This window comes from Populus alba, chromosome 12 (genome assembly GCF_005239225.2).
Source record: "Populus alba chromosome 12, ASM523922v2, whole genome shotgun sequence".
NCBI classification, from domain to species: Eukaryota; Viridiplantae; Streptophyta; class Magnoliopsida; order Malpighiales; family Salicaceae; genus Populus; species Populus alba.
In genome coordinates this window covers 13,727,694-14,014,359 of record NC_133295.1, presented here as the reverse complement: position 1 = coordinate 14,014,359, position 286,666 = coordinate 13,727,694, and the positions used below count along the sequence as shown (strand labels likewise).

The following is a 286,666-nucleotide window of genomic DNA, read 5'->3' as shown; positions in this document are numbered from 1 at the left end:
AGGATGAAGAAGCCAGACGTTAAAAGCTTCTCTCATGAGCTTAACTCCAAAGGAGTTAGGCCTTTTCCAGTTTGGAAGCCCCGCGCATTTGGTCATATGGAGGTACATTGGCGTTGTGCTCTCTTTTGCTACTTTGTTTTTGTTTTCATTTGTTGTCCATTTGTCTTCCTTTGAAATTTTGATCGTTTGATAAAAATAAATCTCATCCATGACAATACTAGGAAGTTATGGTGGTAATCAAGACGAAATTCATCAGGTTAAAGGAGGAAGTTGATTGTGATTTAGGTATATTTGCTGGGGATTTGGTGGGTATACTTGAAAAGACCCCGGATGCTCACCCTGAATGGAGAGAGAGTTTGGAGGACTTATTGGTTGTAGCTCGACAATGTGCTAAGATGTCATCTAATGAATTTTGGGAGAAATGTGAGAGTATCGTCCTGAACCTAGATGATAAACGTCAAGAGCTTCCAATGGGGATTGTCAAACAAGCACACACTCGGCTTTTATTTATCCTCACTCGATGCACTAGGCTTGTGCAGTTTCAAAAGGAGAGTGGTTATGATGAAGACAAAATTCTGGGTATTCATCAATGTAGTGATCTTGGAGTTTATCCAGAACAGATTATAGAAATTGCGCAGCAGGACTTTAGTGGTCCATTGGTGGGTTGGAAGACAGCGAATGAGAAGCAGAGAAAGAAATTCCATAGTCATGAACAAGACAGTCAGGTTATTAAGCAAGATCATCTAGATCAAACTTTGGAGGTTGGCACGGCAAAAAGTTTTGATTCAACTGGAAGTAGTTTTAGGATGTCATCTTGGAAAAAACTTCCATCCGCTGCTGAGAAAAACCGGAAGGGTTCTGATCTTGTTCAAACATCTTCAAAGGATAAATCAGAACCAATTCACAATAAGGATGATTATTCTGAAAATCTTGAAACACCAGAGCATCCTCTATCCCCAGGAACAAAAAGAGTTTCTTGGGGACTCTGGGGGGAACAGCACAATGTTGCATATGAAAATTCCATGATATGCCGGATCTGTGAGGTTGAAATACCGATTGTACATGTAGAAGAACACTCTCTGATTTGTACTATTGCTGACAGATGTGACTTGAAAGGCTTTGGTGTAAATGAAAGGCTTGAAAGAGTTGCGGAAACTCTCGAAAAGATACTGGACTCATGGTCACCAAAAAGCACACCAAAAAGCACACCAAAAGGCTGTGATACTCCAAGAGGAAGTCCTGAGGTTGAAAGACTGCCTACATCAGGTATACATGAAGTATCAGATGGGTTATCAACAAAACGAAACAGCTTCTCTTCTCACTGCTCTGAAGAGATGCTTGATGTCGTCCCTGATACTTTTGTGATGAAAGATCTCAGCGCTTTTCCAGGAATTTCAAGCGAAGCATGTTCCACTCTAACACCAGATGTAGACAAAAGAACTTCATCAGGAGAAAGCTTGACACCACGAACACCATTATTAACGCCAAGGACTAGCCAAATAGGATTGCTATTGAGTGGACAGAGGACAATAGCAGAGCTTGAGAATTCCCATCAGGTATGTAATTGTGTTAAATTTTTGTTCTTTATAATTCACCTTGGTTTAGGATTTATCTTCCTGCGAACCTATTTTGGATATCTTTGTCAGTTTGGTACCTGCCGTTATCTTTTTCAATACTTGCCTTCCTCTTTTTTGTCCTTCTCATTTAATAGTTTAGTGGAATAAAGATTCTCATTCAACTTCTTGCTTAAGCTTGTTCCATCCTTTCCAGGCTAGTAGTTCTTTTATTTATTTATTTTTTTTTTGCCATTTTTTTCTACAACTACTATATATTCAAAATTTCAAATTTGACTACTTGGTTCCTACCACGTAGTTTTACAAATAAACCATTAAATACATTTAGGAATTTATCTTTCTCAACACTGAAAAAATAGTTACATAACATGGTTTAAGCAGTTTCCTATCCATAAAGATTTCAACAATTTGGCAATTTGGATTTTCTGCAGTTTCCTTGATGCTTGATTAAAAAACCTTCCTTGATGTAAATTGCATTATGGATGCATGTTATGACAAGAAAGCATTTAAATCAACTGTTTTTGTCATAGTCTAGGGCATACAGCCTACAGAGCCCGTTGATGTTCTTACGACCGTAACTTTAGTCTCTTTAACCTGTATTTTGCAATGGCATCCTTCACTAATTTCTAGGATGTTTGAGCAGTCGATTGTTGTGCTCTTTCTTGAGTTGTATGCCTTTGATTTCTCCTTCAATAATAGCCAGTAAAAAATGCAAATGCAGATAATTTTGGTGTCATAAGCAGTAGTAGGTCATAATTTCATGTCACCTGCTGTTAAATATACCTGTCTTTAAATGAAAGTCAATCTGAACACTTAGGTTTCAGTCACTTAACTTCAGCATGAATGATTCCTGTACTAGATTGCTTCATTCTAGGTTGGGAAATTTAGCACATGATGAAATTTCAGTGAACTTGGTCATTTGACTAACTGTTGTTATTCTATTGAGCTCTTTGTTTTTATTTTCTTAATTTTACTGTTGCATGACAGGTAAGCAAGCTCCTGGATATTGCTCGTTCTGTTGCAAGTCTAAGTGGCAACTATAGTGCATTACAGAGCATGCTGGACCTTGTACAAGACGTAAAATATGCCATTCAGGATAGGAAGGTGGATGCCCTCATTGTAGAGACTTTTGGAAGACGCATAGAGAAATTACTTCAGTAAGTCAGTTTCCAAGTTTTAGCCTTGTTGTCAATATGAAACTTTTCAGGAGGTTTTATTTTTAATAATTCAACTGAGCATCTTATTCTATAACTAAAAGAACCCAACTTTCAGCTTAGTTGCTTCATCTTTTGTTTGTGTTCTAGCTGTTGTTTTGTTTGGACTATGTTAATTGTTTCTGATTTTGAGTTATTAATTACTCAAGAGCCCTCAAAAAGATTGATGGAGAATTAATGCATAGAAACAAATTTGCAATAGCTGTTTTCATGCCCATGTGTTTATTTCTTAAAAAATGTCATCTCTTGGGACACATTCAACAATTGATTAAATTACTTATCATTAGCATCTTTTGAAATGATTTGTATATTTATTTTTGATAATTTAGAAACTAATTAAATAATTTTAGTAATGGAATCAGTAAAAAATAACCTATAACAACCATCACCGTAATGTTGTTTATCGATTGCTTCACCAGTGAAAATTTTATTGTGTCTTTCTTTATTTTCTATTTTATTATTATTATTTTTGAATCTACAGGGAGAAATGTGTACTTCTCTGTAAACAAATAGATGATGAGAAATCAGATCCATCAAATCATATGGCTGATGAAGATAGTTCCGAGGAAAATGATGCAGTTCGAAGTTTGCGTACAAGTCCTATTAATATGTCTTCTAAAGACCGAACTTCTATAGAGGATTTTGAAATAATAAAACCAATCAGTAGAGGGGCATTTGGAAGGGTTTTCCTTGCCAGAAAAAGAGCTACCGGTGATTTGTTTGCTATAAAGGTTAGCATCTAACAACACCATGAAAATGGCTGTCATAAATATATAAATGCATAGAACATGCTTTCTTAATCTTTATGATTGAACATGTGTATTTGACTATTTGTCCTCTAGGTAGAATTGATATCATATGGCTAGGCATTGCATTCCCGCATTTCCTTCAAGAACATTGCAAATTCTGGTTCAATGAAAAGTCTATTTAGTCACATGGTTTTTATACATCTATCTTTGAAGCACCTAATTTATGTAAGATGAGGATGGGGATTAGATAGGGTATAGAAAGTTAGAGGGACGGATGGTAATATGTCTGATTCATGCATAACTCTCCACCACCAAGAAGGAAGGTTGGATGATAGGCTGTTCCAGCAAAGAGTTGCAGGAGAAAAGGTTTCAGTGGAGAGAAGCTGGCTGAATAGCAATGCTTTATAAGAATAAAGTACTATATTCTTTTCTTTTATAGCTACATTGATTTCTAGACCAAATTGCATTGCTGTTTGATATAATGGGCTTTCATCTTTGGCGGGCCTATCTTTTTTTTTATTTATTTCTCTCATTCCCTTATTTTGTATTTCTCATCCTTTTCCTCTTTAGAAAACACATGTATCTCCGGTTCTTCCTTTCCCCTTGAATCGCTTTCGTTTTTTCTTTATTACCTTTGTTTATCATTAGATCTGCACTCCTAACCAATTTGGAAAGACACGTACTTAGTGAATTATAACATAGGGATCATATATGAGCTTAATTTGTTAATATTTTCCATCTTGGATTTTTGTGATTTTCCAATTTTTTTGTGAACATGAATGGTCATTGTAGGAAGTCTAATGGTGATTTACCACACTTCTGCTCGTCAGCCTCTTGCTTCTCTGGGAAAACCCAGCTATGCTGTTGAAATTGAATACTGAAATTAATTTGAGTTGTTGTCAAATTACCATTACAATTATTCACTGCTGCATGCCAGCCCGCATGTAAGTGATATGCTTGTTTCTAAGCTCGTGAGAGTTAAATGCCTGTGGACTTGATGTAATGATTATATACTGAATATTTGTTCCAGGTGTTAAAGAAGGCTGACATGATCCGTAAAAACGCAGTTCAAAGTATTTTGGAAGAGCGTGACATCCTCATAACAGTCAGCAATCCTTTTGTGGTGAGCATGCGTCATAATTCATATGCCCATTTTATGGGTGTATTGCATGTAAACATGCCACTCTAATGTATATGTGGTTGTACAGGTTCGATTTTTCTACTCCTTCACATGCAGGGAAAATCTGTATCTGGTCATGGAATATCTAAACGGTGGAGATCTGTACTCTTTATTGAGAAACTTGGGCTGCTTGGATGAAGACATGGCCCGTATGTATATTGCAGAAGTTGTAAGGGCTTTTTTGCGTACTTGTTCCTGTGGCCTTTTTTTCGTTGACATATCAAGTGATATAACTTTCTAACAAATGGTACAAATAGTTGGTTTTCTATTTCCCAGGTTCTTGCTTTGGAGTATTTGCATTCTTCAAATGTCATTCATAGAGACTTGAAGCCTGACAATTTGTTGATTAGTCATGATGGTCACATCAAGGTTGATATTTTTAAATTTTCAGTTCTTTTATTATTTCTTATCACCTAGGTCGAAAAGGAAACATCTTCTAATGACTTTTGTGTCTGTCTTCATGCGAAGCACATGTGTGTGCTCTCCCATCTTTGTATTAGAGAAACCCATGACCGTGCATGTAGAGAATCTTTTTTGGTTCATTGTTTTATTTAGAAATGCTGAATAAAGACCTGTCTACGAATTCTACCTCCCAGAACTTACACTCCATTAGGACCATAACTGGGTATTGAAAACTTATATGTTTTGGCAAAACTATATTGTTCCGGAATTTTATTGTGCCATTAAGTTTTAGGTTCCATATATGCTGGAAGATTGTTTGATTGTAATATAAGAAGATTGCTGTATGGTTTCCAAAATAGCTGTATGTCACTGCTAACGAGAGATCCATGGACAGAACTAAGGTAACGAGAATTTTATTCTGTGGCATGATGAAGTGTGGGACAAATTTTCAAGTTGATCTGAAAGAGTAAAATGGAATTGCCGAATACTGTCATAACCGATGTTAGTTTTCAAGGGATAATGTACTGGAGTCTTGGATTAAGGTTAGTGGTATATAGTAAGTTTGATAGAATAGGCATGCAGTAGACCAGATGAGAACTATTTCTCTGCATGCTAGGTCCAGTACTAAAATCTGTTTAGTTTGGATACAATTATTATCCAGTAAATTGAGTTTCATTGGATCGTTATTGCATATAGTTATTCAATTTGACCAGTTTGTTTTTCTATAATTCTTCTTTTTGTACTTTCAACAAATGCTTTCTAGAATATTTAATTGTAGTTCTATATTTTACTGCAAAACATTAAAAACAATGTTTTTATTATTTGGAGTAGAGTGTTTAATTGGTTTTATATGTATGAGAAACTCTCACCGTGCTTTAAAAGATGTTGTATGTAGCATTTAATTGTTTCTACTTGTTGTCATGTTTTTGAACTTGGCATAATGTTTTTTTGACACCAAAAGTATCTGTTCTGCTACAGTTGACAGATTTTGGGCTATCAAAAGTTGGTCTTATCAACAGTACAGATGATTTGTCTGTTCCGTTAGTCAGCAGTTCTGGTTTTCATGATGACGATGAACTGAAAAGTCAATCTTCATCCATGAGTGAAGAGCGTCAAAAGCATCCAGTTGTTGGAACTCCTGATTATTTGGCACCTGAGATACTTCTTGGAATGGGGCATGGTTAGCAATTATCTTTTGTTACTTTGATAGTTCATACATGATGTATGGTTCTGTTTTATTTATTTTATTATATTTCTTCAATCATTGGACATTACCTCCTTGCAGGTGCAACTGCTGATTGGTGGTCTGTGGGTGTTATTCTTTATGAGATGCTTGTTGGTATACCTCCATTCAATGCAGAAACTCCACAGGTAGGTCATCTGAATGTTTCAACCTGAACTTCTATATGATTTTTATTAGCAGACTGAAGATGGTTTTTTTAATTTTTTAATAATTACATTTATTATGAGTTATAGTTCATATTGGTTAAGTTACTAACTTGGTTGTAGTTACTTTCCTAACATTTTAATTGTGCTGTAACCATTTGCCAGTACCTTTTTTGTCAACATGAAATATGGACTGTACCTTTTATATACCACTGCGTAGTATGATGTCATAAGTTACCATTTCTAATATAATTATTCCTCTACGAAGTTGTATGTGTGCAAAGAATGTTTGATGGATGTAGCATAGAGATCTTAAATTGCTTGCTTTCTAATTTTTCTTGGGTATTTTTTTATCCTTAAATTGGAAAGAATATGTTGACCTTGGGGAAACTTTTCCTTTTAGTTTCAGAACATTTTATGCGAATAGCTTAATGTCATACTAATAGGCCATATCTCTTGCAGCAAATATTTGACAACATAATGAATAGAGATATTCCTTGGCCCAGGATTCCCGAGGAGATGAATTTCGATGCCCGTGATTTGATTGACAAGTAAGATTGAGTGAAATCCTAAGATATAAATGCTATTTGTCTGAAAATGTAACGGTATTTGAAGCATATGATTTCATTCAGAAGATTATTTGAGTTTCCTATGAGTATAAGCAAGGAAAATTTGCTTCTCTCTGTATGTATTAGCTCTTTCATGCATTGGAATCAATTCCAATGGTACCACATGCAAATTATGTTGTTGATAATACCAAGCCCTCTTTTAATTTAGAAGTTATTAAATTTCTACCTCAGTGTTAATTCACTCGAAAAGTATTAATATTTTTCTACTTCACTTTCAGATTGTTGACGGAAAATCCACTTCAACGGCTAGGAGCAACAGGAGCTAGAGAGGTGAACTCTTTATGGTGACTGATGAGACCTATTTAGAAGCATAAATGATTTGAAAATTAAACAGGTCAATTTTATGGCAGGTTAAGAAACATTCTTTCTTTAGAGACATAAATTGGGACACGCTTGCAAGGCAAAAGGTTGTCTTAGTTTGATATTTTTTTAAAAAATTAGGTCTTGGTTTTTTTTGTTCGATAGTATTTACTGTCATACTTAAACACTCAGCAAGTTCTCCTATTTGCTGCAGGCTATGTTCATTCCATCAGGAGAAGCGCATGACACAAGTTATTTTATGAGCCGGTATATATGGAATCCAGAAGGTGAAAATGTGCATGGAGGCAGTGACTTTGAGGACCTGACAGACACATGCAGCAGTGGTTCATTCAGCAATACACATGATGATAACGTGAGTACATATTGCTGTTGAATATTGCATCTATCTCTTTGCACATATGGCTTTCAGTTCATCGGCCAATGAGCTGTAATCTCATTAAGTTATACCAATGCCAGCTGCCAACAACAATTCTGATTTTGAAATTCTCTTTTATTGTTTGATTCAGAAAACTATTATTTTCATTATTATTTCTTTTTTGATTTTCCAAGCAATAAAATGCCAGGAATTGATTTAGAGAGGATGTTAAATTATCAAATCAAACAAAAGCTTCATTTCTAGAAACATCTTGTCCTAATGCAAAAGAATGGAATTATTTCGGATGGGAACTTGTACTTAAAACTTATCATTTGTCATTGTAGAATGGTTTAAGAATTATTTCACTTTGAGGTAATTTCAATTTGATGTAGGTGACCTCATACAACCATTGCAGCTCCATGGGCATTACCTTATGATTTTACTGTTTTATGTCAGGGGGGTGAATGTGATAGCTTGGCAGAGGTTGGCGCCCCAATTCTTGATATGACGTATTCTTTTAGTAATTTCTCATTTAAGGTGAGACATGCTAGATATTATTCGACAAAATTAGATGTTGCATGAAACTGAAATAATCTCTCTTTTATTCTTTGAATTCTTCTTGAATGTCCCTACATGCTTGCACCTTGTATCATCGGGCCCATAAATTTCTTCTGTTGAGAGTTCTATAACGGTGTTTTAGAAGCGCTCTCATTAATTTCCTTTTCGTTCCTGCCAAATGAGTTTTGACATTCCCCATGAATCTATGGGTATTGAGTACACACTATATGGCATAATTAAGTGGTGATAAATAATTATTCGTGTTATTAAAGTTTAAGTTTTTACTATGAATTAAGAATTGCTTCTTGTATTTCCAGAATTTGCCTCAGCTGGTTTCCATCAATTATGATCTAGTTGGTAAGAGCACAAAGGAAGCAGCAGATGCCTCCAAACCATCAGTTCCATGACATTTTAAATTTGGTTGCTTCGGCGTACATAAGCTTCCACGACCCACTCCAATTCTTCATTTGCTACCTGCTGAAGTTCCTGAAAATTTTGCACAGTTTCTTTACATGGTCGCCCTCGTTTTCAGTTCTTTTATCTGAACATTTCAGAAAGAGGCTTTCCTTGGAAAGGAGTAGAGCTTGAATAAGCAGGCTATTAGGAACGCGACATGCCCATTTTACAGATATGGAGCTGCCAAACAGAGTGATACTTCAGCAGAGAGAGTGGGATTTGATTGCTGCAGCCAACAGGTCATGGACATTTTGATATCATCACTTATTTTTGTATATACATAGATCATACTACGTAGTGAAAGAATTTTTTTCTTGCACATTTTTCTCACGAGTTCTCCACAATCTGAAAATTTTGAAAAGATGTGTGGGGATATCTTATCCACATTCCAAACACGCGCATGCTTTTGATTTCTTGCAACTATTATGATGTTGTGGTAGACAGCACTAGGCCAGAAGAAAAGGAAGGCTTCTCTTGGAACCTATTCACTTACATCCCTAACTAAATTAGAATAGCTTTTCCTTTGTCCTTTTCTTTTTTTTGAATCAAAGGCCAACACAGAAGCTGCCACAAGAGCTCACTAGGAACTAGTTCCAATCCTCCCTTACATGTGACGTGAGGATTGCCTTTTTATGAATCATAGTCCTAAAAAACACAAATGTTTCGAGTGACTCAGCCTTAGCTTTCTATGCATAACATTTTTTACTTGGCACTTGTGCAGTGGATGGATGTTAAGTGGGACAAGTACATGCTATTTCGGGGTGGATCTCAACTTTTTGAAAGTAGGTAGGTAAGGTCTCACTGTCAATTTTTTATGAATGATTCTGCAATCCATAAAAGCTTTTAGATTGTGATAGAAAGAGGGAAAGAAACATGCCATTTGCTCTTTCTTTAGTCAAATTGTATAAACAACAATTTCAAGAAATATCAAAGTTTAACGAGTAAAGTAGATGAAAAGGAGCAATGCTAATTTTATAGAAAGATTTTAAGAAATCTCAATCATTGATTCATGAAATTCATTAGTAGGATCCTCTCATTCAATTTATTAGGCTTTTACAAAGGGATTCTGAAAAAAAAATATTATTATGTAAAATTAATATATTGTTTTTGGATGGATTGAATTGATGCCCTTCAATCAAAAGCTCAGACCATAATGTATTGATTATACTGAAACTTGCAGCAATTACCTAGCTAGGAAGATTTTTTGCTTCCTCGCTTGTGCATACTCGGACAATGTGATTCCTTCAAAAAAAAAAAAAAAAAAGAAGAAGAAAAGATCAAGTTGCAAGACAAGGAATTAGATGGTTTCAAAATAAATGAGAATCAAATTTTAGATGTTATGTCATCATAGCCCAATACTCCTATCTCTTGCTACGTTATATCTGTGTCATTCTCTATTGCCTATGATAATTGTTTTTTTATTGGTTTGTTTATGAAACATAGCTGATAGCACACTCAAAATTCCACAATCAAAAGTAGCCATCTGATTTAGATTTCCACTTCGGCTATCCTTTTGACACTATCATTTGAAGATTAAGGCCACTACTAGCTAGCCAAGATTATGATTTACGTTATCATCATAAAAAGTTCTTGCTGTGCTGCTGCTTGGATATAGAATTTAAGACTAATTATTAAACTTGCAAGTATATATGTATATACTGGCTGGTTTTCTTAGGCGTTGAGTTAAATAACGTGTTTGCTCCTTCCTGTATCTCAACAAGGGAGACTTGATTTTGATAGGCCAAGAATAGCGACAAATTTTAGACTATTTCAGGAGCCATTACCAATATTTACATCATAGAAGAGAGATAAACATAAAGAGAAGAGAGAAATATGCGAGAAAACAAATATATATATATATATATATATATATATATATATTTATAGTTACTGTTCCCATGAAGAAAAGGTGGAATGGCAGGAGGAGTACACGCCCAAAGCTTGAGAGTAGAAACCTAAATTGCTAGCATAAGCAATAAAGGACTTAAGATATGGAAAGATTCTGAGTTCAAGTCTCTTGCATAATTTATATAAGTAACTCTTTTTCTACTAGGCATGGAGCCTCTCCTTTTGTTTTCATTGATTAAAAAACTAGCACTGTGACTTCATATAGTCAGTGCTAAACCTTGAAGGAATGAATGCGAGGGTTCAAAGGGATCCACGGTCAACAGATACCTCATTTTTTGTAAATGCTAAAAAAAAAAAAGAGAAAAAAAAAAAAGAGTATAAACGATTTAGAACTTGTGAGACCGTACTGTCTTCTTCTTCTCCGTTTGAACATGTAGCTGTCATCTACTGATGCAATGCAGTGATCCTTGGAACAAACTCTTAACATTTGACTCTTCTCTGGCAAGTAATATCTTTTTTATTTCTCAGCTTTCATTTTTTTAAAGATAGCAGCGATCTATTAAGCATTTCTTCTTCTTTTTTTATCGGAAAACTACCTACCGACGAAAACTACCCTTTCCTTACCAACATCATCTGGAAAATGTTGCCTGCCAAGAGGAGTATAAAGCTGAAGAACGTATTAATTCTCATTGATGAGAGAATGGACAAAGTTGAATACGATAGCGTATGATGTTTTTAAAATATAATTTATATTGTTTTTTTTTATATATATACATAAATTTCCTTAAATAATTAATTTTTATAAGAAGATAAAATGGTATAATAAGATTTGAACTTTTCATCTTTTAATTAACAAAATTTTAATATCATATCAAAAAATTTATCTAGATTTAATATATTATATTAAATTGTTAGATGAGATCATAAAATATAATAATTTATTATATTTTTCTTTAACATAAAAATATGTTTTCCTAGTAATATATCTCTTATTAGCCAATGTATATAATATTTTTTTATAGGATTTGTTTAAAGAAAAAAAAATTACGATTGTTAAAGTTAATAAAAAATATCAACGTAGTATTTCTATATTTTATATGATTGAAAAGCAAAAAAATAAAATAAATAAAATAAAACCATGTTCCAATCTATTTAAATATCTAAATGATAAATAACATATTTCAATCGAATTTTTATAAATAAATTTTTTATTATTATTTTCAGATAAGACACATAATAATTAAAATTAAAAAAATTTATAATAATATTTAAAAATCATGTAAAAACTGAAAAATAAATGAATTCAATAATTTTTTTAAAAGTGTTAAAAAAAACAAAAAAAAAAATATAAAAGCCATCGAAGAGCCATGCATGGGCCTGAGGTTAGATCCGCACAACTAGCCTTATTTTTTTTATTATTATGATCTGTCTTATTTTTTATTTTCAAAAAAATGATGAACAAGAAGTCATCAATAGGCACCCCCAATGCATGAACTTACAACCTCTAGCTTTTCAGGCATGCCAACCAACTAACTTACAACTCAAATTTATTATAAAATAATTAAAAATACATTAAAATATATATATAAAAAAACTCATTTGTTTCAGTGTTGTATGTTAATTCTCTACCAAGCAAGTTCTTTTTTTAAGCACTGACTATTCTCCTCTCTACCAACTCATATTTTTGTCTTCAGTTGTGATATTCTGTCTTGAGCAAATTCAATGAGTGAGTTGTCCAACTTATTTTATACAACATTTCCTTTTCTTTTCTATGAGATTACTTCTCTACAAATATTTCTCGTAAGCCAATTTATTTTATTTCCTATTGTGTTCACACTTCACTATTGTTTGTAGACGAAAATGGGAAGCATGCCCTTAGTTGGTTTCTCTGAAGATAAAAATATGTGATTCAAACATTAAATTTAAGATTTTTTAGAAGTTTCAGGAATTTCGATAAATTTAGAGTTTTTTAGAGTTTATATAAAAATTACATGAACATCAAATGTTCTTATTAATTTTAAATAATTACTTTAATACTTAGTTATTGCAAATCACAAATTATTTTGGTGTCCGATCTTTAATAGTAATCTTCTAAACCCTTTCAAAAGAAAGGAGTTATTATATCTTGGAGCACTAGTTTTTTTTCCATGTGTTTTTGTATTGTACATAAAATAAAAAACATAACATTCTATTTATGAAAAAACATAAAAACTCTATAAATGATAAAATATTAATTTTTCCTTTAAATAATATCACACGTATTATTTTACAATAATTTTAGAAATTTATTCAATCAAATTCCCACTGAGATTTATTTACAATCAAGTCACATATAATTAATCATCTCATTTTAATTTTTAACCAATGATTCTCATGTGTATGGCTTATTAGATTCCTTATTAAGTTAATTCAAATATAAATCATAATTCTAAATAAAATAGGATTATATAAATTAAATAGTTTAATTTATTATCAATTTAATAACTGATTGACTTATATTTAAAGATCAAGTATAATGTCTAGCAATCTATCATTATTCCCAAATACTATGAAAATCATAAGTGGTTTGACTTAATTTTTCAGTAATTATTTTTTTAGTATAATTATTATCCCTTCATAAAAAATATTTTGATTTAGACATTATAACATGGATGATGTTTGCTTTGTTAAATTATTTTTTTTTTCAAAACTGTAATCATTGATTATTTAAATAAAATTTAAAATTTTTTCAAATATCATCTAGTCTTAGTCAGTGATTTAACAATCAATATTATTTAAGAATAGATTGAATATTTTTTTAATTCATCTAGGATGATGAATCCTCTTTTTATTACTTAAATATCTTCATATAGCTTAAGTTATACTCAATATCTACTCATTTATTATCTTGATTAGGACAACATATAGTTAAGAATCAAAGTATAACATTTCATGTACCTCAACTTATAAAAACAAGTATTTTTTTCCATAAAAATACATAATAAATATTAATCTCAACAGCTCTAATTAATATTCAATTTCAATAAAATATAGACAAGAAATATTTAGAGGCAATGTTTTGATGTAATAAGAATTTCATAATCATCACTTTAAAATTTTCTTTGTAAAATATTTTTGTCCTATAAACCTTATCTTTACTTAATATTCATTAATTAAAAATTAGGTTCACAAACAAAAAATAAATAAGTATTAACAATAAAAAAGGTTGATCAATAAGATGCAAGAAGGCTAGAACCAATTAAAAGGTTGATCAATGGAGGATTCCAATTATTATAGGATAGTAGTTAGGTATCTCAATCGGGCAACAATATTATATATATATTTGGTGCGTTGTGTTGACAAATGAGAAATTTCAGTTCTAGCTTTCTCGACAACGACTCCAAATGTCCTGCACCAGGAAGTTATCAACTCTTGTATGTAAACATGTAAAGATCAATTTTTTATTTTTTTTTACTGATTGCTGCAAATTATATATCATTGTAGATCAGCATCATAACTTCATTGGATTCTGTTAGTCTATGATGAATAAATATACTTTAATTATGAAGACAATCTTTGTACTGTTATGTAGTTGTAAATACAATGCATTGACTTGGTATTTGTTTTTTTTTAAAAAAATATTTTTATTCATGTGTCAAAGGTGAAAGTCATGTTTCAGTTTAAAATCAATTGTTTTTTTAAAAAAAAAACGTTTGTTTAGCCCATATTTTTTTTTGGAAATTCTCATTAAAGTCGATATATATAATAAGTTTAATTTGAATATTCAAAACCTAATTCTTTATTTAAATAAAGTTTGAAATTCAATCATGTAAAAGTCATTCTTATATTATTTTATTGATTTGATAGGGTTGAGAACATAAAATTAAAACATTAAAAACAACATAGTATAAATTAACTCATGTAGCTTATTAAATTCATGAATTGGGTCATAGATTTTATTGTTTTTAATTAATTTTTATTTTATTTTACTACATGATTAAAAAAAATCAAAATCAATAGAAAGTTAGAGAATAAAATTAAATAGAAAAACTAAGTAAAACCTTACGAATAAAAAATGAAAAATTTTTAAAAAATAATACAAGCACCCTTTAAAAAAGAAAAGAGCCAGGAAAAAAAAACCAAAAAAAGCCTATAATGCACGTGAATCTTTGTCAAGACGTGTGTTTGAGCCATATTGGTTTTTATATATATATATATAGGGGAAAACAATAGCTCTTTTTTTTTTTTTAAAAAAAAAAAGCATCAAATAATGTGTCACTTGTTATGAAAAACATGCTGTTTGGTTTAAAACATCTAGATTTTAACCACTTACCGTGGCGATATAAAAAACAAAAGAAGGTGATTTAGGATTGAAAATCAATTTTTCAACTAGTTTTTATATAAAAACACCTCTCAAACATCTTAAAAACCTTCCTATATCACATAATAGAAAATTGTTAAACTAAGACCTATTTTAGGAGTGTTTAAAGACCAAAACCACTAGAATTAAATTTTCCTAGATGAATGAACCTATTGAATTCAAGAGTTTAGTTTTTAAAAAAGTGCCTCAAATGATAACTTTCTATATTCTCATTGTTTTCCAGCAATGCTCTCTCTTCTCTCTATAACTTACAGATTAAAAAAATAAATAAACTTTAATATCAAAATAAAACTTGTTTTGAATTTATGGTTAGCTCTATGTTTTCTATGTTTTTTTACTTTTTGGTCCTCCAATCTGTAATTTGATACTTTTAATGTAATTCAAGCCAAATTTCATGTGATTAGGCTAGAAAAAGGTGTAATTGATAGAAAAAAAAACTTAGAAAACAAAAAAGAAAAGAAAAATAAAAGAGGTGTTTCACTATTCATAAGTAATTCCATATGTTTTAGATGTAAAGTATAATTTCAATTCTTGGTGATACTGATATGCAATGACATATATATATATAGTCGTTGACATGAATAGCTGAGTACAGCTATGAGAAAAATTGTAATATAAATTTAATAATAAAAAATGAAATCGATCACTTTCTAAATTTCAATGGAGTTTTAATTAGATAATTCCAGGATGGGATTATTTTTCAATTTAAAAACCTTTATTTTAAGAGAGAGAGAGGGCATTATAAATGGTGTTTTTTAATTAGTAAATATTTGTTTGTTCCATCAACATATTTTCTTCGTAATCCTTATCTGCACAGCTGTAGTACTCTTCAAATATAAACAATTAATATTCAACTCTCCAGTTGTTACAATATTTTTTAGAAAAGACCTCTTTTTTTTTGACCCCCAAAGTATTACCTTATTCACAATTTCATCCCGAACTAGTTCATTTTATCAATTTCATCGCAAACCTGCTATTCTATATGAGACACAATGTTGCCTCTCCATGGTTAACAGACAAGCAAAAATACTTGAATTTTCCCTCATACAGAGAGTGTAATTATCACATAAAGGTGATAAAATTGATTATTTTTTAAAGAGATTGGATAAAATGAAGACGAGGCTGTCCCATTTGTTTATTATCACACATAAGGAGTGTTACTTATTCAACCACACAACTATTTCTTTTATCAAGTGGAAGCCATGAAGTTGCTAATATATTTTATATTATCATGTAAAGTGTATTTCACTTGAAATTATATTAAAATAAATTTTTATTTATTTTAATTTTATTGGGACAATAAAGTTATTGAAAAACATTAATAATGCACCATTTAATTCATCACTCCATATTAAATAGCATAAACCTTTTTCCTAGGAGGAACTAGCCATCTGAAATTTGGGGGATTTTTAATTACAAATGGTACAAGGGGTCTTGAACTCTTCTTCGATTTTGATAAAGGAAAGGAGAATAATTATTAAGCTATACAGCACTTCCAATATCTTCCTTTCCCTTGTTCGATCTTTTCCAAGATTTGAATGGTGGGATGAAGAAAAAATTTACAAGACTAGCAGAAAATCTACTATTCAGGAAGCTTGAGCTTTGAATCCTTGTGCTTCCTTCCTCATGATTACTTGATACACCTTGCGATCATTCTATGAGGTAGTGCATTTTAATGCTTGCCACCCATGTCTAGGATACTCAAGTCCATGTCACTGAAACAACTAAGTCCAAAGAATTCATCTCCAAGATCCTTAGAGTCTAAAACCCATGGAGAGTTACTATCCTCTGATGAAGATTTAGATAGCCCGAATTCACTATAATCTCCTCCTCTGGTGTCTTGAAAGTTCCAAGATGAATCATCAAGAAATACCTCCGACCATATGCAACTCATTAGTGGATCACTGTCTGTAGCACTGTTAGGTTCTGATGACCCTATGCATTCATCCACTGAAGAATTCTCCGTCGGGGTGGTCGTGCTTGAATTATCAGTAGTGCTGGAGGAGGCACGGCCACAATTCTGGGGGAGGACCTGCTGACCATCAGCGTTCAAACTGGGTTGATCATAATTACTGTGACAAGGTCCTGTACTTTCTTGAGGACTCCCTTGTTTACTGAGAGGCTCGTGCGTAACAGGATCAATTCCCATCTTTATTAGCTTTTTCTTAATGTGGGTATTCCAGTGATTCTTGATCTCATTATCTGTTCTTCCCGGCAATCTTGCTGCGATTTTGGACCACCTAAAGCAAAGGAAAAAGTCAGAAAAAGTGTACCCAACACAAAGATAAAGGAAGTACTTTCATGTATTTAATCCCAATTTATATAATCTTGGTATGGGATTAAATATTAGTTAATAGTGTTTTAAGTGATAGGTTTTTATTTATGATCAAGTGCTAGTTAAGATGTTATCTAGTTCATGCACTCATAAAGTGAAAGATTTTAAATTTTATGTCACTGCTTGGAAACCTTGGTAGCCTATGGGCCACGACAGCTCTGGGAATCACAAGACAAAACGAATGTACATTGGATCAAATCAAATTGCAGATGATGCATAAATCAGCTTACACATCCCATGTTTCATGTCAAGTACTGTGGGCAAAGAAGATTCCTTGAAGTTGAATTGTCTAAATAATAATAATAATAATAATAATAATTTATTTATTTTTATTAGTTTACAGCTAATTATTCTACTTGATTAATAGCAGCTTGCATCATCCCATTATGATGTCCAAGCTAATCATATAAAAATGCAAGAACCCACTTACAGCTGGGGAAGAAAAGGTTGGTAGATGGAATCAAACACGTATTCAAGTGAAATTAATAATACTTCTAATCAATAACCTTAGAGGGACTTTTGATTTTATTTTATTTTTTGTTATTTCTATTAATTTTTTGAAGATTTTTTTTTTTGGCCCTATAAAAAGCATAGGTGGTAGCTATTAATTATGAAAGTATTGCATTAAATTTTATCTGTGTTGGTAAAGTTTTTCCTTGAATTATACTCTTAGATTAATCTGAATTTAAATCTGGAGGTGTTTGAACTTGAAACGAGCCTTACAGATCGTTTGTGATTTCATTTTTTTATATATAGAATAAACACCAAAATTAAATCATGTAATTTGTAAAATGAAGCCAAAAAACGGAAGAAGCAAGAAACATATTGTAAAAAATAAGTTAAACATAGCTGGAACAACATTATTCAAACTAAAACGATAGAATCATGACATCTTTTCACGGAGAGAAAGCTTTGGGTATTGGGAGTTCTTAATTAGCTGCAGAAAATGATCCTACAAAAGCTTCCTACCAGAAGTCAAAATTTGCAATGAACAATGAAATATCCATGCTCTTGAAGGGATAGGTTAATAAAAAAAAGTAGATGAAGCATAGAATGATGAAATGACAAGGTGGCATATAAGATAATTACGGGGCTACCTATTGCCAAGGCAAGCATGGAGGTCAATGACAAGTTGCTCCTCATCCTCGTTAAGAAGGCCTCTCTTCAAGTCAGGCCGGAGGTAATTAGTCCAGCGAAGACGGCAGCTCTTGCCACAGCGGCGGAGTCCGGCGAGCTTGGGTACAGCACGCCAGCAACATTGGCCATGTGTGAGAATAAAATTGACCAACTTCTTGTCTTCCTCAGCTGTCCAAGGGCCCTTCTTCACACCAAGTTTGTCGCAACAAGGCTGTCTGCCCATCACTATAGCAAGTCACTAGGTGCTATATCACTTCCACCAAATTACTCCTAGAGAGCAAAGCCCCACTCACCCACCTTTATATACTAGTGATTTCTCTTGCTTAAGGGCAAATCAAAATGATAATTTGGAGATGAACATGTCTCACACGCCTGTTTTCTGTATGTGAATTACACTTTCTAGCTAGGCAGGCTTTGGCTTGGCAAGAAAATCGACTATGTCCTTCCTTTGACGCGCATACCACACTATTAATAGCTTTCCCATGTCAAAGAAAGGGGGAGCATTTTACGTAATATGTTTAATTTTTTTTTAGTGTTCATATTTTTCTCGACTTTGAAAATTTCTTTAATAAAAGACCAATACGAGTCGCCTATCTAATCTAATTTGTGGAAAGTGAAGTTATAATTGTTATATCAAGTAAGTTGGAGCACTTGGACATTCAAAATTGAGTCAAAACAGAAATTTGAAGGACGCATATTTAAATTATAATTGAATAGAACAGAAAAATATTAATGGCTAAAGTTTTTTTGCGTGAAGTTACATCCTAGCAAGAAAAATCAATATAATGCTTCATAATAATCCTTATGATGATTTGACCTACATAATCAAAACCATGTCATCAATCATGAAGAAATTAAAAAAATATTGTAGCTAGAATAAAAAATAAAAAATAAAATATCATAATTATTTTATTAAATGTATTTCTGGATCAATTTTGTGTATCAAAATTAAATTCAATAACCTTTAAGAGTAGCAAATTTAGTGATTAAAAAGGTTTATTTAATTTATTTGATTAATATTCTCATCCTAGGTCCAAATCATTGTTGAATCTTGTTTTATATATATATATATTATACACACTATTTCGAAAATATCTCTTCCTAACAAGAACAAATCATATAGTATATTGCATTCAAATCACACATGGGCATTCTTGGTCCACATACAATGTCTCTCCCAATAAATCTTGCTAAATAACTGCACTCTTATCATGACAAGAAAATGAGATTGCTTTTCTCTCTACCTGAACCCTCTGCCATGGACAAGAACAAGATCATAGCAATTAGCATTTGATCCGCGCGTGTGATTCACTTGCCTAATAGATGCGGGCAAATTGCATTGGGTGTGGAGGATAATGGACCCACTACAAGTTTCTTGAAAGGAGCCCAGGACCTAAAAATTGATAGGCTCCTGTGAGCTCGGCTCCATGGGTGCTAGGGTCCAAGAATGTGATGACACACAGCTAGATGGACCAATATGAAGTTGACACGTTGATTTTCAAATTTGCCTTCTCCACTTTCTTACACAATCCAAACAAGCTTGTTGATTACGTGAGCATTGCATCATCATTCATCACTCTCGTCATCACCCTTCTCAAGGAGTTTTCTTCACCGCCACACACTGTGTACCCAACAGAAATAACACCACCAACCATTAAGAAAAAAAACTTAAACTTATGCAAACTATATTTTTAAAAAAATTTAATTTTTTTATTAAAATTTAATACAGTTTATAAATTTTGGATCGTTTTGATATGCTGATGTCAAAAATAATTTTTAAAAACTAAAAAAAATATCATTGGCATGCATTTCGACACGAAAAGTTATTTGAAAAGTAACCGTTATCACACTGTTAAACACGCTTTTAATGAGTTCAGTGAGATATTGTGGTGTGTGAGAGGAAATGTTGTGAGCACGAACATTTTTTTTTCATTTTCTTTTTTTTTTAGTTTATCTTTTTGTTCTAAATTAATCTCTTGATTATTTGTTTTCATTTGGCTTGGTATTTGACTATTTATGGTCTCAAGAAAGAAAATTGACTTTAGATTAACACTTGATTTGAAAAAATTAAATTAAATTTAAAAAATCAAAGTAACGGGACTGAATTTGAACACTAGAGAAGTATTGAGCCTCCTTTTCTTGCAAACATCAAGGACTAAATTGCATGGGTAAAGGAGAGATTCAACACTTTTTTTGTCTTTTAATATTTTATTTTTCAGTTCATTCTTCTTACATCGAGTTTTCTTAAGATTATACTAGATAGATTTTTTTGTTTTTTATATTCGGAGATCTCATGATGTGATGGAAAACAATTTAGACAATAGTTTGGTGTTTGATTTTACAAAATAAAATTTAACGTTATTAATCTAAAGCATTTAAGGCTTCAAGAATCAATTTAACACCGAAACAATTCTAAAGAACATTATTTACATTTAGCCCATGACTCAATTTAAGACTTGAGTTATGAGTTTGGTAAGTTAGTTTTTGGGTCAACGGGTTAGCTAAGATCTATAATTTTTTTTATTAACATAATATTATTTTGGATTAAAAAAATAAAATGACATTATTTTAGAAAAAAAATATTAATTGGGTCTGGTGAGATTAAATCGTGAATTGACTTATAAAATCACTTGAGTTGGCTTGATCAACTCTTTAGGTGGTTCAATATCAAATTAACTCGGCTTGAGGCAGGTTCTAAATCAATAAATCATCAAGTGAACCCATTAGATCAAACCAGGTTTGATATTTTATGCCATCAACCCATGGTTGCTCAAAGACAACAACAGCATGCACTTTTTCTCTCATGGTTGTAAGGTCAGGAGGGCTTCAAATTTTTCTGCACCAAACAGGATTGGAATCCTGTTCACGGGTGTATGTCATTGCATATTATATTATTTAGTCAATCCATTAGGTTAAAATGTTAGGCAATCAAATTATTTTTTTAAAAAAAAAAAAAAAAACAGATCCACACTACTAGCAGTACAAGAATATGAATAAGCTAAGGTATTAACCTAATCAATCCAATAAGTCAACTTAATTAGACAGCCAAATAGCTATCTTGGCAAATAAAAAATCCCTTAGCATTTTTGGAGGCTTGACTTTGATGATAAATAAATTTATTTCTAGTATTATTATTTCGAATTTGAATTTAAGGACAAGCTATGAGTACACATATGATCTTAATATATGCTAGAAATAAAGAAAAATAGTTGAGAATACGCTATCCAGCATGATCGATAGATTCTTTATGTGTGGCTTTTTTCCATGTTATTTATCAAGAAATTCACGTTCAAAACCTAATAATATTGTTTGACAATGCTGTGCTTGCAGATTCCGAAAAAAGACTTCGGTATGGATCTTGCTTTTCTACTATGATTTTTAATGCCTTTTGGAAATAAAATACCAAGGGATTCTGGCTAGCTCGTACCAAAACTGACTTCATACAGGTTTTGTTCACCAAAACTTAAGATTCCACTACAAATAATGAACAAAAGTCATACGAATTTTATTTTAATTTTCACCCACCCGATCTTATTGTACCTACAAATGATTACAATAAATATTTAATACTACCAATAAATGTTGATGTAATGTTTAAAAACATTGAAATAGTCATGGAAAGAGTATCCTTCAACAACAACAAACAACAATAAAGCGAAAAAAATAATAATTATCATCCTTTCATAGGCAACCACAATAGAGATGTCTCAATTTTTTTAAGTTATTGCAAGTTCGTGTGTGTGTGTGTAAGGAATCAAGAGTAAGTCGTCACAGCTCCTTTAAGTGTTAGGTTGGCAACAAGCACCTTTTAAATTTCCTTCATGCGATCCATAATTCTTGTATGGGCAGAGTGTAGCCTCCCTCGTGCTAAAATGGGATGGATCAGCTAGCTGCTGTAAATTATATTCATGAACTATACATTAAAATGGGGAGAGGCTCTTGACCCAACAAAAAAAAAGAGGGTCTCTATGACTAAGCATGGAATAATTGGTACAATGTATAGTTTCTTTTCAAATGAATTAGTTGATTTTGATTGATTGAGTGATCAAAAGTGTTGATTCTTTCTTTGACTTAGTTTTTTGTTAGGATTGTATGGATAAATCACCTAAAGGAATGTACAGTCCACAGTCAATCTTACTTCATTATGATGATCAATTGATTCCATAATATATATATATATATATATATATATATATCCATAGGTTGCTAATAATGGTGAAGGAAATGCCAAATCTCATTTGTGTTGTATAAATCATGGGAAATGAGATACAAGTATATTTTTTGTAATGCAGTTGGAAGACGGAAGTGAAGTTGGAATTTGATATTTAATTTTTAAATTTCCAGCCACATTTACAACTTCATTTGAATTTAATATTAAATAAAATTAATTGCAAAAGTTATTAAACCATGAATCTAAGATTTAGGTTATAGATTAGACTTGTAATCTAGGTTAATCTAAATCAATAAAAACTAATATTATTTGAAGTATTTTTAATTTTTAAAAAATATTATTATTGAGTTTTGACCGGATGAACTCTTATCAATTTTAATTCTAAATAAATGAATCATTAAATTAGCCTATAAATTTAGGCTGAATTTAATACCATTAACAACGGGTATGCCTATGGCTATCACTATGGGTACTGTAATGATAAAATGGTAGCCTAGCTACCTTTCTTCAATGGCAAAAACCATTTAAAATAGCTAAATTTTTTACACGGCTTTTTGAAAATATTGCTTCTTTTTTCTTTTTTCTTTTTTCTTTTTTATGTGCACTCCAATAAAAAAAAATATTTTAACAACCCATTTGTATTTTTAATATATTTAATATCAATACTTTTGGCTTTTTTTCAGAAAAGACTATGAAGAAAAGTTTACTTGATGTAAGAAGAAATCTTTAAATAATATATTTTAATGTTTTGGCCATTTTAATAGACATATAGGAATGACTTTTCTCATTTTAGCTCTTCTATGGGAACTGGAAAAAAAAAATAGCTAGAAAAATAGCTTTTTTATTTCTAGCTCTTCTTTCGGCTCCATCTCCAAATGCTCATATTTGACATGGCTAATTCGCTGCAAATGGGCTATAAAATCTGTTGATCAATGGTAAATGGGCAAAGAAGCAATAGGGACATGGCAAATTAGCTGCATAATGGGCTATAAGATTTGTTGATCAAGAAATTCTCATATCTGACCAAGCAATGGCCTTTGATCTACAAATTCCCATTATAACTCGTATTACTATTTTATTTCACAAGCTGTAATTCATACCATTTTTTTTTCTATTTTCTCTCGAAATTTTAATGACATTTGTAGTCAAGAATCGTCTTTCCAAAATCTATATTACGTTTTTTTCAAGTAATTATTCGACTGGGAATTCGAACAGGGCGCTCCAACTAATCGCACCAATTCTGACAATCATAGTTCCTGTCGAAGAGCCAAATCCAACCAGCCTGCTTAATTAGACCAGTTTGCCGTAGGTTCCTCGTCAATTAACCTCTAAAATAGCCCGTCTAAAGCCTTGATTCCAAGTTAATCGAACCTGACACTGCAGCCCACAGCTCAGCTTTAGAAGGACCGCAAATACCAAGTCTTGCCATGAAGCCATACAAACACGTCCACTAGCATCCCTCGTCGGACCACGGCACCAGCCACCCCTGGACTGCCCTTGTATGCTTCACCGGTTTTAATTTTAAGCCAGGAACCGACAGGTTTCTGCCAAGCTACCATTGATTCATCACGGTCAAGCATAACAGAGGATTTCAAGGTCTTAGATTTGACAGTATCATTAACAAAAGATAGAATTTCCATCACAACAGTTCCCGCACAATTCTTACCCTGAGAATTTATACCATTTTGCCATTTACAGAGCTTCCATTTAATCACTCCAAAAATCAAGCTCCATTTATCCATTCCTTCCCACGGGAATCCTGAATAAGCAACGAGGAACCCAGTTTTCAAGAGAACTAGAGCAAAAATCATCCCAAGTTTCACAATACACAAGTTTCCTCCGAATGATTTTATCTCGTCAACAATTTCTAAGGACTTGCAGCACATTTTCTTCAGCACGAGAATCACCTTTAGGGCTTCGAATCGAAGCCCATTTGTCATAAGCTTCTTATGCCCCCATTAACCACATGTGAGCCTAGACTTCGTTTGTTTGCTGGAAAGTAATTTTTTTTTAGAAAATAAATTTTGAAGAAAATGAATTCCAAAAAAATATTTTATGATATTTGGTAGTGTAATGGAAAATGAATTGGAAAATACTTTCTAGTGTTTAGTTATGTCATGTAAAATGAACTGGAAAATAACTTATTAATATTTTATTTTTCTCAAGTTTATTAAAATAATGAGTAACAAATTCTATAAATTAAAAGGTTGAATGAGAATGAAATTAGAAAAAAAAAATATAATTTCATAAATTATCTCAAATAAAATAAATAATAATCAAAATAATAGAGATCAAATCTAAAAAATTTTAAAAAGATGAAAGATAGAGAAATTAAAATAATAATAATCAAAATTTCATAAATTATTTCAAATAAAATAAGTAACAATCAAAAGAATGAGGACCAAATTTGATAGATAAAAAATTTCAATAAAAATATGATAAGTAAAAAGCAAATAGCAATTATAAAAATAAAAATCAAAGTTAATATAAAAATAAAATTTTAAGAGATGAAATTGAAAACTAAATATTCAAAACAAATTATATATAGCAATCAAAAGTTTAAGGATCAAATTTGATATAATTAACAAATAATGACATTTCTAAATTTTTCACAACTTCCGAAAAGTGTTTTCCCCCAAAATTTTTAGGAAAACACTTTCCTGAAAACCAAGCCAAATTTTCCTTTTACTGGAAAGTGTTTTCCATTGACCAACTTTCCTACTAGCAAACAAACACAAGAAAGTTTGAAAAGTGATTTCCCGAAAACCACTTTCAGGGAAAACAAACACAGCTAAAAGGAAAATATTTTCCTGAAAACCAAGTCAAATTTTTCTTTGACTCAAATTGACTGGAAAGTGTTTTCTGTTAACCGGAAAGTGTATTCCGTTGACCAACTTTTCTAATGACAAACAAACACATGAAAGTTTGGAAAATTGTTTCCCAGAAACTACTTTCCAGGAAACAAACATAGCCCAATGCGTTCAGGTCCACCCTACTTTCATCACGTACGAAATCTATCCAACAATGACTATATTTTTCATGGTTTTTTAAGTGCGCAACAGCAAAAACTGAATTTTATGTTACGTCATCAAACGATTTCCTTCTAATTTTTTGAATAAAACACAATTACAAAGAAAAATAAAAGCTGAATTTTTTTTAACTGGGTCGCAAGAACATAATTGGGCTTGCGATCAATTTCTGTAAATGTTACGTCATCAAGCGATTTCCTTCTAATTTATGTAGTGTTATTAAATAATATTAAACACTATTTTTTCGAGTAAAAAAATATTTTTTTTTAATGTAAGTAGTTATTCACTTGGCACTATTCACGTGAACAGTGCCAAGGTGGATTATATTTATCTGGGCACTGTTCACTCCAAGTGAATAGTGCCTCACGTCTGCAACCAAACAAATATAAGCAGCTCTCTCATGAAAGGGTGTTTTGAGTAAAAATATACATGGGTCCAACATAAAAAGTAGGTAAGTTTTTATGTTACCAAACTTCATGTTTACACGGTTAACTTTAAAAACAGAAGCTACAACGTAAACAAACACCCACTAAATAAATTTAATTGCAACCTGCAAAGTTATTAAACCATGAATCTCACTCAAGATTTAGGTTATAGGTTAGGCGAGTAATACAGATTAATTTAGATCCATAAAAAATAATATTATTTTAAGTTTTTTTTTTAAATAAAATATTATTGTCAAGTTTTGACTGTATCAACTCTTATCAATTTTAAATCTTAACCAAATCTCAAATAAATGAATCATTGAATTAGCCTATAAATTTAGGCTGAATTTAATACCATTAACAACGGATATGCCTATGGCTATCACTATGGGTACTGTAATGATAAATTGGTAGCCTAGCTACCTTTCTTCAATGGCAAAAACCATTTAAAATAGCTAAATTTTTTTACACGGCTTTTTGAAAATATTGCTTCTTTTTTTTTTATGCACTCCAATAAAACAAATATTTTAACAACCCATTTGAATTTTTAATATATTTAATATCAATACTTTTGATTTTTTTAGAAAAGACTATTTGCCTATTTGGAAGTATTTTTCAAAAGTATTTCTGAAAAAATTTGAATTTTTTTTTTGCTTAGAATTAATATGTTTTTGATGTTTTCAAATTATTTTGATGTGCTGATCTTAAAAATAATTTTTAAAAAATAAAAAAAATATTATTAATATGTTTTTTTGAGTGAAAAGCACTTTGAAAAGCAATAGCAACCACACTCCCAAGCACACACATAAAAAAAAATTTACTTGATGTAAGAAGAAATCTTTAAATAATATATTTTAATGTTTTGATCATTTTAATAGACATATAGGAATGAATTTTCTCATTTTAGCTCTTCTATGGGAACTGGAAAAAAAAAAAACTAGAAAAATAGCTTTTTTATTTCTAGCTCTTCTTTCGGCTCCATCTCCAAATGCTCATATTTGACATGGCAAATTCGCTGCAAATGGGCTATAAAATCTGTTGATCAATGGTAAATGGGCAAAGAAGCGATAGGGACATGGCAAATTAGCTGCATTATGGGCTATAAGATTTGTTGATCAACAAATTCTCATATCTGACCAAGCAATGGCCTTTGATCTACAAATTCCCATTATAACTCGTATTACTATTTTATTTCACAACCTGTAATTCATACCATTTTTTTTTTATAATTTCTCTCGAAATTTTAATGACATTTGTAGTCAAGAATCGTCTTTCCAAAATCTATATTACATTTTTTTCAAGTAATTATTCGACTGGGAATTCGAACAGGGCGCTCCAACTAATCGCACCAATTCTGACAATCATAGTTCCTGTCGAAGAGCCAAATCCAACCAGCCTGCTTAACTAGACCAGTTTGCCGTAGGTTCCTCGTCAATTAACCTCCCAAACAAGCTTTGGAAGATGTAAACATTCAATAAAAACAGGATTCTGTGTAGCAGTGCCAGTCCTTCCTCGAGAAGCAGAAACAAGAGAGGCCGAATCTATCTCTAAAATAGCCCGTCTAAAGCCTTTAGGGCTTCGAAATCGAAGCCCATTTGTCATAAGCTTCTGATGCCCCATTAACCACATACGAGCCTTGATGCTTTGAGGTCCACCCTATTTTCAAACAAGAAACCAAATCCTCTTTGTAGCATCCCAATTCTGCTTTTCTGACAATTCATGGGCTGATTTAGAAGAGAACTCACCATTCGGAGTTAGAACTTCAAACAATAGCATCATCAGGACTCAGGAGCAGTTTTCAGCAACAAAACCATATTTTAAGGAGAAATCTCTCTAAAGACTCCAATTCCACTGTCCAGTGTCCAAAATAAAAAGAATTGACAGAAGCACTCCTTAGTTCCTCAGGAACAGGTTCAATGACAGAATCAAACAAGATGGTAAAAAACTCCATCAAGCCAAAACCGTGATGATTACCATTTCCTAATATCATTGAATACCGCCAGCAACCGAGGCCAAATCCGGACAATAACTCTCCAAGGAGAAGCAACAACCTTATTTCTAACAACAGGAATTTTGTCCGAGACAATACCATATTTAACCTTAAGAACTTGCACCCATAAACTCTCCTAGTTAGATAGAATCCCTCGTCCAATCTTCGTAATCATAAAATCATTTATAGAATTAAGATGTCCGGACAATAACTCTCCTTTTTTTTTCACAATATCTTTCATGAAAAAATTTAGTTTTTCCTCCCTGATGTTTGCACTGATACTGGTGCTCTGGTTTGGTTTCTATCAAATTGATTATGATCTCCAATAATGTTAAAACCCATCAGGTAGAGTAATGGTTTATCAGAATAGCATGGAAATGCTAAAGGAAACTGAGCAATGTGAGAACGAAAGGAAAACAGTGGAGATATCAAATGGTTGGGGATTAATTTGAAGCTTGATTGGTCAATGGATGATTTTCATCCAGTCAAATGATTTTTGTACTGGCTGTGGAGCATATAATCATGTCTGTGTTGATGCAGACTGGACTCGAACCAAGTGTTGTGATTTTCTTCGACTGCCCTGAAGAAGAGATGGCAAAACGAGTGCTAAACCGCAACCAGGTGCTTGTACATTATATAGTTTTTCTGCCATTGAAGTAATGTCACAGCAATCGCTGATGTATATTGTTATTTCATTGCAGGGCTGAGTTGATGATACATAGATACAGTCAAGAAGCGCCTTAAAGTGTTCAAAAACCGAAATCTTCCTGTTATTAACTACTTCTCCAAGAGAGGAAAACTCCATACAGCAAGTATTTGGAAACTAAAAACTACCTTGTAACTCAGTGGCCATGACTATCTTGTTTCTTTCCTTCAAGCTTGTCCTTGTGTTAGATTCTTTATGGACATTTATAATGATTTATGTCCATATGAAGTAACTAAAGTAAGAACTCTGAGACTTGTATTTGTAGATATAAACATGTGCAGATCAATGCAGTGGGAACAGAAGATGAGATATTCGAAAACGTTCGCCCTATTTTTTTCTGATTGTGGTATGATGTCTCCTCATTACTTTCCTTTTTATCCTGCCCCATCATTTCTTGACCACTTTCAAATCTCATCTTCTCTATGTTAATAGCCACAATTATATTAGATTTCTTAATGTTGACAGAACTATAGGATAATAGGACCACTTTTAAACTGATATTCACTTGAGGAAACGCCACCAGTCTCTTCTGCCACCAATTTTTCACTCTAAAATGAGGTATTAGGTTATCAATTCCTCAATGGTTTTGATCCTAACACATATTCTGTGAAGGTGAAAAGGTATTAAAAAACCTCAAGGTAACTACATCCATGGAAAATTCTGCCTATCCTGTATGTCAGTCAAAGCATTTGTATACGCCAATGATGGAGTTAATCTTTCCTGCAGCAGGAAAATGAATTGAAAACTGTTTCAGTCAAGGCTGAGCATTGAAAGGTTTCTGTACATATTTCAGGCGCGAGAAACCCTTGAATTAAGCCAACCTGTTTCAAACACGGAAGTTCCTACTCTTGAATGATCTACAGAAAACAAGGCTCCTTTCAAAAACTTTCATACACAAAACAAGATTCATACAAAATATAGTTTAAACAATCTGTTTAATTTATTGTGCTCCTCTGTGTGTGTGTGTGTGTGTATAAATGAGTAAACTATACTTAGTTCATGTATTTCTAGCGAAATAATTAGTCAATCTCTCTTGTTTAAAAAACCCAGGCATGAGGCAAATGACTCTTAAATTAGACAGAAAACACATGAGAAACAGAAAAATTTCCACCAAAACCAAAAACATGACCAACCCTATATGTCCCAGGATCATGGATAGCCACTCTCCTCGTTAACCATAAACCAAACGCAAAGCCATAAATCATGTTGTTTGATACCTAGTTATGATTATTTTTCAAATAATATTTTATATTAAAATATATATTAATGATGTTTTTTTATTTTAAAAAAATTTATTTACATCAAAATAATTTTAAAACACTAAAAATATATTAATTTAAAATTAATAAAAAAATAAATAATAAATAATTTTTAAAAAAAAACACTTTTAAAATACAGAAACAAATCCTCTCTAGAAAAAGCCTAATAGACTTCAAGATATGCAATGGACCTACTCCTTCTGTAATCCCTAAATCCACCCCATCCCTTCGAGTTCAGTGTGAGAGCTCGAAGTGAAAATCTCTATTTTTGTGATATATAGCCAAGTTCCTGTAATTTTATAAACTGTACAGAATTATTTTTTATTAATTTTGATATGCTTTGTTTTTTTTTTTTTTTGGGGATTTCTTTCACTTAAAAAATTCATTAAATTAATATTTTATATATTTTTAAAATGATTTTTATGTACTAACATAAAAAAAACATAAAATTCTGATGACTTATTTAAAAAAAAAAAAAATTAAAAATATGCATATAAAAAACTCTACACGATATCACGAAGCACACACACGTAGGCGTCCATGTGTTTTCATTAAAGCTCACGTGTAAGACACCATGATGACTGGGTACAATATTATAATATTATACCGTACATCGCGCATGATTTTGAGGGGCTAATTAACAAAGCAATCTTCCGTAATTAATTTAATTGTTTGTCTTGTACGATTAGTAAAACAAAATTCGATGAATTATCGGAAGGATTAGCATCTCTTACGCTTTTGGCCGTCATTTAGTCGTTATCTCTATACTCTATAGTTTGACCCACACAATTTTATTTTATTTTTCTAATTAAAGACCACTTCACATTCCTTTCTCCCAGAGTGATTTGATTTTTGCCTTCTATTTTCACATTTTTCATACATTTAGTTCTATTCTAGTATTCTTTTAATTTCCATAGTGAACACTTGTCTTCACCTTTTTTCTTTTCTTTTTTTAATTTCCCTAAGTCTATCCTATTTTTAACCATAGTTATTCAATCTAGACCGGCCTGGCGGATCTATCCGAGTGTTGGATAGGTCCGGGTTTGTCAAAAGACTGCCTGATGTAACTACCCGGCCAAACCCGAGCGAGACCTGATTTTTTTTAAATGTAGTATTTGAAACCCATCAGTATATATAATCTATGTTTTCAAGAAAAGAAATTATGTTTTTTCTATGTGAGATAAAAAAAACCTTTCGGTTTAAATATTTCAACTTAAAAAGATAACATTAGTATATATACTCTATGTTTCCAAGAAAAAAGTTATCTTTTTTCAATATGAGATTTGAAACCTATTAGTATATATACTCTATGTTCACAAGAAAAAAATTGTATTTTTTCAATATGAAATTTAAAACCCATTAGTATATATGCTCTATGTTTCCAAGAAAAAAAAAAAAGAAGAAGAAGAAGAAGTTATGTATAACCTATATTTACATAGATTTTTTCTTAATTTTTTTCATGTAAAATATTAAAAGTTTATTTTTTTTTAATTTTTTCAGGTTGATCCATGAAATCCGAGATTTGATCTCTTAGCTAAATTAACTCCAAAATCAGATTTAATAGCTATGTTTTTAATAGTAAAAAATTACAATTTATTCATCAATAATTAGTATCGATGCATGTGATATGGTACTTAGAGTTGGGTGTAGCTTAGTTTTTATAATTTATTAAAATAAAATAATTAATTTCCATAGCATCGAAAACTATTTAAATAGTATCTTGATCATTATTTGATCAGGCTTATCTAGTCGTTTGTTTTTTTTTTAATATCTACTTTTCTTATTAGTCAAGATATTTTATCTATTTCTCTTGAAAAGCAAAAATTAAAAACACAAGATGAAATAGATGAGAAGTATTAAGTTATATACATCAAATATATATATTTTAAAATCATGAGAATTGATTAATTAGTTTTGCTAAAATAATAGGATTGAGTTATAATTAACTCTATGAAACTATGATAGATGCCATCCACAAATATAATAATAACAAAAACAAGAAGGATTTTCAACAACAACAACAACAATAATAATAATAAAAAAAACTTCCTTTGAAAATGCAATGATGTTTAGTTTAAACATTGTAATTCTCCTGAATTATTATCTTGCTCGTCCAGAGATTCTAGAGCATGAAGAATCTATTCTTTTTATTTTTATTGTTATTAGATCTAAATAATATTTTTCAAAATGTAAACTTAGAATCTAAATAATATTATTGAATTAAACTGAAAGGTTATCAAACTAATTATTTTATTAAAATAATAATATTTTAAATTAAATTTGACCAAAAGAGTTGAATAGGTTATATTAATTAAATTTAAATAAAATCTCAAATTTAAAATTTTAATTTAATGAATTAACCTTTGGGTTTTTATAACTATTTTTAAAAATAAATATTTATTTAATCTTAAAGAATATAGTTTAACTAGTAAAATTTTAAATTTATTCTTTAAAAAATACCAGTTTGAGTGTTACAAATCTCAAAATCCATTAAAAATTTATATGATTATTAAATTTAGAGATTAATAGAAACGTGTTTAAATTGGTTCGGATATAATTAAAATAATAATAATAAATAAATAAATAAATATCGTTGAATTTGGTTAGTGTCATGTCACAGGATAGGCATGAGGAGTCCCAGTGGCAACCACTTGGATGGAGGATGCACTCCTCGAAGATATATAAAGCTGACCTGAACATAGTATTGCCGGTTTATGAGAAATACCTTTCCCCCCCTCCGGTAACCATGATGAATCGCAGCTATTTTTTTGGTAGGGATAATTATTTTTGGTTTGATTTGATTTTTATTAAAAAAATAATTAAATTAAAATCCGTTTGAATCAGTTAGTTTTGGTTTAGTTTTTTAGAGTAAAAACCAGTTCAAACCAGTTTGACTCAATTTTTTGATTTTGGCTTGGTTTTTTCCTGTTTCTGTTCGGTTCGGTTTTTTTAATTTTAGGCTTATAAAACCAAACTGGCCAGTTTTTTCAAAATTTTAATTGGTTTAATAGGTTTTTTTTACTGTTTAGTTTTTTTAATTTTTTTTTTGATTTTCTCAGTTTAATCAGTTTTTTTACTCACCTCTATTTTTTGGAATGAGCTGAAAATTTTTATTTTTTTTTATTTTTTTGAGGTGTTGTTATACAAATTTTTAAAAAATATTATTATAATATGTTTTTTAATAAAAATATTTTTTAAAAGTAACCTCTACTATATTCCAAACAATTTCTAAACCAAAATTATAGTCAAAATTTACATGAACTTATACTATTAGAGTGGATGATTGTTGTTGTTTAAAGACACTTAATAATATTTATATATAGAATTTTCATTTTAAAGTATACAAATAATTGTGTAATTTCATGTAAATAGAATTTGAATCTTTGTTTTGGCCTATTGAGTGATTACATTTATAAATTTTAAAATACAATATATAATATATTACTTTTTATTTTAAAAATAATATTTAAAATTCAAGTTTGTTGAATTACTGGTGAAATAAAAAAAAAAATAGTAATTGGAATAGGAAAAACTGTATTATTATTTATTTATCTCAATTAAAGAAACTCTTGAATTTGATTTGAGAATTCAACAAATAATTAATCTTTCATATTTATATAGCATTGATAAATCACAATACCCGGTTAAGTATAGAAAAAATTTGTAATAAAAAATGATAGATAGTGTTGAAAAATGTTTGTTACCGGCACTGATGGTTTCAGGCCAGGTTCAAATATCTTAAGACACGTGGCACTTTAAAGAAAGCGAGTGTCTAAAGTGAGTATCCAAGCACTTGCCGGGACGTCATAAAGACATTTGCTCTTATCTTTTACTTTTCATTTTTTTATACCGACATGGCAGTTGGATATATTGTCTGTAATTCCGTACACCGAATACACCCCAACGCCCCCAGCGCAAGTTAGCACTCAGCACTGGGCAATAAATCCATCATTGAGGCGTTCAGACTTGTCTCTCCATCACCCCTCTATAAATTCAAATCCTCTCTCCACTCTCTTAACACCAACTCTCCAAGCCACTCCCCAACCCAAAGAAGATCCAATTGTCTTGTCTAACATGGCGAAATCTAGCCTTGTCTTGCTGCTACTCTCAATCTTGTACGTTGCCGGCACTGCAACTTCTGCTAGCACCACAAGTTCAAGTGCAAGCGCTACAAATTTCATCAAGGCCTCATGCACCGCCACAAAATACCCTGCCTTGTGTGTCGAATCCCTCTCCCTTTACGCCACTTCAATCAACCAGAGTCCACGCCAGCTAATTCAGACGGCCTTGGCCGTGAGCGCAGACAAAGCTCAGGCCACCAAGACATTTGTCTACAAGTTGACAAAGTTCAAGGGAGTTAAGCCCAGAGAAAAGGCAGCGATAAAGGATTGTTTTGAAGAGATTGATGATACCGTGGACAGGCTTGTTAAGTCAGTTAAGGAGTTGAAGAACATGGGGTCATCTAAGGGTTCGGATTTTCAATGGCATATCAGTAATGTTCAGACCTGGATTAGTGCTGGATTGACTGATGAAAACACTTGTGTTGATGGGTTCGCTGGCAAGGCTTTGAATGGAAGGATAAAGAATTCAATCAATGCAAGGTTTGTTCATGTTGAAAGGGTGACTAGCAATGCACTTGCGTTGATTAACAAGTTCGCTTCCAAGTACTAATTAAGTAGCTGCTGCTACTGGCCATTGGAGTCCTTTTTCTTGGCCAAGCTTCTTGAAAACGATCTGGGTTACCTCTTGTTGAGCCTTGGTTTTACTGTTTATGTATCATAAAGAATTTTGAGTGATGTAGCTTTTTGACCTTTTTTCCTTGAATATATATAAATGTGTGTGTGATAATGTTCTATAGTTCATGAAGGTATCAAATGATTGTTGATAGGGGTGCTTGCATGCAATCAAGAACAGCAATTCTCTTAATTAACTCTTATTAATCAATTGTTATACGATCGACAATATTATAACTGAGGTTAAGATTGAGAAAAAAAAAACAGTTTACAGATAATCCAAGAAAAAAATCCATAATTACAGGTAACATGGCCCCTTCGTTATCACGCACCGCTAGTTGTGTTCAAATCAATACCTTCTCTAGGAAAAAAACAGTTCATTTCAATACCATTTTCCACTTCTGATGCTAGATGATGCGTTTTAGGAAAAATGAAATCCCTTGATTGAAGGGGAGCACGGGCCCCAAGGATCTGACCCTTGAAAGCAAATAAGGCTGCATGAACCCCAGAAATATCAGGCGCTCGACACAATAATCGTGGAAAAACAGTGGACGGCATTGATGGGTGTGAAAGCTCAATGCCAAGAGCAGACAAAGAGGACTTCAGTGGGGACTCTTTAGTGACCATGACCACGTGGAGGATCTTGTCTTTTGAAGAATGGAAAGAAGCAATAAAGAAGAACATAAACAAATATATATTTCTTTAAATAAATTACTGAAATCTGCGGAATTGAATGCGGTGGTGGCTTGTCATGTGAACCTGCCGGAGACAACGGGAGATGGCGCACATGAATATCTTGAAAAAATAGCAAATGGGACAGCCTGATTGACCCCATGGAGCCATTCTCCCAGAATTGTTGTTTTTATAGGAAAAAAAAAGAAAAAGAAAGGGTAAAGTTTAGCCACGTCCCTTTTTTTATGTTCTTCTTGGCCTCTGCGCAAGAAAGCATGTATGTGCCCACAATTTATGCCCGATCATCAGTTTACCTTTCAGGCAGCTTTCAAATATGATGACCGATTTCTTTTTCTAAATCAGTTTTTAATAGGTATTTGATCTTATCAAAACAAATAGTTACTTGGAGTCCTTAAAGAAAAAAAAAAAGTTGCTTGATGTAATGGGCATATAATTTTGTTCAACGATGGATTGGTTTCCAACCTAAATTTATGTTCATGCTTAGGTGGTGGTTGACAGTTCAATTAAAATATCGTTTGTTTAAAATTTTAAAAAATATTATTTTAATATATTTTTCTTAAAAAAATCATTTTAAAACATAATATCTACACATTATCCAAAAAGTGCTCTCAGCTCATGTTTTAAACAATATATTTAAAGAGGCCACAAAAAATAGTTATTAAACATAATTCAATAAAATATGTTGATTTGATGACATTCCAATTCAAAGTTTGGTCTTGTCCCATGCGTATTGTTTTTCAATTTATTTTGGATTTTAATTCAATCAAATTTGGGTGGATGGCAGACCCACAACCATACCAGGATTTTTTTTTTTTTTAAATTTTGTTTGGATTTATGTTTTTTTTTTTTTTTTTTCCTGTCAACAATTTGTTTATATACAAAGATAATAGGAAAGTGGCTGGAAATTTTTTCAAGTTTTTGTAATGGTATTTCGACCTTCATACCATTTGTTTGGTTGCTCTCTGAATAGAAAAACGAAACTGGTTTTCGGGATATTTATTTATTTGAAAAGTGATTTTTTAAAAATTATATTTTAAATTTTTCAACATTTTTCGTGTAACTGAGATTGTTTATTTATTTTCAAAATATTATTAGAATTTAAAAATATTTTTTATAATTAAATATTAAATTTATGTCAAAAGATATTTTCGAACTCCCTTATCTGCAGGGGCGAAGCAAGGCGTCTTTTACAGGGGAGGTCAAAATTAATATAATAATATATATTATTAAAAAATTTATTTATTTAAATTAAAAATATTAAATAATAGAAAATTTTAAAATGTTTTGTAGGGATCTGGGCCTGCTTGCCACCCCTGGCTCCGCCCCTGCTTATCTGAATCAAATACACCAAATAATATTAAAATTGAATTAAATTATTAGTTCTTTTACTAATAAAACTGTAAAACATGAGATTTTTATAGTAAATGTAAAATCTTAAAGTTAGCAAAAACATACTATAGAGTATTATACTAATGGTTAGAATAATGAAAATAATTCTTTGTATGCACTAAGATGAGATTACTTTTAAATTATTATTACTAACAATAATAAATTTTATATTACACTTGAAAGCCATAACATTCTTTCATATGGTAAAAAGTTAAGCACTCTTAATTCCTTAAAAAATGTATTTTTTTACCAGATAAATTATTTTGGGATTGAAAAAAAATATATAACTAGAAAAATAAAATGACAAATCATTATCGAAGCAATCAATTCCCTCAAGAGTCTTTCCCTTTCGTATCAAATAAATTATTTTGGGATCAAGGGAGGTAGGAAAAGGGAGAAAACAAGTGTATGCGTGTCTTTGAAATTGTGTTAATTTTTGCAATTGTACATTGAAGAAATAAGTTTTAAAAAAATGTATAAATTATAATTTTTTTTTAATTAAGATTTTAAAAGAATTTTTAATAAGATTCATCCTTCCAGTGATGTATTTTAAGTAACCAAATATTTTTAAATTTATAGTTATAGCAAAACACAAATCACTCTTTATCGTACTGGAGACATCGTTTGGGAATGTTGTGCAAACCGTTTTTCTTAAAAATTTAATTTGTTTTGCTAAAAATTAATATTTTTATGTGTTTTGGATTGTTTTGATGTGTTGATCTGAAAAATAATTTTTTAAAATAAAAAAATATTATTTTAATATATATTTCAATATAAAAAATATTTTAAAAAATAACTACAATAACACTAACAGACAATCATACTAAATTCAACAAGTAGAGTCTCTGCAGTACAAAGCAAATGTGCTTTTACGTGAACAATTTGTTATTAACATTTTGCTCGGCAATGATGGAGAAAACCCTAAATTTCCAAATCCAACTTCCATGCTAACCAATAACATGGGCACCCATAACTCATGAGGACTTTTTTTGTTTTTCTAAGAAAAGAAAATTGATTTTGAGATGGGAACGTGAAGAAATATTGTATAGTTGATGTACGCATTTTCCACATATATATAGTCTTTGACTTTTTGTAACTGAATTTGAATTGCTTGGAAACTACCAATAAATCTCATCAAAAAGGGTTTGATAATGTACTCCTTTCATCATTTCGACCACACATTTGATTGAGAATGAAATGGAAAATCCTTTCCCATTCCTTAATTATATATTCTCAATTCCTACTTCTTTTTTTTTTATATATATATATATAGATTTACATTATCATTACACTGCTAACTGATTCATCCACGTTAACTCTTGTAATAATGATGGGTAACGGTGTAGGTTCTGGAATAGACTTGTGATCTCTTCGATCACCTCCTTTTTTTTCTTACCAACTTGAACGGTTTTTATTAGAGGGTGTTTGGGAGTGTAGTAGCGGTTGCTTTTCAAATAGCTTTTCGTATTGCCGAAAAGCATGTCAATAATATTTTTTCATTTTTTAAAAATCATTTTTGACATCAGCACATTAAAACGATCCAAAAAGTACAAACCGCACTCAATTTTAGCAAAAATAAAAAATAAAAATTTTTTGAATTTTTTCAAAAAAGCCGGTTTAGCTCTTTTTATATATAATTTTTTTAACATTCAACTCAATGCTTAGTTGATTTACAGGGTCACATGTCACGTGAACACAGGATTATAATAAGCTTTTGTAGATAATTTATAAAAATGGCTTGCAGGATCCAGAAAACATGAACTGGCATCATCGAATCTTAACCTTCCTAAGAAGAAGAAGAAAAAATCCTTATAAAACCTAATCACTAATTGCCCTCTTAATCTCTTAATTCAAAATTTAATTTAAGAAAAAAAAGAATTAATTTCCCAAAATTAAGAGGTCAAAATCAAAGGCCGAAGTAGGAATAATCAATTTAATTTTGAGATTATGAATCACGATTTGCAGAGTGGATATATTTTCCCATGTGCACTAATATTGTGTCAGCCAAAAATACGTGATGTGTTGAATTAAATTGTAGTGTTTTCGGTGGTCATGACCATTAATCATGACATAGTGTGTATTTCATGGCTCTTTCTTGAGACTTTTTGAGAGCTTAATTAGGGTGCTAATTATTGTTGGAGAAGCCCTCTTAATTACCGGCCAGCAACAAATAACTCCCTAATATATATATTTTCTTAATTTTAATTAGTTATCAAGCTATTTTGGGTCAAATGTTAAAGAAAGGAAAGCACTTACTACGTACAGAGGAACCAAATCTTAAAATAACACGAATCAAGAAACATGGCTTAAGCCTCTCAAGTTTCAATATTTGATCAGACACATGAAAACAATTCAAGCCAGCTGCCATGTCATTATAGAAATTCTCAATTGCTTCTCACTAATTTGAATATGAGCTTTGTTGTAAAAAAACCTTCTCAACCTAATAGCTTAAGCTGTTAGGTGAAATTCTAAAATATAATTTATATTATTTTTTAACATACCTTCTAAAATAAAAGTCTTATGAGTTTGAAACTTGCACAGATTCACATTACTTTGTACTTAATTTTTATCAAATAAATGAGAGTGGTAAGATTCGAACTCGTGACTACTTAGTCATTAAGGCTCTGATATCTTATCAAAGAACAATCTCAACCCAATAGCTTAAGCTGTTAGGTGAGATTTTAAGATATGATTTATATTATTCTCTAACATTTCTTGTTGTTGGCTTCTTTCCAATTATTGAGCACCTCACCTGCGGTGCTGATCATTGCTCAAATTATTGTAGCACCAGGCAGGCGTCATGGCAACAGTTTTTGTTTTTTGGGAACTAGCAAGTTCATGATGAGGTTCAGAGTTAATTTTAAGTCATTAATTTCTAAGTAATTTCTAATTCCCACACCAAGTTGGATATGCCTTGGAGGATGCCCTATCCATGATTTTCTCCACTGAAATGTGATGTTGCATAATTGGAATCAAAATTAAAAGGTGATTATTCATATAATAAGAAACATTTCGGTACGTGTAACAGTGCATCAGAATTGAAGAGCCCGTGTATACAAATATATAATTGTTCAACATATATAAGAAGAAAGGGGGCAAAAAGAAGAAGAAGAAGTAGCTAGCTAGTAACTTAGTTTATTGATAAGTGCCAACCCATTGCTTGTCAGCCTGGCAACATTCACTATACTCTTCCTGATCTTGATCATCACTTCATCAGTTATATTCCTCTCTTCAAATCCTTCTGTGCAGGTATCCTCATCCGTTATCGCGGCACTTATCCATGTTTTTATATTAGCAATCTGAAATTCAATATCGGAACCTTTTAGGCTGCCTAAGGCCTTCAAAGACTGTTTGAGCTCATCGATGGCGTCTCCGATTTCCTCAATGCAATCTTTAACAATACCAGCTTCAGTCTTGCTTAAGCCCTTTTGCTTTGATAGAGCCTTTACTAAGGATGATGCGTTTCTAGCAGCTTTTAGGGTCACAGCTAACGCTGTTCTGCATAGTTTGAGGTCATTGGTTTTGATGGTAGAGGTGTAAGAAGAGAGGGACTTGAAGCAAAGTTGTGGATATGTGGTAGAATTGCAAGCTGTCTGCAGGTAATTTTTGTAGGTTTTGCTGGTGGTATCTGCCAAGGAAAGCTGCACATTTGTTGATATGCAAAGAAGCAAAGCAAGAAGCGAGGCTAGAACAACGAATGAGCTTGAGCTTGAAGTGATTTTAGCTGCCATGGCTTCTCTTTCTCTTATCTCTCAATCTCAATCTTGCATTGATTGGTGTGAGATGACTCCGATTTATAGGAAAAATCTATCAGGTGTACTGTAGCATATATAAAATTATTCAAGAATTCAGGAGGAATTTAAATATAGGACGCAAGGTGGCCTTAACCCATGAAATATGAGATTGCACATGCATGAATGTGATATGGTAGCTCTAGGTTGCAAGCTACATTAAGTTAATTGCTAATTTAAAAAACATTATTGAAAAAATAGTTTTATTTATAGTCTAGAAATAGTTTCTGACTTGCCCTAATTTTTTTTTCTTGTTGATTAAGAAACAAAAACTGAATTCACCACCAGCATAGCACAATGCTAAATGGTCCTAACACGCAAGGTCTCATGCAATCCTTGAGTTTATCAACTACTTGATTGACCTATAAAACTTGGATGAAGCATACGTTAACATAATAAAATCAAATGAAAAAAGAAGAAGAGGAGAGAACTTGCATATAGGTATAAATGTTTTTTTGAGTTAATGATATGACTTTATCATAAATTCTTAATTTAAATGGAGTTAAATTAATATTCCACATATAAGATATTAAAATGACCATTAAACATTATGATTTTGATTGTTTATAAAAAAAAATAGTTGTAATTTTGATGTATTTCTTATTTTATTGGGGTGAAAAAATTCCACCATTATTTATAATCAATAGAATGAAAATGTTTTTTAATTCTCTGTCGAAGAAAAAACACTTGAAAAGGAAAAGAAAACTCAACAGTCCCTTGGCTACTGAGCTTATTTTTGCAAACAGCAAGCAAGTTAACCAAACCTCAGAGAAATAATCAACTTTATAACCCTAGAATAGGCAGAACAATAGTGATAAGCACCATCCAAGGATCGAGCAGTACGAACTTGACAAGCATGCTATCAACCCGTGAAAGAAAACACAAGGACCGGAATGAAAAGATGAGCAGCAGAAGAGAAGGTGACTGCCAGGGCCACCTGCTTCAACCTGCAAGCTGAAATACCCATTTCCAGCTCTACAATAACAAAAACAAGAAAATATGCGATCCGGGGATACAACATAACGAATCATACCGCTTTGATCTACCAAACCTGAGTCCTCGAACTTTTCTAGCTTGGGAGACAGCCGAAGGCTCGACAGAAGTGATGAGGACGTTCACAAGCAGTAACCATATGCATAAGAAAGCAATAGCTCGTGAAACTTGCTTTCCACACCCAACTATAAAATCCAAAGAATGTATATTTACAACAAATGCATAGAGAAACAGTACATGACTGACCAGCTTGGCCACCATCATCAACCCCTGGCTACACTACACAGGACACCACCACCAGTTCTACACCATTTCATTCAGTTCATGAGAGAGTTTAATACGAATTAATGTACAAGACAGGGCACACATCAGAAATGCAACTGCTTACACTGTGTTGATTCGATGTCAGATGGGCAGTAAGGGCATTTAAAGGTTTTTGAGCCGTTCTTTGACATCTTGTCGATAGACTGCTTGCATAGCACATGGCTACATGACATTAACATAGGAGGGTTATCCTCAGTTGATTGTTCCTTGGACACAGGACATACAAAGATGGAATGGAACTGAAATTCCCTACCCAACTCCACTGGCACCGGCACTGGCAACTGTTTCATTGACCGCCACTCATGTTTCTTCCCTGCCATCACAGTCATAAACTTCAAAAGAGGTGGCAGACCCTGGAACCCTGCTGCTATTGTCACACTCAATGGGCTTTCAAAAGACTGCCCCATGAGATTGCAAAACTGCCTTGTAAGATCCTCGGCAACCACATTCCAATTAGTGGGCGATAGTAAATCAGAATAAGGAGATTGATGAAGCCTTCCAGACCACAGGAGACAGGACATAAGCTTCTGGATTTCAGAAAAATGGCTGGAACCAAAAGGAGAAATGTGAGTTCTGACATATGAAAGAGCTTTGCTTCTACTTCCACCTTGCAGTATTTCCACAAACTGTAAACAATGAAGTTTCAGCAGCAGGTCTGACCCGTTTTCTTTGAGCTTATTGGAATTGGCAGCAGCCCAGTTTAGTGCAGGCTCTAGATTTCGGTTCTTCATAGCTTCAAGTATCAGATACATTTCTGAGAAAAGAGATTTCATGTCAGCAGTAGATTCTGGTTCCTTGGCCTCATTTATAAAGCAGTCACCAACATCAAACAGGCCTTGCCGATAGAAATGGCCTGCAATTACTTGGTTAACAGTGTGAGCATCAAAATCAATGTTTCTATAAGCCTTGGATATATCTGGGTTGAAAGATTTCTCAAGCTGCTTTGGGTACTTGCTCAGGGCTATATTCAGTTCCTTCTGTGTGCCTTCCTCAATCTGACCAACTGGAGCACTTTCTTGCAACTTTTTCTTAAGTTCACCAAGGACACTTTTAAAGTCCACTTCAGAACCAGATTGTTCCGCCTTCATAATTTCCAATGATTTCTCAATATCTCGCATCATCTGGTCAACAACTTCTTGTGTTTTAGAACCAGACATCTTTTGCTTCTTTGTAACACGATCAAATGCATCCTTGATGGGATTCAGATCCATTTTTCACCTCACAGTCTCACCAGTTTAAGCTTAGAAATAGCTATGTGAAGCCCCTATAAGGAGGTGTCAGAAAAGGGAAGCTCATCACCACTTTTGATTGCAAACAACTCCATGACCCTAGCAACACAAAATTAACCTCTCCCAATATACAATCTTCAACTTAATTGGTATTATCTTCAAACCAAAATTCCAATACCTTTCAAACAAGAAAAAACTCGTTCCAAGTTTGAAGTATCAAAATGTGGAGAAGAGTAGTACATTGGTCCTTGCTGCTTCTGCAAGAAATGAAAGTAAAGAATAATTTATTTTCATCTACAAGAAACAGCGATTATCAATTTCAAATTAGTAGAACTCCATCGCAAATTCTATTTAAAAGCAGATTGCAAAACAGTGTCAGTCCGTTGCAAAAAGCCTCAAAACTCATAAGTATTTGCAACGTATTTCATAATTCCATTGCTAGATTTACCATTGCGAATATTTTTTCAATGGATTTTCTTAATAAACTACAAAAATTCTGATACTAAATTGCTATCAATCAATTGCAAAATTCTGTCACTAATCCATCATTGTACACACAACATAATATATAAATCAATCCATTTACATTAATCATAAATTTTCCAGGATAACTTAGTGAAAAAAATAAAGGAACTGTAAAATCAGACAAACAAAAATCCACTTACACCTTCTACATAACTTTATTAAAAAAAAAAATCACACTTTCAAGGTAATTTAGCAATTTCATGACAAAAATCAAGAACCCAAAAACAAACTCACTATAGCAGTGAAACAAGAACAATAAGAAACTGGGTTCTGCCTTAATCGAAAAAATATCAACCATTTTTGCAAGAGTAAAAATTCAGCGAGGTTCAACAAAATCGTAAAAGACAATACCAAAATGAATAACGTTAAAGAAAAGGAAGGGAGAGGGAAAGAGACATACCTTGGGATGCTGGTGGGTTGGGCGTTAGATCTTGAGAAGTTTGGTCGGAGGCGGGAAGGAGGTAGTTGGCGGGTTCGGCGGCTTATGGAGTTGAAAGAGAGGATAAAATGAATATCTGATCTCTTCTTCAGATCAAATTGGTTATTTGCAATTTCTTTCAGGGAAAACTACATGTTAGTCCAAACATTTATCATTAGTTTCACGTATCGGTCCCAATATTATTATTATTATTATTATTTGCTAGAGGAGGCGGGACCATAATCATAATTATTAAATCTAAGTAGTTTGTGGGGTGTAGCTATTGTCGTATTCTAAATTTATTTTTAAAAAATTATTAATTCGAGTTTTATAAATTTTAGAACCATTAAAAATTTATATAATCATTAATTTTAGAACTCATTTAATATATATATATATATATATATATATATATATATATATATAAAAGTCTGATTTTGTAGGATAATTAGGATTTATTCATCCAATTTTTTTCTGATTAAATTTAAATAACTTAGTAAATCAATTATTGACTTAGTTGATTTAGCTAAATCCAAGTAAGAGTTGATTAACTTAATTTTTAATATTTTTTATTCATAATAATTTTTTTATATAAAAAATTAAAATAATATTATTTTAATATAAATTCAATTTAATCCTGCTCTCTACGCCGCCACGGTCAGCATTATTTTTCCAGTATATTTATGATGCTTAGGATAATTGATCTTTGGTTAGCCTTAATGGGTTTCCAGGAAGGCCATCAATTTTGATTCTACGAGCCTTAAATAGTTTGCTTTTGATTGGGTAAAAGTATAATAAATCTAATATTTTGATGCAAATTATTGAAAGGAATAACTCTCGATCATACGTCACGTTATTTTAAAATTTGTTTTGAAACATTGGGAAAATTTTATTGACAAAATAAATTCAAAAGAGTAATTCTGAAAGAAAATCCAAAACAAATTTCAACGTATTCTCAAATATGCAATTTCATAAATAATTAATGATATTATAATTTGATTAGGGTATGTTCTAATTCAAGCTGGGACACAAGCATCTTTTATTTGTGAGCTAGAGGCAACCTCAAAGAATAACAAGTGTTATATATTATGATTATTAATTTTAAAGTTTATAAAATTAGTTGAGAGATATATAAATTAACTTGAATATTTATATTAATAAAATAAAAAAAACAAGAAGAGAAGAAGAAAAAGATAAGTTATAACATTTTCTGGTTAGTTTGCAAGGCTTTTGGTACAAGCTGTTAGCTAATCAACTATCTCTTGAAGAAGTACAAAAGGTCAAACCCTATGGCCTATAGTAAGCCAAGTGCCTGTCCTATAAGATCTGTACGATTTTTTTAAAAAAGATAGTACAATAAATTAAAAATATTCCTGGAATAACATAGTTGAAAATAATTTTGATGAAATAATATGATTCATGTATTTTGTTGTTATTAAGAATAGTGATATCTAATAAAAAATATTAAATGAACAAAAAAATAAAAAAATAAGAGAAAAAAAATAAAAAATTTTAAAAATACACTGAAATTTTGATTATAACAATATCAATATCATTAAAAAAATATTGATGAGATGAATCCAACAATATAAAAAAAAATCACCAAATAACTCGAGTAGGTTACACTTGTTGTCCAAAAATATTAAGTGACTCACTTATTTTTACGGCAAGTAAAATCTATTTAAATTATTGTTGATAATTCTTTTTGATATCGTTGAATTTATTTTATTAATTTTTTTTTAATCAAGAAAGAGCATTACTTGAAGACATTAGCTAGACATGCATACATGATTGGGTTAATGATTCAATTTTATAAAACAATGGATATATAGTAAAAATATGATTATACTTGAAATTAATATCTAAATTTCCTTATTTAAATTTATTATTTGGTGAGCAATGATATTGATGGTACATGAAAAAACTATAAAAATATTTTATATAATATATATATTTCCATAAATATCTTATAACTTAGATATTTATGAGATATTTATATGAAATATATTGGATATTTATTTTAATAAAGTTTATATAAATAGATCTTTTTAGAGCTTATTTATATAGACAACATAAGTTTAACACAATACAAATCTAATACAATATTATTAAGATTTAAGTTTAGAATAAAATTTATTCTTCTTGTCACCTCTATAAATATTATATTAACTTAAGCATCCGAATATTTTTCTTGGAGGTGTTGCCAAACTCATTAAATCCTTCAAATCTAGTTTTATTAGCCAATAAAAAATGCCTTTTAGTCTTGATCTTTTTCATGAGGATTTTTTCTGTCTTCATCAGATATAATAATAGAAACTCAACCGTTAAATACTCCCTATTTCTAATCTCAATTACCTAATTAATTAATTATTAATGGACTACATGTATGTCATGGAACTTGCCAAATAGAGAGAGAATGAAGGGAAAATGATTATTAATTATTAATTCAAACTATAGCATAAACAACCATTTATGTTTGGGTAACAAACAAGCTAGAAAATATTATCCAACCAAATGATAGGCCATACAATTCATGGATTTCCTTTACACATAACTATTTCTTAATGAAATACAACAGAGAAGAGGATTAATTAACTTGTGGCTAATTTTTTTTTATTAATATAAATATTCGGGCCGATATGTACATACCTCAACTAAATCTTAAATAATAACTATATAAGTTTTTAATAGTCCTAAAAAAAACTCAAACTTGTTATTATCGGGAAGTAAGCGTAATACCTGACTAGCTAAACTATTTTATTAACTTGTGGCTAATTAAGTTTACTTGAGGTGACTAATTAAGTCTGTTAACTAAAGCCAATGCATTGCTTGTTAACGGTGCAACTGTGGCAATGTAGCTCCTTATACTGTCTTTAATTTTTCCCATTTATAGCTTTTCCAACAAAGCCATCCATTTTCATGTATCTTCATCTGTCAAGGCAGCACTTACCCATGTTTGTATGTTACTCTTTTCGATTTCAAAACCTGGGCCTTCAAGTTCACTCACTGCTAGCAATGACTCCGAAGCTCATCAACCGAGTCTTTCATGGTTTCAACACAATCCTTTATGGAACCAGCTTCTCTAGGCCTTAACTCGCGCCTTTCCATTAACTTTTTCACCATGTTTAACGTCGATTCTGCGCATTTTAGGGTCTCGGATAGGGATGCATTGGCTAATTGTGTAGGATTATCTTGAATGGTGTTATCATAACCTGACAGTGTCTTGCAACACAAGTCAGGATACCTTGTAACCTCACATGAAGCTTGATAAAATCATCACCGGAACCCATCTGGGGCTCGAATTTTTCAACGAAGCATGTTTTTGCTACACAAAAGAAAGCTAGACTGATAAGGATTAGAAGGCTATTGCAGTATGATTGTTTTGTAACTGCTGAAGATGCCATTACTGTAGAATTGGTATTTTGAGGGATGGTGTGTGTTGGTGGTAGGAAAAAGTTCCTAATATAAACTTTTTAAAAGATAATGTGCCCTACAATTGCAAGGAACTGTGAACCTGTGGGTCACAGTTCCTTGAATTATTGATTGGTAACAGAAGAACGGATTGGGAAAGACAAGATAGGGGCAGTGGTGATTCACATGCACTGATTTTCACTTGTGAAAAAAGATTGAAACCTCCAGACTTGCAGAAGAGTTGCAGCTTTGTCTGTGGTCCTCTGTTCACTATAGACAAAGGAAGCTGATCATTTTTTTTTCTTTGTTATGATTGTCCTGTATGAATATAATCCAGGAGCAAAGGATTATGAAAGTTTGCGAAGCCGTATCAAATCCAAAAAACTTATTGTCCAGTATATTATGCATGGGCTCTGGAGGGAATTCAACGAAAAGATGAATACCTAATTAGAGAAACATTTGGTAACCATGATTTTCTACTCCTGCCTGCCATTTGGAAAGAGCCACAGGAAAAATGGAACCGAAATCATCACAAGCTCACAATGTCTAAGTTCTGAAGGCAGAGTTATGTTAACATCAGTAGGGGCAATCGCCTTCATTGGAGTCTCATAAAAGAATGAAGTAGGTGTCACTTAGGAGATCTTATATCAAAGATTGTTATATTAAATTCATTTCTTAGGTGATCTTCAGATATTTTGATACTAATAAGTTACAACATGTAGAAAAAACAATCACATGAGAACAAAATAAAGGCAATTTTCCCAGTCAATCTGACTTCAGCAGCATAAAAAAAAATGTATTTATCCTTCAATTAACCAGTCGTTACTTGTCTATCCCTGACATATCTGAAACATAAAATAATGAATGCGTCGTCAACTCAGTGTTATAATCAAAGATCTCTTGTCCGGCAAATAATTAATCCAAAACTCTCCTCATTTAACTATAAATTTTCTGATGCACAAAAAGATACAAACCAAACTGAAACAATGCAGTCAGTCAGATTTTGCTCTATCAACCATGGACATGGGCAGTAGTTCTGAAGTTACAGGATATTGTTAAGAAGCTTTCTTTGGAGGAGACATGTTACTGATGAGGGAAATTACAGTGCTGATCGTGAACATCTGCACCAGCAATCCTGTTCAGACAAGAACAAGAAGATTTGAAATATTCAGAATGTAATGCCTCAGAATTATGCACATAAGCATGAAGAACATGTAACTTACCGAGTAAAAGAACAGAAGTCCCAATAAGTTCAAACTTTTTTGTTTCCCATTCAGCTGGATTCTGAATAACCTGCCCAGAAAAAACCAAACAATATTCATTAGATATCAATTACAATTATTTTTTGGTAAATATCAGGGTTCTAGTGATTTCATTTCTCATTTAATTGGCTGGTAAACGAATAGTCTGCTCGTTTTTGCAGTCTGGCAATCCAATTATTGAAAGAAGATGTGAAATCAATTTATACATGATTTACAAGAATACAACGTCAAAGGCCCCTGGCATGATAAGCTCCATCGTAATTACCTTTGGCATTCATGAAAATAGATGTACAGCATTAAATGAAGAATAACACCAAGGATGGACCAACCTTTTGACCTCTAAATTCAGCCAAATTCCATGAATCTAAGGTATTATATTACATCGTAGTTCATTCATCCAAAAGACCACCTATTCTATAGCCTGTCTGCAAAGTACCCCAGAATCACTAATTATATATATAAGAGCATTATCGTATTTTGGATCTATGGGTAAACAATCTTCAAGGAAAAGATGTATTCCAACAACAATTCTTATACAAAATAATCAAGCAATAATGAAACTAGCTTACCTCTAATGTTGATCTGCTACTAACAGCACAAAATATAGATAGAAGTACTGCGATAGTTGACATGGCCAGGTAAAATCTCAAGAAACCTGCTCGGCTGCGCCTTCGGCCTTAAACAAAAGACAATGAATGAGTGTTAAAAGACTGCACAACTTCCAAAAAAAATTTAAGAAAAAAGAAGAAGAAGAATCATGTAAGCAACCTAATTCCCCAATTAGAAGAGAAATCAACCCAATGACAGAAGATGAAGCAGCAAGTATGTTTGGATCCTTCCCCTTTGAGATTGGTAAAACCACATGTAATAATTCTATCAATTGAAAGATACCCTGCATTATGAAGAAAATCACATCAAATGAAAAGCAGAGGATCCTACATGTGAATCTAATCAACTTCATCAAAGGATAAAGATGTTTAATTAAAAAAAAAAAAAGGGGGTGATGTTCTAATATGTGTAAAGCACAAAAATCTTAAATGAATGCCTAGAAGGTCTAGCAATATTGATGCTACAACAACAGGTTTGAAATCTATGCAAATCAAGTAATCTACAGAATACAGTAACTTCAAAAATCACAAAGTTATCGATTGGAGAGCTCAAGTAAATCTAAAACTATATTCGAACAAAACCTAATGAGCCAGAATCAACTTCAGCTAGCATCTGAAACTTGGAGTCCTTAAATGATAAACCAAGTTCAATTCTCACTTTCCATATGGAACAGATTACTAAAATGAATTTCCTTTTTCCTAGAACCCCCTCCTTGTATTGGTAAAACTCCAGACCCGTGAAAACCCCACTAACCCATAGAAAGTGAATTATCGTTCAAAGACTCGGTAGGTGGCCGTAACACAAATTTTTAGCAAATGCTAGAATTCAAACCTTAGACATGCATCCACCACTCAACAACAGCTCATCCCTTTGCCACTAAACCAACCTTGTGTGATTTTTGAGATACTTAATATCTTTCCGATCAAATTTACCAATAAAGCAGGTCAAGTCAAGCAGTACATTTTATTCAAATACAAACAGGAAAAAAAAAAAAATCCGTTCCCTGCCAATAACTCAATGAGATTAACAGTTCTGCACTTGCTCATCAAACAATAAGCAAGATAATAAAAATGATCAATTCAATTGCATTTAAATAAATTAACACTATCAAACTCGTTAAAATTACCAAATCAATATGCTAATGTACCTGAATAAAGATTAGAGCTTTGAGACGAGACTTCCCTTTAGCAACCTTTGTGTAACCTATGAGCAAAATTTAACAAAAACCCACATCAAAAATCAAACGAAAAAACTCAAAAGAATCAACTTTGAACAAAATGAAACCCTTTTAGCCATTGAAATAAAGATTTACAGATTCAAAAACAAACCATAATATTATTGATTCAAATAGATGAAAGAGAAGAAAAGAAAAGCATACGTGAATCAACCACCATGCGGTAGGAGAAATCAGAACCGTCGGTCCCAGATGGCCTCCCGGCTTTTCTCTGCTGCATGTCTTCTTGTTTCTTTGGTCACTGGCTGGTTGGGGATGTTACAATTGACTTCCCCGGTCAATTTCGAAAATAAAAAAGGCAGAGAAGGTAGCGAGAGACAGTCAGACAGAACGGCTGAAGAAGTGCGAAGGGAGACACCCTAAACTTTCAATATAAGAGCTATGGCATAAATATAATTTTTTCAAACTGTAAAGACATTATTAAATTCCTCAGGTAAAACGGTATTCATATCCGACCTGAATTCCAACTTTATCCTTTCAAGTTTTATCCAGACCTAAATGATCCATAAAATTTCTTATTCATTCATTACTTAATAGATTTAAATAAAATTATAGCAATTTACCGATAAAATAATATTTATATCCAACTCAAAGTCCATTTTATCCTTTAAAATTTTATCCAAACCCAAACTATTCATAAATTTTTTTATCCATTTAAATTAGTTCGAGGCAATATTTATTAGGTGTGAATAAAATTGTCATCCTTGTCAATTTACAGCTTCGATTGAGATTGCCTTAATTGCCATCATGGCCTATGGTAGTTGAGAAATTGGGCGGGTGGGGAATTGTTTGTGATGTGGAGTTGTATTATTTAAGTAATTGAAATATATATATATATATATATATATATATATATATATATATTGTACTCTTAGAGATATTTGTGATTATAAAATATGGAAATTTATTAGATTTAGTTATTATGGTTCTTTGTAGGGTTTTTTAAGCGAAATAAAAATTTTAAATATAGTTCTTATACATAAAAAAAAACTATCTAAATTTTGTTAAAATTAAAAAAAATTTAATTCTCTAAAATCATTAACTAAATTAAATATCAGATTAATAAACTAAATAATGAATCTTATAAAAATTATTTTTTTGTTAGATATAGGTGACGGGAAATTTATTACTAGAATTAGCTGGGATGGCTACTGGAATTTAATTGATGTAGTAGTTTGAACCATGACATTTAATAAATATTGCTATTTAGAAACACCGTATCTATTACATGTTGTTCTGAACTGCAATATTTTTTAAAAAATACTATTTTGTCAAAACTTTTTGATGTTGTGTTTATTAGCTGTTTTAGAACCAGACATCTTTTGCTTCTTTGCAACACGATCAAATGCGTCCTTGATGGGATTCAGATCCATTTTTCACCTCACAGTCTCACCAGTTTAAGCTTAGAAATAACTATGTGAAGGTCATCACCACTTTTGATTGCAAACAACTCCATGACCCTAACAACACAAAATTAACCTCTCCCAATATACAATCTTCTAACTTAATTGGTATTATCTTCAAACCAAAATTCCAATACCTTTCAAACAAGAAAAAACTCATGCCAAGTTTGAAGTATCAAAATGTGGAGAAGAGCATGACATTAGTCCTAGCTGCTTCTGCAAGAAATGAAAGTAAAGAATAATTTATTTTCATCTACAAGAAACAGCGATTATCAATTTCAAATCAGTAGAACTCCATCGCAAATTCTATTTAAAAGCAGATTGCAAAACAGCGTCAGTCCGTTGCAAAAAGCCCCAACACTCATAAGTATTTGCAACGTATTTCATAATTCCATTGCTAGATTTACAATTGCGAATATTTTTTCAATGAATTTTCTTAATTAACTACAAAAATTCCGATACTAAATTGCTATCAATCAATTGCAAAATTCTGTCACTAATCCATCTTTGTACACACAACATAATATATAAATCAATCCATGTACATTAATTCATAAATTTTCCAGGATAATTTAGTGAAAAAATAAAGGAACTGTAAAATCAAACAAACGAAAATCCACTTACACCTTCTACATAACTTTATTAAAAAAAAAAAAAACCAAACTTTCAAGGTAATTTAGCAATTTCATGACAAAAATCAAGAACCCAAAAACAAACTCACTATAGCAGTGAAACAAGAACAATAAGAAACTGGGTTCTGCCTTAATCGAAAAAATATCTACCATTTTTGCAAGAGTAAAAATTCAGCGAGGTCCAACAAAATCGTAAAAGACAATACCAAAATGAATAACGTTAAACAAAAGGAAGAGGAAGGGAGAGGGAGAGGGGCATACCTTGGGATGCTGGTGGGTTGGGCGTTAGATCTTGAGAAGTTTGGTCGGAGGCGGGAAGGAGGTTGTTGGCTGGTTCGGCGGCTGCCGGAGTTGAAAGAGGTGTGAGAGAGGATAAAATGAATATCTGATCTCTTCTTCAGATCAAATCGGTTATTTTACAATTTCTTTCAGGGAAAACTACATGTTAGTCCAAAACTTTATCATGAGTTTCACGTATCGGTCCCTATATTATTTTTATTATTTGCTAGAGGAGGCTTGACCCGAAATCATTATTATGTGTTTAGGAGGGTAATTATGATTGTTTTTAAAGTATTTTATATTTTAAAAAGTATTAAAATAATATTTTTTTAATATTTTTTTTTATTCACTATTTTTATTTTAAATGCTGATTACCCGATTTATCTTTAAAAATAAAGATGGCAAATCAATGTTAATGACAAGAATACCAAATCAGGGGGTAATGGAGATGGCGAGAGACATGAATATGGGTGGTAGCAGCTAGAGGAAATAAATTTTACTGCCTAGCTGTTTCGCCAGTTTTTTTACAGCCCAAAAAGAATTAAAGCATTGCAGGTGCTTGGTACATCATTCAAGAAAATTAAAAATAAATGCGTATATTTATTAAAATAAATCGAGAAACATATATATTAAAAAAATAAGTTTTGTTAAACGATTTGTTTATCAAATGAAGACCTAAACTGACTTGATTTTAAAATGATATTTTTTTTAATCAGTAACACATTAGATCAATTTTGGACAACATGAAATAACCATTAAATTTACGACAGGAGACATATACACAATCACAATAGGCTAACCCGGGAAGCCTGCTATCTCTTTCTTTCCTCTCTTCCCTCTTAATGTTGAGTCTTTATTATATTCGGGTTGGATAAAATTCAAGATTAAATTGAAGAGGTCTAGAGAAACACTACTAAATTAAAAGAAGAGGCTTGGGTTTTGGTGGATTGAAAATTAGAACTTAATTGAAAAATTATTATAGATTTAGAGATTAACATAAACAAAAAAAAAAAAATAGAGAAAGGATTGGCACATGCAAACCATGCAACAATGAGTGAAAGGTGTCATTTTTTTGGGTAGCATGTGATGACTCAAACACATGGAAATGCTGTACAACTCGCGTTTCAAAAAATTATGATTTTTTTTTGTTTAAAATTAATATATTTTTAATGTTTTTGAATCCAATCGTTTTTATAAGTTAATATTAAAAATAATTTTTTAAATAAAAAAATACTTTTACACTATAACGGCTGTTCCAATCCCAAGTAAAACCTATAAAAACAAATTATTTTTTTGTATTGTTCAAATCATCGCTATCATTCTTTCACGGTGGGGTGTATCTAAATCGGCAGCACACAACCATTTCTTGAACTTCCTTTTCTTTCTTTTTCTCTCTCTCCTTCCCTTGTTTCCCACACATGAAATTTCTTCTCCTAGACTAAAAAGGACAGGATTTTCTACCGATCTTCAATTGTAGTCCATTTAGTTCTAATCATTTGAAAACCAAAAACTCGGAGCATCACAAAATTGAGTGACAACCCAAAGTTTTTTTTTTTTTTTCATTTTGAAAACTCATACTAAGTTAAGTGAATCAAACTATCACTCCCAGGTCTCAAGAAAACCAAATATGAAAGGGCCTAATTGAAAAATAATATATGGAAATGAAAAAAAAAAAGACAAATAGTGAGTCCACAATAAACCAACACAAATTAATTTTTCTTTATATGTGAAATCAATAAGCTCCACCGTAGAAGTTTCTACTAGAAAAATGCAACCCAGCATAACAGGGGTTTGAAAAGATATCAAAAAATTACAAAGGGCAAGCTCATTGCCCACTGCTAAATGAAAAAAAAAAAAAAAAAAAAAAAAAAAAGAGCTGAAGAGTTTAAATATATGCCTTGTGATACCTATTCAGACCAGCTTTCATTGCTTCATGGGAGTCTCATGCATGCTTGAACAGCTTCATGCTTAGCCAATGAAAATACACAGCAATGATCAAGATAGGAGGCGTCAAGGGCACCAAGAAGCAGTAATACCTGTTATTATAAAATAAACTAATACCAAATTAGATTTAAGCAACAAAAAAATAAAAAGAGCCAAACGCAGCAGCTAAATAAAAATCACCTGTCGTTTTGGATGGCAGAGATGATAGGATTGTCCGATAATGGAAGAAGCTTTGATATTACTGCCGCAGATAGAAATCCCACAAAAGAAACGGAACCGATCAAGATGAACAACCATCCACTGAACGTTGCCGTTTTGCTGAATCCCATTCGATAAAAAAAACCATTGCTCTCTTTGAAGCCAATTTTGGGATCAATTGTGTAGAGCGAGGAGGAGCGCAATGGAGACGGCTGGGGAGGGATAGTTTCAGAAAATAGAAAGGTAAAACTTGTCATTCAAGTCGGGACTCATAGCTAACAAATGTGTATAATGCTTCCATTGCTAGATTTACCATTGCGAATACTTTTGCGATGGATTTTCTAAATTATAACTACAGAAATCCTGTCACTAACATAATATACAAATCAATCCATTTGCATTAATTCATGAATCTTCATGGACGATTTAGTGGGAACAAAAATAAAGGAACTGGAAACATCAAACAAGCACAAATCCACCTGCACCTTCTAGGTAACTTTATTAAAAAAAATTCAAACTTTCAAGGTAACTTAGCAATTTCATGACAAAAATCAAGAACCCAGAAAAGAAAATCACTTTTAATCACAAAAATATTAACCATTTTTGCAAGAGTAAAGATTCAGCGAGGTACAAGAAAATCGTACAAGACAACACCAAAATGAATAACGTAAAAGAAAAAGGAAGGGAGACGGAGAGGGGCATACCTTGGGTTGCTGGCGGGTTGGCCGTTAGATTTTGGGAAGTTTGGTCGGCGGCGGGAAGGAGGTTGTTCGCGGGTTGGGCGGCTGTCGAGTTGAAAGAGGATAGAAAGAATGTCTGATCTCCTCTTTAGATCTGCTGTTTTGCAATAATTTTCAAGAAAACTACATATTAATCCAAACATGTATCATGAGTTTCACGTATCAGTCCCTGGCTTATTATTATTGTTATTATTTGCTAGAAGAGGCATGACCTATGATCATAATTATTAAATTTGGACCGCCTGTGCATGTTGATTCATTGATAGAACTGGTTCAAGTTTTCTTTGAGACCAAGATGGATGTTGATCTAGTTAAACATGAGTAATTTAGTCGATCAATCATTAACTTGACTGATCTAGAGTGTTTGAATAGGTTTTGTGCAGCTTCAGGACAAAAAGTTGGTGCAAAAAACTTCTCAAAAAATACTTCCGAGGTGTTTGCAAGATCACTCTGTCACATTAGTGGTTCTACTACTACAAAAGGACCTCGGAAAGTATTTGGGTCGAGCTTAGGTTTAAGATTTGCCCTAATAGCTAGGCTGGGCTGGGTCAGGTCCTGGAAAAATTATTGGGTCTGACTTAGCTCTTAAAAGATTGAGTTTTGCTCCAATTATAAAAATAATGTTGAAATGGTAAAAATTGCCATAATTAATTTGTGGGCTGGGCAAACAAGGCCGATAACATAAAAATAATGAGAATATATTTTCTTAATTACATTTCTCTTATTTCTCTCTTCTATCTTATGGTGTAAATATTAATAATTATAAAAAATATTTAAAACCAAAAAAATAAAATTTGAATACCATCTATAGCTAGAGCGATAAAAACATTGAGATTGATCATGTTATGTTGCACCAATCTTTTGATCAATATACCCATTAATATTTTTTTATGTTCTATCTTTGAGCTTTCAGGTCGATCGAGGGACAAGTGAAAATCACTTGCAATTCTGAGCTTTCAAAGTACGATCAATATTAATGCTTGCTAGCTATGGAAAATTCATAATTTTCATGATTAAATTATTAAAGAAATCTGGCTTGCCCTACAATCTAGAAAGGACATGTTCATTCATATTTTTTTATGGATCTTTGATCATCAGAACTGTTCGAGTAATATATATATAGTTGAATAAAATTATTTCTTCCTTTTGAAGGAACTTTTACTTCCGCTGTACTTAAGAAGTATTATAAATAAATATATACAACAAAGAATAATTAATGTTTATTCTTCTTTGTTATCATTACAACCTTTACAAAAACTTGGTTTATATATGTAATTCAAAGCTTAATTAAATCACATAAAGCGGAACAGCAGCTAAAGCATTGACAAAATAAGAATTTATTTATTTAATTACGAATATAATTCAAGCTGATTTCATGGCAAAATACGTTTTCTCTTGCAAGCATGACATGTCTTCTCTTCGTAATAATCACCGATCTGCTTTAATTGGCCTGCTTATTATTCTATGCATTACGTAATTAACCCAGAAAGAGGGCAATCCTCTGCACTTTTGTCAACGTTTTTATTTTTTATTTTTTATAATAACTTCTGTCAAGGTTGTAATGATAACAAAGAGATTTGATCACAATATGTTGTGAAATCTGATACTATATGTAGTTAAATTATTGTACCAACATACCAACACTGTACTGAGGATTTTTTTTTTATTATTATTTTTAATGAATGTATGATTTAGAATATGTAAAATCTATTTAAGATCTGATGAAGAAAAATATTTTCAAGATAAACTAAAAATAATTTATCTTATTCAATATTTTTATTAAACTCAATTTAGCTCAGCAGATCAATTTAATATATAATTTAGTTTAAATTTTTAAAAAATAAAATAAAAATTAATTTGATATGACTTAATCTCTTTGATAATGAATTTATAAACTTGATTAGAACTTCATTTAACTTTAAAAAAATAAAATTAAAATAATATTTTTTTAATTACTTAATTAATCTAGATTGATTCATCTAACACGTTCCTTGAGTTGAGTTGTCATACCGTACTGTATGACTTTAATAACATTGCTCTTTAACAAATAGTTAGCTCATGTCTTGTCTCTTGCCTCTTGCTTAACTTTAATTGATATTGTATGCAGAAATAGTTATTTACGCAAAAGAAGTATTAATGTTCGTTTGTGCACTAAGCAAAGACAACATGGAGTGGAGTACTCAACATGTTATCTTGCATTTTCATATATATGGAATATTACTCTGCGAACTTTCAAATAATCAAGAGACCCTCTGCTAACAAGCTGTTATATATGACCCTTAAGAGCCTCAAGATCCAAATCAGAAAGAATGAAACGAAGCACAATCATGTCAACCAAGGTTAGGCTATTTGCAACATTGATGTTCTTCTCTTCAATGCTCTCATTTGCAGCATCAAAGAGCACCGAAGCCGACATAACTTGGTGGTGCAACCACACACCACACCCTTCACCATGCATGTACTACATGAGCCATAGCCACCGTCATTTTTCTCCCAAACATAGGTCCCAATTTCGGATAATGTCTGTCCAGTTAGCCCTTGAGAGCGCCCTTACTGCACAAGGTCAGGTCTCACAATTCAAACAGAATTGTGAGAACCAGAACCAAAGAGCTGTATGGTCGGATTGTTTGAAACTTCACTCTAATGCCATTCTTCAACTTAACCGCACCCTAATTGGTTTAGAAACGAAGAGGCTTCCGTGTACAGATCTTGATGCACAAACATGGCTAAGCACGGCTCTAACCAACATCCAAACATGCCGAACCGGGTCCTTGGACCTTAATGTGACAGATTTTACGATGCCAGCCGCGTCGAAAAACTTGTCTGAGCTCATTAGCAATACTCTGGCTATCAATGGGGGTTTGCTTGCAACTGAAGATAATAACACACAAGGGTTCTTTCCTAGCTGGTTCTCGAAGCAAAACAGACGGCTATTGCAATCTACATCAATAGCAGCAAAGGCGAATCTAGTCGTGTCAAAAAGTGGTTTAGGGAATTTTAGGACTATTCAGGCAGCTATCGATGCAGCCTCAAAGAGGATGTTCGGAACTAGGTTTATTATATATGTAAAAAGAGGAGTTTACAGGGAGAATATTGAAGTTGGAGTTAACAGCAACAATATTTGGCTGGTCGGAGATGGATTGAGAAACACTATAATTACAAGTAGCCGGAGTGTTGGGGCTGGTTATACAACTTATAGCTCTGCAACCGCTGGTAAGAAATTGTATCTTTTCATGCTTGAATTTATCCGCTATCCTTCTATCGAGTTAATTTTAGTATTAACATACGGTCAAATATATTTTCGAGGACCAATAATTTTGATTGAGATGAACAGAAAGGGAGAAGAATGAAGCTCTGTTGGTTTAGGAATGTTTGGGTGAGGAATTCATAGAGTTAATAATTAAATAGGCAATTGCTGAATTGTTCATGTACGTATAATGTCTAATTTTTTAATGTTTTGCTCTCTTCCCTTAAAAGCTACGATTTCATAATAAAGAATGGATATAGTAATTATACATATTTTAGCTAGAGATGTCTTGATTCTCAATCAAATATCCATGATTTTGCCTTTTTTTTAGCTTTTAATTCTAACAAAAACCATTACAAGTAATTCTATATATTTTTCGGCAATTAATTTAATTGTTTGAAATGATGTTAGACATGATTTTAATTATAACATGATCCAAGTTTTTCAATACCTTTAACTGGAGTGATAACTTGCGGTTGTGCTCCATTATTTACTTGTCCACTAAGCTAAAGAAAAAAAGCCTAATTTAGCTAAATATTGATTTGTAGGTATTGATGGCCTTCGCTTTGTGGCTCGTGGCATTAGCTTCATAAACGCGGCAGGTCCGCTAAAGGGTCAAGCAGTTGCGCTCCGATCAGCCTCAGATCTCTCAGTCTTTTATCGATGCTCCTTTCAAGGATATCAAGACACCCTTTTTGTCCACTCTCAAAGGCAATTCTATAGAGAATGCTACATCTATGGCACCATAGACTTCATCTTTGGAAATGCAGCAGTCGTGTTCCAAAATTCTATTATTTTTGCGAGGAGGCCTTTAAATGGTCAAGCAAATATGATAACAGCACAAGGCCGTAATGACCCTTTCCAAAACACCGGAATTTCTATCCATAATTCGCAAATTCTACCGGCGCCTGACCTGAAGCCGGTAGTTGGAGCATTTGAAACATACTTGGGGAGGCCATGGATGCAATATTCTAGGACTGTTATTCTTCAAACTTACATTGATAGTTTTATTAATCCATCAGGTTGGTCACCATGGCAACGTACTAACTTTGCTCAAGACACATTGTATTATGGAGAGTATAAAAATTATGGGCCTGGCTCTTCGACCAAAACGAGGGTTGCTTGGAAAGGATATCATGTTATAACTAGCCCTAGTGTGGCCTCACGTTTCACTGTTAGAAACCTCATCGCTGGAAATTCATGGTTGCCAGCAACCACAGTCCCATTTACTTCTGACCTTTGACCATTATGCTGTGGTATTTGTCACTGTATTTATTTCGCAATTCAATTTTTTTTTTGTACATTTTAACACACTGAATGTACAAGTTAATTTATAAATATTATTTACTTGACTGGAGCAACTAGAAAAGAAAATACAATTATTTGTTTTTCTTCGGTGAATGTGTCAAATTTTATTAAAGAAAATAAAGTACAATAATTTTTTTCTATCTAAAGTGTCGAATATAAACAATATTGTGTTGATTATCCTTCTGGATCAAGAATGGTGTGGGAGAAAAGGTATGGGAAGAAAGAACAAGAAAAATAGAGAATGAGAGTCGTCACCTAATATTTTTTTCAATAGAAACCTTAATCGATCTCAGAATTCAAGTAAAGAAATTGATTGCATAAGGGAAAGATATTAGCACCTCTAATATGTCTTACTTGAGGTAAGCTTCATTGTTCATTTGTCTGATGTAAACTAAGGTATTGTTATTTTTTCTAATCGTTGGTTTGTCTATGCCTAAAAAAATATCCTCATCAGTAAGGAAATCCTTATCTTATTCGTTTAAAAACCTAAATGTTCTAATGTCAATATAATTAAAAACAAAATGGACTACCTTTTCATCTAATATCGAGAATATGTTTTACGTATAAGCTTATAATCTTGGATACTAAAAGAAAAGAAAATAATATTTTGGTATTTTTTGAAATATAAGCTAAGCTCTCATGATTTTAATAAACTAGTTACTAAATCCAAAAACTGCACGCAAAGTAAAAATTATTTTTTTTTATGATTTTTTTATATAGGGAAAATATGCATATATAATCTATTTTTAAGAGACTTGACCATATGCAAATTAATATGGAAATTGTATTTTTTAAAGGAAAGATTTTTTTATTGTTTTTTTTTATAGGAGGGAACCAATTAGTTTAATACCGAAAACCACATCGCGTGTAGGTCACAATTTCAAATATTAAATATGAAAAGGTGAAAACAAAAGTGAGGAAATCAAAATAGATTGCAAAATTGTCATAAGACTTTTGAAATTTTGACTAAAGTGGCATTCGACAAAATACAATAATATGTTTTAAATCAAATAAGATATCAATTTAAAAAAACAAATTATTTGCTATTTGATATCAACTCAAAGTCAAGCAAACACCAAACCCAAACATAAACCATGAATTAAAAAAAAATCACTCCAAAAAGTAAACACACCATCCACCATAAATTATCAAATCAAAAACATAAATCAATTCAAATCGATAGGGTCCAAACAGTCCAAATATTATACAAAAACAATAAAGATGTCTCAAATTCCACAACATTATAGCAATTTGTCAAAAAATAATTCGAGGTAATGAATCAACATCTTGAGGAGTTTAGCATATCCAGGAGCTACTGCAATCAGGTCAAAAGGGTCGTTGGGACAATGGTGGTGTGTGTACCACAAGCCACAACCATTGTCGACACGTGGATGCACTCGTCGAAGCTACTCGAGGATGGTGGGCTACTAGATCTAAAGCCTCACGGTCTCCTCTCCACTACTACGCTGACAATGTTCCTCCACGCCTTTTGAGGAGTGAGATCTGGCCTTCCAAAGCTTCAATCTCCTTTTCCTTTCTTTCTCCCTAGGCCGGCGGTGAAGATCATTGTTATCTGCAAAAATAACTTCCACAAGCAGTTTGTTTTTTGCTTTTCATTTTTTTTCCTTTAAACATATTTGTTTTTTTATTTTGGTTTCACTTTCTTCTTCTTTGTTTCAGATAGCTGGTGGTAAGATCAAGAGGCCACTGGCGTGACTGTGTTTCTACTACTATTAGTGGCAGCGATGAGCTGTGATGTTGATGACCATGATTGAAATCAAAAGGAGAGTTGTTGGATCTATGGGCCCTGCTATGTGTGGGCTACTACTAGAGGCTGGTTGAAAGAGATGAAGAAGCTGGTGTTTTTTTAGGAAAACCCACTATCACTGGTAGTGTTGAAGTTGAGAGGGTTATGGGCAGCCACTCAAATGGAGAAGAAAAGTGATGGTTGGTTTTTTAGGTTAGGAGATGGAGGAGAGATCGGGGGGCGATGTTTTAGTTGTGGATCAATGGTTGGTAATGGAGGGAAGAGGTTGGGTATTGGTGTTTAGGACCAGGGTCAGGTGGTTTTTTTTTTTGTGGTAAGGTTATGGATGGAGGTTAAAGATTGTGGGGGTTGTGTTGTGGGGATCTAAATGTTTTTAGGTTATGCTGAAAGGGTTTTGTGGTGAAGGAGAGAAAAATGCAGTGGCGGCTAGTTTGGTAGAAATAGATCTAGGGTTTTTTTTTAGGGAAAGAAGAAGGCTCATCTGGCTGGAGTAAAAGAGTTGTTGGTGGTGTTTCTAGTGATGCTGGGAAGTCCAATGTGTTTTTGGTGATGGCAACGATGACGAAGGTACGGCAGAGGAAAAGAGAAAAGGTTGGTGAAAATCATAAGGGAAAAGCTGGTTTTTTGTCAATTTTATACCAGAATTTCTTGTTTTCCAATTTGGAATCCACCTTTATTTATAAGGGGTGGAAGAGGGGTATTTTGTCTTTGTTAAGAATAAATCTTAGCTCTTGATTCAATTGAGAATGATCTTAATCATTGGCTTAAATGTGTCATCATGGTCTATGAAAAATGGTTGCTAAAGGCTAGTCAAGTTGGTTACTTTGGAGCGGTGTCGCAACAACTATTGAGGCAACCAGACAACGAGACCTATTCTGGGGTGTAATACAATGTCAGGTCACCATAGTGGTATATGGATTATTCAGTTTGGTTGATAGACAAAGCATTAAATACTCTGGAAAGGTATCTATCCAAGCGATTTTTTGGGCAAAAGGTAGGGGTGATGAACAATAATCAGACAACTTGTCGTTTGGTTTCTTTTTTCTTTTTGTCAAAACAACATCATTTTGATTTTAGTGTTTAATTTAGGGATTTGATCAAAGTTCAATTTAGTCCTTTGACTTTTAATTTCTTCAAATTGCATCCGTAATTGACCTCGTACTTCTAATTTTATGCAATTTTGCCCTTACTAAACATCAATATCAGCCCCAAATTTTAACACTTTTTTTTTATTTTGATCCTTGATCTTGGATTTATACAAATTAACCCTCAATTGATCATTAAACTTTTAATTTTTTTTTTATTTTCACCCTTATTTTCAAAAGAACCACTAGCAGATTCAACAAAAAAAAAGGAAGACAACGCCGATGCAGATACTATGGGTGAGAATGAATGAGAGAACTGAACCAAGGACAACAATGGTGGTGGGAGCTATGTTGTTATGATTTTATGTTGGATCCATAAGGAAAGAAAAGAAAGGTGTTAAGATTCAAGTTTCTAATATATAAGAATAAGAGGCTCAAACAATAAATTAGTCATAATATTTATTTATATAAGTAGAGCAACATTTAATAGTAAGAGAGTATAAAACACTGTAAAACATCAAACTTATACACAATTTAGGAACACAGATTCACTGCACCAATCAATTAAATATTAATTTCAACCATATCTTCATGAAGTCATGAACATGCAAAATTTTCATAGATTATGGCCTACTCTAACCCAAAAACTTACCTCCCTCGTAGAAATGCATGCTGTCTAAAGTATTGAGCTTGGTCTACATGGAGAACATGGAATAAATAATCAACAATTAATATTTTTTTCTGAACCAGTTTCTATCAAAATTAAAAATATTTAATGATTTTAAGAGTATATTTTTACATCAATTAAGTGTATTAACTAAGTGAATAAATTAATATTCTTAGATTTTTATCTTAAAACTTGAATTCAGAGAAGAAGCAAATCTCATCAACTACATAATTTATCCCTTCATTTTTTTCCGGCATGATTTTCAATATTAAAAAAAAAAAAAAAAAAAAAAAAAAAAAAAAAAAAAAACCTCAATGAGACAGCTGCCTGTTCCGTGCTCGATTTCGTTATGACTTTTGAGATGGTGATATCTCACAAGGTCAAGCTTTTTGAATCTTCAATTATTTTGGCACGTGAGTAAAGAATTTAGTTGTCCTAACTTTAATATTATAATGTCTAACCAGTACTCTCCATCGGGAAGCTCACGAAGCTGGCGCCACACCTGCCCAAAAGTACTAGTAATTCTCGGCTACATGTTTTGCATACGTGTACAAATCTCCCTCGTTGTTTACTTATAGCCTTAGATTACTCATCATATCTCATTCCAAAAACAAAACAAAAAAAATCATTGTTGGGAAATTTTTTGATGTTCGTATTTTAATAACATAAATATTAAGTTTTTGTGTGTTTTAATTAATAATTTTTAAAATTTATAGAACTTGAATTAGTAATTTTTTAAAAAATCAATTTAAAATCTAATTAATTGAGTTACACTCTTTTAGAATTAATTATCAGGATTAATTGAATAATACTTATAGTATGGAAAAGAGTTATACATATAAAAATAAAGGAAAAAAAAATAAAAAACAGTATAGAGAATTCTTATCGTTTTTTTTCGAGAAAACCAGATATGATTTCTCTCTTTTTTTATGATTATATTTCTCTTATGAGATAAGCATCTAGAAATAGCAACCATGCCCATAGATGCATGTAGTTAGATCTGTGCCGATAAGTTGATTGATATTATTGTTTTCCAAAAAAAAAAGGTTTTATATTCAAATATTTTCTTTATATATATATATATATAAACAAAAACAAAACAATGGATAGACCCGTAACTGGGTTCAATTGTTGCGGTCTTCGTTCTAATAATTCATGGAGGTTTAGAGATAATTTCTCAAGAGCAAAGGTGATTAGTACAATATCAGCTGATTGGCTCAACCTGTGGGATGTCATGGCCAAAAATAGAATTTATTAACTTGATAAATAAATTTAAAAGAAAAGAGAGAAAAGAAGTAGAAGATGACTTTATTTTTATTTTATTTACATAATTAGAAGTATGAAAATCATTGAATACTCATTCAATTATTCAATAATCAAAATTATTTTTTGAATAATATGTTACACTCGAGACATATAAATCTGAAAGATTTCCGGGAAAAAAAACTGATATAATCATTATAATTAAATCCAATCAAATATTTAAAATGTGTAAATCCCACAATTTACCGTCTATAATTAAGTACTTGGCCATCTATTTACATGGAGTCTTAGCAAGATTTGTTTGCATGCCATTGAATCAATAATTATATGCCTTTGATTTATCTCTATAACGCGTTCACTGGTGTAGCTGCCTGTTAAACTAGAGGAGTTCAAGGTCAACAACAACATACAAAAGTGAAGCATGCTATATTCTTCAAGAGAATACCATGGGCACGTCATGTATTTTATTTTATTTTTATTTTTTTTATCAGTCTTCACTTATGGGTGAAATTTCCACGCTACCTGCAGGTCAAATTAATGCGTCCTAATTCCTAGAGTAATAATTCAATTAGGATGGCTACCCATACAAGAAGAGATATAGATTTTCTTCCTTTTCTTTTATGGTTCAAAAAGGGAGCAAAGATACTTGGTACACGCATATAGAAGACGGAAAGCGTTTAAGAGAATAGTAAAAGATGCATGAATAATTTTCAGCAAAGTTTCCCCCTGTGCTTGAATTGTATTTTGATAATCTAGAGACATAGTTTTATGAATTTATTTGAAAATTTGGATCCCCATATTGAGTGATTAATTCTGTAATTTAAACTTAATTACCGCAATACATATTGAAAATTTGCATCCTTTTCCATGTGAAGTTTTCCGAGTAGAATTTAAATTGTGTGTTCTTATACTATAAATTGGTTTTAATCTTGTCCTTAAATTACAATCATTGGGAATTAACAAACTAAATCAAAAGAGAGGAAAATAGACATCAAAAGTGGAAAGACAAGTTCTTAGCCAGCAAAGGAAAATGTGCTCTCTTATGAACTTAATTGCATGGAAATTAACTAAATCCATGCAAGTGGCGCCATCCATAAAAAAAAAAAAAAAAAAAAAAAAAAAGTCTCTCTTTGACTACGTCATATAAGTTGGGTTTGACCAAATATGTATATTTGTGAAAGAGGATAACATATATTCTTTTTAAGACAAAAGTATTACTAAGACAAGAGTAGAGAATCTATGTTTTTATATATTAGCTTATTTATCATTTGAATTTTTATTTTCAATAAAGTTCAAACCTGGCCAACAGTTAGTTGTCACCAGGCTTAATTACCCTGACATAAGAAATTCAACCTTCCTTAGCCTATATAAAGAACCACATCCACAGCCTTGATCACCACAACCTTGATATATATCTTCAAATTCCAACAATTATTAGGCCTCCCAAAATGGCCACAAAGCTTTTTATATCTCTTTTGCTCATATGCTTTTGCTCGTTGCTTTCATCCTCTACTGCCTCTAATCATGATCATCAGATAGATTATTGGTGCAACAAAACCCCAAACCCTGAACCATGCAAATACTTCATGAAGCAAAACCCAAAACACTTTGCACCTCAGCAAAAATCTGACTTTCGTAAACTGGCAATCGAATTATCCATGCAACGTGCTCATACTGCTCTAAGTCACAACAAAGGGCTAGGGTCAAAATGCCGCGATGAGAAAGAGAGGGCTGCATGGGCTGACTGCTTAGGGCTCTATGAGGACACCATTGTTGAACTCAACCACACCCTTGACTCCAACACAAAATGCACCGATTTTGATGCTCAAACTTGGCTTAGCACTGCTTTAACCAATCTTGAAACTTGCAAGGCAGGGTTCAAGGATTTTGGGGTTTCAGACTTCATGCTGCCTCTCATGTCTAACAATGTTTCAAAGCTAATTCGCAACTCCTTGGCTTTAAAAGACAATGCCTCGTCGAATCCTCCTCAAACTTATAATGATGGTTTTCCAAGTTGGGTTAAAACAGGTGATAGAAAGCTCTTGCAGGCATCTTCATCAACTTCGAATCTTGTGGTGGCTCAAGATGGTTCGGGGAATCACCGCACCATAAAGGCAGCACTCGACGCGGCAGCGAAGAGAAGTGGGAGTGGGAGGTTTGTTATTCGTATTAAGAGTGGGGTTTACAGAGAAAATCTTGATATTGGCAAGAACTTAAAGAATATTATGCTTGTTGGTGATGGTTTGAAAAATACCATCATCACCGGTAGTCGAAGTGTTGGAGGAGGTTCTACTACTTTCAATTCTGCAACTGTTGGTAAGCTTTATGCACCCTCTCCTTTATCTTCTTTTACCTTTCAATGTTTTAGGAAGTTCTGATAAATTACTGAAAAGGTTCAAATTTATCATTTTTCTATCTACAAGGGAAATAAAAACGTTTGCCAAATTGACAAGTTTTCTATTCTTTTCCCCTAAATTAAGAAGAAAATGTCTATACATGTTTTAACTAAAAAATTTAAATTATTAAATAAAATTTTAAAATAATTTTATATATTTTAAAATATAATACATGTTGAACAAAGGATAAGCATTATAATTAATTAAAAAAATTCAGCGAACAAGTTTTATATCTTAGAACCTCTAGTTTTATTTTCCTTTGCAACATTAATTTGGCATATAATATGTGTAATCCAAAAGTACACTCTTATAAATTTTCATGAATTTTCAGCCGTGACTGGGGGTGGATTCATTGCTCGTGGCATCACATTCCGCAACACAGCTGGTCCACAAAACCACCAGGCTGTGGCCCTCCGATCAGGCGCTGATCTCTCTGTCTTCTACCGCTGCGGCTTCGAAGGTTACCAAGACACCTTGTATGTCCACTCTCAAAGGCAATTCTACAAGGAATGCGACATCTATGGCACTGTAGATTTCATTTTTGGAAATGCAGCTGTGGTCTTACAAAACTGCATGATATATGCAAGAAGGCCGATGGATAAGCAAAAGAACGTATTAACTGTGAAACCAACCAATGTGAAACCAACCACCTAAGTCAACAATGGTGGGAGTCAACAATGGTGGTGAAGCCATCCTTCCTTAGTCACAAATTGTAGGCACCAAACTTGTGCCAAACTTGTGCCACTTGCCTACCCCTTGTATTTGTATGGATGTTTGCCTATAAATAGGCAATGCATCCAAGCATTGTAAACACACCATAAGAGAGAAACAAGAGAGGAAGAGGAGAGTGAAGAGGGAAAATAATCCCACAAATTTGTGAGGTATTTGTGAGAGAGTAAGTGAGGTGTTTTCTCCTAGTAATAGAGAGATTCTTAGTTGTTCTCCTATTATTTGAGAGAGGTTGTAATTCCCACATTACTTAGTAAAATCCTTCTATACTTGCCCGTGGACGTAGCCTAATTGGGTGAACCACGTAAATTCTTGTGTGTCTCATTTCTCATTTTAGCCTTTTGTCTTGTCGGGTTTGCATGTCAGTATCCTAACAGTGGTATCAGAGCCTTCTTGGTTGGTGTTGTTAACACACAAAAGTTATTCGTGTATACGGTCACTATTCACGTATACGGCACTATTCACCTATACAGCACTATTCACCCATACGGTACTGTTCACTTTCGTTACTGTTGGCGTATATAGAAAGTCAGTGCGGTGATTAAATACAGTCTAGGAAGTTCTGTCTAAGGAGATTGGGTTTTAAGCGGGACCGTTTGTGACCCCTCCAATCTTTCCTGGGAACTTACTTAGTGAAGTATTATTCACACGATACTATTTCTATATACGTTACAGATCTGTGAAACGGTGATAGCTGAATAGATCTCGGTGAATACAATGGCAGCAAAGTACGAGATTGAGAGGTTCAAGGGGAGTAATTTCTCACTGTGGAAAATGAGAATCAAGGCAATCTTGAGGAAAGACAATTGCTTGGCAGCAATTGGGGATCGGCCCGCGGAGATCACTGATAATGCAAAATGGAATGAGATGGATGGCAATGCTATTGCTAACATACATTTAGCATTAGCTGATGAAGTATTATCAAGTGTGGCGGAGAAGAAAACAGCTAAGGAGATATGGGAGACTCTAACAAAGTTATACGAGTCCAAGTCTTTGCACACTAAGATTTTCTTAAAGCGGAGACTTTATACCCTTCGAATGGCAGAAACCACGTCGGTGACTGACCACATCAACACAATAAGAACTCTATTTTCACAACTCACTACGTTGGGTCAGCAAATAGAGGAAAATGAACGTGCAGAGCTTCTACTTCAAAGTCTTCCTGATTCGTATGATCAGCTCATTATCAACTTGACCAATAATATCCTCTCAGACTATTTAGTCTTCGATGATGTTGCAGCCGCTATCTTGGAAGAAGAAAATAGGCGCAAAAACAAAGGAGACAGAAACAGTTCAAACCAAGCAGAGGCATTATTGGTGTCAAGAGGAAGATCAACGGAGCGTGGCTCCAGTGGGAGTCAAAGGCAGGGGAGGTCTAAATCAAGAAGTAAGAAGGCTATGAAATGCTACAACTGTGGCAGAAAAGGGCACTTCAAAAAGGATTGTTGGTTTAAAAAGGGTATAGAGAATACTGCAGAGTCATCAAGACCTCAAGGATGTGTTTGCAAGCACCTCAGAAGATGGAGAGATTTTATATAGTGAAGCAGCAACAAGCTCTACAGATAGAGAAGAGCTCACTGAGGTCTGGCTTATGGATTCAGGAGCAACATGGCATATGACCCCTAGACGAGATTGGTTCCATACATATGAACCTATCTCTGGAGGTACAGTGTTCATGGGTGATAATCATGCTGTAGAGATTTCTGGCATTGGCACCATCAAATTGAAGATGTATGATGGCTTAATTCGTACTATTTCAGGAGTGCGACATGTGAAAGACTTAAAGAAGAATCTTTTGTCCGTAGGACAATTTGATAGTCTTGGCTGTAAGATCCGAACAGACAATGGAATCATGAAAATTGTCAAAGGCGCGCTGGTGGTTTTAAAGGCAAGAAAGACAGTTGCTAACATGTTTGTATTAATGGGAGAAAACGCATCATGGGGCAGAAGCATCAATCGCATCAGCTAGTCCTGCAGAAGAGAAGACGATGATGTGGCATCAAAAACTAGGCCACATGTCAGAGAAAGGTTTAAAGGTTCTCTCTGATCAGAAGTTACTCCCTGGGCTTACAAAGGTTACTTTACCCTTTTGTGAGCACTGTGTTACAAAGCAAACAACATAGGTTGAAGTTTGGCACGTCAACAACTAAGAGCAAATGCATCTTAGACCTGATTCACTCTGATGTTTGGCAAGCACCGGTTGTATCCTTGGGAGGAGCAAGATACTTTGTATCATTCATAGATGACTTCTCTAGGAGATGTTGGGTGTAATCCGATTAGAAGGAAGGCAGATGTGTTCGTAGTTTTTAAAACCTTCAAAGCGCGGGTAGAACTTGAATCTGAAAAGAAGATCAAGTGTTTGAGGACTGACAATGGAGGAGAATATACCAGTGATGAATTTGATAACTTCTGTCAACATGAAGGTATCAAAAGGCAGTTCACAACGGCATACACTCCACAACAAAATGGAGTGGCAGAGCGGATGAACAGAACTCTATTGGAAAGAACAAGAGCAATGTTGAAGGCTGCAGGTCTAGAAAAGTCATTCTGGGCAGAAGCAGTCAATACCGCCTGTTATGTAATAAATCGATCTCCGTCTACTGCAATTGAGTTGAAGACACCGATGGAGATGTGGACTGGAAAGCCAGCTGATTATTCTCGATTGCATATATTTGGAAGTCCTGTGTACGTGATGTACAATACTCAAGAGGTCAGTAAGCTGGATTCAAAATCCAGAAAATGTGTATTCTTGGGGTATGCTGATGGAGTGAAGGGTATCGCTTGTGGGATCCCACTGCCCACAAGGTAGTCATTAGTAGAGATGTCATATTTTGCAGAAGATAAAATGCAAATGAAAGAAAATAATAGCATTTTAAAGGAGACTACAGAAGTCCAGATGGAAAATACTCAGAATCATACTTCTTCTGAAGCTGTACCAGAGCATGAAGAACAAGAACAAATAGAGTCTGAAACTCCTGAAGTTCGACGGTCAACTCGTGAAAGAAGACCACCGGCTTGGCACTCAGAATATGTTACTGAGAGCAACATTGCATACTGTCTTCTAACAGAGGATGGAGAGCCATCAACTTTCCATGAGGCTATCAAAAGCACAGATGTATCTATGTGGATGACAGCAATGCAAGAGGAGATTGAAGCTCTGCACAAGAATAAACACTTGGGATCTTGTTCCGCTACCACAAGGAAGAAAGGCCATTGGCAACAAATGGGTTTACAAGATAAAGCGTGATGGAAATGATCAAGTGGAGCGGTATCGTGCAAGATTGGTGGTGAAAGGATATGCTCAGAAAGAAGGAATAGACTTCAATGAGATATTTTCTCCGGTGGTACGACTTACTACAATCAGAGTAGTCTTGGCAATGTGTGCTATATTTGATCTTCACTTAGAGCAGTTAGATGTGAAAACTGCATTTCTTCATGGAGAACTTGAAGAAGAAATTTATATGCTCCAACCAGAGGGTTTTGCTGAAACAGGCAAGGAGAACTTGGTTTGCAGGTTGAACAAATCTCTATACGGTCTCAAACAGGCGCCGAGGTGTTGGTACAGAGATTTGATTCCTTCATAATTAGCCTTGGGTACAACAGACTTAGTTCAGACCATTGTACGTATTACAAGAGGTTTGAAGAAAATGATGTTTTCATCATTCTGTTGTTGTACGTGGATGACATGTTGGTAATAGGCCCCAACAAAGATCGAGTCCAAGAATTGAAGGCACAGTTGGCTAGGGAGTTTGATATGAAGGACTTGGGACCAGCAAACAAGATTCTAGGGATGCAAATTCACCGAGACAGAAGTAAGAGGAAGATTTGGCTTTCTCAGAAGAATTATTTAAAGAAGATCTTGCGACGCTTCAACATGCAAGATTGTAAGCCAATTTCCACCCCACTTCCTGTTAACTTCAAATTATCCTCAAGTATGTCTCCTAGCAATGAAGCAGAGAGGATGGAGATGTCTCGAGTACCGTATGCATCAGCAGTGGGAAGTTTAATGTTTGCCATGATATGTACAAGGCCAGACATTGCACAAGCAGTGGGAGCAACTAGTCGATACATGGCAAATCCTGGTAGAGAGCATTGGAATACTATTAAGAGGATCTTGAGATACATCAAGGGTACCTCAGATGCCGCATTATGTTATGGAGGATCAGAATTTACTATCAAAGGTTATGTTGACTCAGATTTTGCTGGTGACCTTGAGAAAAGAAAATCCACTACAGGCTATGTGTTCATAATTGCAGGAGGAGCTGTGAGCTGGGTCTCTAAACTTCAGACTGTTGTAGCGTTATCCACAACAGAAGCTGAGTATATGGCAGCTACACAAGCTTGTAAGGAAGCAATATGGATGAAGAAACTTATGGAGGAGCTCGGGCACAAACAAGAGAAGATTCTTTTGTATTGTGATAGTCAGAGTGCCTTGCATATTGCAAGGAATCCAGCGTTTCATTCAAGAACAAAACATATAGATGTTCAGTATCACTTTGTTCGCGAAGTGGTGGAAGATGGAAGTGTGGATTTTCAGAAGGTTCACACAAAGGAAAACCCAGCAGATGCTTTAACCAAACCAGTCAACACTGATAAGTATATATGGTGCAGATCCTCTTGTGGCCTAGCAGAAACGTAAGCAGCATGAAGATGGCAAGTATTGAAAGGATAGAAGAATCACAAATGATGAAGTGTGAAGACTTGATTCAATCATCAAAGTCTTCAAGTGGGAGAATGTGAAACCAACCAATGTGAAACCAACCACCTAAGTCAACAATGGTGGGAGTCAACAATGGTGGTGAAGCCATCCTTCCTTAGTCACAAATTGTAGGCACCAAACTTGTGCCAAACTTGTGCCACTTGCCTACCCCTTGTATTTGTATGGATGTTTGCCTATAAATAGGCAATGCATCCAAGCATTGTAAACACACCATAAGAGAGAAACAAGAGAGGAAGAGGAGAGTGAAGAGGGAAAATAATCCCACAAATTTGTGAGGTATTTGTGAGAGAGTAAGTGAGGTGTTTTCTCCTAGTAATAGAGAGATTCTTAGTTGTTCTCCTATTATTTGAGAGAGGTTGTAATTCCCACATTACTTAGTAAAATCCTTCTATACTTGCCCGTGGACGTAGCCTAATTGGGTGAACCACGTAAATTCTTGTGTGTCTCATTTCTCATTTTAGCCTTTTGTCTTGTCGGGTTTGCATGTCAGTATCCTAACATTAACAGCTCAAGGCAGGACTGACCCTAATCAAAACACAGGGATTTCAATCCATAACTCAAGAGTCATGGCTTCATCGGACCTTAGACCAGTGCTTAGCTCATTCAAAACTTTCTTAGGAAGGCCATGGAAGCAGTACTCCCGTACAGTTTTTCTTCAAACTTATCTTGATTCTTTGGTGGATGCAGCGGGTTGGTTGGAGTGGGATGGCAATTTTGCTCTAAACACTTTGTATTATGGAGAGTACAGAAATTCTGGTCCTGGAGCCTCCACCAGTGGAAGAGTTAAGTGGCGTGGTTACAGGGTTATAACAAGTGCAACCGAAGCATCAAGATTCACTGTTGCAAACTTCATAGCTGGAAGGTCATGGTTGCCAGCCACCGGTGTCCCGTTTACCTCTGGACTTTAATTAATTCATGATGTTGAAAGTCCCCTCCAGTACCGTTGATTGTTTCAGTCTGCTTGTTCTTTCCTTGTTTCAACATTTCCATAATTTTTTTATTCCCTTGTAATAGTTCAAAACTTTTCTTTTCTTCAAGACATTTGTCCAATAAAAATGATCATTCATCCGTGAATCGCATTGGAAATATGTTCATGATATCGAACTTTAATTCTACCGCTGGGAAAGAGTTGGAATTAACCTTTTATTCTTTCACGCAATATATCAAACTTTAATATATTTTCCCACAAACCCGTTATGGTAAATTTAGCACCAAAATATTTTAATTCCAAAAAATAATCAAATGCCTCCAGAAATCAACTCTTTCACACAAATCCCTCTAAAGATTAATCGCATTATAAGCAGCCGTACTAGGGAAAACAATCACCATTTCCATTTATTAAGTCTATTAAAAAAAAAAAACTATTGAAGCCTCTAATTAATTTCCTTACAAAGAAATAACTACGGAATTAAAATATTTGGAATCTTGTTCATTAAAACGCAAATTTGGGGTTTAGGATTTTGGAATTGAAGCCGTAATGAGTCTGGCTCACTATTCCATACCTGTAAATGGGGCTAACTTGGATTAAGTATTTTAAATAAGCTTGAGTGTTAGTTTTTTGTTTTTTTATATGCTTTTTTATATTGTTGTTAAACATGGTCAAGTCTAGTGGATTGATCTGATATACAAGCCAATCAAAATTTATTTTAACTTCCTTAAAAAAAAAAAAAAACAATATTATTTTAATTACTCAAGTCAATTCATTCAATTTGTTACCTTAAATCCCATACCTTGAATAAATCATGGAATCTTGTCGGCTTAGTTATCCAAAAGCAATCTTTTTGTGGGTTCCAAAACTTGTCTTTTGCAAAGCCCATGTGATTGGTTTTGAACATAACTTGTTGGCTTGATTTAGCTTGACGTCTTTCACAGTCAGGGATTTGGATACATTGCACCATTTCTAAACCATTCATTGCTTTGTCAAGAAGTGAGAAGAAAATGTTCGAGGAAGACAACGGAAATGAGGAAAAGAATATCTTCCTGTGCCTCCAAAAAAGCCATTGTTTAATGTAACAAGCTCACCTATAAGAGATTGTACAACCTTCTTCATTTAATCATACTACACCTAAAAAAGGCAAGAACTTGTTACCCTCTGAAACATGTCGCTGATCAATCGCCCTCGTGTTACAGTCAATGGAATCAGAAGAATGAGAACTTTTCATTTCTTCTGGTGTCAAAATTGCCGAAGTATTTCAAGGTTCACCTCCATAAACCGGCTAGAAATCTTTTGTCCAAATTGCTATAGTGCAATGAATCATGAGCTTGATGTGTCAAGGCCAAGGTTCTTTGCTGATATAACTGGCTTAGAGTCCTCACCAGGTGCACGGTTTTTGGTTTCGTTGGCGCAAATGCTTGATCCTCCTACGAGGGAGCAGGATGCTGATTCTGGTAGAAGAATCAGATGGGTGCCCGGAAGTGCCAACGGACCTTGGATTACCCTCCAGTTTGTTGAACCTCCGAGCCTACAAAGGCCCACTATTGCGGCACCACCTCCTACGGTTCCACCTAGTAATAATGCTATTAACAGAAGCAATGTTGACAATATTGGTAATGCTGAGAATGATCTGCTCACTCAAGATATGATTGATCATTCTGATCTGCCAGGACCGCCTCCTGCACCAGTTTCAGCAATTGAAGCATTGCCAATTGTGAAAGTTACAGAACAGCATTTGATGAACGATATGCGTTGTCCTGTATGTAAGGAGATATTTGAGGTTGGTGGTGACGTGATGGAGTTACCCTGCAAGCATCTGTACCATTCTGATTGTGTTGTTCCTTGGTTGAACTTGCGTAACACTTGTCCTGTTTGCCGGTATGAGCTGCGTGACGAATCTGACAATGATCTTCCAGGAGAAAATGCTCAGTACTTTTTTGGCTTCGAAGAGGTGACAAACAGCATAAATTGGCTGAGGAATCGGTTCCATTCTCTACGGCCGATTCGTGCATTCTCTGATTGGACACAGCGATACCTTGATTTCTTGGACAGCAGACTTGCTACTTCGAATGGAGGTCAGTTTGGAATTTCCTCCTTATTTTCTTTCTTCTCATTGTTTTTCTAATGAAATGTTATAAAGTAATACAAAATTATTTCTGAAATTTTATTCAAAAGTATTGATTTGGAAGATCAATTAGTATCTAACGTTTTAAATAATTAAGTTCTGATATTTTCCTGCAGCTCGATCATGGTGGCGCTCTTGGCTCATACTATAACCTCGAATTCCAATCTGAAGCTGTTCATATATAGTCGCTTCATGATTGAATCATTCCTTAGGCAGGTATGTCTATCTACCATTAATTTTTAAAGGTAGCAGAGATAAAAGATATTGAACCTTAACAGGTATGTGATACATATCTTTATTTTTCTACTTCGATGTCCATAAAAATGCCTCAATTTTCCTAACCCAACTTTTGTTTTGTGATTTAGCAGTTGCTAAAATGACTAAAGTTGCTAATCGGATTAGCTTCATATATGTGTTCTAATGTTTCTCTCTTCCTTTAGAGGTTGCATTTTCATACATGTTGAAAATAAGAGGGCTATGATTATAGCTAGGTAAAGGAGGATCTTCATATATTTGACCTTATTAGAGCAAGAGAAGTCTTGAGAGGGGGCCGTAAAAACAAACATATTGTTGTCACTGTAATGCCCAATTGGTACAAGCAATGGCAGGACTACCATAGGCCTAGGGCAAGTAGTGGCCGTGGCCCCCTATGGTTTTAATTTTTTTTTTAATATATATATATATAGTTAGTTTAGAAAGCTCTATATTCATGCCATTGAATCTGAGAAATGTCGCATGTTCATCAGATCTTGCACTAAGTTTTTTGCCTGGTTTTTAGCAAGCAATCTAAGTATTCCAACATAAATGGTCATTTCTTAAGGCCGGAATAACATACTTTATAGACAAAGTATATATAATAAGACAAGCATCCACAATCTTTGCTCTTACATCTTAGCTTCGATTCTGTCCCTTCCATCTATGTCACAAACTTGCCTTTTGACATTACAAGAGTTATTAGGCCTACAAAAATGACTACAAAGTTTTTGTTCATAAACTTTTGCTCGCTGTTTTCACCAAAACTCTCAACTATCACCTCCAATGAAATGGATTCATGGTGCAACAAAACCCATACCCTGAACCAAGAATTTAAAATAACTCACAACTCTTGGCTGCAGAAGGCCTTAGATCATTCAAAGCATACTTAGGAAGATCATGGATCGATGCCGTACATTAGCAGGCTTAGGTGTCTGTGGGCATGGGAGAGATGGGCCTAATTTAAACATTAAGAAGGCAAGTTGGATTTACTACGCTCAATTTATATTAATTATAACAAGCTTTGATGAGCCCATCCTACTTCAAGGGCCTTGGACTTTTACACTGTTCAACCTGACTAAATATATCTCTAAGCCCATTTAGTGGCTCTGGCTAGAATTTTAAGTTAATTTTTAATACTGGAGAAGAATTTATCTATATTATAGATATATTTTTAGGTATTATAAATATTTTTTTAATTGAAAAATGAAAGATGTTGCTTATTCTTAATAAAATAAATTAAAAAATAATATATAAACTGATAATCAAAAAAGAATTGTTAAAACTAATTAAATATTAAAACAGAAAGTTAATATTCCTAATAAAACTATAATATAGATGTACATGCAATTTTTTTATATCAGTTTTCCTTTTTATTTTAATATGCTTTCACTCATTTTATCTGATAAGTATAAACAATTTTTATTTTTATAAATATATAATGCAAATACAACTTATTTTATATCATATAAGAGGGAAAAATTACAAACAAATTACAATGATACCTCTGTAGCATAATAAGATAAAATAAAAACGGTTAAAAAGATTAAAAAGTTAAACTAAATAAGATGGTTGATATTAGTTAAAATTTAAATAAAAATAACGAAAAGTAAAAAAAAAAAAAAAGTCCAAGCACTGCTAAGTCTGGAAAGCTTGGCTCTCACGTCTAAACAAGCTTGAAAAGCCTAGGCTCGCATACTTGGATGGTTTTCTTTTAAGAACGGACGAGGCATCATTTATGGTTTTCAACTCTAATATATAGAAATTGAAACATGAAAAAATAAAATTAAAGTTTGAGATATAAAATGATAAAATAACATGTACTAAACAATACATAAACTAAAATTTCAATGACCAAATCAAAGTTTTTCGGTGCCAAAATGATATAGAGGTTTATTTTATTTTATTTTTTTTTATATTATATTTAGTTCTTATTCTTTTAATTTTTTTAATTACAAAATAAAATTATATTTTTATAATTGATTTTTAATTTATTGTTGGAATATCCTTTAACTACATGATATCGTTCAAAATAAAAAAAAAATCTCAATACATAAAATTATGTTAATATAATCTAAATTGATAAAATTGTAAAGAAATAAAGTTTAATAACTAAAATAAAATTTTACTGTTCAATATGTATTTGAATATGAATAACAGTTTATTTTATAGTACAATAATAATATAGAAAAAAAAAAAACTGTTCACATGATAGCAAATAAAAAAAAAATTAAGGTTTACATCATTTTTGAGAATTTATATTTTTATATATTAATTAACTGATAAATATTACATAAACTATATATGGGAATATTGTCTTCATGTTTAGGTATTAATAAGTTGCCAGTCCCCCCTCGTGAAGAGAGTTGATTAGTCATGTTCCCAAGTAATAATCATTATCAAATCAAGATTATATCAATACTGAAAAGTAATTAATTTATTCTCCGATGTGATTGAATTAAGTCTGTTTCTTCCTATAATATATACCATTAATTCTACACATAAACAAATACTTTTATATATAGATTTGACAGATAAACATTATGACAACATAGATTTGACACTGTTGTGCAACAAACTGTTGTCATGGATGATATCATTTTCCATGAAAACTATACTGCTGGATATATATAAATCAAGTATAATTGTGATAATATTTTTCATTAAAAGTCTAAATTAATTTATAATTGAGTGAGCATGACGTTGTGCTTCCAACTTAATTAATTTTTTACTATTTTTATATATGGACGATGATCACCATTTGTATCATTGCGATACACCATACATTTCCGGCAGAAATTCGCTAGATAAGGCTGTAATTATGATGTTAATTATGTCAGCTTCCACTCTTTTAACCCTTTATTTGCTCTCATTTCTTATTCATATAATTATATTTTTGTTATTATTAGTATTATAATCTTGAGGGCGACTTATAAACCATAAAGCAATCATAAAATCACATCCACGATGTTATTATTTGATTTTAGGTAATGAGCTTTAATTTCTTACAAGAAAAATAGACACTAATTAGAACATAATTATTAGTATCCATATTTGTTTCTCAAGTCAATGGTGTTAGAGTTGCGTCTACGTGTGCGGCCAAGAAAAAGATGGATCGATGATGCATCATATCAATAAAAGTTATGCCTGCATAATTGATCTACTAGCATGGAGTCCTACCTTCGACCTACATGTTTCAAATGGATATGACCATAATTAGCTCAAATTGTAATTAATTTCTTTTTAAATCTAAAAAAAAAAAACAAGCCTTTTTTTCTTGGATGAATTAATAAAGTTTTTTTTTCATACACACACACACAGAAAATAAAAATGAAAGGAAAGGAAATTAAGAAGTATTTCCAAATTAATGAAAAGAAAAATTTAAAAATAAATTGGCTAGTAAAATCGGGGGAGCCTCAATCATTGGGGAGGCAAATGGTCCGAGATACTGGCCGGAGGCCTTTCGAAATCTTGTTTATTATTTAAATGCGATATAAATACATTTTTTCATGGAACTTCTCGAACAAGACATTTCTTGCATTATCATGTTTAGGTAATACTTATCATCATAGTCAATTCGTCACATACATAAAAGACATAAACTATGATTAAATTCGGAAAGAAAAAACTCCCCTTTGTATCTCTCAAAAAAATATCCAAAACACTATCTATTAGTAGGTTTGAGACATAAAATTAACTACATTTTATGGTTAACTATATATAATTTTAATATCTTTTGTAGTAAGCATCGATAAGCTTATATATTTTTGATGAATAAGCTAATTCAAGAATATCATTTATCATTAAAAAAAATTATAACGAAGTTAATGAAAATATTTAGGAATATAATTGTGGTTATTTTTTCAAAATATTTTTTCATTCATAAATATATTAAATAATATTTTTTTATTTTTTTAAAAATATTTTTTATACCAGCATATCAAAATAATCTAAAAACACCAAAAAATATATTAATTTAAAATAAATAAATAAAATTTAAATTTTTTTAAAAATATTTTTAAAACACAAATAAATAGGCCTAACACAATACAATCCAAATCATTAAAAAAAAAACTGTAACGTAGTACAATCCAAATCATTCATGTCACCATATTCGATGAGGGAGAGGGTGTTTTGAAAAGGATTGGACACTCAAAAACATCATAGTTTTGAAACCCGACCCGGTCATTGACCCGGTCAAGTGATCGGGTCACGGGTCGGATGTGTTGACCCGGGTTAACCCGGGTCAACCCTAAAAAAGAAGTTACAATGCAACAAAATTAACACCACATTCACACTTTTATTAAATCAATACATTTATTTCTTCTGCTCACATCACCACTAACTATTTTAAAAAACCCTAACAAACCTAAACCCCAAATCTCTGCTTCCAAATCTTTAGTTGAGGTGGCTCCGCAACAGAGCAATTTTGCTTGCTATTTGCCTTCTCTGCTCATCCAAACTCCTCTTTAATGCCATTAAACCCTGTAATACTGTCTCTTGATTGAACTCCTTAATGATTCCTTCTATTCTACTCATGTTTTCACCAGTACGATCCTCCGCTGAGAAAGGAAAGGGAGAAGGATAGGGACACCCAGGAATGGGGATGGGTTAAGTATTGGGACATCAGGGTTGGGAGTTGGTGCTAGTGGACAAATGACTGCGGCGCAGAAGATGATGGCGAAGATGGGGTGGAAGGAAGGGCAAGGATTGGGGAAACAGGAGCAAGGATTACGACGCCATTGAAATGGCGAAGAAAGACTGATAGGAGAGCTGGGGTTATAGTGAATGCTAGTGAGAAGAAGGTGAAGAGTGTGAATTTCAATGGAACTCCTCCAACTCGGGTTTTGCTCCTTAGGCAGCAGGTGCAATAGGCTGGGATGCGGAGGTCGAAGGAAGAGAAGAGGCAGCGGTAGCGGCAGGAAAAAAATTGATCGGGTCTCACCCGGGTTTGACCGGATGGACCGGGTTTTCCCGGGCCAATTCCCAAGCGGGTTTTTACCTCCACCCGGACCGGTCCCGGGCTCTGGTCGGCCGGGTCCCGAGTCCACCCTCCGGGCCGGTCCGGGTTTTAAAACACTGAAAACATAGCGCACTGGAGCACTAGGCATCCAACTTGGAGCTCAAACTCATTTTCATTTAGGCTATGGTTCATTTTTCATGGAGACCAGGGTATAGCACTAGCATGCATGCATGTGTTGAAAGGCAAAACAAGGTTTCCATATCGATAAATATTGTTCTCCATTAAAATATACAGGCTTAAGAATGTAGATTCAGCGCTCCTATCTCTCCCATAAATTTAAGATCAAGTTATTCATCCTAGATATAAATAGATAGATATTAGACAGAAATATTGATTTTCAATATTTATTACATGAACTAGAACCAGGGTATACTTAGAAGATTCATTGTGCATGACTAAAAATAATTTTGAAATTCACTATATCAATCTATTAAAAAAAATATCGATATGTAAATCTGATCTTTTTACATGTCAATTTCTTCATTGCTTATAATCATATCATCCACATAACAAGTAATGTAAATTGTCAAGTTACTTTCATATAGAAGTAGCATTCACTATATATATATATATATATATATATATATATATATATATATTATATATATTATATATATATATATATATATATATATATATACTGTATGAATTTACTCATCATTTGATGATTTGACTCTATTCTTTATAATTTTTACTTGAACTTCTGCACGCAATAATGAAGTAAAGCTAGCAGACACCATAGATACCAGAAATAAATAGCTGCTTTTTTTTTTCAGAATATCACAACACTCTTAAAAGAATTATTAATTGATGGATCAAATGTTAAAAAATCTGTTCCAACAAAATATCTTAGCATGAAAGAAATATCTAATAAAAAAGTATGCATCCTGCAATGTTGATATTGGGAAAGATCAAGTTCATTCATGTCAAATAACCGATTCAATCCAATAATTTAAGTTGAGTGAAATTTCAAAATATAATTTATATTATTTTTTTAATGTATCTCTTTAAATAAAAGTTATTTGGACTTGAAATATATATATATATATATTATATATATATATATATATATATATATATATACACACACACACTCATACTACCTTATCCTTAATTTTTTATCAAATTAATAAAAAATGACGAGATTTAAACTCGTAACCGCTTAGTTATTAAAGCTATGATATCATGTTAAAAAATCAATTCAAATTAATAATTTAAGTTATTAAATAAAATTTTAATATATAATTTATATTATTCTCTAATAATATAAATTTATTATCATAGAAAGACTCTAGAAAAATATGAATGTTATCATGATTTTTCTAAATTGACTTACCCTTTCTAGCTATGAAGTGGTTATCCCATTTCGAGCTTTGGTCCAAAACATTTTGTTGGACCTAGAAACCCTTTTTGTATTTCCTTATTTTATTGAAATGTATTTTTATTAATCTTTTGTATTTGATTCTATATAAAAAGCTGGTAAAAATGTCCTCATTTCAAGTTTTATATTAGTTTTATATGTTCGTATTACATTGCAGAGAACCACAAATTTTTTAAACATAAGAAAAATATTCAGGTCTAAAGAAATTTTTTTTTATATTATTATTAAATCTGAAAATACAGTCATTTTAAATTCTTTTTCATCAAGATAAATTTTTCTATTAATATATCTCATATTTATCTTGGCAAACGAAAGGTCTTTAACTAAATATACATTATTGTTACATGCTAAATCAATATTTTATGTGTGATTAAAAAATAAAAAAAAATGTAAATGTGATAAAATCATGTTCAAAATCCATATAAATATTTTAAAATAAGAAAACAATTTGAATTGAATTTTTATGAATAATTTATTATTATTATTATTATTATTATTATTATATACATAACAATTGTAAAGAAATATTATTAAAATTCAGATAAAAAAAAATTATAATAGTATTTGAGAACTATGTCAAAAAAAAAACAAAATATGGTAAATTTTTGTGAGAGTGTCAAAAAAAGAAAAGCCAAAGAAAATAGAGGAAAAAAAGGAAAACAAATAGAAAAGGGCCAGACCCTGCTTCATTTATTATTTATTTAATTAAGGGTTTGTTCAACCCATATTTTTTTAAAAAATAGAAGTGATAAACAACTTGTCATTTATCACACATATATAATTATTTTTGCGCTAACCAAAGCTTGAATTTGTGAACTCGACAACTCTACTAGTCTACTTGCATGAATAAGCTCAATTATAGCGCATAATTAATATTACATGATTTAAAATATATTAAGCTGATTAAACCCCAATTCTTTTATAGTATAGGTATAATTTATGTAGAATTTCTCTATCACGTATTGCCTTCTTTCCTTGGAGTATATCATACTTCTGGCAGGTGTACATTATACTCCTGGATATTTCTATGCTTTTTGATATTCCAAAGCTGCCCTTGTAACTCCAACAAAGTTGAAGAGAGAATAAATTTAATTAAATACCATCACATAATTAAAATATATATCTAGAGTGTTTGATATTGTAGTTAAAATGTTATTTATTTTAAATTTTTAAAATAATATTTAAAATCATTATTATTAATATTTTTTTATTGTTTTAATGCGTTATTGTTTAAAATAAATTAAAAAGAATATTATGCTAATATATTTTTTTTAACAAAAAAAAATTAAAACATAATTTCTATAGCCTTTTCAAATAGGCAGGATGTGTGCCTAAAGCTAATCAAATTATTACCTCAATACACACACACACACACTTGAATTCTTTGCTTATAATAGTTTCCAATAGTGCATTTTGGTAACTTGAAATATTACATGTGATTAACTAGATATTGGATATATTCACTAAATCTATTTAATCCATTTTCATATATTCACTAAAAAAAGTACAATACCTCAAAGAAGGGGGGGGGAATTACAATGGAAAAACCATACCATAATCACTTCCCCATAATGAAAGGGCAGATTTGTCCTATAAAAATTCCCAAGAAATAAACAACCAGTAGAAACTTCCCATGTGGGCCCCTCCAATTTCAGTAGAAAAGGCTACAGAGCTCCGCGTATGTGTAGTGGACGCGAAGTGGATGATGCGAGAACGGACTGTGATGACAGTGAAAGAAATCTCAACTGGGTCCCAAGGAGTATTACAGAAGCAGCATCCCTATTGGTTGCTGCTAAGTTCAGCCATTAAATTGGTGCCACGTCATACCGTAATGGAGCCAGTCGCTTACGTGGGGTCCGAAACAATGATGTTTTTGTAGCCGTAATGATAGAGTGTAGGACCCATGTGATTGAATCACAGCCCCACATCATAAAGAATTTGCTCTCTTTTTATTTCTATTTTTTTAATGTCTAATATATGGTTGAATCAAAGAATGTTTTGAGTTTGGTACTTCTCGGCTAATGGTTTTCTTCACGTGTCTGATTATATTATATTATATTTTTAATTTTCTAACCTTTTTATTTATTATGTAGATGTAATAATAATTTGAGAAATGACAAAAATCTGGGTATGGGGTTATGTTAGATAATTGTTTAATAGCATTTTTCAAACTTTTGATTTTGTTTGTGCGGTTAGTCCGGAGAAATAAACACACACTTACTTAATAAATAAAGTTAAATTAAATAAAGAAGTTCTACTATAATCCTAACATCATGTGCCACAAAATACATTGAGGTGTGGAGTTTATCAATTACATTTGAACATGCATAAAGAGTACAATATTATTATTACTACTATTACTAATAATACTAAAACAAAATATGGTTTCATTATTTAATACATAAATATCCACTTTTTATGGAAAAATATATTTTATTTTTAACTTTTCATTATTTAGCCCATGTGATTTTTGATTTTATGTTTTAGTCTTCAAATATTATTTTAATCCTTGAGTTCTAAGAGATGATGAGAGATAATAGTAAAAAAAAAAAAAAAGGAGGGGAGAAAAATACTTTGCCAGCAACATTCTAACCATAAAAAACACGATATTAATTGGTTTGTTTTAAATAGTAGAGTTTAAAGAAGGTGATTTGTCTTTTAATCATGTTTGAAAAAGTTAATTAAGACAAGTAAAAATATTTTTATTCGATTTGAATTTTTTTGGTTTTGTTAGGTTGGAAATAAAAAAGATATGTTTCTGTAAAAAAAAAAAAAAAGAAGAAAATGAAAGATTTTCCCCATGAAATAAATCTTTTCCCTTTATTTAATTACCTTGAGTTTTTATTTAAAAATGACGATCTTAAATAAACAAAAAAGCATAAATAAGGAGTGGGACCTAATTTGAATTAAAAAAAAACATTTTTTTACTCCAATATTTAAATGCTTTAAAATCTGACATATATTTATTTTAATAGCCATAGAATTAAATAAAATTAAGCTTTGATATTTGCCCCGCAACATTTGTAAATAACAAAGTTAACGGGTTACAAAGTATACGTCATGTGTAACAAAAAAAAAAAAAAAAAAACAGGAAGGTAAAGTGTCAGCCACTTAATTACTTTTTAATCATCTCACTGATATAATTTTTTTTATTGATTGTAAGTATTAATTAGTTGCTTTTCCAACATACTATTGCTTAGTTGCCTACACACAATTTGGTATAAAAAAATGATTTCACTCACGTGATTACTAATATAATAATTATTAAAAATTTATATAATTGTTAATTTTAGAATTTATAAAATTAGTTGAGATATACGCAAATTGATCCAGATATTTATATTAATTAAAAAAAAATAAAAATTAATAAAATGAAATGATATTATACCGAATAGAATAAACTTTGAACTAGTCTCCTAATTATTTAACAATTTTTAATGTATTTCTCTAAGAAAAGGTATCCTCTCTTGAGTCTTTAATGAATAATTATCCATGCTGTAGATTTAAAATTAATTTAAATTTTTAAGAAAATTTTTCAAAACAATCGTACAAACTATGACATAGACCAATCTCTTACACGGGCTTTTAACAAATATCATTAATTTCACTAATTTTAATAGAGAAATTTGATTGAAGATATTGCGAATCTTTGAGGAGTTCAGGAAAATTTTATGTGGGATAATTGAGATTTTCTTGATATATAATTAAGAAGAAGAATTATGAGAATATATTTAAAGGATATTATTAACAACAATTGCATCATGTGAGTAGCGAATAAAAGAGTGTTTAGTATTGATAAAAAAAAAAAATGATAAACAAAAAAGATTTCCAACAGTGTCATGATCAAGCTGCTTTTAGATTATTTATTGTATCATCAATCAAACAAAATCAATGCGCAAAATTCTTTTAAAAAGTTATTCATAGCAAGTAGCAAAATTCTTAGATTGTTTAATAATTTAACGTTGTTAAACCTAGTTTAATTTAGTGGGTTTACTTAAAAAATTCAAAATTTACAAACCTAATTTGAGATCAAGATTTTTAAATGAAATATATAAGATATTAATATAATAAAATTTAATTAATTAATTAAGTTTCTAGTGATTAATTGAATCGATTAAATTCAATTCAAATCAACCAGATGAATATAAAAAAAAAATTACTGTTTTTATAAAAAATATTTAACTTAGAGTGATTTGATAATTCAGTAATAATTGTTTTTCAACACAGGTTACAAATGGCATCTGACAACAAAATGAAGGACGGGAGCATCATAGGAAAGCTTGTGCACCCAATCCTTGTAAATTTCACGTGTTTTTTGTGGAGCCCATTTGGTACATGCTAGTGGCCAGCGTGGACAACAAGAAGAACCCGCAGGAACAAGTCAGCAAAGAAGATGGCCCACCAGCAGGTTGCGAGCTTAATGATAGTGGCTAGCCCAGGCCGGACCGCGAGCCGCTACCAAGTACAGAGAGACCTCAGGCTCCATCATTCCTGATCTCAAGTGGGACCCATATTCCAACAAAATAATTTGGCTTGGCTCAGCTAGATCTAGCCGGCTTTTTATATAATTTTGCAGCAATCCTATAATTTGGAGGATTGTCTCTTTCTCAGTACCCATTGGTCGGTTAGTTGGGCCCACCTCTTAAACTAGTCAAAATTCTGTATTAGCAACAAGTATTGAGTTAATATATATATATATATATATATATATATATATATATATATATATATATATAAATTGAGAGGTTTACCTATATTTATAGGTAAACCTTTTATGTAGAGGTTGTTTTTTAAATATTTTTTATTTAAAAATATTTTTTTGAATTGAGTATATTAAAATGATATAAAATCATAAAAAATAATTTGAAATCAAAAAAATCAAAAAAAATTTAAAAATATTTTTTAAACATAAAAACAAGCACAGCCTTTTACATTTAACTTTGGAAACTTTTCCATGATTTCAAATGAAAATATAATAGAAGAACTAATTTTTCCTTCAAGAATTAATTTGGCATCAATTATTTTTTAAAGGCTATGTATTTAGTAGTTTCCTTTTAGTGAAACAAGGTTTAAGTCCTAATAATTATAATTTCTCAACAACAATTTTATAATTTGAGAAATTTAAATCTTATTATGCAGTCCAAGATTCAATATACATCTCACTTTTAAAAAATTATAGTTAAAAAAACAAAGAAACTCAAGAATATAAAATAACAAACCAATCAAACTGAGCCAGCTATGACACTACGTGCCTAGTTATTTGCCAAGAAAACACTGAATCCAAAACTAAACGGGGGTGAAAGGACTGGCTGGAACATGAACCGGGCTTGAGCTCCCCTAACAAGAGACCGAGCTGAAAGAACATTTCGCAGAAAAAAAAAAAGAGAGAGTGAAAGACACTATGATTGTGAGCATGAAAACGTATCGGTCACGAGCAAAACCGGCACGTTAAATAATATTTATTTTTTACAGGCAAATATATTTAATGAAAAAAGGTATTGTTGGTAGCTAGAATAGTAGCTGTACGGTAGTTAAGTGGGGACAAAGCTACTAGTCCTTGGTATGTTGGTAATAGATTAAATTGCATGATAGTAGAGTGATTAAATTTTTTTAATCTCACAATAATTTTTTTATTTATTCTTGAGATTTCATCCATTAATGGTAAAGTGCAAGATTTATGGTTGGAGGGGATGATGAAAATGCTTAAATAAACAAATAAAAACATTTTTTTATATACAAAACGCTAAAACAATACTAAAAAAGTTACAAAGATTTTTTTCGGCAGAGGAACTTTTTTAATATCTTTTCAAGGGTTGTGACTTGCATTATATATATATATATATATATATGAATTCAATAAAAGATCAGATATATAATGAAAAAAACAATTCTTAATTAATACATCAATCTTATTATAGTTTATTTAAGACTAGATTGATAATGAACTTAGTTTTGACGTGTAAAAACTTTACTAAAAATTCCCTAATTATTGAAAAAAAAATATTAACTTAGATAGTAAAGTAATTCTTATCTTAAGGGTTCTAGGGTTATTGATCAATGAGTTTGTATCTACAATGTTAATTACGCTTGAAAAATCGGAGGATAAGATAATAATTTCGAGTCTCATCTTTATAAAAACTATAAGAAATTTGAAATCTGTTTTTTTAGAATGAAATTGTAAAAAATATGAAGAAAAAAAGAAAATCATAGCAAAATTGTATCATGTATAACGATGATAGAATGATATTTATTTTTTTTATCCATTAAGAGATCTAGATCTTAGACCATAATTATATATGTCTTCATCTTAGACGTAACTTCTTGTTTTTTTTTTTTTTTTTTTTTGCGTGTAGAAATAGGGTATCAAGAGGTTAATAATATATTTGACAACAAAAAAATATTATGTATTTTACACTTACATGTATTTAGAAAGAAGGATTATTCCACTGCATCTGTATTTAGCTTAATTACAAGTAATTTAGTAAACAAGATTAACCATTCATAGATATTTTATTTTATTAAAAAATAGCCAATGATCATAGGATTTAAACCTGAGATCTCACATTAAATGAATTCTCAAAATAATCTTTGAAAGTAACAAAATATATATCCTTGCGCGCGCATGCATGCAAGCTCACATGTACATATGAATATTCTTTCTTTAAAAATTTATTGAGATTGGAGGTTTCTTCAATTGATTTCTCGCCATCTTTTATAGTATTGACATTGGAGAGTACTTGAGAGTCTTGTTTAAGTATAAACGGCATGCTTTTAATTGCACCTGCAAGGCGACTATAAATCTTTTGCAGAAAACTCCTTTCATGTAAGAAGAAAGCAGGTTGAGGTTACCATTGATCTGGTGTACGTATGGCTATAGCTACACTCATTGCATCGCTCGGAAAATCTGCTCGGAGAGGTCATAATTCGGCAGTTTCTAATAGATCATATTTAATGAAATTGATTAATTTATAGGCAATTAGATGGTTCGATATATCCTATAGAAAGCAGAGAGTAAGCTGCATCGCCAATTCTATGGCCAAACCTCTTGGTGTCGGACCACAATACTGTGATATAGAGAGAGCATGAGTAGATCCAACATCATCATTCTGATTTTATTACAGTTAAGACTTCAAAGAAATGGTGGGGACTAGGAATGGAGTTTAGGGCTAGCAAGGGCCACCATGCCACTTACGATGAAAAAAATAAAAACAAAGAGAGAGATGATATGTTTATGTGTATCTTTTTGGCTGGTGGCTGTTCCATTACGTCACCACCAATATTACACCATTTTTTTTCTTTTTTTATTCTCTCTTTTTGGGGTCTTTCTAGCTAGCCTTGCTTGGATTTTTTTATGCTTTCTTGATTGGTCTGTCCGTTAGTTCATCTCTTGACAATCCCACCCTTTAATCACCCCTCTATCTCTCCCTTAAGAGAAGAAGAAGAAGAAGAAGAAGATTTCTTGTGTGCTGGCTTCTCTTCTCTTCTCTTTAGGGTCTTTATCAGTTGCGGGTAGGGAGAGAAGGAGAGAGATCAAGAGAGGAGGCGTTTGGGGTTACCTGGCTAGCTAGCTTCCATTTTTGCCACCTTTTTTCCCGCCCAAATCTTGTCCACCAATCTAGCTCAATTCGATAATGAGAGACAATGAGAGCTTATGATGTTGAAAAACATTTATCTTTCAACAATATTGAATCATTGATGATAATAATATTTGGTCATTAGGGTTTTCTTTTTTTTTTTTTCTTTTTTTTTTGGCTTTTCTCTCTATCTGTCTCTCCTATTTAACCCTACTTATTTCCCATTCTTCCATTCCTCTCTTTCTCAGCTTTTTTCTTTGAAGGGTTTGTGTCGTTCTATGCTTGCATCCTTGGGATCCATTCCGACAACTAGACAAGCAGATTTGTTTTGTTGGAGTAAAAAAAGAGGTTGGGGTTCAATTCTCAAGGAGATGTTATAAAGTACTATAACTGTTTCTTTTTTCACTTTTGTTGTCTTGTTTTCTTGTCTGATGTTAGGAGCTTCCTCTATAGTTGGAGTGAAGTTGAGAGCTAGCAACCACAAGTTTCTGTATCATCATTCTACTTTTGGAGAAAAAAAGGTTCTTCTTTGTTGAATTCAAGGCAGTTTCGATCAACAATACAGATCTGTGGGTTACAAGGACTAGAGATCTTGGTTTTTTGCTCTGTGAGCTCTCTCTTCTCTTGATCTTCATACTTTTGCTTGTGCATGGAACATCATAACATGTGGATCATTTTCTTGACAAAATCAATGTTATTTCATGTTTGAGAGTGGATAAAAAAGAAGGTGGAGAATGGATTGATGAAAATATCCATGAGGTGGATGTTTCTGCAGATCTATATCTCAATAAAGATCAGCATTCTTTCTACTACTAAAAAGAAAAATAAATTTAATTACCTACATGCATCTATAATAAGTAAATCCATTCTATTGATCATAATAATTAACTATACAATTCTCATTCATCACATATGTTTTCCGTCTTCTATTTTTTGACTCCTTTTTCATGGGCTATATTTGCTTATTTTTCCTTTGTTTTGTAAAACGGAATGCCCATAATTCTGCATCATAAAAGTGATGTTGCATGATGGTTATGACATGTGAGTTGTCTTTGCCAAAATATTATCATCGCATGCGCGTACGTACTCCATTGAAGAGAAGAGTTAATTTTAGTATCTCGCATTCAACATCTAAATTAATCATCTTTAGAATTCATCTTGCAGTTAAAATTCTTGTTTAGTTTTGTGTTCATATATTTAAACAATCTTTTTTGGCTAACCTTACTGTAATTCTTTTTTTTTTCTATGATAAAATTGGAGATAGAGAAAGATGAGAAGCTTTCGGGCTATGTATGCTCAAATTAGAAACCTGATCAATACAAGCAAATTCAGTACTTAATTTATTCAACTAGTTGCATGCATGATCCTTTTTCATAATCTATTACATCGAAAATGTTGATATTTTTCCTGATCTCTCATTCGATCATGAGACCTTAATTATATATATATTCTTGAAAATTAGAACATTGTTTGCTGTGATGGTCCTTGAAGTTAATTTCTTCATTTTTCAGCGCTGAAATAGTGATAAATTTGATATTGTGCTTGGAGCTACTCGATCGTACGTAAATCTTGTGTGCAACATAATTTTCATCTAAGTGTATACAAGTGCTTGACATCATAGTTAACCTAATTAAACTTGGTGTTGATAGCACGTTCAGAAAATTGATTATAGTTTGAATTGGTCTTTCCAGAATGAAGTTACCACAAGAACAATGTACTTCATTTCAAAGTAAAGAATTTTGAGCAATGAGACATACGGTAGTTTTCAGAAGGAGATTTTATTGCATAACATGCTGGCTGGTTTCCTTCGATCCAAATATTTGACATTTGATCAAATAATTTCTTCGGGTTTACAAGGCAATATTTGCTGTTTTTGCTTGAACTCTAACCCCTTAATTTCAGGGTTTTTTTTATGGTTGCTGAACATATAAATCATGAACTTAATTGTATCTAATTGAAAATATATTCTATGAAGTTGTATCTAATCAAATCAATACGGGGAAGGTTCGGTAAGTTAAATAGATGTTGAGTCTTTGAGCAGATAAAATTAAAATCCAAATTAGGCTGATAATATTGAGTCCATTAATTATAAAAATGTACATTTTTTTCTTGTTTTAGTTAATTTGATAATTGAATGAAAATACATTCTAATGGAGTATGCTGATGGATTTCAGGACTCAAGACGCAGCAGGAGAATATGAATACTTTTACACATGTTCCTCCTGGTTTCCGGTTCCATCCTACCGACGAAGAACTTGTCGATTACTACCTTAGGAAAAAAGTGAATTCAAGAAGGATTGACGTAGATGTCATTAAAGATGTCGACCTTTACAAAATTGAGCCATGGGATCTTCAAGGTATATGTAGTACTGCATAATTCTTGTAAATAATCAATGACAAAATTTCAAGTGTTGAGCGTCAGAAAAGTTCAACCATCAAATTTTTTGCTTATCTTGGATGATTTAAACAGAACTATGCCGAATAGGAACCGAGGAACAAAATGAATGGTACTTTTTTAGCCACAAAGATAAGAAGTATCCGACTGGAACTCGCACAAATAGAGCCACTGCTGCTGGGTTTTGGAAAGCAACTGGTAGAGACAAGGCAATTTATTCGAAGCAAGACTTGATCGGAATGAGGAAGACCTTAGTCTTTTATAAAGGTCGAGCTCCGAATGGGCAGAAATCGGACTGGATTATGCATGAATACCGACTCGAAACAGATGAAAATGGGACTCCACAGGCAAGTACAGGAAGACGTTTTTATGTCTTAATGCTGAAAATTTTCTTTTTTTTCGAAGCATGAAAGGTTTTTTGTGTAATTCTGTTTCAGGAAGAAGGTTGGGTAGTGTGTAGGGTGTTCAAGAAAAGATTACCAACGATGCGAAAAGTGAGTGAGCATGAATCAGTCTGTTGGTATGATGATCAAGTTGCATTCATGCATGAATTGGATTCACCAAAGCAAAATTCTCAGCCTGATTTGGGTTATCAATTCCCATACCCCTGCAAGAAAGAGATAGATCTGCAGTACCAAATCCCTCACGATCACTTCCTCCAACTCCCGCTTCTACAAAGCCCTAAACTGCTGCAATCAGCTCCATCTATAAGCTGCAATTCCATCAATGCTGCATATGGCCTAGACATAAACCAGGCAAGCACTATACAATCCTCAACACTCACACAAGAAGATCACATTCAACAAGCACATGAGCAAAGCTTTCCCTCTATCTTTGGTAACAACAACATTAATGAGCAAGCAGTTGATCAAGTGACAGACTGGAGAGTACTTGACAAATTTGTTGCTTCTCAATTGAGCCAAGATGATGTGGTCAAGGAAAACAACCACCCAAATGCCAGCAACAACATCTTCAACACATCATCAATCCATGCACCAAACATATTTGTTCGAAACTTGAATAAGCAAGATACATCCGTGCCGGAAAATGCCTCGACGTCAACCTCCAGTTGTCACATTGATCTATGGAAATGATGATATCCAGTTAAAAACTACGCTGCATGGTATATACTAATCATAGGATGTTTCTATTTGAATGCGAAGGGAAATTATGATTCTAAGTTCCTGTACATAATAAAACTTAAAACAGCATATATATAACCTTTAACTGTTGTTGTCCTAGCTAGCATATATGTCAGTTCATACTGCAAGACTAGACTCCTGGGAAAGAAAACAAATTATGTTCAATTTCTTGTAAGATGAAATATTATTTCTTAGGTGAATTGTGGGTGTGGGAAAATGGAGTTGAAGCAATTAATCGTTTGTATATGTAAAAGGCATTTTAATGTAGCCTCTATGGTCTAGTAGCCATGCACATGTGCTGTTTATGGAATCGATGAGGTTATCGATTTCATATGTGTTTGTATTTTCAATTTTTATAAACCATATTAGAGTAATTAAAGCCTGTTTGTTCCTCTTGACTTGGTTGCATTTCTGCCTTTGAATATTCTTTGCTTATGTTGTTTCAAAGAGTATCCTTGTGCAAAATTATTATTAAACGGATCATGCAACAGGCTGGATGGTTTGACAATGGTTAATTTTTTAAAAAATAAATAAAAATTAATCCGAGTTTCGATTGTATTGCTTGGGTTGAACTATGTTAATTCCATCTGATTTTCTTAAAAATCCGATCGGAACTGTGTTTAATAACAATATACCTATTTAATACTAAGTTCACCGGCTTTCCAATCGGAGTCACTCGCTTATAATTGAGATGGTATCCTCGTATCAATCTGTATGCATGGATGAATATTGAGTTCAATGACTTTCCAAATCTGAAACACCTGCTTATAATCGAAGAATTAGCCCAGTTATATAAATTTGAAACACCTATTTTAGTTACTGATGGTCTATGTATGATCAATGTCGTTTTTAATGTTCTCCATGCAACTCATATTTGAGACTTCGGCCCTCTTCTTATACATGTTGGCATGATACGAGTACCATCAAGCCGACTTGGCTAGATATTACATTATTGGACCGACCACATTGTCTTGGAGCTTCTTAATTTTATTATATGATCTATGGTAGAAATAATTAAGCTATAGCAAAGATGCAAGCATGCAATTTGCAATATCTTTATATGATGATGACATAATTTCATGATAAGTTAATGCTTTGCTGAGAAGTTTGGCAAATGCACACAGTGATGAATTATATATGTTCCCTTCTCGAGCGTAGAAGGCACTCAAAAAATCCAACCAGCTTGATTTTTGCATGAAATCGGCACCGCTAGGAAGGTGTATGTAGGTTTTCTTGAAGCTGGGGTTTAAGACAAAATTAATAAGCAGATAGGCATCGGATGAGTATGGAGCAAGTTCTAACTTTACTTGGTCAGAAAGATAATCCCAACTACTCAATAAAGGTTGAGAGATGCGAAGGACGCATGGCAGACAAGTGCATTTCAAGATCAAGGGCATGACTCAATCGGTCATTAACCAATGAAAAAAATCAAATTTTATGATGGCCCGTTTTAAGGATCTAGATCAAATCAACCTAGGTAACATATGATCATTGAATTTCAGATCAGAATAACACAAACATTTGAATCATATTATGGTAGAACACATGCTTGTTGTTTTTGTATTTGATTATGCCTCAAGGAATTCAGAATTATTTTGTATGCACCTTTTACCAAATAATTTTAATGTGAGTTTTTGTGACTTGTATGTCACCTTCCAAAGCAAATAAAATTGTTGAGTATGTATTTGTTCAATATTACGATATATAAAAAGTTTTTTGAGAATATTTTTTATTTAAAAATATATTAAAATAATTTTTTTATTTTTAAATATATATTAACGAATCAAAATTATTAGAAAACATTAAAAAAATATTTATTTAATATTTATTTTTTAAATCAAACATATTGAGACGAACTTTCAATCACAATGTTAAACAACTTTTATGTACCCTAAAAAAGATAATTAATCTAATTTTAGCTCATTGGTTTTGTTCTCTTCAATATAGAAAACTCATTTAAGAAAAAAAAAAAATTTATCTAGAAAATGGTTTAACATTCTACATGCTGGTTCCTATTTGTTAAATCAAAACCGTATTTTCGAAATAAATAAGTTTGATCTAGCCTATGTCAAAAATGGCTAAACTTAATTAATACTAAATCTTTTCAATAACAAATGAGATTTTTTATAACATTCTAGATTTCCTATTAAGGAAATGGCTTAAAAGTACAGAGACAGAGACAGAGACAGAGAGAGAGGGAGAGAGAGAATTATAATTATTATGTTATTTACATAATCTAAATTATTGAATTTAATGATGAGATTAGGAAAAATGACCACTAATATTCTCATCGAATATAAAAGATCCGAATCCAAATATTAATATCTCTTAAATAAATAAATTAATATCTCTTAACGTCAAACAGTCAAAACCAAATTGGAGGCCTCAAGAAATCCATAAAAGTTTTGGTAACAAAAGCACAAACACACAAACAAAAAAAGTACCTACCTTAATGAGAATGAATACGTACTCATATTTCAAAGGCCTCAAAGCTGCAGGAAGGAGCAGATAGCACAAGAGAAGAGCAACTAACAGCACCGTGGATTAACCAAGAACGTGAAAAACAGAGTGCAAGTTACAAAGGAAGAGTCAGAATATAATGGGGTTGAAGTAAAATGTAAAGAGTTTATATAGTTCTTTCTTTGCACTGATGAAAAAGGTTCCTGTACTGTGGAGTTCTGGTGAAGTCAAGAACATGGACGTGCCTTCAAAATATAAATGGATATCTCTCAAGAACATACTCATTGTGCTGGGTCTTCTCTGCTGATCATATCTCACTAAGGAGAGAGTCACAAAGGGACAGAAAGAATCTTAGGAGTAGAAATGGCAAGTGAAGTGACTACGTTTTGACATGGACATTTCTTTATTTCAACCTGTTAGATTTTTTTTTTTTTTTTTTTACTGGTTCTTGGTTGCACAATCACTGTGTATTCCTTTACTAGACAGAGTGCCTGCAAAGTCAAAGAAAGATTATCCATACGCATGAAATTTGATGGCATCATTTGAGGGGTGTGACTGAATAATTAGGGTTTCATTAAGAATTGTTGTTTGTGAGGGAAGATAACATGATATAATATGCACTAATATTGAATCAAGTCCATGTGACTGATAATTATGTTCTTCTTTCCACCCACAAATCCCCAAGTCCATGCCTCCTACTGCCCCCACCAATCTCTAAAGTTTTTTGCATTACTTTCCAGTCAAGTTCTAGACCACATGAAACCTGCATGTTACAAAGATGGTAAGGGAATATATGGGATTATAGTAGCGGTGATAGTTTAAAGTATTTTTTACTTAAAAATATATTAAAATAAAATTTTTTATTTTTTAAAAAATATTTTTGACATCAAAACGATCTGAAAACATAAAAACAGTATTTAAATTTTTTAAAAACATGGTTTGCACAATGTTCCCAAATATACCTAAAATTAATATATCTAGCTTTTGGTTACCATCTCGAAACATAAAAAAAAAATTAAGATATAAAAAAACATGTTTCAATATCTTTTTATTTTCAATGGAATGAAAAATTGTGCTAGTATACTTAGTTTTATATCTTTAAATATATTTTTGTTTTTTCTATATATATCTCTTATATGTCCCACGAAATTAGCGAAACACAACCTAAATATTTAGGAATTTATCCACACTTATCAGTCCTTTCGGTAGCAAACATGTTGTCTGGTTACAATCAAAGCAACAATTGGATGATTGATGCTTCCTTCATTGTTTCCCTTAATTCTCACATAATGATTTCACCAGAAAGTAATAGCCCAACTCTTTGGAGCTTTCATTCATCTGTAAATTATCTTTGACCAAGATCCACGGTGTTCATCCCTTCCATTTTGACTTCCCTTTACCAGGGTCCTTTAGAGAAAAGTTGTAGCTTGGTCCAATTTCCCTGAAGGAGTTAATTAGCTTAGTAAGTCTAAGCCCATCAAAACCCATTTCAAGGAAGTTGGAACCCAAATCAGGCTTCCATGATCTGCCCCGGGTAAGATACATATTGTCAGGTCATTCAATACTTTCTTTCTTTTTTATTTTTTGATAATTTGGAACCATCTATACCTGGTCAAGAACCAAACTACGTGCCTGAACCTTAAGCCAGCAGTAGGGTTACAAAACTGGAGTGTATTTATTGCTGTGGTGCCTGGCACCTAATGATTTTAGCAAAACTTAGAGTAGAATCAAGAAAAAGAAACGTTCATACAATTTGATCAAAAATCAAGCTCCACCATCATATCCTGGAATCGTGTTTACTTCCACTCAAGCACCCATGTTACCATCTCTATGATACCGTAGACAAAATAATAACCAAATTAAGTTCCTAGTAGCAAAAGGTATGATTGCGGTGTTGTTAAAGAGGAAAAAATTTAAGAAACAAGTGAAACACAAATGTGATCTAAGAAAATATATCCAATTCGTGTGTTGATAGAGAGATGGTTTTTGAGAGAATGGGTTAATCATCATCAGTGTGTTTGCTTTTAAATGGATAGAGAACAATCGACTCCCAGTGAACTAAAATACAAAGAAAAGGGTATAGATCCCCAAGGAATTAAAAAAATTTATCAATGACACCAAGAAATTTTCAATGAACAACATTGAAGTTCCGACTCTAATGTACACAGCTGAATGCAGTCTGTAAAGGGCACAACTCCTACAAGCTCACCACTGACAACAAAACTATAATCAACTTCCAAAGCAATTAGAAGAAACCTTTAGCTGAAAATGAAAACCGCGCAGAGTGCCATCAGCAGAGTGAAAAACAGATTAGGATTGCCATGGAGAATCGATGCTCCCGATTTGTGGCTTTGATCCCTGAAGATGTAAAACACAGCACAAGTTATTCCATGAGAAGAAGAAGCGAGGGGGGAGGGTGATTTTATGAAATAGTTTCTGATACATACTGCTGTTTGGAAGCAAGGGCACCACAATATAAAACATTATTAGGAGGGGGCATCTCTGTTTCGCCATTTTCTTCAGGATTGATGATTCTCATGTATGTTTCTTGGCCGAGATACCATCTATCAAGATTTTCTACTCTCAGATTCCATACTCCAGCATTGTCAAGGGAGGCGAGAACTGCTGTCCATCCCCCAGGATAAACCTAAATAAAAGAAAAATAAAGGGACTAGTTAAAAAAACTCTATTACGAGTTCAGGATCAAGGTACTGCCTAGAATTTCAGGAAACCGATAATAATCTTAGCATGATAATCAATTAAAGCTGTTTTTATATAAACAGATAGAAATAAATAAAAACAGAAGTATGTCACATGCATGTCACCTGTATGATAACAGAAGATCAAGATAGAAAAACCAACCTCTACTGTGCTGCGAGAAATAGCATCCCACTTATTGTATGAACCTCTGCTGTTCTCTGACCAAATGCCCCAGTCCATCCTGGATTTTAAACAAAAAACTCTTATGAGAATTCCTAATTCGGACAGATAACACATTAGAAGAAAGGAGGCCTTTCTCACCCAACAACGAAAAAGGAGTAACCATTCATGTGAAAGCTCTGCATTCTAGTATCATTGTTCTGCAATATGATTTCTATAAACCCCTTGTATGTAGCATTAATTACAGAAGTGTCCCTGTGGAAAGTTCTATTAAGCGGTGCACTAGGAAAATCAAGTTTGTAAGATCCCTTCACTTTGTTAAGGTCAGCAAGCCTGATTGGTGTACCCGGATTGACAAATGATATCCCATTCAGAGTTGCACGCAGCTTCCCGTCGATGGTAGTTGGTGGCAAGCTCCTTAAAATATATGTGTCAGTCACATTGATGGAACCATAGTGATAAGATCCCTGTGGATTTGGGCGAGCTCCACTTGCAGATGTATTTTGCCTAATGCAAATGAAAACAGCAACATTAGCTCTGAATAGCTAAGAAAATGGTTTCTCTAAACCTAAACGAAAAGAAGCAGAAGGAAATAAAACCAGCGGGCTCTTTATTCATATCAACCAGTACAAGAATGACACATGGTGTTACCTACAATGATTGTTGGCTGTCAGGAGGGCAGCAAATCTTAATAATGCTTTCCTATTATCATAGAGAAAATATTTGCCAACTAGTGAAATGAAAAAAAAATGCTCATTGATATCCATTCTCTCCTTGTTCCTATTTCTTCACTAAGTAGATTGTTTGTCCCTCTCTTACATCAAAGCATGCTTAGGGAGATATCCACTCATCTTCTCCGTTGTTACAATGATGAAACATATATGCAAAAAATTATGTTGGCCTCCATTATATATCCACTCATCTTCTTGTTAAAATGCAAGAAATTAAGTTGGGAGTGTTACTCGAAGATGTTTTTGCTTTAACAATTTTAGAACAAAACAGAGTATTTTTGTTTTTTTTTTGGTGGTGGGGGGGGGGGTGAAAATTCCACCAACAGACACAGAATCATGTTTAGAAGTAACATAACTGAGATGCGATCGCTTAAGGAAAAATTATACTAGAAATTGACCTCTTAAGTGAAAGAAATAACCTGATGGCTTTTGGCTGGTTCATGGCTGACCATTGGTTATAAATATCACTTGGTGCTTCAGGCAGAGGACCGGTAGCGGGTCCTTTTGAATTGGAATAGTGCAAAATGCCAACACCAGAGACTTTTTGCCAAATTGATTCATTCACAAACCGAGCACTTGCTACGATGTAGTAATCACTAGTAGCATTCTGATCCATGGTGACCAAAAAGGAAGAAGACTGCCCCACATGAATATCAAAACTAGTATAATTTTGTTGCACAGTGTAATAACCCTCTGTTTCCACAAGAAGCAGATTGTGTCCCTGGATTCTGAAGTTCAAACTAGTTGAAGTCCCAACATTGTGGACACGAAATCGATAAGTCTTGCCTGCAAAATGTGATGCAATTCTGACTAAGACCTTTGAGCAAAAACATATTTGACACGGTACTACAAACAGCCATATATATTCAACATGTATATTGGTTTTAATGTCTAAAACTGGGTATTCATGATGAGAACCACCAGAAGCAATAAAATGAGAACTTGGAAATATTTTAAGAAAAGAAATTGAAGGGTTAAATTAAAAATTAGTCTATAACTGATTATCTGATATGAAACCATTCTGTTCCAAAACTAGGAAAACAGGTGAGTGGATAAGAATGCAAACTGTTAAGTGTGCCCTTTTCATGCCTGAAGAACATACCTGGGTCAACTTTAATGGTTTCATATGGCAACCCGTCAGGTACAAGAGTTGTGTTGTATCTGTATGGTCCTTTCCCGTTAATTAAAACTCCATCAGGCATTCCAAGGTCTTTTCCAGAGTCAAGATCAGCTCTCAATGCCTGAAATTAAATGTAAAACGTCACCATTGGAGTTCAATCCTGAAACCCATCACAGCATAAAAGGAAGTATAACATCTTAATAAAACTAACCGTATGGTTCCTTGTATACCAGTCCCCAATCAGAAGGGTAAAATCCCCATCCGGCTGAGCGAAAGGAATTTGGATAACTGGCCTGTTGTTAATAACAAAGGGACCAAAGCCACCCGAGGCTCTTTGAAGATTAAGAGACGGAAAGTAGAAAAAGCTCCCAATCTGATCTTTTACTTGAAAAGTGTAATTAAAATCCCAAGTCGGAGGAATTGGACAATTTGTGCCCAGAACACCATCTTGCCATGAATTACGTCGCATTTGGATCCCAGGCCTGTTGTAAGTCATCAATCCACCCAAATTTTCAGAAAATCATTCTCAGCATGAAATAAGAGCAGGGAATAGAAAAGAATACCAAAGCCGAAGAACTTACCATGTCAATAGAAGGTCTTCATCCAAATCATTGTATACTTTTATAACAACATTATTGTTAGTGGTAGCATTAACAAGAGGACCAGGAAACTGTCCATTGATAGCTATAACCTGCAATCATATCCTAACAAATAAGAGGAATATACAGTAGAATACAGAACATAAACCAATAACTGCTTTCAGAAAAACACACAACTTTTCATCCAAATACACTTTTGTACTGTATCTTAACAGTTTGAATAAAATGAACAAAAAAATAACGTGAAAAAATGGGTAAGAAAATAAAACACTAAAAGTACTAACCCAAGAACAAAAACTTGAAATATAAATCATTTACAAAGCAGTATAAAACCATAAACTACAAGAACCAATATTTGATTCAACAACATCCAAATAACTATCAATAACACCACACAAACAGTCAAAAGACCATTTTTGCTTAAACACACTGAAATCATTAACACCAGGGACAGTGAAGATGCAGAGAATGTGTGGGGAAAAAATGAAGATGGCATTGAAAACATAAGCAACAGATTACTTCAACAAAACAGGAACTAACAAATAAAACCCCATAGAGAAATCATCTAGTACAAACCAAGAATCATTGTCTTAATCTACTTCAATAACAGTAAAACCTCAAACTACTTCAGTACCATGAAAGAAACAAAACCCATTAACATAAATGTACTAAAACATCATCTTTAACATATCCCAGAAGCCAAAACAAGCACAAAGAACCCCAGAAAAAACCCCAAGAACGAAGCGTTAAAAAATGAAGGGAAAAAAAAAGTCTACAGAGAGAATAAAAATGGAACCTTTTGAGGAACACCAAGAGGAGAGACAGTGATGTAAGATAGCTTAAAGTCATAAGAGACAGTTGGGTCTGCAGCAAGAGAGAAACTTGAAAACAGAGCAATGTGAATCAAAAGAAAGAAGGATGTTGAGGAGAACTTAAAGAAGGCCATTGAAAAGTTTGAATCTTTTCAAGTGTTTGGGATTTTAAGGGAAAAAATGAAATAATAAGGATTTTCAAATTTTTGTGATGTGATTTTTACATGATCAAAAAACAGGAACAGATCAAGGAAAGAGAGAGACTGCTGCTGTGAAGTAGAGGAAAGTCAAGGTTTTTTCTGAGGGAGAAGGAGAGGGAGAGAGAGGCTTTTTATTTTTGGTTTTGTCGTAAGAGAATCCCTAAATAATGTGGATAAATTAGGAAATTCGCAGGTAAAATACAAAAAACAAATGGCAAAATCAATCCAAAACAAAAAACAAATTAGCGAAATAGTATAGTTTTGGATATTGTAAATTCAGACATCTATCTAAATTCATATTCAAAAAAAAAATAAAAAAAACTATCGAAAACAAGGTCTTATGGTGAGATTTTTTAAATTTAAAAATTCAAAAATTATATTATTTTTAAAAAGTGCATCGCATTATCAAATATATAAAATAAATAATAAAAAACCAGCTATGAGATGACATGATTTAGTAAAAATTTACTATCTATATCTTTTTTTCAAAATCACCCAACCAAATTCGGTGTTAATTTATTAAAATTACCCGTATAGAACTATCTTTCCTTATCTCGAGAAAAAAATTGTCATTCTTAAGTTTCTTGGAATTAATTCAAAAAGTCTATAGATATCTTTCTTCTCACGACATTGGTCAAGTAACATTACTGGATATTTAGATCGCTTGTCTCAGTTCAATTATGTTTTTTTTTAAAAAAAAAATTTTTTTGTTTTAAATTAAAAATTTTTAGTTTTTTTATTGTTTTAATATGTTAATATTAAAAATATATTTTTAAGTAAAAATTATTTAAAAAAATAATTGTTATCACAATATTAAACATTACCATATCAAATAATAAGTTTGTTTAACATTGTGATTGTTTTGTTATTTAAAAAAAAATTCAAATTAGTTTTTTTTGTTTTTAAATTATTTTAATATATTAATATTGAAAATAAATTTTTAAAAAATAATATTATTTTAATATATTTTTAAATAAAAAATAATTTAAAAACACACTTCTTTCAAAGAATACTTCCACAGGTGAAAGCGACAACCGACAGGTAAAGCCAGCAAGAAAACGCGCAACTGCTCAAGTTTCGGCGCCTATTGCTATCTGTTTCAAATATATATTTTCTTTTAGTGCTCGATTTTCTTCCTTTCAAACGTTTCAGCGTTGGATTTTCCGCAAAAATCGCATGTGGTCGCCACACCCTGGTTCAAATCATCTGGACCCCACACCATCTTCAAAATACATTGTATGGTCCCTTAAGTTGTAGAATTTGCTCATCTTAACCCTTCTACTACAATTGTGAGCATCCTTACTTGTTATGCTTGCATATGGCTTTGTTTGATAGAATCTCGGATGGTAATGGGTCGGATATCTTTGTATTTAGGCAATATAATTAAAAATTCATATTCTTATAAAAAAAAATATAGAAAAGAAACCATGTCTATTTCACATCAACGACATAGCTCATATAATCTATATGGGAGTAATATGGGATTGAAACTCTATTCTTGGTTTATATTAATAACACACATTCTATTGTCTCCTACAACTATTTATGTTGTAATCAAGTGTGGTTGTTTGACTTATAATTATAAAATATGGCTCGTCCCAAAACTTAGTTTGTAGATTGATAAGTCAACTCATTTTTATTATAAAACAAAATTAATTACATTTTTTTATTAATAAAACACTGTCATTATAAATAAAAAAAATATTAAAACAGCATAATTTTGATTAAAAAAAATTCTAAAGCAAACCTGATCCAATCTAGATTTCAGTTAACAAGTCACATGATTGACTTATTAAGCTGGTTAAGTTTTATAATTGTGGCACGGGGTACATAAGGGGATGGATATTCGGTCATCACCAGGATAAAAGGTTAAAGTGAACAACATTTAAACTCTGGGGACCATATTAAACTTAACAATTTCTAGCACCGCGTAGGCCCATCATTAGCCTTCCAAACGTGTACACTCCCCGCGGTAATGCTTTTGCCTTTTTTTTATTTGTTTGAAGAAAATAAAATCATTGTTTGGAAGAGTTATAAATTACGAGTCGGCAAGATTTATTTGGATGCATTTTCCTAGTTTGTGCTGGCTAATCAAGCATCGCATTCAATGTGAAAACCTTTTTCATTCATGATTAAAAACCTATTTCATTCAAGATTTTAGCATATTTAGTAATAATTATTAATCCATGTCAAGTCTATAAGTTAATTCAGGAAATTCATAATTAAAACTTGATCAATTCAAAATTTGATATAGATTTAGTAAATTTTTGATTTATTTATTTGACTAATTTAAATTCAACCAAGTTAATATTAAAAAAATATTTAATAAAAATTAACAAAATAATTTAGTTTCAATAAAAATAATTAATCCAGGTTAATATAATGACTGCATTGGATAGTTGTATCTTCGTTCTCGGGAGAAAAAAAGGTTCGAAGATGAAAATCATGATAGCTTGCACTGTTTAAGCGTTAAAAAGGAAAAAAAAAAAAAAACCTAGGAAAATCAAGGCTGTCATTTGATCCATTTTTTTAGTTATTGATGATAGAAACTTTTTTTCTTTTTCTTTTTCCTTTTGTATCAAATATATTGTCTTAACCAGTTTTGAGGCATAGCCTGTGGTTAATGGGTATGGGTTAGTTTTATCAATCAAGAAGATTCATTTTTTTTTTCAAATCAATTTATATATCAATTAAATTAATTAAGTTTTGAACCATTTTAAAAAAATTTTTACTTTCAAAATTAGAATTTGATGATGTATTTCTTTTAAATCTTTTAATTTTATAATAACTAGAAATCTTAATAAATTCTTAGAATTTTTTAGATAAAGAGTTAATTATACTAAACAAAAAAATTAACATCACCACACTAAAACATCCCATAAAAATTAACCGATTCATGCTTGTTTTTAATGATTTAAGGAACATATCATCCATACATTAAGATTTTACTTAAATTTATACATGTATTTTGAACATTAAAGATATAGAACTACTAAAGTCTAAGAGTGATTTGAAACCTGACCCCAATAATAAGACTCAATCTTTGCTTCATCTTTTTTTTTTTTTGGTTAATGTAAGTATTTTTTTTTATGTTATGTCTAAAATTAATATACCTAAAACCTTCATTCACACACAAAGAATTTATATGAAATCATTTGATCATGGCCAAATTTCCTCGTCATAACACAAACCATACTTCACCCATATTTATCATGAACACAATCTCAATTATTTTAATGTGACTTCCAAGAAAAAACCCAACTAGGACTTACATTTCTGATGCCAATTAAGCTGCGAGAAAGATACAGAATACATCAAATTAAATAAAAACAAGAATACAAAGATAAATGAATATTCACTTACACAACCCATCTATCTACCTTTAACATGATATAGGAAAAACCTTATTAGAATCTATAATTCTCGAATTTAAGTTATAGGGAGGTTCAAGCAATTAATGGAAAATAAATATTTACATACAAAGCGAATAGTTGTTCTCCTCTCTCTTCTTGCTCCCTACACAGGCGATATAAACCACCACAGTCCGAGATGGGAGATCGCTGATTGTAAAGCTTCTACTGAGAAAAAAGATGGGTTGTTGTCGCATGGTGGAGGGATGAGATTTTGGTGGTTTTGGATGGCAAAAATGAGGGGTATGGGTCTGTGTTGATGTCGGGGTTACGACGTCGTGGAAGTTGTTGTGGGTGGCGGTTGGTGATTAGAAAATAACAGGTGATGGTGGCTGAGAGGACTGATTTTTAGCTGTTGTGTGGAAGAAATTGGTTTGTGAATTGGCTGGAGATCCCCGCTCAGAGGGGAGGGATTTTTTATGGTAGTTGTCGGCTGGGATGGGGTTCAAGAAGTGAATTGTCGGTTGCTGTTTTTTTTTTAGTTAGGATTTTGTGACTTTTGTCTTATGTAATGCTGGCTTTTGCTGATTTTCCTAGTGTATGTCCTCTTCTATTTAGATTTTATACTATCACGTTTCCTAAAAAAAACAAGAAATGTAATATTTACGAATATTTTATTTTATCTCCTTTGAATTAGAGTTTTTTTAATAATTTTCCAGTCTCAACTTGATTCTCTATTTGTTTTTTCAATCCCAGCTTGATTTTCTTATTTACTTTTTAGTCATTTAGTTTGATTTTCCATTATTTATTTAGTCCTAGTCATTTCGATCCATTTTTTTCTTGCTTTTCATTTCATTTCCTGGATTTTTATATTTTTTTTCTTTGTTGTTTGAATCTAGAATAAAATGAATAAAAATGCTAAATGGGAATTGACTTAATTGTATTGAAAAGATTTATTTTTTTGGAATTCTCTTTATGTTTTTGAAATAAATGGAGAATTGGAGGACAAAATGAGGCATGATAATGCCATCTTTATAATATTTACAATAAAAAGGGCATGGCATTGGAGAATTTATTTCTTACAATAAGTTTGAAAAAAATTAAAAGATAACACATGAAATCTAAATAGATCAAAGTTGTCAGATGACCAGTCTTAACATGAAAATTTAAAAATGAATCAAAATTATTAAAGGATTAACCTCAAAATAAAATCTAAACAGAATCTAAATTAATCGAAATTATTAGAAGACTCAACTTGACATAAAAAATTTTACAGTGAAACAAAATTGTCAGGTGAACTAACCTTGACATGAAAATTTAAAATGGATCAAAATTGTTATGTGTCCAGCCTTGACATAAAAATTAAAAAATTAATCAGAGATTTTTAGGTGACCAACCTTAACATGAGAATTTAAAAAATGGATCTAAATTGTTTGGTGACCAATTTTGAAATAAAATTAAAATATATCCAAATTATTATGCGACGACATGAGAATTTAAAAATTAATCGAGATTTTTAGAATGATCAATTTTAACATGAGAATTTAAAAAATAAATTTAAATTATTAGATAATTAATCTTAAAATAAAATTCAAACATATCTAAATTGTTACGTGTCTAACTTTAATATGAATTTTAAGAATAGTTAAAATTATTATAAGATGACCACATGAGAATTTAAAAATGAGCATACTCGAAATATGTGAACCTTCATCAATCATCTATAATTATTGTGATGGTAAGCTCATTTATTTTGCATGAGTTCCACTTCTGAGTAGGCGATCCAGTTTTGAATCCTCCAATATTCTCCTGCCTTGATTTCCCATTGATGTTGTCTTTGAGATTTTTCGATGATTATTTTTGTTTCGAGTTTTCATCATTTTCCCTCAGGCTTGGCCTCGAGAATTCTCTCCACGATTCTGTTTTTATTTGTTCTCCTCCATGTTTCGATCCTGTGATACTTTTTTTCATAACACCCTTTAATACCCATCATTTTCAGGCATTTATTTTGTTCTCACCTAAACATATTTGAAGTGGGTATTGAATTCAACAAAATATAAATGCTACACACACATATTATTACTTTTTATTTAATAATAAATAATAATCAAGTAATGAATATCTATTTAGATATTCAAAATATAACTATAAATATCTAGATTTCTAACTTAATAAGTAATGAATAATGGCATAAATATAAAAAAACTCAACATGTAAATACTTATTGCATTCCCTATTGATGTTGGTGTTGATGTCTCGGTGACTATTTGTCTTATTTATTTTCTACAAATAGTTTTATTATTATAATAATATTGTCATTTGATTTTTTGTATTTAAATTAAACTTAGAAGGAGTTGTTTAGACTAGTTTTGTTATTTTTCTTCTTTATTGTTTGATTTTCTAGTTTATTTAGAACTTTTATTAATTTTCTCTTTTTAGATTCAAACTCTTACTTTGTTTAAGTTGTTTTTTAAATTTATTTAAAGAGTTATAATTTTTTTAAAAAAGATAGATTAATTGAGAAGAATGTATTTAATAATAGGATTTTGAAATAAAGATATCTTGTGAAGATCATTTTAGAAATAATTCTATGTTTTTACAAAAGTTGTTTTCTTCAGCATAAAAAAGCATATTCCTCTATGAATCTGCAAGAGGTTTTGGTCAATCTTTATGTGGGTAATATTACATACACACATTAACTCCTCAACAAAAATAAATAAGTTTTAACATCATCTATCAACCTCGTACTGATAATTACCAGCTCCTTGAGATGCCGACCAAACTTCTTTCATAAATGGCTTTCAGAATAGATAGCCACTTCGCCATTAAAGTCTGTCAGAGAACATCGGTGACGGATACAAATGGGGCAGAGGCACTATTACCCACCAATCAAGCACCAAGTGGCTGCATTTGTCCCGACAAAGTGGCAAGTATTGTGGTAAAGTCAATTCAGTTTTAGAATCTGCAAATATTTTAATCTAAAGTTTTTGAGAAATGCCAAAGTCTAATGGTCTACCTGCATAAAGCTGCTTCAATTGTCATCATGGAATTTAGCATTTTGTAGAAGAAGCACATCCCACTTTCTGTTTCATGGTCACTTGAATGCCTCGACACCTCAGATTTGGACAACCTCTAAAAGTTGGTCTCGAATCTCAATGAGTACCTTGGATATGTTTGCCCTAGTTGGTAATCAATCCAAACACCTTTTTATCTTGCCGATAGAAGAATTATTCCTGAAGCCATTCTTATCGGGAAAAAACTTTTTTTGTTTTTTTTTTTAAATACTGATGTAGAGATGGATCTCGGCCAAAGTCTCGGATAGGGATAGTCCTCCAAAACATAGTTATAAAATTCAATTTAGAAATCAATCTAAAGAAAAACATGAGTTATTGGGAGGGTTTACTTGTGCTTGTTCGATCCAATTTTTTATACAAAAACAATTAAAATGATGTTATTCTGATAAAATAAATTCAAAAAAAAAATAATGAGTTTAAGGTTGGGTTTTATCATGAAACAACCAAGTTATGAATCGCGGGTTTTTAACCTTGTTAAGTTGAATTAATTCTTTTTTTTTAATTTTCAATCTAGATCGGTTTAAGTCTCCAATAAACTAGACGAGCCAGGTTTGTATAACTTATTAACTGGTATCTAGAGAAGATGGGTAATGATATTTCACCTATCAAACAAAAAACAATACACTCCTGTAACAGATAAAGCTATAGTCCACTGTCCAAAAGATTTCTAGTTAATCGATCCATATTGCATTCTCGAGGGCCTTGCCCATTACCATTAGATTCAAATCGTAACAAATAATTAGGTAACATACAAATGATCTTATTGGTGGGTCTCATCACATAGATGGTGTTTGCGTAAGTCTTTCTGGGCTCGAGGAATTTTGGCAGAAGTCTTTCTGGGCTTGTGTAATGGTAAATCTGTTGTCCCAGAAACATTTTCCTTCCAGTATAGGCTCCGAATAGAAGTTGAGGCAGTTGGGTCACGTTGACCCAGATGCGACTCCTTTAGAAGATCCTTCTAATTTCGGCCGAAAAATTTTAGCCGCCAGGATAATTTTTAATCTTTCGATTTTGATCATTCCTTGTTGTTATAGACCAGCAAGAACTCCAAAAGAACGTTGAAATCTTCTCAAGAAGATTGATAACTCCATAATCTCCAACTCCCCGCCATCTTCAAAACTTGAAGTATCATGGCTTGATCAGATTCAGTCACCGCATATTTTTTTACTTTCCATTTTCACTTACCCCATCCACTGCCAAAAACAACACATAAAGAAGTAAGCGGTTACAAAAATCATTTTCAGAGACCTTAACCGTCTTCTACACACTTGCTGGAAGATACATTGATAACAATCTTACAATAGATTAATTGTAATGACAAGGGAGTGAAATTTGTGGAAGCCCAAGTAAGTGGCTGTCTCTCATAGCTTCTCGAGGAAGGAGAACTTGAGACCTAGTTGCGGAATCATTTGGCTTCATATCCAACTCAACCTGAAAACAGCCCTTTTGTACAGATCCAATTCAACATGTTTGAATCCAGAGGGGTGACCATTGGTGTCTGTGTGACACGCAGGTGTGACTCGTGCGTGTCTATATTGAGCTTGAGTATATTAAAATAGGATGTGTTTGAAGTAAGCTTTCACTAAAGGATTCGAGGTCCAAAACTGAAGACTATTGCCAGTACCAGTACCAATGGATCACACCAGCCGACACGAGTCGAGGTCGTGCAGCAGTTATATGGAAGACTCTAACAATGGTGGCTCAAGCGAAACACGGTCGGTTAAGGCCTTCCCTCTTGACACATAGATTTAACATGAGAGGGAAGATAGCAATGCCTGTACCGGGTAATTCTCGTGGGAAATTTGCAAGAGTGTTAGTTTCACATTTTACACCAGATGACGAGAGCAAGGTGCAACTTCATGATTTCGTAGACAGAGTTCATAATGGAATAAAAAAGATGGTAGCAGATTGTGCAAAAGTTTCAAGCATATTTAGGTTGGTGGATTGCATGCCCCCGGTGTTTATATGGTTTTTCTTGTAGACGCTAACAACTTGTTTGAACCAATTATATATATTAAAATAGATTTCAACTATTTAAGCAAATTGAATTGATTTGATTTGCTAATAAATTTTTTCATTTGAAATGTGTTTTAGTTTCATGGGCCATGCTCCGTGTACTAAGAGATTAAGATTTCTCAATTTACATTTGTGAGTTCACTTGGTTTTCGGAGACCTTTTTAAACTCCAGCGAAAGAACTCGATTGACCAATGGCGACAAGATCAAACGAAGAAACTTCTTATAGATGTTTCCAAGCAATTCCCACTTTGATGAAGATCTTGAACATTGCTTGATCTGGAGCTCGGTTTTATTTCGAGCTTATTTTATATCACGACGATGTCGTCTTGGTTTTTTTAAACCATAATTTATATTATTTTAATTGACTTGTTCAACCTTTGAGCTGAGCCCCTGAGCATTGGGAAGGGGGTTAAGACACGTAGCCATGTTAAAATGTACTTTTCTCCCAGTTAGAAAGGGAAATGGAGGGCAACAAGATCATGTTGTCGCACTTTAGATTACAGAACCTGTATATTCGAAGGACTCGCATGAGGGCTATTTTCTCCCCTAGCGGCAGTATTGCACGGCGCATCAGGTAAATATTACCACTTTACCACTTCCACAGCCTTTGGACCCCTGACCTGAAGTGCTGTGCATCTTACTATTACGTACCTAGAAGGAAGGCAGTATATGGCAAGCTGCTAAGGGGGTGCAGGATTAGTAGCTTCTACAACACGTTAGCAAGGGGAAGGCTAATTCTGTTAGTGTTAGTCAAAGTTAGTTACATATTGTTACAGCTGTCATAGTTAGTTAGAGTAGTCAGTTAGTAGTTAAATTCAGTTGCTATAAAACCATGAGGAAGGTTATCAGTAAGGGACGAAATATCAAGAATACAGTGAATTCAGTTTCAACTTTCAACTCTTTTCTCTCGAATTCTCTCAGAACAGTTCTCTGTTCTTCACCTCCTTTCTTCTTCATTTCTTCTTCACTTGTTAAGAAACCTTAACACTTACACAGGCCAACGATGTTCAGGTCACATAGCTAGCGTTTTGACAACAATCCAATCTAAGAGGCTTATCTCGCAACCATCAAGTTCATGATAAACGGATCAATTGATCTACCCCGATTAACACAAACATCATCGTAGACAACAAATATTTTGGACTCCCAACTTTTTCTGGTGTAGGATATCCAGTCCACCTGAGACCGGAATTCTCAAGCTATTTCAAGAACATGGAAATACTCGCAGCTTGCACATTTAATAAAAAATGTTGACATGATTAAAAAGAATGATTTCGTTTTTGCCTGTATAAGCTCTAATGTAATAACAGACTTGAAGAAACGCGCAAAACAGAGTAAAAAACTTCATATTAAAGTTCGAAACTAGGAGGGTACAAAAGGAATCATCTCTATTACCTCAAAGAATCAACAAATATTCCGGATTCTAAATAAAACCCCTAGAGAGTAAACCGACCTAAACTGATGGTCAAGAAGGCAAGAAAGAAGGAATTAATATACTTGGGCATGATGGCATTGCTCTAAAGATAATTAAAGAAGGGAATTTACAATTAGGACAAGGAGCTCCGAGCGGAAATAGTTAAGCAGGGCGATCCTCAGGTCTCTAATGGAGGTCTTCTCTGCAACTCTGCTTCAAAACAACTTGGTGTATTTCCTAGTGAACTTAAGAATATAAAATGCCTTTCATGTTGCCTGTGTATGTTATATAGTATTCTCCTCTTTATGTAATTCCTTGTAAGATTTATAAAGCATTCGATTTCTTCCATGTCACCAGGGACTTGAGAAACTCCATGACCTAAAATGATAGCATGCAGATGATAGCAAAGATTAGATATTTGGAAAACGGAAATAAAAATAGCACAAATCTGTAAAAATAGACAGATCAGTTTTAGAGCAGTAGAACACGAGTGAAATAGAAGGAGATCATGGTGCAAAAATTATACAGGAATGTCCAGGTATCTTTTTTGATGGCTTAAGCTAAAAGAAGTTCAAATAAAAATAAATTCTACCTCTGCTGGTTCTCTGAGAGAGTAATACGCCTTGCTTTCCTTCGGTGATTTTGATACAAAAATGCCATAACCACAGTTCCTCTCTCTCAAAACCTATCGAGAGTGCATCAAATTAATTCAGCATGTAACCAAAGAGTGTCTGTCTTACAGATTCATCAGCATAATAAAAGAGGAATGTTGGAACTATTTTATCTATAGGTTACCTTAAATGCATCTTCATCTGTCCGGTCGTCTCCAACATAAATCGGCAGCACATCATCACAATTGCTGAGATCTAAAACAGGTTTCTGGTTGTAATTAGTATAAAGAAAAGCTTAACATTCTCTTAATCATATGTAACAAACGGTTCAAAGTAAATTGTTGCTCACCTAGTGATTTAAGTAGAAATTCAAGAGCTTTCCCCTTGTCCCAATTGATCGCGGGACGGATTTCTAAAACCTAATTATTGTCAAAATAACATAACATAAATGACGGATCCCTTCAAGCAAAAAAAAAACCATAGATTAGCGAAACTAAAAATGATAAAACTTACCTTCCTCCCTTGAGTCAATCGCAGGCTAGGATACTTCTTTATGACATCCTGGACACGCTCCCCAACTGATTTCCAGTTCTGAAAACAAAATCCATAAAGTATGATTAAACATTGAAATACAGGAATAACGCCTTTGTTTGACAAAATAACACAAGAGAGAAGTAAATTGAAAATTCAAGATTTAAATTTTCAGGAAAAACAACCAACTTACATCTTGATCAACGTTACGGTAATGTACAGAGACACAGAATTTATTGTTCTCAACTGTTGCCCCTTTAATATCTTCGGTAATCCTGACAAGGGAACTATAAACCTGCAGAGGTAAATAGATTGAGAATAAGCAAAATAAACAAGCACATCAAAATTGGCATTGAAGAGAAAGGATTCACGTACCTTGTCAATCATAGGTAAAAATTCTCTAGCAGGCTGGAATAAGTTAACTTCGTTGCCCTACATTTAGAATAAAATGATAAACTCAATTTAGAAAATTAGGGGTAGATACTAAGAAGCTACAAAGAGGTGCCAAGAATGTTTATACCTGCTTGTCCGTAGACTTGATACAATTTTGGTCGTGGTCAGATACAGATTGCTTGACAGGGCACATGATATCCATACCATGACTACCCGCATAGTAGAGTTCTGTAAGCCCTACAAACTCATACACCTGAATACAAAAACAATCAAGGTCGAATGAAAACATGAACCAAAGAGAAAAAAAAAAATGCACATGAAGTCATCAAAAAATTAACTTTCATTTGTTTCAAAACAAGTTCTTTAGTTACCTTGTCACGGCTTCTTCCACTGATTATTGCTGTTGGGAAATATTTTGCCACTTCCTTTACAATGGAACGCATCTACAAAAAATGCAGGATTTCATGAGAAAAATAAGAGGATAGAAAATAAATCTAAACAGCAAAATTTCCCATGTCATTTGTGAAACTACTCTTACATCATCAGACATGAAGGCATTGTCAGGATTTTCAACAATTGGTGAAAGAGTACCATCATAATCCAGAAATAAGGCGATTCTCTTGCCTTTTGCAAAGTTTGCAATTTGCTCGAAGGATGCAAGCGCAGATGGATAATTAAGCTGCACAGTCGAGAAAAAGTGCGCACCGCTTTACAAATTAATTATCTACTGACATTAAAAAAATCTATAGGTGAACTTAAGATAAAAGAATTACCAGCCAGGTGCGATAGGCAACTTCTGGATCAGGTGAGGAAAGCTCATGGTTAATATCCTTGGCAAACTTCTTATGAGTAGGAGATGATGATTTCATGGCATCCAGCCAACCACAGGAGCGAACATCATCACGCCCTCCAGTTTTCCTCCCAGGAATAGATCGTAATAGATTTGGCGAGAAAGGTGCACCTGAGGGTGAGTATGGCAGCATCAAACCACGGAACCCGCGTAGCCTTGACTTGCTTCGGGGAGCAGAATCAGTGAGCACAGGAGCACTATGATTTGATTTGAGGTCCATCGGATTCAGATTCGTAAGAGTACTTTTTATAACGTCCAAATAAAGTCAAAGTTAACAGTAGACTGTCCTTGCAAATTGAATCAAATAACAAAGCTTTTTGAATGCCAGATATCTCTTCACCCAACCCTTTTATCGATAAAGAACCACCTCTTCAGAGATATCTTGTCAATGCTGCTTGGCAAGCAGTCCATCAAGCACTGGGCTCCTGAAAACTGATGGCCAGAACAAAGAACTCCTAAGAACACAGTCAATTACAATGTCAAGTTACTTTCAAAGAAAACCAAGATCCAATTTACCTATATGTTTTCATCTCTGTAGCCAACACGATGAACCAAACGAGGGTCTGAAAAGTTGTTAAAGTTTTGCTTTTGCGTTCCTCGGGAAATCCTCAATCCTCTGCAAAACACAGTGAAACAACTAAGTAATGCAAGAGACACCATTATATTCCAAAATTGTAGAAGCTGAAAGCATGGCTTACAAGATGATTATGAAGAACTAAACAAACAATGATAACAAGAACAAAACCCACAGAAAAGTTCCCAAGCAGGCTTGTACAACTTTGGTGTGGCAAACATAAATTTACCAGAGAATGAATGTACTCAATACTTTGTAAATCAGTATCAAACAACAAAATTGAACTCATCGCACAAGAACTGCCTCTAGACAGAAAAAATTAACAGAACAAAAATATTAAACTAGGTGTGTCTTCTGTATCCCATTGAACAAGAAAGCCAAATATATCCACCATTGGCTACCAAAGCCTGTGCCAAGGAATAAAACTTCAAGGTCATTAAGACTCTGGTTGTCAGACTTCCTCGCAGTTTTCCTAACACAGAATCCGTTTCCATATCCCATAAATCATCCAAGAAAGGACTCTAGATCTATAGGAAACAGCTCTAGGTAAAATCAACTGAAGTCTCCACGTATCTCAGCTACGAGAAACATGAAAAAATGACGGTCCTACTTATCTGCGCACATCAGCTAAGTAATTGACAAACAAACATATCATAACATGGATTTCATTACATATATTATACTATAGTGCAATAACACATTAATGACATAAAATCATAAATCACCTATTGCATAAAGAAGAATAAAAGAAAGAACACTGAAGCAAATCTATACAACCCAACTTCTTATAAAAAAAAACAGTGTCCAATATTAAAAACTGGCCCACAAAGATGATATCTGGTAGAGAAAATTGGTAGTTATGTACAATAAAAAGCTCTCTATATGAAAAGCTTTCACACTGAAGCAAACCATATGCAAACCACAAATAGTGGGCCTACATTACAAGCACGGGATTCATTAAAACATATGAAGCCAAAAGATTTATCGAACGATATGTATTCATATATCATTAATGCAAATAAATTTTTAAAAAAAATCATAATTTTTTCAGAAAACAAAGATATCTCCCTACTTTCGTTGCTATCACACATTCTCCTGCTATGAGCTCAACCGCCCAACAACACCATCATCAGAGTTTTCCAAAAATAGAAAAAAAAAAAAAAAAAACAGGTCAAACACACAGGGTACTTAAAAAATACATTTGTTTTTTGAAAAAAAAACCCAGATAATAAAACCACTAAAGAAGTAAAAAAAATTTTAAAAAAAATATGCACCCTTACTTTTTTTTTAGAGCACGGAATCTGTGGGGTTCAATTTATCGTCAAAATTTCCAGCGAGGTAAACATGAGGATGCTTGAAAAGCACACACGGTTTTAACACAAAAAAGAAGAAGAAGAAATTGACATTTGACCATGACCATGTCTCGTGTACAGTAATAAAAATCAGAGATATAAAAACAAAGACTTGTATCACCATCACCATCACCATTTTTGCCTTATAACACACGCTTAGCTTTGAAAATCAATGTCCCTTTTTCAGTTAGGAAATATAAACAGAAAAAACTGTACTACAAGTTATTGTTATTATTATTATTATTATTTTGACTAAGGAAAAAAATTGAAAAAGAAAAAGAAGAGTCGCTTTTAACTGAAACCAGAAAAGCATTCAAAGAAGATAGAGAAGAGAAGAGGAAACAGAGATGGAAAAATTAACAGCGGAAAACGCTGTCGTTTTTTGAGGAAAACTAAGCGGCAACATTACTTGCAAGATAACACGCGTGCGCTAAGAGATGAGAAAGTTTAGAAGATTGGACGGATACGCCGTCGTTTTACAGAAACGAAAAAGTTAACGTACCGGAGAGGAGCTCCAACCCAAAACAAGAACGCGAAAGAAATCTCGAGAATGCAGCTGCTTTCTCCTTCAATAAACGAATCGTAAAGAATCAGCAACGAAATGAATGAAACGAAACCGTATAGGTGTCTTAACGGCCGTAACGAAAACGACGAAAGAAGAGAAGGAAGCCACAGCCACAGCCACAGCTGCAGAGAGTATAAGAAAAGAATTCCTTCGAAAGGGATAGAAAGAAAGGTAAAAATGGCAAAATACCTCTGTGATAGAATCGCAGAGAAAAAAAGCGAGAGACAGAGAATGGTTGTTTTTGTGGGTTTTCTTTCTTTCGAAGGAGATAGGAGATAGGAGAAAAGCGAAGGAGATAGGAGAGATGCAAGCAAGTAGAGGAGAGCTGGTCTTTATAATGCGGAGGAGAATTGAGTTTTTACATTCTCTCTATTCTATGACTTCTACATGTTTTATAAGCGTGTGTTTCGTAACCATTGTGTTCCAGAGTGTGCTGTCATTTATTTTTAAAAATATTTTTTTATTTAAAAATATATTAAAATAATAATTTTTTTATTTTTTAGTTTTTACATATTCAAAATCATAAAAAAATTAAAGAAAAAATAATTTCAAAAACGTTTATTAGACAATAATTTAAAGACTCTAAATTCTAATTTTTTTATATAACTTATTAAGTTAAAGTGTAAATTTGATATTATGGCGCATCGAATATTTTAAAAATATATTTAATTTAAAAATATTATAAAATAAGTTTTTTAGATTTTTTTAATATCAGAATATTAAAAACATACTAATTTAATATATTTTTAAATAAAATATATTTTTAAATTACACTACAAAAACATAAGCTCCCACCACTCCCGAAGTGGATTTTACAACTGTGCTTGACGTCATCAACCCTCGCCTTTAAAATAGTAATTTTCATAAAAAGCGAAAGGGAGACGTGTTTTTTACGCGTCATGTAAGTGTATTTTGAGAGCGGGTTAAAACAGATTTCAGAATATTTTTTATTAATAAAAATCACTTAATTAATTTTATAATTTTTTTTAATTATATAATATATGATCCAGTAATAAAAGCAATTAAGGGGTTTGTTCTATATAATTATCATTATTAATGGCTACTTAAAATTTATTTGATTCTTAATTTTAAGATCATTATAATTAATCGAAATATATAAAAATTAATTTGAATTTTTAAGTTAAAAAAAAATTATTTTTATTTTTGTTAATTTAGTTAATGGCTTCGAATAAAAAAAACAAAAGTAAACAGAGACAAAAAATTGCCTAACTTGCGTGGGGTCCACGGGATCTTGTGATTAGACGACACGTGGAAAAAAGACTTTGCGGCCAAGCGCGTGGATACACCTATGAGTGAGTCGAGTCTGACGTGTCTACGTTTCAGCGCGGGTCCTACTAGGAAAGAGCTTTGGCAACCAAGGCCAAAGTAGTTTCCGGGAAACCATTTTCCAAACTTTCCTGTGTTTGTTTGTCATTAGGTTTCTCTTTTCCGGTCAGCGGAAAACATTTTCCGGTCAACGGAAAACACTTTCCAGTCAATTTTAGTAAAAAAAAAATTGACTTGGTTTTCAGGAAAGTGTTTTCCTTTTAGCTGTGTTTGTTTTCCGGAAAGTGGTTTCCGGGAAAGTACTTTCCAAACTTTCTTGTGTTTGTTTGCCAGTAGGAAAGTTGGTAAATGGAAAACACTTTCCAGTAAAAGAAAAATTTGGCTTGGTTTTCAGGAAAGTGTTTTCCTGAAAATTTTGAGGGGAAAACACTTTCCGGAAGGTGTGAAAAATTTAGAAATGTCATTATTTGCTGATTATATCAAATTTGATCCTCAAACTTTTGATTGCTATATATATATTTTGTTTTGAATATTTATTTTTCAATTTCATCTCTTAAAATTTTATTTTATATTAACTTTGGTTCTTATTTTTATAATTGCTATTTGCTTTTTTCTTATCATTTTTTTATTGAAATTTTTTATTTATCAAATTTGATCCTCATTCTTTTGATTGTTACTTATTTTATTTAAAATAATTTATGAAATGTTGATTATTATTATTTTAATTTCGCAATTTCATTCTCATTCACCTTTTTAATTTGTAAGATTTGTTCATCATTATTTTAATAAACTTGAGAAAAATAAAATATTAATAAGTATTTTCCAGCTCATTTTCCATGACATAACCAAACACTGGAAAGTGTTTTCCAGTTCAGGAAAATACTTTTCCGGAATTCACTTTCTAGGAATTCACTTTCCCCGGAATTCACTTTCCAAAAGGAATTCACTTTCCTGCAAACAAACGGAGCCCAAGTGTCTCGTCAGTAACAGGGTAACAGCTGGTTGATGGTCACCGATGACGGTCGCTTTATGCAAGGTCCCACGTGGCAGGCAGTAACGTGCTCTGTTCTAAGTAACTATAGCCACTGGATGATGTGAGGTGGCAAGAGATGGGGTTATGATGTAGGGTCCATTGATTTAAGGGCTCAACCAATGATAACCACAGAAAGAACTACGGTGGCAGAGATGAATATTGATGGGACTCAAACTGAAATGTCACCACAAACTTTGTTTAGAGAAATTTTTTCTACCCATCACCTTGAATCGGTTGTTTTTCTTATAAACTTTTAGGGCATGTTGCCTTTTAAAAGCTGCAAAGTTTTCCCTCTTTATATATATATATATATATATATATAGAACTTCATTTTATATTTTTTCAATATCAAAGGGATATAATCCAATTAGATTACACTTTAAAAACTATGGGTTTTTTTTTTAAATACTAAATTTCTCAAAAATTAATAATTAAAAAACTAACATGATTTTAAAAAACAGATTTCATTACTTAAAACAGCATATATAACCATGTAGGCTTTGCAGCTAAGAAAAACACAATTCAATTTTTTTAAAAAAAATTATATAAGTTGTGTTGTTTTTAAATTATTCTATTTTTGTAATATTTTTATTTGGTTCTATTTATTCAAAAAGAAATTAGAAAAGTTCTATTTAAAAAATAATATATATATATATATATATTATTTTTATGATATTAAGATAATAGTGATTGTTTTTTAAAATATTTGTTGTTAAAAATATATTAAAATAATATATTTTTTATTTTTTAAAAAATAATTTTTGACATCATTAAATTAAAACAATCTAGAAATATATAAAATAATAATTCTAAAACGCAATTACAGACAACCTCTAAAATTGCAACTTTCATATGGATTTGCTATTGCTACACCTATACCGACACAAGTTTGAAAACATTCTCTCACAATCACAGCCATATTAAAATAGAAAAATTTAATGTAAATACACAAATAATTAAAATATGCCAGTCTCTTGAATAGTTAGGTGAAAATGATTAAGATATTAAATGAATTTTTTCCGTGTCGAGGAGAAATATGTGCTTAGACCAAATAGAAAAGCGTTTTGTTTTTACAAGCAAACTTTACCGCCCACGCAAGAGGAAAATAAAAAAACTTATACTATAGAGAATGAGCTAGCTACGAAGTCAAAATTCATGGCATTATTTATTTATGGTAAAGTAAGTTATTATATAGTCTTCATGTCTTCGAGTTTAATATTATATGAAGAGAGTTGTGGTTGCCATTAGCACACGTCTTGACCAAAGAAGTTAATCTCAATAAAGAATTATGCACCCTTTTTTTCTTTTTTCTTTTTCTTTAAAAAAGGGAATTTCGACTTCGTCTTTCAATTCCTAACTGGAAAGCAGAAACGGGGAAAGAAACATCCCAACAATGTCGACAACAACAATGCTCATTGCTCAATCTTTGTAGGCACTGACATGGAAAAGGTACGTGATGGGCCATGACCTTCTAGCTCCTCAAGTTTTTTGAAAAGAATCTTCCTTTCATGTTCCATATGTTCCATATGCCCCTCCGTTCTTATAAAATAATACAAATTAAATAATAATTAGGGCACCAAAAAATCTTGACACATTACCTAAATCCAACACTTTATATGAAATAATATTGAAATTTGAAAGAAAAGGGTTGGTGCCATGCGAAGGATTGTTAAAGAGGAAGGCATTTGAACCAAGGGAGCAAGGGGTCAACTTTGTTCCTTTGGAAAATTCAAAGATGTCATTTGTGCTGGTGTGTGGTTGGTATCACATTGCGGTGTTATTGAAACCGTGTGTATTGTCTTAGTCGCGGTCTTGAAAGTATTTGTTTAATTAATTCACAAAATAATTTCATATGGATTCCACTGATATTTTCTATTGAAATATTACCCGTGAAAAAACTATATTTTGTATTTAAAAAAAACTTGTATTTTTAAACTATAATTGCAAAAATTACTGCAATAACAAGCATACACTGAATCTAGTTAATAGGCCAATCAACTAATGATGGAATTCAACTATATATAGTCCATGATCACTTAAGTAGAAAAACTATATCATTGTTGTGATTTATGACTTAATCATATTATTTTAACAAATCAATATGGTAGAAAAACTCATTGAAAACAAATCTCTTGAGGTTCACACTTAACATGCTAATGTGTAACCAGACAGCACACATATTAGTATTCTCTTCATACGTGCTTGAGACTAACCAGCAGACACTAACCAGCCATCTCCTGACGAGTCTAGCTTAAATGAGAACGACTGGTTAGAATCTTAACTTTGGAATTATGAACATGGAATTCTTCACTGCAATTGTAATAAAAAAGAAGTGGAGATCATTTGGGGAAGACTTTGTCGGCCGCCGGCAAGAGATGGGCTGTGCGCCGGGTCAGTCAATGGAAGCTGGCAAACAGGAAGGGCTGGTTTAAAAGGAACACAGCACAATGAAGGGTCAAAGACGCTGACAAGAGAAAACAAAAGGAAGGAACTAGGAAAAGGAAACGATGACAACAATTTGTGCATTGGAAAGTGGAAGAGAAACTTAAAAGATTTTTGCCGTTTTCAAGGCCTTCTTGCTTTCTTGGTGGTGGCCCCGTCGGGGGCCACTTGCGGTTGGTTACCGAACCTTCTCTTTCAATGCCGTCGGTTGTGGTAAGTTGGACTATCCATGCATTTATTAATAATTTTGCTACTTGGTGTAAATTTCGTGCAAGTCTTTTGACGTTGATATCTCTTGGATTGTTCTTGATTCGTCGACCTCAAAGATTCATCAACGAAGATTGGAGTAAATTTCTGAGAAGGAAAGTGGAAGTAGCAGTACCACAAGAGGAGTTATTCCCTTTTTCTTTTCTTTCATTAGACTCATAAACATGGTTCAGAAACTGTCCCCCCCAAAAAAATCATTATATAATCAAATCAATTCAATTCAAGTTAATGAGTTGACTTAATAGTTTAGACTAAGTTTAATTGAATAATCAAATTACTAGAAAGCCCATTATATCAACTAATTTTTACTGAATTAATTTTTCTCTATTCAGTTTAAAACTCGATGCAAATTAGGTTATATAGATCATGAGTTTCTCCAATCAACCGGACCGGACAAGTTAGGTTAGTAACTATGGTTTAAAGCTTCCCTTGACTTTGTTTTTCAATTCCTTTCATTTAAAATTCTAGGATTGAATTTATTTATTTAATCTTGGTATAGATGAGCTAGCTAGCTTCTAAATCTAAACTACTTGATAATTGGGGAAGACCTAATTTTAATAGTAAAACACATTAATGGAAGCGTGAGCTGGGGGCAATGGCTTCATAAGATCCTCCAATAACTATAGATTAACACTCGTAATCCAAGGAGAAAAAAACATGGGCAACGCCCATGGTTTGTTTCTACATTCGGAGTACAGTACGAAACATGCACCTTCATGCTTTTCAATCACGAATATATATATAAAATATATTTATTTATTTTCAAATGCACTGTCATACCCATAATTTTGAAAAACCCCAAAGAAGTCATAAAAAAATGCCTTTTTGTGGAAAAAGTGTATATGTTTTAAATTATATTATGATAAAAATATATTTTACATTTTATGAATATTGTTGCCATCATGCCTGTCGTCATAGTCGGGCATCAGTACCGATTCCATCTACGTAAGTACCATAGATTGGTTTTCATATATTTTTCCTAATTCACAATCATAATTTAATAATTGTTTTGTTTTGTAATTATTTTATTATCATGCATTTACCAAATATCTTCTTATGCCTTGGCGTAAATGTTGGTCGAATGACTTTGACTTCAATGTTTTGACCTTTTTTATGATAATTAAACAGTTGTGATATGGAGACTTTAAGCCTTAAGTAATCGTGTGTGTGTGTATTTTTTTTTTTTCTATTGGGTATCAGCTTTTTCGTAGAGCTTATTGAAAGAATTACCATATACTTTTGTTGGTGGGATGTAGTTTCTCTTGTAAAATTTACTTTTTAAAATTAAAATCATTTAAAAAACATTTATTTTGATATTTTTATAGTTAAAACTGTATTTTAAAAAAATATTTTAGAACACAATACAATGTCATCACCAAATGAAGACTTAAAATGTCATTAAGGATTCAAATTAAAAATTAAAACTATAAATAATAATATTTTTTAAATATATTAGTTCAACTATAAATGGATCATTTAGAATGCAATTTTAAAAAAATTATCACTCCTGAATTTAATAGTTTTACTAGCAAAATTTTCTATCAATATTTATAATAATAATTCATTTATGAATATTTTATTAACAAGAGCAAAAAAAAAAAACATACATTGAAAAAAATCTCCCGTTGACGATATCTCTTTCTCAAACTCATGTAAAACCTAATTTGATTAGATTGTTTTTTATTTTTTATTTTTTTGATCTCGATACAAAACTGATCCCACAATACCTAATTCCTAATTGAGAAATACAAGGCAAGGGAAACCTTAACTTGTAAGTAATGTGGTTAGCTTGACTTGGACTTGGTTGCCAATGTCTGCCACGTTATCTAGTGAATCTGAATCTTGCAAACTAGCCAATATAAAATTTAGAGAACTGAATAAAATATTGCAGAACTGATTATAAAAAGCTTTTAAACACATCGTATCGACGTAGCTAATGAGGTTTCAATAATTAAAACATGTATTTTATAACTTCGAAAACTTATAAAATTAGTTAAATAGCTTTTCCAGAGAAACTTCAGGCAGGCATACGAGGTGACTTTTAGGTTTTGGTCAGTGTCTTATAATTGAAAATAAAATAAATATAAATATAAATTAAATGATGTTTCTTGCATGATCTCTCTTATTTTATACAGAATTATAAGTTACTTGAACATAAAACTAATAGGGTTAGGAGCACATGTTAGGCATAAGTTAGGTTTTTTTTTGAAAATGAGAAGCAGCCAATAATGCAATAATGCCAGACCATGGATAAAGAACATTGCTCTTGGATTCGGAAGAATCTTTGTTTGGTAACGTGATAATTATATTTTTAATTTTTTTTTTATTATTAATACATGCAAACCTTAAAAAATACTTTAAAAAGTATAATTTATGATGCTTTCAAAAAATAATTTTGGATATAAATACGAGACTATTATCAGATTCCATCATCAAAAGAATATAGATTAATATAGATTGATTGTCTTCTAGTGTGTTTGAAAAATATAGTAGCGATTATAGTTTAAATATTTTTAATTAAAAAATATGTTTTTAAAAAAATAATATTAAATTTTTTTTATTTATATGAATTTTTAGGATTAATTTGCGTGTACCTTGAATTAATCTCATGGATTATAAAATTAAAAAATATATAAATTTTCAATAACTCTAAGATTTATAATACTTGAATTAGTAAATTTTAAAAAACATCAAAGTTGAATTTAATAAAATACAATGTAAATCACGTTACAAGACAGGATCTAAATGCTTGTAGTAAATGTTGCCATGGTGTCAACATTATTTTATCAACTAAATGGTATGAAATTGTGAGAATTTCCTTTCTTTCCCTTGTGATTTGCCTTCAATGTTGTCGTTCAAAGTGCCTGTTCTTGACCAACGGCAATAAATTCAGGCAAAGGGCTACGGATGTGAGGGCACATCACCCAGACAAAAATTTTCAACAACTCATTTATTACCATAAATGAGTCTACACTTTATTTTTCTTGACGCCCGTGCCTGGCCAGAACACTTTGTTCATGAATCTCAGTCAGATTAAACTTCGAAGTTTCCACTCTTGACCCATATCGATTCTCGGCAGAGTTAGGGCTTCAGAGGCTTTCAAAATGCATTCCAAGCCTCTTCGTTGATCCTTTATTTGGAAAAACGGTTTTTTAAATTGTTTTAAATTTTATTTTATTTTTATAATTTTAATATACAAATATTAAATTTTTAAAAATATTATTTTCATAATTTTTCAATTGAAAAATACATTACACTATGTTACTAAATAACCACAAAGTACTTTATCTCAAAAAATTAAAAAAATATTAGTATTTTAGAATAAGTTTATTTTTACATTTTAAAAATATTTTTGAAAAAAAAATTAAAATTTTTAAATTTTTTTCAAATTAGTTTTTTAGTATTTTTTTTATTGTTTTAATATGTTCAAAAATATTATATTGATGCATTTTCAAAAAAAAAAAAAATTAAAAAAATAATCATTATCACACTCTTAAATACCCCTTCCTATATACATGAACCTAAAACTCAGGCTAACCAGTTTTCCGAACTTGAAATTTCTTACAGTCAAATAACTTAAATGATATATAATCCAAATTTTGGAAACTTGAAACTTCTTACAGTCAAATAACTTAAATGATATACAATCCAGCTTGAATGTATTCACATGTATATAATCCTTCACGTATGATAAGAAAAACTCTAACAAACAATTCAATCTTAAATGATATTCAAAACCATGCAAGAAATTCATTAAAAAAAACTCATTTTTAAAAGTTTAGACGTAGAGCATGACCATAACTTAATAATATTTTATAAAACTCTTAAAAATTATTGTCTCGCTTAATAGTACTTGTTTGAAACTTTCTACATGTTTGGGATTGAGATATAATGAAGGTGAGGTTGAGTCTTTTTTAGTATAATCCTTTTAAGAAACAAACATGCACAACACTTGAAAATTTGCACTAAAAACTAAAAATAAAAATATAAATATATACTTTTTATTATTTTTTTTATGAGTCCATCAAAAAAAACCCAACCACACTCCAATCCCGAATACACCCTTCATCAAAGAGAGAACTTGGTTTTCGTGTACAAAAAAATCAGGAGTTAAGACACAAACACATCAATATATAATTATAAGAGAATATTGAGATGGAATCAGAAAATATTGTAAATAGTAATAAAGACTTATGGTTGTTTTATAATTAAGATAAATTAACAAGAATGAAAATACTGCTTATTTTGTTATCATTATCGAGTATTGAGAATTGCAATATTACAAGGAAATTATATATAGAGTTTGGTTCGGTTAACACAACACTCCTAAATAATTTGGTCGGCTAACTTAGGCTAGCAAAACACGAACGTTTACTTGAACCTAAAACCTAAAATCTAAAAGTTATAACTTATTATCAAGTTTGGTTGACCTACTTTTAAGGTATGATTTATACAATTATAAGGAAAAAGACTTTGTTGAGAGAGAGAGAGAGAGAGAGAGAGAGAGAGAGAGAGAGAGAGAGAGAGAGAGAGTCTCTTATTAATAATGTTGCATTATTTTTAATTATTCATTGTTTTACCAGCACCAACTTGTAGCAATATTTGATTCTTGAGTACCGTAAAATTGGTCTAAATTTGCTCGCACATATATAAAGGGAAGAAATCCCTTCTGCTTAAAAAATCGAAGAAGAAGAAGAAGAAGAAGAAGAAAATCAACGACACCCATGTTGACAATGAACAGCTGAAGCTTATAATATCTCCGCAAATGAAGCCCTATTTGAATTGGTTTAAACCAATTCCAAGAGGTTAGAGTATCCTGCTTTGGTTACTTCATGATATTATAAGCATCTTAGGGTTTAAGAAGTGTTGACATAAAATATTCCTTGCAATAGATATATACTTTTAATTAATTTATATTCGATAAAAATGTTTTTCTTTCCCAAGTACCAGCTCCTTTTATTCAAAGTGTATTAATTATAAGAGTTTCATGCAAATTGGTTAGATTTTCAAAGTATAAATAATTTTTTTACTGTGAAATTTATATTACCAAATGAATAGTATTTGATTTTTTAAGGTGACGTTATTTTACTATAATATTAGAAACTAACATAATTATTGAATAATTAAAAAATTTCTTGAGTAATTAATAAAAAAGTTCTTGGTACAAGAAAATTGCTTTATAAAATGATATCATCCACCAATTGCAAAGCTCAAAGGGACTGTTTGGTTTGTATTTTTTGAGTTTTTTTTTTTGTTTCAAATTAATATTTTTATATTCTTGAATCATTTTAATGTAAAAAATAAACTTTTTAAAAAATTAAAAATACAAGCACTTTAAAACAGAAACTCTACGACGCTCCCAAAGAGTCTAGTTAGGTAAATCCGGCACCGACAGGGCCTAAAAATGGTCACTAGAAACTGATCACGACAATTACTTGAATCATTCAAGTCAGGCAAGCCCCCACCACCTTCATTGTATCGGAGCCCAGAACAAGTTTCTGTCCTGTCTGGCTACAAGGGGTCTCCTACACAGACCCACACGCTTTCATCAGAAAATACAGAAAGCTCTTGGTAAGGAACACACGCATTCTCCAGCAGTGATGAAATGCAAGTTCATAATGCCCTGCCTAATCCTATCTGTGAGCAAACTAAACATGATGCGAAAAGATTGAAAGACATGAGGTGATCTAATGTTTAATCATATAAGATTAACTGGACTCTAGGGCGAGAGAGTTAATAAACTAGGTGAAAACTGGAAGTGGAGACATGAAAAGCAGAGCACACAACTCTCATTCAAAAGACAACAGCAAGCTAGGGCAACCACATCAAACACGGCATGATGAGTTAACAGGAGCTTTCAAATTGCGTTCAATATTCTACAACAACAAAGAAAGAAGCCGGGACACCCAAGAAAAACACAAAAGCGGAATGAGTTTTTCTTACTAAACATGACTTGCTTACAAGCATGCCTCAAAGGTGGCGGTGCCATCCTCTTCTTCATCAAGCATCTGGACAACCTGGGCCACACCTTCAGCAATTTCCTTTCGTACGACACCATCAGGCATGTCAAATGTTCGTCTTCTCATAGAAAGTGATTTACCGGCAGGCTGGGGGTCCACCACATCAAGCATTGCCTCCAGCTCATCCACCATTGACCGCTTTGCAGCTCGAACCATTAGATCAGCTCCCTGCACAACACAGCACATCAAATGCACATTAAAGAACCAATAGAAGTAAGGCGTCGTTAGGCAGGAAGGGAGCTACTTAGCTGCCGTCACCCCCACCACCAAAACCAACATATTCGGAAGATGAGAAGCGGGTATTTTAGATCTGTACAGCAACTAGTCTAACCATGAGATCCAAGATATCTAGCCATTCTCCTTTCCCCCCATTAAACTTGGACATCTAAGATCTAATTGGCATGACAATAGTAGTAAAACAAGAGATGGTTCATATAATCATATTAAGGTTATTGATCCTTGAATATTGTAGACATGACTTACAAAAAACAGACTGGCTGCATAGGCAAAGTTCATCACAATCTGAATGTCACTCTTAATGCAAGCTCAACAACACATACATATTCTCTTGGGCCAAAATAATAATAATCATAATAAAATTAAAATTAAAACATCTAAACAAATGATAGAAGAGACACAACATAAGACCTGATGAAGTAGTTCATTACATTTTTTTAAACATGTCTTTTACAGTAAACCTGATGAAGTAGGCATGGAAATATTACTTTAGCACCCCATACTTTTTTTTAAGATGAACAGATTATGAGGAATTTAAATGAGCACAGAAGTTCAGTTCTTGACATCTAGATTTAAGAGCCCACAATCATCACCATCAGTTTTAACAGGGAAAGACATGCAGGTAGAAATTGTTAACTTCCTCAATCAACTAGAATCAATTGTTGTGTTTCAACTCAAGTGTTATAAAAGGAGGGTGAGCCTTAGCCTATGTTTGATAGTGTGGTGGGAGCAGCTACAACCACAAGCTCAGTTATTTGGTACAATTGCAAAAGCATCAACATAATACTTCTGCAATTGGTACATCAAGATAGTATAAAGCTGTATCATTTATGTGAAATCCTTGTACGATATGAATGTAAAAAAGGTTAACAAATGCACTCCACCATACCCGTTTTCTAATAGCATTCATATAAACACTGAGACCCCCATAGTTCATTCTTCTTCTTTTTATCTTTTCAAATGAGCAACCAGTAAACAGACTAAATCCCAATTTGAGGCCAGTAGAAAATTCAAGAAACTATTACCAAATAGGACCCGAGTGAATGAGGGCAAAACATGTTAAAATTAATCACTGGTAAAAAAAGGAAGATGAAGAAAAAGAACAGAATCATATGATCACACAGCAACCTACAGCTGAGGAAAAGAAGCCAACCAGATATGATAGAGCATATCTAACTAATTGGGTCAATGATTGATGTAGTGGACCCGATCCATCCGATAATTTCTTCATAAAACTACCTATCCTTATTTCTGATTTGGTACTTGCTACTTTTTCCTTCAAAATTAAGATTTGAACCTAGAAACTACCTAAACCACAGCCCATTCCATAAACATTTCAGCTAAAGAACAACTGAAAGTTGTATCTTCAATTATATAGCCAAATAAGAAAATTAAGAACTGCCACATCAAGTTCAGCTCTCGGCCATTGAATTTCAATATGATCATTCTGAGCGGCTTTTACCACTCAACCTAACATCACAGAGCACCTGTCCCATTCAAGATCTATCAGACTGGACATCCATGTAAACTCTATTAGCTCATATTCAAAATCGAGACAAATTATAGCCTTCCAAAATTAGAGAAATTGCAGTTGAAACTTGCCAACACCAAGAAGCTGAAAGCAAATCATACATCTAGATGTAGCCTACAAAAAATGGTAGCACTGCACTTCACGAACCAAAATGTTATGTGCATGTTTTATCATCCCAGTTCCACAAGGTTATGGGAAGGACAAGCTTGGCCACCATATTTTCCATGTAATTAATATTGCTACTAAACAAATCAGAACCAAGCTATCTAGCAAGTTCATTTGCTTGTTACAGAACATACAAGACACTAGCCATGTGAACAGCCAATATCAAAATCATAGGTGAGTATTGGTTGTTTAATACTACAATAGTTGCATTCAATCTTTGAACAAGAGGACATCTTTTGTGAGATCAAACAGCAGCTCTCACATTTTCCTAAACATGTGTGCCCCAACTTTTTAACATATTTTTATCAAAACAAACAAACATGATCTATAAAATTCTTAATTCGATATACTCTTTCAGTACTAATCTTAATAGTCAAACATATGAAGATAGCAAAATACAACACGAGAATGGATGCAATCCAAAAGATTGTTGTAATAATTGATGCAAAACTACTACGTTGATAAAATTCACTTCCTAATTCTGGAAAACACAATGTAGCGTGGGATTTTATAAAGGAAAAATCTTCCATGAAATCTATTCAGGTACTCAATCAAGCAATAACGGCAAATTACTAAAACCAAGCCTAGAAAACTTCAAACCAGTTCCAAGTCCAACAATTTAACGTCAACATCAACAGTAACCGTAAGTAATCATCTAAGCACATTTCAAGCAAATTGCAGAGCCTTTCATTTCAAATAAGAAAAACATGATTTACCTCAATGGCATCAACAGTAAGAAGCAGCACAATAATTTTCTCCGAAAACCTCTGCCTCTCCTCAGCATCACGCGCAACATGACGCCTATATGAAAAGTTATTAAACAAAGCTCTAAGCTCCTTCAACTTAGCTTTTGCAATCGCCAACTCTCTAAGCGCACGAAGTGCCTGTGATCTCCGGATCAAATAAGCCCTAAATGTAATCTGAATCAACAATGCTGCATCCTGAGGCGACAATTCCTTCTTCTTCCCCTTCCTCTTCTCCACCACTCCAGCTCTCTTTGCAAATGCCTATAAAAACATACAATATAAACGTGATCTTTTCAACTGCTATTCTCGTTCAAGCACATTTAACTAACTTGAATGCAGGGAAACAGAACAGATTACCTGGCGCAAAACAACAGCTCCATGATCAGGGTAATCTTCGATTTCAACAAGACGCGTGGCGCACTGTCCTTTCTTCTCCTTAGCCTCTATCTTTTTCTCCTTCTCCTTCTCCTTCTCCTTCTCTTTCTTTTCTGGTTTGCTACCCTCACCGGCAAATCCACTTGATGTTTCAAACGTATACTTCCGCGAGATAGGAATCTCTTCCTCTCCTTTTCCTTTAATCTCAGCAGTCCATCTATAATTCTTAATCTTCTCTTCTTTCTTCTTCTTCTTCTCTTCTCCTCCTTTGATCTCTGCTGTCAGTTTATACTTCCTTTCTGTCACCGGTCCTTTAATCTCCGCTGTCCACGTGTACTTCCTCTCAGCACCACTCCCGCCGTTGATCTTTGGGTTGACTAGCCTGTCAAGCTTTGACTCGAGCTCGCTGACGCGATCATGAAGAGTGTGCAAGCGCAAGTCAGTCTCAAATCGGTCGTGGATACTCTTGCTCGTGTAAAACGAACGCGTTTTAACCATATCAGTCACCGTATCAAAAACCTCGAAAGAGGTAGGCTTCGAGCACAAGAGATCGAAAGCAGCAAAAGCGAGCTCCTCGGGTTCTTCAAAGGATGGAAAAACGAGTGATTTCGGAGTGAAAATGGAGGTTTCTTTGAGTAAGACGGGAGCATAGTGCGGCTCGAAGATTTCGATTCTTCTAAATCGGCTCATGAGTCGGGCGAGTTTTGAGGCTTACTCGGTGAGTTGGGGGAGGGGGTGGAGTTAAGTGGATGATAGAGTGAAGATGTTGATGATGAGTTATTAAGGGAAATCCAAAGGACAAGAAGACAAGATTGTGAGTTCAACGAGGAATTAGAAGGACATAAATTGGAGAAAAGTCAAAAGTACATCATAAGGGTAAAATGGGGATTTTATTTTGATTGCGATGTTTGTCTGGATTTGATAGCGAGGATTAGTGGATAATAAGGCTCCATTAACGGTGCTAAATGACATCCTTTTATGACATGTAGATTGTTGATTTTTCCCCACTAAATAATAAATAAATAATTTTATTTTAGCAATTCTTTACAAATTATATCTATTATTACAGTAAAAACACCGTTTATAATTTTGTTGAATTTATATTATTCTAAAAATGTTTTTGAAATTCATCAAGATTAAATTATTATTTTTTAAATAATTTCAAGAATACATAATTTAAATAATTTTGCACAGTCTTAAAAAATTAACTTGGATATAAGAAGTGTGAATAATTTATTTAGAATTAGAATTTAATTGATGAGTTATTAATTACAATAGATGAGATTTTATGTTGTATTTTAATTTTTTTTATTTGAAAAGAAATTTCAATGTCAGGGAATTTAATTTTCAAGCTTTTTAGAACCTTTTGAATTAGTAGTGAATTCTTATATTTGAAATTATTTTAAATGTCAATAATTAAATTTTTAATGAAATTTATTTTTTAAAAATGATACAAAAATAAATTAGAGGTCAACCCTTTTGATTTACCGTATTAAAAAAAAATAATGTTAAAATTATTTTTTAAAAAATACTCATCTACAATGATAATAATTTAGAAAAAAAAAACCCTTTTCTACTATTCTAAATAAGTAAATTCAACTTGTTTAATGAAAATAAAATAAATTAAATACTATAATTAAATTTAATTACAGTTGAGAGTTATTTCAAAATAACATATTAGTATATATAAATAATTAAAAAGCAACACATCTCAATTATTCAAACTAAGTATAAATAAAACAAAACAAGAGGTGATAATCCTAAGTTTTTTTAAATGATAAAATATGTAAACGGTATTAAATAAAACGAAAAACTGCTATAAATTAACAAAGTAAATTCATCATTATCCAAAAATAGAATAGTACAATCTAATTGTGCAACATTGTTAAAATTGCTAAAATTGATTCCATGTAATTTGTTTTATGTTCATACGTGTGTGTATAATAAAATGATATAATTTTAAAGAAATTAAATGGAGTATAAGTAATTATAAAAATGACATCTCATTAATTTATCACATCCATCCCTAAAAAAACAACTAATATCTAGCATAAGATGTGTGCCTGCCCCATCACCTCTTGTCTACAAGATTAAACCGTTAATTAAATAGATTTCCAAGATTTAAAACACGGTCGCCGCATATTAGAGGAGGACGAAAGTACAGAAGTGTCCATGACCTGATCAAAAAATTACGGGGACATGAGAATCTGGTAGTGCGATTACAGCACGGAGGAGCGCGTCATGTGGGGTCCGAGAATCTGTGTCCTTTGTTATCGCACGTGATTGGAGGGCTTGGGCTCGGCTTTCTCTTTTCAAGACGCTCCGATTGAAATTCTATTTTTGGTAGTTTTCGGCCCTTACTACTATTTGGACTGGCTACTCAACTGCATCGCACTCCGATAATTCGGGTGAAAATTTATCATAAAAATTGTATTTACATCATATTTATTTTTGTGTTTTAATTTTTTTTATTATTTATTTTAAATTAATATTTTTTTAGTATTTTTAAATTATTTTTATACACCAATATAAAAAATTATTTTAAAAAAAATAAAAAAATATTATTTTAATACTTTTTTAAATTAAAAACACTTTAAAAAATAATCACAACTATATTTTTAAATATTCTTTTAGTTTAATGGTAAGGTATAAACCGGTCTTTGATTAAAAATAAAATAAAAAAATTAGCCTGGATCTACTAATTCATGTAAAATTAGAAAATTCATTGACATTAATTTTTAAAAAATTCTTTTTAAAATAACATTATTTTAATTTTTTTAAAAGAAATTCCAGCTAATCTGCGAAAACTGCAATCCAAATTTTGCCCCGGTTGAGCTCTGGTTGGAAACTATATGGATTGGTGAATTTAGTGAATTTTTTAAGAAAATTGTTGACATGATGTAATTTTTTAATTCTCCTCGAAAAACTTAACCCGGATAACTTTTGATGATCCTCTGATGCAATTGGCATGCGATAATGATACTTCTCATACGAGATGACTGTAATAAAATGTTTTCGTAATAGATGTTGGAAAATAATATTGAAAAAGGTTATTTTGCTCTTTACTTCTTTGTATCCCTTCCTTTTAATAGTGAGGTCTGTGTTTCTATGTTTTTTTTTTTTTAATAATAATTGATCGTATTTCATAAACCTAGTTCTTGGCTACACACACAACACCGTTATAATCTTTTTCTTTGTCCATATTTGGGTATCGTCTCGAGCAGCTTATAATATTAATCGTATAGTTATATTTGTTTTTGTATTTTAAAAATATTTATAAAAATTTTATTGTTTTTATTTTAAATTAATATTTTTTTATATATTTTAGATCATTTTAATGCGTTGATATAAACAATGATTTAAAAAAAAATTATTTTAATATATTTTTAAAATAAAAGCACTTTAAAAAATAACCGTAATCATACTCTCAAACATGCGTTTAATATTGCGTTTTGATAAATATTTTAAAAGGATTTAGATTTATTTTTTATTTTTAAATTAATTTAATATGTTGATGTTAAAAATAATTTTTTTAAAATAAAAAATATTTTTAATACATTTCAAATTAAAAAACACTTTAGAAAATAAAATAACTATACTTTCAAACAAACATGAACACCAAAATAAAAAATCATCCACATGGTGAATTATATTTAACATGCATAATTATATTGGTTATTTGCAAAATAAATTTATTTTCAGCCCGTAAGTTTTAATTGAATATTTCTTTTTTTTAATTAATAAAAGCTGAAACTAGCTGGAAAATACTACAATTATAGACTCATTAACATTATTCACTAGAACACTGTATTAAAATCTTCTCACATGTTATATTAGTTATTTCTAAATTAATCATGTGCAATTATGTTTTTTCTCATTTAAAAACATAGTAAAAAGATTAAAATATTTTTAAAGTACAAATTTTAATAATAACATCAAGAAACATTTTGGTAATTTCAAAATAGTTAAGATGAGGGATAATTGTGTCCCTGGTTAGATATAAAAAAATCAAAATTATAATGAAATGATCAAGATGCCCTTGAAAGTTAAATAATTAAACTGACTTTAAGGACTTTTTTTTAAAATCTTTTTCTTAATTTTTTTTAGTATCAAGTTAAGTTAAGAAAAAATTAGTATTTAGATAAATAAAAAATAAAAAAGAACAAGCATGCATATAACACTCGGGGGATTTGGGAACATAGTACAAACCATATTTCATCAAAATATGAAAAATTATATTTTTTATATGCTTTAGATTATTTTGATGTGTTGATTTTAAAAATAATTTTTTTTAAAATAAAAAAATATCATTTTAATATATTTTAATATAAAAAATATTTAAAAAAACAAATATCCTGAAATCTCAGAAAGGTATCAACACACTTTGATAAGCCGAGTTCCATGTCATGTTATATTAATAAACAAATATTGAAATAATTCATTAACTTTCAAATTGACCCAATAAAAGATTTGAATTGGATCTTATAAATATTAAATTTGTCTTTGGTATTCTTATTAGAAATACTTTTCAAAATAATTTTTATCCGAAAATATATAAAAAAAATTATTTAAAATTTTTATTTTTAACATTAACAAAAAAAATTATTAAGAAAATCTAAAAAATATATGATTTTAATATCTTTTAAGTAAAATATAATTTTAAAACATAAAAAAAAAACTGCAAATCCTATCACACACTCCCCATCACTCAGGCAATGTAAATGTAAAACCAAAAAAAGAAAAGATACTATAATTAATTTTTTGAGCACATAAAAAGAAATAAAACAGTAAGACAGAATCTGTGGCTGAATTTTGTTTGTTGATATACATCACATGCCAACAATATTACAAAACAGAGCTACGATCAACCGAATTTTACATCGAGAAAAAGCGAGCAAAGAGCTGCAAACGAAGTCAAGGAAGAAGGCATCAATGGTAGAGTCACCATTCAAGCCAGAGATACTAAGAGGGAAGGTAGCTTTATTGACAGGAGGTGGGTCAGGAATCGGGTATGAGATATCTCTACAGCTTGGCAAACATGGAGCATCTATTGCCATCATGGGTCGACGTAAACAAGTTGTTGACTCTGCTGTTTCCTCTCTTAACTCGCTTGGAATTCCTGTAAGTCTCTCTGATGATATCCTCTGTTTGACCATCTGGGTTATCTTTATTTTGTTTCATTTCCGTGTGTATGGTGATTTTTTGAATTCTTGGATTTGTTTGGTTGCTGAGAAAGCACAGGAAAGGTCTAGGGTATTCCAGTTATTATTATTTATTTTTTGAAAAAAAGCTTCCTTTTTGGCCAGTCAACTGCTTGAAACGACTTTCCGTTTTGCTTGCAACGAGGAGTTTTGTACTGAAACGACATGCTGTTTGGTAGGAAGACGATGATAGTCATATGCACTGTATATTACTAGAAAAGTGAATTCTTCAATGCCTTTGAAATATCCAAAGGGATTGAAGAAGCATGGAAACTACCTTGAACCGGATGTTTCAAACATTCGATTATGGAGGAGGGCATTGAATGCTGTTTACATACCTTTTCAATTCCTCTGAAGGCAATCTATTTCTCATGTTTAATTTAGCTGGATAATTGGTAGTATTACGATCTGGTTTTGTCTGTGTAGCAGTGAAAACTTTTTTGTTATTGTGTACGTTGCAGGCAATAGGATTCGAGGGAGATGTTCGCAAGAGAGAAGATGCCATTAGAGTCGTGGAATCTACTTTCAAGCATTTTGGTAGGCTTGACATTCTTGTAAATGCTGCAGCTGGCAATTTTCTTGTTCCATCCGAGGATTTATCCCCCAATGGATTCAGGACAGGTTGGTTTTTATTCTTAAGCACAAGCATAATCTGTGCAGTTGGTTTTGACTTCAAGAACTTCAAAACTTTGTTAAATATATTTTGGAGTTTGGTACGATTATTTCAGCTGAATTTTAGATTGTTAAAATGTTTTCTAGTTATTTGACGAATTTATGCTTAATAGTAGCGAAGATGGTATCGGTTGTTCCAATAACGTAACAGAAGTCTCATCTCTCACATTGATAGCCCATGAAAGGCTGGTCTTAGAGGAGCAAAGTTGAGTAACCCTTTTCTTCTTTTCTGCAGTAATGGATATAGACTCTGTTGGCACTTTCACAATGTGCCATGAAGCACTCAAGTATCTAAAGAAAGGGGGCCTTGGGAAGGATCCATCTACAGCTGGCGGAACGATAATAAACATAAGTGCGACTCTGCATTATACAGCAACATGGTATCAAATCCATGTATCTGCTGCTAAGGTTAGTTAGTTAATTCTGCAAGTTATCAAGTTTATGCTCTAAAGTGTGTATAAATATCTTCCCAACATTTTTTTTATTGGTGTCCAGGCAGCAGTTGATAGCATTACAAGAAACTTGGCATTGGAGTGGGGAACAGATTATGATATCAGAGTTAATGGGATTGCTCCAGGTCCTATTGGAGACACTGCAGGCATGAGTAAACTTGGACTTGAAGGGATATTGAGCAAAGCTATGGAGAAGATGCCTCTGTTTAAAGTGGGAGAGAAATGGGACATAGCCATGGCCGCTGTCTATCTTGCATCTGATGCAGGTTAGGGTTGCATATACTCTGTCTATTACTTGATCCTTTTATGTAATTCTGTGCAATGTTTTACACTGCCCTTTACAAACACTATAACTAGCGTTGAAGAAAAGCTTAAGCACTCCTTTTCTACATAGGTTGTAAATGAGAATGTCTAGCTCTGATCGCTTAGCACAAGGACCTTATAAAATAGTTAATTACCTAAAACGTCAAACTGTCAATTATAAATTAATTTAGAACAACCATTTGTTATGTATTTGTATAAAGAATAAAACTCATATAATTAATACAAGCATCATATATAAAATATAAAAAAATTTAGAGTTAAATATACTGGTTATCTAGAATTATATTACTTAAGTCTGAAGGTGAGCTTTTGCGTCGCAATACAAATTTGAATTTCAAATCTTATAAAATTTAATCCAAAATTAAATAGATAAAAAAAAATGAGAATATTTTATTTTCTTAAGCTGTGACTTCTCCTTGTTTTCTTTTTTTGAAAAATGATACGTAGAGAGGAAGCTATGCTTATTATATTAATAGAAGACCTAAACATATTTAGTATACGAGATGTCTATTTAAGATTTGAATTAGAAAATTTTATTAATTAGTGACATTTAATTAATACATCTTACATGCAACTCAATATTGCAATAATTTCAGCAGGGTCATTTCAATACATTTACCTTTAAATTTTTTAACTATCAACATGCATTTATGGGTAGTAATTTTTTGACATTTTTTTTATATAATTGAGATACCCCTTAATATATGTCTAGCCCTACCAAGTGTTCAGTAACAATAATTTTGAAGCATCTTGCTTTCAAATTTAGGTAGTTTTTTTTGTCACTGCGATTCAGCAAGTTGCCGAGATATGGGGACTTGGTTTGCAACAGTTACAGAGGTTTAGTGCAAGAGTCGAGTTATCCAGGTTGTAGAGATAGTGGGAGGGAGAAAGCATGGCTTTCATGACTCTTGTTTATAGAAAGCTTGAAACGTTAGAAGTTTAGAACGACCTGCTATGGTCTTATGCTATGACTTGATCTCTTATTTATTACCACTTTGTTTTCTTTTTTCAGTTTTAGAAATCCCTAGCTACCATTTTGAGAAAAAGAAAGGTATCCTTTGGGTGGGTGTTCTCCTAAGTAGCTTTCACAGTTGTAGTTTAAAAAAAGTTATAAATTGTAGCTTTTATATAATCAGGATTTCAAGAGAGTTTTTAATGGGTCCATGTAAAACTGTAGTTGATGAAGTCCTAAAAATCCAAATAGCCTAGGAATAAAGCTCCTGAGTTTAGATAATCAGTTAATTAATTAGTTTTGACAATCTTATCCACTCTCCCTAACCAAGGTTGGTGTTTGGGAGGTCAAGGTGACTTATGGGCAATGCTTGCAAAATGTTTCATTTGGTGAAGGTGAGAACTCCTTGATGCTTAAATAAATATCTTTTTAGAGAGAGAAAATATAAGAATATTTTAGAGAGAAATACTTTGAAAATATATATGCAGTAGAGAATGAAGATTGTGAATCTTTGATTTGAAGGTTTCATGATGTATTTATAGCTTATGAGTTGTTTTTTTGTGAAAAAGAGGGTCTGAAGTGTAATTTTATCCTGATAACATTATGAGGTATAAATATCACTTATATCTATATTAATGTTTGATAGAAATATGGTTTGTTCGTGAATGACTTTTATATATCTAAAATGTATAGAGAAATTAGGGTTCAAGTTGTTAGATGTAGCTAAACTTATAGAAATTGAGTTCTTTCCTTGAGCTAGACCTAAAAAAGAAAAGTCATCCCATTAGGTGTGCCCCACGTAGGATGGCCATCCTCTTGGGGGTGCTAAGGGAGGATGGTTATTTTCTTGGGCGTATCAAGAAAGAATGATCGTTACCTTAGACTTTTTGAATTGTCAAGTTTAATTGTCTTGAGTCTAGCATGTTTTCTAGACCCATGTTACCTTGAACTTGGCTAATTGCTAAGTCAAGTACATTGAGTTTGACATGTTTGTCAGACCCATGTTATCCTGGATTTGGTTGACTGCCAAGTCTAAGTGCAATGGACTTGGCTGACTGCTAAGTCCAAGTGCGTTAGATATAACATGTTTGTCAGACCCACATTACCTTATTCACTTGGGCATGCCAAGGGAGGATATTGGTTACTTTAGACATGGTTGACTGATAAGTTCAAGTGCAATGGACTTGACTGACTGCTAAGTCCAAGTGTGTTGGATCTAGCATGTTCGTCAAACCCGCATTACCTCATTCACTTGGGCGTGCCAAGAGAGGATGGTCGTTACCTTAGACTTGACTGATTGACAAGTCCAAGTGCAATGGACTTGACTGACTGTAAAGTCCAAGTGCCTTGAATCTTATATGTTTGTTAGACTTGCATTATCTCATTTCCTTTGACGTGTAAAGGGAGGATGATCATTCCATTTGACGTGCTCAAGGGAGGGTGGTTGTTACCTTGGATTTGGCTGATTGTCAAATCCAAGTACCTTGAACCAGACATATTCGCTAAACCAACATTACCTCGTTGAAGTGTGCTTGTTTTCTAAAAAAATTGTACTGGTAAATCTTTCTTGATTTGGTGTTTTTTTTTTTATAAAGATATATTGATAAAAATTTAGTTGTTTTGATTAACCAAATACATTTAAAACTATGCAAAATACACAGTTGCAACGACACTTTCCCACTAGGCCATACAGACCCACCCTTAATCATTAACTCAAAGCATCCTAGTGGGGAGGAAGATTGCATCCGTGCAAAATATGAATGTTTCATTTTTTTTTTTCCATGATATAAACTTTTGAGGAGCTTTTTCGAGTTCACTACAATCAAAGATCTCATGAACACCTTTGTTGAACTTGAACCGCTTTATATTTGCTATAAGTTAATCCGGAAATCAAATAGCAATCCAATTTATCACCGCCTACCTCATTGCCTTCCCAGTCTGATGCCTTTTGCTCCTCCGATTTTGTATGATTAAATTGCTGCGTCTTTTGTGAGAAAGAATTCTGCCTGTCTTGTTTACTCAATTTTCTTATTGTACTTTTGAATAATGTTATGAATCATTTTAATGTTTAGGAAAATATGTCAATGGAACAACATTGGTTGTTGATGGAGGTGAATGGCTGAGCAAACCTCGTCATTTTCCTAAAGACGCAGTGAAGCAACTGTCCCGAGTGGTGGAGAAGAGGTCCAGACACGCACCGGCTGGAATTCCTCGGAGCAAGCTATAACTCCCATCGGATAACAGGGAATTCAACTGGATTTCGTGCCAGAAGATTTATTCTTCTATCAGATCACAAATTAAGAGCAGTCGCTACTTCCTATAAATGAAATAATTCTGTTTCAAGAAATCAAAGCATCAATAATACAGAATTTCAGACTGGTTTAGAAAGCCTTGAGGGAATTACATTACTAGTCTAGACTGTCGTATTATGGCTTGGAAGTCACTCAACTCATCCGGTACTAACCAAGAATCATTTTCTTAATATACTTCAGTTACAGTAAGAGGCCATATAGAAACATGTTTAGCCTTATGTTTTTTTTAAAAAAATTAAATTTTTTATTAAAAATTAATTTTTTTATATTTTTAAATTGTTTTAATGTGTTAATCTTAAACATAATTTTTTTAAAATAAAAAAATATTATTTTAATATATTTTTAAATAAAAAATATTTTAATCATAATAACACAATAATTTTAACATGCCTCGAAACCTCAAACTACTGCTGTACGAAAGAAACAAAACCCATTAACATAAATGTCCAAAACGCCATTTTTACCAGATCCCAAGAACCAAAGACAATTACCAAGAACCCCAGAAAAAACCTCAAGACAAAGCGTTAAAAAGATAGAAAATAAAACCTCTACAGAGAGAATATAGTGGGAACCTTTTGAGGAACACCTTGGGGCGAGACAATGATGTAAGATAGCTTAAATATGGTTTGTAGATCACTTATAAACATAACAAACTATAATTCCATAAAGACTTCTGCTTCTAAATAGCAGTGACATGCAGCTGAATACACGACCATTCCCCCCCACTCACCCTTGCATAGTCATTGAAATTAAACAGGGTGAAGGGGAAAAGGCCTCCACTTATACGATGTTCAAAAGAAGTCTCACCTCACAACCAAAACAAGATCCAAAACTAAAAAGAAACCAAGAAAATGAGGGCAAAAGAAAGAAAATGGCGTTATCAAGCTTCAAGATGAACTTGTTTAAATCTTTAAACAAGGGGCATCGATCAAAGCTTAGTCCTGTCGTTATAGTCATAAGACATGATAATGGAATGGTGAAAAAAAAAATTACCAAGTCCTTGGACTTTGCCATGTCAAGGAATCAAACATTATCAGTAAATCATCAACAAGCCAATCACAGGACCGCCAACAAGTCAAGCTAGTGTAAAACTTTGTAATGACTAAATCCAAAAAATGGAAATTCCAACACTGAAAGAGACAAGCATAACCTGTTTCTTATTGCGACCATCAACTGAACACAAGCCATTAATTCAAACACGAAACTATAAGCCACAAAGTATCAACTCTATATCATACTAAAGCAACACAACCAATAAATAAAATTAATCAGGAACTATGGTAAGCAATTTCAACCAGTGGAATAAAGAACATAGTATCATCGTTGAATTGACAGTCTGATACACATTCTCAAAGAAAAGGAGGCCAATTTAAACAAGTTTCCACACAACCATCTCAAATATTACATACATAACAGCTTACTAATGATGCCAATTCTGTCTTCCTCTGTGTTTCCACCAGCTCAGGCATCCAAGTTCTCCATCTGAATGTTGCTTTTCAAAGGCACATACTCTCCAAGATACCCACCAAGATGCTCATGTAAGGCAGTCTTATCAATCCCTTGATGATGGTAACTCTTGCAAACATAATAAAACACACTTTGCACCAGCAATCCCACCAAATTCACAATCACCAAAGCCCCAACCAAGAAACCACCAACAACAATCCTTGTAAACACTCCATATTTATCTCCACCATGAACCACAACAGTTGCAAAAACCACAGAAACCAATCCACAAATAGACAAATACCCAAAAACAAGAACACCGGCCACTCGAATCTTCCCTTTCAACAACTCGTAACTCTTTTTCATAGCAACAAGACCATAAACTGGCTCCAAGACAGAAACCACACTAGCCAAATGCCAAAGTGCAGTTATATAAACATGAACAACCAAGAAAAGCACACCAATCACCATCAAGGAGAACAAAACCAAGAGGGTGTTCTGAATATCAATACCAACAATCAAAATCACCAAGAAGAGCAAGAAAACAGAATTATAAACCAACATCAACAAACAAACCCACAAGAAAGTGATAAACAAACGCTTAAATACTTGAGGGATAGCAGACGTGGTAGAGGAAAAAGAAACAGGCTTTGAAGTGTAAAGAGAAGCAACAGTGAAAACAACAGCAGCAGTTGATAGAAGAGAGAAGGCAAACAAAAAGATTAAATAAAAGAATTGAAAAACCAAAAGAAGGGTCCATTGATGAGTGTTTTGGCTTGATGGGTGATCTTGAATTTGGTCTAATAGAGGATGAGTAAAAAGAGAATGCGCCAAGATTGCAAAAGATAAAGGAAAGATTAAAGCAACGGTGATTAGCTGAAAAGTTTTTGGTGATTGTTTTGGGATTGAAATGGATTCCCTTAAGATTTCTGGTATTGTCAAGAATTGTAGCTCTTCTGTTGCAAGATCCATGGTGGGCTTCTTCTCTGTTTCTTGAAAGAAAGATCAAAGCTTTTAGAGACTGAGACAGGCGGTGGAGGAGGTTGAAGAGATGTGTCGGTGATGATGGGTTCTGGAAATTTGCGAAGGGAACGAAGGAAGGAAGGTAGCTGATTTCTTTTAGAAATTTCTTTATTGGATTTGGTGAATTTGGGATTGTTTATTTTTCTTTTTGTTTGGTTTTGATTCATACACAGGGTAGATCTGGTGCAGTGAAAATGATGCGATCATGTTTTGACATGTGAACTAGCATTTGCCTTCTTTTTTTCGTCCGAGTTCGATGACATTAAGTTAATTTTTCCCAGTTTAAAAACTAATCGATTTGAGGCAATTAATTCAAAAAAAAAAAAAACTTTTAAAATGATTTTGTTTTACTTGAATTAGCTAGGTATTTTTTAAGTTTTTGATTTTTTTTTTTGATTTTTTTATCAGGAGCCGTTCTAAACCTTGGTCTAGATCTTAGATTAGTTTGAGTTTTATAATTATATTTTTTATTAAATAATTTAAAAATACTAAAAAAATACTTTAGAAAACCCGAACTGCAAGGTAAAATAATATATAAGCGATCATCTTGAGAGTGATACATATTTAATGCGTATTATGAACTCCATGCCACATTAACTTAAGTCACTTTCAAGCGAGTTTCTACCATTTTTCACGTATGGTATCTTTAGTTCTCAGATGTTTAATGCGTATTTATGAACTCCATGCCACATTAACTTAGGAAGATACATGAGAGTGAGTATAATAATAATTATTTTTAAAAAAAATATATATTTTTATAAATATATTAAAATAATATATTTTTTATTTTATTTTTAATATTATCACATCAAAATAATTTAAAAAATAATTTTAAATAAATTTTTAATTTTTTTTAACAAATTTCTATTTGAAATAGAGGCTAAAATCACAAGCCTGTATTAAGATATGTTTGGGAACATGACAAAATATGTTCTTAAAATTTTTTTATTTTTTTTTAAATAAATTTCTTTTTATTTTTAGATTTTTTTGATATATTGATATCAAAATTAATTTAAAAAATAAAAAAAATTATTTTAATATATTTTAAAATAAAAAATACTTTAAATCACAAGAAAAAATATCATAAACATGTCAGCACCAAAAAAAAAAAAAAAAAAAAAACTATGGTCCAAGAAGGGAAGGGCTGATCCTATTTCGCAAGCCTAATCAAGTCCTGAGCTAGTTTGGATTCACCACTTAAATTCTCAACAACATTAATTTGAAATTTTGAAGAAGAAAGAATAACAAATAACTTTATCATTAACCATTTATATTCATAATCATGTTTAAGTTAAATGAATTCTCCTAATTCTTTGAGATATATTAATAATACCATATATGTAATTGCTTGTGAGATGTGATTTGTGTACCAATTTAATTCGAAGAGAATCATTTTTTTTTTTCTTGAAGTGAGAAAGTTGTTGCAGTTTTCACACAATTTTTCAACATTTAATCGATTTCGTTTCGAAGAAAGAAAATAAAATTAATTCATTGTGTACGTATTTTGTTGGGCTTTTTGTATGTATTTCAAAATTTATCCCTATGCCCCTGTTTCTTATATACGGTCTGTTGAGTCCACGTATCCATTCTTCTGGCCTCTGTCGACCCCCCGGCCGACTGGCAGGTTGCAAGTGTGATATAGTAATTAAAGGGTAAGAGTGATATACTATTTTTAAAACAAATTAACATTAATTTTTTCTATTTCTAAAAATTTGTTGCAGCCATCACTCTCAACTTTGCTTTAATGATAACAAAATAATCATTAGTTATCAACACAACAACTATGGAAATTAGCCTAATGAGAAGAGGATGAAATGCAGTGCATAGACAGTATCTTGCAGCTCTTGGATGTGTATAATTAGAAGTTTATACTTTATACACGCAGTGTGGAATCTGCAGAATTGTAATATAATGTTTGATTATAATATATATTTATCTCTGCAGCGTTCATGTCTCCAACGTTAATTAGCCCTCAAACCCAATCCATGCAAGCGCGTTAACCTTGATTTGGGCCTGAAGGAGCTTTTGGGTGGGGAGATTGATAGCAAGTGAAAAGAAATGTGGGATTACCGGAAGAGTGGATTCTCTCCGGCGAGGTCAGCAATGGTATCTTCTTGGCCAAGAAGTTTTAGGATTGGATCGTAGCAAATATGCAAACGAGCAAGTGGAGTACGCGAGTCATCATCCATAAGATGATCCATGCATGTTCTTTGCAAGTAAATACCAACATGTCGACTTGACCAGCACCAAAAACTTGACCACAGATGTTCTCCGATGCACTCCCCGTTCCCAACATGAAACCAAAAGAGAAGGTGCCACTGACAGAAAGGGAAATTAAACGGTAGAGAGGTGAATGTTTCCAAAACGGCCAACAAATATAGGGTTAACAAGTTTATACTATAATGACTGATTATATTAAAGGCAATTGGACCTGCAATCTTCCACAACTTGACAGTCTCTTCGCAGAACACAGACTTTATGGCTTTGAATCTCCTGGACGGCAAGTAGTTTCCTCCAGCCTCACCAGCTGATGATTTATTAATCAGAAATGTTGTCGCCATGGACAATTGGACATGGTGGTCAGTCAGTAAAGATTTCTGAGCCTCTCAGGTTCAGCAAATGTCTGTGCTGCTGTCCACAGTAAACCTTGTGATATGTTGCTAGCAAAGACCATACCAAAATCAACTGGATAATATCCCAAAATCCAAGATATGGAACTAAAAAATAATTTAATTAGTATTTGAGATAGTGATTAATTAATATATTCAAGTGTTTGAATTTTTGCTTGTTAATTTAAGGAATTCCAAGCTTCTAGTATAAATTTGAATACCTGTAAAAACAATCCTAATTGGACGAATTTAAAGACCCTCTAATAATAAAATCAGGATATTTAGAGGAAAAATATTAAATGACTTAAAGATAATAAATGATTTAAAGGAGCCTTAAATTCAAAGAATTAAAATATTTGTTTTAAAATTTTAAATTGATTAATGATGTGAAATCTATTTATCTTTATCTCAAAAGATGAAAAGTTATGAATCATTTATCTAGATAATTCAAGAGGTATTTATACCCCCTAAACTTTGTCGTTTTCAAAAAAAGAAAAGATTGAGAAGTCCTCTAGTTTTGACGACATTAATAGGAGATAAATATCTTTTTATATCATTAATGAGATAATAAGTATGATAGATCTCTTAAAAGACTTTATATACACCTATAATCATAATATGATGATTATTCTAAATGGAGAGGTATGATAATTTATCATGTCTTTAATACTTATATCGTAGAGGATCTTCTAGGATTAGACATTAGCCTTCGAACTTGATAATATCCAAGTTTTTTAGGTCTATCATGTTCATGAGACTTATGTTTCCTTGGATTTAGTTGATTGTCAAGTCCAAGTCCTTTGGATCCGGCATGTTCGTTAGACCCACGTTATCTTGGGTTTGACTAACTTCTAAATTCAAGTTTTTTGGGTCTGACATATTTACGAGACCCATGTTACCTTAGGTTTGGTTGACTTCGAAACCCAAATTTTTTGAGTTTGACATGTTTGTTAAACTTATTTTATTTAAAAAGATTTTTATTTATAAAAATCTTAACTAAAAGTTAACTAATTAGTTGTCTATTGGCTTTTAATTTGTAATCTTGCATTAAAAGCTTAAGAGATTTTAAAGGGAAATAATCGTCAATAAATGTCTTGTTTTTTTTTTTTTTTGAAGAGATAATAGGGCTTTGTAGATCTAAAAGGATTTCTAGATAAAAAAAAAGGGTTTTTAAGAAGATCACCCAACGGCACGCAGTAAATATTACAAGCTTTTGGCTTTTTAGGATTATAAATAAGATATTATTTGTCTTGCATTTCCTATCCCCTTTTTTTTTCTTGTACTTGTTTTTTTAATTTTTTATCAAAATTTCCTGATTTGGGTATTTCAGAACAATTTGAAAATAAAGAAGAATTTATTGACTAGGTAAATTAAATATCCTTAGCTTACGTAAAACATTCTTCAATCTTTCCTTCCTTGTACCACAAACCAGTTGATATTCAAAACCCATTTAGACTTACATCTGATAACTAAACTGTAAGAACAGATGGAAGGGAAAGCTCTTGCTGCCAAAGACAACTTTGTGTTAATCAACTGAAACATAAGTAAGCAGAGTCTCCCCTTCCTCTCATTCTGAGTGTATATATGCAGGATTTCTAAGGAGCAAACAAGATATATATTCAAAAAAAGCACTACAATGGCCAGAATACAAAAAAAGGAGTCCTTTTCTTTTAATTAAATTCTCTAGTAGGCGAAGAAAATAAAGAGGTCTCGCCAAAATCAGGCAAAGGTTCAACCACATCCTGTTCAAGATCATCTGCTGGGCCAAATAAGCCCCTCAAATCTCCATGCCCCAGATTGTTTTCAGTATTCTCTTACACTATATACCCTCAGCCTGCCTGCAGGCAGATCAGTTAATGATACTTCAAAATGCATTGTGGTCGAGGAACGTGCGCATCAATCGTCCCGACTAGAGTTAATTTTCGTAACATTGTGTTTTGTTTACTAGGTTTTAGCATAGATGTTAGATCTGGTTGGAGGACTGACCGGAAAAGGATCCCGGGCAATGAATTATCAGGTAAATCTCTGTCAATTTTTATTTATTTATTAAAACTGTATCCTTTTTTTTTTTTTTTTTAAATCTTGATATTGATATGAATTTGTCCAAGTCCATCAAGTTTTATCCGTCAGCATCTTTCTTTATTTAACTTGAAACCTGACTTAAACTAGGTTAACCGACTAGCTTGAGCAAGATTTAACGATCAAGGTTTTCATATTTTTCATTTCTGAATTGCAAATGAAAAGGAATTTTTGATTTTGCCATTTTCTTTCTTTCTTTCTGCAAGAATAAATAGAAAGAGGGTGGTAATACATGACCATGCCCTTTCTTTCAACCTATATGTTAAACCTTGTGTCTGGTTCTTTTTTTAAAAAAGAGAAAATTCTGATAAATATTTCACTTGCTAACAATTCCATATAACTAAGCTTTTGCTTCTAATTAATCAAGTTTCACTAAAAGTAAGGCCACACACTAAAAAAAAGGGAAAAAAAAAAATCAATATGGAACTTAAAAATAAAATATATATCATGATAAACTCCATGGTAATGTGCGTCTTAGCATCCTAATTTTTTCCTGCCCACTTCCTTTTTTTCATGCAAATACAGAACCTATGTATCTGCACAAAACATAATCCAATAATTTAATCAAGTATATATGTCCAAGAAATTAAGAATAAATAGATTAGTGCATGCTTTGTATATATGTTACCATATATAATTGGAGGGATCAGGGATGGAGAGACTGAAATCTTGAAGGTTAGGCTGTGTAGGCTGGACACGGTAAGGTTGGAACTGTGGAGGGAGCGGAGCAAGCTGAAGTAGACTACTAATTGGCTGATCTTCATCAGAAAACTGAAACTGCTCGAGCATTCGTTGCTGTTCCATTGGCTTCACCATTGCTGCAGCTGCCTGTTGTTGCTCCAACATTGTAACATGATGCTGCATCCCAATGCCAAAAGAGAAAGTGTGATATATCTGACATTGCTAGCCAGTCAAGTGATTCAAGTATAAATTCATCGAAAACTAGAGTTGATGAATCAAAATTAAAGATTTTTTTCCATGCTTAAAAATATATTATCGGATCAAACTATATAGATAAAAGACAATATTGTAAGTAAGCCTCAATGGAACCTAAGAGAAAAAAAAATGATTTACTTACCAGATGGTACTGTATTTGTTGATTTTCCTCCTCCAACATTTTCTCCTAACACAAGAAAAAATATTGCAAGTAATACAAGAAAATAACATAGTTTTCATCGGAAGATATAGATGATAAACGATTTACCTTTCTTCGCAGATTGTCCACCTGCTGTTGCAAAAGCTCAAGCTGCATTCCAGATATAAAGAGAGTTTTGATTTTGGAACTTTGAGACATCTTTCTAGGACTCGAATATTTACATGCAGAAAAAGCTTGATGGATTTGGGTGATCGACTTGCATATTAACCAATCAGAATCAATACAATTCTTTAACAATTTTGAGGTACCAGGAATGAATTATTGAATTGCATATTTTGTTTTTTTCCCATTTGTTTCGCCAGGTTTTATTAGTTCATACTTTTGCATATTCTTGGCCTAGTATATGTTGTCATTGCTTAATAAAGCATTCAAAAATGCCTTCAATTCTGTTTCCAATCAAGAGATCATCAAAATCTTCAACTTAATTAGCATCATAATTATTATAATTATCAGGCCCAGCCCAAGACCTAATTCACAAGTCTTATGACTCAATCTGGTTCACTCTTCAAATCGTTGCAATGAAACCCATGACAAGTTATAAACTTGACCCGTCAGCCCGGGTTAGGTTCTAGGTCGACAGATTATAAACTTGATCTAATAATTATGCTTGGCATGTATTGTTATTATCGAATGATTGGAAGAGTACGGTAAAACGAATTAATACCTTCTGAGCTCGAACTTTGTTAACCGAGCACTCTAGCTGCTTTTCAAGTTCGACCAAACCCTCATGGTGCAAGGAACTCAGGTTTTCGCCTTTGTAGCATCGAACACTCAACTGAAGATCATCCGTCTCTTTCCTGATTCTTTTCGATTCCTTCTGAATTTGTTCCTAAAATATTAAGATCAAAACATCACAACCTTAATCTGGTTAATAGAGGCATATCGATAAGGTAAAGGGAAGGTTTGTACCCAGTCGTTGCTTTCTAGAACACGCATTCCTTTCGAAATCTCATACCTTCTGATGATGTGTGGTATGCTGCATGTATGTCAAATATAAAATGATGATAGTTTTTATTAGCTCAGTAAAATATGATTTCATCAAACAGAACAAGACTATATTCATATAGAATTAATTCCTTGTAAAAAAAGCTTTTAGAATCAACCGATACACAAATAAGGAATCTACTCTACAATTACTATTTGTGGCTTGCTAAGCCCTAAATTATGTAGAAATTAATTACAAGACAGAATTAAACATAAGTCACATTACACTTGTGGCAAGGCAGAGATGATCCTCATGAAGCTGCTTTATATATAGTGATATGTATGGACCTATAGTAACTTGGAGGTAGAAGATTGAGAGTCAAGGATGGCCAAATGTTGGACCTTGCTGAGGCTAAAGGAGCTAACAAGAAAACTTATCAATTAAGACAAATTGTTATATCAGCACTGGAAAGAGCACTTTAAGGGTTAAAAAAAGAAGCATAAGGCGGTCAAAACATATGATGAAAACATGATGAAACAGCATAAAAGCTAACATTTTCATAGAAAATATTATTCATCTCATCGTAAAGTTATATCATCAAAGAACTCATTTGTGCTCCAAGAAATCATTAGCTTACCCCCTTAAATCCATTAATGATTTACATAGATACAAATTAAATCATTTATTAAAGGAATTTGTTAAATTTAATGGTATAGCATTATGGTCATTTTTTTTTTCCTCTTCTTTACCTGGACGACTCATTGCAGAATTCATAAAGCTTCCCATTGCTCGAGAAGATGATGAGTCCTATTTCAGCATCGCAGAGCACAGAGAGCTCATGGGTCTTCTTGAAAAGCCCTCCTCTGCGTTTGGCAAATGTGACTTGCCTGGCCGTGCGGTTCTCAATCCTAGTTATTGCTATCTTTCCTCTTCCCATTTTTCAAATTGTCTTCTTCTCTTGTTAGGAGAATTCTATGAAAAGGAAATCCTATCCTCTCCGGTATACCTCACTCAATTTCCTGGTAATGTCAAGAGGAAAAAAACACAGAAAAATTTAGCACTACTAAAAACTGCTTGATGGCACAGATCTAGAAATAATGGGCTCTGATTTAGGGAAAAAAAATGTTAACTAGGATGCATGCTATATGTGCAGTACTTAAAACTATTAAATGAAGAACTAATTGTAATGAGAAGTGGAAAAATTAGATTCTAAAATCCCTAAAGATGACAGTGAGTGTTTTTGGTAGCAGATGGAAGAGATCAGAAAATCAGAGAGGTAGAGGAGGAGGAGGAGGAGGAGGAGGAAAACTTTTTTTTCTTTCTCTTACCTTTAGTTTATCGTCTATGCTTCCTTAACTTCAAGTTCGATCAACTTTATATATAGGCCATGCTATAACCTTCCCTAGTCTTCCATTGCTTTCTCATGGACAAACAAAATTATTACGGCATGTTGTGATTTGTGACTGTTAACGACTCCATCGCTGTCATGCATGCGACCTTAGCTTTTGAAATTTGCCAAATTAGGGAAGATCCAAGTTTTGAATGAACACAAGCATGCTTGCCATGTAAAGAAACCCTATTCCCTGTGGAAAAAACAGGGTGCATGTATCCCTGGCAAATGCCTGGCAAAATCTGAGCACTCGTTTCCATCTCTTGGAACCCGTTTGACTGCGCTTCAAATGCCATGGCTCAAAATCAAAAGCTTCTTATTTAAATCTAATGGCACAGAACTTTCTTGCACAATCCTCCCATGCTTGATTTCTTGTGGGTGTGGTCAGTGAAGATTGTCCTAATTATTATTTTTGTTTGCTACAACTCGATAACCCCAACTCTCTAATTAGTAATCAATCTACTTCTTTGCCATGAAAGGAGAAACGGCCCTAGAATTTTAGCCTCGCTTTTGACCTTTGAACATGGCTGGATTGTCAAAATAAGAAAGAAAAAAGAAAACGCGTTAGCATTTCTAGACACGAAGAATATCATCCTCCCTATAAAACCAGATTCGTGCACTATTATCTGAACGTGTTCACGAAGCTGTGCAAAAACTTCATAGATATTGATTTTTTTTTAATTGATGAGTTTTGAGCTATGTATAAAATAAGTTTTTTTATGGATACAAATTTAAATTAATATTTTTTTTTCAAGGGATAAGAATGTAAGAACTCAAGAATATAAAAATAATATTTTTTATATGTAAAAAAGAGATGTGTGTTTAATGTCTTGTTGAATGTGTTTTATAGTTGCGAAATATAAAGTATAATGTAGTGTTGTTTAGATGAATGAACACTTGTTAATTGATGGTATTTGATAGTTAAAACTAATATAATTTTTTGTTTGAATAATCATCAAGAGTATATTAAAAAAGTCATAAAGCCAATAACTAAAGTGAATTACAAGGGAACTAATAAAATTTTTAATTTAATCATTAAATTAAATTGAAATTTTATAAGTTTATTCTACGAGTTTGATTTCTTATAAAATAATTAGGTAGTGCGTACCTGTCGATTTTGTTTCACACATTCAAATTTGACTGAAAACTCACTGTTTTATAATTTTTTATTTCCAGATTGATTTCATTTCTAGTAGATATGTTAATTTAATGTACTATTTAAACAATTATGTGGTACATAGCTTTTTATTGATGTTCAGAATCTATCAAATTAGAGTTTTCTTCGCTGTTTAGATGTAATCTTTCTTTTCCTCGCTCCTTACGCCAAATTCTTGAGTTTTAGCTGTATCTAATTAATTTTACCCTATACATTGAATAATCGTTCATACACACACATGTATAGCTGGTATTCTTTCAGCCTGAACGCACAATTATGTATTCACATTCTTTTGTAAAACATAATATATATACACATTAATTGAGCAAATTAAGGTCGAATGGACTTGAGTTAAGGAGGCATAAAGGCCACCCTGCAAAGATGGAAACAGAGCCACAGTAGGCCTAGCTAGGTCCTTGAGTACTAATGGAAAACTATATTTTTTTACGTATATATATATATTTTCTTACAATTAATTTGATTTATTTTCAAGGATAAGTAAATTACAAATGGAAGACTACTGTAAAGCCATCATTGACCGAATCAGACCATCCAGAGAAAAGAAGATTATGAACATATTGTTTGTCTAAATTTAGAAGCGGTTTTACGTCCACTTCAACTTGTTCCAGTGCTCTCACATGGTCCTCGCAGATTCCACAACCACAGTGATTTGGGTTGGCAGTCCTTTGTGAAAAAGAAGATGTTCGAGTTCAAATATATGATTCTCGAGCTTCCGAAGGTACTCGATCCTATCCGAACCCTTAGCTAGCTACACAAGCCACGGCATGATCCCGAACCAAACCACCTGCAGATAATCACTTTAACAGGGTGCTGATGTCGACCCTTTGTTCCTCCGTCTCGAAATTACTAGTTATTTTTAAAATATTTTTTATTTAAAAATATTTAAAAATAATATATTTTTTAAAATTAATTTTGATATTAATATATTAAAATGGTATATATAAAAAAATTAAGTATTTTTTTTAAATCACACAAAAAAAAAACAAATAACTTCAAACAACCAATCCGCGTGAACGATGCATCTATTTTCATGACAATAACATAATAAAATGACAAGGCACCTATTTTCATTACAATTACAATACACTTAACAACCAAATAAAAGAATTTAATAGTTTTTTTCCCTATAATTAACAATGTGTATCAGTTTAAATGATTCAATTTAGATTAAAAAAATCAATTAATGTTTTTGAATTATAAAATCATTCAATTCAATTAATTTTATAAATATTTTGAATAATTCCATTAATTTTGAATTAATCTACCCATCTCTGTTTATTATCCATACAACAATTTATGGACCGCAAAACATGTTGATTGGCCCATAGGCTATATTAAAAAACCCCAAAACTTCCAGAATACTTGGGCCACATTTTAATTATGAGCTCAACCCATTACCAAAACCCACTATAAAATCAAACCCAATTCGTTTTCTCTTCTTCTTTACTTTCGATCTGTCACTCCCCGAAACACAACCCCAGCACAGCATATCTCCCTCCGCTTCAATTTCAGGTAACTCAATTTTATCTCCACCGTCAGATCTCTCTCTCGACATCAAATCGGGTATTGATCCATCTAATTTCAATTCAATATCTCATAACGCAAATCAGATCTGAGATTTTAAAACTTTGAACATTTAATTTTCTTTCGTTTTCTCGGTAACCAAACAGACCTGTCTGGTGATCTTGCCGTTCATTTAGATCTGAATTTCTCGATTCTTTAATCACGTAGATCTGTGGAATTTAAATTCTGATTAATTTAATTTTGTTTTGAAGGCGTTCATTTCTGTGTCAGTATATCAAGATGGTAAGATAGTCTCTCTCTCTAATATAATTTAATTATGAGGTTTTTTTTTTTAAAAAAATTTGGTTTTGATTTCGGTTTTAATTTGTAATGTAGGTTGTTCTCGCGGCTTCTATAGTGAGCAAGAATGGTAAAGGTGAGTTCCTTGTGCTATTTCTTTTTAGCTATTTTTTTATAATTTCGATTTATATAATTTCGAATGCAATTAGTTAACAATGTTTATTGTGTTTTATTTTAATCTGAATTAACTTTCATTTTTATATTGCATGTAATTCTGTAAACCTCGCGTCACATGATAATGTTTTTTATTAGCAGTTGTAAATTGGTTATGCAAATCTTCGGAATTACAATTCGACATACATCTTTCTGTTTAGATTTGAGTTTTTATGGGTCCTGTTTGGATCCATGAGTGGGAGTCTTATCATATGGGACCCACAAATGCTCAAATTTAAGCAGAGTGTGGAAAAAATGTTAGTGTTGGAGGTTCTTCCATTTGTTGAGCTCTATAACCTTGGATTTGATTTGGTTTTATTATTATTAACTGTGTTGTTGTAGTGAGGCATTTTTTGTTTTGTTGCTTTGCTTGATACCTTTTGAGTTTCCTTGCAGTGCTGGTTTCAAGACAGTTTGTGGACATGTCTCGGATTAGAATTGAGGGCCTTCTTGCAGCTTTTCCCAAGTTGATAGGGATTGGAAAGCAACATACTTATATTGAGACTGAGAATGTGCGTTATGTTTACCAGCCAATAGAGGCTTTGTACTTACTGCTTGTGACAAATAAACAGAGCAACATTCTTGATGATTTGGAGACTCTGAGGCTTCTCTCAAAATTGGTATTTATTTCTTATGTTTGTCTCTCTCTTTTTTTGGCAGTTTCATATTCTTATATTGGGACTTTAAATTTTCTATGCTCTATAATGGGTGCTCAGGAATCTGGTTGGCTTCTGGCTATCCCCCTTCATTTTGTGCACCTATGCTCATCTCTGACATGTTTCATTATCTTGTGATGTTTGTGCTATTCTTACTTGATTTGAAAAACTTTGAATCATGAGCTACTTTCTATAAGATTCATTTCATTAAAGTACATTTAGAGGCTTTAAGTTGATTCCTTAAGTGTGCTTCTAGGTACCTGAATATGCCATGTCTCTTGATGAAGAGGGTATTTGTCAGACAGCTTTTGAGCTGATCTTTGCGTTTGATGAGGTTATCTCTCTTGGGCACAAGGAAAATGTTACTGTTGCCCAGGTTAAGCAGTACTGTGAGATGGAGAGTCATGAAGAGAAATTGCACAAGCTGCTATTGCAGAATAAGATTGATGAGACCAAGCGTCGTATGAAGGAAGAAGCTAGTAAGATTGACCAAATGAAGGTATTTGTTTATAGCTACACAAAGAATATCTGAAGAATATTTATGTGCTGCATAAAGCACTATCAACATCTCTCAATTCATTTATTTATTTAATTTTTGCAGATTGAAAAGAACAGAGGTAATAAAGGAGGATTTATGTCTTCAATGGGCTCTGGACGAATTGAGAGCAGCTTTAGTGATATGAGCATTTCCAGTGGCGGAGGAGGTGGTTTTGGAAGTGGCTCTGGGTTTGGATTAACCAATGATATTGACTCATTTGCCAGCAAGTCTAAAGGTTTATTCCTGTTTTTTTAGGCCACCTATATCCGTTGTAGCTTCTGATTTTTTGATAACTAGTAGATTAGGTTTCTGTCTGTTAGATACCTAATTTTTATAACTATGATTTGTAGTATTTTTCAAGTTTTTAGAAATTTTGGTTCACCCTTGAACTTTCTTGACCAGGTTTGAAACTCCTTAACCATGAGGTTATATATCTTCATCTATTTAATTCCATTAGCTGCAACCTGATTTTGTGCATATTATTGTAAATGTCTCTGAAAAATATGGTTCAAGTATCGGGGAGTGTGCTTTTAATTTAATATATCTATCTGGCATCACTAGGTCGTCAACCTTCATCTGCCACTGCTCCTCCTAAAGGCCTTGGCATGAAACTCGGCAAAAACCAAAGGGCGAACCAGTTTTTGGAATCCTTGAAAGCAGAAGGTGAAATGATTGTTGAAGATGCACAGCAATCAAAGTTAAGTTCTCATATAGCAGCAGCTCACCAACCAACTGATCCTGTTACTTTGACTGCTGAGGAGAAACTCAATGTCACTCTAAAACGGGATGGTGGAATGAGTAACTTTGATGTTCAAGGGCAATTATCACTTCAAATTCTTAACCCAGAAGATGGGCTCATCCAAGTTCAGGTTCATCATCTCTTTCTCTGGCTCTCTCTGTCTGTGTGTGTGCATGGCTGCATGCGCATGTGGACATGCATGATTTAGGTAACAATAAATAATAATAAAAAAACTGTACGTGAATGTGAAAAGAATGTCTTACGGTGAAATTTCATGACCATCATCTCATATCTGTGAGCAAAAGGGTTTCTACCATCTTCTTCCATTTGCTACCGTTTCGTAGCAAAATGCTCATCTTTCCACATCAACCATATAATGTACATAAAGATGTGAAATGCTTGCGCTTAATCTAATGAAGTTGTTCCTTGATATTTTCAATATTATCTGTGGCTATGTGGGACATTGCTGAAGGGTTGGACCTTTTATAATAAATCACACTGTCCCATCTCATGGATAAACTTCTTATGAATAGATTGTTTCTATGTCTAATAATAGACGCTTGACATTTACAGATTACTAGAATTTGATACCCTTTGATGACACTATCAAAATATTGAGTAGGATGTGTATATGTGGCTTTGGTTTTGAAGTTATTGCAGTAGCTTTTATGCTTGGTATTATCTACATTATGATGCCTGGTTTTTTTTGCAGATTGAAGCTGGGGGGAATCCAGGCGTCATTTTCAAGACACATCCTAACATGAACAAAGAATTATTTGCTAATGAAAACATTTTGGGGTTGAGGGATCCCTCCAGACCTTTCCCCACTGGTCAAACTGGGGATGCAGGTGTTGGTCTTTTGAAGTGGAGAATGCAAAGTGCTGATGAGTCAATGGTGCCCTTGACAAGTGGGTACAAATCTGAAGCAGCAGCTTATCTGAGCACTGTACACTTTCTGTTGTATGTTCTAATGTTATGTTTAATTTATGCATATTGCAGTCAATTGCTGGCCATCTGTTTCTGGAAATGAAACATTTGTCAGCATCGAGTACGAAGCTTCATCAATGTTTGATCTACGAAATGTTGTGATCTCAGTTCCTCTCCCAGCCCTTCGAGAGCCACCAAGTGTTAGGCAGATTGATGGAGAATGGAGGTAAGAATTTGCTCTATTCTGTTCTTTTAATGATGTATCAGGTTGAAGTTAGTTCGGTGTGGATCTATATGTTGGGGCGAGTAGAAATCGTATCTGATACTGATGTTTTTTCTTTCTTTTTTGAACATTTGGCTTTAACTAAAGTGAGATTCATCTAATGAATGTATAAAGTTAGAATCTGATTTGGATGTCTGTTCAAAGTGAGGTGCTCGGACTTTTTACCTTAAAATTATTTTTCAAAGCAAATTAAATTAAAAGGATTGCCATTCAGGCACGTGGAGAGTAATCGTGAGAAGCCCTTAGGTGTAAGCATATATTCTCACCTAGTTATAAGTACTATGTGCTAGGATTTCAGCAGATTCCTAGGAATCCTTAAAAGTCATGTGATTTTCTGGAAGATTCTTTTTGATGTTATTGATTTATGCCAAGCGATATTATATATTTGATAACCATTGTATGTCATCCCTTGTCTCCTGTTTTTCACGGTCCAGTCGAAGCAGTCATTCAATATTTGTCATTATTCTTAAACCTGTAGGTACGACTCCAGAAATTCCATCCTAGAATGGTCCATTCTTCTCATTGATAACTCTAACCGCAGGTAAGAAAATGTTAAAGAGTGTTTTTATCACTTTCATACCCTATGTTTGATATATGAAAAATACTCCTGGTTTTAGGGTTTCTTATAACGTGTCATTTAATATTTTTGGACAGTGGATCTATGGAGTTTGTTGTGCCACCAGCAGATTCGTCATCATTCTTCCCCATTTCTGTTCGGTTTTCAGCCACCAGCACATACAGTGAGCTAAAGGTTTGGTTTTGTCTAAAATCTTGGTGATTTTGTTTGCACCACCCTTAATAGAGGAACTTCAACCTGTATGTAAAATGTTTGTTTTTCCAATTTGTGAATTATCTTCCTCTGCTGGCCTTTTTAATGATTGTAGCTGTTCCACACCTGTATGAATATTTCCCATCTAAAACTTACACTTGATTAATAAAATTCGCATGTAATATAAATTAAAGCCATCTAGTCAATGCCAGCTCATAAAGACAAATTGTGCGATCATCATTGCATGAAATTGTTGAGTTACAGTTACTGCCAGTTGTTGCAGTTCCTTATTCTTGTTCCCCACCACTGTGTAGTTGGTAATATCAATGATTCAAGCTAATTAAAAGCTTGTTCTTTTAGTCTACCTCCGATTATCCTTACATCGCCCATCATTTTCCTTTTCTTTTCGCAGGTTGTTAATATCCTTCCCCTGAAGGGTGGAGCTCCTCCCAAGTTTTCCCAGAGGACTCAATTGATCACAGAGAATTACCAAGTAGCCTGAATGATAGAGCTACTTCACTGAAGCATGAGTTATATCCTGCATGTTTAGTGTTTGTTTATTGGGGTAAAATTTGACGCAATTTTGAGATTGTTGATCTTGGAATCTAATGCATTTATTCTCTCCATTTATTTTCTTACTGTAAATAATCTTTACGGTAACTACATCCTCACTTCTATTCTTTGTATGCCGGTTTATTTTGGATGCAAAATTTTTCGCAGCTTTGACAATGATTTTTTTTGCATTTTAGTTCTAGGTGGTTTAACTTTGAAGTCTTTTGAAGTTATAGTTGGAGAAACATTGTTATGGTAAAAAGAAAATCTGTGAAACACTTGTTGAAATTCTAGGTTATTGTCTGCAATGCACTTCTGTTCACCAGATTATTTCAATTTATCTCTGTGAAGGTGGCCACCGGATAGATTCTACATAGGTTCAGCATAGAAACATGCTGACTTGGTCGTATTTGCTTTCAGAAATGATTTGGTGAAAATATGTCATGGGATTGGTCGAAAAAAGGAGAGATTTCTTAACATTGGAGGCCCTCGCTTAGTATTCTCGGGATTGGCTAGCATATCTCAAGAAATACTCGCTATCAATTCGCTAGAATTCTCGGTATATTCTCGGGATTCTCAAGACAAAACAGTTTTTAATTTGTTATAAGTAATAATATTTATTCTTAGCATTCTCGGTAATAACATTTATTCTTATCCATCATCAACTATAAATAATAATATTTTCAAGGCGGAAGAATAAAATAAAAACTAAATCTATGGTTGTAGGATCTATAAGAAATTGAGATAAAAAATGATATTTGAATAGAAAAAGAACTTGTACTCGAAGTTATAAACATAAACAATTTAACATAAAAATATTTATGATTTTAAAAACCTTATGATTTTTAAATTCAAACAATTATTTAACGAAACCGAAGAAACCCTTTGAGAAAAAAAAACAAAAATAAAAATAAAAATAAAAATGAAACTGATAAAGAAAACTAAACTTCTTTTAAAATAAAAATAAAAAAATTGATTATTTTCCAGAATGTCTTCGATGGAATAAAACAACGTGGTGTAGTATGGTAGAGTGGTGATAACTAGTTTTCTAAATAAACTTCTTATATATCACACATTTATCGAGTATACTTTTATTAAATAATAGAAAGCTACCCCTCAAAATAGATCAATAGGATTATTTTAACGTTGAAATCTATTTAACTACGGTACCCTCTCGGCACCGATGGCACAGCTCCATAGAGGTCTTTTTCTGTAAAGAAATGTTCATTTCCCTTCTTGGAAGGACTTTTGTTTTTAAACTCAAGAGCATCATCAGCAGTGGTAACTGCGTTGCTCAAATCGGTACAAGCTGACCGGATTGTATTTCTCAGGCTGGCAAATTCCTTCTCTCTTAGATCTAGTTGGCTCTTAAGACGTCGCATTTCCTCGTCCTTCATAGCTAGATCGTCCTCAAGACGTCGTATGTCCTTCATAGCTAGCTCATGCTCAAGAAGTCGTATGTCCTTCATTCGTATTTCCTCGTCCTTCATAGCTAGCTCGCGCTCAAGACGTCGTATGTCCTTCAAAGCTAGCTCGTGGTCGAGACGTCGCATGTCCTTCATTCGTATTTCCTCGTCCTTTGATCGTATCTGGTACTCAAAGCCATTTACTTCTCTTTTACCTACAGGTTTTTGATCCTTGAGGGAGTTTCTTTCTGCTGAAACTTCATTAATGTGATCTTCAACAACCTGGAAGGAGTTATCCGTATAATTATTTGTGACTACCTATTTAGTAACAAAGTGGAAAATATGTATAATTTCGAGAGGGATATTTTACTGCACCTATGTATGATTTTGTAGCATTAATTCTGGTCTCATAGATACATGTTAAATTAATAAGAAAAGAAAAAAAGAAGAGATTATTACCAACAGAGCATTACGTCACTCGGAAAAATCATTCAGGACTCAAATATTAGTGTTATATGCGTACAGTACATCTTGCAAGCTAGCGATCAAATATGCTAAGAAGAAAGTTGATAGTTACCTTTATTTTTCCTGGTTTCTTCATTTTCCATGGAATCATCTTCTTCATCAATAATCTTTAACTGCAAAGATTAAACCTTCCTTATGGACTTCAATCTTCAAGTTTGTGCTTCACAAATATTAGCAATGCTCCTCTTATACATGCGTGTGATGACCAAATCAAATGCCATCAAAGTCAGCTGTTTACCAACATACACAATTCTCATTAAAAAAAATCTTCTTTTTCATTTCAATTCGAACAGTGTCACAACTCAAGATTTCAATTTATTTCGTGAAGTTAAAGGAATAATTTCATATCACTCAAGTAAAAGACTTTTGATTTTATTGTTTTTAATTCTTATAATTTAATTAGATAGAATGAAGTTGTGAGATTAAACTTGTAATTTTTTAATTATTGATTTCTTTCAATAAAGATTTTTTTATCCATAATTCGCTTAGATTTCTATAATATTCAAAGCATATTGAAGTTAGGAGGGGCAACCACTCGTCAGCACCTCCAAGTTGCCAATTAACTTCTCCAGTGGCAATTAAAAAATGGGAAAGGCCAAAGTGCTCTCCACTACTTCCGAGTTGCCGAGCAACTTCTGGGATGGCAATCAAAAAAAGGAAATGACAGAAATGCTCTCAAATTCATGAGTTAGGTAAGCACCAGCCCATTCAGTACAAGAATGGTGTTCTCAATGGATCAGTCCTCTTTCTTGACAGTAAAAGTTTTGCGAAGTGAACTTCTTTTGATGATAGATGGCGCGATCTATTAATTAAGAAAAAAGATTTTCTTCTTTTCTTTTTATTTTTTAGGGGCGATTGAAGAAACAATTTTTTTTTGGGGACGCCATTGAGAGTGGCTTAATCATTGCTCCAAATAAGGATAAGGATGGAGAGCGAGGAAGTCACCCAAGAGAAAATACATAACCTGGCAGCGTATGCTTTCTTCTTGTGTAAAATACGATAGATGAGTATATATGTTTAATCTATAATCAAGCAGTATATAAAATTACAGTAAATTTGCAATCATAATAAAAAAATTAGTATGTTTACAGAACAGATTATGGGATTAGTAAAAAATAAAGATGAAGGGAGAGATTTCTTAATCGACCGCTTCTGTCAAATTTCTGAATCTTGGTGTTTGGTGCATTGCCATATTGGAGAGGCCTTCGCAATGAGAAATATATTCTTTTTGGTAATTTGATCAGGAAGTTTCTTTTTTTTTAGCTAAAAAATCTTTTTACCCTTTTGAATTTTTACAAGGCAGTGCAAGGGCTCTAAAATACAAGAAAATTAAGGTTTTAAAATTATGAGTTAACTCGAATATATACATTTCATCTAAAATTAAGTAAAACTAACAAAATAACAAAATTAGATTAAAATCATGTAAATTTAGGTAAAATCATGATTTTATTACTGATTTTACGATTTCACAATAATCCCAAATTCCCAATCTCATCTCCCTCGGTGCATACCTTTGTTACTCACTAATGTAGGAGTCTCACAAGTGCTTATATCCATGTATTTTTTTTTTAATCAATAATGCATGGGGTGAAGAAAATATAATTTTACTTGAACCCTTCCTAACAAATAAAAAATTGTTTATTAAGAGACAAAACTTTAAAAATTCTTATTCAATAAAGATATTTTTACAAACAAGAGTGACAAACCAAACTTTAAAGTTTAATCCCCATGTGTTTATGCCTAAATATCATAGTTTTTTAAACAAATATATAATAATATATATGATTTCTTTATAAAAAAATCTCATGTATAAGATAAGATCTAACAAGAAATAAGACTTCAAAATTAAAAAAGAAGGTTCGACTTTGAATTGTTTGATTTATTATTATTTTTAGTTTATACAAGATTTAAATTTTTTTTATTGATTAACTTGTTAACATTCATGTTATATAACAAATAATATCTACAACTTATAAAAACATAACAATAACTAAAAAGAAAATATAAAAGAATCTAAAAATTATTTATTCTTTAATTTAGTTTATTTCCACCGATTTTGGCACTAGTTTGATTTGCTTCGGTTTTGATTGGGATTCACAAGGTGCAAACTATAAATAAATGATTAAAACCAACAAAATATATATAGCTTAACACACTTTACATTAATGATTCATTTTCTTTTACCTAGCACATTAAAATCTTTTTCAAAAATACAATACAAATAAAAATATATTAATGCATTAAAAATATAAAAATATTCTTTACATTAATTATTCTTAGAATCCCCATTGATTTTATTTTATATAAAGAAAATTAAACCATAAAATAATAATCAGTCCACCTAGAAAAGTAATTTCTGATTATTTTGCTCCCACATAAAACCTTCATCCGATGCCTTAGCTCCAATGAGGTCTTTTTCTTTATACATGTAAGCAATACCTTTCTCCGGAGGATTTCTCACTCTAAATTTAAAAGCATCGTCGAGAGTGGTAGCTGCGTTCACCATATCGGTATAAGCAGACCGCATGGTATTCCTCAGCCTGCCATATTCCTCCTCTCTTCGATCTTGTTCGCCCTTAAGACGTTGCATTTCTTCATCTTTCATGGCTAGCTCATACTTAAGCAGTCGTATTTTCTCGTCTTTTGATTGCATGTGGTACTCAAACCGCTTTATAACCTTCTCACCGACGGATTGTTGATCCGCAAGGGAGATTTTTTATTCCTAGCTCGCCCTCGAGGCGCTCTATTTCTTCATCTTTGCCATCATCTTTTTCCTTCCTACCATGAGACACTTGGTAATTAAGGAATTGTTGTGTTCCTTGAACTTCGAAAGCTCTGGCCTTGTTCTCAAGGTCAGCTATTTTCCTATTAGCTTCAGATAACTGGTCCTTGAGGGAATTCCTTTCCTCTAAAACTTGATTGTGCCCTTCATAAAAGAAATCAGGCATTCTTCGTTGTTCAATTTCAACAAACTGCAAGAAGGATCGATATCCGCATCGTTACTTGTGGTGTCGTATGGCTAACTCTATCATCATATGTGGAACCCTTAGATGGAAAACAACTCTAGGAAACATCAAAGAAACTTGATACATTCTTGATTACCTTGTTATCCCGCAACTTCCGAAACTTGACTTTAATCAATTGAATTATCTTCATTGGATCTTCTATCAAAATCAAAGGGCTGGACTGTCCCTAAGATGACAACCTTATGGATCTCGATCTTCAAAAGTTCTGCAAAATTAAAGACAACAGCAAAATCTCAAGAAAGAAAAAACGAAATCATCTATATTGCCAAGAGGTTAATGTGTGTTTCAAGCAAGGGTATCGATCGACGTCTAAGAAACCACTTGAATGTAACTAGCTACTTTTCAGCAGATCGCAGACGGTCAGGTGCACTACAACGAAGTATGAAGTCAACGAACGAAAACCTTATTTCTTTTCTGAAAAAAGGTTTCCTGAGATCAATGCAGTTGTTGATGTAATTATATGAAACTCTACCACCTAATATAAAATTCCAGAGGTGGAAATGCTGCCTCTATATATCTTGTAAGCTTCAGGGCAAGTTCTCCGGTTGTAACTTGTAGTATATATAAATATGTATCCAAAATCTTTGCTATGCCAAACCAAGTACTGACCTCAGACTTTCTCAAGAAACCGCGTGAGGAGACATTATGTAATGAAGACATGCTGTTATGTAACAGGAATTTTCAATACATTTTCGGAAAGAGGATCGATCTATAATTAGATGCTTTACCCAAAGTACTATTATACAATTTGCTTCTCCTACATCCTCAAGTTAACAAGCAGCATTTGTATGCCATTTAATATTAACAAGTAGCATTTGGATTATGCAAATGAAATGTTTGATAAAAACCTAAAAGGGATACAAATTATCAAGTTTTAGTAATTTCTTAATATTTAGTAAGTTGTAATATTTGCCTGATAACAAAGTTGTAATATTAGAAGGCTATTTCGGTATTAAATATAAAATAATACAATCTTGTAAATAATAAGATATTTTTTGATAACTTTTTCTTTTGAGAATGTCAAGTGTTAGTATGCATATAAAATTAAGTATACAAAAGGGGAAAACATAACCTAGATCAAACTTTAAGAAGGTTTTTTTTAATTGTTAATTATTGCGTACAGGGTAAATTGCGGCAGAAGTTCTCCTAAAGTCTGCATAAATAATGTCAAATTCTGGAAGCCCACATATGGAAGCTGTTAAGAGTTTTTTTTTTTTAATTTATTGTACTTTTTTAAAAAACATTGTTTCATTCTGGATTGTTTGAAGGAAAATGAAAACCCATTATAGATTCTGCAATTTTTTTTTTTTTAGACAAAAAAAAAGAGCCCATAATCCAAGTTACAATATCTCCAATCTAATCTATTTATGTAATGAAGACATGCTGGGAACTTTTAAAGTGTTGAGCCAAATTGAATAAAATTATAGATCTTGGAGGCCAGACATATATATTTTAACCTTGGTGGGGCAGCGACAGCTGCTGTCCTCTCCTGGATCCAGAGGCCAACACCACCTTATTTGATGTGCTTCCGAATTATATAAAAACTATAATTTAAAATCTTTTTATGTTTCTTTAAAAATAAGAAAATATAAATATCGTTATTACTTTAGGATCTGTAGCATATGATTTTCCACACCCAAAAAACATACAATGTTCTCCGCTCTTTCTATTGTATAGTCCTCTTTCTAATGTTATTTAAATTTTGAAATTAAATAATTGAGTATTTAATTATAAATAAAAACAATAAACTCTTCAATGAAATTTGAATTTATCAATATATCTAAAACTTTGGATTTGAGATTTTTATTGAGTATCTGAGTATAAACACAATAAATACAATAAACTCTTCAATAATTGAGTATTTGAGATATGGTTATTCATGACATCATTTTCTTAAAATTTTATCTTTGCTTTTTTTTTTACTTCGGTTTGGATCTGTCAATATATGTAAAACATTGGATTTGAGATTATTATATTTTTGATGAAACGATCGACAAGATTTACTAAAGTAAATTGAATGAAAAACTCCGAAAGTAGAAATTAAGGATTTGAACAAGCCAAGATATCGACTCTCTAACTCTATCTCAACCTCGCTTAGCACAGGAATCAACAATTGAGCTCGATCGCCTCTCTACTAGGATGAATGAAAGCAACCTGTTGCAGGTGCGTACATAATAGACACGGCGATGAAATTAAAAAGCTGCTGCAATTTTCTATGGTCTTGAGGTCATCTTGAAAACCCATTGAACATCATTAGCTGAATCTGATTCTACAATACGATCAAACCTACCAAATATAGCTTAATCTTTACATTAAGATGTATTAAAGAGGATTCATTTTCTTTTACTTGGCACATTAATGTCTTTTTCTAAGAATACAATATAAATAAAAATATCAGAAATAATTCTTTCACATTAATTATATATCCTTAGTATCCTATTAATTCTAAAACATCCATCTATTAAATTCAGTTTCCCAACCAAAAAATATCAGGACATCCTTCCTCGTCTCCGTGTAATTAATATGCTGCGCGAGGATGTTGTCTCCACCAAACCTTCTGCATCAGCAACAAATATAAAAGATCACTGACAGAAGAGTCAGAGTGTCTGTCATCAACTGGGTTTTATGGCTAACTAGTTGCTCCTTCAATAACCAGCTTGCAATTTTGGCACATCAACTATAATGATTGTCGGGTCTGCAATGCCATTAACGAGAAACTTTGGCATAGAAAAAAAAAATCAATCGCAATGGGAAACGAAAAGTGCCTTAAGGCTTAAACTCTCATCAGGGAAATGAAAGACAGCATCAGAAAAGTTTTTTATTTATCTCGAAAATATTATTAATTTATATGTTTTTGACATCTCACCTACAGTTTCATTTGCTCCAACAAGATCCTCGTATCCTGAGTTTTTCCCAAATCCTCTATCACCTACTATTGCCGCATGGTAATATCATCTCAAGCTGGTAACAAGATCCTCTTCTCCCAAGATCCTCATCTCCAAACTTTTTTCCGAAATCCTCGTTCACCTCCTGTTGCCCTTGCTCCAACAACATCCTCATCTCCAAACTTTTTCTGAAATCCTCGTGTTGCCCTTGCTCCCACAAGATCCTCTTCTCCAAACTTTTTCCCAAATCCTCGTTCGCCTGCTGTTGCCCTTGCTCCAACAAGATCCTCTTCTCCCAACTTTTTTCCAAATCCTCGTGTTGCCCGTGCTCCAACAAGATCCTCTTCTCCAAACGGTGTCCGAAATCCTCGTACAACTACTGTTGCCCTTGCTCCAACAACATCCTCATCTCCCAACCTTTTCCGCAATCCTCGTGTTGCCCTTGCTCCCACAAGATCCTCTTCTCCAAACTTTTTCCCAAATCCTCGTTCGCCTGCTGTTGCCCTTGCTCCAACAAGATCCTCTTCTCCAAACGGTGTCCGAAATCCTCGTACAACTACTGTTGCCCTTGCTCCAACAACATCCTCATGATCTCCCAACCTTTTCCGAAGTCCTCGTGTTGCCCTTGCTCCCACAAGATCCTCTTCTCCAAACTTTTTCCCAAATCCTCGTTCGCCTGCTGTTGCCCTTGCTCCAACAAGATCCTCTTCTCCCAACTTTTTTCCAAATCCTCGCTCACCTGCTGTTGCCCTTGCTCCCACAAGATCCTCTTCTCCCAACTTTTTCCCAAATCCTCGCTCACCTGCTGTTGCCCTTGCTCCGACAAGATCCTCTTCTCCCAACTTTTTCCGAAATCCTCGTGTTGCCCTTGCTCCAACAAGATCCTCTTCTCCCAACTTTTTCCCAGATCCTCGCTCACCTGCTGTTGCCCTTGCTCCGACAAGATCCTCTTCTCCCAACTTTTTCCCAAATCCTCGCTCACCTGCTGTTGCCCTTGCTCCAACAAGATCCTCTTCTCCAAACTTTGTCTGAAATCCTCGTACAACTACTGTTGCCCTTGCTCCAACAAGATCCTCTTCTCCAAACTTTTTCCCAAATCCTCGCCCACCTGCTGTTGCCCTTGCTCCAACAAGATCCTTTACCCTTGCTCTAACAAGATCCTCTTCTCCAAACTTTTGCCAAAATCCTCGCTCACCTACTGTTGCCCTTGCTCCAACAAGATCCTCTTCGCCCAACTTTTTCCCAAATCCTCGTTCACCTACTGTTGCCCTTTCTCCAACAAGATCCTCTTCTCCCAACTTTTTTCCAACTCCTCTCTGTGCAGAACCAAGGGTGTCATCTGAAACAAAATTGTTAACATCGTTTGGCAACAAAAAAAAGTTGTCAAAAAGTTAGAAGTATCTATGCTAATGGTGGCAGAAAGATACTGGTAAAATGACCGCCTGTTAGGTTCTTCTATAACCCTGTGCTTTTAACACATCAACTGTAATATATTACGTTAAACTTGAGTCCTTGACAGGCATGTAATGCTATTAATGAAAAAACTTTGACAGACTACAAATTAAATGGAGATTCTCATGGGGTAAATAATATTGCCTCACTAAAGTTACTTGCTCTATGCCTTATCTCTCATCTAGCAAATCAAAGATACAACACCGGAAAATTTTTAATTTAAATTGAAAATGTTTTTCGCATCTTACCTTGCGATAGAGTTGCTTCAACAGGATCGGCTCCAAACTTATTTTCAATGGAAGCTAGAGATAGCGGCTTTTTTATTTCAGATATATAACCGCTTTCAAGATTTGTAAACCCATTCCCTAAACCAGCAGACTCAATGATCATCTTAAGCCTCCGAATTTCCTGATCTTGCATGGCTAGCTGGTTCTTGAGACGCTGGATTTCCTCATCTCTCAAAGCTATCTTCCACTCATGGCCACTCATTTCCATCTCGTGTTACCTACAGATGTATATCCAGTCCTAGCCTCCCAGGTAACTCCTTTCTGCTCAAAGTACCTGATTGTTACGTCTGCTACCGACCTGCTCAGCGGACAAGAAAAGTAATAAAGAAAAACATCACCTACTTTTATAAGCAATAGGGAAATGTCCCGTCTTGGAATTCTATATAGCCTTATAGAAGGTTTTTTTTTTGTATGTTTTTTTGAAGATTTGATCAAGTAGAAGGCTTTTTTAGGTTTTTTTTTTTTCTTTTTTTTTTTAAACTGATTTTTTTATTTAAAGTTTTTCTTTATTGTTTTTTTTGTTTGACTTCTATATGGATAGTCTTGAATTCATGACTAGAATTATCTATTTCAAATATTAGTACGAGTTGATTTTAATTTTTTTACATTGTTTTTAAATTTTTTTTCTTTTAATTTTATCATTCAACATTTTATGTATTAAAAATTGAGTTTCATGATTTTTCTCTCTTCCTTTCAAGTGATACTTTTTTTCTTTATTTTTTTTTATTGAGTTATCTCAATTTTATATCTATTGTTACAGAGTTTGTGAGTTAACCTGGTTTAATTATGTTTTTTTTTTTATATAATTTTATCTTTCAATATTGAATTTTTTTATACTCTAAATGGGCTCATGTCAATTATTTTTACTTTTTTAGTCATTATTTTGTTGTTATTTTTATTTATTGATGTTATATTTTTTTTATTCATGTCATTTTAACCAATTGGTTTGATGACTTAAAGGATTGTTTCCTTTAGCATTTTTTTTTTTACATTGAAAAAGAATTAACCAGCTCGTGGCAAAGCACGGGCCACAAATCTACTCCAATTCTAAAAGATAATAGAATTTCTTAATAGATGGATTTATTTACTGTAAGCAAGTGCATTTATAATATTGGATACTCCATTAACAACATGGCTGATGAGAGAGAATTTCTTAATATTGGATAGCCCATTTATAATACATGAATTTCTTAATAAGACTTACATTATTGGATAGTCCATTATCAAGATGGGTGAAATTTTTTAGCGAGATTTTGAGCCATAAAAGGGAGTTTTTGATTGCTCTCGGTGAGAGGATTTCGATAGTGGTCATAGTGTTGGCCATTGATGGTTGATGAGAGAGAATTGATGGTTTGAAGCTTCGGGTGGCAAAAGACATCGCGGTTTTTTCCGGCAAGCTAAGGTGATGAAGGCGATAAAGACCACTTGAGGTTTTCTCGCGAGGAGGAGAGAAGTCTTTTTATGGTGGTCCGATGATTTGAGGTGGCCAGAGTTGGGAGGTCTAAGAAGAGAGAGAATCGCTGATGAAAGGAGAGAGAGTCTTCTAGGTTTGCTACGGTGTGGTTGCGAGCATGGTAGTCTAGTGCACCTGGAGCTTTTGGATCGCTGGATCACTTCTGAATTGATCCTTCAACAATGGTTGGTTTGATCTAAAAATTGATCTGACGGTCTTGAATGACAAATATTTTTTTTGGTGTGATAAGATGCATTGAATACTTGGTATACCGGGTGACGTGGCAAGATAGGATTAAAGGAAAGATTTTTCAAGAGCTGAGATGAATTGAGGTTTTAATTTAGTGTGGTAAGCTTAGATCCAACTGAGGGTTAGGATATTTTTTGTATTTTTTGAGTTGTTTAAATCAATATCTAAACTAAAAAAAAAACTTTAATAGTATCTTGGAGTTATTAATATTCGTATTAACTTTCTTCTCTTCTCGGCTTTTTTCCTCCTGCTAACTTTGCACTACCTCTTATAGCTAGTGTTCAGGGGACACAAATTTATGTCCAGGAAACACGGCAAGAGACACGGAGCATATTGAAGAAGAGTTTTACCTGCACCAGCTGCTCTATTGAAAAAATAATCTTGCATTATTAATTTTTGTTTTATTATATATAATAATAAATATACACATAAAACTAAAAATTAAAAAGTATTAGAAAAAGCTTGTTTCAATAACTAATAATTAATTTTGATAACAGAAAAATTAATTTCAAACACCAAAAAATATTTTTCGAAGCTCAAATTTTTTTTTTAAAATAATAGTTTTGACCTAAAATTGCCTAAAACTTATTTTTTATCCTGATCGACATGATTTAACTCATATTGACCTGGTAATTCTAATTTTGACCCAAAACAACCCGAAACTCATTTTTTATCTTGATCAACATGTTTGACCGATAATAAAACGATGAGATTAGTTTTGACCGAAAATGATAGTTTTTACCTGAAATGGTTTGGAACTTATTTTTTATCCTAGACAATAATGTTTGACCCGTATTGACATAGTGAACTCAGTTTTGATGGGAAAAAAAAGGTGGTTGGCATGAGAAAAATATAGTTTTGAATTTTTAATTTTTTTTTTCTTAATTTTTTTGGATTTTTCTGAATAAAAATAAAATAACATATGAGAAAATTTTGGAGAATCCAAAATTGAGTTATTACATAAATAGAAAATTAAACCACAAGATAATCAGTCCACCTAGAATGATAATTTCTGATTATTTTGCTCACCCTCGGCCGATGGCCAAGCTCCGATGAGGTCTTTTTCTGTAAACATATATTTAATACCTTCCTCCGGAGGATTTTTTATTCTAGATTTAAAAGCATTGTCTAGAGTGGTAACTGCGTTGTCCAGATTGGTACAGGCAGCCTGAATGATATTCCTCAGCCTGGCATATTCCTCCTCTCTTATATCTACTTAGCTCTTAAGACGTCGCATTTCCTCATCCTTCATAGCTAGCTCGCTCTCTAGCACTCGTATCATCTTGTCTTTTGATTCTATTTTTTTTTAAAGTAGCTGTTATTATTAAGTAAGGCATAATTGTGTAATGCAATCATTACATACAGAAAAAGTTTGCTGAAATTAGCTAATGAACCTACAAAACATAATCTCTAGATCAATAAAATCGTTTCACCATCTGTTCCCTGCATAGGAGCCAAAACAATGCCCCAAACACCATAATCTGCATTGTCTTTTGATTCTATGTATTGCTCAAAGTGTTTTATTACTTCTTCACCTACAGAGTGTTGATCCTTGGGGGAAATATTTATACCTAGCAAAACCTCCAGGCGCTGTATTTCCTTCTTACCATGAGTGCACTAATTGGTTATTAAGGTATTTTTGTAGTTCTTGAACGTCGAAAGCTCTGTAGTTTTCAAGGCCACCTATTTTCCTGTTGGCTTGAGATAACTGGTCCTTGAGGGAATCCCTTTCCTCTAAAACTTGACGGTGCTCTTCATAAGAAACGGGTTCAACGGCCTGCAAGAAATAGAAATTATTACTAACATGGCACCTGGAAAAATCATTGAGGACCCAAAGAATAGTGTTCTATTCAGACGATACATCTTGCAAGCTTGCGATCAAATATGCTAAGAACAAAGTTGATAGTTACCTTTTGTATCCATCGGATCATCTTCAACAGTAATCTTTAATTGCAGAGATTAAACCTACCACTGCCTTCGATGACTGCCTTATGAACTTCAATCCTCTAAGATTCTACACGAAACTTGCAAATTTGTGCTTTATATATGTGTGTGTTATGACCAAGTCCAATGAACAGAGAGAATTTTGACTTTTCCTTTTCCTTTTCGCTCTCGTCATTTAAAAAAAAAAAAAAAAAAAAAAAAAAAAAAAAATATTCTATCCATGCGAGAGCAAAGGACTTTACATCATGAACTGAAATCAATCCAGCTGAAACAATATTCTCTGTAAATAAATAGTAAAGATTTTTTTTTTTTTTTTATCTATGGACGTCCCAAATCATAATTTAAATGATATTTTTATAGAAAAAAAATTGAAACCCAGTGACAAAATTTAGAAAAATGCAATTGTCTTATTATTGAAAAACTATAGCATATAAAAGGAAAAGCATATTGAATACCACTACCTTTTATTTTTAAAATTCACAAATACATGTATATTTATTTAAACTGCAGAAACTAATATTACTCTGCCTCTGCTGATTAACAATTGTCAGGGTAATTAATTGAACTTTAATACGCAAGAGATCAAGTGTACATATGCATCAAAGTCAACGTAAAGTCATCCGTCCAAAAAGATGTGACAATGCTTTATTTTCCAAACAGATGTGAGTTGTGACAACGGAAACTTCGAACAAACTAAGACTGCGTTTGTTTCTTAGAAAACGATTTTTGCACAGTGTTAAATTAAATTAACTATAAATAAATAAAAATAACGCGGATTGCACCGTGTTATCACACACGCCCTCGATACAAACACAACGCGTTTTTGCTACCTCCAAATTAACAAGGTGGGGTCAGGAGAGAAGGTTTTTAGGTGTCAGTTTCGATCCATTTTTACAAAGAAATCTAAACAGATGTGACAGCAGAAACTTCGAACAAACTAATATATTATTTAAGGAATTAATATATAAACATTTGCAATTCTTTATTTAAGTTATATTAAAAAACCATGTATGTATGTATGTTAACTAAATCCATGAAATTAATTGATGGTTGGGAAATCTCACTGTAATGATGTTACTGTTTTATGCCGTTGATCTTTCTTTGATCACCCATTTATCACTCCTCATTCCTAACACTAATATATAAAGGTGCAATGGGAGAGATAAGCTACCACCTTCCGCTTCATTTCCATAGAAATTATGCCGTATGTAATATATTGCAATATTAAAAGTAAAATGATAAAATTTAATCACATTAAAATCTTAAAATATTGGAAAATTGATCACTAACACTTGGACTGCAATGATGATGCTGTATCATATTCTTATGAGAATCCACAACCAATGAATTGCCCTCAATAACAATACAAATTAGCTACGAGTCCGTCCAGTGCCATCTAGTGAACCAAATGGGGTGATAATTGCCCCAATAATGTCCTCTTCTTGAGGTTTTTTTCCAGGTTCCTCGAGTATTCGGGGCAAAACATGTGGGTCTGGAAGGGCACTTTTAGCAGTCGCAAATGCTTTTTCTAAATCAGAACACATAGATTTAATGATCATCTTAAGCCTCTGAATTTCAGCATCTCTTAAATTTAGCTGTTCATTAATTTCCAGTTTTTTCTTGCAAAGCTCCAAGTTAAGGCGCTGTATTTCTTTATCTCTGGCATCATCTTCTTCCTTCTTGCCATCAGACACTAGGTAATTGGGGAACTTCATTGTTTCTTGAACTTCGAAAGCTCTGCTGTTCTCAAGGCCTGCTATTTTCATCTTAGCTTGAGATAACTGCTCCTCGAGGGAATTCCTCTCCTCTAAAACTTGACAGTGCTCTTCAAGAGAAACACCGGAAATTCTTCGCTGTTCACGTTCAGCAACCTAGAAGAAGGATATCCACATAATTATCCGTGACAACCTGTTTAGTAAGAAAGTGGAAAATATGTCCAAAATATTGACTACAATAATTTTCTTAGAACCAGAAAATTCAATTCTGCTACACTAAAGGCCAAATTTTATTTTCTTCACAGGGGTCAAGAATTCTTCTTCTTTTTTTCCTTTTTTTTTATTCAAATTATATACGGGTAAACAGAGGTTAAATAGAAGATTATGACCAGCAGGGATTCATGGCACCCGGGAAAATCTCTCAGGACTAAGAGATTAGTGTTCCATCCAGACAATACATCTCGCAAGCTTGCGATCAAATAAGCTAAGAGGAAAGTCCATAGTTACCTTTATATTTCCTCGCTCCTTTTTTATCCATCGAATCATCTTCTTCTTCTTCTTCAATAATCTTTAATTGCAAAGATTGAACGATTCACTACCTGCGACGACAACTTTAAGGGCTCCAACCTCAAAGATTGCACGCTAGACTTGCAGATCTGTGCTCTACAAGTATTAGCAATGGCAGCTCTTCTTATATATAGCGTGTATAAAAAAGAAAAGCATACTGGATACTACTAGTTTTTATTTTTAATATTCGTTCACACATGTATATATATTTATACTGCAGGAAGCAATAATACTCTGCCTCTCCTGATAAACAATTATCATTCTATGCTTTTTAAAAATGTATTTACTTTGAAAAAATATTAATTTATTTTACTGTTTTTTAATAATATTGATATGCTGATATTAAGATTTTTTAAAATTAATTTTATATAATTTTAAATAAAAAATATTTTTAAAAAATTTCATACACCACAATATTAAATATTAATATATATTTAATAATTTAATTAAATTCTGGAAATCCATTGGAATCAACAACGAAAATAATCATTCAAAAAAGATGTCAAATATTGCTTTATTTTCTACACAGGTGTGACAACGGAAGCTTCGAACAGACTAATACTATTGCGTAATTTTAAAGGATTAATATAGTAATTAAAAAATAATTTATATAATGAAAAATAATATTCAAATGACTAATACCTATACGAATACTTAAAATTTAAATGATAATTTATAAATATCTAAATTTCTTATTTAATAAATAACAAATAAAATATGAATATCAAGAAATCTAACATGCATCACTCATTATTATTCATATTTAACATGTGATTTTTAATTTATTTATTTTTATCAAATTTTATCTTTTTTATTGCTTTTTGTTTAGTTTTGGTTCATTTTTGTATTGCATTTTCTTTCAAATCTTATCCCTCTGTGTTTTGTAATTGATAATTCCACTTGGTTATTCTTTTAGGTTTACCTTCATTAGTCCCAAACTCATGATTAGGATTATAAGTTTTAAATATTAACACGGATTGATTTCAATTTTTTTTAGATTTTTTTTAATTTTTTTTTTCAATTTAATCCTTCAATATTTGATTTATTAGGAATTGGTCTTCATGTTTTTTTTTTTTTTTTTTCACTTTCAAATTGGTCGCGAGGTTAATAAATTGACCTAATTTAAGTAGGATATTTTTTTTCATTGTTTTTTTTTAATTTATTTTTTCAGTTTTTCACTTTAATAGTGGATTATTTGATAATTGAGCTTTCAATTTACTTCCAACTAGGTTATCTTAGTGTCACAGCCAGGTCGCATAATTTACATGTTAACTTGAATTTATTCGGGTAGCTTTTTTTAATCTTTGTTTTCATTTCTTTTTGTTTTTTTTATTTTTATTATCAAAATTATACAGGCTTGTTGACTCGGGGTAATTTAATGACGTGAGTTTTGATTTTTCTTTCATTGAGAATGGTTGCTCCCCTTGGCTTCCCTTCTTTATGATGGAAAAAGAAATTGGGTAGATGTATACATGATATAGCGCGAGCGACCCATATAATTATAGTTTGTGAATCGTCCATCTAGTTATAACTTGTGCATTATTTAAGTTGTATATATTGATGGATTTGAGATCTCACTGTAAGTTCATATATTAATGAGTTCTAAGTTGGAATATTTTAATAACCAAAAATCTTCCAAATGCAATAGGATTGAATTTCTTTCAAATAAAAAGCTTTGATTCATAATTAGCAAGGTATTCCTCTATCTTCTATTACAATGATGCAATGGGAGGGATAAGCAACTTCCTCCTCATTTCCATAGAAAATTAGCCGCGTACGGCATAATGACTAATATATTGCAATATTTGAAAATTGATCACCAACACTTGAAACATGCTATAAGCATACAATTATAAACACATCATCAACATCGGATGCATTCACAGATAACTTATAATAACAAAAACATGAAACGGTTAAATATTTGGCATAAAATTGCATCATAGACTTAGGATGAAATTGTATGTTTTTATTATTATTATTATTATTTGGAACCAAGCCAAGAAAAACTTGATATATCTTGTGTGAAATAATTCGTTTTTCTTTTCTCGACTCTCCTCGGTCCCATATATCTTGACTTCCCTTTGGGATTTGAAAGTTCTCCTCCTTTCGAGGAAGTGAGAATCCTGCTGATATACTTGCAAAAGAAGTAACTATAGATTTCAATACAAACAGAACGCGTTTTTGCTGCCTCCAAATTAACAAGAACGCGTTCTGGTTAGGGTCAGGAGAGAAGGTTTTTAGGTGTCAGTTTCAATCCACTTTTCCCACGTTGAGGTTTTCTCTTGTGTGAAAGACTTCGTTTCTTTTCTCGGCTTTCCTTGTTGTTTCTTGTCCCATTTATCTTATTTAAAAGTTCTCTGTTATTTCAAGAAAATAAGATTTAAAAAAAAAAAAAAAACGGCATAGTTTTATTAAGGGAAAATTATAGAATGATTTAAAAGTTTTCTGAATTGACTTGCTATATTTATTCTATGTTATTATTGACCTTTTCTTTTTTAATTTTTTTCATATGATACGGGATTCATGATGCATCATTGATAAATACGATAATATTAACCTAGTCGGTCTAAAAGAGAGAAATTTTTACAGTCCCAATCTTATTAATATGTATATTTTTAGAGATTTTGCCAGTTACAGTAATGATCATCAAACTAATTACTTTCATAGTATTGAAACATGGTTTGGAATTAATGAAAAATCTGGGTTCTTGAATCATGGCATGATCTGTCAGCTTAGTGGGACAACTTTTCCGTGCAGTACAAATGAATGGTACTATGCTGATTGCCATGCCTATGTATATGATAAACTCATTGAGTTCACATTAACAAGTTCATTTTCTGAGTTATTTTCTTATACAGTCCCAGGAATCATGGCAGATTATGACAAAAACACCACTTTCATTTTCTGTATGGATTGTTTGACCAGTGATATTGAATAATATATATATATATATATATATAATATATATATATATATATATATATGTGTGTGTGTGTGTGTGTGTGTGTGTGTGTGTGTGTGTGGACTCCTCAGACGGTGTAAGGCATGAAATTTCCGGCATGTGAATGCATGTTACTTCCGGCCATCCAAAATATGTTTTTTATCAGGGTAGTCGGCTCCTTGCAATCTTGTTTTATGCACCAGAAAAGTATAGCGGGCCAGTTGCTGTTTTTTCTTTATATAGTATGTGTTTGTCATTTTTACCCGTGTAGAATCAGACACTGATTGGTTAAAATTTAATTTTATTTATTTAAAATTAATGTTTTTATGTTTTTTTTTATATAATTTTGATGTAATAATATAAAAAATATTATTTTAATGCGTTTTCAAGTAAAAAATACTTTAAAAAGCAACCACCACTCCTCTCCAACACCACCTTCATTTTATATATATATATATTAACATAGATGTTCGGACCAACTTGTGTGTACCTCGACTAATTCTACGAGCTCTGAAGCTAACAATCATGTAAGTCTACAGTGACCCTGAAGTTTATGGAACTCTAACTGGTGATCTCTAAAAAATAAAATCCAAAAACTGACCAGGTAAACTGCACCTCCTCTCGTAATTACACCACCTTCATTTGTTTTGATGCTCTCTGGTGTACCTAATTCATTTAGTTCTTTGGCACATTGCTATATAAATACTTGCTTGACTTCAGATTCAACAGCATTTACACCTTGTTCAGCGTGATGGTTGGACCACTGTGTAGTTAATTCTTGGATTTTTTTTTAAATTAAGTTTTTTAATATTTTTAAATTATTTTAATGTGTTATTATAAAAAAATAAAAAATATATATTATATTAATATATTTACAAATATTTTTTTTTTTTTTGAAAAACAATCTAAACACTCCAAATTTTGACACCACCTTCATTTGTTTTGATGCTCTCTGGTGTACCTAATTCATTTAGGCACATTGCTATATAAATGCTTGCTTGACTTCAGATTCAACAGCATTTACACCTTGTTCAGCGTGGTGGTTGGACCACTGTGTAGTTAATTCTTGGATTTTTTTTTAAATTAAGTTTTTTAATATTTTTAAATTATTTTAATGTGTTATTATAAAAAAATAAAAAATATATATTATATTAATATATTTACAAATAAATTTTTTTTTTTGAAAAACAATCTAAACACTCCAAATTTTGACAGTTCCCATTTTTTTAAACAAAGCTGGAAATTAGGTCCCCCCCCCCCCCCCCCGCCCGCGATATGTGACCTTATACATATTTTAAGCAGGCCGAGAAGACAGCTCATAGCAGCAAAAGAGGTCTTAAAGGACAAGTATTAAAAACTACCACCTTGTGCTGGAGCAAAACGAGTCGAGAGGGACTAGGAGTAGGAGTGAAAAAAAAAATAAAAAACTAATTAAATTGAGAAAATTTAAAATAATTAAAAAAATTAAACTGTTAAAAAAACCGATCAAACTGAAAAAAATATAGCCAAATCATTTTGAACCAGTTTTTATCATAAAAAAAACGAATCGAATCAAAATCAGTCGATTTGAACCAGTTTCGGTTCGGTTTCAGTTTTTTTATAAAAAAAATTTGGTTTAATTATTTTTTTATATATAAAAACCAAACTAAAAATAATCACCCTAAAAAAAAAAACACGTTTTGAACTTTCTTTGTGTTTACTCGTGTTAAAAAACTTAAAATAGTATTTGATTATGTTTTGAAATAGAAATAATATAAAATTATTTTAAAATCATCATAAAAACATGATTCTTAAGTTTCTTTTTATGTTTTTTCAATCAATTTATATCCTTTTATATCGGACACAATCTGAAGTAACAATGAGAGATATTTTTTCATTAGTTTCTTGTAATTTGAAGGCAGGTGACTTGTCTTTAATGAGATCCTAAGATGGAATTAATTTTAATAAATACAAGCCTAATCCAAGAATTAACATCAGCTAAACTTGTATTGAAAAATATTGTAGATACATGCTTATTAATTCACATTGTTTACTGAAATAATGTAATGATGCAATTGCCACTCCCACTGAAAAAACTTAAAATTAATAATTAAAAACATTGAAGTTTTTAGACCCGGTCCGGTCTAGGGCTCAGGTTCTAAGTTTTGATCGAGTCGTCTGGATCAATTTTTTTTTAAAATCAAAACAACATCGTTTTATTAAAAAAATAAAAATCAATGGATTGCAATCAGATTTTTTTTAAAAAAAGCATAGTTTTAATGAATAAAGGAAAAATTATAGAATGATTTAAAAGTTTTCTAAATTGACTTGTTATATTTATTCCATGTTATTATTGACCTTTTCTTTTTGAATTTTTTTCATATGATACGGGATTCATGATGCATCATTGATAAATACGATAATATTAACCTAGTCGGTCTAAAAGAGAGAAATTCTTACAGTCCCAATCTTATTAATATATATTTTCAGAGATTTTGCCAGTTACAGTAATATTCATCAAACTAATTACTTTCAAAGTATTGAAATAAGGTTTGGAATTAATGAAAAATCTGGGTTCTTGAATCATGACATGATCTGTCAGTTTAGTGGGACAACTTTTCCGCGCAATACAAATGAATGGTACTATGCTGATTGCCATGCCTATGCATATGATAAACTCATTGAGTTCACATTAACAAGTTCATTTTCTGAGTTATTTTCTTATACAGTCCCAGGAATAAAAATGTATTTAGTTGATGGATTAAAAATAAAACTTAAAATAAATCGGTTTATGTAAAAACATATTCGAGTAAATTTTTATTTTATTTCATAATTAACAAGTCTAGTATTATATTTGTTAATTGTATTATTAGATTTCTTATAAAAATATACTAGTAAAAGACACTCATAAAATGAAATTCAGTTCAATTCAATAGTAAAATTACAAACTATCCTTGTTAATATAACCAAATTAACTGATTAGACTTGTTAGAACTTCTTATATTTGTATTTATTGATTGATCTGGTTGAAGAATATATTTTTTAAAAAATAATTAAGTGTATTAATAAAAAAAGAATATACCTATTAAATGTCACAAGTTGATTGATATATGTCTCGTGTGAGCTCATGTATCCGTTTGCTCAGCTCCAAGGAGGTCTGCTTCTGTAAACGTATATTCCATACCTTTCTCCGTAGGATTTTTGTTTGTAAATTTAAAAGCACCGTCGGCGGCGTTAACTGCGGTGCCCAAATCGGTACAAGCAGACTGAATGGCAATCCTCAGGCAGGCAGACTCCTTCTCTCTTAGATGTAGCTGCCTCTTAAGATGTCGCATTTCCTCATCTTTCAAAGCTAGCCTGTGCTTAAGCAGTCGTATTTCCCCGTCTTTTGATCGTATCTCGGACTCAAAGCCATTTATTCCCTTTTCACTTTCAGATTGTTGATCCTTAACGGAATTTCTTTCCCCAGAAACTTCGTTGTGATCTTCATAAGAAACATCAGCAATCATTTGTTGTTCAAGTTTAGACGATATCCGTATATTATTCTGTGCCTGTTTAGTAACAAAGTGGAAAATATGTTCAAAATATCGATCATAATACTATTTTATTTTTTGTTAAATAATAAATAATAATCATAAAATAAATATTTATATAGATATATGAAACTCAATGCACAAAGAATAGACATCTAAATCTAGAGAAACGCAACTGTCTTGTTATTGAGAAACTATAGCATATAAAAGGAAAAGCATTTTGAATAGTACTGGTTCTTATTAAAAAAAAAAAAAAATCACACACACATGTATGTATATTTATTTACACTGCAGGAAATAATATTACCCTGCCTCTCCTGATTAACAATTGTCAGGGCAATTAATTAAACTTTAATACGCAAGAGATCAAGTGTGCATATGCATCAAAGTCAACAACGTTAAGTCATCCGTCCAAAAAATGCTTTATTTTCCAAACAGAGATGTGACAGCAAAAACTGCGAACAAAGTAATACTATATGGTAATTCTAAGGAATTAATATAGTTTTTAAATATGTTTATTTCCTATTTTGAATGCTTATTCCTTTCAAAGAATATATATATATATATAATAACTAGTATCAAATACCCTAGACCGTAGCCCCAAGTCCCAACCAAAGTGGCATATTTTGAACAAATGCTATAACTACAAGACCCCGTTTTAATCTTGGACTTTAATGGTGATGCCCACAATAATAATAAAAATTAGCTATGACTTCCATCTCTTGAAATAACTGGGGTGATAACTGCCCCAATAATGTCCTCTTCTTGAGGTTTTTTTCGAGGTTCCTCGAGTATTTGGGGCAAAACATGTGGGTCTGGAAGGGCACTTTTAGCAGTCGCAAATGCTTTTTCTAAATCAGAACACATAAATTTAATGATCATCTTAAGCCTGTGAATTTCAGCATCTCTTAAATTTAGCTTTTCATTAATTTCCAGTTCTTTCTTGCAAAGCTCCAAGTTAAGGCGCTGTATTTCTTTATCTCTGGCATCATCTTCTTCCTTCTTGCCATCAGACACTAGGTAATTGAGGAACTTCATTGTTTCTTGAACTTCGAAAGCTCTGCTGTTCTCAAGGCCTGCTATTTTCATCTTAGCTTGAGATAACTGGTCCTCGAGGGAATTCCTCTCCTCTAAAACTTGACAGTGCTCTTCAAGAGAAACACTGGAAATTCTTCGCTGTTCACGTTCAGCAACCTAGAAGAAGGATATCCACATAATTATCCGTGACTGCCTGTTTAATAAGAAAGTGGAAAATATGTCCAAAATATCGACTACAATAATTTTCTTATAACCATAAATCTAATTCTGCTACACTAAAGGCAAAATTCTATTTTCTTCACTGGTGTAGAATTCTTCTTCTTTTTTTCCTTTTTTTTCAAATTATATACGGGTAAACAGAAGTTAAATAGAAGATTATGACCAGCAGGGAACTCATGGCACCCTGGAAAATCTCTTAGGACAAAGAGATTAGTGTTCTATCCAGACAATACATCTTGCAAGCTAGCGATCAAATAAGGTAATTGAGGAATTTTATTTTCTTCACAGGGGTAAGAATTCTTCGTTTTCTTTTTGCCTTATTTTTCAAATTACAAACGGGTAATTAAACAGAAGTTCAATGGAAGATTAGTTATTACCAGCAGGCCACTAATGGCACCCGGAAAAATCTTTTAGGGCTCAGAGATTAGTGTTATATCCAGACAACAAGCTAGCGATCAAATTAAAATGCTAAGAAGAAAGTTGGTAGTTACCTTTATATTCCGTAGCTTCTTTTTTATCCATCGAATCATCTTCTTCTTCTTCTTCAATAATCTTTAATTGCAAAGATTGAACGATTCACCACCTGCGACGACGACTACTTTATGGACTCCAATCCTCAGAGACTGTACGCCAGGCTTGCAAGTCTGTGCTCTACGACTACAAGTATTAGCAATGGCAGCTCGTCTTAAATATGCGTGTGTGCGGTGACCAAGTCAAATGCTATCATAGCCACAAGTCCACAACTGTTTGCTAATATCCACAATTCTTTTTTATTTCAATTAAAAAGAGAGAATAGTAAACACTGTTAACGTTACATATGGCTGAGGTCATAAATCATATTAATTATGAATGATATTTTTATAGAAAAAAATTGAAAGGAATAATAATTGTTGAAAAACTATAGCGTGTATAAAAGGAAAAGCATATTGGATACTGCTAGTTTTTATTTTTAATATTCATTCACACATACACATATATATTTATTTATACTGCAGGAAACAATATTACTCTGCCTCTCCTATAAACAATTATTAGATAATTGATACTCATATAGATACATAAAATTCTATTGATTGTTAATGGATATCTAAATTTTTTAACCAGTGAGTAACAGATAATTTCATTTTGTTATTTTTTTGAGTTTATCTTTATTAGTCTCGATCTTATGACTAGGGTCATGAATTTTAAATTATTAATATGGATTGATCTCAATTTATTTTATATTCTTTTTTTAAAAAAATTCCAATCTCATCCTTTAATATTTGATTTTTTGAGAATTAGTTTTCATGTCTTTTTTTTAACTTTTGAATTGGTTGCGTGGTTAACAAGTTGACCTGGTTTAACTTGGATTTTTTTTCATTGCTTTTTAATTTATTTATTTTTAATTTTGCCCTTCAGTAATTGATTATTTGATAATTGTGCTTTCAATTTGCTTTCAGCGAGGTTATCCTAATGTCACGATCAAGTCACAGAATTTACATGTTAACTTTGATTGATTCGGGTCGATTTTTTTAATCTTTTTTTCTTTTTTATTTTTTTATTTTTATTATCAAAATTATACAAGCTTATTGACTCGGGTCAATTTAATAACTCGAGTCTTGATTTTCTTTTCTTTAAACGGTTGTGTTGCCTTAGCTTCTCTTTTTTATGATGGAAAAAGTAATCAAATTGGCTCATGGTATAGCATGAACCACTCATTTAGTTATAACTTGTGCATTATTTAAGTTATATATATTGATGGATTTGAGATCTCACTAGTAAGTTCATATATTAAACAATTCTAAGTTGGAGTATTTTAATAACCAAAAATCTTTCAAATGCAATTGGATTGAATTTCTTTCAAATAAAAAGCTTTGATTCATAATTAGCAAGATATTCCTTTATCTTCTATTACAATGGTGCTATGGGAGGGATAACCAACTACCTCTTCATTTCCATAGAAAAGATGCCGCGTACGGCATAATGACTAATATTTTGCAATATTAAAAGTAAAATGATAAAGTTTAATCACATTAAAATCTTAAAAATAAAATATTTAAAAATTGATCACTAACACTTGAACACATGCTATAAGTATACAATTATAAACAAATCATCAATATCAATGTATTCACAAATAACTTATAAAAACAAAAACATGAAATGGTTAAATTGATATAAAATTGTATCAGACTTAAGGCCATGTTTATTTTTGTGTTTTAAAAGCGTTTTTAAATAAATTTAAAAAAAAATTAATTTTTTATTTACTTCAAATTAATATTTTTTTGTGTTTTTATATTATTTTGATACGCTAATATCAAAAATAATTTTTTAAAACTAAAAAAAATATTATTTTAATATATTTTTTAGTGAAAAATATTTTAAAAAATAATTATATTTTCAAACATGTTTTTAGGATGAATTATTATTATTATTATTATTTGGAACCAAGCCGAGAAAAACTTGATATATCTTGTGTGCAATACTACGTTTTTCTTTTCTAGACTCCTCGTTGTTACTTGTCCCATATATCTTGACTTCCTTTGGGATTTGAAAGTTCTCTTCCTTTCGAGGAAGTGAGAATCCTGCTGATATACTTGCAAAAGAAGTAACTATATATTTTGATGTTTAGAAATATAATAGTGATTAAGATTTAAAGTGTATTTTTTATAAATATATTAAAATAATATATTTTTTATTTTTCAAATTTTAAAATAACATAATTTGGATAACGTTACCAAACAAGTGTTCTATACGAACAGAACGCGTTTTTGCTACCTCCAAGTTAACAATCTGGGTCATGAGAGAAGGTTTTTAGGTGTCAGTTTCAATCTATTTTTACAGAGAAATCTATCTGCAGTTCTACACTGCTTGCTTTATGATGTTTGTCTTCTTTTGCATTGCTACGTTTAGTCTTACGTTATTATTGACTTTTACAAGTCTTTTCCCACATTGAGGTTTTCTCGTGTGAAATACTTCGTTTTTCTTTTCTCGACTTAATTTCCTCGTTGTTTCTTGACCCATTTATCTTCACTTCCTTTGGGATTTAAAAGTTCTCTGTTCTTTCAAGAAACCAAGATTGTTTTTTAAAAAAACGGCACAGTTTTAATAAAAAAGGAAAATTATAGAATGATTTAAAAATTTTCTAAATTGACTTGTTATATTTATTCTATGTTATTATTGACCTTTTCTTTTTTAATTTTTTTTCATATGATACGGGATTCATGATGCATCATTGATAGATACGATAATCTTAACCTAGTCGGTCTAAAAGAGAGAAATTTTTACAGTCCCAATCTTATTAATATATATTTTTAGAGATTTTGCCAGTTACAGAAATGATCATCAAACTAATTACTTTCAAAGTATTGAAAGAAGGTTTGGAATGAATGAAAAATCTGGGTTCTTGAATCATGACATGATCTGTCAGGTTAGTGGGACAACTTTTCCGTGCAATACAAATGAATGGTACTATGCTGATTGCCATGCCTATGTATATGATAAACTCATTGAGTTCACATTAACAATGTTGCTACCCAATTTTTGACCCACTTTTTTTATATATTTAAAAAAAATCCAAAAATAGCAAAAAACAACAAAAACCCAAAAAAATATGTTTTTAATATATTTGCATCGTTTTTAGCATTTTCAACGTCGTCTAAAAAAGAATTTAAATTTTGAAAGGTTTTTGGAACGCGTTCGACTTTTCACGCGTCATTTTAAAATCATTGATTTTCTTCATTAAATCGACGTTGATATTGCTCGTTTTCAAAAAATACAGAAAAACAAGAAAAATCAAAATTTACAAAAAAAAAAAAAGTTGAGGGACTAATTTTGATGCCCGGGCAACATTTCACCTATAAATATGGGTCAAAACTCAAAGAGTAGGGGGGGAGGGTCATCTTGTAATTTGAAGGAGGCAACACAAAAGAGGGAAAACCCTAAAAATAACTGACTGCTTCCTCTCCCTCATGAAGGACCAGCCGCCAGCCCCTCCTTGGTTTTGATTTTTTTCAGCCGCCGGCTACCCCACACCTCCCCTTTTGATTTTTTTCCTTCTTCCTCCCCCCAGCCGCTCACTAAGGCCAACCCCCTCATCAGATTTTTTCCCTTTTTCTCACCAGCCAAAGGCTGAGCCTCAGCCCCTACACAGCCCACCGTCCCTCTCATCTCTCAGCCCCCACCGAGAACGCCACCTTGCAGCGCACGACCAGCAGATCTTCCCTCTTCAACCGGCGACAGACCCACGGTCTCCCTCTTCAGCCGCAGGCGCCATTTCTTCTTTGCCCTCCGATCGGACAGCCACCCACACTCCCTCGGCCGGCTACCAACAGCAACGGAGAAGCGACTCCACAGAGCCGCCCCCCTACACAGATCGGCCACCAGCAGCAGCACAGCTGCCGCTAGACCTGCCTTCTCCACCCAACAAACGAAGCCGACCACCGCCAGATCTTCAACCGGCCAGCTACCCGTAGCAGAGGGGAGGGCGAGAAAGCCCATTGAAGAACAGATCTGCAGTGAAGCAGATCTAAAGGAGAAGATAGAGAGAGATGAGGCAGATCCGAAAACAAGAAAGAAAAATGCTTAAAATCAACTGCCATTTGTTGTGTTTTCTTGGATTTGCAGGTGACGGGGTCCTCACGGGCGGCAGGAAAATAAAGATGGGAGGAAGGCGTTACAGCACCCCCATGCCGTTTTGCATTTCACGGCGGCACGTGGACGCGCCACCGCCACTGTTGAGACCTTGCCAGACATTGTTCATACGGTTGCAGATGGCCTTCCCTGCAAATTCTGGAGTTTTAGGGACCATTTTGTAATTTTTTTAATTATGTAATGTAATTTTTGTTTAGTGTTGATTTTTTTTTTTTTGGTAATGTTGATGTACAAAAAGAAAAGAACAAAACAAAAAAAGAAAGAAAAGAAAAAAGAAAAGTATAGTGAAAAAGAAATGTGTGATTTGTATTTTATTTTATGAATGTATTTTTTGTATGGTAAAATTGCAAGAATAAGGAAGAATTTAATATTTTGATTTGCTCACGGATAAAGAATTATGAACTTGCACGTAAGTCGTATTTCTAAAATTCGATGAAAGAACAAAATCTTTAAAAATTTCTTTAACACATCAGAACACGAAGCAGCTTACCTCAGGTAGGGTGCGTTAGGGGTGCTAATACCTTCCCTAACCACAACCAGTCCCTTACCCACGATCTCTGACACGACCAGTATATCAAGTTTCCTAGTAGCCCTCAATAAATTACTAGGTGGCGACTCCAACGAATGAATTCAAAGAAAACGCAACAATAAACGAATAATCGCCAGCCGATGCCGCGCGCGGATTTTTCGACGTGCGACAAAATGGCGACTCCACTGGGGAAGGTATTTTTTCAACATTATTGGACTAAGCTTTGTGTTTTTGATGTGTTTATGTTTTTGCATTTTTGTCTTATTTTATTTTTGTTTTATCCATGCATTTTGTAGAATTATTTCATGCATCACATATTGTAATTTTTTAAAGCACGCACAAGCTTCAGGTTAGGAGGGGGACTAGCAGCTTGCCTTACGACTTTTAGTCAAGGTTTAAGTTTGTGTAAACCCCAACTCTTCGTTGAGTGCTTAGACTGGTAATAGTTGGTACACGTGCCATCTCATTGCCTACAAGCCCCTATATTGCCTTCAAGATGGTAATCACTGGGACAACGAGAGACCCTTTTTAGAGATCAAGTAGTAAACCTACCTTTTGTCTCACTTAAAATGATTAGAACCTGCGTTTTAGATGTCTGCTCCGTATATATTGTTTTGCATCCGAGCAAGCCCTTCTTGAAGCATCTTGAACTCCAGACTTGTGGGTGACACAATGGCCGTCACTCAAAAATTTTTCATTGTAGAGTTTGGGAAAAAATCACGATTCTTGTTCCATCATACAAGAGTTACGACCATATTGTCACCCCTCGAAGGGTGAGTTTGTCATATAGATTACATATTCATACATTTATCATGCATGTACCGGGTTGAAAGGTAGGTCCCATGTACAAGCTGTACTGCACGTGATTGAAGAAAGATGAGGGAAGTGAACAAAGGAGTCAGATAGAGGCTATCAGATTAAGGTTGAGAGAATCAAAAGTGAAGTAACTGGACTCAGATCTGCTCGAACAAGTGTTGAGTAGCAAATGAAAAGAGAGTGTCTGCATAGTCTTCTGTGGGAACACTGCTTGTTCACGTCCAATTGAAGCTGTATCTCTCCTTTTCCATCATAACAACAGCACTGTTAGATGTTCATCGCCTCCACATCATCTAATGGAACCAAACAACTATCGGTCTCTTGTACATGGTGCATTAGTCTTCTTTGAAGCTACCCCAATTATGAGCTCAATTCCATTTCAGCAGCACAAGATGTTGGTCTGAAAAACCATGATTAGACACTGAACTTCTACGTGGCAGAGCTCTCTCTGTAAAGATTTATTTGTGGATCTATCAAATGGGAAATGCAAAAGGGGATGTATTAATTTCATATGCTTTGAAAAATTTTTTTCCCACCAGTGGCATGAGCAAAACATTGTAGTAGGCAGAGAAGTCAGGCCTAGTCTGAAAATATGAGTAGTCGTCAAACTTCAATGTGACAGAGCTCTCTCTACAAAAATCTGTTTATGATGCTGCAACTTGAGAGTGCAAGAGGAGATTTACTAATTGCATATGCTACAAATATTTCTCTCATCAATTTCAGCACGAAGAAACTGTAGCAGGTTGAAGAGCCAGACCTGGTCCGAAAAATATGAGCAGACATCAAACTTCAACATAGCAGAACTCTCTCGGCAGGAATCTGTTTGTGGATCCGCAAGTGGAAAATCCAAGAAGGAATACAGTAGTTTCAGATCATCTATGATTTTCCTCCAACAGTGTCAGTATTAAAACGCAAAAGTAGAGAGAAGAGACATGCCTAGACTGAAAAACATGAAGAAGACTGAAACTTCCACAGAGCATAACTCCATCTATTTATGCATGTTTGCTGCATCGTTCGAGAGGAATCGAAGAAGAAATATAGGAGATTCATGTTCATCGTTTTCTCCCATAAAAGAGATAAGGCATGATTCCACGTGTTGGTAGTGGCGATACTACAAGTTTTTGGGCGCTGCCAAGATTACCAAGCTGTTAGAAAGTTTTCTAACAATCCTCAACCAACCACAGCAACATTGGAAGATTGAAATAATGTTGTGAAGATTTGCCGAAGAATTGAACAAGCTATGAAGAGAGAAAGATTGAAGGATCTGCCATGGATTCTAGAACAATGATGAGAGGTGAATCAACAGACGCCTTTGACGATGTGAACCCTTAATTATGTGGTATAGTCAGGTCTCACGGTAGCATCAATTACTCAAATGTCTTTGCCAAGATGGGACATTCCTCTGCCGTTTAAGTTTGTCGACCAACATCTGCCAGATTCCAGAATTTTGCTTGACTCCGACAAATCCCATGCAACCACCAATTTCTAGGTGGTATAATCCAGATAAGAGATGTGATGTCATGGTGGGGTCCTCAACCATTTCAATTGAGCAATTGCAAGAATTTTAAGAAGCGAGTCTGAAAGTTGGTGAGCAAATGACAAGTGGAGTTTGCAAATGAGGGTGTTATTAGCTATATTGTCCCCCGAACATCTTCAGAATGACATGTGATCAAAAGTGCTTGGCAAAACACAGATATTGCTAGAAAAGCTGATTCAAGAATGGTGATGAACTGTCAATCATATTGTTATGGAATTCTGCATTTTGTTTTAAGATCACATCTCATCCTTCAACGAAACATGCCTTGCTTTTGTCTTTTTGTTGTTTTGAAATCAACAGATGTGTATCATTTTATTCTGACAAAATATTTTGATCAAACTCCAACATGCGATAAAGGTTAATCAATCTGGAAGATTAAAAGTGTTTTGATTACAGAAATGACTCGATGTTTGAAAATGACATGAGGTGACCAAACAATTTTGAACTCATACCTCCTGAAATTGAACCACACATCATATAGCTAAGTTTTAGCATTATGCATAATGACATGTAGTGGATTCGGTAGTTATGGACTCGTGAATCATGATTCTTACAAGTCCCAATCATTACACTGGATGGGGTCAAAATTTATCGGTTCTAACCGACCTTGCTTGAAATGAGAAAAGGCCATCTTTGATATCCCTTCACTTTCTAAAGATTATATCCCTTGTAGTCCCATTTTGAGCTGGATAGAATATTTTTTCATGAAAACCCTGACTAGGATCACACCCTACACTAGGGGCAGATGAGAGATATGTTGGAGACATTGATATAATTAATGGATAAAGGGGAAGGCTTAGAACAAAGGTCCAATGATTGAGAGAGAGAGCTAAAAGAAAACACATAGACTAGGGGCATATGGGAAATTTTTAAGGAAGGCTATGATGAAAAAAAAAAAAGAAGAAGAAGAAGTTGAAATTGCCTTTAATTAAAGACAAGTCAAAGATAAAGGAAGGAGAACGCATATCAAGTCTATGAAGAGCAAAAGAAATTTCAATCAAGGATAGGCAGAACAAAAGTCAATACCAGAAAAAAGACTAAGTTATAAACGTGACTTTTGATGTCCATTATAAAGCCTCTGATGTTATCAAATGATTGAGGTTGGTTATTCATCAAGGAAAGGGGGATTTGCATTATGACTTATGTTAAGAAAAGTCTGAACTTTGAGGTTAACAAGGTTATATGTCATTTCCTCTACAAAGACAACAATAGAAAACAAGTTGATGAATAATTGATGTTGATCCTAGGTCTTTGAAACCCTCAAACACCATTTGAGCCTTTGAAATTCCTTTCTTTCATAGCTATGAACCATAGCCTGCATTATGTACTTTTAAAAGCCCTTTTTAATCAAGTAAGCAATTTGAACTGATAAATGGCGCTCTCAAAACTTGAAGAGTTTTTCCATAAGGGTCGTGACTTCATGAATTAAGCTATTGGTTATTATGTTTGCTAATAAAACAATTGCTTAGAAAAGAAATAACCTTTCTTGATAAAGCCTAAGTGTTGACTTGGGTGCCTTGCTTTTGAAATTCACGCAAAGGTCACCTCGTCATAAACTATCAAATGATATACCTAATATCAAGGATTCAAATTGATACAAAGAACCATGGAAAAAGCCATTTTAATCCTATATTGGGTCAATTTCTGTTTTTAAAATGCATGGCAATCAAAGGACTGTGTATTTCGAATAACGTGTGTTGGGTCTTTGATCAAAAAGCTTGATTTTCAAAAGATTTTCAAAAAGGACATCTCTGATTTCATTTTAACAAACTAGACTTTGAATAGACATGATCTTTGAAATATGAGAGTTGATTCCAGAACAAGGAAGATTATTAAACACAGAAGAACATTGATTAAGTATGCAAAATCGTTGATAGAAATGACATTGAAGTCCTCAACACTCCTTGAAAAGTTAAGCAGCTGGGGGCAATACAGTAGACCTTGAAAAGGAAAAACAAGCAGTGCTTAGATCAGCTATGAGGCAATGATTAAATGATGAATCAGTGAACTAAAGACAATGATGTTCAAAGACAGATAATCAATGAATGAGCACATTCAGATCATACTGGGGGCAATGTCATTCCAAAATGGCCCATGCTCCAGTCAACCTTGTCGGCAATGGAGAAACAAGGATGTACATTGAAGGACACTTTCATATCATCATCTTTTGAAACATGGCTAGCAATCGATGAAGATACACAGATGAATGTAATTGAATGGTGAAAAGATGCACACCACCAAGACTGACTGTGGAACAATGTTGCACTTAAAGGACAATCTCATATTGTCATTCTTTGAAACATGGTTATAGACAGATGTTATCACACAACTGCACTGAATGAATGTCGGAAAGGCACCCACCTCGAAGACTGATTGTGGGACAACTTGTTCTAAAGCCAGATGAGCGCTTCACCGTATGAGTATGGGGGATAAAAAGCAACATCATTGATGAGGCTGAGACATTTCTTTTCACAATCTGATTAGAAGAGTTGAAAGGAATCTATGAGAAGAGCACTGAGCATACAACCATAAGCCTTTGTACTGCAAGCTATGAGATGCATGTCTGGATGACTGGATGAGTTCCAAGAAGGCTGATGATAACATGTACTTGAAGAGTACTGTTTCAACTAGAGTCAAGTTCATGACTGATTAACAATCTTGATGGGTATTGGCATGATGCACACAATCAATCAGAGGATAATTCTCAGAAGAAGCCAGGAGAGAAAATCCTTCATGATGAATCAAGCAGTACCACACTTGGGGGGTAGGGTCAAGCTTGATGAACGATGCAAGCAGTAATTGTTGAAGACAGCCCGGGATGGGCACTGCATTTACAGCTGAGTGGATGGCTAGCACATGAATGAGCCAATGCATCGGAAGAACAAAGAAAGCTTTGGAATGCAAACAAAGGCACCCTATGAAGATGGAGCATCAAAGAGGGGGGGACCTATATTTCAAATCAGGTAAGGATGCATGCATGTCATCTAACCTAAAAAAAAAAAAAAAAACATTTGCACATATTTTTGAATTGTTACAGGAAAATCCTTAATGAGGTCGCCAGATGGGATCTCATGTAGCTTTGGTTAAAGGGAATCTTCATATGGGATTTCAGGTTGACCGAGCTATACATGAATTTGGGTTCTGATTAGAGGGGATTGCCGAAAGGAATCTCAGTCTTTCCTAACCACACACAGGATTTTGGTTCTGGTTAGAGGGGATTGCCGAATGGAATCTCAGTCTATCCCAACCACACACGGATTTTGGTTCTGGTTAAAGGGGATCGGCGAAGGGATCTCAGTTCAGTCTAGCCACACAGACCTTGGTTATGGTTAAAGGGGATCGGCGGAAGGATCTCAGTTTAACCTAATTGAAAAGGATTTTGGTTCTAGTTAAAGGGGATCGACGAAGGGATCTCAGTTTAGTTTAACCACTCAGAATTTAGCTTTGGTTAAAGGGAATCCCTATATGGGATTTCAGGTTGACCGAGCTATACACCGATTTTTGTTCTTGTTAGATCGCCAGATGAGATCACAGGTAAACCCAATAAAAGGGACAGGTCGCCCGTGAAAATAGACCAGTGTGAGTGTGTGGGCAGGTCGCCTTTGAAAATAGACCAAAGTGAGTATGTGTGGGCAGGTCGCCCGTGAAAACAGACTAGTGTGAGCGTGTGGGCAGGTCGCCCCTGAAAACAGACCAAAGTGAGTATGTGTGGGCAGGTCGCCCGTGAAAACAGACTAGTGTGAGCGTGTGGGCAGGTCGCCCCTGAAAACAGACCAGTGTGAGTATGTGTGGGCAGGTCGCCCCTGAAAACAGACCAGTGTGAGCGTGTGGGCAGGTCGCCCCTGAAAACAGACCAGTGTGAGTATGTGTGGGCAGGTCGCCCCTGAAAACAGACCAGTGTGAGCGTGTGGGCAGGTCGCCCGTGAAAATAGACCACTTTGAGTATGTGTGGGCAGGTCGCCCTTGAAAATAGACCAGGTTGAGTATGTGTGGGCAGGTCGCCCGTGAAAATAGACCAGCGTGAGTGTGTGGGCAGGTCGCCCTTGAAAATAGACCAGTTTGAGTATATGTGGGCAGGTCGCCCATGAAAATAGACCAGTTTGAGTATGTGTGGGCAGGTCGCCCCTGAAAATAGACCAGTGTGAGTGTGTGGGCAAGTCGCCCAAGATAACAAAATCATTTTCCTTTTGTTTTCTTTACAAAGCTTACTATGCAAAATATTGAGGAGTTTTGCTTCGTAAGCATTGTAAAGAGGGGGCAACTGTTGCTACCCAATTTTTGACCCACTTTTTTTATATATTTACAAAAAAAATCCAAAAATAGCAAAAAACAAAAAAAACCCAAAAAAATATGTTTTTAATATATTTGCATCGTTTTTAGCATTTTCAACGTCGTCTAAAAAAGAATTTAAATTTTGAAAGGTTTATGGAACGCGTTCGACTTTTCACGCGTCATTTTAAAATCATTGATTTTCTTCATTGAGTCGACGTTGATATTGCTCGTTTTCAAAAAATACAGAAAAACAAGAAAAATCAAAATTTACAAAAAAAAAAGAAAAGTTGAGGGACTAATTTTGATGCCCGGGCAACATTTCACCTATAAATATGGGTCAAAACTCAAAGAGTAGGGGGGGAGGGTCATCTTGTAATTTGAAGGAGGCAACACAAAAGAGGGAAAACCCTAAAAATAACTGACTGCTTCCTCTCCCTCATGAAGGACCAGCCGCCAGCCCCTCCTTGGTTTTGATTTTTTTCAGCCGCTGGCTACCCCACACCTCCCCTTTTGATTTTTTCCTTCTTCCTCCCCCCAGCCGCTCACTAAGGCCAGCCCCCTCATCAGATTTTTTCCCTTTTTCTCACCAGCCAAAGGCTGAGCCTCAGCCCCTACACAGCCCACCGTCCCTCTCATCTCTCAGCCCCCACCGAGAACGCCACCTTGCAGCGCACGACCAGCAGATCTTCCCTCTTCAACCGGCGACAGACCCACGGTCTCCCTCTTCAGCCGCAAGCGCCATTTCTTCTTTGCCCTCCGATCGGACAGCCGCCCACACTCCCTCGGCCGGCTACCAACAGCAACGGAGAAGCGACTCCACAGAGCCGCCCCCCTACACAGATCGGCCACCAGCAGCAGCACAGCCGCCGCCAGACCTGCCTTCTCCACCCAACAAACGAAGCCGACCACCGCCAGATCTTCAACCGGCCAGCTACCCGTAGCAGAGGGGAGGGTGAGAAAGCCCATTGAAGAACAGATCTGCAGTGAAGCAGATCTAAAGGAGAAGATAGAGAGAGATGAGGCAGATCCGAAAACAAGAAAGAAAAATGCTTAAAATCAACTGCTATTTGTTGTGTTTTCTTGGATTTGCAGGTGACGGGGTCCTCACGGGCGGCAGGAAAATAAAGATGGGAGGAAGGCGTTACAGCACCCCCATGCCGTTTTGCATTTCACGGCGGCACGTGAATCCACGCGCCGCCAGTGGCGGTGGCGCGTGGGCAGGCGCGCCACCACTGTTGAGACCTTGCCCGACACTGTTCATACGGTTGCAAATGGCCTTCCCTGCAAATTCTGGAGTTTTAGGGACCATTTTGTAATTTTTTTAATTATGTAATGTAATTTTTGTTTAGTGTTGATTTTTTTTTTTTGTAATGTTGATGTACAAAAAGAAAAGAACAAAACAAAAAAAGAAAGAAAAGAAAAAAGAAAAGTATAGTGAAAAAGAAATGTGTGATTTGTATTTTATTTTATGAATGTATTTTTTGTATGGTAAAATTGCAAGAATAAGGAAAAATTTAATATTTTGATTTGCTCACGGATAAAGAATTATGAACTTACACGTAAGTCGTATTTCTAAAATTCGATGAAAGAACAAAATCTTTAAAAACTTCTTTAACACATCAGAACACGAAGCAGCTTATCTCAGGTAGGGTGCGTTAGGGGTGCTAATACCTTCCCTAACCACAACCAGTTCCTTACCCACGATCTCTGACACGACCAGTATATCAGGTTTCCTAGTAGCCCTCAATAAATTACTAGGTGGCGACTCCAACGAACGAATTCAAAGCAAACGCAACAATAAATGAATAATCGCCAGCCGATGCCGCGCGCGGATTTTTCGACGTGCGACAAACAAGGTCATTTTCTGAGTTATTTTCTTATACAGTCCCAGGAATCAGGGCAGATTATGACAAAAAGCTGATGCACACACAAGTTCTTGAGCTGGTGAAGCTACTGTGGGAACAGGTTCTGTTATTGGATGATTCACAAATTGCAGAGCTACTCGCAGGCCCTTCACAGCCACTGTTCGTTGCAGCTGCAATCATGATTGTTGAGTTTATAACTGCGCAAAGAAAAAGTCTTTAACCTTATTCATGATATTGAAGCACACAAGGACATGATTACTGCTTATAAAGATATTAACAATGCCAGCATATTGCATTTGGCTGGAATAGTTGCGCCTGTGGATAAACTTAATGTTATTTCTGGGCAGCCCTTCAGATGCAGCGACGAGTTACATTGCTGTTTGGCAGTGTGTTTGAAAATCGTTTTTGAAAAAAATTGATTTTTTTTTAATTAATATATTTTTTAATATTTTTAAATTATTTTGATGTGTTAATTTCAAAAATAATTTTTAAAAAATAAAAAAATATTATTAATATATTTTTCTAAGTAAAAAGTAATTTCCACAACCATACTTACCTATCTCTATAGGTTCTTCTGTCCCTGCAACTTTTTTTGCATTTTTACAAGTTTCAGTATGATCCATTCTGTATATGGGGGCAGTCGCCTGGAAAAGTATAGATATGCCATGTAATAATACCAGTTGAACAAAGAGTTCTCGTAACATTTGCTTTTAAGAATTTCTTGAGCGTTTTGGTTAGTGTACTATGATAGATAAAAGGAAAAAAATGTATTTAGTTGGGGGAATAAAAATAAAACTTAAAATAAATCCGTTTATGAAATATTTTTTTCGATTAATTTTTTTTTTAAATGAAAAAAAAATAAAAGACATAATCATATTTCTTTTTTATTTTTGAGACAACATTGGAATGGTATTTAAATCATGAAAGTAATTAGAGGAGAAAAAATTACCTTGGTGATTTAGGACGAATGGCCGAGAAAAAACTTGAAAATGTCATGAAAAAAATGAAAGATAATAAAATTAAAACGAAAATTAAATTTGATAAAAAGAAGATTAAAAAAAAAAAACCTAAATCCAACTATACATTGATTCCCCTTTCCTAGAATTACCTCTTAATTTTCTCAAAAGCATCGATAGACGTGGCATCTTCCGACGCATCAGCTGCACATTGTAACAGTGCTCCGGCAGGCAGCTGGCCTTCCTCCACCACTACTCAAAAAAATGATCGAGAAATTATTAAAAACCAGAAACCCTAAATCCCCAAATTCCAGCAAATTTCCCCTAATTATGACGCGAAAATCCTCTCTGTTAAAACAAACCCTAATTGTATCCGCCTTCACAATCCTCATCATCTACGTCTCCTTCAACACCTTCCTCAGCTACTTCACCACCACGGCCACTGCTGGTGTCTCCGCCACAACTTCATCATTCTTCGCCGAGCAGATTTCCAGGGAGAATTTTCAAGATTTTCCCGTGAAAGCGACGGGAAATGAGAGAAAAGTTAAGGTCTTCATGCACGATCTGCCCAAGAAGTTCACAACAGGAATCATCGCGAATCACGCGCTGGCGCGTGGCTATTCTAACTTATCTAAGGTGAGTTACCCCGGTCACCAACACATGGGTGAATGGTACTTGTATTCGGATCTTTCCCGACCGGAATCGGACCGAGTTGGATCACCTGTGGTCAAAGTAAATGACCCGGAGGAGGCTGACTTGTTTTATGTTCCGGTCTTTTCTTCTCTCAGTTTGACAGTGAATCCAGTTCAGGTAGGGAAAGTGCCCGTTTCGGATCCGGTTTACAGTGATGAGAAGATGCAAGACGAGCTGGTAGAGTGGTTAGAGAAGCAGGAGTATTGGAGGAGGAATAATGGAAGGGATCATGTGCTTTTTGCTGGGGATCCGAATGCCCTTTATCGGGTCTTGGACCGGGTCAAGAATGCGGTTCTGTTGCTGTCGGATTTCGGGCGGGTTAGAAGTGATCAAGGGTCCTTAGTCAAGGATGTCATCGTGCCTTACGCGCATAGGATTAATGTTTATAATGGTGATATTGGTGTGGATGAGAGAAAAACGCTCTTGTTTTTCATGGGCAATCGGTACAGGAAAGATGTAAGCTTATTGACTGTCTTAAAGCTTTATGTGATGTTGCTGAAAGGAAATATTTATATTGTGTTTGAGAAAATGAAAGATCAAATATTTATATGCAGATTCATTTATAGCTAACGTTCTTGGCATATGTTAGAGAAATTATGTGGTTATGCCCTTGTTTGGTTGAAAGAAGGAAGGCATTGTGAATTCTTTTATATTTCCCCCCCTCTGATGGGTGTGTAGAAAAGACCTGAGTTTTTAAAGGCTCTAGAAATTTGTTAGAGAAATGTTATTATGAGGCCGTTTGTTTTCTTTAGAAAAAATTTGAAAATTTTTAATTTTTTTCTTTGTTTCAAGTTTATTTTTTTTAGTGTTTTTAGATTGTTTTGATATGATGATGTGAAAATTAATTTTTTTAAAAAATAAAAAATAGATAGTTTTAATGTATTTTCAAAAGAAAAAAAGCAATCACTACCACACTTCTAAACAAGCTCTAGGACATCGAGAAATTAAAAGTATGATTATTATGGCTGTATGGTGCAGTGATGTTTATGCTCTGTGGTCCAGATGTGTGGAAATTTGCACTTGTATTTTACCAGTTGTTTTGTTGCTGTTGGTATCAGCATTAGCATTACTAATAATGTGAAGTGGTGATACTAATCTGTAGATTTGTTTAAAGTGACTATCCTTGGCATTGCCCAGAATGAGAAAAGGGGATTATAGTTTTGCATGTGCTGATGTGTTTTATTGAAAGTTAATGTCATGTCATCTTCACTGATATTCATGATGTTATGTTTTGTTTCAACCCTTACGCTTTCAGGGTGGAAAAATTCGTGATATGCTTTTTCAATTGCTTGAGAAAGAAGAGGATGTTTTAATAAGTCATGGGACACAATCTAGGGAAAGTCGGCGCACAGCAACACGTGGCATGCATACTTCAAAGTTCTGTTTGAATCCTGCCGGCGATACCCCATCAGCTTGCCGTCTTTTTGATTCCATTGTTAGCTTGTGTGTGCCGTTGATAGTCAGTGATAGTATTGAGTTACCATTCGAAGATGTCATAGACTACAGAAAGATAGCAATTTTTGTGGATACTGAGTCGTCTATAAAGCCAGGATATTTAGTTAAATTGCTGAGAGCAGTATCCACAAAAAGAATTCTGGAATATCAGAAAGAGATGAGAGAGGTAAATTCTACTTGCATTTTTCTTATAATCAAAACTTCTATTTTGGTGAAGGTTTTACGCTCTTTGTTGCTCTTCTTAATTCTTTCCTTGTATTGCAGATGTTCTTTAGATGTAATAGAAAAGATTCTAGCTTTTGAAATCTGACAGTTGTATTCAGTTCATTTTTCCCTTCATCGTATAGCTGATGTGTTGAAGTTGTATTTTAGTGATCACAACTTGTGGTGTAACATCAGTTACTTGTATTCAAGTTTTTTCCATTTGAAATGTGTGATTCAGGTGAAACGATATTTTGAATACAGCGATACAAATGGAATTGTGAATGAAATTTGGCGGGAAATAGGGCAAAAACTGCCTCTTATTCAACTGATGATCAATCGCGAGAAACGGCTCGTTAAGAGGGATTCTAGTGAACCAGACTGTTCTTGTCTGTGTACAAATCAGAGTACACTTTTCACCTCCTTGTGATACCGGAACAGATGCTGCAAGGGCCTAGTTCAGATGTCTCCTGATGTCTCTGGGGAAGGTTCTTTCCTGTGTCCAGAAGAATGGCGAATGTTAATGTGTAGCTTTATTGTCTGAAGAAGAATGAAGGAACCCCCCTGCTCCTAGGAAGGCTGGTTTTTAACAATGCACCAAGGTGATCGATCATGGAAGTGTCCTCGCGAAAGTTCTTACACAGCAAACATAGCTATAGATTTCCTTTCATATTTTTTTATATAATTCTTCACAAGTTCACACACAACTCATGCATTTGATCAGTCTCAGTATTGGACTTCCTAGTTGTAGAATGTTTTATACATGTAGAAAATAAAACTTACCATAATTTTGTTTGATTCTTTCACATCCTTGTTGCTTGCTTTGATAACTGAGCGAGCTTTACTTTTTTTTTTTTTTTTGTATATATACCATCACTTCCTATAAGTTTTGTATTCTTAGCATCTCGTCTGATCTTGGACGTGGCCATTTGCATTCAGTATTACAAATAGCATCACTGACTTTAGCGATCACGCTACTAAGTTAATTATTTTTTAAACATAAAACAAATATTCAGCCAGTATTTTTAAAAAAATAAAAAAAAACTAAGCTAATTAAACAAAATATCATAAAGTGTGTATCACATATTTATATTTGATAAATTAATTTAATTTCATTCAATTTAAAAACAATTTTTTTAAAAAAAAATCTAAATTTAACAAAGAATAACAAATAAAAAGACATGAGATAATTTAGTGAGAAATCTTATATATATATATATATATATATATATATAGAATTTAATCTTCAATTAAATAATTATTAAATAACAAAACTAAAAAAATATTAGTTTTTTTTTAAAAAAAGCAAGTAAAAAGTGAGTTTTCTAAACCTAAATTAATTTTCTAAATCGAAACTCGTGAAATCATAGAGCTAAATCAAAACATTTACCCAATTAATATAATATTAAATAATAAAATAAAAATATTAGTTTTAAAACAAAGTTAAAAAAAATAAGTATAAAATTTGATAAGAAAATACCTAAAAGAGGATAAAATTATATAAAAAATAATTTTTAAAAGTTATCTCAAATAAAACAAATAACTTTTTGATAAATAATATTTTTGAAGAAATCAAGGGCAAACCAACTTCCATTTACTTAGAGAGGGGAGATTTGAAAAAAAAAAAAATTATTTGGGTTTGATGGTATAATATTAATGTAATCATTGCAAATTAAAGAAATATATTGTGAATCTAGTTGGGCTAATCTTTCAATGTAGTAGAAGTTGAATTTTGCAATGCTTTAGGTAGCCTAGATATAGTATGTTTATTTAGGATTGTAGTAATGATGATAGTGTAAAATATTTTTTTATTTAAAAATACATTTAAAAAATTATTTTATTTTTTAAAAAATTAATTGTGACATTAAAACATCAAAACAATATAAAAATATAAAAAAAAATTATGTTAAACAAAACAAAAAATCAAAATTCGAAGCAACGCTTGCGGAAGCGTTCCAAACACACCCCTAATTCATGAAAAAGAGTATTTTCTAGCATGTAGCGGTTACAAGCAGTTGAATACGCCACCATTTTCCCAACTTCCCTCTACATCTAGTCAGAAGTTAAAGAAGGTGAGGAGAAAAAGCTTTCGACGATCAAAAGAAGACGTTGCAGCTTACAACTTTAACAGATCTGAGTATAGAAATAATCCAATAAAGTGATGGGAAAAAAAACAGAAAATGGTGTTATCAAGCTTCAAGATGAATTTATTCAAATCTTTCAAAAAGGTGGCCATTTCATCCATCTTCCACCCAGGAAATGTAACTGCAAATGATTGAGAGATTGACCTGGAGAGAGAGAGAGAGAGAGAGAGAGAGAGAGAGGACTATCAGCACATTAATGGAGGGGAAAGATACTAAAAAAGACTAGAAGTTACAGAAATGAGGTGTGAACTTACAAGCACGACGACCGTTGTTGATAACAACACGAAATCCGTCAAGGATGCCTTCCTTTTCAGCCACAATTTTGGCAGCATAAAGAAGGTGTCCCAACACCTCTTCGTGTCTTGGTTCCGCCTAATAAAAAGGAAAAATCAACTGCTAGCTACCATTTTAAATTACAAAGCTGTATAGTCATTTGACTCATTTCCATAAAGTAAAAATTCCCACAACAACAACAAAATTACAAAATAGAGAATAGAAGGATGACATCGATACAAGTAAGAGTAAGGAAACCAAAATAATAAGAAAATGAAAGTAGAGGGACTAAAGGCATCATTAACCTAAGCCACCAATTTTATTTGGTTAATATTAAAAGAGAAACAGAGGGGAGGGATGGGCGAAGGTGGGCTACATAAAAGATGGCAAATTTTGTTTTGAGACTGCCAGCAACCAGTTTCAGGAGCTTCTCTATTTCAGCTTCATCAAATGGTAATCTCTGCCATTAGAATTTTTAATTTTTTTTATCTCTCAATTTATAAGAACTATTTATTTCTGTGATTGAGGAGGTTGTTTTTGCAATATATTCAGGGGCTGTTCCAGGGACAAGTACTAGAGCACAAAATGGAGGGCCAGTGATCTTAGAGTTGCCACTTGATAAGATAAGGAGGCCATTGATGAGAACCAGAGCTAATGATCCAAATAAGGTGAAAGAACTTATGGATAGCATCAAAGAAATTGGTCTTCAAGTACCTGTAAGAATCTTTTGTCTTTTGTTATATATACTTGATGCATTCATTTGGTTTCTGGGTTGCTGCTACTTGAATACTTAAATTCTTTTTTATTATTATTAATTGCCTGTCTCAATTTTTATTTATTTTTGTTTGATTGGTAAGTATATTGATGAAATGAATACGCGTGGTAGAAATTTTGTGACATTTAGGTGAAGTAACATGACAGAATATAGACTTAGAAGATTAGATTTCTTTCATTTTAGAAATTTTATTTTTTAATTTTCCTATTTAGTATTATTAGGCTTCTCGATTTTTAACATTTAAAGGGAATAGTTTTCCTGTTTTTACTTTCCTTTTTCTAGATTTTTCCATATAAAAGGGTTGTAATAGTTTTTTGTCAGTGAAACATGAATGAATGAACGAAATTAAGTATTTTGGTGTCTCCCATAGTTACGGATTTTCTTCATCATTGTTTGGGTTTTGACTAACAAACCCACCAGTCTTTGAGTGTTTGAGGGATTTGATTTATAACAAACCCCATTATGTGTCAAGTATTTTTCTGTGAATAAAAAGATAAAAGGAGGGGAAAAGTTATGAATTTTGAGAACAATAAACTTGAGTTGTTTGAGTCTTGTGTATTGTTTAGATTTTAGGCCATGTCCTATTTATCTGTATCATACTCTATATAATACGACTGATATCTAAAAATAAATTTACAAGAATGAAAGGCCAAAAAATCTCCTCAAGTCGTTGATTCGTGTGTCTAGGAAGATTGAAGGCTAGTTCCAGATATGTATGAAAAACAATCTATTCTCTTGAAGTCCGACTTCTCTGTACAATCAAATGGCTGATTTTATCAAAACAAGATTCGCAAGATGAAACTTGGGAAATCTTGAACATGTTTTCGTACCTTTGGCATGCTTGAGACCATGTAGCAAATACACACAAATCGCAGAGTTCATATTGTTGGCCCATTATATTGAATTTTATGGTAAATAAGAGTGCAAAACTGGTGGCCTGGGTAGATAGACTCATTACAGCTGTATCTTTCCTTTGAAGATGAGAGTAGTTAGGATGTTGCTTGAGGAAAAGAAGATGGATCGCTTTTTAGTCCCCTCGTTAATCTAGTGCTAGAAATTCCTAGACAGATTTGATATGTGCAACTCGAATGGCATGTGTTCTAAAAAAGCTTTGTTTCCTTAATTTCAAATCCGTTGTGCCATCACTATCCTTTATAATCATTGCAGATTGACGTGCTTGAGGTCGATGGAGTTTACTATGGTATGTGCTCATATGCTCATATGAAAATCTTGTGTTTCTCTTCACCATCTCATATCGTCACTGTTCTCACTTGTAGGATTCTCGGGTTGCCATCGTTATGAAGCTCACCAGCGCCTTGGGCTCCCCACAATTCGTTGCAAAATTCGACGTGGAACAAAAGAAACTCTAAGGTTTACTTTTGATCTCTTGTCAGTCCTTTATGATCTTCATCAAACTCTGTTGATAAGTAATTTGATCCTGCTTTTTCCATTTTATTTTGCAGGCATCACCTCCGCTGAGTCCTGGTATGAAGTCTTTTCCAAGTGATTAACCTGTAACTTAGTTTGGATATCGCCATTATCCTGGACCGCTGTACTCTTATTGCAAGTAATTACAAGGGTTATATCAATATCACATATATACAATGTTACAGTTTATACATTTTATCAATCTAATAAAAATGGTCATACACAAGCTTCTTTTATGACTCTAGTAGTTTTGTATTCTACTTTTTTTTTTCCCTTACATTTCTAAGCTATTTTAGCTATAATCGGAGAAATATGATTTCACATATTGATGCCTTTGGCCTCCTAAATGATGCAGCTGCATTCCTTGCACATGATGAATGAGCAATGAAATTTTTTCACCAGATTCACTTCTAGTTTATATCCTTCTGTGTCTGAGCATTCAGTATTTCTTCTCTTCACATGCTTCTTCCTTATTGTTGTTTCATCTAGCATTTGCATGCCAACGGACAGATGTGTCATCTTCTTTGCCTGAATTTCTCTAATTAATTCTCTACTCTCTCCATGCTGGCTGACGCACACACTCCGTGGAAGAGAAGGATGAAGAAGGTAAGGAGCTCGTAGAAACGGGCTTTAGTATTTGTGTTTCTTAGGTATAGCTTTTAGCTGGGAGATAAAAGACAGGAGGGGTGGAACTATGGAGATGAGACAGTAAGAGATAAGAAGTGGGATGAATGACTGATTTGTATTTGGTTTGGTGAGCAGGACGGAAGAAATTTCCATCTCCTTCTCTGAGGACAAAATATAACAAGATACATTTAAAAAATATATACTTTACCCTTATGCATTTTTCAGGATTCTGATAGCCATGGTGGATAGGGTAAGGAAAGGGAGAGAGGATTCTGATGGAGTGGTGAAAATTTAATATTGAATTTAGGTTTTTCAGGACCGCACTTGGACTTAAATATATGGGCTTGAAAGTGGCCTTTTGTTTTTAAGCTCAATATTCCTTGCAGGGTGAGTTAATTATTAGAATAGAGGCTCTCCTATATTTAAATTATTAAAATTGTAGGAGAGAAATAGTATGGAAGGAAGAGAAAGAAAGTAAAGATTTGTGGGTTATGTGTGAACTCATGTTCTTAAATGAGCTGAATGATCTAAATATTTTTCATAGATTTTTTTTTTTGGTAATCTATAAGTATTTATGCACCTCAATCACGTAAGTTTATCTCATAAAAATAAAATAATAATAAAGAATAATTGTTCTTTATATAAATAACCTAAAAAGTCTTGTTGTTAACTGTTGTGTCGTCGAAAGATTAGAACTTGCAAATGATAGGTATGAGAGGTGAGTGAATGTGAGCTCCATCCAAGGAGCAAGTCAACAAGAGATAGCTGTGGATGAGAAAGATTGGTGTTATCTTGTTAAATAATATTTATGTAGTTTTATTTATTAAGAGTAGAATAGTACTTTCAGTTTAACCTATATATAATTTATTTGTATTTAGGTTAAGATATTGCATTTATAATATACAGATTATTCAGAAATCTAGTTTTTTTTTTTTGTGTTTAATCTCAATTACTTTAACAATTCTGAGAATTTGTGTATAAGCATAGAAAAAACTCTTACTATCTTAGAAGCATAGTTATAAAATCTTGAACATCCTAAAAGGTTAATCTAGAATATTTATTTGGTGTATAAATTAATATGTGTTGAAAAAAAATAAAAAAAAAATCCAGTTAAACTAGTCAAAAACCTAGAATGATTCAATGATCTGAACTCGATCCAATAAAAAACATGATATTTAACTCGTTGACCAGAAAAAATGATAAAAACTACGTGTTGTGATCTATTTTTTAAAGAAATAATTGGGTCGATCATGTTGACCGTGAGTCTTAACGTGAGCACTTTCCAAGTTGATCTCAAGATGGGTTTTATAACTATACTTGGAAGTAGTAACTCTGCTTAGGGTTTGTGGCAGCTCGCTGAAGAGTAGTTCGTTGAGCTGGAGAGTAGCAGGATGGAGTTGTGGGAGATGGCTACTTTTTTGTGAGACATGAACATTAATGGTATTTTTTTCCCTTTCTCTCGTTTCCTTTTTTAGTTTCCTCCTTTTAATGCAATTCCAGAGATGGAACCCAAATAATTATATAACCGTTAAGGAGTGAACTGAAAGGAAAGAAATGGAAATAAGGGAAATTGGTCCGCGTGTGTTGCACACGCACAAGCCAGTGAGCCATGTCTTTTGAGCAGCATACGTGGCTACTTCTAATGTTTTATTTAATTTTGCATTTTAAAAATATTTTTAAAAAACTTTAAATTTTTTTTATTTTAAATTAATATATTTTTTTTTATTTTAAAATTATTTTGATGCACTAATTTCAAAATCAATTTTTTAAAAATAAAAAATATATATTATTTTGATATATTTCTAACTAAAAAGTAACTGTAACTACAATCACGCTTACCAAACAACTAATAATTATTATTTTTTTATCATTAGTGTTTATTTGCTGATTTTTTTATAGTGTTGCATGTGTCTTTATTAAAGCTTTCATGTTTTATTAATTTTTTTTTCTCTGAATAAATTAATTAATCCTCGTGTTATTATTAAAGGGTATTTGGTAATATAATAATAATTATTTTTTAAAATATATATTTTTATTTTTTTAAAAAAATTATTTTTAATATCAAAAAACAATCTAAATGTATAAAAAAAAATTAAAATTCACTCAATCCTAGTTCTAGAACACAATACCAAACTTAGATAAGTATGTTTTTGTCTTTAAACAGCTAGGAGGATTATAATATTATATTTGTTGGTTTATGCTGTCGTGTTTTGTACTAACAACTCTTTAACAACTAAATTTGTTACAGTTCGTTTTCTTTATGTCCGAGCTAACTAAACACCAAACAGTTTCAACGCTGATGGCTAAAAAGGGAAGTGGGAAATGAATTTGATGGGGTTGGTAACATGGAGGCCAGATGTAGAGAATTAAGAGGTGGATGGATACATACACACACTATCTCTCTCTCTTACATATTACTCCTCAACTACACTCCTCCATTTCCAAGCACTATAAATCCAATCATGCTGGCTTAATGTCTAAGTCAAGTATCCTCTCCTAATCCAAATCTTACTGAATTCTTCCTTTGTACGCCCAGCACATGAATCCCTCCAATCCCCAGCCATCGTCGTTGAAGAAGTCAACCGTCCAGTAAAATCATCGCCGGTTCTTATGCCCGAACACACACGATTGTAGCAGATAACTTGTTTAAAATTATAATATGGAAACCTGAGTTGACTTGAGAAATTTAAATCTTGACACGAGCTAAATTTTTAGTTAAACTAAATAAAATACTGATATGGTAAAACTTGATTGATTTTACTAAATTTTTAGTGATTTAGTTAAAACTAGTTGAGTCAGTATGAAGAAATTAAACAAAAAATAAAATAAAATGAATATTGTTTTAATAAAAAAATAGGGAAAATTACTTCTGATATTTTATAGTTTGGTTGAAATTATACTTGTCTAACAACTTTTAAAAAATTATAGTTTAGATACTAAATAAATATAAAATATATTAAACTATAGAATGGTTCAGCATATAAATCGATAATACTCTTGTAATAAGGTTTAAGCTGCAAAATATGATTTTTAAAAAAGTAATAAATAATTAAATTATAAACTGATAAAAATAATTTTCTCTAACAATAATTGACTTGACAAATTATGGGTTGATTCGATGAACTACCATTGAATATATTTTTCAAATCATATCCACAACCCCAAGTTTTTTTCAGAGTTAATTTAAGAATGTTATAGATGTGAAGGAAAACAAATTTTGATTGATGGTAAATATCAGGGGTTAATTTGTTTATTTTTAAGTTGGTTATACTGTTAATTAACAAGTCTATCAAATAACAGCAGCTTGATAATATGTCTCACTTAATTAATGGGATGATAATATGAAAAAAACAATGCAATTTCACACATATTTTTTTAAATTTTTTTATTTAATTTCTGCACTGTTACTGTGGACATAGACTGAAGCCCTAACCTTTTAATTTTCATTTTGAAAACCTTAGGTTTATTAATTTGGAACTTTATATAATCAGTCGCGACCACTGTCATTTGAATGGGCTGCCTTAAAAGGAAACTCATAGGACCTTGTAAATGATCTACTTTACCAGCTTAAAAATATGGACAAATTCACCATATGATTAACATTTATTTTTGGATCAGAATAATTAAGATATGATTAGGGGTATTCAGGGGTGGTTCGTGTCAGGTCAATACCTATAATTACATCCAATTAAATTTTTAATATTTTATAAATTATAAATCTAAACGGGTTGAACAAAGATATAGAAGTTGAATATCTAAGTTCCATTATTCTTGGATGATCATAAAATAAATATATTTTCAAAAGCATAAAATATATATTTTTAATTAATCTCAATTAATATTGCAATGTATTTTACATTATATCAAACATGTATTTAGCAAAAAGATGAAAAAAATTCATTTAATTTTGAAAAGACAAAATTATTTTTATATTTTTATCTCTATTATTTTAATTAAATATATATATTTTTTCTTTCCTACACTAATCAAACTCAACTTTAAGAATCTAGCAAGCACAGGACCATATCCACACTATAAATATTTTTCTATCACCCACAACATTTCAGACGCAACTCTAGAAACTAATTTGAAAAATATTTTGGATTATTAAATTATCGTGTTAATTTATAAATCACCATGTATTTATTTTATAAAATAATTTTTTTAAATTACTAATTTGATTAGATTTGATTCAATTAATTAAATTAGTAAAAATTTATATATATTACAATTAAAACTTGTATATTTTAATCGAGTGTAATTATAATATTTTTTAAATTATTTTTTATTTATAAATATATCAAAATAATATTTTTTTATTTTTTAAAAATTATTTTTAATATTAACATATTAAAATGATTTAAAAATACTAAAAATATATTAATTTGAAGTAAAATATTTTTTTTTTAATTTTTTTTAAAATACAAAAAAAAAAACAGGAATTTACTTTTAATTTTTTTCAAAAATATTTTTAAAATAAAAATATTTAATTTCTCAAACCAGCTTTAACACCTTTGAAATAGATAACAAGCAACGGTAATCTTCTCTACACTCCACCAATCATGCTGCTGTACTTTTATTATAAACGTGCATCCCACCATCTCAAAAGCATCTCCTCATCAGAAAACCAAAGAAAAATTATAAAATGGACCATCTGACTGGCTATTTTATTTTTCTTAATAACTAATTAAATTGTCATTTACATGTCATTAATTTATAATAATAATAATAATAATAATAATAAATCCGCTTTCCAATTTTCTTTCCCCATTAAATAAAAAACACAAGCACTCAGCTCTCCTCCTCCTCCTACCCCAGCTCTCTCTCTAAAACCCTCTCCTATTCCTCTTCAAAAGACTCAGATCTGAAGCTTACGCCATTATTAACTCCACTCTCTAGTTTTCCATTCCTGTAAGCCTTTCTCTCTCCTCCTACTCTAAAGACTCTGGTCCAATTCTTAGAGATGATAGCTGTGGTTTGCATTTCGAAATTTCTAGCTTGTTTTTCATCATTTTTTGCTTATTAAAACCTAAAAGAGTTTGCGAAGTTACTGATTTTGCACTAATTTTGATTCCTGGCTGCATTTTGCTGTTTTGTTTAGTGTGTTTGTGCTTTGTTTGGTTGCTTAGATTACTTACACATTCATTCTCTCTTTTTATATTTTTTTTTCAAAATCTAAGTTGGTAAGAGAAAATGTAAAATCCACTATTTATTTATTTTTCTGTTAATATAACGGTTTTTGGGAATTGCTGTTTTTGTTAATTTTGGAGAGGTCATGTTTGGTTTGTATTAAAAAAAGAGTGAAAAATGCTCTCTAGTGGATTTTATTTTTCTATTGAATTAAAATTTTGAAGGGAAAAAAAAAGCGTAATCGCGTAGCATGGAAGGTTAAAACAGATAGAGAAGTAAAATAGGAGAATCCATTTCTGTTTTTTTCTCTTTGTAAATGAGTTTTTTGTTCTTTTAATTTTGTAGTTCTCGGATACCAAACTAAACTTTTTGTTTTTTTACGATATTTAATGCTGTTACTAATTTTGGATTGGTCAGGTCAGGTTTGGTTGCTTGTGATATAGGAGTAATAATTTGTATATCTATTTACTCTTTATTTAATTTCTGTTTTAAAAAAGCGAAGAATACCTTAAAAGATTGTATTTTTATACTGGGTATTAAATGGTGATTGGTGAGTACATTAATATTCAAAATTTTTAAATAAAAAAATGGATAATTTTGTAATTTGGAAGCTAAAACCTGATAGGAAAAAAATGGGCAGAATTCATTACTGTTTTAGATGTTTATTGATGGGGTTTTAATCCTAACCTGCAGGGATTTGTGGTGGAGTTGATATAGTTAATTAATTAATGGCAAAGTCGCGGCAACATTATTCAACACACGATGCAGCTCTTTCACCCACTGGTGTAAGATCGAGGGAATGGGAGGGTCCATCGAGATGGACTGAGTATTTGGGTCCTGATTTGAGTTCGCCGAAGTCATCGAGGTTGTCTAGGAATAAGGTAGGTTCGGATGGACAGGTTCAGAGTTCAGGTGGTGGATCTCATAAGGGTTTGAATTTGCAATGGGTAGTTCAACTTACTGAAGTAGCTGAAGGTCTTATGGCAAAAATGTATAGATTGAATCAAATTTTGGATTTCCCGGATCCAGTTGGTCACTTGTTTTCAGAATCGTTTTGGAAAGCGGGCGTGTTCCCGAATTATCCGAGGATTTGCTTATTGCTTTCTAAAAAGTTTCCGGAGCATTTCAGTAAATTGCAGCTTGAAAGAGTAAGAATTTCTGTATTCTGTTAGAAGAAATGTTGTCTTGTCTTGTTGGCCAATAGTATAGTTCGTTAACTTGTGGAAAACTGATGCAGGTTGACAAGGTTGCTTTGGATGCTTTGAATGATGGTGCAGAAGTTCATTTGCAGAGTTTAGAGCCTTGGGTTCAGGTATCGAGTTGGTTTTCTGTGCACCTTTTTCTATCATGTGCATGTACAATGCTCAAGATCTCAGATGATCATTACTTTTAGTGATTACTTTAGGAGATTTAGGACTAGGCCTTTGTGGCTGATTAAACCTCTGTCATAGTTAAACATGTGTTGGTTAATGTATGAAAGCATTCAACTCTATAAAGAATAGCTTGTCTCAATGACTGAGTATTCAAGTGCTTTTTTTAAGAATCATGATTGCTAAAGGAAGAACATGCTGGAAGGAACATGTTTATGTTTCAATAATTGAAAGTCTATTTCAATAGGTGCTGACAACCATATTTATAATCTGGTCCTTGAACTCATCAGGTTGTGTATCATACAAGAAGTCTTATAAGATTCAAACTCAGGGTAATTACTAATTAGGAACTACGGTTTCTGCCACTTAGTTGCTCAGTCTTGCCTTGGTACAAATTACCAGCAAGTTGAGCTCAGTTTGACTTTTGGCTGGAGCCCGTGTAGTACTGTAGCTCAACCTCTTGAATCTTTTCCTAGCATCCTAACCGGGCTTGATTTCATAAAGTCTCAACAGACCAGGCAACCAAGTGACGAGAGATATATCAGCTAGCATGGCTCTGCTGTAGCAGATTTATCATGCTTGCCATCTAAAAGTGAGAACCTTGCTGAGTTGTAGTGTATGGAGCTAATTTGATGGTGCTTATTCAGTTAAATTCTGTTCTGTATTAGGCCCAAGAATTTCTGATATACTTTAGTATAATGATACATGATTCCATAATGAAGTGCAGTTCAATTGAGGTAAAGCCTTAAAACTATATTTATGTTAATATAATGCCCCTAGTAGGAAATTTGAAGCCCTTTGTTTTCACCTGTGGACAATGGGACACAGTTGACGTATTTTAAAGACTGATTTACCATCAATAATTCGCTGTGTACTGTGGAAATGATCACTTGAGGAAAAATGTAGTACTACTGATGGTTAAGTCATCTAACATTGCATGCAAACCAATATGAAGTAATGACGAGGTTAACTTCAATTATTCTTTGATCTTATGGGGAATTGAATTATTGATATATAATATATATTTCAAGATACTTGTGCAATTGGTGGTTGGTCAGGCTTAAATCTGAACCATATTATTTTCGTTCTCGGTATCTATGTAAAACTTAATATCCTAAAAGGTTGATAAAAGGGAGGCAACTTTAGGAGGAAGCTCTTAATTGCTCAACTACAGCTTTGTTGCATTTTAAGTGCTAACTATCTCAACCTAAATATAAATATCTCAAAGAAATGATCTTATTAACCTAGTCTAGTTTTATTGAGTTTTGTTGGTAGAATGGGATTATGAAAATTGTAAAAATACTTAACGTTATCATGTCTAATATTTTTGCTGAATAAATTTTTTACACCTATATACTAAGAAAGTTCCCTCTTTCATCATTTTCACCTCTTGAGAAAAAGAAGAGATTGTATTTGCTAGAGGAAGGTATATGATAAATAAACTCATAACTAATTACCTCCTGTCACTTAAAGAATGGTGATAAGCTTAAGGTCACATATTTCCTAGTGCTATGTAACAGCTCGTGCGTGCTCCTAATTTCTAAGCTTTCCTTGAGAAGCAAGCAATTGAGAAAGCAGCCATCCATAAAAATGTTGGCGGTAGACAAATGTTGGCCCTCAATTGCACTTTAGGTGGTCCTGATTTCTCTGCAAGTATTATTCCACTATTGATCATTGGATTGATCAACATTGACTTTGGCATTGGTTGCTGACACTAGTTAAAAGACTAAATACCCTTGCATGTATATTTGTTCAAACATTATCATGTATTCAAAGGTTTGACAAATGAATATTCTCTAACTAATCATTATACTAAGCATCGATGTCAAATCAAGATTTGACTCATGAATTGGAAAGCCTAATTATGGTACTGTGAATCATATTGAATCGAGAATAGTAATATTGATTAAGAAATGAAAATAACACTATGAAAGATAATTAAAATACCAAATATTTCTAAAATAAAGGAAAAATGAACATTTACTGAACAAAATGTGCATCAATTCATCTAATAGTTCTTAGTCATTAAATGACCCAAGTCTCAAAATTCAACATATTGTTCATTGGAACTTGATCATTCTAATGACTAATCTTATAATACATCTTAAGCAACATTCTAACTAGTTACACCACTAGATTTCCTAGTTTAATAAAAAGTTATAATCTTTCCCAATTTCAATATAACCTTTATCATGCTTGTTGTCTTTGGCACTCTTGCTTTCTTTCACCCTTTTCTTTTTTTGTGAAAATTAATTTATTCCTTGTTTCAGTTTTCAAGTAGAAATATTTATTAAAGAAAATTGCTTATACATTGCTGTCATCCATGACTTCTAGACTAAACCTTCCTATTCTTATCATCTCTTTTGAAATCATGTATTTTACTTTTATTTTCTATTTGAGTTGACTTGTAAAATCGAATCAAATTGCGACTGAATCGCAAGATTTATGTACAACGAGATTCACCCCACTCACCCCATGATTTGCACTTGTTTTCTTTGTGAGATGCATTGTATTGTATGTGAATTGAGATGAATTGTGAGATTCGAATTGTGAACCGTAAGATTTTAACAACCGTGATACCAAGTAGGAGCAGATGATAACATGATGGAAAGGAGAAAGGTCATTGAAGCAAAATGGGAACTGGAAGTCCTGCCAAGTACATGCTGTGAGATGGGTCAGGTCGGATATGGGTGTGACTGACAATCACTGATAGAAAATAGAAATTGTTTTTGTGTGGCAAAATGTTTGCCCACTTCAGTACTTCTGCAGTAACAAAGACAGAAAATGAGAGAACAGTAGTCATAAAATTAGGATAAATTTAATAGTGAAAAAGAACCCAGATATCTCAAAAGGGAGATGAAAACCGTGCTCTTATTTAGATTATCTTAGAATCTAAGTGATCAGCACTGCAATTTTTTTAGTTACCATATTATTGGATATGTTTGTGAGGTTTGATTGTGTCATCTTTTCTTATTCTTCCTTAGCTGTTGTTAGTTTCAATGGTACATGTTGGGAATGGCTTATGGTAGTTATTATTTTTGTTACCCAATATTTTGATTAAAAGGATTGTTTACAATTAACGATAAGAAATTGCTTACTTTCTGATCATTAGAGTTTGTAAATAAAGATTTATGGTTACTTGGTAATTGTTTACTTTTGTGTGGCCAGTTACTTCTTGACCTGATGGCATTCCGAGAACAAGCTCTGCGACTCATATTGGATTTAAGTAGTACTGTTATTACCTTGTTGGTGAGTATCAAAATCTTCTCCTTCATCATGCAAAATGTATTCAGTTTGATACGAAGTACAATCAATCAACCTCGATAGCTGAAGGATCCATAGAACTTTGGCCTGTTAATATGTATGTATCATGCACTGGATGATTGGATGATGTTAAATTGATCCTTTCCTTGTTTTCCTCCAATTCATTTAGAAGAAGAGAAACATAGTGGCTTGATTTGTTTATGGTATCTCTGATAACTTGGTGCAGTATTTTGCAGCCCCATCAGAACTCGCTTATACTGCATGCATTTATGGATCTCTTTTGTTCCTTTGTCCGTGTTAATCTTTTATCTGAGAAGGTAAAGTGGGCTTCGTATTCCTCTATTTCTTCTTTCTCTCTTGTAAATTATTTGGGGTTTGTATCCTTTTATTTAATATGATGTGCATAAGTAGGCTTCTTATCTTGCTGACACCATTGAAGTTTGATGCCTCATACAGATACCAAGGAAAATGATGTTGCAAATGTATAACCTTCTGCATGCCATGTCAAGAAATGACAGAGACTGTGATTTCTATCATCGGTATGGAATACATTTGAGTAGTGCGGTTATCTTTATATGTCCTGGGCCCTGGGGCCGATGGTTAGCAGCACAATTTTATCAGTCACTGACAAACAATAATGAATTTATAGTTCTGGCTTTCCTTTTCTGTTTCTCAATATGCAATTTCCTGAACAAGGATTTCATCACAGAATGAAAAATTTGACTTCTGTCTAAGCATGCTGTGGATATCTGTGCTTGAACGGGAATGGAAATGTGGATGTCTTCTTGCTTTTTATGCTAGAACTGTAAAAGAAATTTGATAATCTTGATTAGTGAATGGGTTTAACAACTTGGTCCCGTTCTTAGAGATTAAAAGTACAATGATCATTATCTTTATGGTTTTCTATTTGCAAAGAAATTTAATGGCAGGCAAATTAAATGCTTCAGTTTTGTAATGATGTTATTTTTTCACTTGTAGTAAATTTATAGTTCATGTGTTATCTATGCAAAGCTCAAAATGTCTGGTTTTGATGGAATTGGGATTCTGCTTGTGTAGGGAATATAATATGTAAGTTTTGCTGGTATAATCACTCTTGGCTCTGCTTAAGATGTTTGAGGTCAATAAGACAACCTGGTCATTCTATTAATAGGAAGGAATTCAAGGCTAGCAATCTTTACCGTGAATCTTGAATTCTGAAGCTACCCATGAATCTGAAAGTAACGAGTTCAATTGACCTACTGAATCAGTTTTAGTACTAACAAGGCTGCAAAGATGATTTAAAGTGTTTCCAGATTGAGTTTGAGCTGCATTTCTAGAGATTTTATTTTTTGTCTCTGCTTGCTCCTCATAAAATATACCTTTTGTAATTGGCATCTCTAGCTCTTTGTCTTAGACTTTTTTGGCCGAGCTACCACTAGCACATTAAAGTAATGACAAATGGTTTACTGCTCCTTATTTAAGTTGCTTTTCCTTTATATTCTAAAATTTAAAATGCTTGACTGTCTAGAAATCAAGGACAGCGAGGAATGCTTGAAAAACACTTGGTTACTCTATGGATTACAGGGCATGTAATTGTCCTTTCTAATGGAATCTTCTCTTTATTATCTATCTTTGAAAATCTATTTTGGCTGTTCTTATAGGTAGGTGTAGAAATGAGGTAACTATAGATACTAGTAACCACAATCACAAACCTGGGGGAATTTGGGGGGTGGGGGGTGGCGACTGCTGTGAGGGCAAACATAAGTGAAATAGACTGAAGAATAAAGAAACATGTATTTCACTGATTTTACAAATTCTCGATGCCTGGTGTTCCCCACTAACTAGAACAAGAGTAGTTAGGCTCCTCTACATATTATTGGCTAAATTTTTTAATTGCCAGGCTCATGCAACATTATTCTTGAGTGGTAAAACATTCCTTTTTTATGTGTTCGTGCTTGGATATTGATCTTTTGTAGTATTTTTAGTATGTTGCTTTAGTTTATGTTGAAGGCACTACATTGTATCTCATACACATTATGCATTTTTGATATCTCTCTCCTTTTGTATTGCAGGTTGGTTCAATTTATAGATTCTTATGATCCACCATTGAAAGGGTTACAAGAAGATCTAAATTTTGTCAGTCCACGTATTGGAGAGGTCATTTATGTTTCTTTCCATTGAAAAATTGATAGAAATATTGATGATCATATCTCTATTTGTGTGTTTGTCCATCTTTTTTCTTTTGGAATTACATTTTATAAGATATTGGTATCTAGCCTTCATCACTTGTTTTTCTCTCTAATCTTCATAGTGGGGTGATTCTTCTGTAACAACAGGGGGTTGGACCATAAGCTTTTAAAATTTATCATATAGCCTGCTAGTATCAGGATGGTGAGGAGATCTCTTCCTCGTTCTTTTATTCTTCTATCAATCATAAGCTTACAAATTGTCTTTGAATAAAAAAAAGAAAAAAAAAGACAATTGAATTATAGAATTTAAGACATCTGTAATGGCCATATATGTCAAGCACCCCATCTGAAGGAAAGAAAGATTGTTGGACATTAGCTTTACCTTTCCCTGAATTTGGTTATGTGATGCTCACATCGTAGTGTGTTTATCATGGTTATGCTGTCATGAAAATGAAGCTGCAATAAGGAGTCCTTGTTACATAAATCACACAAGAGTTTGAATGTTAACAAATTTGGAAATCATACTTGTGTTTGCTTTTGGTTTGATTGCTCAAGTATTTTGGAGCTTAACTTTCATTATTTATCTCCAGGTTTTAGAGGCTGTAGGCCCTATCATTTTCCTATCTACAGATACAAGGAAACTCAGAAATGAGGGATTCCTAAGTCCATATCACCCTCGGTATCCAGATATACTAACAAATTCTGCTCATCCTATGGTACATACTGTTCCTTTGAAAGATCTTGACATTGGGGTTAATGCTATACTTAAATTTTCTTTAAAGTTCTAAATAGCCAAAAGTAGTTACTGCTTAACTTTGTCAATGCTAGCTTTGGACCTTTCTGCTAATTTCAACGGTTGTTGTCATGTCATTTTCACATTTCAGAGAGCCCAAGACCTAGCAAATGTTACTTCTTACAGGGAATGGGTGTTACTTGGATATCTTGTTTGTCCCAATGAGCTGCTTCGTGTTACTAGCATTGATATTGCTCTGGTATGCCTTGCCCGATTAATGGTCAGCTCATTCTTGTGATTCAACAATGCTTTCATAAAGTATCAGATACATGCTGCAAGGAAGAAGCATGTTTTTAGATACTCAAATACTGAACATACTGTGTGAATGATAATTTCAACAATATAAGTTCAACTATATTATACAAAATGTTTCTCATTATTAACAGCCCAACTTCTTACAAGCCCATATTTTTCAAGTGCAGTTGACCACATGGTATATTTCTTATTTGTATCAATATTACCTTCTCATGAAAGAGATCATACTTTCTTTTAAAGTTCCATTTTTGTGGATGTTGCCTTGGTCCCACATTTATGACATGTGAACCTGGTTTAGAAGGAAAACATTTTCTGATGATTGATTGTAATGAAGCATATGAAAAGTTAATTATGGATTAACTGAGTCCTTGTACTTTCAAAGTTTTTGGAAAGCTAGTTATCATCTAATGATAATTGTTCGAGAAATGAATCAATACTGATTTCATTCTATGTAGTTGATAAATATTAATATAGAGTGCCTTTCTGGCTCGTTTAAATGGTAAAGCATACCCCATGGGTTTGAAGTAATTGGTGGTGAGTTGTATTGTGGTAAATTCTCTCTAATTCATTTTGCTGATTTCACTGCACCCTTTTTTTTTTTTTTAATTTTATTTCTTATGAGATATTTGGTAATATTTATCTGCTAAGCTGATAATGTGAGCAGTTTTTTTCCCTTTTGGTCAAATACTTCTCTTTTTTGGTTCAAGTACTTCTCTCTCTATTGCTAATTTCTTTCCCTAACACATTCAAGTACATATATTGTGTCTCTTTATTTTCCATTAGGGTTTATCAGGAATTATCTGGATGCTTTGTACATTTGTCTGCTGATGCTTCTTTTCCACATGTTTCCTTAATTTTTAAAATGGTTCTCAGGTCGTACTGAAGGAAAATTTGATACTTGCAGTATTCAGGGATGAGGTGAGTAGCACTGTCAATTGTCCAGATGGTGTTCTCTGGTTACAATGGCTGATTTTTATCAAAATCTTGAACATGCAGTACGTACTATTGCACGAGGATTATCAGTTATATGTCTTGCCTCAAATATTAGAGTCGAAGAAGATGGCCAAATCTGGGCGCACTAAGCAAAAAGAGGCAGATCTCGAGTACAGTGTGGCAAAGCAGGTTGAAAAAATGATAAGGTAAAAAACTTAGTTTTGATTTGATAGTATTGATGGAAGGAATGAAACCATTGCTGCCTCCCTCCTATGGTTTTTCTATCAATAATTTGTCTCATATTTTTCTTCACCTGGTTGCTGAAATTACTAGTATTAACCTTAAAAGATTGGATATGTGCTCGATCTTTTAGATGCCTATTACTTAACTGGTGAAATTACTAGGTATTTATCTGGAGAACTGGAAGCTATTTGCTTGTCACATTCTGAGGAAGTTACCAAAGTTTGTAGATAAACAGAAGTGAGGGAAAATAGAAAGTCATCTTTTTTGGCCATAGTTCTATCATCAGAAAGCATGTCGTCTGGGGAAGCCATCGTTGGCCTGGTTACAAAAATGATTAAGCTGTGAATCTAGCAAAATAGAAATGTTGAAGCATCCTGAATCTAGCAAAATATTTTGATCATTTATGTTAATGGTACTACATGTTTATATGGCTGGGATTTTTCTTGGTGCATGGATAATGAAAAAAGTGCATGATCTCTTGTTTGCTTATTAATGTTAAAATTTCTTCAAGTATGCCACTAATTTTTGCCAGTTACCTTTAATTTCTTTCTTTTTTATATTATTATTCTGATGAAAACATAAATAACAACCAGCATACCTAGTGTTTCAGCATCTAATGTGATTTGGATATGTTGTAAATGTTGCAGTGAAGTGCACGAGCAAGCACTTCTATCTTGTGATGCCATTCACCATGAGAGGAGAATATTATTAAAACAGGAAATTGGAAGAATGGTACTGTTTTTTACTGACCAGCCAAGTTTATTGGCACCAAACATCCAGGTATTTAAAGTGATAGTACCTCTCCTTTTGTTATCCTTTCATTTTGCTTATATTCAAAGTTCTCAAAGACTAATATTTAAGCACATGGTTGACCAAATCTGCTATGTTAGGAATCCTTCTGTTCAGTCTCAATATAAATGCAGTAGTTTGCTTCATGTTTTCACATGTAGGCATGTGCTTGCACACACACCTGTAGAAAGAGTTTGAACCCTCAAGTTTTTGCCAAAAAATAATAATAAAAAATTATATAGCTGATTGATATTAATTGAAATTTATTTCTAGGCTAATAGGAATTGAAAACGGTGAAGTGGGGTCAGGTGGGTGGAGCGATCTGACTTCTCTCTGAATATTTTTTACTTGCCACAGTACTAAATGTGGATTTTTACCCACAAATTCTTCTTGGAACAATCATTCTCTAATGGTATGGTGTTTCCTACAGATGGTATTCTCTGCCCTGGCTTTGGCACAGTCTGAGGTTATCTGGTATTTCCAACATGTAGGAATTGCATCATCAAAATCTAAAGCTTCTCGAGCAGTACCAGTTGACATAGTACGTTAAGTTCTTTCATATTCACTTAAATTGTGTCACTATAATTTCATATAAGTTGACTATGGTTTTTAGCTTAAATTGGTGTTATTTTTGGTGGCAGGATCCAAATGATCCTACTATTGGCTTTTTACTTGATGGAATGGATCATCTATGCTGTCTTGTGCGGAAGTATATTGCAGGTTATACAGGGTTTGATGTACTTTGTTTTTCATAAATCATATAATTTATGTTGATAGTGCACTTAATGTGCTAAAAGGTGAAAAGTGTTTTGGATATTTCTCATTATTTGAGTAAAGAAGCAATCATTTTCCATTGCCTCCTACTGAGTTCAAATCCATGACCCCTTATGGACCAACACCCCCCCACCCCCACCCCAACCCTCTAATTTCTGGCCAATGGTCTTTCTTTAACAATTCCCTCAGTTAGTCAGAAATGTGCTTACCTAGTATAATATACAGATGAATTACTAAGTCAATTCAAAGGCTATTTTCCACTGAGGTTTTCCTAGAATTTGGGTTGCTTATTAAACATATCTATGCACTGATTTTTCCTCTTTCTTCATGAGGACGAGTGATATAAATGATCTTACAAGCTATTTTGTCGTGACAAATAGAAATGGTCTTATATGTGAAGGACATGCTTAACATTGATTATGCAGTTTGATAAATCTCTAAGATAGCACATGGAGCTTTTTACTAACTGGGTTAGGTTTTCAATTTGAGGCTCTATCATGGCTTTAGACTTGTGTTGTTATCTTATGTTTTCTTATTGTTGCTAATCCATCTGCATTTATTTCGGTGATCCATTTCTATATAAAAAATAGAAAAATCACTATATTTTTTGTTCCAATTTGCAATATCATGGAATGAAGAACAGTTATTATAGTGCTGGGAAAGTGTTAATTTTATGGAAACTTGATTTTATCTAACCCTGAGGCATTTGTCATCTTGTTCATATTACCTGAAATAGTGCAGCAACTAGTTATTTAGCATGCATTTATCTAACTCCATAGGCCTCAAGCATGGACAAACAAGTCTTTAAACATTTTCATATCCAATGCAGCTATCAGAGGCTATGCATTATCATACCTGTCTTCATGTGCTGGTAGAATCCGGTTTTTGCTGGGAACTCCAGGAATGGTGGCTCTTGACCTTGATGCCAGCTTAAAAGGGCTTTTCCAGCAGATTGTTAAGCATTTGGAAAACATACCAAAACTGCAGGGTGAAAATATTTCCGCCATCACATGTGATTTATCTGTAAGAAATCTGTGGAAATCATGCTTTTGATTTGTTCTGCTGAAGTTTTCTGAACTTGAATTGACATTGGGGCTTTGGAAGTATCACTGCCTATGATGAGATTTTACAACCCTGTGGTTTTTTGAAGTGCTTGTTGCATAATATTAAGAATTAGATACGTCCATCACATGAGGATTTCTCATTCATATCTAAAAGACATTTATGATTGGGACTGTTGAAAGAAGGTAATCAGCAGATATTGTTTGAAGGAAAAGTTACAGAGTGATGATCTCTGTTGGTCCTCTTAACTGTGACTTGAAAGAAGCATTGGTGAAGTCAGTTGTACTGCATTTATGCTTAATTTTTTTTATGCCTCCTTATTGTGGTTTCTGTTAATTCCTTGAAAAAATTGTTTGTTGCCATTTCTTTCACCACTGTTTTCATTCTCTTTCAAGAGTTGTTTTCTTCACAAGGGCATCAATAACCATATCATGGTATATCTTTTTTAAGCAGGAGTTTCGTAAAGATTGGTTGTCAATATTGATGATTGTAACATCCGCTAGATCATCCATAAACATAAGACACCTGGAGAAAGCTACTGTATCTACTGGAAAAGAAGGTTTACTGTCAGAAGGAAATGCTGCATACAATTGGTCCAGGTATTCTCCAACTCTTGTTCGCCGTTATGACTAGTACTACTGTTAGGTTGCAGAAAAGTTAGCCTATGACTGAACTAACTTCAGGAAATCAATCCACATGGTCTAATATGATTAGTTTGGGATCGACACTATGATTTGAGTGATACAATTATCTAACACTGTAAAAACTATAATTATGAAAATTATATCTGTAAAGTTGAAAAATCCACTGAATTATTTGATGGTGAATTGATCTCATTCAGCTTCAAACAAAAGCCCTTAAAGTCGAGATGAGGAGCTTATTGTTTATGTTATTGAAATTACTTGGAGTAAGTGTAATAGAATTTGAAAAATTACTTATGTGCCCTCAAGGAATATTTCAAAAAGCTTAAAACAAACTGTTATTCTCATTACAGTTCGTTTCTAGCATAGTGCTCCATGACTCCCAGATGTACCAGTTTGTGAGAGTGAAATTTGTTGTGGTGGCATAGAAATCCACTTTGATCATGTTCGTGTTTGGTGTGGATTTATGCAGTGACCTTTGCATCAAGTAGCTTAAACTTTGGCTAAAATGTTAAATGCTCTTCCTGGGTATGAGCATGGCACATTATACCAGTTAATGCTGTCTGGTTTTCATTTTAAACTTTGAACCATGTGCTAGACCAATACTTAATGTTAGAGGATGGCTGCTTAGAAAAATGTGAAAATAGTATGGTGAAATCATAATTCTGAGGTTTTTATGAAAGCCTACAGGCATAGGTTCTCTCTTTTCTCCAAAAAGCATCTATGTTTCATGCTCTATTGTACTGTATTCAGGTGGTTACCTTGTTCATATGGAATATTGTTGAAATATACAGAATAACATATATTAATCACTTTCAATTGCAGATGTGTTGATGAACTAGAATCTCAATTATCAAAGCATGGAAGTCTAAAGAAGCTGTATTTCTATCACCAGCATCTTACAGCAGTAAGCTCCTACCTATTTTAGCTTATAACTAGTTTGTATGCCCATGATATGATGCAGTGAGACCTAAATTTTTTTACCTAAAAATAAATTTTAGGTCTCAGGAAATTCTTTGGCAATGTCATTAAACCTGAAAACATATCCGTTTTGAATGTTTTTTTTATAAATATAAATTTTCCTATCAATGTATCTCTTGTTTATCTTAGCCAACACAATATTTTTAATTGAAAGCATTGTTTCTATTTTTTTTAAAAAAATTATTACTGTTAAAGCAAGTTTTTTAAAAATATCAAAATAGTATGTCTATGTTTTGTGACTGAAAGCTTAAAAAATTGTAAATGTAATAAAATCATGTTCCAAATCTATGTAAGCATTTTAATAATAAACAACTGATTTCAATTGAATTATCATAAATAATTTATTGTTAATATTATTATTTTAAGATCAAACGCATAATAATTGATTTTTTTTAATTCAAATAAAAATTTATAATATTATTTAAGAAACTCGTCAAAATTGAAGAGTAAGTGAACCTATTAATTTTTTTATGGAATGTCCAAAAAAAAAAAAACTAAAGAAAAAAAGGCAAAAGAAAAATAAAATAAAAGGCCCAGCACTTGGGCCATGCCTGCTCAGCAGGCTAGACATCCGCGCCTGTCCCTGTTTTATTTTTTTAGACGAGTCTTCTGTCAGTGTGTCCCCCAATGCTTGAACCCCTGATCTCGTGCTTGTCACTTGACTGGGTTGTGACTTGGATTTGTGATAAAACAATTAAAAAAATATATTAAGGTGCTTTAGTGTGAACAGTAAAGCACCACAAGGAACCTAGTTCTTTTAGTGTTGCAGGTTAATTTCAAGTGAAGGCTGGCTCTTCAAAATACTCAACTGGGAATTGCCAGACTGGATTGGCTCCCCGAAGATAGGACATAGGACTTTTAGGCTGCCCGCTTAGTTGCTTTTTGTTTCCACTATTATCCTCTTTGGCTTTCTTTTTTCTTATGGGCTCCTGCTTTAACTAACAATACATCTTTGCCCATGGTAGGTCTTTCGGAACACCATGTTTGGACCAGAAGGGCGTCCTCAACATTGCTGTGCATGGCTTGGTGTTGCTAGTAGCTTTCCAGAGTGTGCTTCTCCAATTGTTCCGGAAGAGGTGATCCATTTACTTGCTTTTTTTGGTTTGGGATAGGGCTGTAAATGATAAATTTTTTTGCTCAAGAGAAATTGAAATGGGAATGACTTGATTTTGTTTCATTTAATCCATAACACAGCATTGAACCATACTTATTGAGGGCATGATTGCATGCTTTATAAAGAGGATGACTCCCAACTACTGCTTTTTCCCCAACCTTGCTCTCCATCATGCATGCCACACATTTCCTCTCGTCAGAAAAAAAATGGAAACTTCATGAAATTTACATTATACTTTACTGTAAACAGGTAACTAAAATTGGGCGTGATGCAGTCCTATATGTTGAGTCTCTTATTGAATCTATCATGGGAGGATTGGAGGGATTGATCAATATTCTTGACTCCGAAGGAGGATTTGGTGCCTTGGAGACTCAGGTTTTTTATTTCAAACTTGTAATTTACTATATCAGATAAGGAAATATTCAAGTCTACCCATGTTTAACAAGCTGTTGTTTTCGGAAATCTCAGCTTCTTCCAGAGCAGGCAGCTTTTTATTTGAATAACACATCCAGAGTTTCAATTCCTACATCAAAATCTCCCAGGGGAGCAGTTGGTTTTCCATTGCCCGGCCATGAGAGTTATCCTGAAAACAATAGTGCTATAAAAATGTATGGCATTCTAATATGTGTTTTTTTTCTTGGATAATCTGCAATGATACAGCATGTCTTGATTCTTGAGTATGTGCTGATGGCAGGTTGGAAGCTGCGATGCAAAGGTTGACCAACTTGTGTTCAGTTCTGAATGATATGGAGCCTATATGTGTTCTAAACCATGTCTTTGTTCTGAGGGAGGTGAGGCATGCTGAGTTTATGTTTATTTTTTCTGGTTCGGTATAGGACACTTTTGTTGTGTTTGATTTGTTCTTAATTTTGATTCTTTTAAGTTTAAATTTACTAAATTGGGAAGAGATGTATCAAGCCAGGAAAAACTATTTAAGTTTTGGGAATAACCCTTTTAATTAATATAATTCTCTATTTGAGCTATGTTGAACAGGAAGGGGTTGGTTTCACTTCTTTTTAATCCATAAGCTGTCTCTGTGCAATAGCATGGTCTAAATGTGTGTCAACTCAGAAAATATCAAATTGTTGGGATTCAGCTATAACAGTGTAGTCTTCTGTGCAGTACATGAGAGAGGGCATCCTTGGCAACTTCAGGAGGAGATTGCTTTCAGTATTAAAAACTGACAATGATCTTCAACGGCCTTCTGTCCTAGAGTCCTTGATTCACAGGCACCTGAGCATTGTCCATCTAGCAGAGCAACACATCAGCATGGACCTTACTCATGGTATTCGAGAAGTTCTACTAACTGAGGCCTTCTCAGGACCGGTGTCTTCTCTGCAATTGTTTGAAAAACCAGCAGAGCAGCTTACTGGGTCAGCCACTGAAGTTGTCTGCAACTGGTATATAGATAACATTGTCAAAGATATATCAGGTGCTGGGATCCTTTTTACACCAATCCACAAATGCTTTAAAAGCACAAGGCCTGTCGGTGGATATTTTGCGGAATCAGTCACTGATCTCAGAGAACTACAAGCCTTTGTTCGTGTATTTGGTGGCTATGGAGTTGACAGGCTAGACAGAATGATGAAAGAGCACACAGCAGCACTATTGAATTGCATTGACACATCATTACGATCAAACCGTGAAGTGTTAGAGGCTGTTGCAGGCAGCATGCATTCTGGTGACAGAATAGAAAGAGAGGCATGCTCGAGGCAGATGGTGGACTTGGACACAGTGATTGGATTTTGCGTTGAGGGAGGACAAGCACTTGCTTTTGATCAGCTTCTTGCTGAAGCTGCTGGGGTCGTGCTTGATGAAGGTGCACCATTGATATATTCATTACTTTCTGGGGTGGTTAAGCATATACCTGAAGAAATACCTGAAAAGAAGGACATTAGAAGAATAAGAGGGGTGGCAAACAGTGTTAATATAGTTGGAGATCATGATTCTGAATGGATCAGATCAATTTTGGAAGATGTTGGGGGTGCAAATGATGGTTCTTGGACATTGTTGCCTTATTTATTTGCCACCTTCATGACATCAAATATATGGAATACTACTGGCTTCAATGTTGACACTGGGGGCTTCAACAATAATATCCATTGTCTGGCAAGGTTGGTTTTCCTTGTTCCACCATGTTGTTAAAATGTTGGGTTGACGTCAATTGGATATTCTTCTGAACATAAGAACTTCAATGCTTTTTGAACATGTGGTGCATATGAGCTAATGATCTGCTGTCAGGGGCCTGTAACAAGCATTTCTATTCAAATTACTTTTGATTGGGTTACTGGCCAATTGCCATTTATCCATTTTATTTTTAAATTCTGAAACTGTAACCAATGGTCTACTGCATGTGCTACTTATCTTGGTATAATATTTGCTACGTGAGGGAGCATCATCGATGTCTGTACACATTAATTTGGTTTTCAGTTTGAACACAAGTCAACAACTATTGCCTTCTTTTTGTTTCACCTGATGAGCAACCATATTTACTGCAAATTTATCAGGGTCATGCATTTGTTTTTTAAACTCTTAGTAAATGAAATGGTTTCATCCGTCCATTATTATTAATATTCCTTTTCTTCTACAATTGAATATTCTTGGCAGGTGCATGAGTGCTGTGATTGCAGGAAGTGAGTTAGTGAGATTGGAACGTGAACATCAGCAGAGACAGTCTCTCTCTAATGGTCATCTTGGTGAGGCTTTGGATCCTGAAATACATAGCCGTTTGTCTGCTGAAGCAAGTATAAAGTCTGCAATGCAACTTTTTGTCAAATTTGCTTCTGGTATTGTGTTGGATTCTTGGAGTGAAGCTAATAGGTAAATATGCAATGCCTGTTATGTGCACCCTCACATTGATAAACATACACACATTCAAGTTACATGTTTGCACGTAAAATCATGTTAATCATTTGAAGTTCATTTCAACATAACCACAAGCATTTCTTAAAAATTTACATTAAGTTAAATATGTGGTGGCACCATTTATTCTTTCAGCTCACATTAAGTTAAATATCTTTTTGACCTCTCTGTTTTCTCTCACATCATTCTCGTATCTCAATCTCTTCTCTGCTTTCTGTGCAGATCTCATCTTGTTGCAAAGCTGATTTTCTTGGACCAACTTTGTGAGATCTCGCCTTACCTTCCAAGAAGCTCCCTCGAAGCCTATGTTCCTTATGCAATTCTCCGTTCAGTTTATAGCCAGTACTACATGAAATCTCCATCCATGCCTCTGGCACTACTAAGTGTCTCACCCCACCATTCACCTGCCATATCACTATCTCACGCCTCTCCTGCAGCAAAGCATCCTCGTGGGGACTCAACTCCACAGCATAGCAGCAACGACTCAGGTTTTTTTAAGGGATCATCATCCCATAGCCAGGAACACCTTTATGATATGGATAGTGGAAGCCTGCGCGGCACAGACAGTAAACATCGAAATGTTCGCCGCTCCGGGCCTTTGGATTATAGTTCAAGCAGAAAAGTTAAATTTGCTGAAGGCTCAACTTCAGGGAGCACAGGTCCGAGTCCACTACCGCGGTTTGCCGTGTCAAGATCTGGGCCGTTAATGTACAAGTAGAAAACGGTAAACAATTGCAGGGTTGTGAGGGTTGATAAATTATGAGCATCTCATCAATCATCAGTTATATATAATTGTTAATCTAGCAGACAAGGTTGGCATTATGTAAATGTCATAAATTCTTTGTTTTTATCTTGTTCTTAGCCGTACATCCCCTAATCATATAAATTAATGTCCGCTGTGAGAGTTCAACGTGGTTAGTTTGATTTCTCAGTCTGTTGATCAGCATTTCAAGATATTTGAGCTCTATTTCTCTTGGAAAAAAAGTTATCTAAATCCAATGTCTTTGTTTCTATTTACCGGGACTAGATATTGTTTAGGGTTTTAGACGGCATTTTGTTCAGGGATGTGGATGCGATTGTGATAGCAACGAGGCTGTGTTGTGGTGCTGTGGATGTTAACCAATGGCCATGGTTATAACTTGTGTAAATTTGTTTTAAAATTCAGATACCTAGAATAATCTAATAAACTAAGGAATTTGAAGAAATAAAATTATTGGGTAAGTTTACACCTTTTCCCCTTTTCTTATTGGAGGGTTTTTGAATGTACAGTAAGTGAATTTTATAAATCAAACTAAATTATAAAATCTTTGGCTGAAATGCCTGCATTTTTTCCCCTTATAATCTCAAGTCAAATTCTTTGATATATAAAATTAAATTTTTTTAATCTTTTGTTAAATATCCTGATTTGCATAGCTTATAACAAAACTAGTTGGAGGAAACAAAATCAACTGTAAAAAAAATAAAATAAATTATGAAGGGGGCGATTTGTAGAAAACCAAGAGTATATACACAAAAATGTTACTTCATATACGCAATTGGATGCTTAACAACTGAATGTATGGATCATACTGAAGGAGAAATAATTTTATAAATGTTTGTGTATTGTGCTCAAAAGTGTTCAAATTATTAAATGGTTAGATTGCAATGACTATTATATAACTCAAATAATTAGCTTGTTAAAAAAAATATTTAGTACCACAAGATGGTAGCATTTCTATTTAAATTTGATGTTCTTGGACATAATCTAGAGGAACAAGCAGAGCTGTACTCAAAATGTAAATCAAATAATAATTATATATAAAAAAAAAAAACCCGGGAAGAAGAAGGGGTCAGTGCAGTCTATTTATCCATGACAGTACTGAACTAAACTAACATTCACAAACCTTCATCTGCCTAGTCTCGCTTATTAAAATACAAACAAAATGGACTTTTAAGATAAAGAGGGAAAAAAGAAGAAAAGAATTCAACTCCAGTCAAGAATGGCCGGCTGACCACTGTCTAAGGAAGCTGAATATTCAACAGTTTGTTTTGATTGAGAAAGAGCTCCTTAAGGGAAATGTGTAACAGTAGTAATCACAGATATTAAACCTGCCTTGGATTGGTATTTGATTGATTCAAAACTTGATTTAACTTCGATAAACTTAGTTTACTCAGTTGGATTAACTTTAAGGATATATATTATTTTATCCAAAATTACATAATTACATATAAAATAATTTAAATGATACTTTTTTAGAATTAATCTAATAATAAACTTGCAACTTAAATCTTACATGGGGTTAGACCCGGTGCTGGGTCAGATAAATATGATAGGAGTTTTCTTACGGCTAGAATTGATGGAAATTTCCTGTCCTGTAACCGCGCAGTCCTATAAATGCAGCTTAAGCGCAAGTGTTTTTATAATTTATATTCATTCTTGTTAGAAATACCACAAGGCCATATGGCTCCCAAAATCTTGCTCTTTCTCACACCTTTATTGCTTTGTTATGCTGCCTTCATCACTTCTCCTGCTAAAGGTGAAGGATTGAAGGAAGCAGAGGCTCTTCTAGAATGGAAAGCCAACCTCGACAACCAAAGCCAGTCTTTCCTGTCTTCGTGGGCTGGAGACAGCCCTTGCAACTGGTTTGGAATCAGCTGCGACAAGTCTGGCAGCGTCACCAACCTAAGTCTTCCAGGTTCTAGCTTGTCAGGTACAATTCATAATCTCAGATTCTCATCCTTTGCCAATCTGATCAAGCTCGACCTTAGCGAAAACTCACTCTACGGGACCATTCCTTCACATATTAGTAATCTCTCCAAGCTCACTATCCTTGATTTGTCATTCAACAAAATAACCGGAAATATTCCATCTGAAATTAGCTCACTGAAAAGCCTCACAGAATTTTCGCTTCTTTCCAACTCCATGAATGGCTCCATCCCTGCGTCTATAGGAAACTTGAGCAACTTGGAATATGTTTATTTTGACGGGAACAGATTCACCGGTCCCATTCCTGTGGAAGTAGGAAACCTCAGATCTCTCATTCACCTTATGTTGCCTAATAATAGTCTCAGTGGCATAATACCAGCTTCTATAGGAAACATGAGCAACCTGCAATATATTTTCCTTCACAATAATGAACTTTCTGGTTCCATCCCTGCCGAAGTAGGAAACCTGAGATTTCTCATTGACATTAATTTGCATGTAAATCATCTCTCTGGCACAATACCAGCTTCTATGGGAAACTTGACATCATCTTTTATCGCTACAAACTTGGGATTTAATAATCTAACAGGTAGAATTCCTCCATCTTTAGGAAATTTAAGAAGCTTATCTAAGCTTTATCTTCACGATAACAGTTTCTTTGGCCCCATTCCTCCAGAATTGAACAATCTTACACATTTAAGTTCGTTACAGATATATTCTAATAGATTTAGTGGACATCTACCGCAAGATGTGTGCCTTGGTGGGTTACTTCAAAATTTCTCTGCGGCTGATAATCATTTCACTGGAGCTATCCCAAAAACCTTGAAAAATTGCTCTAGCCTGATAAGACTTTTTCTTTATAACAACCAACTTAGTGACAACATATCTGAAGCTTTTGGCATATACCCCCATCTGAACTATATAGATTTGAATGATAATGAATTGTACGGGGAACTTTCATGGAAATGGCAGCAGTTTCGCAGTCTGATAGCCTTGAGAATCTCTGGTAACAGAATCTCTGGTGAAATTCCAGTTGAGCTTGGAAAGACAACTCATCTTCAAGCTCTTGATCTCTCATCAAATCAAATAGTTGGGAGAATTCCTAAGGAATTGGGAAAGTTGAAGCTGATTGAACTTACACTCAATGATAACCAACTTTCAGGTGATATACCTTTTGATGTCACAGCGTTATCTAGTCTTCAAAAGCTTGGCCTGGCTGCAAACAATTTTAGTGCAACAATTCTCAAACAGCTTGGCAAGTGCTCAGAACTGATATTCTTGAATGTGAGCAAGAATAGATTCACCGGGAGTATTCCTTCTGAGATGGGGCTTTTACAGTCTCTTCAAAGTCTTGATCTCAGTTGGAATTCCCTGACAGGAGGCATAGCACCGGAGCTTGGACAACTGCTGATGCTAGTGGTATTGAACCTCTCCCATAACATGCTGTCCGGTTTCATTCCAACCAGTTTTATTAGATTGCAAGGCCTCACAGATGTGGATGTGTCCTATAACAAGTTAGAGGGTCCCCTTCCAGATATCAAAGCTTTTCGTGAGGCATCATTTGAAGCAATTCGCAACAACACCAACATCTGTGGCAATGCTACTGGTTTGAAGGCTTGTGATGTTCTCATAAAAAACAGAACTGTGCATAAAAAGGGCAACAAAGTTGTCCTTCTGATTGTACTTCCTCTGCTGGGCAGTTTGTTGGTCCTCATTGGATGTTTCTTTATTGTTTGCCGATGCACAAAGAAGAAAAGGTTAAATGAAGCACAGAGCAAAGATGTTTTCGCACAATGGAGCCCTGAATGGGAACTGAAGTATGAGAACATCATAGAGGCTACAGAGGGATTCAACTCCAAACATTGCATTGGTGAAGGAGGGTACGGAGTAGTTTACAAAGCTGTGCTTCCAACAGAACAAGTGCTTGCTGTGAAGAAATTTCACCAAACACCAGAAGTTGAGAAGAACAGCTTGAGAGCTTTCAGAAGCGAGATTGATGTCTTAATGGGCATACGGCATCGAAACATTGTCAAGCTGTATGGTTTCTGCTCACATGCCAAACACTCATTCTTGGTTTATGAATTTGTGGAAAGGGGAAGCTTAAGGAATGTACTGAAGAACGAGGAACAAGCAGAAGAGATGGATTGGGTTAAAAGGCTAAATCTTGTCAAAGGGGTGGCCAATGCTTTATCCTACATGCACCATGATTGCTCACCTCCGATAATTCATCGAGACATTTCAAGCAACAATGTTCTCTTGGATTCGGAATACGAGGCTCATGTCTCTGACTTTGGCTCGGCTAGGCTCTTAATGCCTGACTCATCGAATTGGACATCATTTGCTGGCACCTACGGCTACACGGCTCCAGGTATGGAGTTAAATTTCATCATCGCCTTTGGGTTAGCTGCTTCTTTTAAAAATTCCCTACTGATTTCCAAGAACGAGCAACTTCTGTTGATGATTAATCTAAAACCAATTAAAAGGGTGCAAAAATTAACGAAGTTGAGTGTCCCTTCACTGACAAAAAAATGAAAAATTGTTTTTTTTAATTTTCATCTTAATATTTTTATATTTAATGATATATCTAATTATAGGATATTAATTTTATTTCATTCAAATTAAAAGTTACGTGGAACAAATTTATATGTTAACTAAAAAAAATCTTTATGTTATTAGATTTATAATTTATGGCCCTAACTAAATATAAAAATATATAATTTTAATTTCTTACATTGCAAAAGAGCAATATATATACACAAAAGAAAAAAATATATATTGTTCATCTCTTCTTTTCTTTATTTTAGAAAACTAGAAAACCTACAAGGAAAAACTGTAAAAAAATATCTAAAATATGTTTTTCAAAGTCAGTATAAATTAAAAATAAAAAATAAAAAATTAGTTTTCTAGTTCTTGGAGTGAGAAATATTACATTTAAAAATTGAAATTCAGTTTTTTTCACTCCACTTTTTTTTTAAAAAAAGAAATATTACTCTACTTTAACGTTCCCTGCATCACATTCCACGATAGGTTGTTTGTTTATAGGCGCTGTCAATTCTTTCAAAACACGGGATGACCAGTCTCTTTTGCAGAGTTGGCCTACACAATGAAAGTGGACGAAAAATGTGATGTCTATAGCTTTGGAGTAGTAGTATTGGAAGTGATATTGGGAAGGCATCCAGGAAATTTCATCTCATCTCTGATGTCATTGGCCGCCTCCTCCTCCTCCTCATCACCATCACCATCACCATCAGTCGGTGGCAATACGCTCTTGAAGGATGTTTTAGACCAGCGCCTCCCACCACCGGAAGATAAACTTGCAGGGGGTGTGGCCCGTGTCGTAAAACTAGCACTTTCTTGCTTGTGTAGTGATCCCCAATTTCGGCCAACAATGCGACAGGTTTCTTCAGAGCTTACAACTCTTCGGCCTTTATTGCCAAAGCCATTCTCCACGATAGAATTGAATGATGTATTGCATGACAGAATTGCTATTGGCTGAACTTTTGCTGCCTTCTTTCCTCAATTGTGTGAAACAATCTGTTATGAAAAATGCAAGTATTCAATGATCAATGTAGTACGTGACTGTGATGAATTATGATGAATACACAAATGTTTATAGACGGTAGATGGTAGCAATTCCTTATTGGGTTAGTTGTACAGTAAAGCAAAAACAAATACAATACACCTAACAATAATCCATTAAAGTCATAATATTCAACTATTTTTAAATAAATAATTGACACAATATAAAAATCCTCACGGCTTAAACTTTTAGATTAAATAGTCGTTTAATAGCTGAAATTATTAGGTTGAAAGATTGTTTAATGTGTGTTATCGATCCGACTGGCGTTGCTTAAATTCTTTGATTAGTTAACTCAGCAACATAGAGTTTTAATCAACTGGTTGTTTGGTTTTGTCTCGCAGCATGATTTTTTTTGGTTGATATATAGCGTATATTACAAAAAACTATAGGCTTTCATTTTCTATCTTTCTATTCTTTTTCACTCTCAACACACGGCAGTTGCTGTCTAGACTAATCAACGTACGTCATGGGAATTTCTCTGTTCGACATACACTCTGAAATGGTCCAGTGGAGCTCTTGACCTAGCTGCCGCCGCCGCCTAATCTTACAATGTAGCTGAATTGATAGATCGATCAGAAAGCACCTATAAATTAAGAAAGTGACAAGGGTATAACAAGAAGACACTAAAACAATATAGTTCTAAATCTGAAATTTCAGGAAAACATCACGATAGGTCCAGTTCTTGTGATAACCACATACACTTCATTTCCTATCAAGAATGGCAGACTACAGTGGCAAACCCCTCTTAAGACGCAATTGAGTATTCTTATGTACCTGTCCCTAAGGGTACCTTGAAAATTGAGTATTCTTATGTACCTGTCCCAAAGGATTGACTGCTAACATTCAATATGTGGTCTTAAGAGGGGTTTGCCACTGTAGTCTGCCATTCTTGATAGGAAATAAAGTGTTTGTTTTTTTTTTTTTGATTAACCTGGGGTGTCCGGGCCAGCTTGCGCGCACCACGACTAATCCCCAGGGCCTAACTGAACACCCTGCAAGCCCAGAAGGCAGGTAAGTCATCGCGGGGATGGCAGGAAGGTATACAAAGGGGTTCCAACCCGTTATAGAGAGGGAACAAACGCCTCCCCCACTAGCAGAACCCCCAAGTACATGGGTGAGCTTGGAAGTCGAACCCAGGCAACTGAGGAGACTTCTGTCTCCCCAGCCGCTGAGCTGGGACCTCCCGCTCGAAATAAAGTGTTTGTTGTTATCACAAGAACTGGACCTATCGTGATGTTTTCCTGAAATTTCAGATTTAGAACTATATATTTTTCTTTTTTATGATCCTGGATGTCCACGCGCCCCACAACTAATTAGTGTCCTGTTGTTATACCGTTGTCACTTCCTTAATTTATAGGTGCTTTCTGATCGATCAATCAATTCAGCTATATTGTAAGATTAGGCAGCAGCAGCATCATTCTTCTCGATTCAGAATATGTGGCTCATGTCTCTGACTTAGGCACAGCTAGGCTCATATTGCCTGACTCTTTTAAATGAACCTCATTTGCGGGCACTGTAGGGCACAAAGCTCCAGGTGAGCTAGCTTCCTAATCGATTGGTTTTTGTTTTATTAATTCTATTGAAAAATGAGACGTTATGAGCAGCATAAATCATTATTTCAGATGGTGTGCATTTTCTAGGTATGTATTGCAGAATTTAATTTAAGATCAATAACATGGCAATATTACATCGAAAATGATGACACATTACTTGAATTTCAATTATATTTGGCCATGGATGTTATCAATGGTGAAACATTACTTGAATTAACAGTAATGCATGGCCATTCTTCAAAAGATAACAGCATGATCAGAATCTATTTCAGAGAGGGCCCACACAGTGAAAGTTAGTGAAAAATGTGATGTCTATAGTTTTGGAGTGATAACTTCGGAAATAATGATGGGAAGGAAACCGGGAGATTTCATGTCATCTTTCTTTGTCCTTGGCATCCTCCTCTTCATCATCATTGCCATTTAGTCAGCAAGCAATCTGCTGAGTGTGGAGACAAATTCACACAATTACAGCTTCGATGACATGTAAACAAGGCTTGAAGAAAGGCTAGAAATTAATGAATCAACAATGGGCTGAAATCATGGCTGCAAATCAAAGAAAGCTTTGCGGGTGAAAATGGGAGTAGTTAGAGTATGCAGTAAGAGAGGGAGGAAGAAGCTGCTTGTGTGATGTTTTGTATTAAAAAGATAGGAAAAGGCAACAAAGCCCTTGGAGGCTTAAAGAGAGGGTATATAAATGATTGAAGGGTAGTGTGGTAATTGACCAATAGTTGATAAATATAAAAAAAAAGAAAAAAAAAAAAAGAGGGATCTGAAATTTGGAGAGAGAACCGGCAGGAGAGAAGGGAGGAAGAAGAAGAAGAAGAGAAAAGAAGGGAAAATAAGGGAAAAAGGAAGAAGTTGGAGAAAAATAAGTAAAAGGGTAAGATTTTATGCTTTAATATGTATAATATATTTTCTTTAGCTTTAAATTTCGGTTTTGATTAATTTTAGAGTTTTAAAGTTTGTATTTTGAGTTTATTGATGAATTAATTTGAAGGTTAGAGGTTGATTGTTGTGGGTAATTAATTATTAAGTTGAATTTGAGAGATTGTAGAGAAAAATGATGATTTTGAGTTATGGTTGAATTGAATGATGAAATTGTGTTAGAAATCAGGGGATAACAGTAGGTGATCTATTGAAATTCTGGGTTTGAGGTTGAAGATGATGAAAATTCAGTTTGGTCCCTCAAATTGTGAAAATTACAGTTTAGTCCCCGAACTTTGAAAATATTATAGATTGGTCCCTGAGGCATAAATTGAGGTTCTGAACAGAACTGAGGATGATTTAAAGGAAAAATTCCAGTATAATTAGGAATATATGATATTTTCAGTTTGGTCCTCCAATTTGACAAATTACGATTTGACCCCTAATATTTTGATAAAATCACATTTTGGACCTTGGGGCATAATTCAAGATTCTGGACAAAGATAAGGACGAATTATGGATAAATTTCAGTATGGTTATGTATTTACAGTTTGGTCCTCCAATTTTGGTAAAATTACATTTTGGTCCCTGCTTTGGAAAATTGTCGTTTTAGTCCCTAAACCTAGGAGACTAAGCCTGGTTTCCTTTTATGCATTGAAATCTTTTATTTGTGTTGTTTTGAGTTGCTTTTGAGTATATTTCATATATTTATTGTAGGTTCTCCTAACGATCCTTAATAGGATTTTTTTCGGTGTCTGCTTTTGACTTTTGTTTGCTTTTGAGTCAGGTGAGTGGAATAATCTTTAATATACATATAATATAAATAAATATGTATGTTGATTATAAAATGAGTATAACTAGTAAATTTCTTGAATATTTATATATGTTGCTTTATTTTCTGAGTACTCATTTATTCTTGAATTTGCACTCGCAATCTGTTAAAGTAAATTCTATTTGATATGATATACGTTTCTTTGATGATTATGTGAATATCTGTTATGCCTTGATATAGGACTTGTCAGTAACTCCATGCTAACGGAGAGTAGTTAGCCTGTGTGCACATAGTATTCTGTATACCTAGCTGGTGAGAAAGGCATCAGCCTGTGGCGACTGATCATCCCATAGTGGTCACCGACGGGTGTCATCTAGTCACCGACGGGTGTCATCTGATCTCTGACATGTAATTCACTATGTTATGATAATATGCTACGTTATGATAATATGTTACGTTATGATAATATGTTTAGTAAGCATATGTATATGTATATTAAGATAAATCATCTTGCAAATTATTAATATCTGAAATGTATATTAAATATTATTCCCTCACCGAGTTGGTTGAACTCACCTCTCATTCTTAATATTAATTCAGGTTCTTAGTTTCTGATAGCAGTTGGACTTTGTTGAGTGTTTCTGCTTCTTCAGTTCTGGTCGATATGCCTTGCTTGTTTGCGAGGCTTTCCTTTCAGTTTTGATTTGATGTCTTAGACGCTCCACTGTTATCTTGGTTTAATTAAATTTGGATTTTGACAATGTAATGAGTATTATAAATTATTATTTTTGTTTTTGTTTTAATAACTATCTTTCGGTTTCATCAGCTTTGAATAATATGATATTTCTGAAGATTATGAGACGCTGCGTATTGTTGAATAAATTGTTCTTTTGATATGTCTGTTTTGAGGCTTAGCGTAGGTGAGGTGTCCTTTCGACACCGCTCCTGTGTTGCCGGTCACGGATCCGGGATTCGGGTTGTGACAGCTTGGGCAGCAGCTGCATTGAGAGAGAGATGTGAGGCAAATCACTTGAGAGTAGGAGTAAAGTTGATGGTTTTCCTCGAACTCTTTTGTTCTAGATTTGAGTATTTCTTTTCATATAATAATATTCGTTGTTTCTTGGATGTAGACAAGTTACAGAAACCACGTTAAAATATTGCGTTCAGTCTCTGGTCGAAGATCAACCAATCCTAACAATTGATGCTAAAGCTTTGGTTGAAGAAAACATGTGTTTTATTTTTGCCTAGAAATGAAAGTTGTACATAATATTTTCTGGACGTACCACTTCAAAGAGAATGTCGAGACAAACACAACGGTGAAACCTGAGAGCACAATGGAGGTCGAGCAGTAACCCATGCGCCAACACATGTCGGTGAGGAGCCTGCCCACACGCACCAACGTGCCACATGCCCGTCCACAAGCCGTCTTCACCCAAAAACAGCACCCAACCCGAAACCAGTGACCTAACCAATATTGGCTGGCCCGAAAACAAGAGATGACATCGATCCTCAATATTGTTAGAATGACATCATCAGGCTAGTCAGCAGTCACGTCACCAATGTGGGGGCTACACTAGCCACTTCAACAAGCCTCGAGTCAAGCCGAGCAGAGTTGGGATAAGCCTATCCGAGATGGAGCCAAGTTGAGTAGAGAGTTGAAGGTAGCGACCCTACGAGGGTGATCCTAAGATGGGTAAATAACCTAAGATGTTTATATCATTTGTGATGGAGATAAGAAAGGAAGCGAAACACAGCTAGCAAGTTGAAATTATATGTCGTATTCTTTACTGATATGGTGTTGTTCAAATATATGAAACGTCAGTAAGGTGAAATTCTATTCAAGAAGATAGAGTTTTAAGCTTCCCTTCTTTCCTTCAAAACACATGCTTTAACTAATCTTTCAGAAATAGCTCTGAAACCATGCTAGAAAGAGTTAGGGTAAAGAGGGAGGAAGGGGAGCATGGTAGGAGACAACTCCCTTTCATATTTTCTCCCTCATAAGAGAGAGGAAGCTCCCATGAAACATAGATTACAACAAAGGTCAAGAGCCTCGGTGTTCTTGAAAGGTCTCCTTGAATCATCAGTTGCCAAACAAAGGCTCTGTGTGGCCGAGCAGAGAGGCACTGCAGTAATCTTAGTGAATCTTAGGAGTCTTTTTAAATAAAAAATAACAGCAACTCTATGAGACTGATGACTCCAAATATCATGAGGTTAAACAGAACATATATGGGTGACAGCTCACTGAAGGAAAGCCTTGGCTATTTTTGACTCACATTTTAAGGAAAAAGAACTTAGGATATTACTATTTATTTTGGATCATATATTTTATGGAACTGATATTAACTAAAATGTTGTATCTATAAAAAAAAACAAAAATATTGTAATAAACAAAAGAAAACTAAGGCATTAACCGAAATCGCCATGAAGCATTAGCAGTGCAAACAATTAAACAGGACAAAATGATGGATTTTTTTCTTCTTCTGATTTTGGATTGATTACGAGTACATTTTCGTACTGAGAGAGGTATTTTTGATGTAGAAGGTTCGTTTCAATTGGATACGGATTGATTTTTTGAACTACGTGGATAGTCTTGTAGAGATGTATTTGGATAAAATGGATAGATCCAAGCCTGAAAAGTGACCTAATCGTACTTGTGTGATGAAAAGCCCTGTAACTTAGATCTGATTTTTAGATTGAGTTTTTTTTTTTTTTTCAGGAAATTTTACAAGTCAAAAGGTCAACTTGTTATAACTATTCAAAGAGCTTAAAAGTTGATATTATTATATATTTCGTTATTTTTCTAATTAATTTCAGATGTTAGCTCTTTTTTTATGTAATATTTTTCTATTTGAATTTGAATTCTAATTATTATAATATTGTGAAATTGAACAATTTTTTTTCTAAAATTGATAAACTATTTATTAATAAAATTATAATTATAATTTTGTGTGATATTTTTTTAAAAAAATTATCTTTTTTATTCTTTGATTTCTATTCCATTAGTTTGACTTTTAGGATGCATTGTCTTTTATTTTTCAATGTTTATTTTTCAACGTTAAACAAACCTCAAAACTAAGTCAATGGAATATATTTTCCAATCAATCTTTGAATAACAGAAATCAAAGAATAAAAAAGATATTTTTTTTAGAAATTATCTTTTTTATTCTTTGATTTCTGTTCCATTAGCTTGACATCTTCGTCATTTTTCTTAGGATGCATTATTTTTTATTTTTCAATGTCAAACAAATATTCAAAACTAATTCAATGAATATATATTTTTCAATTGAATATTATCAATTTAAAATATATTAATCTCATAATAATATTAATAAGTAAAATTCACCGGCCACAACTGTCACCATCTTACAACCACTACAACTTTCATTATTATCACCTCACCACTACTGTCCTCTATTTCAACTACTATTTTATTATTAATATAACCACTGTTTTATTATCTTTCTATAATAACTTTTGATCATCACCATCCCTCACAACAACATCACTCTTGTCTTTTTATTATCAATATAATCATTATTTTATTATCATCACAACATCATTATTACTATAACAACAATCAATATCATTTTATTATCATTATTAAACAACCATTAATGAAAAAAATAATATATATTTATATGAAAATATTTTTCTTATCCAAACAATGAAAAATAACTCATTTTTCTTCAAAAATTCTTTTTTCCAGTTAGTTAGCATGAATGGAAATTGTTTTGGAAAATAAAATTAAAAGCAATAAAAGATTAATTAAATCTCAAACATGCAAAACTCATATCTGCACCCCACAATCAATACCACGTCATTTTTCAAAGTTCAATTTTGTGGGGATAGAATTAGAGAAGTGCGTGGTCCATTACATTCCATTACAAAATAAAGATTAATTCAAACAGAAGATGCACAGCAAGAAAGTTGCAGCGAAGCCACCCTTTTCCGGCGGTATACATTTTGAATTTGGTTTCTTCATACGGCCTTCAAACCTGAGAATATTATTTGCTAATGTGAAGCGAGAAAAAAAATATTATTGTGACTTTTATATTTCCATATAAAATCACTCCATGAGCTATGTGCACAGAAGAAGATTTTTACCGTTATGCTCAGCTGAATTAATTGCCACCGAAAATCCTTACTCTGACTTCTACATAGTCATCTTCTCGATTAAGGTACCAGTGTGATTGAGTTTGGTTCAAATTTAAGGATGGATTGCTAGAAATAATTTTTTTTGTGAATGTATCACTAGTGAAAATGTGGATGAGCACTTATGCTAAAGATATATCAAGAATGCCTTAAAACAATAAATCTATTTGGTATATTGAGTTGAATGCTTTGCAGGTTTTTTTATATATAGATATATATGCCAGAATTAATTACTTTTTTTTTTTTTTTACTTCTATTGAATAAATTAGTCAAAAATATTTAACTCCAAAAATAAAAAACAAAGCAACCTTGTCAATCATAGAATGTGTACAGTGGGCGACCCAAGCCCCACTACCTTGAATTGCTTATACTTTTCAACTGCTATGTACCAATGGAAGGCAAGTCAAAGTATGCTTTCCAAAATCATAGCTAGCTTTTCTCAAACGCTGAACAGAATCAAAGTCCTGGCGGCTCCCAAGAAAGAGGATAGTGATTGAAGCTATGTACCAAACGCTAAACAGGAACTTAATTTATGGCAAGGAAAACAAGAAAACCTGAAAAGTATTGAGAGACACTGTTCATACTGAAAGTATCAGTTTGGTGCTCTCGTTCTATATATATGTAACAGGACAGCATCTCCATATGCAGTCCTGGTATATGTTTTTTTTACTCATCCTGATTAGAGAAAACAATCAAGATCATGACATCAATATCCAAATCATCCCATTTTTCTAGTTTTTTTGATTTCTTAACTGCGCAACATCAGGTAAAATATAATCAGGAACAAATTTTAGATTGTGATTAAATTCTGTAAATGTTACGTCATCAAATGATCTCTGTCTAATTTATGTAGTATCATTGAATCATATTAAACACTAGTTTTTTGAATAAAATACAATTAAAAAATAAAAAAATAATTTTTATTTTTTATTTTACTGGGTCGGACCCAGTTCAATGCATTTTGAGTTTTGGATCAGAATCGGTCCGACTAGAATAGTGAAGCATACTACATTGTTGATTCTAATTAATTCTATGAAGAGGGCGAAGAAGTAGCATTTACTTGCTTTTCTTTTTCTTGGACGCAAAAACACTGTGGAATCCATGAACAATAAACTATATTTTTTTCCTTTATCGAACAGGTTTTAAGGAATATACAAACAGAACCTCTTAAACAAACACTGCCTAAGTCATTAACCGAAATCGCCATAAAGCATTAGCAGTGCAAATAATTAAACAGGATAAAATAATGGATTTTTCTGATTTTAGATTGATTATGAGTACATTTTCGTACTGAGAGTAGTCTTTTTGATGGAGGATTGACTTTTTGAACTACGTGGTTAGCCTTATAGTGATGTATTTGGATAAAATGGATAGATCCAAGCCTGAAAAGAGACCTAATCGTGCTTCTGTGAAGAAAAACCCCATATCTCAGATCTGACTATTAAATTGAGTTTTTTTATTTTTCAGGAAATTTTATAAGTCAAAGGTCAACTTGTTGAAACTATCCAAAGAACTTCAAATTAAGCTTAAAAGTCGTTATTTTTATATGTTTTTCTATTTTTCTAATTAATTTCAGATGTTTAACTTTATTTTTATTTATGTAATATTTTCCTATTTGAATTAGAATTATTATTATTATAATCTTGTAAAATTAAATAAATTTTTTCTAAAACTGATAAATTATTCATTAATAAAATTACGAATTATAATTTTTACGTGATATTTTTCATAAAAAAAATTATTTTTTTTATTCTTTGATTTTTATTCCATTAGTTTGACTACTTCGTCATTTTTCTAGGATGCATTATCTTTTATTTTTCAATGTTTGTTTTTCAACGTTAAACAAATATTACTCAAAACTAAGTCAATAAAATTTATTTTCCAATCAATCTTTGAATAGTATCAATTTAAAAAAATATATATATTTCTTATTCTTTGATTTCTGTTCCATTGGCTTGACTACTTTGTCATTTTTCTAGAATGCATGTTCTTTTATTTTTCAATGTTATTTTTCAAGGTGAAACAGACACTCAAAACTAAAACTAAGTCAATAGAATATATTTTCCAATCAACCTTTGAATAGTATCAATTTAAAAAATATATCTTTATCTCATAATGAAATTAACTTGTAAAATTCACCAAATACTGCCACAACAACCACCGTCCCACAACCATCGCCACCTTCATCATTATAATCCCACCACCACTATCCTCCACTACAACAACTATTTTATCATCTTTCTATAATAACCTTCTATCATTACCCCCAACCACACCAGCACCCTCATATTTTTATTAAAAATATAATCATCTCATCATAACATTTATTTCTTTAGCATCTCACTGTATATAACCTCTTAACATCATTATTACCATAACAACAATCAATATCATTTTTTTATCATTATTAAACAACCATTGATGAAAAAATAATATATATTATATGAAAATATTTTTCTTATCCAAACAATGAAAAATAACTCATTTTTCTTCAAAAATTCTTTTTTCCAGAACAAACGAACCCTTAATTTCATCTAAGATTGCTTCCTTTAGCATGAATCGAAATTGTTTTGGAAAATAAAATTAAAAGCAATAAATATTAATTAAATCTCAAACATGCAAAACTCATATCTGCACCCCACAATCAATACCACGTCATTTTTCAAAGTTCAATTTTGTGGGGATAGAATTAGAGAGGTGCGTGGTCCATTACATTCCATTACAAAATTAAGATTAATTCAAACAGAAGATGCACAGCAAGAAAGTTGCAGCGAAGCCACCCTTTTCCGGCGGTTTCTTCATACGGCCTTCAAACCTGAGAATATTATTTGCTAATGTGAAGCGAGAAAAAAAAATATTATTGTGACTTTTATATTTCCATATAAAATCACTCCATGAGCTATGTGCACAGAAGAAGATTTTTACCGTTATGCTCAGCTGTTTATTTGCCACCGAAAATCCTTACTCTGACTTCTACATAGTCATCTTCTCGATTAAGGTACGCACCAGTGTGATTGAGTTTGGTTCAAGTTTAAGGATGGGTTGCTAGAAATAATTTTTTTGTGAATGTATCACTAGTGAAAATGTGGATGACTTGTGCTAAAGATATCTCAAGAATGCCTTAAAAAAATAAATTTATTTGGTATATTGAGTTTAATGATTAGCAGGTTTTTTTATATATAGATATACATGCCAGAAGTAATTAATTTTTTATATGTTGAATAAATTAGTCAAAAATATTTAACTCCAAAAATAATAATAAAAAAAAACCTTGTCAGTCATAGAATGTGTACAGTGGGCGACCCTAGCCCCACTACCTTGAATTGCTTATACTTTTCAACTGCTATGTACCAATGGAAGGCAAGTAAAAGTATGCTTTTCCAAAATCATAGCTAGCTTTTCTCAAACGCTGAACAGAAACAAAGTCCTGGCGGCTCCCAAGAAAGAGGATAGTGATTGAAGCTATGTACCAAACGCTAAACACGAACTTAATTAATGGCAAGGAAAACAAGAAAACCTGAAAAGTATTGAGAGACACTGTTCATACTGATAGGGGTGTTAAAAAAACCGAGTAACCGAAAAAACCGAGAAAACCGATGGAAAATTAACTGAGAAAACCAAACCAAGATGAAAAACCGATTAAACCGATTATTAAAATAAAAAATCTTTCCGGTTCGGTTCGGTTTCGGTTTTACCACTGAAACCAGTGAACCGAACCGGTTTACCCATAAAATAAAGTTATAAACAAACTAGTATAAATAGTACAGTAAGTAAACCTAAACCTAAATGAAATCACAATTTATTTCTGAAGCCGCCGCTCACACGAACAAAAGTCTTATCTTCTTCTTCCTTTTCCCTTTAATTTTCATTTTCTCTGCCTCTTGCCCCCGCATCTGTCTCTTCTCTAGCTGATCAGTAAGTAAATAACTCATATCTCCGCATCCATCTAGTATACTTGCAGCCGTAAACAAACCTGAACAAAATCTTCACTTGCAGCAGAAAGAGTGAAAGAGGTAAAGTTTATTGTTTATCAATACTTGGGTATCTTCTTCTTTTATATATATATATAAAAGAGAGCCATTTGCAAAAGTAGCCCTCCTTGACCCTCGAGAACTTGTTGTTTGAAACAATCCTCTTGAAGAAGCAATTGGGGATCGTGTCATGTATATTTGACAGTTCAACTATCATCAATGCTCATCTCAACTGGAATAAATTTCTTTGAAGCTTTGGCACTAGCCCTAGTTTGCAATGGCCCTTGTTGTTGAATGCTTAAAATTAAGGCTAAATGATTATGATTGGAAATGAAAATAGGGTCGCTTAGTGTATAATTATCGTACAAGATTAAGCCAAATATTTTATATTTCTCCTTTTTTGTTTGATCAACCCTCTGTTTCTACTCGACCATCATCCACCAAATTTGAAGTTTTCTCCAGTGAAGAACTAGGCACTCAATCTAAGACCATGTAAACAGTGTAGGCCAATATTATTTCAATTTCAATGGAGTACGCGTTGTTTAATGTAAGGCTAAGCCAATTAAAAAAAAATTCATATATGATGGGATTAGGTTTCCCGGTTTTTTCCTAAAAAACCCGGATTTAACTTAACCGGACTGGTTCGGTTTGAACCGGTTTCCGGTCCGGTTTGGTTAATTTCTTACAAAAATACTGTAATTTCGTTTGGTTGGTTTTTTAAGCCTAAACCAAACCGAATCGAACCGTGAACACCCCTACATACTGAAAGTATCAGTTTGGTGCTCTCGTTCTATATATATGTAACAGGACAGCATCTCCATATGCAGCCCTGGTATATGTTTTTTTTACTCATCCTGATTAGAGAAAACAATCAAGACCATGACATCAATATCCAAATCATCCCAATTTTCCTTCTTCTCCACCATAACTTTCTTGGTTTACAACCTGCTTGCTTGTTCTACCGTCATAACTTCGATTCCTGACAGTACTATTAGCGGTGCAGGATTCAAAGAAGCACAGGCCCTTCTGAAATGGAAAGCCAGTCTTGACAATGAAAGCCAATCCCTCCTGAGTTCATGGAATGGAGACACCCCTTGCAAATGGGTTGGAGTTGATTGTTACCAAGCTGGTGGCATTGCCAATTTAAGTCTTCAGAATGCAGGTTTGAGAGGTACAATTCATAGTCTTAATTTCTCGTCCTTCCCAGACTTGATGAAGCTTAACCTCAGTAACAACTCACTCTATGGAACCATTCCTTCACAAATTAGTAACCTTTCCAGGCTCACCATCCTTGACTTGTCTTACAATGATATTTCAGGAAACATTCCATCTGAAATAAGCTTCTTAAAAAGCCTCAGAATATTTTCGCTATCCAATAATGATATGAATGGTTCCTTCCCTCCAGAAATAGGAATGATGAGTTCACTTTCCGAAATAAATTTAGAAAAAAATCATCTCACGGGTTTTCTCCCTCATTCCATAGGAAATATGAGCCACTTATCAAAATTTCTTGTATCTGCTAATAAACTCTTTGGTCCCATACCAGAGGAAGTTGGAACGATGACATCTCTTGCAGTTCTAGACCTGAACATCAACAGCCTAACCGGTGTTATTCCTAGGTCCATAGGAAACTTAACCAACTTGTTAGAACTTTACCTTCTTAAAAACAAACTCTCTGGTTCCGTTCCTGACGAAGTAGGGAACATGAGATCTCTCCTTTACTTTACCCTATGTGATAATAATCTCAGTGGCATGATACCATCTTCTATAGGAAACTTGACATCTCTCACTGTCCTAGACCTTGGACCTAATAACCTAACCGGTAAAGTCCCTGCTTCATTAGGAAATTTGAGAAACTTACTCCAGCTTTACCTTCCATATAACAACCTTTTTGGTTCCTTGCCTCCAGAAATAAATAACCTTACACATTTGGAACATTTGCAAATATATTCTAATAAATTCACTGGACATCTACCCCGAGACATGTGCCTTGGGGGATCCCTTTTGTTTTTTGCTGCCTGGGGCAATTATTTTACTGGACCTATCCCAAAAAGTTTGAGAAATTGCACCAGCTTGTTGAGATTCTTTCTTAACAGAAACCAAATTAGTGGAAATATATCTGAAGATTTTGGCATATACCCACATTTATACTACATGGATTTGAGTGATAATGAGTTTCATGGTAAACTTTCATGGAAATGGGAGCAGTTCCATAATCTGACATATCTAAAAATCTCGAGAAATAAAATCTCTGGTGAAATACCGGCTGAGCTAGGAAAGGCATCTAATCTCAAAGCACTTGATCTCTCTTCAAACCATCTAGTTGGTCAAATTCCAATTGAATTGGGAAAGTTGAAGTTGCTTGAACTTAAGCTCAGCAATAACCGACTTTTAGGAGATATTTCTTCAGTTATTGAAGTGTTGCCTGATGTTGAAACACTTGACCTAGCAGCAAACAATTTAAGTGGATCAATTCCCAGACAGCTTGGCAAGTACTCTCAGCTATTATTCTTGAATCTGAGCAAGAATAGTTTCAAAGGGATTATTCCTGCAGAGATAGGGTATTTGCGCTTTCTTCAAAGTCTTGATCTTAGTTGGAATTCTCTGATGGGAGACCTACCACAGGAGCTCGGAAACCTGCAACGGCTAGAGTCCTTGAACATTTCCCACAACATGCTGTCTGGTTTCATTCCAACCACTTTTAGTTCTATGCGAGGCTTGACAACCGTGGATGTTTCCAATAATAAGTTGGAGGGTCCGATTCCTGACATCAAAGCCTTCCATGAGGCTCCATTTCAAGCAATTCACAACAATACCAACCTATGTGGCAATGCTACTGGTTTGAAGGTCTGTGAGACACTCCTAGGAAGCAGGCCTTTGCATAGAAAGGGAAAAAAAGTTGTCATTTTGATTACACTCCCTCTGTTGGGATTTTTATTTTTTTTTTTCACCTTGATTGGAGGTTTCTTCATTCTCCGGCGGAGAATTAGAAGTAGACGAAAAATGTCAATGGAACGCGGAGATCTGTTCTCGATATGGGGCCATCAAGGTGAAATAAATCATGAGGACATCATTGAGGCAACAGAGGGATTCAACCCCAGCCATTGTATTGGAGTAGGAGGGTTTGCAGCTGTCTACAAAGCTGCTCTGCCAACAGGGCTAGTGGTGGCTGTGAAGAAATTTCACCAATCACCAGATGATGAGATGATAGGTTTGAAAGCTTTTACAAGTGAGATGCATTCCTTATTGGGTATACGCCACCGAAACATCGTGAAGCTGTATGGCTTCTGCTCACATAGAAAACACTCTTTTCTGGTTTATGAATTCCTTGAAAGGGGTAGTTTGAGGACTGTTTTAGACAATGAGGAACAAGCAATGGAGATGGATTGGATGAAGAGGATCAATCTTGTGAGAGGAGTGGCCAATGCTTTGTCCTACCTGCACCACAATTGCTCACCTCCGATCGTTCATCGAGATATTACAAGCAACAATATTCTTTTGGATTCAGAATATGAGGCTCATGTGTCCGACTTTGGCACAGCTAGGCTACTATTGCCTGACTCATCTAACTGGACCTCCCTTGCAGGTACCGCTGGGTACACAGCTCCAGGTTAGTCAGACTTTTCAACATCTCCTTCCTAATCTTTGGTTTATTTCTTAATTCTAATGAAACATTACTCGACAACAACCATTAATTATATCTGTAAGTGTTCATCCCTTATAAGAAATTTTCCTATACAAATATGCTTCTATTCCTAGGCGGTGTATGTAAGCAAACAATAATTTTAGGATTCGAGTCCAAGTTTTAATGTACTAGAGTTGTCCAAAACTTATTTTGGTACTAAAAGGAACGCATGATTGTTCGTCTACAGAGCTGGCCTACACAATGGAAGTGAACGAAAAATGTGATGTCTATAGCTTTGGAGTGGTGGCTATGGAAATCATGATGGGAAGGCGTCCAGGCGATTTCATTTCATCTTTGTTGTCATCGGCATCCTCATCAACAACAGCGGCAATTTGTCAGAATACGCTCTTCAAGGACATCTTAGACCAGCGCCTCCCGCCTCCTGAGCATCGGGTTGCAGCAGGTGTGGTCTATATTGCAGAACTAGCATTTGCTTGCTTGAACGCTGTTCCCAAATCTAGGCCATCGATGAAACAAGTTGCTTCGGATTTCATAATTCGATGGCCCCCATTGACAAAGCCATTCTCCATTGTAGAATTGAAAGAAGTTTTGGTTCACAGAAATGCCTCAGGCTGACTCTACTGTTTATGATCAATAAGTTCTTTTCCTAGTTAAAATGTATACTATTGTTCTTCAAAATCTTAGCAAATACTGTCCCGCGCTTCACAGCGGGCAATGTTTGTCGGGAAGTAGTAAATTTTTGGGAGTAAGTAGCAGCATTATTTATAGTGTTGGATTCGGGAAACACCAAAATTTTAATGGAGCTAATATGTTTTCTACCCTTCATTTAGATGGACTTCATAGTTTATTGTATAGGCAAGGAAAAATTATCGATTTATGCATCCAATTTTATAATATACTGAATCAAATGGGGGGAGCTGCTCCACTATGGTCAACTAAATTTATATATATATATATATATTTTGGACAACATGGAAATTCTTTAGCATTATGTTCAATCTGGCTTAGTAGATCAACTTTAAAAATTTTTGATCTGATTTTTTATCTAATCCAGGTTTTAAAATAAACAACATATAAGTTTTTTCGACATAATCCGGTTGATTTGATGGGTTTAAAAATAATCCGAATGACCAATAAAAATATAATTAAATCTTGAAAAGATTTTCAAATGACATATTTTTTTAAAACTACTTTCTACTTAATTATATGATACAAAAATTATCTCACAAAATTGAATATCAACTTTGTGTTAGGATATTTGTTTGAAATCACGATAGCTCCATAAAAAGCAAATGAAAACCAATTATAAAAATTAATTTTCATTCAACTTAAATTAATCAACTAAACACGCAATCCTGTGTCATGGATTCAACCGTATTTTTATATATTGAATTTTTTAAAAATATTTTTTATTTAATTATATGATAATAAAACTAAATACTAGCAAAATTGAGTAATAATGCTCATATTGAGATATGTTTTTGAAATTATAATAATTTTATAAATAAAAAAACTAAAATAAATTATGAAGACTACTTTAAAATTTATCAAATATTGAAGGATGATTAAAAAAAAAGGTAAAGAAAAAAAAGGTAAAAAAAATAAAAGTGAAAAAAAGAGAGAGAGAATCAGATGTTACGCCCATACGAACAGTGAAGAACCATTAACAAGGCCAGATCTTTTAGTGTTTTTAAGTAAAAGATAATTTCCTCATCATCAGACCAGATCTTAAATTTGAATCTTTGTTATTATCCTATCTATCCTTTGGTAGCCCTTGAATCCGCAGTGGCCAATCAAAAGCTTCCTCTGGCCTAAGCACTAACAGAAATACACCACAAAGTTCTTCATTTACAGCAAATTACTGAAAAACAAATCTATGAGGTTTATGTATCTCCGATGTTATTAGCCGAAACAGGACAGGTGAAATTTACTCTTTTGCTTCGCATTTTATTACATTAACTGTGGATGTTGGAGTCACTATTCAGAATATCGGATTCTGGGAAGGCTGAGAAGAAAGAGTTCTTTTGGATTCAGAATTTCAGGAGCTTCAAGCTTTTTATTATTCCGACTTCTGAATTGACAGGAACTTCAGAAATTCTGTCAATTCAGAATGGATTAAATACGGAAAAATCTCAATTCATGATTCATTAAATACAGAAAAATAAAATATGGTACAAATATTTTTTTCAACAGACGATCTGATATTTCCGATGGCCCCACTGTCAATTAAAGCCATTCTCCATTGCAGAATTGAAAGATGTTTCGGTTCACAGAAATGCCTCAGGCTGAATGGACCACGTATCAGTGTGTAATTTATTATTATTATTTTCAAATCAAATATATAATAATTAAAAAAATTATTAAATTCAAATAAAAATTTATAATAGTATTTAAGTCAGAGTAATTACATCTAATAAAAAAAATTTGAAGTGTAAAAAAAACATAAAGAAAAAAAAAATGCCAACAAAGAACAAGGCCCATCACTTATCCCAAAAGCATATAGCAGGCAGACCCTCGTAACTAGTCCTGTTTTATTTCTATTTTAAAAAAAAAAAAAATATGAGAAGTTGTTTGTTATAATTTAAAAAATAAATATATCTCTTAGTGATCTTTAATTTGTCAAGTGCACTAAAATGATTTGATGTAAGACTATTAAAAAAATACATATTAAAATAATTTGTTGTTCAAGTATCATAAAAACACTAAATCACTATTAAAAAAAATTCTAGTTCTTTTTAGTGTTGTACGGAAATTAGCCTTCGGTAAAGTGTTCATGTGTACATAAGCATTTCATAATATATTTTTTATTTTTATATTAACATATAAAAACTATCTAATAACATAAAAAAAAAAATAACAAAACATCAATTCAACCACAACCATAACACCAAATAGACTATAAAACTACAACTACAATACCAAATAGGGTGTTTGAGAGTTTGATTAATTTTATATAGCATATCAAATTAATTTAATAATATTAAAAAAAATTAATTTTTAAAAAATAATCAAATATCTAGAAAGAAACACGGTTTGAACGTTCCACGATGCTCTGAACAACTAGACGGTGGTGGCTGGAGATTGTCAGGAAAACAATAAAAGTTGAAGAGCAAAGTTTTATGTTCATATTTGGAAATACCTAGGAAAGACTCCATGGCTCCTCCCTATGTGACCCTGATATATGGTTTTTGCTCATCCTGATCAAGCAAAACCATAAAGACCATGGCATCTATGTCCAAAAAACCAGTATCCATAGCATCCCAGTATTCCTTGTTCTCCACTGCTCCTTTCTTGGTTTACTTTTTGTTTCTTTTAGCTTGTGCTTTTTCCCCTTCTTCTTTTGCTGAAGCTACTATAGGAGATCAAGTCACACAAGGATGGAAGGAAGCAGAAGCACTTCTAAAATGGAAAGCAGATCTTGACAATCAAAGCCAGTCTCTCCTGTCCTCATGGGCTGGAGACAACCCCTGCAACTGGGAAGGAATCACTTGCGACAAGCCTGGTAGCATCACGAAGTTAAGTCTTCAGGATTGTAGTTTGAGAGGTACGCTTCATGGTCTCCAATTCTCATCCTTTCTGAACTTGATCGAGCTTAATCTTCGGAATAACTCACTCTATGGGACCATTCCTTCACATATCAGTAATCTTTCCAAGCTCATTGTCCTTGACTTGTCTCAAAATCAAATTTCTGGAAGCATTCCATCCGAAATAGGTTCATTGACAAGCCTTGAGTTATTTTCTCTGATGAAAAACCTCATCAGCGGTTCTATCCCGTCTAATTCTATAGGAAACCTAAGCAACTTAGTGTATCTTTATCTTAATGACAATGAACTTTCTGGTGCCATACCACAAGAAGTTGGAAGAATGAAATCTCTCGTATTGCTTAATTTGTCAAGCAACAACCTTACTGGTGCTATTCCTTCGTCCATAGGAAACTTGAGTAACTTGGTTTATCTTGACCTTTGGAAAAACAAACTCTCTGGTTCAGTCCCTGAGGAAGTAGGAATGCTTGAGAATCTGCAAACACTTCAATTAGGAGGGAATAGGCTTGATGGTACCATCCACACTTCCATAGGAAACATGAGATCTCTCACTGTCCTTGATTTGAGAGAGAATTATCTCACCGGTACAATACCAGCTTCTATGGGAAACTTAACAAGATCTCTTACTTATATTGACTTGGCATTTAATAACCTGACCGGTACGATCCCTTCATCTTTAGGAAATTTGAGAAACTTATCCTTTCTTTACCTTCCTTCAAACAATCTTTCAGGTTCTTTTCCTCTAGAGTTGAACAATCTCACACATCTGAAGCATTTTTTATGTAAATTCTAATAGATTTACTGGACATTTACCAGACGACATATGTCGTGGTGGACTCCTTTCGTCGTTGTGTGTTATGGACAATGACTTCACAGGACCTATCCCAAAAAGCTTGAGAAATTGCACTAGCTTGGTGAGACTCAGAATTGAGAGAAACCAGCTCAGTGGAAATATATCTAATGATTTGGTTGTTTATCCAAATATGACCTACATAAATTTGAGTGATAACGAATTCTATGGCGAACTTTCTTGGAAATGGGAGCAATTTCAGAGTCTGATGACTCTAAGAGTCTCTAACAATAGAATATCTGGTGAAATACCAGCTGAGCTTGGAAAGGCAACTCGACTGCAAGCGATTGATCTCTCTTCAAATCATCTAGTTGGGGAGATTCCTAAGGAACTGGGAAAACTGAAGTTACTTGAACTCACTCTTAACAACAACAATCTTTCAGGTGATGTCACTTCAGTTATCGCAACGATACCTTACATTACAAAGCTTAATTTGGCAGCAAATTATCTGAGTGGATCGATTCCCAAACAACTTGGAGAGCTCTCAAATCTATTATTCTTGAATTTCAGCAAGAATAAATTTACAGGTAATGTTCCTCCCGAGATGGGAAATTTACGGTCTCTTCAAAGTCTTGATCTTAGTTGGAATTATCTCCAGGGATACATTCCACCGCAGCTTGGACAGTTCAAACATCTAGAGACATTGAACATCTCCCACAACATGATGTCTGGTTCTATACCGACCACTTTTGCGGACTTGTTGAGCTTGGTGAATGTGGATATATCCTGCAATGATTTAGAGGGCCCCGTTCCTGAAATTAAAGCTTTTATTGAGGCTCCATACGAGGCTATCAGAAACAACAACTTGTGTGGCCGTTCTGCAGGTTTAAAGCCTTGTGCTGCATCTACAGGCGATAAAACTGCTTCTAAGAAGGATAGAAAAAAGGTTGTCTTAATTGTCTTCCTTCTCTTGGGACTCTTTTTTCTGTGTTTAGCCTTGATTGGAGGTTTCTTAACCCTTCACAAAATTAGAAGCAGGAGGAAAATGTTAAGGGAGGCACGACAGGAAAATCTGTTCTCAATATGGGACTGTTGTGGGGAAATGAAGTATGAGAACTGTTGACAATTGTGTTGCTGTGTTTTGTGCAGGTGAAGGGATGCACAATCAAGAACAACAATGCTGGTATTGAAGAACACGAATTACACACAAGGTGTTTGATAAAATGTCTCAGTGAGTATTTCATTAACTGCATGTCTTTAAATACAACAAACCTCCCTAGTTATCAGCCACTAACTGTAGTGGACAATTTGCTGTCACTAGCCACTAACTGTAGTGGAGAATATGCTGCCACTAATCTCAGCAACAACATCAGAAAAACAAGGGATTTACTTTAACAAAATCAAAACAGAAATGAAAGAAAAGAAAACAAACAATACTTGATTAAACAACATGAAACACTAGAGTTAAAAATGTCAATTGTCTAACACTCCTCCTTGACATTTTGACGACAAATTCCAATCATTTGTCTTAATGTCTCAAATCTCTCTTTAGGTAGTGGTTTGGTAAATATATCTGCAAGTTGTTCTTCGGAAGAACAATGAATCAGCATCACTTCATTAGATTGTTGAACTTCTCTAATAAAATGAAACTTGATTTTGATTATGCTTTGTACGTCCATGAAAGACTGGATTCTTTGAAATTGATACTGCAGAACTGTTATCACACATGATTTTAGTAGCTTCAACCTGTTCATGTCCCAAATCCTTTAACATTTTCCTCAACCAAATTGCTTGGTTGACAGCAGCGGCAGCAGCAATGTACTCTGCTTCTGCAGTGGATTGAGCTGTTGTCTCTTGCTTCTTTGAACTCCAGGTGAAGACACCTGAATTGAGTGAGAATAAATACCCTGAAGTGCTTCTTGAATCATCAACACAGCCTCCCCAGTCACTGTCAGTATAGCCTTTTAGTTCCACAGCCCCTTCTGATGATCTTGGACAGAAAATACCAAGATCAATGGTACCTTTGATGTATCTAAGTATCCTTTTTGCTGCAATGAAATGAGTCTCCCTTGGAGAATGCATGAACCTTGAAAGAATACTCACAGCAAATAATATGTCAGGTCTACTTGCTGTAAGATATTGAAGGCTGCCAATTAAGCCTCTATACAAACTTTCATCCACTTTTTCAGATTCATCATCCTTGCTAAGCTTGATACTTGTTGTCATAGGAGTCCCCACTGGTTTACAATCCTCCATTTTGAATCTTTTTAGGATGTCTGAAGCATACTTCTTTTGGCATGTAAAAATGCCATTGCTGGATTGCATCACTTCCATTCCAAGGAAGTAATTCATCATTCCAAGGTCAGACATCTCAAACATCTTCTTCATTTCATCTTTGAACTCTTGGATCATTCCAAGTTCACTTCCTGTGATAAGCATATCATCTACGTAAATAGATACAATTAGAAAATGGTTACCACATGATTTCACATACAAAGTTGCTTCATTTTGGCTTCTGCTGAACCCAAGTTGAAGCAGATGTGTGTCCATTCTGTCATACCAAGCTCGGGGAGCTTGTTTCAACCCATACAAGGCCTTCTTAAGTAGATACACATGATCTTCTTTATCTTTAACAGCATACCCATCGGGTTGCTCTACAAAGATTTCTTCAGCAAGAAATCCATTCAAGAAGGCAGACTTGACATCAAGTTGGTGAATCTGCCAAGAGTTATGTGCTGCAAGTGTAATGAGAAGTCTAATAGTATCATACCTTGCTACTGGAGCAAAGGTCTCTAGGTAGTCCACACATATTGTTGAGCATAGCCCTTTACCACCAATCTAGCCTTGTGTTTGCATACTGACCCATCTGAATTGAGTTTTGTTTTGAAAACCCATCTTACACCTATCACCTTGTGATGCTTAGGCCTTTCAATCAGCTGCCATGTTGCATTTTTGTTGATCATTTCCATTTCTGCCTCCATTGCTCTCCTCCATGCTGGAAATTCTTTGAGCTTCAGTATAGCTGGTTGGTTCTAGGATTGCCATGTTGCATCTTAGGTGAATATCTTCCAATGATCTTGTGCCTCTAACTGGAAAATCATCCACTGATTCATCAGCTACTGGCTGGGGCTGAATGGTGAATGGTTGATCAGAAATCATATTTTTCTGATGTTCCCAATCCCATGTGATTGCTTCATCAACCTTCACATCTCTGCTGAGAATTACCTTCTCTGTTTGTAAGCAAAGAATTCTGTATCCTTTGGTTGTTATTCCATAACCCACAAGAACTCCCTTTGAGCTTTGTTGTCAAGTTTGCTCCTCTTTGGCTCAGCTATATGATAATAGCATATGCTGCCAAAGATTCGAAGATGATCTACAGCAGGTTTAACACCATTCCAGCCTTCGTATGGTGTCTTGTCCTCCAGTGCTTTGGTTGGAAGTCGGTTCAGCAAGTAACAGAGGTATTGACTGCCTCTGCCCATAATTTGTTTGGCATTTTCTTTTCAAGTAAGAGACATCTAGCCATCTCCATTACTGTCCTGTTCTTCCTCTCACATACACCATTTTGTTGTGGTGTGTATGGTGTAGTGTACTGGTGCACAATGCCTCTGCTGTTGCAAAACTCAAGAAACTGATTTGAAGTATATTCAGTACCATTGTCAGATCTTAAGCATTTAATTAGCATGTCACTTTGATTCTCAACTAAAGCTTTGAATGTTTGAAAGATTGTAAATACTTCACTCTTAAATTTGATGAAATACACCCAACACATCCTAGTATAATCATCAATAAAGAGAATGAAATACTTGTTACCACATAATGAGGCTGTCTTCATAGGTCCACACACGTCAGTGTGGATGAGCTGAAGTTTTGGCTGGCTCTCCATGCTTGCCTTTTAGGAAATGGTGGCCTTGATTGCTTGCCAAGTTGACATGTTTCACACAATTGAATCTCACCATTCAATGTGGGCAATGCTGCAACCATTTCCTTTTGTTTCAAAATTGACAAGCCCTTTTGATTGAAATGTCCAAATCTTTTATGCCAAAAGATTTGAAACATCCTGAGTAGCACTCACATATGCATGATTGGATACTTTATCCCAGTCAACAAACAAAGCTTCTGTTTTTTCATCTTTACACAGAACATTTGTTCTCCAGAAGGATCAAAGATAATGCATTTATGATCCTTAAACTGAAGAGAATAGTTTTTCTCCATCATTTGTCCAACACTCAACAAATTTTGACTGATTTCAGGTATAAATAACACATCAGGAATGATTTTGATACCTGAACTTGTTTGAACATTTACTGACCCTCTGCCTTTGACCTCCAGAAATTCTCCATTGCCAACCTTTACTCTGGATTTGTAAGATTCATCAAGGGTTTTGAAACATTTCCAGCATCATTGCACAAATGATGTGTGCATCCACTGTCAATAAGCCAAGTATCAGCTGGATCATTTGTTGAGAAACAAGTGACAGCAAAGAATTGCTCCTCCTGTGTATCAACTTCATCTGCTAGGTGAGCTTGTTGAGGTTTTGGATCTGATTTTTTGAACTTGCAGACCTTTGTGATGTGCCCTGATTGCTTGCAATTTCCACAAATTGCATCTGGCCTCCACCAACAATATTTTTCTGAATGTGTGTTTCTTTTGCAGTGAGTGCAAGGAGGAAAACTTCTTTTGTTTTGAAGCTTCACTAGTGCTGCCCCCTTCATTTCTGCCTTTGAATCTCAGATTAGGCAACTTCTTTCCTTTTCCAGCTTGTTGTTTTTGCACATAAAAGGCTCCTTCAGTCAATCTGTCTTGCCTGATTGTTCTTCGTTGCTCCTGTGCTTGAAGAGCACTCATTAGTTCACCTAATGAGATTTTACTGAGGTCCTTTGATTCTTCTAGAGAGGAGATTTTGGATTCAAACCTCTCAGGAAGAGTCACAAGAACCTTCTCCACAATCCTAACTGTCAGGAAAAGTCTTCTCCAAGTAATCTGATGTTGTTGATAATTAGTGAAATTCGATCAGAATACTTAGAGATTGTTTCATCTTCTTGCATGTTAAGTGCCTCAAAATCTCTCTTCAAATTCAGCACTTGCATTTGCCTTGTTCTGTCACTGCCTTGGTATTCTTCTTTTAGTTTGTTCCAAGCCTCTTTGGCTGAATTACATGCCATAATTCTGTAGAAAATGCTTTCTGCCACAGCATTTTGGATGATTGATTTCGCCTTGGATTTCTTTGTCTTTTCCTCACTGCTGAACTTGATTTGAGCCATAGTGGGATTTGTTGGTAAGGGAGCTACTGGTTTGTCTTCGGAAACAATTTCCCAAAGATCATAAGCTTCAAGAAAAGCTTGCATCTTCACTGACCAAATATGGTAGTTTTCACCAGTAAATATAATGGGGGAGTTTAAAAGTAAGTTGTTGGATGTCATTTTTGAGATTTTGAAAAAAAAGGTGTTTTGGTCCTGTAAGATCTGAGATGCTCTGATACCACTGTTGACAATTGTGTTGCTGTGTTTTGTGCAGGTGAAGGGATGCACAATCAAGAACAACAATGCTGGTATTGAAGAACACGAATTACACACAAGGTGTTTGATAAAATGTCTCAGTGAGTATTTCATTAACTGCATGTCTTTAAATACAACAAACCTCCCTAGTTATCAGCCACTAACTGTAGTGGACAATTTGCTGTCACTAGCCACTAACTGTAGTGGAGAATATGCTGCCACTAATCTCAGCAACAACATCAGAAAAACAAGGGATTTACTTTAACAAAATCAAAACAGAAATGAAAGAAAAGAAAACAAACAATACTTGATTAAACAACATGAAACACTAGAGTTAAAAATGTCAATTGTCTAACAAGAACATCATCGAGGCTACAGAGGAATTCGACTCCAACTATTGTATTGGAGCAGGAGGGTATGGAGCTGTTTACAAAGCTGTGCTGCCAACAGGAATGGTGGTTGCTGTGAAGAAATTCCACCAGTCACAAGATGGTGAGATGACTGGTTTGAAAGCTTTCAGAAGTGAGATTCAAGTCTTACTAAGTATAAGACACCGAAACATTGTGAAGTTGTATGGTTTCTGTTCACATAGAAAGCACTCGTTTTTGGTTTGCGAGTTCATAGAAAGGGGAAGTTTGAGAATGACTTTGAACAGTGAAGAACGAGCAAGGGAATTGGATTGGATTAAAAGGCTAAATATTGTGAAAGGAGTAGCCAATGCTTTGTCCTACATGCACCATGATTGCTCACCCCCTATTATTCATCGAGACATTTCGAGCAACAATGTCCTCCTGGATTCAAAATATGAAGCTCGTGTCACTGACTTTGGCACAGCTAAGCTCTTAATGCCTGACTCGTCCAACTGGACATCAATTGCTGGAACTTATGGATACATGGCTCCAGGTATGCAGTTTGGTTACATAATCCATTTCCTATTAAGTAAATCTTTCTTACTGTTTCCAATGCAATAAAGCACGATTGAATACTTTGATTTGCAGAGTTAGCCTTCACAATGAAAGTGGATGAAAAATGTGATGTCTACAGCTTTGGTGTGTTAACATTGGAAATAATCATGGGAAGGCATCCGGGAGATTTCATCTCAGCTTTGCTATCACCATCATCCTCTCCAACATCATTGCCAACGAGTCAGCCTACAATCTTGAAGGACGTACTGGACCAGTGCATACCACCTCCTGAACATCGAGCTGCATCGGGTGTGGTCTATATTGCCAAACTAGCATTTGCATGCTTGCTTGCTGATCCACGGTCTCGGCCAACAATGAAACAAGTCGCTTCTGACCTCAGCATTCAATGGCCCCCATTGTCAAAGCCATTCTCCAGGATAGAATTGAAAGACGTTTTGTTACCCAGAAATTCCACAGGCTGAACATTTATCCAATCATTTTACTGTCATTCCTGTGTATCATTCTCCTTTAGCTTTTCCCCTATCTATGGTCTCCTTCCCGGCCTTGTGATAGGAATACAGACTACAGAGTTCAGGTTAATTTTGTACTTTGCTTTGGTTTACTGGACGGCCAACGGGCCTTGTCATCGGAGAATTCTGTAATTTTGAAAGACTTTCACAGGTTTCTGTGATCATATTGAATTATAAGTGCTGTATGCTGAATCGAGCTACGATCAAACCAAAACCCTACAGCAACAAAACAGAGCGTCTCTGTACCAAAGAAAAACAGAGCGTCTCTGTATCTTTCCCTTCCTCGTGGGCTTCGAAAATCGTAATCGTGCTTCACTGAAATAAAGCCATTGGTATCCTTCCAGGATCAAGACACTCCAAAATTAAAGAATATTCCATAACCTTCACGAAAATTAGAAAATATGATTTCATATACCTTATCTTAGCCCTCAAGCAAACTCCAACAAAACTTTACAAAAACCCTAATCCAATACTCCTCCCTCACCCATTCCATAACTTGAACAACGATACACTGTCTCATTGTAGACAATAAACCCAAGTCAGGTCTCTTCTTTGAACTCATCAAAAAGAAGATAAAAACCGAAAACATCCCAATTAGTGAAGTGCTTGTGGTTTCAAAACTAAAGTCTAATTTTGGACAACTTGAAGCAAAACACAAAGCAAAAGTTATGCGACATGTGTTTTTTAGTGGATTAAAAGGTTGTTGGCTTTGTAAAGAAACTTCTCAGGATGAAGAGGGATTGGAAAGATCAAATCAGAACATTGTCAAAAAATAATGATATTGGATAAGGATCCTAAAGATCCAAGTGATATGGTTAAAGTTGAGACAATTTGGATGGCGAGAGAGGAGGGGGAGAGGCGATTTGGATTTCAAAACTAAATTTTATGCACAATCCATGCTAAACAAGTTAAATACAAAGGTTATTTAAAACAAAAAAAAAAAAAAAAACACCATAACAAAAGATTGGAGTCCTGTCTTATGTCTTTATATTTCTTATGAAAAAAAACACAGAGCAGAAAATTCATCCCTGTTACTGAACTAATTCAGCTTTAAGAGCCTAATGTCTAGCAATAATTCTACGCACTTGTAGCCAGAATTGTCACTATGCTCATCTATTTTTCCGAATTGTGTTGTACAATAGTTAGTAACTCTTAATAAGAGCTTGATCACGAACCATGATTACAGCCACACCACCAGATAATTTAGCATTTCTCTCAGAGCGTTTTTGAGGAGGCAGCATTATCTGTTTCAGCAAGATCCTTTCTTATCTGCAGAATTATTGCCTGAATTTCAGCTTTAGTTGATGGGTCAGCAACTATGGTTGTTGAATTACTTGTTATGGTAACTTTTCGAGCAACACTAAGTTGATCCGAGGTTACACTTTCGAGTGTCAACACAAAATCACCCGAGAGAAAATGAGCACCTGATGAGTCTAGTACGGCATGAATTACACAGCATGTTGGAAGCAATGACCTACCTATGAATAGTCATATGAGAACAAAATATAATCTTGGCAAGCATCCAAGTAAACAATTTATTTTTCTAGAGCAAAAAAGTAGTGATAATTTTTTTAATTGAGAGCTAGGTAATCATAAAATGATTTTACAATCTTAGCTAGAATCCAAGTAAAAAGTTTATTATTTCTAGTGGACAAAAAAAAAAAAAAGGTAAAGATTTTTATAATTGAGAACTAGGTAATCATCAAAGGACTTCTTTATTACCATGACGAACTTGCAAGTGTATTAAACATGCATGGGTTATGTCACGACCCGGTTCCTTGATCCAAAACCGGCACATAGATAATGTTTCCCTTCAGGGTTCCATACTTATGTGAACCCAAACTTATATACAAACTTATCATTTAAATAACTCAATCAGAGTTCAACGCAGCACTAATAACAAAATTAACTTTATAATATAATTTGATTGTCTTAATACAAGAGTTAATACAAATTCATAGCTATGGAGCACTAACTAGACATAAAGAAAAAATATTGATTACAACCAAAAGAGCAAGTTTAGAAAGTCCAATAAAAATGACCCGCTAACAAGGTATGAGCTTGAAAAAGATAAATAATAAAAGGGTGGGTTCAACAACTATATGAGTAGATAACGTTCAATTTACATACACAAAGTAATACAATAATAAGAAATATATATACAATTACGACTTTAGGTTCTTAGAGGAAGGTTTCTTAAATAGACCATAACAAGAATATCATAAGGTAAAGCTTGTCAAAAAATCAAAATGCAATGAACATGTGGCTCCGTACTATGGGATGATCAGTCCACACAAGTTGATGACTCCCCCAACCAACTAGGGTTCAGATACAATATGCACAAAGACTAACACTACCCTATTAGCATGGGTATTCTAACTATTATACCATAGGTTTATATCATAATAAAAAAAACAAATTCATATCTCAAGACTCAACTCATAACATCAATCAAATGAGAAGCTATCAATTCGAAAGTCAATTCAAAATATATATTGGTTCATATCAAGAATTCAGATTCAACAATTGATCATGCTTTATCATAACATGGATAATAATCAACATATATATTATCAAGAAGCATGATCCAATTCATATTAACAACTCAAATATTTATAATATTTCTCATACATATGGAAAATTATCTACTCACCCGACTCAAAGTGAACAGAACTCGAAAGTAGATACCGAAAGAAATCATATTAATGTTCCGCAAGTAGAATATCAGGATTATCTGAATACAAAGGAGATATATTCGAAAACGACTCGAAAAGAATGTACAACCTATTTAATACACTTAACTAAAGATCTATTTCATAACCTTATATGTTTTTGAACTAAAGTAGTTATGTGATGTTTTGAAAATGAAAGAGAATAAGAAAAGACAACAAAGTCCTTGGAGGTTTAAAAGTATGTATAAATGAATAAGAGGTATTGTAGTAATTGAACAAAGAGTTGATAAATATAAACAGGAAAAAAAAAAAAAAAAAAAGATCTAAATTCTTAGAGAGAAAACCGTGAGAGGGAAAGAAGAAGAGAAAAGAGGAAAAAATAAAGGAAGGAGAAGAAAGTTAGAGAAAATAAGTTTAAAAGGTAAGATTTAAGCTTTGATGTGTATAAATGTTTTTTTTTTTAGCTTTAAATTTCTATTTTGTTGAATATTAGGGTTTTGAAGATTTTTTTTTTTTTGGTTGATTGATACATTGATTTGAATGTTATGAGTTGATTGTTATGGGTAATAAGTTATTTAGTTGATTTTGGAAGATTTTAGGTAAAGATGATTGTTATAAGTTATGATTTGTTTAAATGATGAAGTTGAGATAGAAATCTTGATATATCAGTAGGTGATTTGTGGAAATTATGGGTTTGAGGTTGAAGATGATGAAATTTCAGTTTGGTCCCTTGATTTGTGAAAATTTCAGTTTAGTTCTCAAACTTTAGAAAAATTACAGATAGGTCCTTGAGGCATAATCCAAGATTTTTAACGGAATTAAAGATTAATTATGGGTAAAATTCCAGTATAGTTGTGAATTTATGAAATTTTTAGTTTGGTCCTCCAATTTGACAAAATTACAATTTGACCTTAAAATTTTGATAAATTTTCAAAATGGTCCTTAGAGCATAATTAGAGATTCTGAACAGAATTGAGTATGAATTATGGGTAAAATTCCAGTATAGTCATGAATTTATGATATTTTTAGTTTGGTCCTTCAAATTGATAAAATTACAATTTAACCCCTAAAAATATGATAAAATTTTCAGATTGGTCCCTAGCTGTAATATTAGCTTTTCTAGATTGGTTTGATGAATAATTGAGGGACCATTCTGTAATTTTTCTCATAAATCAACCTCAATTCTATCTAGAATCTCTAATTATGCTCTAAGGAACAATTATGGAATTTTATCAAATTTTTAGGGTCAAGTTGTAATTTTGTCAAATGAGATGACCAAATTGAAAGTGTCATAGATTCATAGCTATACTGGAATTCTATCCATAATTCATCTTTAATTATGTTCAGAATCTCGGATTATGCTATAGAGACCAATCTGTAATGTTTTCAAAGTTCGGTGACTAAACTGTAATTTTCACAAATTAAGAGACCAGACTGTAATTTCATCATCTTCAATCTCAAACCTAGAATTTCCACAGATCACCTACTGATATATCAAGATTTCTAACTCAAATTCACCATTTAAACAAATCATAACTCAAAATCATCATGTTTACCTAAAATCTTCCAAAATCAACTAAATAACTAATTACCCATAACAATCAACCCCTAATATTCAAATCAATTCATCAATCAACCCAAAATAAAATCTTCAAAACCCTAATATTCAACAAAACAGAAATTTAAAGCTAAAAGAAAACACATTTATGCATATAAAACATAAATCTTACCTTTATACTTATTTTCTCAAACTCTCCTCTCCTTCCTTTATCTTTCTCTCTTTTCTCTTCTTCTTCTTTCCCTTTTATTCTCTCCTGCCGTCACTCACCCTAAATTTTCAGATCCCTTTTCTTCTTTTTTTTCTATTTATATTTATCAAGTTTTATTCAATTACTACAATACCCCTTATTCATTTATACCTACTTCTAAGCCTCCAAGGGCTTTGTTGCCTTCTTCTACTCTCATATTTTTTCGAACATCACAGGTCACACGCACACATACAAGAAGAGCAACCAGTGGAACACAGACATGCACAAATAGGAAGGCTCGTGAAGGCAACACAAACCGAACTTGCCAAGGAAGATAGATGGTTCAATAACCTATATCTCAATATATTTAAATGTAGTACAACTAAGAATAACCAATTAAGTCGGAAAGAAAGAGGCCAGTTCACCTGTCATAAGAGCAATGTCTTGCAACAATGCTGCTTTCTTTCGATCTCCAAATCCAGGGCATTTGACAACAGCAACGTTGAGCAAACCTCGCATTGTGTTCACCTCTAGTGTTTCCAAAACCTGCTTTGGGATATCCTTAGCAATGATTAACAGTGGGACACTTAGCTGCATAGTCTTTTCCTATACAGGATCAATTTCTTGGACATTTGCAATCTGCTGATCCGTTACAAGGACCTTGGCCTTGTCAAACTCCACCAAAGATTTTTCCTGGTTTGTGATGAATTGGGGCGGCATATAACCCTTGTCAATCAGCAGAGAGAGAGCACCAAACTTACATCATAATGAAAAAAATATATATCCATGCATCAATAACAGAGAAAAAGTTGAAAATTTTATATATGCATGGGAGCCAGAGGGTTTACGCAGTATTGCTACCCGGTTACTACCCTGCCAAATATGAAAAGCAGAAGCTCAGTCATCCTAAATATTTACAGATGCATGGATGGTTTATCCATTCCAGCTATGACTGACAGTGATATGACATCAAAACTTCTACCATAGACTTTGGCATTATGCCAGTTTTTCAGTGATTTATCAGACATATTTTTCAAACCATATTAAAAACTAGAATCAGCTTAATCACCTTCATTCCTTCTATTATCACAGACGTATCTGAGGTCGAAGATGATTCAAGAGAGATTACCCCATCAGAGCCGACCTCCTCTATAGTTTCAGCAATTAAGTTCCGAACGTATTCATCATTTCCAGCAGAAATTGAAGCAACCGCTGCAAGGAGAAGAAATTCTAAATTTTAGTTTCCAGGCCAAAATGAAGGTTTTGAACAAAATCTAAACAAAGAAGCTGGAGAAACCTTTTATATGATCCTTCCCTTTTACTGGAAAGCTATTTTCTTCAATACCTTGACCAAATCTTTGACAGGCACATCCATTCCTTTCTTTACAGAAACAGGGTTAGCCCCAAAAGCAACTGCCAACATTGCTGTTTCGATCATTTCACAAGCCAAGATAATAGCAGTAGTAGTGTCATCTCCAGCCAAATCATTCATTTTACTAGCAACCTGCAATAAGTCACTTCAATATCACATATTAATCATCAGCCAACATCAAAGAACACATCAACAAAATATTAGGGAGAGGATAATGTAGCAACCATGAATGACCTCTTGGATTAACATTGCTCCAGCATTCTCATTGAACCCAGAAGCTCGATAGCTTGAGCTATTGCAACACCATCATTACTTGTTTTAGTGTATTAGACTCCGAAAGGACAACATTATGCCCTGCGTAAACACATATCACTGGCTTAGAAACATCACTGTCAATAAAGACTGACAAATTACACAAGAAATGAGATAACTAGTAGTCACAATCCTATTCTTTGAACAGAACAAGATGTAAATCTTAAGAGAAAAATGAAGATAGAAGAAAAAGAAAGAGAGAAAAAGAAGTAAATGCCAGGTTGACTTTAGGTCCTGAAGTGAGGGAAACAGCAACAGCAAGCTTATCAATTCCTGCCTGCAAGGCTTCTCTGCATTCTTTACCAAAAGATATCTTCTTTGGACCTGCTCTTACCACTAATTTCTTCACTGTTCGATGGTTTCTCCATAGCCCACTTTTCCTATGTTCCCACCAAAACACTGCAACAATATTCCATATTTATACATCAAAATCAAAACATTCACACACCCACATGTTTATGAACTCAGACACAAACACAAACAGAGAGAGGGGGAGGGGGAGAGAGACTTGCAGAGAAGAGGGGTTGTTGAGGAAGGGCAAGGGGTTTGGAGATGGAGCGAAGGAGAGACATTTTTCTGGTTATTCGTTTGTTGAGCGCAGTGGGATTTGAGAATTTAGGGCGGGTTATAAAGATTAAAGAGTGATTGTTTTTGGGTTTGAAAGGTTTTTTATTATTATTTGAAATTTTTTATTTTTATTTAAAATTAATTTATTTTTTTTATGTTTTGGTATTAATAATATTTTTTTAAAAAAATAACCAGAAAATTTTAAAAGCATAAAAATATTAAAATATTAACTTGCTAGTTTATTTTAGGTTATGCTCGAAGATGTGGATTTAAGAGACAAACCGTGGTCACTATTCGGATTTACTAACTTGCTAGTTTATTTTTATGATTAAAAAGTGTTTTTTATAAAAATATTAAATATATATATATATATATAAAATTTTAAATTATTTTAATATATTAATATTAAAAATAATTTTTTAAAAAAAATTAACTCCAGTAAAAATCCATTTTCCGCAATCAAACTATTCAGCTACTATGCTGCTATCTAGTTGTCCAATTGTGCTCTTTTACTTACGGGGGTCCAAATTAGCTGTAGCCCAAGAGGTCTAATCGTTCATGTTCAGAGAATGATGAGGAAAAATCAAGTATTGTACAAGTGAAGTAACACGTAATGGTAGTTCATTGGTCAAGGGATGGGATAATTAAACTTACAAAATTATATATTTTTTTGATGTTTCATGATATACTTCTTCTCAAGATTCACAGATCGCGCTTCAACTGATAATTAAATTGATTTTGTTAAGTATTTATTTAATATTTATCTTATCTCTATATGAATACAAAGTACTTGTATTGTAATCCCAAGAGTTCATGTACGATAATTTAATTAATGTTTATTTGAATTCTTTTTTTATTTTGTTATCGTATTTCCCATCTAATTTTAGAGAAAAAAAAGACAAAATATTTCCCAAATATAGATGTTTATTTAATAGAAGATGTTTTGTTTAAGTTAATTGAAGACAAATAAAGGTTTTAATCATTTTAATTTAAAACAAATTAGTGCTTTAAATATAACTTTTAGAGCACAAATTAAAATATTTTTTTATCTTTATTTTTTATATGAATGATATCTAGGATAAAATTACAAAAAGATGCTATTGAAGATTATTTACATTGAAATTGGAGAGTAATGGTTTTATTTATTTATATAATCAGCAAAAGTATCAGGACAACGAAGGCCCACTAAATCATGGGCCGAGAACCAATGTATTGCAATTGCATGTTCTTCAGCCCATAAATTGGAAAATTCTAAATTCAAACCCTTTAATTTTGTATCACTCAGAACTATTTTATCGAGTTATATCAATCAGTTGGTCTTGTTTTAGTATTCTTTAATTGTTTTCCTAATAATTGATATTTTCAAAAGAAAAAAACTCATGCAGCATTAATATTATAGCATTATTTGTTTATATTTATTTTATACTTAAACACAAAAACACAATTTTTTTAAATTTAGTGTTGCTATAATCTGATTTTAAAATATAGATTAAAAATTAGACGGATTAATTTAGGTTAATCAAATTAAACAAAACTATGTCGTTTTAATAATTTTTTTAAAAAAAATTAAAATATCATCTTTTTAAAATTATTTAAAAAAAAACTCATGCAGCATTAATATTATGGCATTATTTGTTATATTCATTTTATAGTTAAACATAAAGTTATTAAATTCACTACATTATATAATTTGGTTTCAAAATCTAGATTATAATTTAGACTGAAGTTGATAAAATTAATTAAAATTGTATTGTTTTAATAAATCCAGTTAGTCAGGTTAATAAAAACTATGTTATTTTAATAAAAAATTTAAATTTTTTATTATTTTTTTATTAAAAAAATCATCTACCAAAATTTAATGGGATAATAGATTGAATCACCACGTCAAAAGTCACCTCCGATTTGCCTTTTTTTAAACACAAGATCCAGGGCAAGGAACAGGCTGGCTGGCTTTCGAGTCAACTGGAGCGTTGACCAGGGTAGCTTGTGCATAACTATTAGCCAGTAGCTAGTATAGAATGGGGTTCTTTTCGTCTTCAGCGTGTACAGAATGCGCCAAGAACCAGCAAAAATCCATTAAGTATAAGCAATAGATTAGTGCAAGAATGGGCAAATTCCATGCACCAAACAGGAGAATCAAACGGCTAATCTGATCACAGATCATCTTGTAGCACTGTCGGCTAGAAGCCTCATACCATTCATCTTAGAATATTACTCTGTGTTCGGGTGGTGGCCCTCACCAGTTGGCCTCACAGCTCCATGCTGACCTTGTCTAGAGCACCATTTTTGTCTCTGCAGTTTCTCTCTGATTTCCTGTCGTCCATATCCCCCCGTGTAACTCCTTTTTCTATCCATAAACTAAACAATCTGTGTGCTTTCAGCCTATACCATCATACAGATATACAATCTGTCCATGCTCCATTAATTTTCTTAAGTTTATACTACGGAAGGATAGTGAAATTTATTACAAGTTGAAGACCAAGAAAATTATAATCATTAAAAATCTCTTAAAATATTTAAGCTTATTTTCCCAATAAAGTCCTCCATAAAAAATATTGAATTTAATAGGTTTAGGTATCATCTCATATTCATGTCCTGCAAAAAGAGAAGTTTTTTTTTTTTATGAATAGATTAATCCAATACGATCCGCCTAAAACATAATTATGAGATTCAAATTTTATGGGGAAAAATGTTTGAAATGTATCTATAATGTAGAAATTCATATTAAAATATCCCAACGGTTAAAACTTGAGGGGAAAAAACAAATTGAGGAGGGACAAATCTTTTTATTTGAGTTATCTTTTTTATCGTGTTAATTTTTTTTATTATTATAGATGTTTAAATTAGCTTCCGTGTACCTCAATTAATTTTACTAGTTTTAAAATTAACAATTATATAAACTTTTAGATATTAAAAAAAATCATGTTAATTAATTGTGTTAGTGGCGGACAGTACTCTCCAAATTAAAAATTAGAAGCTTAAGCTTTGAGATTATTCTCCTTTATCCAAAAGTAACACACCCACCAAACCAAATAAATAGCTACGTTTCATAACTCAAGCACAAACCATATTTAACTAACCAAATGATTAAAGCCCTAAACACATAATTAAAAAAACCAGTCCGTTGTCGGATGGTGAAAAGCCCATAAAGAATGTCAAACCGTAAATCACGATTAATAAATAATCAAAAACATCATTAACACTAATCATAAACTATAGGTTTGTTTAATGTAATCACCCGACAACTCTACGTGGTAGCAATGTCTCTCTCTCCTCAATATTTTTGCCCTATTCATCTTCCTTCCCTTCTTCCTCACCTACCACTTGATTTGGCGTTGTCCCTACACTCTCTGGTGACAAATATCAGCTGCTGATTCGTTTGAGCAAATCTTTTTGGCCTATTAAGTGATCTTGGAACATGAACATTAGCGTCGGTGATCTACGAGGAAATGACAACGAAAGTGAGAGCTTCCTTTGATGCTAAAATCGGCGACTTAATTTAATCTGTTGACAAGAGAATAATTCTGGGACCCAAGAGGAGAGAAGCCCGTGCGGGAGAAGATATAATTGAAAATGTACATAGCTAGCAAGCTTGCTAGCTACCTAGCTACAATGTGGAGGAAACAAACAAAGGGAAGGACCAGCCATGAATTGTGGGCTTTAATTATAAAGTATAGATTTGCCACTATTTTACGTCAGTAGAGAAAGGGGGCGCAACCACTGCATAATTTAGCTAGATTGTAGAGGAGAATGATGAAGGTTGATTGATTGTTCTAAGTTTATTATCCATTGAGTTGTTTCCATTGTGTCTTTAACTTGATAACAATGTTTTTTAGTGTTAGTTAGCATGGGATTTTAGTGTTTTCTAACATCATAACCTATGACAAAGTACTATATAAATTTTTTTTAAAAAAAAAAAAAAACAAAACTTGTTGCAATCAACATGTTGTTTTCAGCAGTTTTTTCTTGTTTGTCTTGAAAAATGTAGTGAATTAGAAGAGAGTTTTCTGATCACGATTCCTCACCAAGAATGATCTTGTAGTGATGTATAGAATTTGGAGACACAACACCACTTGACATCCTTGCATAAAATGAGTATTTTTCAAGTTTTTTTTTCAATTTCTAATTGAATGTTATACTATGCTCTAAAAATCTTATGATATTAAACAATACATCTATATTTAGGTAACGTTTAGTTATTCTTATCATACTAAACAATATATCTACATAGAATAAATCCATATTTAAGATCAATGGTTTTTTAAAAAATTTCTTTACTCTTACACTAAAAAATGTAGAAAAACATATCCTTATCGTCACCATTTATCCTAATGCTACCTTGATGTTTTAAGATTCATCAATAAATACCTCTTATTTCTTATCATCATGATGATTAGGATAAAATATATAATTTCAAATTAACCAATAATATGTCACTCTCACGTCAGATTTTGTTCACATTAATATACTGGCGAATAATCTTGAATTCCTCCATCTCATTGAAGTAGAACCTAAACCTTGTATGCATAAAAGGAAATCCAAGAATGAGAGAAGTACATTTTCAAATTAGAAAGATAATCCATCTCCTTCCTTTTTTTAAATCCCAACAAAAGATGATAAAATCCCCACATGAACATTTCTATACTTGGATTAGAGCTTTTGCTACTCGTAAGTTCAAATTGTGCACGAGAGTGGTAGAAGTTAAGGGAAAGGAAAAGTCGTGTTGCCTCAATTATTATTATTTTAAAATAAATCAAAAGAGAGGCACCACCCCCATTAATTTCTTGTTTTAGAAATAGCTTGCTAGGAGAGAATTACCAAATTAAATGACATATTCAACATTCTACTTAGTTGATGGCTACCTTCTCGTCTCAATTTGTAACTTAACGTCTCCTCTACTGCACTCAATTAATTTGATCCACTAAATACATAAAGCAACCTACCTTGTACTAACACAAATTTTTGGACTATGATAAAATGGCATGCGTGCTTCTTAGGGGACCTCAAGAAACCCCATGCTCCGAAAGGGATATCATAAGCCTTCCAGTCCACTCTCGTTCTTTTACTTAAATTTGTCGGATCTATGACTCTTGGAATATTGCTATGCAACGTGTAAATCTTATTAAAATGTTGTTTTTTTTTTTTTTTTAAATGATATGTTAAGATCAATCAAATTTATATCTTCCAAATTTAAATTAAAATCCGACTCAATTCAAGTTATGAAATTATAATTTATCATAAAAAAATCATCAAAGAATCATCTCAATTCAATGACTCAAGTTATTAGATAAGATTTCAAGATATGATTTACATTATTTTTTAATATATTCTATTCAAATGAAAGTTATTTGAGTTTGAAGCTTGTACAACCAACTTACACTGCTTTATATTTTTATTTTTATTAAATAAATGAGAATGATAAAATTTAAACTCGTGACAATTTGATCATTAAAACTTTTGATATTATATTAAAAAATTATTTTAAATAATAACTTAAGTTATTAAATAAAATTTTAAAATATAATTTATATCATTCTTGTAAAAAATAATAATACGCTATTGCTTACTAAGTTCAAATTAAAATTTATAGGGTTTAACATTTGAGTTGCGAGTTTATAGAGAATAAGTATGCATGCTTTTACTTGAAAAGTTTATTCTTCCAAAGATCTATGCGCAGATTAAAGAGGAAACGAAAGAATTGAATTCAAATTCAAAACAAAATGGAGGACCGTCTTCCCAAGCTTCTCACGTGTGCTTGAACTTTCCTCTCTGAATCATCTTTTACACCAAATTGACATTAAAGAAGAGGTGTACTATCCAGAGTCTGGCACCCAATTAGAACAAGTTGGCACATGTGTTCATTTGGTACGGAGCCACAGACAACTGTGATTGACAGCGTCGAAACCATGGCTACATTTAAGAGGGGGTTCCCCGTCCCATTGGTGCTGTCTGGATCTGCAAAAATCTGAAAAGAAAGATCTCAACGTTTGTGTTGTGGCCATTGTCCAATGCCATATCTTTATCTCCCTATCATAGAGAGAGAGAGAGAGAGAGAGAGAGAGAGAGAGAGACTGCTAGTCTAGGTACTAAAAAAAAAAAAAAACACTGTTAATTCTTTTAGTTTAAAAAACTTAATATTACTTCATGTATTTATATAATTATTTACAACATTATTTTTTTCAAAAAATATCCTTATTTTTTTCAAAAAAATCATATTTCAACCACTAAAAACAATACAAACAAATGCATTTAAGGACTGTTTGGATATTTAAAAAAGAGGTTAGCAGTCAGTTTTGATCACAAAGTAATTTTTATGACTTTTAAAATTAGAATTAAAAACTTACAAAACTATAAAAGTACACAAATTGAAATATGATTTGCACGATTTTAGACTGTCTATAGGGTAAAATTTAAGTGGTTTTGCTTTTCTTTTCTTTTTTGCTTACCTTGGTTTCAACTTTAAAAAAATGATGAAAAATATTTTTTTATAAGTATACCAGTATTTTGTATATATAAGTTATAAATACATTAAAATCCAAGAAAAAAACTAATTTTATTTAGGAGATATTTGATAATGTGTTTGGAACGTGTTTCCTATAAATTTGAGATTTTTTTGTTTTAAAATTAATTTTTTATATATTTTTAAATTAATTTAATATGTTGATATTAAAAAATAATTTATATAAAATAAAAAATATATTTTTTTAATATAAAAAAATATTTTAAAAAAAAACTTTTATTTTTAAATATGCCAAATCATATAAAACCTCAATTTAACCGTTTAAGATTATATATAAAAAAAAAAAACTAATAGATAGAGTCATAAATAGGAAGATATTTGGCACCGAATGTCGGTACAATCGTACATGAATGCATGGGTGCCCTCTCCTCTCTCTCTCTCTCTCTCTAAAAAAAAAAAAAATTGAGAGGAGAAGAAAAGGGTTTTGAGACCTTCGTACAAACAACCACCACATCTTATAAGGCCCTACTGAGATTTTCTCGCTGACTATCGCGGGTACAAGACCTTTATTTGGTTTTTAGTCGAGGGAAAAAAAAAAAGAAAGAAATAAAAACAAAATGAACTCTTTATTTCATGGTTACCACACCTGCTCTGGGACTGATTAATAAATAAGTTACTGAGTAAATCTGAATCAATAATATTTTATTAAAATAATATTATTTTATTTTTAAAAAATTAATTTCATAGTATTAATTGATTCAAAATTAATAAAAAAAACCTGGTTTAAATCGAGTTGTAAACTCTAGAAACTGTATTTAACGACAAAGCTTTTATTACTATGTGTTAGGTATGAAAAATTTATACATCAATTTCAATTTGTTATTGTTTTTTCATTTTCAAGGAGAGCATAAAGAAAATGAATAAAGCATGTTTCATTATTTATGGGTAACAGTTATGGCAGCTAGGTGTCAGCGCTTGCTGTATCCCTCCTTTTAATCATGGCATACATTTCCCAAAATACCATGAAATTAAAATATCTCTATGGTCAAAGCCTTAAAAAAAAAATCGATTGTGCTCAATGGGCATTGATTATGATTTTTTTATTTAATTGTGGGAATGGGTGGTGTTCTTTGACCATTTTTTTCACCAATAATTATGTCCAAATTTCCTAAACAATAAAAGATAAATAATCTTATATATAGGAGCAATAAAGTTTTATTTCATTTTCGGACTTGTGATTTACATCTTAATTAGTAATGAATTAAAAGGCTGAGTTTTATAATTAATAAAGAGAGTTCACTCGATTAAAAATTTGAGTTCTGGTAAAAAAAATATTAACTTTTTATATATAAAAAAATAATATTTCTTTAATATATTAATACGGATTAACCCAGTCAGCTTCGTGATATTCCTAATTGAATTTGACTACCATATGAATTCCTAAGTTTTAAATGTTAAACAAAAGATGAAATGCAGCGTGGGCGGGAGGAGTTTTAACTTTCAAGTAATGGTGGCAATCAATGATAAATTTTCTTTCCGTTTTTTTTCCCCTAATAAGCTACTTGTTGCCTTGTAATTTTAATAGTTAAGAAACCTATATCAACCTGGTGGGTTGATTCAAGGCCTAACTCAAGCTAAATTTCACAATTAATAAAAGAAGGTAGGCTATAAACTTGGGTTGATCTATAACCTCATAAAAATTTTGCTGATTTTTTTTTAAAATAAAAAAAAATTATTATTTTTTAAAAAAATATTAAATTAATTTAGGTTATATTTGAAATTATAGTACATGAGTTACTTTCAAAATGTTTTTCACTTGAAAATATATTCAAATAATATTTTTTTTTAACACCAACATATAAAAAAAATTTAAAAAAATTTTAAAAATATTAATATAAAACTTTTTTAAAAAATTAAAAAATTTAAAAATTATAAACCAACCATACTCCTAAACAATACCTTAAATTAACTTATCCAACTCATTATACACAGGAGCCTTACTCCATATATCATCTTCCTTAAGTTTTAAATGGTAAGCAAAAGAAGAAATGAAGTGTGGGCGGGAGGAGTTTTAAAGTAATGGCAGTAAAGTAATCATTGATATATATATATATATATTTTCTTTAATTGCCATTTGCTTTTTAATTTCTCTTGATGGATAAGCAAACGACATAAAGAATTGAAGACTCCTTTAAGTGTCCCTTCTTTAACCCAAACACAAGAAATATACTTTTTTGAATCCAATAGAATCAAAAACAAAGATTTATGCCATCTCTCGTGGCGGGCTGAGGAGATTGAAACTAGAAAGCAGAAAATCGGATGATGATGTTCTTCGAATTCAAGAATAAATCATCTCAAGTAGCATGAGATTGGAGAATTTCGCTTTGAAAACCAAAATATAAATGCTTGTTTGTTTTCTTGATTATTTTTCATTTTTTTTTTCCTGTTTTGTCTTGCCATCCAATTAAAGTAAAATTCGTAAGAGATAGAAAAGTTTATCTGTTTATAATACTAAAGTAGAAAAAATTATAATTAAGATTAATTAAATATTATTTGAGTGCTATATGTGGAGATGATCTTATTTAATGTGTGTGATAGGTTCATATGAATATATGGTATGTGCACTATTTTTTTTTTATTTTTATTTTTTGTATATCATCAACTTAATATAATCTTACTATAAACAAATGAAAATACTGTAAATGAGGAGCACACAAAAATATAAAATATAAAATTTATAATATTCAACAAATCTATGAAAAGAAAAAACAAAATATTAGTTTTAAAAAATATTACTTGGAAGAGACAAGAATACCATAAAGAAAAAACACATAAAAAACATAAAATATAAATGTAATTAAAAAAGCCAAGAAAAATAATAAGAATCTTACCAAATTTTTTTTTTGCAAATATTATTAAATTTTTTTTGGCAAGTATTATGTTGTTTTAGAAAATATTACTGGTTGTCATATTTTAAGAAAGTTTATGATTTCTTAAAACACTTAAATCGGCAAAACAACGAATCACTGGCTAGTATAACAGAATAATAAAATAGAATTAAAAAAAAATTAAGGGTGTTGATCCAATAATTAAGGAAATGTGCTCCTCTCTTAACCATCAAGGCTCAAATCTCTTATATTAGATTTTGCCAAAAAGTTAATTCTCCCGAATTCCCAATTTTGACACAGGCATCTTCTCTTTTACAAGGCTAAATGAAAGTTTGTTTTTACGTTATAATTTATTTTTCATCTAAAAATATATGAAATTAATATTTTTAAATGGTTTTGAATACTTTTAATGTACTAATACAAACAAAAAAACAAATTTAAAAAAACATAATTTTAATATATTTTATTTTTTTTTAAGTATACTACATCACAATACCAAAAACTAAATATCAATATATAAAAAGTAATCTAAAAATACCCTTAATTGTATACAAAAAAAATATATTTTGAAGCTAATAAAAAATTAAAAAAAATTTAAATTTTTTTAAAAATACTTTTTGAAACGGAAAAACAACAAGATTTTAGAGTTGAAGCATGTTTAATGTCACAAATTGCTTTCATCTTCCTAAAATTATATGATAGGTTATGAATAAAAATTAAGTTTCACATCCTTGTAAAAGTAGATAAAACATTCACCATGCATGATTCAAAGGAGGAAAATTATATTAATTCACAAAAAAAAAAAAAAAAATCTCTATCAATAGTTTAAATTGACCATCTCCTGACAAACTACACTTAAATAAGCATCCTTCTTTAGTCTTTTAGTACTATTATTTATTTAGGCACACAAAAAGAATTCACATTGTTTTTTTATTTTCGGTTCCCTTCTCCTCATTTTTTTTAATCACTCCACGCCAAAAACCATCTGCTCCATTCAAATAAATTAAAATAAAGAAACGAAAAGGATAGATAAATAAAAAAATTTAAAGAAAAGGACAAGAGATCAAGAATCTGAATAAATAAATAAATAAATAAAATAGAAAACTCAAGCTACTCATCGTGCCGATTAATCGCCTAGAAAGGAATGTTCCTCAATGGCTACATCAAGACACCACAAATCCTCACTATATATACACTCCCTATGATGCTCCTCACCTCCATCACCATTTTCACTTCTTTCTGCTCTCAGAAAACATCACACAGTGTTTCAACAATCAAAGCTCAAAACCTTCAAAAGATCATCAACAAGTTCAATCCAATGGCAGCAGTACTCGCATCTACCATGCCTGATGACTCTTCCTTTGATGTAGACAAGCTCACTTATGAAATCTTTTCAATCCTAGAAAACAAGTTTCTCTTTGGTGGATATGATGATCCAAAGCTCTCCAAGAACACTCACCAAGTCCCAATTCAAGAACAACTTAAGCCCACCAAACAGTTCAATGGTGGTAAGGTCAGGATCCTCTCCATTGATGGAGGAGGTGTCACTAATGGAATTCTTGCTGCTAAGTCTTTGACATACCTTGAGTCTTGCCTTCGTCGAAAGTCAGGCAATCCTAATGCCTCCGTTTCTGATTACTTTGACGTTGTTGCTGGCTCTGGTTCTGGTGGTGTTTTGGCTGCCTTACTCTTCACTCGTGGCAAAAATGGACGCCCTATGTTTACAGCCGAAGAAGCTCTCAATTTTCTTGTCAAGATTAATAAGAAGATGAACAGATCACAAGGGGTTTTCGGCAAATTGTTTGGTTCTGCGAAAGCAGAGAAAGTTTTCGCAAAAACTTTCGGAGAACTAACTTTGAAGGATACAATCAAATCGGCTCTGATACCATGTTACGATCTTTCAACACACGCACCATTCTTATTTTCTCGTGCTGATGCATTGGAAATGGATGGATATGATTTTAAAATGAGTGATGTCTGCCTTGCAACTTCAGCCGATCCAACAATGGTTGGGGCCGTGGACATGCGGTCCGTCGACAAGAGGACTAAAATTGTGGCTATTGATGGTGGGATTGCCATGAACAATCCAACAGCTGCAGCAATCACTCATGTCCTGAACAATAAGCAGGAGTTTCCACTCTGTAATGGGGTGGAGGATCTTTTGGTGGTGTCCCTTGGAAATGGAGAGTCAGATTTCGGTTATCAGAATCAGAATTCGACACCTGCAAGATTTGTCAGGATAGCTGGAGAAGGAGCATCTGACATGGTAACCACATTATTATTTTACTAAGGATTACATGTTTTTGTCCCTTTTCCGTGTTTGTTTCTCTGTTTTGTGGTAGGTCAGCTAATTGAATTTGTTCCTTTATCAGGTTGATCAAGCTGTTTCAATGGCGTTTGGTAACTGTCGGACCAGCAATTATGTTCGAATTCAGGTACTAGATTCTGTCAAATTACTGAAAGTAAAATAACACCAAATCTCTAACAGTTTCGCCGAAAAATGTAACTATCAAACTGGGATGGAAATTTAATTTTGTTTGCATTATTGGGCTAATTTGATTATGAATTTTTTTCAGGCAAATGGGATTATTGCTAAAAAGCATGGAATTGCGGATAAATCAATGAAATCCAACAAGAAGGCGGATTTATTGGCAATGGCAGAAGAGATGTTGGCACAGAAAAATGTGGAGTCTGTGTTATTTGAAGGGAAGAAGATAGTTGAGAGCACAAACTTCGACAAATTGGAGACATTTACTGGAGAGCTAATCAAGGAGCAAGAGAGGAGAAAAACAAGCATTTTACCAACAGTGGTGTTGAAGCAGAACTCACCCTCACCAAGAACATCATCTGCCACAACTCTTTCAACATTATCTTCATATTGATCAGTAGATTTGTTAAATTAATATCTTAATTTGAGAGAAACAAAATTAAATGCTTTTGCTGCCGCTCGTGATGATTGAAGACATCCGAGATTGAGCTGAGCTAAGCTTTTGAGTGCAATTGCAAATTCTTTCGGTTTAGTATGTATAGACTTATACTATAATTTAGAGGTGTTTGTGTATAGTATGGAATTGCGAGATTACTTGTTGCAAAATTAGAGGGATTAATGCAATTAGGGTTGCTAGCTTGCCGATGTTATGTAATTTTTGATGGATTGAGTCACTCTGCGTATTTCGTTGTTAGTCTTAGTGTGATTTGATTTTTGATTAGATTGAAAATTTGCTAATTAGCGAAGTGAGTTCTATCAATACTGATTGCTTTCTTTGTCGAGGTTCACATTTGTTCTTCTTTTATGCTGCTGATTTCTTCATCTTGTTAATCAAATAGTGATTTATGATCAATTGTTCCATCACACTCGAAATTTGCCAAGATCCCAAAAAAAGGTTTAAAGTAATGTGGCTTGATGATGTAAGGTGTGAAATGGGATTTGAGGAGCTTTGTGGTTCAAAAAAAGCCGGGTGCACTAGAGAGAATGGAAAGCAAGGTTGTTCAAATTAAAGTGTCAAATGGCTTTGTTTGATTTCCCCACATCATAATTAGCTGCCTCCAGTTTGCTTTCCTATGTGGTCCATCAGATCGTTAGACTCCATCAATGAAGAAATCCATCGTTAGACAGGATGATTCTATCAGACATAATTTCCTATGGTATTCTCGGATGGAAGGACGACAATGGATATCCACGCATTGGATTTTGATACTATTCATTTTCATATCTGAAATCAAAACTGCTACCTATACCCGACGGGCATGGATTTCGGATACCCAAACTTGAACTAATCAGGTATAAATTACTTGAGCATTTTCGATCCATTCCCTGTTTTTGACATTTGGGATCCATTCGAAGACTTCCCTCTCGCTTCCTCAATTCCCTCATCGAAAACTCAACCTCTGTTAACACCCGTTTTGATTGGAATGAGACACTAGAAGCTCTTCAAGGCAGATCTTCTTGAAGAGGAGGAAGGAAGGTCGAAATTAAAAATGACAGAATATACATGGCATAGGATAGAGTGTAGTAGTGGCAAGTTATCGAGTAGGAATTAGGCTGCCTTATATCATGTCAAGGCTTCTATAGAGAATTGAGTTTTTAACGTGGCAGTGCCTAAAAGGAAATCAAGAACAATAACTATTCATGAAATATCCAATTCATTCAGGATTTTGAGTCGGGTATACCAATATCCATTACCCCAACTTTTTTTTTTTCCTTTGTGTTGCTTGAACTCAATTCAAACAATAACTACTCAGATCGGTCTCAAGGATAAACTACCATCTCTACTCAGATCCCATGGACATTCTCATAACTCTGTAACCACTGGTATTTTCTTTCGTTTTGCATCTGTTTCTATTGGAGTTTGTGTAATTTTTTCAAAAACCTTTTACTTCAGTAAAATTCTAATCATCTCCCAATCCTAAGAAGGTCTATCTTTGATATGTATAAACAAGTGCCTAACGTGCAGATAACTAGGTGATGAAAGTTTGTGAACTGTTAGGAACAAGAAAATGAGTACCCCATTTAACAGTCCAATGCTCTATAAACCTCCAAAGCAAACATAATATTTTAAGCATGTAGATAAGTGTTCTTAAAACTCTTAGCATAAAGAATCTTGCGAAGAAATCCACCACCTCAGGCATACTGAGAAACAGTTTAAAGAAAGAAACCGCGTTTGTGACTGAGACAACTTACCTACCAACCTCTGATTTCAGCAATAAGCAGATCTAATTCACTGTGTCCGTATCCATCACGCAGTCCATTTCAACACAAGAAAACCATTACACAACAGGTGCTGCATGTTTATCAACAGCGAAGGAAAATCCATTAGGATGCATATTTTCTCCCTCAATAAATAAAAAAGCATGCACTTCCTCATTTCTTTTTTCCTCCATGGAATAAATATCACGGGTGAATACTTTAATCTGATCCACCAAAAATCTTATGAAAATTCTAGCTGCAAACCTTTCAAGTAGAGCAGGATTTATCAAAAAGTTTAAACGTTAATCACCAAAGGTTGCAACTACCTAACTGGCCACATCATTTCATTGGATGAAAACCTGGAGAGATTATTTATTCTATTGAATGATTGTTTCTACCAAATTTGTCACACAGGAAAAGGGAATCAGAAAACACTTTGTTGGAAAAAAAAATTCTCAAGATAGAAACTTGCAACTTTCAGCGTCCTTCATGAGGCATCATCTGGTTAAGCGATTAGTGGAAATATGCCCTTTGTAAGAACTGCCTCCAGTTCTACTTTGCCAACAGTCCACTCAATGCTTTGCATCTTCTTCTTCACAGAACTTAGCGTAATCATCTGAGTTCTTCAAGTTCTTTAGTTCACTGTCATCTTTAATTTCAACCTTCATAATCCATCCCTTCTCATAGGGGCTTGAATTGACCTGCAAAATAGTAGAAGAAAATCCATACAGAGAATATCAAAGCACTTCCTTAATTACAGAGTTATGACATGTTGAATTTAAAGGACAAGTTAAGCAGCCAGTACTATCAGACTAACTCTGATTTGCAATATATATAAATACAGCAGCCACATTACATGGTATTTCAGGGAGGAGTAAAGAAAGAAAAGTGAATTCACTTGTTAAGGAAGATTTGGTCATTAACATTCAGTTTTAAGGAGTTCAGAAAACCAATAAATGGGTCGAGAGAGCTGTTTATTTAGCAAGTCCATTTATATTCCTCAATTAAGAGACCTCAATCTATACAATCCATGATTTGTCATATAATCCGTTGAAATGAATTGCAGAGGTCTGAAGTTTCAGGGAAGGAGAGGAAAAAACTATATAAAAAAAAATCCAACCTAATTTTTTTTATTTATAAAGCAATCTCAAGAAAAAGAATATGGCACCATGTAAGTAGACTAACCAAACCAGGAGAGCTGTTCAGTTCTTCATTAACTTCAACCACATCTCCAGAAACAGGAGAATAGACATCACTGGTGGCCTTGACACTTTCAACTGCGCCAAATCCAGAACCCTGATTCACAGTAGCACCCACTTCCGGTAATTCAACATACACAACATCACCTAAATGGTCTTGAGCATGATCGGTTATACCAACAGTAGCAGTTTTACCATCAACCTTTACCCATTCATGACTTTCAGCATACTTCAAGTCCTTTACAACTGCAAGTGAATTGAGAAAATGCATGCGTCAGGAAGCTTAAAGAGTAGGAGATAAAAATGAACCTCCAAAACCCTAGGAAGTAAAAAACATTTGAAAAAATAGCACAACATCTAGACAAACAAATCTGAATGGATGCTGAATGCTAGATCAATTTGAAAGAACATTCTGAATAAAAAGAAATATTGAGGACCATTTTGTGATGCAATTATGAAAGTTCTAGGACTGCAATTAGAATTTTCCCATTAAAGGAACACGTCCACGCAGAAAGCACAGACACATGCTAGCTTGTGCTTGCTATCTGCATGCACAAACACAGGCTATGGTAATACCTATTAGAAGATCTTTACAACCTTTCTCAATACCAATTTTTTCCTCTTTTTTATTTTGATGATAATGTAAACAACTTTGAAGATTATGACACAAAACACATGGAATAGTAACCACAGGGCCCTTCAGCAAGTTCAATCAAATGCATCAAAATTGGACTGATAATTTGTCTGCAGATTATAATTATCCTATCAGTTAAAGAGTTAGCTTGAGAAACGCGCATCATTGGACATCAAATAAAAGATGGAAAGGACACTAAGCTGCAAAGGGATCCTTGGTTTCAGGAGGAACAATGACTAATTGCCCAAGGAAGCTCTGTCTCCAATGATCTTTTGATCATACAAGCATGAAGGCTCAAGATATAATTAAAGAACAATATTTTCCCTCCAAATTTCATCATATGATTTTAAGGTAGATATATGACATGGAGAAACCAAAGATAGTCATCATAAAACCACAGGTCTTATGAGTCCTCTCCAAACTCAAAATGAATGGTTCCAGAATAGAAGCATCGCCTAGTTCAGGGTATTTCAGTAAACTATTTGGGTAATAATTTCCAAAATTTCTTGTCTTCCCTTTATCTATGTCATAAATGAAGCCAATTATCAATATTCATATATAATCTGGAGGCTTGAGTATAGATCATAAAGAAACCAAATAGCTGACTTTGAAGTTGAACAACTGGATGGTATAGCCGTTTCCATTTATTTTGTTTTTTATTTTAACAAAATTTAAAACTAGTAGAATTAGCAACACCTATTTCATAAGCATTTAATCTTGCTCGTGTGAACAAGAACCTACGTTAAGTTTGCAGAATACTGCCTTCTCAACATTCCTGAATTCTAATCTACAATTCAAATTCAAAAATAAATCTTTGCTTAAGAAATAGAATGAAAGTAAAGAGTGCTGCCACCAACAGAGAGTTGACGACAAGAATTGCCATCACGACTGCATTAGAACACCACACCCCAAACTGTGTAACAATTTTATTTCAAAAAACCTCCATGCCATTACCATCCTCACCGCCACCATCATAACTTACAAGCTTCAAAAGAAAACAGATTATTTTCACTTTTCAGAATTCCAAAAACAGAATAAAACAAAAAAGCCCCATGTTCATTTTTTACTATATAAAGAACTGTCATCATTATCAGACAACAACTTAGTTATCATGTCTCTTTAACACAAGAAATTAAATCAGTGAACACAAATAGTAATCATGCTTATGCAACAAACTCATCAATCTAATTTTGACGAAAAGAAAGATCGGAATCAATGTCTATTCCTTCACTGACTAGCCAATTTACACTCTTCATATATATATATATATTCAAATCAACACCAAAAACAAGACACCCCAGATGCCAAAATCGAAACTTTAACCAAAAAATAATCAAAGATCATGCATTTCATTAAAGCACATACATAAGATCCATATCTACATCAACAACCATTATTATCAAAAACAGAAAAAAGACACAAGAAACCATTAAAAAAAAATTAAGAGCAGATCAAGACCAAGAAAAGAATATGGTTGAACTATGAGATTCACCAGAAGCAAACCCTCTATGAGAAACAGAGATCCTAAGGTAAGACGCAGCCCTTGAAGCCCACAACAATCTTGAAGCCATAATAAGAGAAAGTGATGAATCTCAAACAAACTGTACTTCTCTTACAGAACACACTACACTGACTCTAATTTCCCTTTTCTCGTACTACTGCCACTTGAGTTTTTATGTCTTGGAGGGTTGGTGAGGGTTTTTATTTTTGTCTATTAATTGTTGGTAAAATAAATAAATAAATAGATGGACTGTGTATATAGTTATATAAGAAAGTCCAAAAAGTTTTACCCATTTTCAGTTAGGTCCTAAACACTGAAAATCCCAATGCTTCTGCCATCCTTGGCATTATCCAATTAATCCTCTCCTTAATTTTTTTGCCTTTATATCATAAATAAATAAATAAATAACCCTATTCATGTTACTAGAAACTTTTCTATCTTAATTTTTAAAAATATAGTTTTCATAAAAGAAATTATTAAAAATCAAACATTAATATAGATATTATCATTGTAAATTTCACTTTTGACAGGAATAAAAAGTGTTGCATTAAAAATATTTAATAATAATAAAAATTTTCTTATTATACAAACTATATATGGATGTAAATATACTATTATTTGTGAATATCATTAAATAATTAGTAAAATAAATTAGATTTTCATGATTAAAAATAAAAGGAAACTTTGAAAAAAGAGAAAAAAAAAAGAAACATAATATTTAATGTCTTTGATTATTTATTTAAAAATTGATATTTATTAACATTTTGTTAATAGATAAGAGGAACTCCTTTGTCCCGAGGAGCCTAAATTTTTTGTTCATCTAAAGATTTTTATTTGAAAAAAGGGGATCTAATTGGAAATGTATTTTGTCTGTAACCCAAATGAGAATAAGATGATAATTAGAGGAAAAACAAGTTGTCATTTTCCCAAAATAAAAATAAAAGAGAGGATATGGTGGTGGGTCAATGTGTCAACAAACCCATTAGGCAGAGAGTTGGTGAGTGCTGACTATTCCTCCTGTCGCCACTTGCTAGTGACTGGTGCTCAGTGAGGGCCCTCGGATGGGGCCGATGGGCTGCCGGTGAGAGATGTTTTCCTTTGAGCGTAAATTATGGCAGAGTTTTCTTGCAACTCTTGAAAATTAAATTTTCATTTTGTTGAAATTTCCATGCAATTCTTGGAAAAAATCCGTCCAGAGATGATGGATCCTTGATGAAAGCATTGCAGTTTAGAATTGTGTTCCAAGCATTTCATAAGGTTTTTGGAATTTTTTTTTATTTAATTTTTTATATATATATTTTTAAATAATTTTAATATACTGATATAAAAAATAATTTAAAAAATATAAAAATATTATTAATATATTTTTAAATAAAAAAACTATTTTAAAAAAACAATTACTATCTTATTTTTCAAGAAACTATTGCAGGAAATAAATCCAGCTTTTATAATCACAGTCCGGGTTTTAAGACTTTAAGCTCAAGAACTAGAAAGTTTATGGCCGAGACGAAACGCAAACAGAACATATTTTCATGTTATTGGTTGGATTTCACATTAATTTTCTTAAGGATTTTACTAAGATTTTCTGAATTCTCTGAAGTTTGAACTGCCCGTGATCCCACTTTTATGGGAGTGCCCAAATTACATACTAAATCTTGTTTGAGTCCTCAAAATACTATTTTTCTCAATTAGGTATCTTTTTTCAAGATAATTATTAACTACACTAATCCGTTTAAAATATTCACAAATATTTAATATAAAAATACAATTTCTACAAAACGGTGTCATTTTCAGCACGTTATATGTGCAATATCGTGGAATCAATTGATGTATATAAACGAAGGGACTCAATTAGAATTATTGAGCCTTTGGGAACTTAATTGGAACAAAATTCCTTAGAATCCCAAATGGGAAATGAATTATAGCTTTGGAACTAATTTGAGGTTTGTTATAGTTTCTTTACAAAATAATCTACCAATTATGAAATGCAGATCATTGTATTTTTATCAATGTTTAGTTGCATGAGGTTTCTTTTCCATTGAGTCAAGTCTTTCTCTGTTTTGTTTTTAATATAATAACAAAAAAAATAAATACTTATTTTTTAATGAAATGAAATAATTTAAAGGTATATGTAAAATCATTATTATCAAATCCAATTGTACAAGTCAATTATGTAATTTGTTAATAAAAAATTTTATCTGGACTAAATTTTATATCAAATCAGATGAAAGTTTGTTTAATTACATCCGATTAACTTAAATAAAAGTTAAATATCTAATTTGATATTTTTTAAAAAATTTAAAATAATATCATTTTATATTAACTCAAGTCAAATCAAGTTAGTCTATCATCCCAGTATTATAACAAAATCAAATTTAATAACTTTGTGTAAAAGCGGATTTTTTGGAGTGTAACTTATGGTACTTAAAGGGTTTAAAATATTTATATATATATATAATTAAATAACTAATTATTTTGGCACATGCATTCACTTCATTTTCATAATATATTATTTGGTTATAATAAAAAAGAGAATCATATT

General features: G+C 33.1%; 27 protein-coding genes, 2 long non-coding RNA genes and 2 pseudogenes across 49 annotated transcripts in view; 16 read left to right on the top strand and 15 right to left on the bottom strand.

The window, feature by feature from the left end:
• The window catches only part of LOC118060603 (probable serine/threonine protein kinase IRE), a 14,573-nt gene extending 3,241 nt beyond the window's left edge, over nt 1-11,332 (top strand). Inside the window, exons 5-21 of one of the 4 annotated variants that reach the window (XR_012171320.1) lie at nt 1-102; nt 222-1,556; nt 2,562-2,731; nt 3,270-3,519; nt 4,568-4,660; nt 4,746-4,886; nt 4,994-5,086; nt 6,098-6,299; nt 6,405-6,490; nt 6,968-7,056; nt 7,353-7,404; nt 7,485-7,541; nt 7,649-7,807; nt 8,267-8,347; nt 8,686-9,063; nt 9,546-9,614; nt 10,005-11,332. The exon at nt 1-102 is cut by the window's left edge and continues 75 nt beyond it. Coding sequence is in view for 1 of the 4 variants with exons in the window: in XM_073412826.1 (XP_073268927.1) it covers nt 1-102; nt 222-1,556; nt 2,562-2,731; nt 3,270-3,519; nt 4,568-4,660; nt 4,746-4,886; nt 4,994-5,086; nt 6,098-6,299; nt 6,405-6,490; nt 6,968-7,056; nt 7,353-7,404; nt 7,485-7,541; nt 7,649-7,807; nt 8,267-8,347; nt 8,686-8,775 (3,000 nt within the window). In the remaining 3 variants the exon portion in view is untranslated. Of the gene's footprint in view, nt 103-221; nt 1,557-2,561; nt 2,732-3,269; nt 3,520-4,567; nt 4,661-4,745; nt 4,887-4,993; nt 5,087-6,097; nt 6,300-6,404; nt 6,491-6,967; nt 7,057-7,352; nt 7,405-7,484; nt 7,542-7,648; nt 7,808-8,266; nt 8,348-8,685; nt 9,144-9,545; nt 9,771-10,004 lie in introns of those variants that run through there. The other 3 variants (XR_012171319.1, XR_004689467.2, XM_073412826.1) reach the window with 3 other exon arrangements.
• A 4,943-nt stretch (nt 11,333-16,275) lies between these two features.
• On the bottom strand, nt 16,276-18,862 carry LOC118060605 (MYB-like transcription factor 4). The gene is made up of 2 exons (XM_035073839.2): nt 18,465-18,862; nt 16,276-17,272 (listed from the first exon to the last, which is right to left on the bottom strand). The coding sequence occupies exons 1-2, from the start codon at nt 18,725-18,727 to the stop codon at nt 16,705-16,707; spliced, it is 831 nt and encodes a 276-aa protein (XP_034929730.1). The 5' UTR covers nt 18,728-18,862; the 3' UTR covers nt 16,276-16,704.
• A 15,209-nt stretch (nt 18,863-34,071) lies between these two features.
• LOC118060607 (21 kDa protein) lies at nt 34,072-34,944 on the top strand. Its single transcript, XM_035073840.2, has one exon. The coding sequence runs from the start codon at nt 34,159-34,161 to the stop codon at nt 34,753-34,755; it is 597 nt and encodes a 198-aa protein (XP_034929731.1). The 5' UTR covers nt 34,072-34,158; the 3' UTR covers nt 34,756-34,944.
• A 4,927-nt stretch (nt 34,945-39,871) lies between these two features.
• On the bottom strand, nt 39,872-41,312 carry LOC118060608 (pectinesterase inhibitor 4). The gene has a single exon (XM_035073841.2). It carries the CDS (start codon nt 40,628-40,630, stop codon nt 40,022-40,024), a length of 609 nt encoding a protein of 202 aa, XP_034929732.1. The 5' UTR covers nt 40,631-41,312; the 3' UTR covers nt 39,872-40,021.
• A 511-nt stretch (nt 41,313-41,823) lies between these two features.
• LOC118060609 (protein RMD5 homolog) lies at nt 41,824-44,306 on the bottom strand. Its single transcript, XM_073403676.1, has 2 exons — nt 44,162-44,306; nt 41,824-43,493 (listed from the first exon to the last, which is right to left on the bottom strand). Exon 2 carries the CDS (start codon nt 43,216-43,218, stop codon nt 42,052-42,054), a length of 1,167 nt encoding a protein of 388 aa, XP_073259777.1. The 5' UTR covers nt 43,219-43,493; nt 44,162-44,306; the 3' UTR covers nt 41,824-42,051.
• Nucleotides 44,307-48,375: 4,069 nt separating this feature from the next.
• Nucleotides 48,376-56,015, bottom strand: LOC118060610 (uncharacterized). 6 transcript variants are annotated; one of them, XM_035073844.2, is made up of 11 exons: nt 55,856-56,015; nt 55,134-55,363; nt 54,917-55,045; nt 52,992-53,072; nt 52,236-52,314; nt 50,840-50,963; nt 50,609-50,664; nt 49,621-49,744; nt 49,422-49,528; nt 48,814-48,883; nt 48,376-48,725 (listed from the first exon to the last, which is right to left on the bottom strand). In XM_035073844.2, exons 6-11 carry the CDS (start codon nt 50,913-50,915, stop codon nt 48,646-48,648), a joined length of 513 nt encoding a protein of 170 aa, XP_034929735.1. In that variant the 5' UTR covers nt 50,916-50,963; nt 52,236-52,314; nt 52,992-53,072; nt 54,917-55,045; nt 55,134-55,363; nt 55,856-56,015; the 3' UTR covers nt 48,376-48,645. The 6 variants fall into 6 exon arrangements, with proteins under 6 accessions (XP_034929735.1, XP_034929736.1, XP_034929737.1 ...); XM_035073845.2 differs by having other exon boundaries at nt 50,840-50,944; XM_035073846.2 differs by lacking the exon at nt 52,236-52,314.
• A 2,110-nt stretch (nt 56,016-58,125) lies between these two features.
• On the top strand, nt 58,126-60,446 carry LOC118060611 (probable pectinesterase/pectinesterase inhibitor 33). Its single transcript, XM_035073848.2, has 2 exons — nt 58,126-59,104; nt 59,687-60,446. The coding sequence occupies exons 1-2, from the start codon at nt 58,201-58,203 to the stop codon at nt 60,379-60,381; spliced, it is 1,599 nt and encodes a 532-aa protein (XP_034929739.1). The 5' UTR covers nt 58,126-58,200; the 3' UTR covers nt 60,382-60,446.
• Nucleotides 60,447-66,618: 6,172 nt separating this feature from the next.
• Nucleotides 66,619-74,147, top strand: LOC118060612 (pectinesterase 2). Its single transcript, XM_035073849.2, has 3 exons — nt 66,619-67,545; nt 67,957-68,239; nt 73,574-74,147. The coding sequence occupies exons 1-3, from the start codon at nt 66,678-66,680 to the stop codon at nt 73,980-73,982; spliced, it is 1,560 nt and encodes a 519-aa protein (XP_034929740.1). The 5' UTR covers nt 66,619-66,677; the 3' UTR covers nt 73,983-74,147.
• Nucleotides 74,148-75,147: 1,000 nt separating this feature from the next.
• Nucleotides 75,148-76,772, top strand: LOC118060613 (uncharacterized). Its single transcript, XM_035073850.2, has 2 exons — nt 75,148-76,083; nt 76,250-76,772. The coding sequence occupies exons 1-2, from the start codon at nt 75,174-75,176 to the stop codon at nt 76,282-76,284; spliced, it is 945 nt and encodes a 314-aa protein (XP_034929741.1). The 5' UTR covers nt 75,148-75,173; the 3' UTR covers nt 76,285-76,772.
• Nucleotides 76,773-90,195: 13,423 nt separating this feature from the next.
• On the top strand, nt 90,196-94,003 carry LOC118060614 (NAC domain-containing protein 7). The gene is made up of 5 exons (XM_035073852.2): nt 90,196-90,711; nt 90,802-90,970; nt 92,538-92,720; nt 92,834-93,105; nt 93,196-94,003. Exons 3-5 carry the CDS (start codon nt 92,561-92,563, stop codon nt 93,850-93,852), a joined length of 1,089 nt encoding a protein of 362 aa, XP_034929743.1. The 5' UTR covers nt 90,196-90,711; nt 90,802-90,970; nt 92,538-92,560; the 3' UTR covers nt 93,853-94,003.
• A 4,356-nt stretch (nt 94,004-98,359) lies between these two features.
• Nucleotides 98,360-102,846, bottom strand: LOC118060615 (monocopper oxidase-like protein SKS1). The gene is made up of 9 exons (XM_035073853.2): nt 102,487-102,846; nt 101,673-101,782; nt 101,303-101,573; nt 101,074-101,212; nt 100,391-100,757; nt 99,382-99,747; nt 99,223-99,301; nt 98,808-99,007; nt 98,360-98,718 (listed from the first exon to the last, which is right to left on the bottom strand). Exons 1-9 carry the CDS (start codon nt 102,634-102,636, stop codon nt 98,619-98,621), a joined length of 1,782 nt encoding a protein of 593 aa, XP_034929744.1. The 5' UTR covers nt 102,637-102,846; the 3' UTR covers nt 98,360-98,618.
• A 9,614-nt stretch (nt 102,847-112,460) lies between these two features.
• Nucleotides 112,461-117,793, bottom strand: LOC118060616 (trehalose-phosphate phosphatase A). Of its 3 annotated transcripts, none has more exons than XM_035073854.2 (13): nt 117,371-117,789; nt 115,459-115,558; nt 114,866-115,374; nt 114,631-114,771; nt 114,464-114,535; nt 114,220-114,345; nt 114,075-114,131; nt 113,893-113,994; nt 113,682-113,759; nt 113,518-113,587; nt 113,353-113,423; nt 113,150-113,242; nt 112,461-112,935 (listed from the first exon to the last, which is right to left on the bottom strand). In XM_035073854.2, exons 3-13 carry the CDS (start codon nt 115,160-115,162, stop codon nt 112,882-112,884), a joined length of 1,161 nt encoding a protein of 386 aa, XP_034929745.1. In that variant the 5' UTR covers nt 115,163-115,374; nt 115,459-115,558; nt 117,371-117,789; the 3' UTR covers nt 112,461-112,881. The 3 variants fall into 3 exon arrangements, 2 of the variants coding, with proteins under 2 accessions (XP_034929745.1, XP_073268943.1); XM_073412842.1 differs by lacking the exon at nt 117,371-117,789 and adding an exon at nt 116,242-117,332; XR_004689470.2 differs by lacking the exon at nt 112,461-112,935 and having other exon boundaries at nt 113,353-113,436; nt 117,371-117,793.
• Nucleotides 117,794-128,221: 10,428 nt separating this feature from the next.
• On the bottom strand, nt 128,222-132,321 carry LOC118060617 (BAG family molecular chaperone regulator 7). The gene is made up of 3 exons (XM_035073856.2): nt 131,519-132,321; nt 131,132-131,422; nt 128,222-128,650 (listed from the first exon to the last, which is right to left on the bottom strand). Exons 1-3 carry the CDS (start codon nt 132,224-132,226, stop codon nt 128,420-128,422), a joined length of 1,230 nt encoding a protein of 409 aa, XP_034929747.1. The 5' UTR covers nt 132,227-132,321; the 3' UTR covers nt 128,222-128,419.
• Nucleotides 132,322-136,306: 3,985 nt separating this feature from the next.
• Nucleotides 136,307-141,525, top strand: LOC118060618 (peroxisomal 2,4-dienoyl-CoA reductase [(3E)-enoyl-CoA-producing]). The gene is made up of 5 exons (XM_035073857.2): nt 136,307-136,657; nt 137,199-137,358; nt 137,645-137,817; nt 137,905-138,127; nt 141,210-141,525. The coding sequence occupies exons 1-5, from the start codon at nt 136,370-136,372 to the stop codon at nt 141,362-141,364; spliced, it is 999 nt and encodes a 332-aa protein (XP_034929748.1). The 5' UTR covers nt 136,307-136,369; the 3' UTR covers nt 141,365-141,525.
• A 1,159-nt stretch (nt 141,526-142,684) lies between these two features.
• LOC118060619 (uncharacterized) lies at nt 142,685-144,174 on the bottom strand. The gene has a single exon (XM_035073858.2). The coding sequence runs from the start codon at nt 143,865-143,867 to the stop codon at nt 142,911-142,913; it is 957 nt and encodes a 318-aa protein (XP_034929749.1). The 5' UTR covers nt 143,868-144,174; the 3' UTR covers nt 142,685-142,910.
• Nucleotides 144,175-149,230: 5,056 nt separating this feature from the next.
• Nucleotides 149,231-151,624, bottom strand: LOC118060586 (MADS-box protein FBP24). Its single transcript, XM_035073817.2, has 6 exons — nt 151,437-151,624; nt 150,672-150,738; nt 150,427-150,591; nt 149,811-149,852; nt 149,685-149,729; nt 149,231-149,464 (listed from the first exon to the last, which is right to left on the bottom strand). The coding sequence occupies exons 1-6, from the start codon at nt 151,622-151,624 to the stop codon at nt 149,231-149,233; spliced, it is 741 nt and encodes a 246-aa protein (XP_034929708.2).
• Nucleotides 151,625-154,657: 3,033 nt separating this feature from the next.
• Nucleotides 154,658-159,911, top strand: LOC118060620 (coatomer subunit delta). Of its 2 annotated transcripts, none has more exons than XM_035073860.2 (12): nt 154,658-154,766; nt 155,030-155,060; nt 155,154-155,193; nt 155,667-155,890; nt 156,183-156,425; nt 156,528-156,699; nt 157,026-157,333; nt 157,916-158,111; nt 158,203-158,356; nt 158,892-158,954; nt 159,068-159,164; nt 159,595-159,911. In XM_035073860.2, the coding sequence occupies exons 2-12, from the start codon at nt 155,058-155,060 to the stop codon at nt 159,682-159,684; spliced, it is 1,590 nt and encodes a 529-aa protein (XP_034929751.1). In that variant the 5' UTR covers nt 154,658-154,766; nt 155,030-155,057; the 3' UTR covers nt 159,685-159,911. The 2 variants fall into 2 exon arrangements, with proteins under 2 accessions (XP_034929751.1, XP_034929752.1); XM_035073861.2 differs by having other exon boundaries at nt 154,705-154,817.
• Nucleotides 159,912-166,978: 7,067 nt separating this feature from the next.
• Nucleotides 166,979-169,672, bottom strand: LOC118060622 (uncharacterized). Of its 4 annotated transcripts, none has more exons than XR_004689473.2 (3): nt 169,277-169,672; nt 167,558-168,915; nt 166,979-167,408 (listed from the first exon to the last, which is right to left on the bottom strand). XR_004689473.2 is itself a non-coding variant. In XM_035073863.2 (2 exons), exons 1-2 carry the CDS (start codon nt 169,521-169,523, stop codon nt 167,684-167,686), a joined length of 1,479 nt encoding a protein of 492 aa, XP_034929754.1. In that variant the 5' UTR covers nt 169,524-169,672; the 3' UTR covers nt 167,481-167,683. The 4 variants fall into 4 exon arrangements, 1 of the variants encoding a protein (XP_034929754.1); XR_004689472.2 differs by having other exon boundaries at nt 166,979-167,386; XR_004689474.2 differs by having other exon boundaries at nt 166,979-167,248.
• A 4,586-nt stretch (nt 169,673-174,258) lies between these two features.
• On the bottom strand, nt 174,259-175,393 carry LOC118060623 (uncharacterized). The gene is made up of 2 exons (XM_035073865.1): nt 175,184-175,393; nt 174,259-174,832 (listed from the first exon to the last, which is right to left on the bottom strand). Exons 1-2 carry the CDS (start codon nt 175,220-175,222, stop codon nt 174,332-174,334), a joined length of 540 nt encoding a protein of 179 aa, XP_034929756.1. The 5' UTR covers nt 175,223-175,393; the 3' UTR covers nt 174,259-174,331.
• Nucleotides 175,394-177,475: 2,082 nt separating this feature from the next.
• LOC118060625 (uncharacterized) lies at nt 177,476-183,611 on the bottom strand. 3 transcript variants are annotated; one of them, XM_035073868.2, is made up of 3 exons: nt 183,448-183,611; nt 181,249-181,717; nt 177,476-177,603 (listed from the first exon to the last, which is right to left on the bottom strand). In XM_035073868.2, exons 1-2 carry the CDS (start codon nt 183,484-183,486, stop codon nt 181,292-181,294), a joined length of 465 nt encoding a protein of 154 aa, XP_034929759.1. In that variant the 5' UTR covers nt 183,487-183,611; the 3' UTR covers nt 177,476-177,603; nt 181,249-181,291. The 3 variants fall into 3 exon arrangements, 2 of the variants coding, with proteins under 2 accessions (XP_034929759.1, XP_034929758.1); XM_035073867.2 differs by lacking the exon at nt 177,476-177,603 and having other exon boundaries at nt 181,074-181,717; XR_012167497.1 differs by lacking the exons at nt 177,476-177,603; nt 181,249-181,717 and adding an exon at nt 181,947-182,893.
• A 12,933-nt stretch (nt 183,612-196,544) lies between these two features.
• LOC140954362 (uncharacterized) lies at nt 196,545-197,829 on the bottom strand. Its single transcript, XR_012167556.1, has 2 exons — nt 197,716-197,829; nt 196,545-197,193 (listed from the first exon to the last, which is right to left on the bottom strand). It is a non-coding gene; the product is annotated as an uncharacterized lncRNA (long non-coding RNA).
• Nucleotides 197,667-200,718, top strand: LOC118060626 (probable arabinosyltransferase ARAD1). Its single transcript, XM_035073869.2, has 3 exons — nt 197,667-198,712; nt 199,512-199,877; nt 200,154-200,718. Exons 1-3 carry the CDS (start codon nt 197,828-197,830, stop codon nt 200,340-200,342), a joined length of 1,440 nt encoding a protein of 479 aa, XP_034929760.1. The 5' UTR covers nt 197,667-197,827; the 3' UTR covers nt 200,343-200,718.
• A 1,930-nt stretch (nt 200,719-202,648) lies between these two features.
• On the top strand, nt 202,649-204,768 carry LOC118060627 (sulfiredoxin, chloroplastic/mitochondrial). 2 transcript variants are annotated; one of them, XM_035073870.2, is made up of 5 exons: nt 202,650-202,782; nt 202,882-203,045; nt 204,272-204,305; nt 204,382-204,475; nt 204,568-204,768. In XM_035073870.2, the coding sequence occupies exons 1-5, from the start codon at nt 202,713-202,715 to the stop codon at nt 204,581-204,583; spliced, it is 378 nt and encodes a 125-aa protein (XP_034929761.1). In that variant the 5' UTR covers nt 202,650-202,712; the 3' UTR covers nt 204,584-204,768. The 2 variants fall into 2 exon arrangements, with proteins under 2 accessions (XP_073269021.1, XP_034929761.1); XM_073412920.1 differs by lacking the exon at nt 204,272-204,305 and having other exon boundaries at nt 202,649-202,782.
• Nucleotides 204,769-209,912: 5,144 nt separating this feature from the next.
• Nucleotides 209,913-228,472, top strand: LOC118060628 (protein NAP1). Of its 4 annotated transcripts, none has more exons than XM_035073873.2 (24): nt 209,913-210,070; nt 210,983-211,437; nt 211,527-211,601; nt 214,828-214,908; nt 215,160-215,240; nt 215,380-215,462; nt 216,975-217,059; nt 217,682-217,807; nt 217,976-218,083; nt 219,013-219,057; nt 219,136-219,278; nt 219,963-220,095; nt 220,535-220,645; nt 220,746-220,824; nt 221,708-221,901; nt 222,394-222,539; nt 223,407-223,488; nt 224,528-224,638; nt 224,926-225,051; nt 225,145-225,284; nt 225,371-225,467; nt 225,799-226,790; nt 227,284-227,496; nt 227,761-228,472. In XM_035073873.2, the coding sequence occupies exons 2-24, from the start codon at nt 211,018-211,020 to the stop codon at nt 228,254-228,256; spliced, it is 4,167 nt and encodes a 1,388-aa protein (XP_034929764.1). In that variant the 5' UTR covers nt 209,913-210,070; nt 210,983-211,017; the 3' UTR covers nt 228,257-228,472. The 4 variants fall into 4 exon arrangements, with proteins under 4 accessions (XP_034929764.1, XP_034929763.1, XP_034929762.1 ...); XM_035073872.2 differs by having other exon boundaries at nt 222,391-222,539; XM_035073871.2 differs by having other exon boundaries at nt 219,013-219,278.
• Nucleotides 228,473-229,762: 1,290 nt separating this feature from the next.
• Nucleotides 229,763-233,838, top strand: LOC118060629 (uncharacterized). Its single transcript, XM_035073875.2, has 2 exons — nt 229,763-232,589; nt 233,311-233,838. Exons 1-2 carry the CDS (start codon nt 229,913-229,915, stop codon nt 233,715-233,717), a joined length of 3,084 nt encoding a protein of 1,027 aa, XP_034929766.2. The 5' UTR covers nt 229,763-229,912; the 3' UTR covers nt 233,718-233,838.
• Nucleotides 233,839-235,165: 1,327 nt separating this feature from the next.
• LOC140954332 (uncharacterized) lies at nt 235,166-237,906 on the top strand. The gene is made up of 3 exons (XR_012167495.1): nt 235,166-236,234; nt 236,996-237,065; nt 237,651-237,906. It is a non-coding gene; the product is annotated as an uncharacterized lncRNA (long non-coding RNA).
• Nucleotides 237,907-246,052: 8,146 nt separating this feature from the next.
• On the top strand, nt 246,053-249,446 carry LOC118060630 (uncharacterized). Its single transcript, XM_035073876.2, has 2 exons — nt 246,053-248,783; nt 249,046-249,446. Exons 1-2 carry the CDS (start codon nt 246,053-246,055, stop codon nt 249,432-249,434), a joined length of 3,120 nt encoding a protein of 1,039 aa, XP_034929767.1. The 3' UTR covers nt 249,435-249,446.
• Nucleotides 249,447-251,791: 2,345 nt separating this feature from the next.
• LOC118060631 (uncharacterized) lies at nt 251,792-260,581 on the top strand (annotated as a pseudogene).
• A 1,559-nt stretch (nt 260,582-262,140) lies between these two features.
• Nucleotides 262,141-266,760, bottom strand: LOC118060633 (chaperonin 60 subunit alpha 2, chloroplastic-like; annotated as a pseudogene).
• Nucleotides 266,761-277,232: 10,472 nt separating this feature from the next.
• Nucleotides 277,233-279,332, top strand: LOC118060634 (patatin-like protein 3). Its single transcript, XM_035073877.2, has 3 exons — nt 277,233-278,369; nt 278,476-278,538; nt 278,680-279,332. The coding sequence occupies exons 1-3, from the start codon at nt 277,248-277,250 to the stop codon at nt 278,983-278,985; spliced, it is 1,491 nt and encodes a 496-aa protein (XP_034929768.1). The 5' UTR covers nt 277,233-277,247; the 3' UTR covers nt 278,986-279,332.
• Nucleotides 279,333-280,941: 1,609 nt separating this feature from the next.
• On the bottom strand, nt 280,942-284,318 carry LOC118060635 (glycine cleavage system H protein 2, mitochondrial). Its single transcript, XM_035073878.2, has 3 exons — nt 284,116-284,318; nt 281,976-282,235; nt 280,942-281,491 (listed from the first exon to the last, which is right to left on the bottom strand). Exons 1-3 carry the CDS (start codon nt 284,192-284,194, stop codon nt 281,363-281,365), a joined length of 468 nt encoding a protein of 155 aa, XP_034929769.1. The 5' UTR covers nt 284,195-284,318; the 3' UTR covers nt 280,942-281,362.
• Between the last annotated feature and the right edge of the window lie 2,348 nt (nt 284,319-286,666).

Coding starts and splice junctions, on each gene's coding strand:
- LOC118060605 (XM_035073839.2), bottom strand. CDS start 18,727: ATGGGCAGACAGCCTTGTTGCGACAAACTTGGTGTGAAGAAGGGCCCT. Junction 17,273..18,464: donor CATGCTTGCCTTGGCAATAG/GTAGCCCCGTAA, acceptor CCTTTGCTTTAG/GTGGTCCAAAATCGCAGCAA.
- LOC118060607 (XM_035073840.2), top strand. CDS start 34,159: ATGGCGAAATCTAGCCTTGTCTTGCTGCTACTCTCAATCTTGTACGTT.
- LOC118060608 (XM_035073841.2), bottom strand. CDS start 40,630: ATGGCAGCTAAAATCACTTCAAGCTCAAGCTCATTCGTTGTTCTAGCC.
- LOC118060609 (XM_073403676.1), bottom strand. CDS start 43,218: ATGGATCTGAATCCCATCAAGGATGCATTTGATCGTGTTACAAAGAAG.
- LOC118060610 (XM_035073844.2), bottom strand. CDS start 50,915: ATGCAGCAGAGAAAAGCCGGGAGGCCATCTGGGACCGACGGTTCTGAT. Junction 50,665..50,839: donor CCGCATGGTGGTTGATTCAC/GTATGCTTTTCT, acceptor TTTTGCTCATAG/GTTACACAAAGGTTGCTAAA. Junction 48,726..48,813: donor GACTTCTGTTCTTTTACTCG/GTAAGTTACATG, acceptor TTGTCTGAACAG/GATTGCTGGTGCAGATGTTC.
- LOC118060611 (XM_035073848.2), top strand. CDS start 58,201: ATGAAACGAAGCACAATCATGTCAACCAAGGTTAGGCTATTTGCAACA. Junction 59,105..59,686: donor TTATAGCTCTGCAACCGCTG/GTAAGAAATTGT, acceptor ATTGATTTGTAG/GTATTGATGGCCTTCGCTTT.
- LOC118060612 (XM_035073849.2), top strand. CDS start 66,678: ATGGCCACAAAGCTTTTTATATCTCTTTTGCTCATATGCTTTTGCTCG. Junction 67,546..67,956: donor TTTCAATTCTGCAACTGTTG/GTAAGCTTTATG, acceptor ATGAATTTTCAG/CCGTGACTGGGGGTGGATTC. Junction 68,240..73,573: donor ATGGATAAGCAAAAGAACGT/ATTAACTGTGAA, acceptor CAGTATCCTAAC/ATTAACAGCTCAAGGCAGGA.
- LOC118060613 (XM_035073850.2), top strand. CDS start 75,174: ATGTCGCTGATCAATCGCCCTCGTGTTACAGTCAATGGAATCAGAAGA. Junction 76,084..76,249: donor ACTTGCTACTTCGAATGGAG/GTCAGTTTGGAA, acceptor ATTTTCCTGCAG/CTCGATCATGGTGGCGCTCT.
- LOC118060614 (XM_035073852.2), top strand. CDS start 92,561: ATGAATACTTTTACACATGTTCCTCCTGGTTTCCGGTTCCATCCTACC. Junction 92,721..92,833: donor TGAGCCATGGGATCTTCAAG/GTATATGTAGTA, acceptor TGATTTAAACAG/AACTATGCCGAATAGGAACC. Junction 93,106..93,195: donor ATGAAAATGGGACTCCACAG/GCAAGTACAGGA, acceptor ATTCTGTTTCAG/GAAGAAGGTTGGGTAGTGTG.
- LOC118060615 (XM_035073853.2), bottom strand. CDS start 102,636: ATGGCCTTCTTTAAGTTCTCCTCAACATCCTTCTTTCTTTTGATTCAC. Junction 101,213..101,302: donor GGTATACAAGGAACCATACG/GTTAGTTTTATT, acceptor ATTTAATTTCAG/GCATTGAGAGCTGATCTTGA. Junction 99,008..99,222: donor TTTCTCGCAGCACAGTAGAG/GTTGGTTTTTCT, acceptor TCTTTTATTTAG/GTTTATCCTGGGGGATGGAC.
- LOC118060616 (XM_035073854.2), bottom strand. CDS start 115,162: ATGGACCTCAAATCAAATCATAGTGCTCCTGTGCTCACTGATTCTGCT. Junction 114,346..114,463: donor GTGGAAGAAGCCGTGACAAG/GTAACTAAAGAA, acceptor TTTTGTATTCAG/GTGTATGAGTTTGTAGGGCT. Junction 113,243..113,352: donor CAGATGAAGATGCATTTAAG/GTAACCTATAGA, acceptor CACTCTCGATAG/GTTTTGAGAGAGAGGAACTG.
- LOC118060617 (XM_035073856.2), bottom strand. CDS start 132,226: ATGAGCCGATTTAGAAGAATCGAAATCTTCGAGCCGCACTATGCTCCC. Junction 131,423..131,518: donor GAGCTGTTGTTTTGCGCCAG/GTAATCTGTTCT, acceptor ATGTTTTTATAG/GCATTTGCAAAGAGAGCTGG. Junction 128,651..131,131: donor TTACTGTTGATGCCATTGAG/GTAAATCATGTT, acceptor TGTGTTGTGCAG/GGAGCTGATCTAATGGTTCG.
- LOC118060618 (XM_035073857.2), top strand. CDS start 136,370: ATGCCAACAATATTACAAAACAGAGCTACGATCAACCGAATTTTACAT. Junction 137,359..137,644: donor CCCCAATGGATTCAGGACAG/GTTGGTTTTTAT, acceptor TCTTTTCTGCAG/TAATGGATATAGACTCTGTT. Junction 138,128..141,209: donor CTATCTTGCATCTGATGCAG/GTTAGGGTTGCA, acceptor TTTAATGTTTAG/GAAAATATGTCAATGGAACA.
- LOC118060619 (XM_035073858.2), bottom strand. CDS start 143,867: ATGGATCTTGCAACAGAAGAGCTACAATTCTTGACAATACCAGAAATC.
- LOC118060586 (XM_035073817.2), bottom strand. CDS start 151,624: ATGGGAAGAGGAAAGATAGCAATAACTAGGATTGAGAACCGCACGGCC. Junction 149,853..150,426: donor ACAAAGTTCGAGCTCAGAAG/GTATTAATTCGT, acceptor TCTGGAATGCAG/CTTGAGCTTTTGCAACAGCA. Junction 149,730..149,810: donor TGGACAATCTGCGAAGAAAG/GTAAATCGTTTA, acceptor TTCTTGTGTTAG/GAGAAAATGTTGGAGGAGGA.
- LOC118060620 (XM_035073860.2), top strand. Junction 155,194..155,666: donor AGTGAGCAAGAATGGTAAAG/GTGAGTTCCTTG, acceptor GTTTCCTTGCAG/TGCTGGTTTCAAGACAGTTT. Junction 155,891..156,182: donor TGAGGCTTCTCTCAAAATTG/GTATTTATTTCT, acceptor GTGTGCTTCTAG/GTACCTGAATATGCCATGTC.
- LOC118060622 (XM_035073863.2), bottom strand. CDS start 169,523: ATGGAAATGAGTGGCCATGAGTGGAAGATAGCTTTGAGAGATGAGGAA. Junction 168,916..169,276: donor TGAAGCAACTCTATCGCAAG/GTAAGATGCGAA, acceptor ATTTTGTTTCAG/ATGACACCCTTGGTTCTGCA.
- LOC118060623 (XM_035073865.1), bottom strand. CDS start 175,222: ATGATTCGATGGATAAAAAAGGAGCGAGGAAATATAAAG. Junction 174,833..175,183: donor AGGAGCGAGGAAATATAAAG/GTAACTATGGAC, acceptor TCCTTCTTCTAG/GTTGCTGAACGTGAACAGCG.
- LOC118060625 (XM_035073868.2), bottom strand. CDS start 183,486: ATGATTCGATGGATAAAAAAGAAGCTACGGAATATAAAG. Junction 181,718..183,447: donor AGAAGCTACGGAATATAAAG/GTAACTACCAAC, acceptor GTTACTAAACAG/GCACAGAATAATATACGGAT.
- LOC118060626 (XM_035073869.2), top strand. CDS start 197,828: ATGATCGAGAAATTATTAAAAACCAGAAACCCTAAATCCCCAAATTCC. Junction 198,713..199,511: donor GCAATCGGTACAGGAAAGAT/GTAAGCTTATTG, acceptor TTACGCTTTCAG/GGTGGAAAAATTCGTGATAT. Junction 199,878..200,153: donor ATCAGAAAGAGATGAGAGAG/GTAAATTCTACT, acceptor TGTGTGATTCAG/GTGAAACGATATTTTGAATA.
- LOC118060627 (XM_035073870.2), top strand. CDS start 202,713: ATGGCAAATTTTGTTTTGAGACTGCCAGCAACCAGTTTCAGGAGCTTC. Junction 202,783..202,881: donor TATTTCAGCTTCATCAAATG/GTAATCTCTGCC, acceptor CAATATATTCAG/GGGCTGTTCCAGGGACAAGT. Junction 203,046..204,271: donor AAATTGGTCTTCAAGTACCT/GTAAGAATCTTT, acceptor TAATCATTGCAG/ATTGACGTGCTTGAGGTCGA.
- LOC118060628 (XM_035073871.2), top strand. CDS start 211,018: ATGGCAAAGTCGCGGCAACATTATTCAACACACGATGCAGCTCTTTCA. Junction 217,808..217,975: donor CAAATTCTGCTCATCCTATG/GTACATACTGTT, acceptor TTCACATTTCAG/AGAGCCCAAGACCTAGCAAA. Junction 219,279..219,962: donor CAGGTTGAAAAAATGATAAG/GTAAAAAACTTA, acceptor TAAATGTTGCAG/TGAAGTGCACGAGCAAGCAC.
- LOC118060629 (XM_035073875.2), top strand. CDS start 229,913: ATGCAGCTTAAGCGCAAGTGTTTTTATAATTTATATTCATTCTTGTTA. Junction 232,590..233,310: donor CTACGGCTACACGGCTCCAG/GTATGGAGTTAA, acceptor TCTCTTTTGCAG/AGTTGGCCTACACAATGAAA.
- LOC118060630 (XM_035073876.2), top strand. CDS start 246,053: ATGACATCAATATCCAAATCATCCCAATTTTCCTTCTTCTCCACCATA. Junction 248,784..249,045: donor CGCTGGGTACACAGCTCCAG/GTTAGTCAGACT, acceptor GTTCGTCTACAG/AGCTGGCCTACACAATGGAA.
- LOC118060634 (XM_035073877.2), top strand. CDS start 277,248: ATGTTCCTCAATGGCTACATCAAGACACCACAAATCCTCACTATATAT. Junction 278,370..278,475: donor GAGAAGGAGCATCTGACATG/GTAACCACATTA, acceptor TTCCTTTATCAG/GTTGATCAAGCTGTTTCAAT. Junction 278,539..278,679: donor GCAATTATGTTCGAATTCAG/GTACTAGATTCT, acceptor AATTTTTTTCAG/GCAAATGGGATTATTGCTAA.
- LOC118060635 (XM_035073878.2), bottom strand. CDS start 284,194: ATGGCTTCAAGATTGTTGTGGGCTTCAAGGGCTGCGTCTTACCTTAGG. Junction 282,236..284,115: donor TCATAGAGGGTTTGCTTCTG/GTGAATCTCATA, acceptor ATTCACTTGCAG/TTGTAAAGGACTTGAAGTAT. Junction 281,492..281,975: donor TGAACAGCTCTCCTGGTTTG/GTTAGTCTACTT, acceptor ACTATTTTGCAG/GTCAATTCAAGCCCCTATGA.